This window comes from Microtus oregoni, unplaced genomic scaffold (assembly GCF_018167655.1).
Source record: "Microtus oregoni isolate MIOR12 unplaced genomic scaffold, Mior012 000004F_ref0000308, whole genome shotgun sequence".
Lineage (NCBI taxonomy): Eukaryota > Metazoa > Chordata > Mammalia > Rodentia > Cricetidae > Microtus > Microtus oregoni.
The window spans coordinates 12,130,881-12,419,238 of NW_024543063.1; the positions used below are offsets into that span (position 1 = coordinate 12,130,881).

Below are 288,358 nucleotides of genomic sequence, written 5' to 3' on the forward strand. Positions count from 1 at the left end.
ACGTGCTGATGGCAGCATGCCTGTCTACCCTGGCTTCTGAACTCTCAAAGAAGAAATGAAAACACTGAACTCTTGCTAAGGGAGACAAAGCACAGGAACAGTGGCTCTCATTGGAGGCAAGGAGAAAAGAAGAAAACATGGGAAAGGGACACAAGTGGTAGGGAAAGAAAATTTATTTCCAAGCTTTTAAGAGAATATTACAAATAACAGAGAGTTTTAAAAAACCCTAAAAACTAGTTTAAAAAAGTACTTGACAGTGTCCATTTAATACCCAAGGATGGTGTTTCCATTGTGCAATGACAGTAAGGAACTCTGCAGGTGACTACCCAGTGGCCTTGCCTGGCAGGGCCCTGGATCACATCCCAGATCACACAGATGGGCTCCTAAGACAGTGCTCCCTGACTGGCTACACAAGCTGGACCAAGGTGCACATAGCACTGAGCACAAGACAAACTGCCTCTTTAAGGAGGGTACCAGTGCCAAGTCACCAGGAATACTTAGATCGGTGTTCACCCCTTCCTTGAGATAACACAAGCCAGCATTACCCCATACTGCAAAACCAGGTAGCAGGATCTGTGTGTGTATATGTGTGTATGTGTGCATGTGTATGTGTGTGCATGTGTGCGTATGCATGCATGTGTGTGTATGTATGCGTGTGTGTATGTGTGCATGTGTGTGTGTATGTGTGCACGTGTGTGTGCATGTTTGTATGCATGTGTATGTGTGTGTGCGCGCGTGTGTCTGTATGTATGTGTGCATGTGTATGTGTGCATGTTTGTATGCATGTGTATGTGTGTATGCCCGAATGTGTGTATGTCTATATGCGCATGTGTGTGCCTGCCGTTGTAAATGCCAAGGTCAAAAGGACATGGTACTGCATTATCCTGGCCGTGGGTAGGGCTCAGTAACGGGGCAAATTGTCCCTGGCCTGACATTTGAAGGTTAATCCATAGCAGCAGATATGTGCTTCAGATACTCACGAGAAGTCCATACTTCCTTCTGCACACGCGCGCGCACACACACACACACACACACACATATGCACGCATGTGTGTGTGTGCGAGTCCTCCATCCCGTAAACATCTTTGAACCAAATCACCATAAAACAAACAAGGAACAGAAGATACCCATCTCTAAACCTCAGCCGCCTTTGAGCTCAAGGGACACTTGTAGTAACAGCTGGGAAAGTTCTCTCTGAAGGAGACAGCCCCTTCTCTCTGGCCAGTCATGTCAACAGCTCCCTTCCTGAACCATCTCTTCGGGGTCCATAAAACCATTTGAGTGCAGAGGCCCTCATCAAGCATGGTGGGGGTACAAGCTCACAAGGTCCCACTCTCTCCCTTGGGGCACCCAGTGCTGGGAAGCATCACCCAAGGAGGAGCAAACCCAAGGCTGAGAGAGAAGTGTGGATTACAAAAGCCCTTCCCTGGGTGGCCTTGCTTTTTCTCTTTGTTGCCCTTTCACCCACAGGTACATCAGGTACCTCAGGTACTGGCCACCATTTTCTGCCCAACCTTTCCTGGGTGCCTTGCTACTTGTCACTCTCCAGGGAGGAGTGTTTCCTTGGGACAGGTTCCGTTTGTCCCACCCACTGTTGTGGAGTTTGTGTTGGTTTTCCCTTGCTGTGAAACCAACAGGCTCCAGTAGGCAGCCTCGCCTTTGCTCCCCTCTGCTCCAGGCTTCTCCCCTTTGCTCCCCTCTGCTCCAGGCTCCTCCCCTCTGCTCCCCTCTGCTCCGGTTCCCCCGAGGCCCACCACCCACTGCTGGATTTCTGCCTCCCATCCCTGCTCCCTGGGCCCCTCCTGGCCCAGCCTCTTTCCTGCGGTGTGGTGTGTGCTGTCTCAGCCTTCCTCCCAGCCTCTGTTCACACCGTGGTGACTCTCATGACGAGTTCTCGGCTGCTGCCCTGCGCGCTCCGCGGTTCATGAGGTCTCAAGTGACTCAGGATGTGCAGAATGGTGTAAGCACAGTGGTGTTGGGACACAGGGTCTGAGGGATGGCTGGCGGCCCTGGTGGAGCCCTCCTCACGGGCCGGGGGGCTGGCTACCTCCTCTTCCGTGGAGGGGATATTGGCTTGGGTTGATGAGGAAGTCTGTAGGTTTGTCCTGCCTCCTGATTTTTGATCCTCTAAGTCCTTTGTCTTGTCATAGTTCAGCACTTTCCACTGCTGGTTGACAGCCTGCCAGCGCTTAAAGATGCGATATACCGAGGGTCCTTCGTGGATGATGAGACCTAGCAGGAAGAGAAGACAACGGCTAAGTACAGAGGGTCAGCGGCTGTAGGCAAATGCCACCACTTCCTTGACTTACACACACACACACACACACACACACACACACACACGCACGCACGCACTGGAGAAGCTGCTATTTCACTGTGTTGATTTTATCCCAAATTTGCCTTCCAGCTCCAAGCCACTTGGTTCCAGAGCCCTTCTGGGTTCCTGGGCTCCGTGAGTCACCAGAAGGAAGAAGGTCATGAAATAGTCAGGATCTGCATGAAGTGCCTTCACCTCCTTCTGCTCCACCCTGCCCCCTTCTTGGCTTGACACAATCAGATTCTTCAGTTAAGTCATCATGTAAATATTTTTCCTCGTTGTATTATGTATTCACGACACCCAGCAGGTGTTGAATGAGTCGTGCACCTTTAAAAGGCAACCTAAGTGAAATCCTGTGGTCAGTCCAATCCTGCTGAATGGCATCTGAAACTTCACTCCTTGGCTCTTTGCATAGCCTATGCTCCTGAAAGACAAATCCCTCTAGCAAAGAGAACATTCTTGCAGTTATATTGGCCAAATGAAGTGGGAGCCAGTGGAAGCGAGCCACACCAAGCAGACCACACACAAGGCACACACAAGGTAAACGGCCATTAACTGGAGGCCTTGCAAAGCACTTGGGACCCTGCAGGGCCGGAGACAGGAAGTCTTGTCCTTAGAGAACTCACATTTAACTGAGGAGGCACATATAAGTATGCAAATAAACCAACCAGATTCTTTTCCTGTGTGGGCACATGCTGGGAGGAAGATGAAGTGGGGTTAAATAGCCCTTGACTGTAAGCATTTGGAGTCGTCTTAGCAAGAGGGAAGAGAAAAGCCATGGCACTGAGGCCGGCATGCCCAGCACAGCACACGCACACAGAGGCAGAGAGAGGAGGATGGGGGGGGGGGCAGAGCTCCAGCTCTGATCGTGTTTTAGATTTTATCCAGTATGAATTGTTATCCCCTGAGGGGATTTAGAAGGAGGAATGGCGTTGACGGGTTTGCTCTTAAGGAAATTCACTAGTGCTCCAAAAGGGGCAAGAACAGAAATCTAAACTTAAGCAGGAAGTGACACCCTAATTGAAGCTGAAAACGGGTGGCCAGTGCTAGGGACACCGCAGTGGAGGAAGGAGATGCCTTTCGAGGCAGACTGTGGGTTGTAGGAGGAGCTGACAGATTTGCTGATAAATGAGCCTTGGGCACAGGGAAGCATCTGAGTAACTGCCCTAGCTGGGTGATGAAGGTGCCATTTGCGGAGATGTAGATAGTCCCAGGGCTGGCATGTGGATCTGGATGGTGGTGGTGACTATTGGTTCACTGTGGCTGCCACAGTATGTGTCCAGAAGGTGGTAGGTGGCCTGAAGTGGCATAAAGACATTCTCTTACAGTTCTGGGGTCAGGCTCATGGGCTAAAGTGCAGATGTCACCTATTGGGGCCTACTCTTCCCGAAGGGCTGGGGGAGAATGTTTCCTTACTTTTTCAACTTCTAGAAATAGTTATTGCTTCTCCCTCTTACACCACTCCACCCTCTTTCTTCCGTTGTCACATCTATTCATCTTCTGTAATCAGATTCAAGAAATCTCTCACCAGGGCAGGGGACATGACTCAGTAGGCCAAGTGCTTGCTACGCATGACCTAAGTTTGCATCCCCAGAACCCACTGAGGGTCGTCCTGCTTGCAAGTCAAACAGTTTGCTGAGTGCTCTGATATACACCTCCCAAGCATGCTTTAGCACCCCCTTTCTTATCCTGAAGAAAAGTTCATATGATATTAAAAGCTTGATGTGTGGTTTTTAATTAATGGAATGCCTTAATATGTTCATTGCTTCAACCTTCCTAGTGCTGTGACCCTTAACACAGTTCCTCGTGTTGTGACCCCAACCATAAAATTATTTCATTGCTGCTTCATAGCTATATTTTTTGCTATTGTTATGGATCACAATGTTAACATCTAATATGCAGGGTATCTGATATGTGACCTCTCAAAGGGGTCATGACCCACAGCTTGACAACCATTGCCTTAATAGATAAAGTAATGATAGAGAACAAAAGGGGAGCCAGGCGGTGGTGGCGCACACCTTTAATCCCAGCACTCGGGAGGCAGAGGCAGGCAGATCTCTGTGAGTTCGAGGCCAGCCTGATCTAGAAGAGCTAGTTCCAGGACAGGAACCAAAAGCTACGGAGAAACCCAAAACAAAACAAAAAAACAAAACAAAAAACAAACAAACAAACAAAAAACAAACGGGGAAGTCACTTGTAGGAAAACAATAAAGAATTCAATGTAAGTTCTAGGGTCCAAAACTGCAATGGGAAACAAACCACGCGGAAAGAAATCATCCAGAGGGAGGGATCCCAGCTGCAGAAAGACAAATATGATCAGTGCCCTGCTCAGCTATCACCAGAGTAGCTTCCTCCTGCAGCGTGGGAGCAAATGCAGAGACCCACAATTAAACATTACACAGAACGCTCAGGCCTGAATGAGATCTCTTCATCAAGTCCCTCCCCTCAGGGCTTAGGGAACCCCACAAACTGGAAGTGCAAAGAGCCAACAGGGGTGGAAGACACCAAGAAAGCAAAGCTCTTTGAATCAGTAGGATCAATGCATATACGAATTCACAGAGACTGAATCGGTATACACAGGGCCTGCACAGGTCTATCCTGGGTCCTGTGTGTGTGTGTGTGTGTGTGTGTGTGTGTGTGTGTGTGTGTATTATGGCTTCCAATCTAGTGTTTTGATGGAACCCCTGAGTGTGCGAATGAGTGGGTCATTGTCTTCTCTTTTCCTTCTGTTTGTTTTGTCCAACTCTGTTGTGATAGCTTTCATATTATTATATTTTATTATAATCCTTTAGAAGCTTGTTCTCTAATGAGAGACAGAAAGGGGTGGATCCAGATGGGATGGGACTTGGGGAGGAATGGGGAAGAATAGAGTGAGGGAAAAACTTAATTGAGATACATTAAATGAGAAAAAAAATCCACTTTCAATAAAAGGAAAAAAAATAACACACACACACACACACACACAGAGAGAGAGAGAGAGAGAGAGAGAGAGAGAGAGAGAGAGAGAGAGAGAGAGAGAACAAGCCACACATTTCCAAGATGCCTCCAAGAAGGCGGTATACTGATGTGTGAAGATGCCGAGGTGGGAATGGTGGGAGTGTGTGTGTGTGTGTGTGTGTGTGTGTGATGTGCAGAAAGGCCTGCAGGTCAGCCAGGGCAGCCAGCAGCCAGCTGCACCAAGGGCTAAGACTGTAAAGAGGAATGCATTTCCAAGTGTTGGAGCTCCTGAGGGTGGGAGGAGCAAAGACAGCGTGGATGGGTGTAGTGGCAGGCAGCGAGATGCCTGCGGACACTACTTCTTGGCCCCATAGCCTGTGAAAAAGCACCCACCAGAGAGACAGCTACGACGGAGGCGGTCTCCTCAGAACACAGCTGCCTTGATGAGAGAAGCACACTGAGAAGTCACTAATGCTGACCTGTTGTCCAGGGGTCACCACAGAGAGGCTAGGGGAAGGAATGAGCAAAACAAGAAGAGGATGATTGTCCTTAGAATGAAGAGGTTGGAAGGCTGAATCTGTGTCACTGGCCAGGAGACACAGACAGAGTTTGTCCTGCAGCCATGGAAACCCCAGGACAAGACCTGGCTCACAGGGGCAATATGGACTAGTTACCCTCACCTCCTCAACAGCCCAAGTCCTGCATGGGAACACCTCACAGCTTCTGGGCTTCAACACAGACTCTGGGGGGGAGGGAGGGAAGAGCAGCCACCTCTGCCACTTCTTCCAGTATCCAACAGCTCCCCAAATTGCATTTCTCTTTATGCCTTTTCAAGAGTTCACTGAGAGACACACTGGTTCCTAGCTCTGGGGGAACGCAGACAAGAGCTTTAGAGAGAGCATGATTTCCTAATGACCCCTGTGGACCCCGACCCAGTGTGATGGGTGCTGGACACTGAGGCTTCCTGTCTGTCTCCAGGGCTGCCAACTCCCATTACTTCTGCTTACTCTTAGATGTATACCTAGGCACTAAAGTCATTTGTTCATCTGTTTGTCCCACACGCAGCGTTGGCGTGCTGCCTTGTGCCTTTCTCCGGGCGACAGGCTCTGACTGAGTCTCCATAGCCAATGTCGCACCAGGAACATCACAGAGACTTACTAAAGAGGAGGGTGGGCCCGAGGACAGAGAATCGGGGGGCTTTTGAGGCCCCAGACAAAATTTCCGGCTGGAATCTCTACACTCCATTTTTAATTAGCTCCTCGATCAGACAATTTTACTCTGATTGAAGAGGGTGCCTTAAATTTTTGGTTTGAATACTGCCTTTTAATTGCCTGTCTAGTGTTCAGGCGGTAATTAAAGCATTTTAACGGATAGGCGGCTGAGCAGGGAGCAGTGCACCTGTTTTTCTAGATAACACTTATTTGGAAAAAGTTGGAAAAACATAAACTACCTCATTCCCATTCTCCATCCCCCCCGGCCCCTCCCGCCTCTTGCTTCACAAAGATATTTACTAATTCCCTGCATGGGGGAATTTTTTTTAAAAACATGGACGATGAGTCCGGGCTCTTCTGCTAAGCAGTCAACAAGGAGGCAAAGAAGGGCGAAGGGTAGAAAATGGCAGTGGACGGAGAAAAAGGTTGAGCTCTGGTGAGCAGACAACTATTGCTGAAGCGCTTGGGATGTAGGAGAAGGAAGGGGAGGGGATGGCGCTCTCCCAGCAGAACGCTTTCCAGGGATTTGTGGGGCCCAGGGTTTGGTCCTCAGTATGGCGAAAACCATTGTGGTGTTGCAAGGCTGCAATCCTAGCCGTGACAGGTGGAGGCAGTAGGCTGGGGAGCTTAGGTCATGGCAGGCTACACAGAGAGTTTGAAACCAGCATAGGCTTCATGAGACCCTGACTCAAAAACAAACAAGGAAAAAAATGTAAGGAGGAAGAAAGGGAGGGAGGGAGGAAGGGAGGCAAGAAATGTATTAAATTCTAACTGAGTCCTTCCCTGGGATTTCCCATGCAATTTAATAGCTCTTGAGCAAGTCTTTGCAATGTACCCAAATTGTGATTGTATTTGTGGTAAATCCTGCTTCAGAAGAATAGACATTTCATCTCTCTAATGTGTCTCCAACTTTTGGGCGCCCTTTTCTCTCAGGGTTATAGGTTCTAAAGGTTGTTAGACATGTCTCTCTCCCCTTATCCCTATCTCCAGCTGAGATAAGGAAGTGACCTTTCGCTTAGACCATGAGGAATGGAAGAAGGCTGGTCACCACCACGAGTGGGCAGTCCTGCTTGCACAGCTCCTCCGCACCCTATAACCATAGCAACAACAAGGAGTTCTCTAAAAAGCCTCCCAGCCTTGATACATTTTGACCATTAGGTTTATCCTGTGAGTGGAGAGACACAACCTAACCCCATGCCGTCTCTTCCGAGTGCCCACTCTGTATGTCTCTGAGCCCCTGCCGTGGGGTTGGGTACGGTGGGGGCACAGCCTTGCTTCCCACCATGTGTACAATAACAGGTCACGCCAAGTTGATCAAGAAGTCTACAGGAAAGCTTCTAACCCCCTCAGGGATCCAGAAAACTCCTTCCCACCCTCATCTCTTGCCAGCGTTCTGGCTTACATGACGTGAAAGTTGTTGACAGTTCTGAAATGGTGCTTTTGAAGTGTAGGTGCATAGCAGAATGCTCAGAGAGCATGGTAACTCACAGATTCCTGGCTCTGTTCCCAGGAGAACTGACTCAGTCGGTCTGGGACCAGGCTTGAGAATCTGCATCGCACAGAAGCCTCGGGCGACTCTGATGACACCCATGGTGGCTATAATGAGCAGTACTGCCTAGACAGCACGTTTATCCCTGTAGACCAGGCTGGCCTCGAACTCAGAGATCCTCCTGTCTTTACCTCCTGAGTGCTGATATTAAAGGTGTGTGCCCCCACCTCCTAGCTAGATTTTTATTTTTCAAAAAGAGGAGGAAGAGACAGTAAAGTGTTTGCTGTGCATGGAGAACTGAGTTTGTGTTCTCAACATCCGTGTAAAAGACGTGCGACAGATGCCCATGATCCCAGCTCTGGGATACACACACACACACACACACACACACACACACACACACACCCCATTATATATATATATATATATATATATATATATATATATATATATCCTAGACATGGAAGGCTCCCTAGGGCCTACTGACCATCCAGTATAGCTGAAGTGCAGGGTCCAGATTCAGTGAGAGACATTGTCTCTAAAAAGGTGGAGAAACAATTGAAGAAGACACTTGACATTGACGCTCTGGCTGCCTCATGCATGAGGACACACATGCGTGCACACCGGCCAATGATCATGTGCACAACCATGTGTGTACTTGGGCGTGTGTGTGTGTTTGTGCGTGTACAAATTTGTACATGTAAATTTGAAAAAAAAAAGCTCTATCCAGATGTGACAGATGTCAAAACATAGGGCAATGTTAGAAATGGCCACTTCCTAGACCCAAAGACCATTGGTCCCCACAATTTAGAGTCAGGTCCCCTGCCAGTGAGGTTATATAGAGCAGCAGTATATCTGCCACTTGCAAGCCTTGTGGCTTCAGCAAGGGATTTGATCACTGCAGGCCTCAGTTTCTCATCAGCAAGTTGGAACTGGTGTTCCCCTCCTTGTGTTTTTATGAGAGGGGTCCCGAGTGCCGCACTTGGCAGGCATTGCCATTGAGGCTACGTGAAGTGGGCCATTGGAGGGAAGACCGCAGGACACACGTATGTCTTCTTCCCCCTTCACTGCCTCCCTGTCGCCATAGGCGTCTGCTCTTCTGTGGAGCCCTTCTCCTTCTCCATTGTGAGGAGGGGCCGTTGTTTATGGAGGACAGCTGTGTGAAAGGCGCTCTAGACACCAGCTGGCTCTACAGGCGTGGAGTCAGCTCTCCCCTCAGGGCCTCCCTTCCCGCCACCACAGTTACCCCCCCTCAGGGCCTCCCTTCCCGCCACCACAGTCACCCCTTCCCTCGAAGGCTTCCTATATTAACTGTTTTTTTCATTTCTGTGACCAAATACCTGGCAAGAAGCAGCTTAAGAGAGGAAGGGGCTCCACCACACTGCATCCACAAGGAGTAAGGGGGTGCAACTGGAAGCGAGGCGGGGCTATGATGCTCCAGGCCCTCTTCCAGCGACCCACCTACGTCTTCCAGAAAAGCTGCACCTCCTAAAGGTTCCACACCCTCCCAATACAGCACCACCAGCTAGGGCTCCAAAGTTCAAATACAGGAGCCTATGGGGATAGCCACGCTCAAACTACAATACTACCTCTCTTCCGGAGAGTGGTGAGGTATGACCTGATGTCTCTCCCTGAATCCCCACCCACTCTCAAACACTTGCCTTCCTGATTTCACCCCTCAAAGACCAGGTCCTAGAACTCACACTAAAGAAAGTAGCAGGCACACATAGAAGAAATATGACCAGCTACTTTGGTGGGCTCAGAGGATTGCTTCTGGGAGATACCAGATTGGCAACTAGCTGCTAAGGCTTCTCCAGGACCTACCTTCAGGCTTCTCACAGTGTGGCCATGATGCTCTCCTGAGGGCCTGCCCAAAGAAGTGGCGATGGATTGACCCAGGTGCCTCACTTGGGCAAACTCACTTTGACGTGAAGGACTCCAGCAATACAGCATCAAAGGCCAAGAGATGCCAAGAGTATTTGGTGAGGGACAACGGAAGCCCCTTTTTCTTCTATGTCCGTTACTTTAGTGTCTGTCAGTGCCTGGGCACTGAAAGGGAGTGTCCCCTTGATGGGACTTCTGCCAGAGCTTTCATTCTAGCTAGGCTCCTGATGGGTCCGGTTGACTTTGGTCAAGGTACAGGGTGTGTCTTGAGGCTTCTGAGTGGGAACCGTTGCCGCCCCTCTGCTTCCCAGGGGCAATGCAGACCTATGAGAAGCCGCTTCCGCAGAAAGGAATAGACGGTGGACTGCCTGGGGGTGAAGTGAGCTTTATGCAATCGGACTGGATGGGGGAGAGAGAAATTTGGAGCCTCAATAGGTACTGGTATCACTGAAGGGTTTGTTTCTGTACTGTACTGACCTGTGCAGTTGGGGTTTTTTCTGCAAGGTTCCTTTGTGAAGCTGTGGGCTCTGACTGTGGACATGAGGCTTGGCCTTCTTCAGCTGCACTGCGTGGTATCAATGCTTAGAGGTGATGCGGAAGGCTATGGTGATGGTGAAAGTCATGGTGATGATGTCAGTATTTCTTGAGTGCTTACAATGTTCTGTCACTCTAAAAGGGCTTTGCAAAATGAAAGATTCGTCACAGAAATTTACCTATGAGGGGAGCCATCTTAGCTCTGTTTTGGAGAAGAGGAAACTGAGCTCAGGGATGCTAACCATCTTGTTCAATGACCCACAGTTTGTCTATGAAGTAGGACGTCACCCTAGAGTATCCAAACCAGAGCAGTGCCCCGTGACTGATGCTCCTTCCTGCTCCATGCTCCAAGTCATGTGCACACCTCTCAAAAGACTACGGAGAAGGTAACTAGTTTGTTTTTAATTCCATATGCTTATATACAATTTCTACTAGCCTGACTGATAAGATCTCTTGCACAACATGTGTTTTAATGTGTGATGTATTGCTTGAACAGCAGCCAACGTGAAATTGTGTTCTACATCAAACACTCTGTGAGGGTCACCTCTATTCTTGGCTTTCCTATCAGGAGGATTGGCACTGTAATTGCAGCCATAACATAGAGTTGCATGGGGTAAAGAAGATTAAAAAAAAAAAAACCCTACGGTATATGAAGCACATTTCACAGCACTTAGAACACAATGCATAATGAATGCTAGTGATTGTCTTATCATCGTTAGTCAATAAATATCACATGATTTCATCTTACATAGATAATAAATAAGTAAATATAACCAGCTATTTTTGGTGCGGCTGGGGACGCCAGATTGGCAAAGCCACCTCATGCTCTCCGGAGAGATGTCTTCATGCTTCCCAGGCACAGCCAGGCTGTGCTTCACATATGTTATTATAAATTTAAAAAGTTGTTTGTGTAGGCAGACATACCAAAACTCTGTGTTATTGTTCAAATCCAAAATGTCCCCCGCAGGCCCTCAGTCCCCTGCTTGGGGTGCTATTTTGAAGGTTGTGGAGCCATTAGGAGGTGGGGCTTGGCTGGCATAAGTAGGTCATGGGGGAGGGAGGCTTTGAAGGCTGCATGTGCCCCCCCCCGTTTCCAGCCCGCTTTCCCTGCTCCCTGTCTCCCATCTTATGAACAAGCCTCCACTGCACTCTCCCACTACAGTGGCTAGTCACCCCACCTCAGTGTCTCCCCTGCCAGGATGGACTGTAGCCTCTGACACCCTAAGCTGAAACAAGCGTCTCTGGTTTAGGTTGTTTCTGTCAGACATTTTGGTTACAGCTATGCAAAAATAACTGACGTATTCTGTATCCATGGAGAATTTGGGTTCTTCAAATCCTTGAGGCTTTAACAGACGATAGTTAGGAACTAGGGTGTTTTTCTTTCATCCGACTATCACAGCTCAGAATGTTTTGAAGTTACTCAGCAGGGTGGGCTTGCAGTGATAGAGATGGCCAGTATCCATGGTTGTCCCTTCGTATATAGCTGCCACTGGGCAGGACTTGCCTTTCCTGTCCCTTTCTGAATTAGGAAAGGCCACATCCCTGGTGTGAATGTGTACAGATTCTGGCCAATGTTTAGGAAACAGGCATTGAAGGAAAAGTGTTAGAGGAGGACCTGCTTAATTATAGACAGACGCAAAAGGCTTAAAAGCCTAAAGACCATGGAGCTGCAGAGTGAGAGGGGCTCGGATTCCTGGATTACTGTGTGGAGCAGAGTCTCTTGCTCTTCTGGAACCTTGCTGGGTTAAACCACTGATGGTTGCATGAAGTTGGTTACTCACGTTACCTAACAAATACACCTTCAGAGAAAAACAGTTTGTGGCTCGATGGCATGTGTCATGGCATCCCCAACAGGTATTAACTGGTTTGAGCATCTATGCTATTTATTATCACCAGCCCACTAATGGACAGACACAGCATTCCTGAGTCATCATCCTCACTCCAATGCATCCAGCAACCTAGCTATGGAGAGAGATGCTTGTGCCCACGAGGCTCCAGGTGGTAAGATAGGAGTCAACCTTAATCCAGACACTGGACAAACTCCCTGCTGATAACAAGAGTTCAGACCACCCACTCTCCCATCCCTTTATGAAGCTGATGCTTCTCACACCCAGCTCGGCATTCCTGGGATGCCCTACCGCCACAGTTAAACACCTTTGTGAACTCTACCTTCATTTTCCTTGGTAAGTAACTTGTCAATCCTGGGCGGGGTATGAGGAAACCATTTGTAGAAAGGAAATATGCCTAAGGCCATAGAGGTTGTTAGGTGACATCTGACTTTCCGAGATTCTATTGGACCAGGCTGCCACAGCTTTCTGTCCGGTGTTCAGGGAAATAACAGGCTGGATAGGTAGAGTCATTTCTACCCAGAACGACTTCATCAGAATTAAAATTAAGATTTAAATGTATTTACTTATTTGTGTGTGTGTGTGTGTGTGTGTGTGTGTGTGTGTAAGCATGTGTGTGGAGGAGGTCAGAGGACAAATTGTCAGAATCAGTTCTCTCCTTCTACCTTCTAGATCCCAGGCTTCTTTTACCCACTGAGCGATCTCATTGGCCCTAATATTAGATTCAAAACTACAAAGGTTTCACAGTCTTTTTGCCCTTCTCCTATCCCCAGTGTTTTCTGGACAGGGGCTAGATATCCACACATCACAAGATGGAAACTCAAGGGACCACACAGAGAAGAAACTGTGACAACAGTTGTTATGGCTGCTCTAATATTCTGTTGTTAAAGGTTTGGAAGTGATCTCGAAACATTCTTCTTCTTTCCCCAACCCCACTCCACTCAGAAGTGACAAACACACACGACAAGATGACAACCTCATTTTTGTAGTATTGACTTCAGAGTTGACTTTTTGAGGGTCAGTCTCTTAGGTCTGTGGAATGATTAAAAATTATGTTTGTTGCCAAAGCTTTTAAATTAATTTTCTCTTATTAAGCCCTAGTCACATGACCCACTGGAGCAGAGAATGCCATTTGTTTGTTGGAAGGTTCTGTCAACTTCAGCTACGGAAGACAGCGTCATTACAGATGACTGAAGAGAAGGCAGGTGGACTCAGGCCACCACGTATAGTCGGATCTTGGTGGAAGGCAGTGGTGTGGAATTGTGAACCTTCAAGAAAAGATGCTGCTCAAAATAAGAGCAGACTATACAAGGAAGGCAGGTTCAGGCTCCGTCTCTGTCTCCACTGTGACCGTACCAGTGACAGCTGGCGAACCTAGGCTGACTGCTCACTTTAAGGGGATTGCCCTCTGGTCATGTGTCTCCTATCCTGGGCACTCATTGTTCTGAGGACCTGCTGTCTACATGTGCTGTCTTGGTCCTCTCAACAAGTCTCCAGTGACGCTGTTCTTCCCCGAGGAAGAACAGGGAGCTGGGGCAGGGGTGGGAGTAAGCTCACTTGAGGACACAAAGTTAGTAAGAAACTGAGATGGCTCTGGGCCCCAGACCATCCCATCTTGCCACTCCTGCCAGTTCAGATGCCCCCATTCTGACCTCAGAGACTTAGTTCCCCTGGTTCTCCCCGCTCTGTCTCCATCAGTTCCTTAAATGTTTAATGCCACCTGTCCTATGTCCCTAAGCTACCTCTTCTCTGAGCATCCCTTCTACACTAACTCAGCAAATCCCACAACTCCAACTCTTCCTGTCGATCTCCACATCTGCTTCAGTTCTGACGCAACTGTGAGCAGAACCCTGGGCATGGACTAAAGCTCCTTCCCTTCCCTTATTATCCCCCTTCTTCCACTTAGCCACCAACTCTTACAGGACTGGCCCAATGCCCTCAACATCTTCCTCTATGTCACAGAAAGAACCACCTGTGTGCTCTGAAAGGCCTTTTTGCCCCTACCCTCCCCAAGACCCCAGGCCCTGTGATCTACCTTCCCTGGCCCTGCCTTCTCATCTCTGCAGTCTATAACAACTTGTTTCTCTTGGCTACAAACCCTTGGTTTAGGGACAGCTTTTGGCCTTCTGTCTGCACTTTAGGCTTAAGGTGGTCTTTTTGTTCTGACATCTTTGACAAACTTATGTTCCAGCTACTGCCTGCCTGATCCCATCCATTCCGCAGACTGTGTGAATCCCCTGGTTGCCGCTATACTTCTTTCCCGCCATTCCTGTGTGGCATCTCTGTTTCCTGCTCTGATTAGCACAAGCATTTGTCAGCCAGTCCCTCCTACTTCCGATCTGCCCAGCTCTGATCTATGCTTCCCATAGGTGCTAGATTTATAGGTTTAAAAACATATGTCTAACCAGACTTTCTATGCAAAATTTTGGCATTGCTTCTGTGTCCTCAGCGAAACAGTGCCAGAGTTCTTAGCATATGACTTGATGTCAGCCAGCTTCCCCAAACCCATTGCTCCTCAGCAACCTCCTGCTCTGTGTCTCTGCCGCTGAGCCACACAAACACACTTAGCTTTCTAGCACACCTTGCTCACTCTGTGTTTCTACGCAGATGAGTCTCTTTGCCTAGAATATTCTTCTCCCTCTTTTGGACAAACTTTGGTTTAGCTTTTGTAACCAACTTAATGGTAGAGTTCTTTCAACAAGTCTCTTAGGGTCTTCAAGAGGGTTCATTGTTCTCTGCTCTGTCCTATCTTCCTCTCGGCTCCGATAGACACCCTCCCAAAGTTATCCTGTGCTTGGAGACTGAACTCTTGGACAGATAGATCTCATTCATCTCTCTTTTACGTGTCTTGAGTTTAGCAGAAAGCAAGGCAGTCAGTAGATGCTATTGAAGAAACAGTTACAGTCACTCCAAGCACTTTGACCCAGTTTCCCCTTCCTGGGAACCATGTCTGTATCCAGACCCCAGCACAGCTCTGATTTCTGAGTGTCAGTGGTCACTTTCCTCCATGAGATTGAGATCCTCCAGAACAGGAGCCTCTTGTGTCTCAATGTTTCAATGTGTCTATGCAATGCGCTTTCTCTTTCTCCTCTCAATAATGTTTGTGTATAATGAATAGATTTCCCATGTCCATGTTAAGAGCTAGAATTAGATTTACCTAACCTAAAATACCCATCTCCAGAGAGTAGCACAGGCAGGTAGACTGTCCAAATGTCATCCTAATTTCTAAAGTCCCTTTCTCCATTGACATTAAAACAGCACCAACTTTTAAAAAGGTATAACGATGACCGACCACCTGAATCCCAAACAAAAAACTGGAGTAGATGTGGCCCAGTGAATATCTGATTGTTGTGATGGTTATGGCTGGGTTAATTTCTGCCTCCCTTGAAGTTCGCTGGGTTACAATATTGTTAGGTTATGGGTCATCCTTAAATGATTAAGTATAATTTCATACGGAGCAGCCAGAGGGGCTGGAGAGACAGCTCACTGCTTAAGAGCATGCTCTGCTCCTCCAAAGGCCCTGAGTTCAATTCCCAGCACCCACACAGTAGCTCACAACTGTCTGATGCTGTCTTCTGATGCGTAGACATAAATGCAGGCAAAATATTCATATATGTAAAATAGACAAATAAATAATTTTTTTAGAAAAAAATAGGCCATGGAAAGTGCCCTGGAATTAGAGTCAGAGGTTTGTGGTTCCATCCTTGACCCTGTTGCAGGCTGAGCTGTGTGACCCAGAGCACAGCTAAGCCTGGGTTAGCACAGCACGGGTTAGTGAAGCCCCAGAGTTGAAATACGGATCACAGTGCTCAGCCCTCAGATCCTCAGAGAGCTGTTGTGCCCTCATCACTTCTTTCAAGGGGCTTGGTGGTTTTCTGTGTTCTTGTAACTTATATTTCACGTTCATGCAAGTTAGCATGCGTTGCTCTAGGGCAGGGGTTCCCAACCTCCCAAATGCTGTGACCCTTTACTACAGTTCCTCATATTGTGGTGACCCCCCCCAACCATAAAAATCTTTTCATTGCTACTCCATAACTGTAATTTTGCCACTGTTATGAATTGTAATGTACCTATTTTTTGGTAATAGAGGCTTGCCAAGGGGATCACAATCCCCATGTTGAGAACTTAAGCTAGGAGCTTAAGACTCTAAACCAAGAGGTTCCTGGTCTTTGGGGACAGTTTGTATCATGAAATGCATTACCCACTGGAAATGCTCACATCCAACGTCATTGACCTCAGCCATGGAGATATGCTGTACGCCATGGGGAAACTGGAGACCCTGGCAGCCACTTCAGGCAAACTCCTTTGATGAGCTAAAGACCATTCTTGTACAGAATCATTCCACTGGGTTTTCTTGGTGATTACCAATGCTCCCAAAAGCCAGCTGGGTGGATATAGCTGCGAATGAGACAGACTTGGTTTCACAACCACTAAGCAGACAGTGTTTGCTTTTGGCTTCGTGGGATCTTGCCACAGAGTCCCCCCTCCATCCTGAACTGTCAACACCCTCTTCATGCTCCTCCAATAGAGAATTAAGTATATTTTTAAAGGATCCATACACAAAGAGTCACCCAATTAGTGCTCACACACATCTTTACCATCATGCCTATTTAGCAGTGTTAGGGAACACATTGTTGCTGGTGTCTGAAAAACGTAGGAAATCCAGAAACTGGTAGCGGCAGATGGGTTGACTATTCCCTTAGCCCGTTAGAGCCAGCCCTGTCCTGGACTTATTTTCTTTTCTCCTGATCATATATTTTTTTTAAATCCAGGTTCTGCATGGCTTAATACAGTAGCTTGGACCTGTTGGATATGGATTCTTTTACTCAACATTCCTTTCCCAACCAATATTTCCAGGTCATCTGAAAACTGCTCAGGTCGACCCTGCAATGGCATTGTGGATCTCGTTTTACTTTCGAGCCAAGGAATGAGCCTGGACTCAGAGGCATGTGGAAGGGGGCTGGGCCGAGAGAAGTGAGCGGAGCTGCCATCTCGCACTCCGTAGACAGATGCCAACTTTGCTTTCTAGTGAAGCTGAGCGACTAGTTGAGACCAAAACTAAAAGCATCTCTGCTGAATATCGCAGCTTCCACTCGATCCTCCCTTCAGAAAGCCTCTACGTCACACCCAGCCAGTGTTAGCCATGTTACTGGGGACAGACTGCAGAAGAGGGGCAAGTAATACTGAATGCCACCTTTACAACCACCAGCCTCACCGCTGGTCATCATCACAACCACCACCGGGATCTGCTTACAGCCGCCCACTCCTGTCCACCAGCCCCTGCTCCCTTGTCTAGGTCACATGGCACTCTCTGTTTTATGTCGCTTTTTAGCATTTTCTATGGTCAGCCTGGGAAAGCATTGAAACATAGGCCCTACTTTCCTGCTGAGTTAGTCTGCGATGTACCTTTCAAGATTTCACAGTCTGGAAAATAGGGAAAATAATCTTTGTCCCCAGGATTGATATATTGAATTAGTTAGCCAGAGAGACACGATACATTGACTTAGATAAACATGCAAGGTCCGGTATTACTGTGATCAGCCGTGGCTTCTGAGATCAGTAGGATAGTCTCCAGGTCTTTTCAATTTCTAATATTAAATGATCCCACAGAAATTCACATCACCATCATCTCAGCTCGATTATAACGAGATGTTATCCTGTTGAACAGAGCGGTGTAGCATATTTGATGTAACACCACTGATGGAGAAGAACATTGTACTACATTCACGCCCCCAGTGCTGTGACCTGGGGATACAACAAGAGTTCCAGATGAGGATGTATAGTCAGTGTTTAACCATGCATCATTTAGAACAACCGGAGCCATTTCCACCACCTCGTTTGCATGGAGCAAACCTTTGCAGTCAATACTCACAATCCCCCATTGAAACAAAAAGAACCCAACCCTCCACCAGCTATGGTGGAAAACAGGAGAAAAGAGTTGACTTCAGGATTGGGTGGGGAAGAGGCGGGAACTAAAGAAGTAGGTCCTAACTTCTTTGTCCTAAAACCCTGAAGCTGTTTAAACCCCATCTTACCTTGAATGACTACAAATGCTGTTCAGAAGCCTGCCTCACCATGAAGAACTCACTGTGAAGCAGAGGTGAGGCTTTAGAACAGCATTCTCTTTCCTACTCCCACATGGAGCTGTGTGGAACCCCAGTCCTACACATACCACTAGATTAAAGAAAGTTGGGGTATAGAACAGGCTTATAGAAGAAGAAAAGGCCAGAGGTGAAGAGGCGACTTTGTAGAAAGGCTTGTTTTACAGGTGTGAGGACCTAGTTCTGATCCCAAGTCTGTGTGAAAAGCCAGGTGTGGTGGACATACTGGAGCATACTGGCCAGTTCATCTGGCCTCCATGGCAAAGTTCCAGGACAATGAGAGACCCTGTCTCAAACTAAAGGTGGAAGGCACCTGAAGACAACACCCAAAGTTGTCTTCTGACTGCCTTCCCATAAACCTATGTCCTGTGCACATGTACACTTACATGTGTATGTATGTATAAACCTTCGTTCACGCATTCACATGTGATCCACCCACATGTATATACATACATAAAATAAAAATAGAAAGACAGTTCTCATCATGGCTGCTTCTGGGCTTCTTGCTGTATAGATATGCCAAGTCATGGCTTGTAGGCTGTGCAATGAGAAGCCTTCCACACCCCTGCAGATGAATTCACCAAATGACCTTCTTTACCTCGGAGGCAAGCTTCATCCTTGTCTCTAACTGGGCAAGATAGATTTGTTTGGAAATGATTTCAATTTATCTTTGTCCTGCCCCCCTCCTTTCCCACCCACCTCTTATATCTAAGCTATAGTCTTACCCGAGGTCACAGGTCTCAACCCCAGTTCTATCTCCAAATAGAAGGGGATGCTGGGGATCTCTCCATTTCCTTACCGTGTGGCTCATTACTTCTAATGGAGACAACACCTCAGACCCACCTATGCACACCACGTCCATGAAGCCATACATCCCGTAGCAGATCTGGAAGAGGAGGTCTTGGCGTTGCCATTTTGCTGAGGGACTGAAGGTCGACCAGATGAGCCAAGAGATACTGGCGATGAGGAAGAGAGAACCCAAGATGGCAGCGGCAATCTGAACCTTCTCGATGACTGTCAAGGATATGGCCTGCCACTGGGGAGGAGAGAGTGACAGATTAGTTGCTTGAGCGCCTGGACCCCATTCCCACACTCTTCCTTCTGCTCCAGCAGATTGCTGGTACAGAGCTTAAACCAGGGCTTCTCCACCTGTAGCACAATGGACAGCTTTGCTGTTTCATATTATATATTCTGATGCAGAGGGAACCCATTCCATATAAAATGATCAGACATCATTGTAAGGAGGGGCTCTGGGCAGGCATGACTGAGGAGGAGACCCTTCTACTTGACTTTCATAGACATAGAAATTCGAAGGCAAGAAGGAAAACAAAGAACTAGCTTGGGTGTTGTTCCAAGGCACGAGAATATTCCTTTCAGAGCAACACAGTTGATTTTCTCACTAATAGGTGCCAAGAGGGCACAGGTCTTTCTTTGACTGTTTCATTTTTTTTTTACACCACCACCTTGCTTGCCATTTAATATGCATGTTAGAGATCAACAATTGGACAGAGAAGGAGAGGACATGGGGTGTGGGCGTAAGAAAACCAGCTCACAATAGACTAACTGTATTTTAACTTCTTCTTTGTCAAAGAGAAAACAGTGTACTTATAGCAGTATTGAGTTGGAGGCTGGAGTGTGGGTGAGTTTTGGCTATGGAATTTTATGATTATATGCTTCGTCTATGGAGCAATGTCCTAAATTAGCCTTGAGCAGGGTTTTGGTTTAGGCTTATTTCACTTAACAAGCAAGTATTGACGATCTCTATGTGCTTGGCCACCATACTAGGTGTTGGAGCTAAAGCACTAGACAACACTGGACAAGACCCAGCCTTGGGGCACGCAACTCTACGAGTTTCCAAATGCGGTCCACCATGGGTCTGCATAATGTTCTTCAGGGAACGTTCTCGGAACCACTGTGACCTAAAGACAAATGAGGGGCACATGGCCTTCCATCTACCACCAGGGACCCCTCCTTCTGCTATCGTTGGCTCAGACAGGGTAGGCCGGTGGCCTCCTGAAGGAGACTCCTGAACAGCGGAGCTTCCTCCAGGACCCCAGATTAGGCATAAACCACACCTAAACACCTATTTTCGTAGAGAGATCCTTTATTAAGTGGGGAAGACGTTAAAGTGGCTGCTTTCGGACTCAGGCAGAAAATGGCAGCAAATGGCCTTGCAGGTGTAATTTTTTAAAAGAAGAAGGGGAGGTCTGTGTTAGAATGGGCTAGGATGTGGTGATAAAGAGGTAGGGGATGAGGGAGAAAGGGGGCAAGGGAGAGGGAGCAGGGCCCTTTGTCCCTCTGGGTCATAGACTGCTTCTGGATAGAAAGGAGACAGATATGGCGCAGAAGCAAATGGCGGTTTAAAAAGGTACAAGAGGAAAATTGGTGTTAGGGTGAGGTGTTTAATTATAATTGGGCATGTTAATTAAGTGAACCAAAGGGGGATTTTGATTGCTGAACCTTGGTAGTCAGGAGGAAGGGGCCAAATAAGGGAATGGATCTCGGTGGCTGGCTTAAGGAATGCAATCTAAAGGCAGAGGGAATGGGGAGAAGGGCAAGGCTGGCCAGAGCTACAGGTTCAAGTGGGCTAGTGTCCCTTCACCTCCAAGGAACAAACAGTAAGTATTGGAAACCAGTTCCCTTTTAGTCTAGATGTAGGACACGGGCCTTAACATTTAATTGCACAGATAGCATCCCATTACAGAGAATCAGCCCTTTCATTTTCCAGCGCTTCCTCAGCCTAGGGTTACACATAACAAAGGCATTTTCCAGAAGATGGTCCTATCACATAGACTCCCCTCATGTACAATACATGCATTTTCCAGAAGATGGTCCTATCACATAGACTCCCCTCATGTACAATACATGCTTTTTCCAGGGCCGACTCCACACTGTCCAGAAGAGAGTTTCTAATGATTTTGTTCGTTTGTTTCTACCATTCGGGCATCAGTAGCCCCACCTTCTAGAGGCATAGAAATGTCCTCTTTATCCCCGTAATCTCCCTTCCTGCCCCAAGCCTCTGACCAAAGAGAGTGTGTCGAAGAAGAGTGGGGATGAGATGCTGTATACCAGAATTTCTTCTTGTCCTGTGTGAGGTTCCATTTATAACTGTAACAGGAGGTACCTCAAGGAGAGCGCTGAGGAGCAGAGAGCTCTGAGACCTGACAGGAGGGCTCAGAGTGGGGAAGAGCATCAGTGGTACCAAGTCCTGCTGCTGACAAATACCCGGATCACAAGAATCTCAGTCTCAGTGAGGTTCTAATCTCCACACCCTAAGACCTTCCCCCTGTGGACTCTAGTTCTGCTGCGGGAGTGAAGAGACAAGGGTGGAGGGCAAAGAGGAATCTTGGTCCTTAAACTGGGAAGGAACAGCAAGTAAGGGGACAGAGGGCCCAATTCTGGTTGAGCTGTGCCCCCAAACTTGTTGGGTGTAGATAAGAAGTTAATTACAATGACTTTCAATTTCCCCTTCTTTAAAGATGGAGGTAATTGTTCTGTCCTGTGTCCTCGGGCATTGTGAGTGTTCAGAGCGAAGCTAGGGCACGAAGGGCATTCTTTACTGTTTCAGTGAAGACACAGATAAACTTGTCTAGGCAGGTGCACATGCGCCTGGACTCAGGAATTCTTGTTGCAGAAAGCAACCTGCTCCTTTGCTTCATAGCTGCACAGCCTCCAGCATGTTTATAAATCCTTCTGTGCTCCCATGGTCTAAACCCGTGCACTGAGTAATAACAGCTCCACTGAGTTGTCTCCAACTTAACAAGCAGGCATTAAATGTGTGTTAATGTATCATAGTCTTCCATCATTCAAGGGGAATGCATTTCAAGGCCCCCAGCAGAAGCCTCAGATAGTAGCGGACCCTATATTCTAGTATTGTGTTGGCTCATGCCAGCTGATCTAATAGCCAAGATGTCTCCTAAGTGACCAACTGGTAAACAACTAATACAGCCTGAATGGATGAACAAAGGGATGACCCATGTCCTGGGTAGGATGGAGCAGGAAGCCATGACATGTTCTACTCAGAACAATGCACAATTAAAAGTTACTCTTTCTAGAGTTTTCCTTTTAATATATTTTTTTTTTGGTGTCAATTGACCATGGTTAACTAAAGCTAGAGGAAGACAGAATTAATGAATTGCCATTCAAAGGTGGGATGCAGTCGCCGGGGCCTGGAGACCCACTAGGCTATGCCTCCTTTCTTAGTAGATATTCTAGACACAAACCTTTCTTTGAGAATGTCACTAACATAACACCCTATATTGAAGACTTGAGCTATTTCTTACATCTTTGCTGGGACACCAACCAGGAGGTGAGAGAGCCAAGCTATCTTCCATATGATGGCAGGACCCTATCCATTGCTTTGTTGCCATCTAATCAGATCTGGGAGCTGCAACTTCTACTGCAGATAGGCCAGCTGGGCTTTTTACACAGAAGGTGATCACTGTGGCAGAGCAGGCAACTGTGCCACACTTCGCTAGATCAGAGAAGGCCAGGATACATACTCGGAACAATTGAGGATACACCCATACAGTGCAGCCTCAAGTCCAAACTGCTTCTAGACAGAAAAATGAACTGGCATCAACTGCGCACACACTATTGCATTTCCAGGATCAACAGAACCAGAGGGGTCCCCAGTGCCCAGAAACTCATAACTGAAGGCAGCTCAGTAACATGGAAATAGATTAACAGACCAATATTGCCAGGGCTGCCATTTGCTTACCTGAAGCAGACTTAAAATAATCTTTTCTTTACGCCAAGTAAAAAGCTATACCTGAATGATTTTTTCATTATATGAGTCAAAGGTGGAACCAAGATGGGGGTGTTTTGGGGTGAGTTCATAGATTTTAGATATGACCTTTCCCGAGGCCTGAGTCAGCTGGAAAGAAAGGGGCGGGTTAATGCGCTCAGGCCTCCACTGCCCCCTGAGGACCTCGAATCAGCTGTTGCTTGGCACTGCTATTTTAAGCTGCCTCAGGATCTGAGAGGAGTGGTTGAAGATGGAACCAGCAGTGGGGAGGGGCTCCCCATCAAGAGGTGCCTGGAAACCTGATACTTCCCTCCCCCAAATTCCAGAGAGATCCTCCACGGAGAATGCCACAGGGTACCCCACAAGTTTTGAGATGCTCACCCTACTACAATCACCCACTCCCAGCTCTCCTGGATTTGCAAGGTTGACGCACCGCCCCACCCACAGAGGAGGGAAAATGTCAGGCATCTGTGGTCTCCATCCTCACCGGCTTGCTGGCTAATTGATTACATGGCTACTTGACTGATGACGTATATTTTCAGGAGCAGAACACTGTGTGGGTGTGTGCTCGTGCGCGTGTGCACTATCTTCACTGGTAAACTGCTTGCCATGACTGATTGGCACAGGACTTAGCACCAATTGGGGCAAAGATGGCTATGTCAGCAGGGGGGAGAGGAGAGGGTGGGCAGAGGGAGCCCTGAATTCTGCCAATCTGACAGGTCCCTACTCTAGCTCTGAGCCTGTTTTCCCTTAGCTCTCATGGTGGCCTTTTTTTTTTTAAAAAAACAAAACAAAACAAAACAAAAAACAAGAAATTCTGTCGTCATGGTTTCTTCCTTATTTTCTTTGCTTCTCCCTTCCGTCCCACTCTGTCCCTTGTTGTAGAAAGTGTGGTCTGTGGGTCAGCAGGAGTATGCCCCATAGCTTGCTAGCAATGCAGGTTCTCAGACCCTGCTCTAAACCATGGATTGAAATCCACTTTTTAAGAATCCCGGTAAATCAAAAGCACATTAAAGTCTGAAAAATTCCACTGAGCCATCTCTTCTACACAGCTTCCTTTCAAGCTCTTGGCTTTAGCTCAAGCCTCCCCTTTCCCACCATGTATCCCCAATCACCTGTTCTGTTTGTCTTCGCTTTTCTCTTTTCTTCCCTTCTTCCCTCTCTTCCTTCTTGTCTCTTTGTCCCTCCCTTTCACCTCCCCCCGTTCCGTTTTTCTTCCTTTCCTCTTCTCATTAACCTTATTTTCTTATTCTGTCTTTTCCTCCGATCTCCCCTGACCCCTTTCCTCATATATTTCTCTCTTTGCTCAATCCTTCCCCTTGTCTAGACGTAAAGGAAATGAACCTCTTTCATACTCTCATGACTGTGTGGCTTCTAGTCACCAAGCTGCCCTGAATCTGAGGTTCAGTAATTCCCCAGCATAAAGCAGGTAATGAGGGAACCCCAGGCTGGGGAGCCCTGGGCGTACCTGTAGAGGATTCTTCGTGCTTATGGCGATGACATGGTACTTGTAGTAACACAGCTCACAGCTCCAGCAGCCCCTTTCGCTGATCCACTTGATGAGACACGGCTGGTGAGTACATTTGACTGAACCATCACAGCGGCAAGGGCTTAGCAGCTCTCCCTGTATGAGAAAAAGAGGGGATATGGTGAGCCCGGAGCCTTAGTCCAGCAGATGATAGAGAGGTGGATGGATACTGAAACCCTGATCTGAGCCACTCCATCCAAGTCACAAGTTCTGTCTAAAGAGGTGACACAATGACAGAAATCTGCTGGTGGAGGCAGGAGAGATTTGGAGAACACAGACTGAAACCAGGACAGCCTCCACCGTCTCCGGTTCGCTACAGAAGAGGGAACAAGATAGAATTTGTATTTTTGGTAGTGCTGGCGATTGAACCCAGGACCCCATACAGACTACCCTCAGTCCTACAGGGGATCTTTCCCTAAAACTTCTCAGTAGCCTGATTGTAATAGTTTAAAATTATGTCACACAGGTCACCTTGACCGAGTACAGAGAAATGCCTGTAGGCCATAGAACTCTGAATGTGAGCCTTTGCCTTCTCCTGCAAAGACACTGGTCCCCTCAGTGATGCTTTCCAGGCTGGGTCCCCGAGAGGAAGAGAAATGTAGGTCAGGACTGAATCCTGGGGATCTTAGAGATTGGCCAATGTCCTTGCTGAAGGCCTGGGTTGCTCCAGTCAACTCTGGGACAAAGGGCAAAAGACCAGCTTAGAAGCAAGGGAAGGTGGGAAACAAATCTGGCCAAGCTAGGTGGTGTCAGGATGAGAAGCCCCTGGTAACTGAACTGCAGAGTGTAACCCATGCTCTAGTGCTCTCCATGACACATCAGATAGCCATGATTGAAACCTGTGTCTCTTGATGCCTGATACGGTGGCCCCAAAGTGCCTCTGTGAAGCTCACCAGCTATATCCTCCCCTCCCTCTCCTTCTCTCTCTCTCTCTCTCTCTCTCTCTCTCTCTCTCTCTCTTTCCTTTTCTGGTTTTTGAGACAAGATTTCTCTGTGTAGCCCTGACTATCCTGGAACTTGCTCTGTAGACCAGGCTGGTCTCGAACTTGCAGAGATCCACCTGCCTTTGACTCCCATTTGCTGAGAATAAAGGCATGTGCCACCATTGCCTGGCTTCCATCCCCCCCTTTTTTTGCTCGCTCTCTCTTTTTAACCTCTATCTCCTTCCTTCCCAGCTCCGCACCCACTCTTGGCTCACAAAATCCCCATTGACTCAGCTCTTCCACTCCCCTTCCCAGGGACCTTATCATCTGGGCTCTGCATTCCCTCTGATCTTATAAAGGGCCTTTGCTCTTGAGTCTTCCTCTTCCTTTGGTCTCCAAGCTTCCAGTCCAGGTCACTCATTTTGGATTCAGCTCCTCTGTCTCACTCCTATCAAAGGACCTGTGCCCAGTCCAATTCCTGCACCCTGTGATACTATATTGGGATGAGGCCTCTTGAACCATTTCCTTGCTTATTCAAATGTTTCGTCATTTAGAAAACTATGCCTTGTTCTCAACCATGAATAAGCAAGCCCAGGATCTTCTGAGCTCTAAGTGTATCCATCTGCATCTTTAGTCATATTCTTCACTGTAGACTACAGAACCAGCCACCTCCTTCTTATGATTTCTGGAATCTTTCTTCCCTTTTATTTCTACTCCTATACACAAAAACAGCTTGTGTGAAGTCCTCTTGTACTCAGTCTACTGGTTAGTTTTGTTTTTATGATGGCTCAAACACCACTTCCTGCACGGAGTCATCCATGACTTCTCCAGGTAGAGAGGACTTTGTGTTGTGAGAACTCCTGCAGTCAATAGCCTTTAAGATAGCAGCCCACTTTGGGTGTGGTCTCATGTACTATAAGTGCAGACAAAAAGCATGCACGGCACTTTTTTTTTTTTTTGGGTGGATTTGGTTCCAGTTCCTAGTGCATGCAGAGGACTGTAGATCGCTGCCCTTCCTGTGAGTTTATCCTCAAATAAATAAAACTTTGCTATACTCCATTCTGGGCTATTGTGGAACTCTTTGATACTACTAAAATTTGGCACCCAACATGGGGCACACATTTGCAACCATCCCACACCAACTTTATGCCGAATAAATTTAGCATGTCACTCTTAGAGAACTCAACACATGACCACAAGAATCTAGTAATGTACCCCTCTGCCCTCCAAAGGACCCTGGAGAGGAAGGTGTGAGGCTAATACCTTTGTACACCCTTTCCCTGGTGCTAAGCCCTACAGTAGAAAACACTTGGCAATCTTTTGTGTTTGAATTACTAAATGAAAAAATATAAACCAAATGTTGTATTAGGCACCTGCATTGCCCGCTCTACGAGAATAGGAACAATGTTCATCTTTTCTGGTTTGTTTTTGGAGACAGGGTTTCTTTCTTTATGTAGTTAGTCCTGACTGTTCTGAAACTAGCTCTGTAGACCAGGCTGGCCTAGAACTCACAGAGATCTGCCTGCTTCTGCCTCCCAAGTGCTAGGATTAAAGGTGTGCACCATCACCACCAGGCCAACCATGTTCATCTTATTAACCCAGTAATTTTTGCAGCACCCGGAACTCCATGCACCTGTGTGCATGACTTTACTGGGTAGTAGAGATACTCAGGTATTCAGCATCCCCAAAACGTCACTTAATTCTCCACGCTGCTCCTCAGGTACCAACAGCTTCTCTTGGCTATGACCTTTCCCAGCCTTACTTCATGGCATTTCTCCATTAGTCTCCAGGTCACTGCACTGTGACTCCCTCTCAGGGCAGGATTTTGAACAGCGGTACATCCCCAGCATTCAATATTGCTAGACAATAATCTGACTTCTGCAGCTGATCATGGGCTTATCTATTTGATGAACAGGAGGTATTACTCCTCCAAAACACAGCCAATCTTGGATTCTGTGATGCCTGGCAGCGGTCACTCAGTACACCCAGCAAACTCTAACTCCCTGAGTTGCTGAGCATCCCTGATATGGTTATGAGAAGGAAATGGGAGCGGTAAATGTGGAGAGGTGCTGGGGGAGGGGCAAAGCCCTCATTATTCATGGCAGCGTTTCCTAGGCTCATTAATTCTAACGGGATAAGCTAGGTTTGATTAATCGGGTTGTTAAGCAGCCATGTCAAGTTGCCGATCGGGTAAAAGACATTACTTCCGGTCGCTGGCAGTGAAACTAAGTGACAGCAGCCTGCACCCCTGTTTCCCAGGCATCAGCGAGGAGAAAAGGCGTGAAAAGCTAGCGGCCGGAAACAGCTGATAATGCGACCTGGGCTCCCACCGTGGCTCTGTATGGGAACATTAGATCTCACTAGAGCCTTTGGACAGTCACATACCTAGCTTTAGAGCGAACCCATTCTGGTCCCAGTGCCTGGCTCAGGGGCCAAGAGGCCGGAGCTGAGTTGCTTCCCCTGAAACAACTTGTTAACCTCCCATATGCACCGTAGGACAACCCAAAAGGCAGACAGGACCCACTTCTAGCACTACAAATATTAGTAAAAGGGGTTACCAAAGCTCATTTAGAAATATGTATCTGATGAATATAGCAATGATAGATTTTAAAGAAAAAAAAATCCATGAAACTTTTAAATTTAGCATTTGTGCAAGTGCTATGCTGAGCTGATTGTGACAAAGGCCACAGTCAATTGGTTCGAGTAAAATGCCAACTTACCTAGATCCTTCTAGTTATACACGTGTCTTCAAGAACAATTGAATAGAAATAACTGGCAGCAAAAATGGGATCATGTTAAATTAATGAAGATGTTCTCTACTGTAAACTCTATTAAGAGCTAAAATGGAGGGGGTGGGGGATGGGGACAAGAGCAACAGCTCAGTTTACTTGGTAAAGTGCTTGATGCACAAAGATGAGGACCTGAAGTTTGCTCCTCAACATCCATATAAAAGGTTGAGCACAGTGTTGCATGCTTGAATCCAAGATCTAGGGAGGCAGGGACAGGAGGGTTCTTGAGGCTCACTGGTCAGGTAGCCTAGCTTAAAAATGGCAAGCTGCATGTCTCACTGAGAGACTGTCTCAAAAGTGAGGTGGAATGCTTGGTGGTGGTGGCGCATGCCTTCAATCCCAGCACTTGGGAGGCAGAGGCAGGGGGAGTTCTGTGAGTTCAAGGTCAGCCTGGTCTACAGAGTGAGTTCCAGGACAGCCAGGGCTACACGGAGAAACCCTGTCTTGAGAAGAAGGAGCAGGAGGGGGAAGGGAGAATGAAAAAGGAGGAAGAGAAGGAGGAGGAGGAAGAGGAGGAGAAGAAAGAGGAGGAGGAGCAGAAAGAGGAGGAGGAAGAGGTGGAGAAAGAGGAGGAGAAGAAGGAAGAGGAGAAGGAAAAGGAGGAAGAGGAAGAAGGAAGAAGAGGAAGAGGAAGAGGAAGAAGAAGAAGAAGAAGAAGAAGAAGAAGAAGAAGAAGAAGAAGAAGAAGAAGAATTGTCTTAGTCCATGTCACAGAGGCATGGGGAAAGGAGAAACCAGAACAAGGCTCTCTATCCCAGCTCCTGAAGCTCCTCTTGTTAGTATTCAGGCATCTGTACTGGCCTGCCCTTGGGGTCCTGACAGGTTAGGTCCTCAGCTACAGCCACTATGAGCACCTCCTGTGTACATTCATTAGTTCCCGTTTCAAAGGACCCAACCCACCTCTGTCTCTCTCTCTCTCTCTCTCTCTCTCTCTCTCTCTCTCTCTCTCTCTCTCTCTCCCCCTCCCTCCCTTCCTCCCTCCCTCCCTCCTTCCCTCCCTCCCTCCCTCCTTCCCTCCTTCCTTCTGCTCCCCTCCCCTTCTCTCTTCTCTCTGTTCTGCTGCTCCTGTCCCCAGCGGCAGTTCTCCCCCTCCTCTTCTTTATGTACCCCGCCAATAAAAACCCCTCCACATGAACTCTGTCACAGGGCATCTTTCTCCCGTGTGCCGCTTTTTTTTTTTTTAAATTACAAAACCACCCTTCAAGTGGGGAAGATCATAATAAACTTATCTGCAGAGTTCAGCAAACTGCAGTGGTCAAAGGGGTTCACTAAATGCAAAGGGACCAGCTACTCCTTAGTCATCTCAGGGCTTAGGGACACGGAAGAAACTGGCCCTCCAAGGGGTGGAGGGTGTGGCAGTGGTTAAGGAAATGCATTTTAGAAATCAAGCACTTTGATTTTGGATGTCTCTTAACCCATTACTAGGTAAGCAGATGTAGGAAAGCCCTTGACCTTTGTGATATCTTTACCCTCCAAGTACAGATAACGCTTGCCTCCTTAAAGGACCAAGGGAGAAGAAGCATGCAAAGGACTTGACAGTCCCCAGCGTATGTAAGCGCCCTTGCTACATTCCAGTTCTAACTCCCATTTCTTTAAGACTTCCATTCAGTTTTATTTTTTCTATTACCATTCCATTTTCCTACTGTCATGCTAAGATCTGTCAAATAGGTAAGAAAGGAGCAGGAGCCTTAAGAAAAGGCTCAGCTGGGTCACGGAGAGAAGTTAAGACAAAGGACATTCTAGGAGAGTCTGCCCTGCTGGTACAGGGATCGGAACGCAGTATTCTAGACTCCCAGTCCAGAAATGTTCTTGTGTTACTGCAGGGCAGCGGGAATATTTGGGGGACCTTTAGTTTAGAGATGCTAGACCAGAGAAGAACACAGATCTCTTGGGTTGGCGTTGTGCTACAGGCGGGGCTCAGCACAAGGCATTTCCCAGCTGTGGCCGTGACTAACCAGGTAGGAGGGGCTGGAAAAGGATGAAGATTCTTCTACTAACAGTGCAGGTGGCAGCCACGGCTGTTTCTCTAGTCACAGATTTTCTTATTTATTTTTGAGCCTGTTTTTTTTTTTTTTTTGCCTCTTTCAGCCTGAAGGTCTAGCTTCAAGAGTCCTTAGGTTACCTGGTTGCTATGGCAATACCAGGAACATTGAACAGGAAGAAATACATACAGCATCTTGTGGCAAAGGCAGTCCCGTGCTGGGCTGGAGTTTGCTGTTCTGGGATACCAAAACAAGAAAACGATAACATATCAGCCTTAGGGCACAGCTTATAGTTCTTTTCCTTTTATTGCGGCTCATGATGATTAAGAGTCCGGCTCTCATCCTAGACAGTCTTGGCTTTATCTAGGCTCTGACAATCTGTGGGACCTTGATCAACTTGCTGAGCACTCTAAGCTGTGTTTGGTCATTCCCTTGTCCATTCAGTATTTACGTACTGTGTTCCATCTTCTAGATGGGAGGCAGAAAGTTCTCTGGTAGAGGAAGACAATAAATCAGATAAACAAGTCCATTGTGTCTACCTAAGATATGCTGTCGTGTGTTGTGGAGAAAATAGCATGGAAAGGGAAAAGAGACAATGGAGGAGGACGAGGCCGACAAAATTCTAAATGGGATGGTGTGGTGGCTAATCTTTATTGTCAAGTCGACTGCGTTTAGAATCACCATGGAAACATACCTCTGGGGTGTGTTTATGAAGCCATTTCCAGAAATGCTTAACTTGAGGGAAGACCCATCCTGAGAGTAGGTGGCAGCGTCCCACCGGTTGGGAGCCAGAGTGACTAAGAAAGGATCTGAGTACAAGCGCTTCTCCCTCTCTGCTTACTGCCTTTGATGCAGTGTGACCAGATGCTTCAAGTTCCCACTGCCCTGTTGTTCCTGCTACGATGGACCATATTCCCTGAAACTCTGTGGTGGCTCATCTTGGCTGTCCACTCGAGTGGATAGAGAACCAAGTAAAATGCTTGTATTTTGTCAGAGCAACCAGGAAAGTAACTATATATCAAAACCAATGTCTATGGAAGCCCACTGAAGAAGGGTGTTTGAACTAAGACGTGAGGCAGGCAGAGACCTAAGCCTTGCAGATATTTGGGACCAAGCAATCTGGGCACAGGTTCTGAAGCAGAAAAGTGGCTGACATATTTCAGGAAAACCAAAGACACTGGCATGCTAAGATTGAGTAAGTGAGAGGAAGGAAAAAAGGAGAGATTGAGGCTGGAGAGATGGCTCAGCAGTTAAGAGCACTGGCTGTTCTTCCAGAGGACCCGGGTTCAATTCCCAGCACCCACATGGCAGCTCAAGACTGTCTGTAACTCTAGTTCCAGGGGATCCAAAGCCCTCACACAGACATACATGCAGGCCAAACATCAATGCACATAAAAATAAAGAAATCTAAAAAAAAGAAAGAAAATAGAAGACGTCAAAATAGGGACCAGTGGTGGGAAACAGATAAGGCAAGGGTTCTGGCCTGTCTTAAGGGCCTGACATTTATGCATGAGATGGGTAGTCTTGGGTGTTCTGAGTGAAAGATTGTGGAGACTTTCTTAGTCTCTGAGCCCCTCTTGCCTACTTCAAATGACATGATACTGTGTATGGCAGAACTGTGCTGGCTTCTCTACTGGAGACAGACTAGAGGGGAAAAAAGGCAGAATCTGGAGCTAGAAGGCCATTACAATAGTCCATAAATAAAGGATGAATATGTTTCAGACCAAACAGTATCAAGACAAAACCTAAGAAATATGAAGACTCGGATGTATTTTTTGAAGAAATAAATGTTGAGGTTGGTGGGAGGATTTGATGTGGTATGTGAAACGATGATGCTAATTTTGACTTGGGCATTGGGAAGAATGGGAGAGTTGCTTTTATTTGAATTGAGACTGAAAAGCAAGCGGGTTTTGGAGTAAAGATTGGGTGCTCGCTTTTGAAAGGATCAACCATGAGAGGTCCATCAGCTATGGAGTGGGAACTTCCCAGCGAGCACTGTGGTGTACATTAGCCTGGCATCTGGGCCTGAGACGAGATAGGGGCATGAGACTCATTAGCAGAGTGTGTGGGGTGGTGGTGGCATTAAATCCACTGCTTAGATGAGATAACCAAAGTGGTCAGCGTATGCCAGAAAAGGAGGGGCACCGGGTTTTAGAAGTCATAAGATGTTGGGAACCAGCAGAAGAGGCTGAGAAGAGAAGGCTAGCCAGGTAAGAAAATGGTGTATTTCGCAAGCTGAGGAAGAATATGAAGTATACTAAGAAAAGGAGGAGTCAGTTTTGCTGATGGACTAAGTCAGATGAGAAACCAAGATTTATCCATGAGTCTGGCAAATTTTAGTTTGGACTTTTTACCCATTTTCTAGGTGAAATATGAAAGAAAGCTATTGGGAGCTGAGCATGAAGGTGTAGGAAGAATTATCAAAGTGTTGAGATAAAACACCTGGAGAGCTTCAGGGAGATTTTCTTTTATCAAAACAAATTGCCTCATCTATGAAACCAGGGGAGCGAGGTAGCAAGTTGGCATTCACTCAACTTAAATGGAGGTTAGTATGTAATGGTTACAATGGGGGTTAGCAAAACTTGCTTACAAAGCCATTTTCCTGCCTCCTTCAAATATTAATTTCCTTCCTTTATGTCTTCTTCTTTCTTGGGTTGCTCTCTCTCCTCGCTGTCTGCAGAGCATGTCTGTAGATGTGATTCTACCTGCCACCTCAACACAGTGAGGTTAGTAGTAATTGCTCCCACTTCATGAATGAAGATACCATTCAGAGAGTCTGTTAGGTGCTCCTGAAAATGGGACTGTCTCAGTTACCCAAATCACCTCTTCCCATGCTGGTATGGTCGCCTTCGTCTTTTCTTCTACCCACAGCGCCTGTCTGGAAGACCCTTAGCTTTTCTGACCTGATATGAGAGATGATCTTGCTGGATCCCCTTACCCATCAGCACAAAGACATGCACCTTACTCCTTCCCTGCATCTCCAGCTCTGAAGTCAGTTCTGGGCTGTGTTCATTGGATAGGAATTGATGTGTGTGTGGTGGGGGGCGGGGGTGGGGGCAGGGCACAGGTCAAAATAGGATCTCACTTCTTCACACTGCCCTCATGCTTCTAACCTTATTAGTAGGAAGGGAAATATTTGTTAAGAATGAGTTAAGAGACAAAGATTTTCATAAGCAGAATAGTCCACTAAAGCTTGCTCTGAGAGTCTATATTAAAGAAAAGTCTGGTGGTCTTGTAGCTGTTCTGCTATGAAAACCCACAGGATAGAAACTTCAAAGTAAGAATTTCCCTCCAGGCTAGATCTCTGTATTGTGATAGGGAGTAGTAGGTACAGGGGTAAGAATTAGGCCATAGGGTGTGTGTGTGTGTGTGTGTGTGTGTGTGTGTGTGTGTTGTGTGTTGAGGACATGGAAATGCCAAAGAAGTTAGAAACTTCCCTAGGTAGTGTTTCTGATGATAGGGAAAGTCAGGCACTGTTTTCTGTCAATCCTTGAAGCCCTCACATCCTGAGACCAGCAAACAGTGAGGACTATCAATAACACACACACACACACACGCACACACACGCACACGCACACGCACACACACACACAGACTATAGGCATAACAAACAACATCATGGGTCCAAAATATAGACCAGTTGTTTGTATCTCCGCCTTTTAGGTTTGTGAAGAAAGGCTGAGACAGGAAGAGACGAAGCCCAAATAGGTTAAAGCATGGGATAACAGAGCTAGGATAAACTTGAAAATCCCAGTGTCTTCTTACATCAGGACAGTAGGCAATCATTTCCTCACTCTCCAGACTGTGGGAGTCAATGTATTCTGGCATTGGGATCAAGACAAAAACGACGTATCAGGGTGGCATCCTTGCCAGCAGACTATGGAGGATGAAGCGAGGGGAGAGTGATGACCTCCAAAGATACCCCAGTGTTGTAGGAGACCATGTTTGTTCCTGGCTGCTCAGCCCCGAAATAACCACACAGAAACTGTATTCATTAAATCACTGCTTGGCCCATTAGCTCTAGCTTCTTATTGTCTAGCTCTTACATCTTAATTTTACCCATTTCTGTTCATCTGTGTATTGCCACGTGGCTGTGGCTTACTGGGTAAAGTTCTATCTGGCATCCTGTGCCTGTCTCTGGCAGGGGCTACATGGCTTCTCCTGACTCTGCCTTCTTTCTCCCAGCATTCGGTTTAGTTTCCCCCACCTACCTCTGTTCTGCCCTGCCATAGGCTCAAAGCAGTTTCTTTATTCATTAACCAATAAAAGCAACACATACACAGAAGGACTTCCCACGTCACCCCAAGACCTGAAAATCCGTTATTGTTCACAGACAAGACATTCTGAATTCTGTGCATACTGTATTAGACAGTGTTGAGTAGCTCTGTTTTCTGAAGAGTCTTTTTAGCTCCCCACCCATCATACTCCTTTTCCAGACAGACCGTGCTTTTCTCAATGTATCTAAGGCCAAATCGTGGCTTCAAGGGACCAACAGCAGGCCAATAATAGCAGAGAGGAATTATGAATTGTTGCAAGATAATTAGATCTAACAACGAGAGAACTCTGTTACTAAGACGAGGGGAGATTTAAAGCCTAATAAGCCATAGTTATCTATACAAAATCCAATTAACCTACAAAATTATTTCTATTTCTAGTCTCCTACCAGCCACTTACTCTCAGAAACACACAGACACGGATACACAAAGCCTCACACATAGAATCTACTTCCATCTTCATGAAAAATGTCCTAATCTATCTGTTCATCATCTCAAAAACAAAGCAAAAGGAAGGCTACATGGGACAAGGAAGGTGGGCAGACCATCCCAAGCCCTGCAAACTGCAACCTTCATTGTCCTGGTAACTATTTCACTCCTGCCTTGCCTCTCTCCCTATCATTTAACTGGTAAAAGACAAATGTACCTATTCCCTCTAACGGCTTCTAAATTTACTCAACTGCTTCTGGAGAGAGGAACTTAACCTCACAATAATTGAATTTAAAGAACACCCAATTCTGTGAAGTCAAACATGATCTGCATAGTAAACAAACCACAGGATTGGAGGGCTGGTGGGAAGGAGAAGGTCATTCTCTTTTTTTTTTGTTTGTTTGTTTGTTTTTTTGTTTTTCGAGACAGGGTTTCTCTGTAGCTTTGGTGCCTGTCCTGGAACTAGCTCTTGTAGACCAGGCTGGCCTCGAACTCCCAGAGATCCGCCTGCCTCCTGAGTGCTGGGATTAAAGGCGTGCGCCACCACCGCCCGGCGAAGGTCATTCTTAATGTGCTCATTCATAATTGTATCCGGATTTCTAACAGCCCAAATGTGTACCCTAATGTCTGGTTGTCTTTCTGTCTAACTCCTCATTACCATCACTGTTGTTATCAAAGAGCCAAAATTAAAGGCTGATTTGGCCTCGTACCTTTGCCTGGCTCAATAGCTAAGCCTTGAATAGCTAGAACTGGGTTCTTTGCATACAGTGGGCTGGGCCCAGGTCCAAGGTTCCAGGCCACTACATTTCTCAGGAAGTTTCAGCGATGCCAGGTCACTGTGTTCCCTTTTTGTCCCAGAAACCAAGCCAAATCATCTGACAGGTTAGGGGAAAAGTACAGAATTGTCCCTTCGAATCCGTCTTCCGTGATCCTTACACACTAGTGGAGGGGCGTGCAGCCTAGATTGTGCAAAACCCTTATGATGCTCCTTAGAGGCCCTGTGGTGAAATTCTCCTAAAATGGCTTTTCGTTCTCTGTGGTTAATGGATCATGTGGGGGCGTTTAGGGGATACGGTGGAGGTTGCAGAGTCACGTATTGCGCAGGTGCAAACAAGCTGCAGTCTCGCGTTGCTTTCTGATGTTTCCGACCAGGGCCGCAGGTACTTAGGGTCACCCCTGACTCCTTCACAGCACAAAAGACCTTTCCCAGGTTCAATCCCAGCTTTCCTACTCTCGGGCTGGTGACTCTGTGTTTAAGAGATCTCTCCCTCAACCCAATGTCTCCTGAGAGTTAAAGCAGCATCGAAATCCCCTGAGAAGCTTGTTTAGTATCCCCGTGCTGGCTGCAACCCAAAGACTCCAGCTTCATGGAGACCCACTTAAAGCAAAATTGGCTAAGACTCTCTTTGTAAAGCATTGGACCAGCTACTCATTAACAACCCTTCTGCCTCCCACATTACTTTGAGACTTCTATGTACACAAAGATAAAAATAAGCACCAAGAAGTAAAACTTACTGGGGACTCATTGTGTGCCAATCCCTGCTTTGAATTCTGCGTTCAAGTATCAATTCTCTCATTTGCTGGGTGAGAGACACTGGGCAAACTATTCCTCTCCCAGCCCCATCTTGTCATCCGTGTCTACACTGTCCCACCCGTGTGTTCTCTTGCTGTCGTCTCTCTTGCTAATCCCTGCCTTTGAACACGTACCGGTGGCCCAAGCATTGTCCTAATCACCTGATGTAAATGAGGTGTCATGGCATGGTTTGTGAGGTCCTTGGCTCTGCCATGTGCCACGTATGTGACCATAGGCAAATTTCCTTAGGGATCAAGGTAGGACTGAAGACACTTTCTGTATTCCTAGGTTTCTCAGAAGGATTAAGATATGATGAGAACTGCTTAGAACCTGTGGCACACATAGGGAGTACTCACGGTGGCACTGTTACCATGTTCTTCCATGTTGCGGAATATTTGTTTATCCAGGCAAAGATGTGTTACGTTTGTTCACGCTACATTTGTTAACTATATGAAGATTTTGTTCACGCTACATTTGTTAACTATATGAAGATGTGCTGTATTTGTGTTAATTAAACAAAATTCACCTGGGCTTAGAGAGGTGAGGTTAGCAACTGGTTGACAGGAAGTAGCGGGGAGGAGCTTAGTGTGATTTTATTTTTTAGTTGGGGTGGTGTGGAAAGGGTTTGCATCCTGGTTGCCAGCAGAGAAAGACAGCCAGTTGCTATTCCAGCTCTCTAAGCTTGCAGGCTTTCACTAGCCTTTGAATCTCAAGCTTTATTAGAACAATAGAGATTTAGTTAAAACTACACTGAGTGCTGAGCGGCAGCAGCAGAGCTATGGTCGGGGGGGGAACAGACGCCGCCCCTCCCCCCCAGGCTGCCATCTTTATGGTCTGCCGCTGGTGCTTTAAAGGTAACAAGGTAAAAGAACAGTAATGCTACCTTTACTGAGACTCCTCCCACCTAACGGAGGAAGTAGGGACTAACTCTGCAAATGAGAGCACCCTACAGCTGGTTCCCTCACCAAGCACCTCCCTTCGTTGTCTTGAAAGTGAACTTCAATGAGCCTGAACCTGTGAGCCTGAAGTTGCTGTTAGCCAAGAATATGGGATTAGGCCATCACTTGCAGGGAAGCTTGGAGTTTCCAGGTATTTGCTATCTGCCCTGGTGTTTCCGGAGAAGGGAGAACAAAGTCAGCACCTCAAATCCTTATTAACCCTCCTGCCTCCATGACCCTCCGTTTTAGGACCTACCCTTTCCCACCAAGCCTTCTTTTCATGTTTGTGACTTCTACCTGTTGGGACGGTGGGTTGGGGAAAGTATTAAGTCATGGGCGGTCACTGTCATCATCTTCCCCTTCCCTGTTGCGTACAGTTTCAATCTTATGTGTTCCTGGGAAAACTAGAGGATAAAGGAAGTAGCCAGGGCAGAGCCAAAAGGCTAAAAAAAGGAAGGAAAGTGGACATGATCAAAAAGTGTACTATATTCATGTGTGAAAACTGTAGCAAAACCCACTAGTTTGTATAATTGATATGCGTTAATAATTATAATTGAGAAAAAGTATAGTAACAAAAGAGGATCCAGAGAAAGAAAGACTTTTGCCTTGTAATCTTTGCCTGTTTTTTTTTTTTTTTTTTTTTTTTTTAAGAGATTACGGTAAGGCTCTCTATTGTTTGTTGTTTTTCCTGTATGCTGGCCTTCTTCCTCTAATCAGTCTCACAGCCCTTATACTCGCTTAGGGCAGCGGCTCTCAGCCTTCTTAACACTGCGACCCTTTAATACAGCTCCACATGTTATGGTGATCCCAACCATAAAATTATTTTCGTTGCTACTTCATAACTGTAATTTTGCTACTGTTATGAATCATAATGTAAGTATCTGGTGTGTAGAATATCTGATAGGCAACCCTCTAGGGGTTGTAGCCCACAGGTTGAGAACCACTGACTTAGACATATCAACCTGAAGCCCAGAGAGGCGTTGGCCTCCCTTAGGATGCTGCTGCAATGGGACACAAAAGATTCCACCCTGAGCCCTGCCCAGGTTCTGTGCTCCAAGAGCAGGTCCCACATCGCTGCGGTACTGGGGTGCCTATGCCAGAGTCTGCTGCAAACCCAGCTCGGTTCTCTTCACACCTCTCAGGAAAGTATACTATTCCTGAAGTCTTGGCTGCAGCTCCCTGTCGGCAGAAAGCATGCTAAGCGAATTTGAATGACTCTGGCATGGGAATAGACTCCAGGCTGCTGGCTCCACGCTTCTGTTAAGCAGCTCCAAGTCTCTGGGGCTGCTGTTATCTTGGCAATTTTATTTTCTGTTTCAAAGAATTCTATAGTCCTTACTTCTCTCTCTCTCTCTCTCTCTCTCTCTCTCTCTCTCTCTCTCTTTGTCTTTCTCTCCCCACCCCTGTGTGGTGGGTGTCTTAAAGGTACTACTCTTCCCTACCTCAGCCTCTGGTTAGGCTGCCCCCAATCCCAACCAAAAGGAAGGAATCCAAGAGCCTCTCTTGTTCGCCAGAACCTCCCAATGTCTTCTTTGAGCTCAGGCACAGAAACCTGCGTGAGGTAAAGATGATAGAGGATTAGAGTAGGGGTGTGGGTTGGGAGCCATATTTACTGTTTCCCTCTGAGGACTGAGGACAATCACCTTTCATGAACTTTCTGCAGCCTTGGGTGGAACACCACTGCTTAGTCCTCGTGTTGAAAATGCAAGATGGCCCAGCAGTGGTGGCACATGCCTTTAATCCCTGCAGAGGCAGGCAAATCTCTGAGTTCAAGGCCAGCCTGGTCTACAAGAGATAGTTCCAGGACATGCTCCAAAGCTACAGAGAAACCTTGTCTTGAAAAACCAACAGAAAAAAAAAAAGAAAAAGAAAGAAAGAAAGAAGGAAGGAAGGAAGGAGAGAGAGAGGAAGGAAGGAAGGAAGGAAGGAAGAAAAGAAAGAAAGAAAGAAAGAAAGATTGTCACATGACGGGACACATTCCAAACCCATCCAATGCCTCAGCTCTTGGCATGACTCTTGCCTGTGTTTCACTTAATTAGGGACTGACACAGTGTAACTCCCTCTTGCATGCTTATCTCTGTCAGATGGCCAGGCCACTCAGCAAGCACTCGTGACTTAGTGTTCTCGGTCATTTCTGGGACTTGGTGAGCTAGCCCCACGCTCCTCTTCTTCTTAGACTTTATGGCTGTTTGACACTTCATTCATTTCCTCCTCAGTCACCATCCATCTATGCTGAAAGGCCCTATATTTAGATCCCAGTCTCACATTGTTGATCATTTCGGCCACTTTTTATAGATCTTCGCTGGTCTCTGGGTTTTTAAGGCAAGTTTTCCAACTCTCTCTCTCTCTCTCTCTCTCTGTGTTCCTGCTCAGAGTCTGGAATGGGAGGGGATAGCCCTATCTTAAAACTGTGTAAGGATTGATTACAAATTAAAACCTTCTATAATTACAGCCCCCTTCCTGCATAATTGCCCCCCAATCTGATCCATAACATACAGCCTATTTTTGACTTGTATTTTCCAATCATATCGGTTCTGTAAGAATTCCCTCAGGTGATTTTCTGATTTCACAAATCATGTCCAGGTGTCCTTAGGAGAGAATCCTGGATAGAATCACTCCTTTAAAAGGCACGGGCATTTTTAAGGCTGTGGACACAGGTTGCCATGTTAGTCTTTAAAAACAATCCTGCCGTTCACTAACCCCAGAGTCGGCATTTGCTGCTGTGAGTCCGTACCCAAGACCCTGTCCCTTCTCCACAGTCTCAGAGATAGTGTTGAGGATACCATATCCACAACTCAAAAAATAAACCCCAGGAAATGCAGATTACCTGTCTCTGTACCTCTCTCTGGCAAGGGCAGACTTCAACTGTAAGACTCAGGCAATGAGCCATACAAAGGAAGGGAGTCCCTGAAAGGAGAGTCTGTTTCGGTCATGAGCAGACACAATGAAAAACTGCAGGATCTCAGCTTGAGGGATCGATCGCCTTCTCAGAGGGACAAACGAAAGACGTGATTTGAGAATTCTTGTCAAGAATCTCTGCATACCCAGATTCCAAGACAGCAACTCTAGGGGTAAGCACTTGAGATCAAAGCATTTGGAACATGGAAGACCTGCCAGCCAGGCAAGTGCCCACGACTACCCTTTATGATACCCAGATTTAGAGATACTGCAGTCTTTCCAGTAAAATCTCACGTAACCCAGAGCCTGCAGGATCTTAATGGAACCTGTGTCTTCATCTGCTACAATTCCAGCCTTTTCTTTTTTCATTATGGACTCTGCCATCTATGGACTCAATCAATGAACCCTAGCTACTAACTATGCCTCTACATATGCACCCCCAAACTAAAAGCTTAAGCAACCACTCACAAGTCTTCACAAATCTACAAAGTAGTTGACTGGTTTTCCTGATTCCATTTGACTAGTCATAACTGTAGGGACTTCAAGGTCTGTCTGTGGCTGGATATTGGCTGATCCAGGATGGGGTGACCCTGCTTTGATCCATTCATCTTATGTCATCTAGTAATACTGCCCAGTTTGTTGGCATGATGGCAAGTGTTCCCACCAGCAAGTGAGAGCAGGTCTTAGCCATCAAGCACTGTAAGCCTCTGCTTGTATCAACTTTGCCAAGGCTCCACTGCCCAGAGCAAGTCATGTAGCTCCTCTAGAACTGATATGAATGGCCATAGCCAAAAGGAAGTGACAGCAGGGAGGCCATTAATACAATCACTCCAACACATTAGTTAGATGGCCTTGGACAATTTCCTTCACTTGAGCCTTAGTTCCATTGTCTGTAACAGTGCAGTTTCATAGTGATTTCTCATTCTACTATAGGTAAAATGTGTGCCACGTGATAAAATTCCATTTGTATTGATTTCCTTCTCCTGACGTTCCCCCATTTGAACTTTCTGTCTTTCCTTAAGCAAACGATTTTTATGCATTACTTTCTGCATTCAGAGCTCCAATAGAACACTAAGCATTATGTCTATGGTTTCCGTTGAATCCCCAGCTCTAGCTGAGAGCTAATGCGTCCCCAGCTCATCCTATTGGTCTGGATTGGGGGGTATTAAAAAGAAGAATCAAGAAATTTCTCGTTTATTCCTGGGGATGTCCAGTCCAGGAATGGTCTCTTGGTTCTCTGATCCAACTCCACCACTGCTATGGGACAATGGTCTGTACCCTGTCACTTGTATTTTAAATAAACACTGATTGTAGCCAGTAGTCAGGCAGGAAGTAGAGGTGGGGCTATGAGAATTCTAGAACAAGGAAAGATTCAGTCTGCAGTCATCACCCAGATGCAGAGAATGCAAGATGTAACTGTCTTGCTGAAAAAGTTACCAAGTTACATGGCTAACACAGACAAGAATTATGGGCTAATGTAAGTTATAAGAGTTAATAAGAAGCCTGAGCTAATAGGCCAATCAGTTTATAATTAATGTAGACCTCTGAGTGTTTTCTTTGGGTCTGAATGACCGCAGGACCAGGTGGAACAGAAACCTCAGTCAACACACCACTAAGAATGAGCTATGAAGGGTTAACACATTTGAGTTAGCTGAGGACTCTGAATATAGGCAACGAGATAGGAAACCTTCCATTTCCTAATTTAAATGTGGGCTTGGGGGTAGAATGAATATTCTGGCCTCCTCTTAGCTGATCAGCTCTAGAAGAGACATTAATTGCAGCCAGCCAGTCCTGCTGAGGGAACCCAAAGCTGCCAGCTCCCTTGCTGAGAATGAAATAGAACTGTAATTGGCTGTGAAAGCATCGTGGCAGGAGGTGCAGAGAAGGGTTGGTCCTCACCCCCAAAGCAGGTGAGAGAAGCTTTGAGGGGAAGGCCCACAGGAGGTACATGGTAGCGTGTGTCTGCCACACTTAGAGGTCATCTTGTCCCTGGGCTATAGCCAAGGTGAAGGACCTGTCCATGCAGCACACTCAGGGTGCTGGCCACAAGAACACTAAGATTCTAACCCTCCTCACCCTTGCCTCTGGCTTACCCTGGAATGAAGAATCCCTAGCAACTGTCACTACTTCAACTTCAGAGAGCTCTCCAGACACAAGCTTCACCTTGAAGTGTGTGCACATGTGCGTGTGTACTAGCCTGCCTGTGTGTACCATACCTGTGTGCTAGCGCATGCCTGTATGCTACCATGCCTGTATGCTACCATGCCTGTGTGCTAGCGCATGCCTGTATGCTACCATGCCTGTGTGCTAGTGCATGCCTGTGTGTTAGTGCATGCCTGTGTGCTAGCATGCCTGTGTGTTAGTGCTAGCATGCCTGTGTGCTAGCATGTGCCTGTGTGCATGCATGCCTGTGTACACACATGCCTGTGTGCTAGCCTGCCTGTGTGCTAGCATGTGCCTGTGTGCTAGCATGCCTGTGTGCTAGCATGTGCCTGTGTGCTAGCATGCCTGTGTGCTAGCATGTGCCTGTGTGCATGCATGCCTGTGTACACACATGCCTGTGTGCTAGCATGTCTGAGTGCTAGCATGGTGTGCACTCATTTGTGTGTTTTTGTGCTTCGAGGCAGTGGTTTGGCATTCTTCTGTGACCATCTCAGAGACATTATTAATATTTTCTCACTCAAACAAATGAATGTGATAGTGATTGGGGAAAAGCTGTTCTGGGTGATGTGTGTATGCTGTTATTACAATTCTCAGAACACATGGAACAAAGGATGACAAGTGAAGGCCCATACGCGTGTCTGTGACAAGCAAGACAATTCAAGCTTTCTATCATGAACGTACAACATGCGTATGGTTTTCAGGGACAGTTAAGCAAGCTGGTTAATGTCTTTGTGCTGTATTTCCTCACCAACAGAATGAGAGTAACACTCGTACTTGTCTGCTATAGCTGCTAGGAATAACGGGATGTAAGGTGCTTAGACTAGAGCAGAGACTCACCGGTGATTTACAGTTACTTGGGTTGAATATTGGTGAGAGGAAACGGAACTAATGGTTAACCCACCTGTGGGCAGCGAACTACCCACCGAGCCGTTAAAAACACACATGCGAAGACGGTACTTTCAGAAAATGCTCTCTAATGGGATGGAAATCCAGAATTTTCGAGGAAATCTTAATTTATTAATACTTTAAAACTCAAAGCAGTGAATCATCACTTATAACTATGAAGCAGTTTTATGTTTATTGTGCATTTAGACTTTTATTGTCAAATTTTTATTGAAAATTCATCATAAATTCAGCTAGGAAGGGAAGCATTTTCTTTAAGGGGACCAGGGAAATGGCGTTTTATAACTTATGAAGGCATGACAAGCTTCTAATTTGTAACAACAAAAAAAGACAAAGCACGTTCAGTTCCGTTTCCCGCTCCATGTCCTTGTCCCCATTCATACTTCATGAGGAAGTGTAAGCTCAAAATGTACCAATGGAAATAGAATTGTCAGAATAAAGATATGAATGACCCAGCAGCGCATCCTCTCTGTGCCGGTGATGACGTCAACCCCCATAGAAGCAGAGGGAAGTCTGGAGCCTTTAGGAAGAGCCTAAGGAAGAGACCTTTGTAAACAAAACAGGCCTTTGGGTATTAGAACCCAACCTTTAAAAGTTAGGAGTGGTGGCATACTCCTGTAATACCAGCACCAGGAATCCTGAGACAGGACGATCACAAGTTCGAGCCCAGTCTGGGCTACCTACTGAGAGCTTGACTCTAAACTTAAAAACAGCAGGGCTAGAGAAAGGGGTCTGTGAAAGGGAGCCTGCTGTGCAAGCACAAGGACCTGAGTGTGGTCCCCAGGACACATGTGAAAGCCAGGCACACAGAGAGAGGCACACTTGTAACCATAGCTCTGGGCCGAGACAGAGACAGGTAGATCCCGAGGCTCACTGACCAGCCCTTATAGCCAAAGTGGAGAAATTTGAACCCAAAGTTCATGGTGAGAGACTCTGCATCAAAAAAATAACGTGAAGAGCCAGTGCCGTGGTGGCACATGCCTTTAATCCCAGCACTTGGGAGGCAGAGACAGGCAGATCTCTGTGAGTTCGAGACCAGCCAGGTCTCAGAGTGAGTTCTAGGACAGGCTCCAAAGCTACAGAGAAACCTTGTCTTGAAAAGTTGGGGAAAAGCCGGGCAGTGGTGGCGCACGCCTTTAATCCCAGCACTTGGGAGGCAGAAGCAGGCGGATCTCTGTGAGTTCGAGACCAACCTGGTCTACAAGAGCTAGTCCCAGGACAGGCTCCAAAACCACAGAGAAACCCTGTCTCGAAAAACAAAACAAAAACAAGAAAAAAAAAAAAGAAAAGTTGGGGGAAAAAATGACACAAAGAACAGTAAAGGAAGACACTTGATGTCAAATTCTGCCTGCCACTTACTTTCATGCATGCACCTGCCCCTCATAGCCCTGAAGACAGAAGGGAAGGAATCAGCCCTTCCTCTTCTAAACCTGGTCCTCAGACCACACACTTCTGTCTTCTGTGCTTTGGCTCCTGCAGGGCACTGGCTCTGGGGAACTGAGCAGGATGGCCACTTAAAGAAGTCATGTGCTGAGCTAATCAGCTCAGCACTTCAGGAAATGCATTTTCTCCCTCTTGCTCTTTTGGTAATAGTTTATGGGGAGCATGTCAGTGAAGAGCCTACACCTTTCCTGGCACCAAAACAAAATTTAGCTGTGATGTTTTGCTGGCCAGGAGGGAGGCTGTGGGTGACAACAGTAAGGCCTCAAGGGTGTGGATGCCCTAAGGGGACGCGTCCTTAATGACTAAGGGATGAGATGCTTTTGGAGCATTCCTCTTCATTGTCAGCTTGACTGGATTTAGAATCACCATGGAAACACACCTCTGAGCGTGTCTGAGGGTGTTTCCTAAAAGGACTAGCTGAAGAGGGAAGACAGCTTTGGAAAGGGGCAGCACCTTTTCAGGGATCAGACGGAATTAACAGAAGAAAGCGGTGATTGCCAGCATTCGACTCTCTACTTCCTGACTGTCACATGATGTGACCAGCTGCCTCCTGCTCCTGCCTCCGTGGCTTACCTGCCACGGTGAATTGTATCTCCTTTATGTGAACCTTTCTTCCTTTATGTTGCTTCTTGTCCAGTATTTGACGACAGCAGCAAGCTAGGTAACTAATGCAGAACTCTGGACAGATGCAAGCCTTTCAGTCCAGCCTTTCCACCTGCCGCGTGGGAAAGACCATTTCCTTTTCTGAAGCTGCCATTTATTCTTTTGGTTAAAAGGGAATGTTGGATTAATCATTTCTCCAAGTCTCTGGCAGTTTCTAAGTCTTCAAGAATCTATAAATTATACAAAAGAGTCACAGATGAAAAACGGCCTAATACCAGACTCCAGGAATTGCTTGCAGATAAACTAGGCCAAAGGCAGAGAGGCAGAGGTAGTTTGTAATTGAAGTGAGCACATTGCTGGGCAGGTCACCAACAGCCACTTGTACCCCCAGAATACTGACATAGGGGCTCCGAGAGAGATTTAGTGTTGTGTAGCTAGAACATAGCAATGGAGAGGGGGAGGAGAAGAGGGAGAAAACACAATGTAGAGACGGAAGGAATATTCAGGGGACTGAAAAGTATCATGCTCCAGATTGGAAAGGTGCATTTCTCGTGTGTTTCTATTGCTCTCAAAATCCCCTTTCAATGCGCCTGATTCACTTGTTCGTGCTCAAGGTCACTGATCCAGCACCTCAGCTTTTGTTTGGTTTTTCTGCTGTGTAAGATCCCTAGGCATGGAAACATAAACACTGTAGATATTGAAAAGAAGCTTCTGTACTGTAAACACAAACCAGCTTTTTGGGAGGCTTCTTGGCCTCAATATGATCACCTAGAGTAAGAGGTTATTGAATGGGATTCTACACTTGTAAAACTGATACCTGTATCCCCCAGAGGAGAAGACCTGCAGAGAGATGGAGACAGGGGTTGGCTCTTTCTCCCCTAACTCTCCTCCACACCATCCTCTAGCAGTGAAGAGGTGTGACTTCAAAGATGGATAGGATATATGGCCAGGTATTTTTTGTTTTGATTCTATCTTGGCCTTCAGTCTGCAAATCTCCAACCATTAATTCTGCCTTAGCCCCTGAAACAGTAGAAAACCCCTATGGATTCTATGCAAGTCCTCAGCTCAGTATACATGTACTTCATGTATGCATTCATAATCATAATCTCTCAGTAGTGAGGAGCCTACACCTCACAAGGCTACCCATTGCACTTAAAACTAGTTCTATATGTGCCTCACAATCTTCTGCAAAGAGTTAATCTGGGGTCCTATAACTTTTTGCAATCTGCTTCAATAGCATTAAGAAGAATTTTTGAGTGTAAAAGCAAGAGGACTTTAAGGGAATCAATCACAGGTCATACCCACCACCCTGGAGAGACAAAGAGGGTGGTTGGGAGACATGGAATGGTAAGAGTGGTGGAAATTCCTTAAATACACTGGACAAATTGCTATGTTTGCAATAAAGTTTGCAAATTTATGTTGTATGTAATATTTTGAAATCCAAAATGGAAGATTTAGAAGAATATGTATAAATTCAAAACCTCAAGATGTGCAAAAAAAAAAACCTTAAGTAAGTAAATAAATAAATAAATAAATAATTCCAGCTATCCAATGTTTGATGGAGGGACAGATATCAGATTGCAAGTGGCAAGAGAGCAGGAGAGCAGGTGTGGCAAGGATGTGTTATTAAAAATTTGAAGATGATGAAATGACATTGCTGTCTTTACTCGGATAGCAAGGGGATAGATGTAAGATCAGGGATGTACAGTGGCTCTCTCTCTGCTCTATCTGAATGTGCATGGGGTCACAATACATGTCCCAAGTGCCCTTTCCCATCTCTTCTGCAACAACTTCTCTGACCAATTGTCCTATATCTGTCTTCTGGGATAAAGTCCTGTTCCTGTTTGCCATGAGCATCATCTTGTACTTACTCCAAGCCTCAAACAGAAACACAAGAGGCAAGGACAGCAGAAAGAGAGAGAAGGGTTACACGGGACAAAAAGACCAACCTGATATTGGTATCACTGAAAGACTCACTAAGAAACTGATGGAATGGATGTGGAGGCTTCATGTCGTCCCAGCCATACTGGCACACTGTCTCGGTTAGGATTTCTACAGCTCTGAAGAGACACCATGGCCATAGCAACTCTTATAAAGGAAGACATTTCATTGTGATGATCGCTTACAGTTTCAGAGGCTCAGTCCATTATCATCAGAGTGGGGAGCATGGTGGCTGGGAGTATGGCAGCATGCAGGCAGACATGGTACTGGAGAATTCTTTATCTTGCAGGCAACAGGAAGTGAACTGAAACACTGGGTGGTATCTTGAGCATATATGAGACCTCAAAGCACACTACATGACACCCTTCCTCCAACAAGGTCACACCTCCTAATAATACCACTCCCTTTAGGGTATTTCAAACCACCACACACACACACACACACACACACACACACACACACCATAACACACACATACAGGCAGACTGCATGGCAAAGATCTCAGAATGTGTGCACCTTCAACCTTCCATCTTTCAACCCGAGGTGAAATTGTCACGACCACAAAGAAACTGAGCAGTTTGTGCTGGAGGTTATCCAATGTGGTTCTGACCACCCAGGAGTGAGTGGTATTGCCAGTCACTTCCTTGTATTTATCCCTTTTCTTTGTGTCTGAGTTGTACAGAGGAATGATAGAAGACAGACCCTAAAGAACAGCAAGACCTCAAATATCTTACGGCTTTTATCGTCTAAACATCCCTCTATTCCTACCAGGATATCCCAACACATCCACCTAATGCATCACACCCTTCCCAACACATCCACCAACCACATCACACCCTTCTCTACACATCCACCAACCACATCACACCCTCCCCAACACATCCACCAACCACATCACACCCTTCCCAACACATCCACCAACCACATCACACCCTTCCCAACACATCCACCAACCACATCACACCCTCCCAACACATCCACCAACCACATCACACCCTCCCAACACATCCACCAACCACATCACACCCTCCCCAACACATCCACCAACCACATCACACCCTTCCCAACACATCCACCAACCACATCACACCCTTCTCTACACATCCACCAACCACATCACACCCTTCCCAACTCATCCACCACATCACACCCTTCCCAACACATCCAACCACATAACACCCTTCCCAACTCATCCACACATCACACCCTTCCCAACTCATCCACCTAATGCATCACACCCTTCCCAACACATCCACCTAATGCATCACACCCTTCCCAACACATCCACCAACCACATCACACCCTTCCCAACACATCCACCAACCACATCACACCCTTCCCAACACATCCACCAACCACATCACACCCTTCCCAACACATCCACCAACCACATCACACCCTTCCCAGCACATCCACCAACCACATCACACCCTTCCCAACACATCCACCAACCACATCACACCCTTCCCAACACATTCATCACATCACACCCTTCCCAACACATTCATCACATCACACCCTTCCCAACACATTCATCACATCACACCCTTCCCAACACATTCATCACATCACACCCTTCCCAACACATCTACTAACCACATCACACCTTTCCCTACACATCTACTAACCACATCACACCCCTCCTTTTCCAAAGCATTTTCCATAGTAATCATTGCTCTTGCTGTCACCCTCCTTACCACTGAACAAACTGTTTGTTCTCATCATTTGGATGTCCAAACTGACATGCTTAGGAACTGTTCAAAGACACGCCAAGGAAACTGATGGAATGGATTGAAAGCTCTACTCATTGTTGTCCCAGCCATACTGGTTCACATACAGGCACTGGATTACCAAGGCATTTTGTTTCCATTTGAAAGTTTTGAAATTGCCATTATGTATGTGCGAGTGCACGGGTGTATGTAGCCCAGCATGCACATGGAAGTCACAGGACAACATTGTGGAGTCGGTTCGAGGTTTGGGAGGCCAGCTGAGGCAGCCAACCAGCCTATTTCAGTGTATTTAGATTTTGTGTTCGCATATGTACAGTTTTAATTAGAAGTGTAGCTACATTTAAAACTCTCATTGAGAATGTATTTTTCCACAAGGACTTCTCTAAAGTCAATTAAATTTGTGATCAGTCTCTCTCCTCTCTCTCTCTCTCTCTCTCTCTCTCTCTCTCTCTCTCTCTCTCTCTCTGGATAAAGGTGATTTGCCAAGCCTGACAACCTGAATTCAATCCCTGGGAGCCTCATGGTAGAAGCTGAGAGCTGGGTCCCAGATATTGTACTCCCACTTACACATATATGTTCTAACATGCTCAGGTCCACACATGCATACAAAATAGGGAAATAAAAGTGTGAAAAAACTCTTTCCATGTTTTCTAAAATTTTTCATTAAGATAAATTCATAAAGTTTCATTTTATTAGCAAAATAAGCATTAATTAATATATTGGATAAGTCTATTTCTGTTTGATCCACATTAAATACACTATTTACAGCTTGGTCATTGAATACTTTGTTCTGTCATTTTGTTATTCTTACGTATTTAATATTTTTCTAGGTTATAGTTTGCAGATATGAATTTTGCAAAGTGGTTGAAATATGTCAGATTTTGTTGTTGCTGTTGTTGTTGTTTGGTTTTCAAGACAGAGTTTTTCTGCAGCTTAGGAGCCTGTCCCAGAACTAGCTCTTGTAGATCAGGCTGGTCTCGAACTCACAGAGATCCATCTGCCTCTGCTTCCAGAGTGTGTGGATTAAAGGCGTGAGCCACCACCGTCCAGTGTAATCTGTCAGATTTTTAATAAGTAGTAACTTCTGTTGAGGGCAGCCCTGGCCATTGAGTTGAGTCATGTATTAAACATTTCTAAACATGAAGTGACGGTGTCTACCGCTAATAGCAAGGCCCATTGCTAACTGCTGAGCGTATTCAGTTGACTCCTGGGACAGTGTTGAGAGGAGAATCTTATTAGCCCCATTTCATAGATGATGAACTGAGGGGAGAAGCGGGGTCTCCTGCCCAGTGCCGTGTGGCAGCTGTGTGATAGATGGGAACTAGGTCACTAAGTGTTAATAGTTGGTGTTTTCCCATACAGCTCTGTCTCCATTCATAAATATGCTGTGTTTTCCGGCTTCACACACATCCCTAACATCTACAACGCATTTTACTTTGATCTTGCCTACCTCCTGTCCTCTCTCTCTTGCCCTTCTACCCACTTTAATGCACACCTACACCACACCTATTCCCACCCACACATACACCACACCACATATACCATATCACACACACATCACATACACACACCACACACAGACACACACGCATGCACACAGCACCCTTCCCTTATTCTGCCAAGGCCTGACCTTCAGGAACAGAATGACTTACTCTTCTCCATCCCTGGAAGATGAAGAACTCTGCTGCAGCCTCCGAGGACCACCTGGGACAAGCTCCTCTGGCCTCTCCTTGGGTGGTCCTCACAGGTCCCCGCTTACATGTTCCCCGAGTGCCAGCTGAGCCATCTGAAGGCCATAGGCATGTGGTCTGCTGTGGCGTGTGTGTGTGTGCGTGTGTGTGTGGTATGTATGTATGTGTAGTGTGTGTGCATGTGTGTGGTATGTGTGTGTGGTGTGTATGGCATGGTACAGTGTATGTGGTGTGGTGTGTGGAAAGTGTGTGGTATAGTGTGCATGTGTGGTGTGGTATGTGGACTGTGTGTGGTGTGTATGGTGTGTATGTATGTGTGTTGGTGTATATGGTGTGTAGTGTGGTGTGTATATGTATATGTGTGAGTATGTATCCTTGCATGTGTGCCTGCTAGTATGCAAATGATTCTGCCCCACCCAGCAGCAGGGAAGCAGCTGCCTCCTAGGAGCCCAGGCCCAGCCCTGCTGACCCCCAGCAGGTTGGCCAGGCCCAGAGGGGAGACTGCACCCTCGATCTGAATTATTCAGTCAGGAAAAGTGTGTCTTTTCAATGAAGCACACCCAGACGGCTTCCTTTTCTACTACAAATTACAAGGTAGCGGGAAGGAAAGGAGCTAGAGGAAGAGAGGAGGGAGAGAAGTTTCTATTTATAAACTCTGGCCAGGCCTTAGATTTGTGGAAGTGTCTACAAGGAAGGAAGAAGGAAAAGCAGAGAAGGAAGAGCTGGAAAGAGGGTATGGTGCCTGAGAGATTCCTTTTCTCCCGGGCATCTTAGGAAGGACTATGACCATATGGCACACAGAAAAAGAAAGCTGCTTTGTGTGTGAAGGTGGGCAGCCTCTGGATTCCCGCTCTCTTGGCTTCTCCCCGGCACAGACAGCAGCCCCTGCGACAGCACCACTCTGAGACAGGCTGGAAGGCTAGGATCATATGCCCAGGCCCGCATGCATCCATGCGGCCACTCTTCCATTCGTTCTTGAAGGACTTAGAGTATACTGTGTGGCAGGTGTCAGCTTTACGTCTGGGGTACTGTGGTCCCTGCTACCATCTAGAAAGGGAAGTAGGTGCTTGTGATGTAATCACACGCTGGGGTTATAGACTTATGCCCCATGCCCAGCTTTCTGCATGGATGTGGGGATCAGAACTCAAGGCCTCATGTTTGGGTGGTAAGTGCTGTACTGACTGAGCCGTCCCCATAGCTCCTAACCAGTGGCTAATTCAGTGGCTAAAAACAACAATCTAGTTCATCTCATAACTTATGGGTTAGACATGTGGGCAGCCATTGAGTGGGCACCTGTACCTTGGGGCATTAGCTGTGGTCACTGCGGGGTATTCGGTTGACAGGTGAGCTGACCTGGACAGTTCAAGTTGGCTTAGCTCATGCACCTGGAGGCTTGCTAAGGGTGGCAGGAAGACTGGCTCAGTTGAGGCTTTGGCCCTTACCTGGCTGACTCATGGTACCTACGCACAGTGGCTGCACCTGCCACATGGTGACTCAAGGCTCTCAGGGACCGTGCTCCAAGAATGTGAGACCAAGAAAACATTACAGTGTCATTTGTACTGAATTCCCTTGCTCAAGTGGTCCCTAGGTCCAAGAAGAGGGGACATGGACTTGTCTCTCGAAGAAAGAGGCATCTTTATCTCAGGAGACAGGGGATTGAGAGAAGGCCAGGGGAACTAGAGCCAGGTAAGAGGAAACAGTGATAGAAAAGGCTAGAGAAAGGCTAAGACTGGCCCTCAGGCCACAACAAGGAGCTCCGTTACCCAGATAGGACCTGCACATATATCCATGTAGGTAATGAATGCTCGGTTCAAGTCCGGGTGGTGCTGTGCCCTCACAGGCTATGAAAGGGAGACAGTACCGCATCTGTAAGAGGTCCTGTGGATCTCAGGAACCACAAGAGACAAAGGACTTTGCTCACATCAAAGCATTTGTCTCATATCTACAGCAGACACACAGCTTGCTACTTGAAACAGTGCTTGGTTTAAAGTTTACAGTGTGGGTCATTGCATCTTGGAAGATTCTACCTCGGGAGAGCGACAAAAGCTCAGCCATTCCACCGTAAAAGGAGACAAGCCCCCTTCCCTTCCCCACACAGAAATTCTGGGCAAAGAGCTTATCTTCTCTAAATACTCTGTCCAATGGCAAAGCCACCAGGTCTTGGCTATGCTGTAGTACCCCTCGGCTGTCATTCTTTTCTTGTCTGTCCCCATTTATCCACTGGTCTTGCCATTTTGTATATACTTCTGCCTCTGCCTTGACTCTGTGGGTCTGGCTAGGTTCCTCCTGTTGATTTTCCCTTTTGGCCTCAAGGGCTACATTCGTTCCTCTTGCTTGACTCCAGCTGGACTCAGATTTGGCCTGTTGTCATCTGACTGTGCCTGTGTTGGAAACTGAGCAGAACATGGCTATCAATGGACTCTGGTTGTTATACACAGAAGTCTTGTGGACACCGTCACTGCTGCAAAATTCTAATCCCTATCGTATGATTATATTCTACTATAGTGTCTGCCACTATTTTATTTTGTTGTCGTTGTTTTTGAGATAGGATCTTGCTATGTTGCTAGTACAGGCTGGTCTGGAACTTACTAAGTAGCTTAGACTGGCCTCGGATTTGCTTTCTTCCTACCGTAGCGTCCCAGGGACCAGGATCTTATACCAACTTCACTGTTGCTAGAAACAGGAATGTTTTCTGGAGTGTGGAGGGAGATGGTGCCTAGAGAAAGGAGGCAAGGCTGCCTGATGAAAATGCCCAACCTCTGTCTACCCATCCTCTTAGCCAGCTCTCTCTCTTCCTTTAGAACACCCCAGCATCTTATACACCAGCCTTTCGATGAAATTTATATTGTGTTCCAAATATGGCCCAGTTCTTAAAGTTGGAAATTCTAACTCTTGACTGTTGGAACTTTCAAGCTGACCCAAAGCTGGGATTACAGGTCTCAAAGGAGCCCCGCCAAGATTTTCCCTTCTCTCTCCTAATCCTAAAAGTTTCTCTAGAACAAATCAATTCACACTCGAGGACCTGAGTTCAGATCCACAGTGCTTACATAAAAAGCCAAGCAAGGCAGTGTCTAATTGTAATTCCAGAGCTGCGGACTAGATACAGGAAGATCCCCAGAGCTCACTGGCAAGCCATTCTAGCCAAATCAGGGAGTCCCAGGTTTAGTGAGGGACCCCATCTCCAAAGAATAAGTACAGAATGGTTGCAGAAGATACCCAGTGTTCACGTCTGACCTCCATATATACACCTACGTGCACACAGGCACACATAAACATCCCCCTCCTCCACAGTGTGTCTGGGCCCTTACTCCCTCATCAGTGTTTCCTAGTTTTTCCTTTAGATTCACCTCCAAAATACAACCATTTGGTCTGCCTCATCTAACCCATGGAACAGGACTCTATTATTTGTAGATCAATTTTTGGCTCCTTGTCCACATTTTTTTTTTGTGACTTTATCCCTCTAGTTTGTTTTCTTATAGTGAATACCATGTGATCCCGGGCAGGTCACCTACCCTCTGACCCTTTTAGTCCCGTTTGTCTGCAGACTAGAGCTAGTAGCTAATCCCCGCTTAGCTTTAGCAGAAATTAAGATCTTAAATCTTAGAGCTGGAGCCCATGGGGGCAGATCCTTGCAGGTGACAAGCTGATGGAGGAAGGTCATTGGTTAAGTAATAAAGAAACTGCTTGGCCTGATAGGTTAAAACATAGGTGGAAGGAGTAAACAGAACAGAATGCTGGGAGGAAGAGGAAATGAGCTCAGAGACGCCATGCTCTGCTCTCCTGGGCAGACACACGCGATGAAGCAAGCTGCCAGGTCAGACATGCTGAATCTTTCCCGGTAAGACCGGAGCTACACAGATGATTAGAAATGGGCTAAATTAATATGTGAGAATTAGCCTAGAAGAGGCTAGAAAGAAATGGGCCAAGCAGTGTTTAAATGAATACAGTTTGTGTGTTGTTATTTTGGGGCATAAGCTAGCCAGGCGGCCGGGGTGCGGGGGACACAGCCCCGCCGCTTGTATTACAACAAAATGGCGCCCAGACATGTGGATAACTGAGTCCACAGAAAGCCTGAGAAAGCTTGGAAAAGAATAGAGTAAAGCATGTTTCTTGTGGCAATTTCTTGGGTCTGCTCTGCTTGCTAGAGGCAAGCAAGCGCTCTCATCTAAGAGAGGCTTTCTTGACTCAGCTTTAGCTGCAAAACCCTGCATCTCATTAAGAGGTCCTGCCACAAAACACTTAAACGGTGTTGACGAAAAGCTGAACGCATGCTTTTCGGTTTTCAGCCGTAGCAGGAAAAAAGCTGTGCTATTTAAAAATGCCAGCTTTCTGGGCTGTCCTACCAGGGCAAACTCTGACTCTTTTACGCAGGTGGTTCATGCAGTTTGCAAGCACAGGCTGCTGAAGCTCACTTGCTGGCAGGGACCTTGAAATGCCATAGAGTTGTGGCAGTAACCATGGCCACAGCCTGTATATCTGCCATGAGGCTGGAAAGCTAAGAAATGGACTGGATCTAGCTGGCAAAGCCACGGCTTTAATCCTACCCATATTGCTCAGTAATTTAAAGGCTCGTGTGGTCAGAAAAAGAGAGATATACAGTAAAGAGAGATTCAAAGACAAAAAAAAATTTCTAAATGGTTTACAGTGTGTTAAAAATATATGCAAGCTAAAAGTTGAAGTTCAAAAAATAAAAAAAAGGAAGAGAGTAGTTGGGTGTGGTAGTACACACCTTTAATCCCAACACTTGGGAGGCAGAGGGAGATTGACCTCTGCGACTTCAAGGTGTGGTAGCACATGCCTTTAATCCCAGTGCCTAGAAGGCAGGGACAAACAGATCTCTGTGAGTTCAAGGTGTAGTAGTGTACACCTTTAATCCCAATGCCTGGGAGGCAGAGACAGGCGGATATCTGAGAGTTCAAGGACAGCCTGGTCTACAGAGTTATTCCAGGTCAAAGATACAGAGAACCTGTCTCAAAAAGCAAAAAATAAAAATAAACAAAATAGAGGTTAAAATAAAATGCACAAAGATGGAAAATACACAGAGAATCTTGATACTGTATGCTATTATGCTCTGTTTGAATTGTTTGAATGCTGAGGAAGGAGCAACGACTGCTAAAAGATATTTGTTTATAAATGCTGCTGAACTAATCCAAAATAGATATTTTGAAAATGCCTTGACTTTGAAATTTGGATCTAAGGACATGATGCTTTGGAAAGGAGTTTCTTATTTTGTTTTCACAGAGGATGAGACCCTGTTCATTTCTTCTATTCCGATATGATATGATGGACCACGCCCTCCTGAAGGGTTGCTGTGAATATCTTCAGAAAATTGCTTCGCTCAACTGCCAACTGAGATGAAACTAGCACACAGGTTATACCATGAAAGACCTAATTAACGACGCCCCCATTCAGCAGGAAGCAGTTTGGAGAGAAATAAGTATGCCCATATTCCCAAATATTGTTTATAAATGTTCTTTTACATTTAAAGGGGGATGTGATATAGTTATGAATAATTTGCATTAGTATAGATTTTGCTTTATTGATAGAGATTTAAGGTCAATTTTGTTATATGTATAAGTGTTTCTGATTTTGATTAAGGTATTATGATTGTGTAGTTCATTTAAACATGTACTGTATAATTAAGAAATATAGGTTGTTAATGGATAATCATCGATAATAGTAAAGCTTGTAGTCATGTTAGTTAGATTTTCTAGATATATAGAGATATATTTTAGATAGACATTCTTCATGTCTTTCAAAGATTACAGAAGAGGACATTTAATGTTTAGTAACCGAGGACTTTTCATGACAATGAGACACTCTGCTCCTGGCAGCACCAATCTACTTCAAGAGGAAGATGGGCATCGAAGAGGCTCGTTATGGAGATTGATAGCCATTTGGGCAAGAAACTGCTCTTGCCTGGACTATTGCATAAACTGGACAAAGAGATCCCGCAGAGAGAGGACTACTGAACTTGCCTAAGGTGAGATGATCTTTCGGGGTTCCTGATTCATGAAAGAGTCTGCGAGACATTCTGCAGGACACAACAGATAGTGACTGAACTGACTTTGAATTTTCCTGCTTTATGGAAATGTCTGCTGGACATACCATGGGCCTGAAGGCTGAAGATGGATGCCCCAACGGTACAAAAGAACTTTGGGTGACTGTCCAGGCAGCGAGATGTCTTTGTCATTTCTAGAGTTTGAAGTTTCTTAGTTCTTGTTTACTTAGGTAGTATTTATCTTTCTGGAGTCTTTGATGGAGTTAAGAATAGTTAGTTATAGTTATAGTTTTCATTAGTTATGATAAAGATTATTGTAACTTTTACTTGATAACTGTGGCTGACTGGCTGACTGGCCCCTGATGTCCTCCTCTCCTTGTTCTCTCTTTGCTCCTGCTCCTCTTCCAGAGTTCTCCTTCTATATATTCTCTCTGCCTATAAATAGCCAGCCCTGCATATCCTTTCTCCAGCCTCGCTATTGGCCATACAGCTCTTTATTAGACCATCAGGTGTTTTAGACAGGCTAAGAATCACAGCTTCACAGAGTTAAACAAATGCAGCAACACATCTTTATGTCGTTAAACAAATGTTCCAGAGAATAAGCAAATGTAACACATCTTAAAATAATATTCTATAACAGAGATTGAGCTCAGGTCATTAAACCGAAGCAAGCGTCCTTACTCCAGTCTCCCGTGCCTGTTTTCAGAGAACCGGGAAGAAGCATTTAAAGATAAATACCATAAAGTGTATTTTTTTTCTCAAATGGCTTAGGGAAAAATATGTCACTATAGATGCATAGACATATATGTGTGTCTATGTGTACACATACATGTAACAAGATGAAGGTCATCCAACTCTTCTGCCTTTGAATGCTTTTTTTGTGTTTTTTATTTTTCTGCCATATTATTTTTATTGTAAACATTTGACGCTTTAGAACACAATGTTCTCCTTGTCGTTTGAGGATTAAATCTTCGGGAGGAAGGGATTCCTGGAGAAACTGCTCTACTCTTACCCAGCTGTACAAGACCAGCCTGCATTTCCCGCAGGCTGAGGTTAAGCTGGGTGGTAAGGTAACGTGTCTTTCCTCTTGCTTCCATGTTAAAAACACATAAGCATATTGGGGATCTTACCTTTCTAATTTTTTTTTTTTGATGTATGGGTCTTAGTTAGGGTTTCTATTACTGTGAAGAGACACCATGACCATGGCAACTCTTACAAAGGAAAACATTTAATTGCGACTGACTTACAGGCTCAGAGGTTTAATCCATTGTCATCATGGCGGGAAGCAAGGCAGCACTCAGGCAGGCACGGTGCTGGAGAAGGGACTGAGACTTTTACACTCAGATTGGTTGGCAGCAGGAAGAGAATGCCTCACTGGACCTGGCTTGATCATCTGAGACCTCAAAATCGAGTGACAGACTTCCTCCAACAAGGCCACACCTACTCCAACAAGGCCACACCTACTCTAACAAGGCCACACCTACTCCAACAAGGCCACACCTACTCCAACAAGGCCACATCTCCTAACAATGCCACTCTGAGGCCATTTTTTCCCAAAGCACCACAGTGTGCATGTGCATGTGTACAAATGTGTGCAGGTGTGCATGTCAGAGGTCAACCTCCAGTGTCACACTTCAAATGCAATTTTACTCCCCGCCCCCCTTTTAATAAATAGTCACACTGGCCTGGAACTCACTGATGAGGCATGGCTGGCTGACCAGAGATCCATGTGTCTCCACCATCGCAGTGTTGTGGATGGGGGGGCGGGGGGGGGGGGGTTACAAATATGCCTCGTCATACAATATAATGAAGTAAAGCATCACCATACAATATAATGATGTATTTTCATGTTTTGAGTGCCTTTAAAATTAAACGTCGGAGGAATTTTTTTTTAATTATTATTTTTGAATCAGACACACAGTTTCAGCCTGGACTTCCGGCCTTGCCAGACCAGTTGTAGAAACTTATTTCCTGAGTCACTCTGAATGCTGCTGATGGGTCCACGTGACCCTACATGAGCAGATGGCACAGAAGAACCCCCTGCTCTGTGCCCCATCATGCCCAAGGGACAGCTTGTGACCCAGCCTGTGCTCTACTTCCTGAACCCTGAGCTGCGCCTCTGTTGGACCCACTAGGCTTCCCGGCATTCATCTCTGAGAGTCCCCAGAAAGGCATCTTGCAGTCTGACAGAGGAGCCTAGACGATGACGTTCTCACGCTGCCCAGACAGTTATGTATCATTCATAGCTCGTTAACCTGAGCTAAAAAAGGAAAACTTTTCGACACAGCCAGCTGCTAATCCTCCAGGGCGCCAATCCTGGTTGAGCTCGCAACCCATTTAGCTGCTCCTGGCTCCGAGTCCCCAAGTTTAACATTCCTCTCTGAGAAGGGCGTGGATGTGCGAACCCATTCATGGATTTCATGTTTGCTCTTTGCGAATGGTAGCAGTAAAGAACTGGGAAAGGGAAGAGGATGCTTATTGCGATCAAAATAATGTTTTGAATCAATTGGTAGCTTTCCCTGCCTTGCCTTTTGACTTCTCGCCCCTGCCCCCCATTCCTCATAAGCATAAAAATGAGGAGTCGATTCTAATGACAACTGTCTTTATATAGCATCTGGCCCTGAAGGTCCCATGGCACTTTACAGATGGCTTCTGGAAAACCTAATTAACCCTCACAGTGTGTCTGTGAGAAAGAGGTTTTGATTGAAATCTATCTTGAAGACAGAACAGAACACCATGGGCAGAAACTACACCAGAGTTCAAGATAGAAGAGATGAGGGATTACCACATGACATGGACACAAACCCATTTCTATGATAGTGGTGACATTTCTTTCTCTGAATGTTTTAACAAAGAAAAGTTCTCTTTACAGTGCACACAGGGCATGTATAACCTTTCCGTATGTGCTTCATCCATGTGGTGTCTCAGGGCATCTGGTCCTGAGTGTGCACACATAAAGAACCTTGACTAAGACAAGGACTCCTATTTCTAGGATACATCAGTGAGTTAGGAATGGGTCACATGACCAAGATCTAGACGCTGGTCTTCTCAAGGCCATTTCCTGAGCTATATGGGCAGAACACTCTCACTAAGGGCTGAAGGCATGAGCTAGAAGCAGAACATACACACCAGGCTGTCAGAGACCATCTTGGTTCCACACAAACAGGCCTGATTTCTCCTGAAGCAAAACTCAGCTCCACAGACCAAGGGCAGGAAATAGAAACATGGTCTTTAATTGTTGCCATGCAATGCAGAGTTGGCTCCCTTTGGCTTCCCCTAGTGTTGGCCAGTTCCGTCTGTTTTGCATGACGTAATTTTTGTTGGTTGTCTGTAGTTGCAACCAGAAAAGCTCTACGTGTTGTAGAGCATTGGCCCACAAACAAATATCACCCATCTCAAATGGCCAGAGCAGGGGGCTGGGAGACAGGGACAGGAAAGGGGCGTGTTCAGGACTCTCCATTTTCTGATAGAGAAAGCATACATTATGGGCCTGCTGGGACGCTGGGAGGCACTTACCTACCCAGTCACTCTGTGATTTAAAACAAACAAAAAAAGGTGTCTCTCAGTGTTGCCACCGAGAGGTTATCTAGCTTTGGTCCCAGACCTGAGTGTCCCTCCCCACAGAAACTGCTCTTTCATTGAGGGCGATTGCGGCCACTATGCAGCTGACACTTACTCTAAATAGAAATTTATGCCATTTGCTATCCCCAGTCTGTGCCTTTGTCTTCTAGGATGACAGACTGAGTTTGCTTCAGGCCCGCTAGTCTGGCTTCCAGATCTTGTCTATGAATTTTAGGTTTCCTATGTCTATTCACCACGGACCTCTCTCTATCATCTCTGGATGGACATGTCCCCAAGGGTTTTACCTTGTACATGGCAGGTATTTGGCTGACATGAACACCACAGAAACGCTTCTGGATTTTAGTGAACATAACCCGTCATTGTGGGGTATTTGTGCGCTGTGTGAATATGTATTGCTGTGATTGGTGTAATAAAAAACTGAGCAGCCAATGGATAGGTAGGATGTATAGGCAGGACTTCCGGACAGAGAGAGGAAGTAGGAGGAGGAATCTAGGTGTGTGCAAGAGACACAGAGGAAGCAGGATGGGCGTTATGTGACAGAGCATAGATTAATATGAATGGGTTATTTAAGTTGTATGACTTAGTTAGGCCAAGTTTTCATAATTAATAAGAAGTCTTCGGGTCATTATCTGGGAGCTGGATGGAAGGACAGAAAGACTCAGTACAGCTCACAACCATGTTAACATTGCTAAGGCGTATGCGGGAAATAAGCAGGAAATTAGTCTTCATTGTTTGTATTTTTTAAGAAGCATATTCTTAAAATTAAAATATAATTATATCAATTCCCACCTCCCCTTTCCTCCCTCCTACCCCTCCTATGCCCCCTCCACTCCCTCTCAAATTCATAGCTTATTTTTCTTTATTGCTATATACATGTATAAATGTATAAATATATAAACAAAATGTGCTGTGTCCATTTAGTGTTTCTTGTATGTATATGATTGTAGGGATGACCTCTTGGAACTGTATAATCCATTAAGTGTCTTATTAACTAATTTTCCTGTCAGTATTCTTCGGGTGCCTGTAGCTCTTTGTTTCTTCTTTTAAAATAAAAAAAGTCATACTGATTTAGAGAATGTGGAAAACATTAACAAGAAAAGTATAATTTAGTCAGACATAGTAAGAGGAGAAGGCAAAAGCACCTTGGCCTGAGTACTGCCATTTTTACTTCAGACTCCATTTTACCTGTAGGGTGGAATAAAACTGAGAACTCTCCAGTGAATGATCAACCCCTTCCCATAGAAATGGTTGTCATGCACCTTTAGTTCTTTGGAAACATTATGACTATTCTTATTCACAGAAGGAACAAATGAATCTGATTTGTTGGACTGAAAGGTTTGCACTGTATATCGGTTGACAATGATGGTACACATAACTAAAATCCCTAATCTTTGATTTCTGCTCGGTGAAAATTGTAACTGTATGTTGGCAACACATTGTTATGATTTTTGTGCTTATAAATCCTGCTTCTGCCCCTGCTCGAGGCTGTCAGGAGGAAAGAAAGCTCTGAGTCCTCATCCTGAAGCCCTGATCAATCAGTAACCAGCTTTTGTGGTGATTTAATGCAATCTTTGGAACTCTTAAGGGTTGTCTCTCCTTCCTTGTGGGGCATAGCACGCTAGGTGTAACATTTTGAAGTTCCACCGAGATGCCCCACTGAGGAACGGGATCTAGCGATCCCATAGGCTGAGTCAGAGTCCTCCAGGGCGAGGCAAGGGTTTGGCGCCAGGGTTTGGACCCAGTAAGAAGGCCAGATGTGGCAGCACTCCTTGAATCCAGGAAGGGAAGGCACGCCTCTTTTATTCCAGGGGTTCCCAGCTTGAACCCGAACCCCAACTCTCAGTTGTGAGAGATAGGGGATCTGTCCCAGGTGGGGCAGTATCCAAGAATCGGTGTCCCACACGGGACAGAATCTCAAGGGTTCCCCAGCTTGGATCTGGGTCCCAGGCCATGAGACCAGGATGGTGTTCTTATTGGCCAATGTTTTGTTCATCTTGTTCATTTTGTGTTATTGTTGTCTTGTCTGTCTTATTTGTCCGCTTTCATCTCTGTTGTCTGTTTCTTTTTATGACTGCCAACTTTGTTTTATGATGTTGTATTTCTGTGTTGGTCTCTGTCTTATTTTATACTTTAAAATTATGGGGAGAACTACCTTCTTATGTCCCTAGACCTCATATTACAGTGCTTCAGAAACTTAAAAAAAAAAGTGCTGTTCTTGGAGAACTACACATTAGCTCCTTGAAGTCGAGACTGGAGGAGTGATTTGGGATTAGTGGGCAGCTTAACCACCCAGTCTCCGGTGGCAAAGTTGGGAGCGGCTCCCTCTGCAACACCGTGGGAACTGAATTCTTTGTCCCTCCCCTTTGAAATTGCAGCTGGAGAAAGTCAGAAAAGCCTTGTCTATCTGTTTTAAAGGCGTCAATGTGGCCACTGCATGTCTGGTTCTGTCTGGTCTTGAATGTATGAGGTTACTGTGTTCTGTGTCTTAGGAGTGCATGTCTGGTTCTGTCTGGTCTTGAATGTATGAGGTTACTGTGTTCTGTGTCTTAGGTACCGCTCAGCAGTTACTGTTGCCTGTGGCCTGTCACCTGGACTCAGAATTTACCCCTGGGAGTTCTGGCCATTGGCACTGTTGAAAAGGGGATTCAAATGTCAATTGAGTAGGAACGATATTAAAATTGTTTTATGCTGTTCTGCTTTATTAAAGGGTTGGCTCTGGAACCGGGGTATAACCCATCCCTTTTCAGACCCAGATTTGCTTTTAAAGTCCCTATGTCTGGGGGAAAAAAACCAAAAAACAAAAAAACAAAAACTGGTGGATAGAAAGAACAAGAGCAGAACAGCTAGGAAATTATTGGCTTACACATTACTGGGTATGGTTAAAAATCTGTAATATCTGTAACAGAAAGAAATAGCTTAAAATGTTAACATAAGGTTAATAGTCAGAAGGTCCCATAGGTAATCATAAAACAAAGACCTAAGCCATCAGTGTCTACCTTGCTTTTTAACCCCTTTAGTTCTGCTTCTAACTGACTATTTTTGTTAACTGGAGTATGCCAACCCAAAACATGGTTTTTGTATTTAAAGGCTCACCCTGAGAAAGGCTCAATACTACACTGAAATTCCAAAACCCTGTGTAGTCACTGGCCAACTAAAGTTAGGGCAACAGTTGCTCAGCAGCAGTAACAAGGGTGTTTTTATCTTATGGTGTAGTAAGATGCAGTAAGTGACCTTAAAAACTCTGATAAAGAACTTGGAACAGTTTCTCAACCTTCGGTGAAAAGACCTTTTTACAGGAGTAGCCCAGGGTGGCTACATTTCAGATATTTGCATAGCAATCCACCACAAAAAAAAAAAGAAAGAAAAAGAAAAAGAAAGAAAGAAAGAAAGAAAGAAAAAAGAAAACCACTGGCTTAGAAAACGTCTCTCCTGGTTGTGGGGTAGAAGGAACACTCTTGCATTGCTGGTGGGAATGCAAGCTGGAACAGCCCCTTTGGATGTCAGTGTGGCAATTTCTCAGAAAATTAGGAAACAACCTTCCTCAAGACCCACTTTTGGGTATATATCCAAACGATGCTCAATCATGCCACAAAAACATGTGCTCAACTATGTTCATTGCAACTTTGTTTGTCATAGCCAGAACCTGGAAACAACCTAAATGCCCCTCAACCGAAGAATGGATAAGGAATTGTGGTACATTTACACAATGGAGTACTACACAGTATACAGCAGAAAATTCTGCAGGAAAATGGATGGAGTCAAAAAAACATCATATTGAATGAGGTAACCCAGACACAGAAAGACAAGTATCACATGTACTCACTCATAAGTGGTTTTTAAACATAAAGCAAAGAAAACCAGCCCATAAATCACAATCCCAGAGAACCTAGACAACAATGAGGACCCTAAGAGAGACTTACATAGATCTAATCTACATGGGAAGTAGAAAAAGACAAGATCTCCTAAGTAAATTGGGAACATGGGGACCTTGGGTGAGGGTTGAAGAGGAGGGGAGAGTCAGGGAGGGGAGCAGAGAAAAATGTAGAGCTCAATAAAAATAAATAAGTAAATATAAAAACAAACCCCCTTTTGTGAAATGCAAAATAATGTAGTATTTCATATGGTACTAATTTTAAAAAAAGAAAAAAAAGAAAATGTCTCTCCTTACTTAAGGGTTATTTAATCTTTTAAAAACTGGTTTAAAGATACTGTGTCTAACCTTGTTTTTGCTAGCATTGTTAAACTGTAGCTATTCTGGTAAACTGACTCATAAAAAAAAACTATTATATTCTATAATGGTACACTATGTAAGAATCAGGAAAGCACCCAGTCTCTTTGTAGAGTATAAGTCTTAGATTGGTGCTGAAAGCTTCAATTCGGAAATTATCATTTTTAAAGATGATTAAGCCTTGAGATGTTCAGAACTACACTTTATATGAGTCATGCTAAGTACTAATATAATCAAGTATAAGAAAATTTTTTTTATCTAGCCTCTTATATGTTTTCAATCTAAAGCCTAAAACAAATAACTGAAAACAGGCCAGGGTTGTTTGGCTCAGGCCAATATCAGATCTCTGACACTGAGAGCTAAGCTAACTGTAGCTTTCCCAGCTGGGCAATAACAATGCCTTCCCTCAAAACTATAGCCACCTTGTTATTCACTAATCAGTTCATTTGTCAAAGCTATTTGTTAGGAAAACAAACAGGTTTGCCTTGCTTCCAAGCTTCTTATTTAAAGAATAAGCAGGTTTCCGATGTAACTTTTCACTAGAGGAATATGCCTTGCAAAGATTGTTCTTAATAATAACTACTCTGGTCTCTGGTATAGTACACTTTCTAATGATGTTGAGAGAAAAAATAATAATAACCTAATTAGTCCATATATGAAATGCCAAAGGCTAATAAGTTTAAGGCAGAAGAAATAGAAAAATAAAAGACATTGCGGAGAATTGTAGAATTGGCTTGGTCTAGCTACCCTGTGAAGCGTGCATCATAGGTTTCTTTCTGGTTATGTTTCTCTGTATGTTCCCATAGCAACCAAAGAAACATGAAAGTCCGACAGAGCAGTTGGTCTTAGACATTAATCTTATACACCTATAGGACTTGCAAACTTCACTAAAGGGTATGTTGCCCCACTGAGGTTCCAGAGGGTCGGAGTTCTGACATTTAGTGAAAGAAGTTTGGATAAACTGATAGAACCCTGGCTGCTCACCATTCATTCCAGTCATTAGCTCAAGATCTTCAATTCCCTTTGGTTGTCTGCTAAATATAGACTTCCTGGTGTATTTCATCAGGCCAACCCAAAGCGGTCACTTTTGCTATGTCTCCAAGGTGTAAAGCTGTTCTGGCTGTTTTATAGACACCTGTTGACTGTTTAATTCTACAGTGTGGATCTCAGTACAATGGAAACGCTAGTACACCTGGAACTTTTATCGCCTTTGGTGAACTAAAAATTCATGTAAGCTTCAGGGAGTCTAAAAGGTCATAAGGCTAGAATCCACCCGTCACAGGTTAAACAAACTCCAGGTAAGCAAAAATTCTTTAAAAAAAAACATATGCGGTTTTCTTTTAAGCTTCTAAATTTTAACTTCTGGCCTTAGTCTGTTTGCCTCAGCAGATTTGACCACCCAGGGAGCAGACCCTACTGCGGAGCTCTGGACTGTTGAAAGCTGACGTGAGCCAGTCCAGCCCACATGGCTGCTTCCTGCCCTTCACCTGGATCCGCTAGCCGGATGCTTTTGATAAATGCCCCAGTGCCGTGCCGTTAACTAGCCTTTTGACCTCCCTGGGCCCTGACAGCCGACACCCCAATTTCAGCTGGAAGCAGTTACGGAGGAAGTATCACTCCTCCATCTCCCCTTAACAGACTGAAAGTGCTAGGTCAAAGGCAAATTCCCTTCGGGGGAACCTGTTGCTTATATGTCACGCGCTCTAGGAGAGCCCAGCAAATGTAGGGCAGGGAGAAACAAAAGAAACCTTAGCTAAATTAACCTAGAGACCGGTGATGACTGTACAGCAGTCCTTCCCTTTGCCCTCCTCCAGGTCAGAAACACCCTTTAGATGGGGGGGGGGGGTGTCTAACCCCCATGAAATAATGTTTGAGGGGCCCCCTCCAATATCCCCAAAACTTAGGTCATATTTAATTCCTGAGGTATCAAATTTTGCTTACTCCAGTCAATGCATGTGTCATGAAGAACTCGTAACAGGGTGTTTCCATGGCTTCACATCCCACCTATGTGATCTGCTGCTTGTTAAACCACATGACCACCAACCGGAAGACAGGATCTGGGTGAAACATCATCAAAAGGAGACTCTGGGTCCCTCACATTGTGATCCTGACTCCTCCCATTGCCGTCATACCCACCCGAAACCGGTTTCTGACAGAAGGTTTATCACAGATGCTGGAAGAAAACAGACGACAGTTTAACAGGACCAGCGGAACCCTCTAAAGATAAGACTGATGAAAGAATGATCTGTGTCCCTTTTTCCTGTTTGTTGGTTGTAACCCACTCCTGGTGGTCCCAAACTACTCTTAGCCTACAGTTTAGGAATGGGCTACCCTAAACCAAAACACCCCCTTGACGGCCCCTACGTCAGCTTGTCTTGCCTGTAACCTTTGGCTTGACACCCTGCCTCTCGCTAGGACATTTCACTGAAAATGACAAGCCTGAGCTTGGTGTGTTGGTTCATATTGTGCCGCAAGTCATCATCATATACTATGGAGGGGAGGCAAGGAGAATGTATATGGGGACCACGGGCTTACTATGCACCAGGAGAACGCCTCCTGTGCTTGCCATCTTCTGATAGGAGCAGCCACTGAAGAGTTAGCAACCCCTGGTAAAGCAGCCTTCATCCCTGGGGACTCCTGGGTGAGCAAACTGACAGAGATATTTCCCACCTCCATTCTTCTCTTTCCTGAAAAACCAAGTTGACACATGGCTGTAATCGTCCTGAGAAACCACCATGGACTGGACCTACTTTTCTTTAAGGGGGGAGATGTATGCGTGGCCCTGGCAGGAATATGTTGCTTTTATGGCATCTATTTAGGTGTTATAGAGAGACCCTAACAAAACTGAAAGGAGATCTCCTCACTAGGGAGGAGGCAAGAGCAAAGTTCAACAGATCCCCCTGACTGACGGCTCTCCTCACAAGTCTGATGGGTCCCCTAATCCTCCCGTTCCGTGTCCTGCTGTTTGTCGCCTGTGCTGTCAATGCCATTACGTGCTTTGTTCGAGATCACCTAGGCACTGTCAAGCTTGTGTTTCTAAGGGCACAGTGCAACCCCCTGTTTGAGCCCCTAGAGCAAGATTCATTTCATTAGTCACAAGACAAAGGGGGAATGAAGGGAGCAGGCAAAAGCACCTTAGCCCGAGTACTGCCATTTTGACTTCAGACTCCATTTTACCTGCAGGGTGAAATAAAGTTCAGGGCCCAAAGCACTAGGGGGGCTGAGAACTTTCCGATGGCTGACACCCCCTCCCTAAACCATAGAAACCGTCCTTATGCGTTATGCGTCTTTAGTTCTCTAGAAACATCATGGCTGTTCCTGACCACCCAAGGCATCAATGAATCTGATTAGTTGGATTGAAAGGCTTGCATTGTATATTGGTTGACAATGATAGACCACACAAGGAAAGTTCCTAATCTTTGATTTCGGATTGGTGAAAGTTGTACCTGTGACTTTTTACCTATAACCCTCTCACCTAGAGATAAGCAGGGTTAATACTTGAATATTTCCTTTATAATCTTTTTTTTTCTTACGAGATATTGAAAAATAAAAACTGGAGTCAAATCTGGATCCTTTTTAGATTTGGGAGAATATTCTTTATTGTTAAATAACCCACGGAAGCATTGCTGCAGACAGTTCTTGCATGTTGGGTTTGGTAGTAGACACCTTTACCTACCGAGCCCCCTCATCAGCCCCACGGGAGAGCTTTGAAGGGGTAAATGGACGTGACAGGATGTGGAATATGGCACCTGACACTTTCAAGGCATATGTGGGCGGGGCTCGCCATCTTCCCTTTTTACCTCTGACAGCTTCCCAGGTCTGTCGTCCTGTCCATTACTTTTAGAAGTAAAACTAGAGAACCGGAGGGCACAGAACAACTTAGTGTTGCAGTGTTGTGGAGGGAGAAGAGATTCCCCAGGGTTTCCAGAGGCTGCTGGGAATGAATCACATCAAGGATAGCAGATTTCCCTGCCATTGGGGTGACTTGAATCAGCAAGTCAATACCATTAATTAAGGATCTCTCCAGGCTAAGCCCTGAAATAAGACTGTGGGAAGCACTTGGACTAAGACAATAATGGAGAGAGGGAGTCACTGTAAAGACAGGGTGACGGGGCTGGAAGGAAGGAGAGCAGGTTACTCCATCCCCCCTCCCACATCCCGGATTTCATGTCTTGGTGTCAAATGAAATGAGGGTTAGCGGGGAGCTTGACTGCTTTGTTGCTGTGCCCTGTAATCACAAGACGCCATCTGGAAAAATTTAAACCAAATCTTTAGTGCATACCTTATACCAAAATAAATTTTAGATGGACTTAACATTCAATGACCTTTAACAAATTCCTTTTGTTGTTTATGCCACATGCCAGATGTTAGTTTAGGCGCCGAGAATGCAAAATAGCTATGACTTCTGCCCTCCGTGGAGTTTAGAGTCTAGTTGGGGAAGCAAATATTGAATAGATGAGCTGTACTATGCTTCTTCTTAAAATAAAGGTCATAGAGGAAATGAGATTGAGGGGAGAGAGAAGAACTGGCTTGACGGAAGCTTTCCGAGAGGGTAACCAGAAAGAGTTCTCTGCAGAGATACTTCTAATCATGACACAAAGAGGAAGGAAAAGAGTGGCAAGAAGGGCCCGGGAATCGAGAGAATGACGAAACACAAGAAGAAAATGCAGTAAATTTTTCCTTCTGCCCTCTACAGAGTTCACAGTCTAGCTGGGGAAGCAAAGGCTAACTAAAGAAACAAAGGGTCATAGGATAAAGAAGGCTTTCGCAAATATGATCTTTTGTTAAAGCTAAAACTCTATGCTATTCAGACAGCATCAGAAGGTTTTAATGTCTTCATGGCAGAACCTCCATGAAAATGAAGACGAGGGTAAATTGGGGGGAAATGTAATTTAATGATAATAAATAGTTCTCGTTACTATACAGAAACTACTTTAAACTGAATCTCGGAAAGTTTTTGGCATTACCAAAAGGAGACTGAAAGTCAGGGGAATTCACAACACAAACAACTCAAATGGCCAAGAAACACAGAAAAATCTTTTAAATTATTTATTTATTTATTTATTATGTATACAATATTCTGTCTGTGTGTATGTCTGCAGGCCAGAAGAGGGCACCAGACCTCATTACAGATGGTTGTGAGCCACCATGTGGTTGCCGGGAATTGAACTCAGGACCTTTGGAAGAGCAGGCAATGCTCTTAATCACTGAGCCATCTCTCCAGCCCAAAATCTTTTAAATTTTGACACGTAGGAATACCCCCATTCAAAGGCTGGAGAGTTGAATCAGTGGTTAAAAGCACTTGCTTCTCTCATAGAGGACCCAGATTCAAATCTCAACACCCACATGGCAGCTAATGACCATCTATACCTTCAGTTCCCGGAGATCTGATACCCTCTTCTGGCCTCCATGAGCACCAGGCTCCCGTGTGGTGCACAGACAAACATGTAGACAAAGCAGCCCATACACAGAAAATACAAAGAAAGAACTAAGGAGGGGGAGGAGGAGGGAGGGAGGGAGGGAGGAAGGGTTGGAAGGAGGGAGAAAGAAAAGACCCACTCAGACAATTGAGGTATATCACTTTTACTCCTGAAAATGTCAAAGATTTAAAGAAAAGATAAATCTCAACCTCTAGGAGCCCCTCCCTTTTTGGTGGCATTGACTATCTAGAAGGCTGACAGAAAAACGTTTGTAAGTATTCATATTCTTCAACTCAGCAAGTCCACTTCTAGAAATATAGCATAAGAAAGTGTACTCGGTTCCATAGGAATATTTAACTGTGAGGACATTCACTCTAGAATATTCTACCACAGCTGAAAATCAGAGTCAGCGCTTCTCGGCCTTTTGGCTAGGACCGAGTGAATTATCTGTTAACCACTGGAAAGCTGATGCCAGCTGTATCTGAAGACAATATATTAACTGGATTGTTTGGAGCAGAGAGATGGCCTAGGGACTAACTAGCTTCACTGTATATGTTAACCTGACTTTGCAGTTTCTCTAGGAATAGTGCAGCCCTGTGGGGAGTTAGCATCAACAGCAACAAAACCCAGAAAACCTTTTCCCAGAATGGATCACAGGGAAAGCATTGAGAATGACTTTGTTCAGCTTGCATTTAGCTGACATGGAAGTATGCTCAGGATGCTAAGTTTAAAAACTGCCTTTCCGAGCAAGGAACTCAGGACCGCGAGGGGTGCACCCACACACTGAGACAATGGGGATGTTCTATTGGGAACTCACCAAGGCCAGCTGGCCTGGGTCTGAAAAAGCCTGGGATAAAACCGGACTCGCTGAACATAGCAGACAATGAGGACTACTGAGAACTTAAGAACAATGGCAATGGGTTTTGATCCTACTGTATGTACTGGCTTTGTGGGAGCCTAGGCAGTTTGGATGCTCACCTTACTAGACCTGGATGGAGGTGGGTGGTCCTTGGACTTCCCACAGGACAGGAAACCCTGATTGCTCTTTGGACTGATGAGGGAGGGGCACTTGATCGGGGGAGGGGTGGGAAATGGGAGGCGGTGAGGGGAGGAGGCAGAAATCTTTAATAAATAAAAAAAAAACCAAAAAAAAATAAATTTAGACTTCTTTTTTAAAAAAACTGTGCCTTTCAAAATAGCATTTATGATAACATTCAATTATGTTTTAAAATTTTGTATATAAGGGGATGGAGAGACGGCTCAGTTCTTAAGAGCACTGGCTGCTCTTGCAGAGAATCAGACTTGGTTTACCGCACACATAGCAGATCACAACCATCTGTAACTCCAGTTCCAGGGGATCTAACACCCTCTTCTGACCTCTGTGAGCACCAGGCATATATGTAGGACTCTTACATACCTGCAGGCAAAACATTAATGAACATAAAAAAAATCTTCAAAAAATTTGTGTATGTGATGTCCTCAAAACATTCTTTTCCTTCTTTTTGTTTGTGACAAAATGTTACTCACAAGTCCAGGCTGGCCTTGAACCCAAGACCTACCTCAGCCTCCCCACTTTGGGGATTGCAGTCTTGAGTCAACACTCTCAACAGCTGTCCTTGAAATATTAACAGCAGTTCTCTGATCGATACAATTAAATGTAATTTTACTTTTCTTATCTTTTATATATGTTCTGTGGTCTTTTCTAGAATAATATATGTATTATCTTGTGTGTGTGTGTATTTAAATCAAAGCTGTTTTTATATGGAGATGGGTCAAATGTGAGTCACGGCAGCCCGTACTTTGGGGGTGGGAAGGGGCTGGGAGGTAATCCTCTTTGGTTTCCTCCCCCAGGGACGTTGTTTGATCAGCCCTGCCACCTGAGCCCTTGGGAGCAGACTGTTACTCAGGGGAGGTGATATTCTTCCCCAGCACCTCTCTGTCCCAGGTTTAGATGCGGTTGCCATCCACCTCGGTCTCTGGCTCAGTGTATTCTCTTTCCCCGGGGAAACAAAACCCTTTGCATGCTCTGATTCATTGCACGGCTGGAGGTCAAGTCACCGCAGCCTCAGACGGCTGGTGTCTGGGGTGACACAGAGTAACATCTCGCCTCCAGAATAAGGGCAGCTCTTCCGCCTTCAAGACTGTGAAATGTCAGGCGTGATTAGAAAGGTCACTTGTCCTGACAGCTCTCAGTGCTTCCCGGAGAGCAGCCTTCCTGCTGTGAACATTCTTAATTGTGCTTCCTGTGGCGGGTGCCAGCCTGCTCAGTTCCTTATAATGACGGAAGCCCTACCTTCCACCCATCCTCCAGCAAGAGAGAGAGAGAGAAAGAAAGAAAAAAAAAAGTCAAAGATCATAAAATCTTGGCGGGGGTGGGGGTGGAGGGGTGGGGGGAACGAGGGAGTTCTCAGACAACTAGAGTACCAGTGGGATTTCTAGGAATAGTGTTTGCGACCGGAAAAGGAAACACTGTTGAAGGACAGGTGACTACTCTCCTGGGGCGTGAGCTGGGTCAGAACAGAGAGTGGGGGAAGAAGAGGCGCCCTCCAACATCAGTACACAGACGAACTGGAGGCAGAGGTTCTCTCCTGGCTCTGAGGCTCTTCACTCCTTGCCCCACCCCAGAAACTCCAAGGCCTTACAAAAAAAAAAAAAAAATAAAGTATTTAAATGAAGCCCAGTGTGAGCTGGGAGCAGGTGATCTGGACACCTGCTTTCAGAATTCTATCCTAAAGGTAGTTTAAGAAGCTGGCCTTCTCAGAGGAATCTAAGCAGAGGACCAGAGATCGGTTGCCTGGGTGGAAGGGAGGGGAAGAGAGGAGGAAGGCAGGGCAGCTAGGAAGCGCTCCTGAGTCTATCAGAACAAGCCTGCTGTGGGTGCCTCTCTGTCTCCCTCAGCGCTTTCCTTACTATGGTAAAATAGCTGAAGAACGCTACTTTGTAAAGAATGGAGGTTTCTTTCCTTTCAGAGTTCTAAAGGTAAAAGTCAGAGAAGCCATATTTGTTAATGGTCTTCTTTCTGGCAGAGTCCCAAGGTGGCACAGGGCATCTTGAGGCAGCAGGCAGCCCCACCCCCACCCCCGGCTTCTTATAAAACCACTGGGGATTCAATCTCAGGAGGTCTATCCAACTTGCCTTATCCAAACCGAACTCATCTCCCAGGACTCCCTCTCTAAACATCAGCTTAAGCTTCACAATGAAGATCAAACGCCAGCGTGAATTTCAATGGACAAACCCTCTTCAAACAGTATCACATACAAAACCATATCCTCCCATTAATGTTTGTTGTTGTTGTTTTGGTTTGTTTGTTTGTTTTCTGAGACAGGGTTTCTCTGTGTCACTTTGGACCCTGTCCTGCAACTAGCTCTGTAGACCAGGCTGCCCTGGAACTCACAAAGATCTGCCTGCCTCTGCCTCCGGAGTGCTGGGATTAAATGTTTGCACCACCACTGCCCAGCTCAATTAATCTTCTAGTAGAAGACTTGCCCTCTTATGATTCAGTGATATATTAGCTGGAAAACTATCTTACAATGAATTATTTGTTTGACAATGTTATTTTTGAATGTGTGTGTTCGCGCGCACGTGTGTGTGTGTGTGTGTGTGTTTCTGCATATGACATATGTGTTTGTGCATAGGGACATAAGCACATACGTACATGCGCATGTAGAGGGCAGAGACTGACATCTGGTATCTCCTTTTGTTACTTTGTATCTCATCTTTTTACGATTTATTTGTTCACTTTATTTATGTGTGCAGGCTCAGGTGACTTTATGTGTCACGTGTATCACGTGCCCTCAGAGACAAGAGGACATCAGCTTCCCTGGACATGAAGGCAACTGTGAGCCACTTGATATGAGTTCTGGGAACCAAGTCTGAGACCTCTGCAAGAGCAGTAGGCACCCTTAATCGCTCAGTCATCTTCTCAGTCCTTCTATTCTATTTATTCATTTATTTTGAGACAGTCTCTCATTGTACCTGGACCTCACCAATTTGGCAAGGCAGGATATCCGGCAAGTTCCAGGGATCCACCCACCTCTGCCTTGTTAGCCCGGGGATTATGGATATGCACCGCCATACAGAGCTTTTAACGTGAGTGTTGGGGATCTGAACTCAGGATCCTGGGCATGCATGACAAACATTTTACTAATACAATGATCTCCCTAGCCCCATTTTTTGAAATTAATTTTATAGAGACTTCTGGGAAAATTGGGATATTTTTGTTGATTTATCATGTGTTATCAGGGAAGTAGAGCAGAGAGTCTGGACTCTAAAACATCAAGTCCAACTTCCCTGGTCACTAAATCCCCTCTCCTAACTGGAGGCAGCCAGTTCCCCACCACCTCAGTTGAAACAGAGGCAGACACATCACTCAGCAGGCAGACGAGCTCCTCCCTTGGACCAACTAATGCTCTAGGGACTGGGGTGGAGGGTCATAGGTCCTATGAAGATAATTAAATTCAGACACATATCAATGGAAGGTGGTAGAAGGTAATCGAAGAAAGCCTCTCTGAGGAGAAAATTCGAGCAGAGACAGGAATAAGTTGGTGACTGTTGGAGGGGGGGTTTCCTGCTCCTGACAGAGGGGGGCACATTCACAGGTCCTCAGATAGGAGCAGGATCAGCTGTCATGGGTGAAGAGAGAGAGGAATTGAAACACTGAGGCACCACAAGACTATCTCTCATTGTCTTGTTGGTCATGGAAGAAACTTCATACCACTAACTAATGGGAAGCATTTTGAGTTTGGGAGATTTTCTTCTCCAAACTTTAGCGTCATGACAACAACAACAAATCATTAAGAAAGGCTTCTTTGGGGCTTTTGCAAGCCGAGATGGTAGAAGAGGGTCACATGAAAATAAAAGTTGTCTGTATTAGGGAAGTGGGGTTATGGAATTGATTTTTTTAAAATGAATTTGTTGTTGAAATGTTTCTAGAATAAAAAACATATTTTCTTTCAAGGAAATCAGCTGACCAGCGGGTAGGGTGGTGTTTCTGTTCTCCAAGGGCTTGGAGTTGTACCTAGAGCAAGTGGGGTGCTGGTTGGGCAGGGAAGTGAGATTGTTGAGATGGGTTGCATATTCTTTCTAGGGCAAGAGGATGAAAGACTGTACAGGCCATAGCTGAAATAAGGAGGCATAATTCTAGCTTCTTTACTTCATCCTCAGACTTTGCCTATCTTCAAATTATCTGTGCTCTCTAGAGAATTTGAAGACTTGAGGGATAGTACTATTCTGAGTAAGAAGGCTATCGACCTTCTGTTGACCTCTTGAGAAACACAGAAAGTCTCCATGTGGCTTCAGGGTACCAGGATTTATGCTGCAAACATGGTGGAACAGACTAGACTTTCCGCTTACAGGAGGTGATGGGAGGAACAGGATTGGCTTAGGAGTCTTCCACTTGTGGCTGAGTTACTTCTCAGATGCCATGACAAAACACCATGACCAAGGCAATTCATAAGTGAAAGCAACTAATCCTGGTTCTAGGATGGTAGAGCCCGTGGTCATCATGGCAGGGAGCATGACAGCAGGCAGTGAAGCATGGTGCAGGAGCAGTAGCTGAGAGTTTGCATCTCCTCTGCTAGTTGGAGACAGAGAGAAAGAACTTACTGGGAAAGACATGGGACTTTTGAAACTTCAAAGCCTACTCCCAGTAACATACCTCATCTAATCCTTCTCAAATAGTTCCACCAACTGTAGACCAAGCACGTAAACATATGAGCTTATGGGGCCATTCTCACGCAAATCACCAGAACTTAATCTTGGAATTTAATGCCCCAATCCACCACACTGCTTCCTTCCTCAGGCACTGAGACCACCAACTATTCCTAAGGATGGTTAATTCTCCTCCTCTTTCATAAGAATTCGATTTAGATAATAATAAAAATATTTACTGATTAAGCAACTGCTTTGGGCAGGCTTTCTGATATACATTTCACACAGCTTATTTTATTTAATGCTATGAAGACGATTTAATTGACCTTCATTTTATAGAATGAAATAATTGAAATCAGAAGGATTATACCATTTTTCCAAAATCACAGGGCCATCCAGGCATGGTGGCAGACTTCTAAAATCCCAGCACTCAGGAAGCTAAAGGAAGAAGATCTCACATTTGAGGCCAGCCTAGACTACATAATGAAACACTGTACTGTAGGAACTCCTTCAGCCAGTAATCTTTAAGTTACCAGCCCGCGTGGGTGTGGCCTCTTATACTATAAATGCTTACATAAAGCACATTTGCCCTCTCTTCTGGCTGCTGGATTCGGTTGCTGTTTCCCCATTCGTGCAGAGGACTGTGATCTGTAAGTCTACCCCTAAATAAATAACCTTTCATTGTACTGAATTCCGAGCTAGCGTGGGATTTCTTTTTAAGCGTCCATCTTCAACACTGTCAAAAAAAAAAAAATGTGCAGAGCTAGTCAATAGGCAACCCAGGTTTAACCGCTACGCCTACTCGCTCCTTACCTGTTTTGAACTAGCACACGGTAAAGAGTAGTAACTACCTAAAGTTTCAAAACATTCCCCTAAATTAGGTAGCTGTGAAGAGAATTGTGCTGAAAAGACAGAATTACAAGACACAATTCCTGGCGAGGTGAGGTCGGGTGGCCTAGGAAATAGGCTTCTTACTCTCTGTGAGAGGATAGTAGCTTTCCAGTCACAACTCCAAGGCTTACTGCGGCCAGGACTCATCCATTCACTCATTCAAACCAACATCTAATTAAACACCAACCCTGTGCCGGACAATAAAGATGCAGAGAAAATGAAAGAATGGTTCCTACTCTCGTGATGTTTATGGGGTATTTTTTTTTGGTAGGTAGACAGACAGACAGATATATGAATAATATGTAAAATTAATATTAAATGCAATGATGGAAGGTCCCAAGCAAAAGAAGAAAATGAAGTGCTATAAGAACACCTAAAAAGACTTGGTCTGTTCTTGAGGGAGCGATGCTGAAACTGAGGTACAAATGATGATCAGGAACTGAGCACGCAGAGAAAAGAAGAGGCCTGTTCAGATTCCTCTTCCCGCTCATCTTGCCCCAGCAGACTCCTGAATCCTCACGTGTAGAGATGAGGGGCCGGAAAACATGGATCCTGCAGGCTTTAGCTTTCAAGCCACCCCTGGGAATGTTGAAAGCTTCGTTCTCTGAAGAGAAAGAAGAGGTGGCACAAACCAGCACAGAGACTCCGGATTTTATCTTCTGATGCGCATGTATCTGTCTTCCGGACTTCTTAACTGGTGGCACAAACCGGCGCGGAGACTCCGGATTTTATCTTTTGATGCGCATGTGTCGGTCTTCCGGACTTCTTAACTGGTGACGATGTTAACCAGGCAGGACTGCCCCTGTCCTGTGCGCCGTGTTTGCATGTGTTTTTAAAAATCCAGGCCTTGAGCCATGAGGACTGAAGATGAAAGAACAGGCTAGGTTTCTCCTCCTCCAACGACCCAGCTACCCCTGTCTGGTGAACCACTGCCTGTTCATATATGCCGGGGTAGTTCAGCCATCTTCAGGGCAATTCTCAACCTCTTGAGATTGTAATGTTATTTCAAACACATATGCACACGCCCATTTTCCCTGTGAGAGAGGTTTCAACACTCATAAGGAGTCTTACAACTACTCTGAGGATCCACAGACCCGGTTGGGTGGGTCGGAGTGTGTTTTGTGAGGACGGAAACATCCTATGACAGACCAGAACTATTTACTGCAAAGGCCAGAGGAACCATAGCGTCCCTTGGGAAGACGATGCACAAGACTCTCCTCCCCGCGGACAGTCGGATCATCCTGCTGTAACTACAGTGGCATGATTCCTTGGGCTTCTGGGGTTTGTGAATGAACGCTTCTAATACTGGCTTAACGAGTGCGCGCATCGCTAGACGTGCGTGCTTAGCTAGACGTCCCAGCAGATAGCATAGTAAGTTATGCCTGTTTCATCCTTCCCTCCTCACGCTTACAGCAGTAAATTTTCTCAGTTTTCCTAACCATTCAAGGGATTAGCTCACAGAGCAGACGGAGAGAGTCCCTGGGTGAATCTCTCCATCTGGACCGTATGTAAGGTGTGGCTCTCCCAACTGTGGAAACTGCTATCTACCTTACCACCTGAATTTCAGTTTCAGCGCCTGAAAGATGAGTGCAATAATTAGACCTCCCTTAGAAGACCTTTGAGGACCTAATACTGTAAGCAGTCTATATGCAGTGGTCTATCTAGTGACTGGCACAGCCTAGCCTCAGAATTGATCCCTGCCTCCTTCTTAATTTTTATTTATACCTTGGTATAAAAAATTTCAGATTCAGATATAGCTGGTATAGTGGTGTACTTCTGTAATCTTAGCACTTGGGAGAGAGAAGACTCACAAGTCTGAGGTCAGCCTGGGCTACACAGCAAGACCTTCTCTCAACACATTGAGATATAGTTTACATACAATGATATTCACAGATTTGAGGTGGCCAGTTCAATAAGTTTGACTAATCCATACCTGTTTTAATAAAAGTCCTCTTGTTTTCTCTAGTCTGGATTATGAGACTTTTTGTTTTCCAAATGCTGGATTATGTTATAATATGTAGCCTACCTGTGATTGGATTTCTATCTCCCTCAGACAGACAGACACTAAAACAGCTCTTCCCCGCCCCAGACAAACTTAAAACCTAGAAGCAAGGTGATGCTGTCAGCTTTCCCTCCCTTCTCTGCATCCTGAACAGACTGAGGATGAGTCTGTTTTATTTTTAGGCACCCAGGGAAAGTGTTTCTACAACCTCCCTCAGTCACCTGTCTCAGCGCTTAGCAACCTGGAACACTAGAAAGCCCTGTCCCTGTGTGTACCTGGCTTTAAACGAGTAATAACAACTAACGTGGATACAGTATGTTATCAGGGCCACAGCTCAGATAATGAGAAGGCAGAGCAAGCTTGGCAGCATGAATGCAGATGCGGACATGCTGAGATCCATGCGCGTTGACACCAAGATCATGATGCGGGGAAGGGAGGGCTCCCACCACGAGAGACCACAACTGGGGGAAAGCAGAGTCTGCAGCTGCAGGATCTTCAGGTTCTTTTCTTTCCCCGAAGGGAAAGATAGGAATAAATACTTTATGTGAAATAAGGTTTTTAAACAATGGCTTGGTTTAAACAAAAAAGGGTTCGGTAAGCCAAAAAAACAAAACAAAACAAAACAAAACCAAACAAACACACAAACAAATCTTACTGCCTAAATATAGGCCATGTTGGGTTTGCAGACTCTTCCCCCTGCTTCTGTTTCCTTTAGTACTGAAAACACCTGCAAGACAGGCCAGGCAAGCAGACATACAATCCTGATTTTAAGCGGGGAGACAGCCAAGACTTGGGCACTCTGCATGACCCCCGCAGACAGCAGGCTCACACCTCCTGGATCTGTTTCACTACGCCTCCTGCTGCACCCCATCTTTATCCTGTAGGGCATTAGAGCACCTGCTCACCTCTCGCCACCCACATTTTATCGGTCGTTTGCAAAGAAATAAGGAGCGAGTGAGTCAAAGCAGTTGCGTGGACAAATGCGGTATCCGCTGCATAAGCCTGGAGCGGTGGCTGGGTTTTAAAGATTTGTGGCATTAAAACCCATTATGTCAAAGGAGGCAGACTTATACAACCTAAGGTCCCACGTCACCTCAACAATGGGAAAAATATCAGGTTATATTAGACCCTTGGCAGCAACGGTGATCACTAGAAGAACAAGATAATGTTACAGCCCCAAAGCAACAGGACCAAAAGCCCACAGACTGAAGTGGAAATTTTGAGCCAAACAAACCTTTCCTTGTTTTTAAAACAATCATCTCAAGTATTTTATCATAATAACAGAAAACGACAAATACAAGCCCCTAGGTAATCCCTGTGTCAAAGAAGAAATCAAACGGAAATCTCAATCATTAAGAATAAAAATATGACACATCGAAGACGTGAACGCAATACAATTTCACTTCCGTTTACCTCACATACGAAAGAAGAAAGTCAGAAAGCCAGAAATCTAGATTTTTATCTGAATAATTCAGAAGAATAGCAAACAAAACCCACGGCAGAGAGAAGAGAGTCATAAAAAACAAGAAATAATGAATAGGAAAGGAATGAGTGCATGGAAATGAATGAAATGGAAAACAAGTGCTCAGAAGGAGAAAACAACAGAGCCAAAACCGAAGAGACAAAGAAAGAACGGGAAAGCTGAGCATGGAAGTACACACCTGTAGTCCTGGCACTAGGGGCGCAGAGGCAGGGGATCGTGAGCTCTGAGGCTAGACTGGCTATAAAACAAGTTCCAGGCTAGCCCAGGCTGCACAGTGAGACCTTGTCTATAAACAAATGTGAAATGCAATGGACGCATCTCTGGCAAAGACAGCAAGAGTACAGAGCCAAGGCAGATGCTGCAGGAGAGATGGATCTATGAACCCACAGCGACAGGGGCAGCATGCACAGGTTGCAGCCAGAAGGGGTCCCAGCGCTGAGAGGGGGACATGGGCTCCCAACCCTACTCAAGAAGCTGTCTTCAAGTGACAATTGCTTACAAGGAAAAATCAGCTTCCTCCAATGGAGTCTCCCTGGATATATTAGCCACACTTGAGGGCAGGCACCGTGACCAGCTGCAGAAGAACAGCACAGAATGAGCTCAATGGTGTTCTCATAGATTAATAATCTTACTGATCCTTTGCTCATATAGTATAGTTTTTGATTTTGTAATTTTATTGGTTTTGCTTTTGTATGTGTGTTTCCTGTGTGTGTGTGTGTGTGTGTTTTTAAAATCTGGTTTGTTTTTTGTTACTTGCCTGTTGTTTTTTTTTTTTTCTAAAGAGAGAGAGAAAGAGGACATGGAGTTAAGTGGGTAAAGATTTTAACTAGAAAGGGAGAGATACGGGCTGAAGAGATGGCTCAGCAGTTAGGAGTGAGGGTGCTCCTCCAGAGGATCCAAGTTCTGCTCTCAGCCCCCATCCCGGGCAGTTCACAACCACCTGTAGCTCTAGCTCATGGGTGGTCAATGTCTTCTACCTTCCGTGGGTAACTGCCCTCCCAGAGACACATAAATAAAACTGAAAAGAAGCCCAACTTACTCGTTTACCATAAAAGGAATAAAAGGTCTGACTGTCTCCATCTCTGCGAAACAATCTAGAGACCAGAATTACACAGAAAGATAATTGTAAACCTCAGGGCTTCACTACTAAATTACTCTAAATATTTGAGAAACAAATGACATGGATATTATGAGAATTGAAAGAAACAATGGAATACTACATTCTGTGGTGCTCGACCTAACATGAACATTAAATGAAAGTAGAATGGCTGGCCAGTGTCTCACATGACACAAAAACCTTAAGTGCAGCCTCGGAGAACCGACTCCACCCACACTTAACACCCCAGCATCTTTGGGACCAAGCTTCATTCATGTCAGAGACAGAATACAGTAGAAAAGTCACATATTTCTGTGTGTGCGCGTGTGTCTGTGTGTCTGTGACTTTTGTCTTTTTGATTTATTTTTTAAAACAGGGTTTCTCTATGTAGCCCTGGCTGTCCTGGAACTGACTTTGTAGACCAGGCTGGCCTTGAACTCACAAAGATCCACCTGCCTCTGCTTCCCGAGTGCTGAGATTAAAGGTGTGCATCACCATCGTCTAGCTCATAAGATCTTTCAATAGATGAAGAAAAAGAAAAAGAAGGAGGAGGAGGAGGAGGAGGAGGAAGAAGAAGAAGAAGAAGAAGAAGAAGAAGAGACTCAAACCTCGGAATAAATGTTGCATGGTGAACTAGGAGCCAACAGTTTCTATATCTCTTAAAGACCATCTACAAAAATCCTAAAAATTAACAATCCCGAGAAATGATTGAAGGTTTCACTCCCCTCCCCCATGGTCAGAAATGAAACTGATATGTTCACTGTCATCTGGAAGTCTGAGCCATGTCAGTCAATAAAATAAAAATGAATAAACTTCCATCAGAATTAAAAAGAAACAAAATATCCTTTATAGCTCATCTGCTGGGTGTATAGGAAAAAGGAATCTACAAATTATGATTTTTAAAGCTATTTTTATCATCTTTTAAAAAAGGTTTAAGGCCACTAGGGAAATTAATTGATATGCTCAAAGGAAAAGGAAAGTTTTTTAAAAACTGTTTATGAGACCATCAGAAATTTTAACGACAAAACTTTGGTGAAAGAAATTTAATAAGATACTCTTCCCCCACCTCCACCCAGAGCATCTGGGACCGCAAGGCAATCACAGTCAGAATTCCATCCTTCCTGTGGAAACTGGCCTCTGTTCTGAAGTGTATGGAGGAAAGCAGGGGCAAAGAGTGAGCAATTCAGTCTTGAAGAAATGAACTGTGTAGAACACCATGCATCAAGGCCTACAGCAGAGTCATGCTAACACAGTGTGATGTTGGGTTGGGTGGACAGAGGTCCCAGAAGCAGTGTCCGGATGCAGACAGACACACAGGGTGAGGGGGAGGACTTATTCAAAGCAATGTGACGCTGTAGGGCAACAAGAAGCTGGTCTTCTAGATGAATAGTGTGACGTCAGCTGCACGCTGTGAGCGCAGCCCTGTGGGCATGATGATGCAGCTGTTGGTGCTTTGATTACCATCACAGGACTGGGCCCCCTCACATCCTGTCATGAGGGAGAGAGAGGGTTCACAAGGCTTGCAAGGACTGATGGGGCCCATGAGGCAGAGCCGTAAGAGTTTATGAAGCTGCCCATAAGGAGGCCCCATCACTCTGCAGTGGAATATAATCGATTTAATGGTTGCTGGAGAAAGGGGGGACTTTTTCCCTACAATGGAGCCATGCTCCTGTAGCTGACCCCTCACCCGCAATCCTATAAGTAACCCTAACTAAACTTGACGTGCGTGGACTAATTTCTTTGACTTGTTACCAGTGCTCTATCTGTAGTAAATGGACTCATATCTCCTGAGGAAAAAGGTAAGGAAGTCATACTCATATGTGGGGGGGGGGAGCATAAATTCTCCCCTCCCCCATCCACAATTATCAATTCTATCTTGATTAAATGTGAAAAGAAAATCTATAAAGGAAAAAGGAATGTATATGATCTTCGGGATGGGTGAAACTTTCCATATAGCATACAGATAGCACTAACCTCAGACAAGGTTGGGGGTGGGGATGGGACTTTTGATCATTCAAATATTTAGATGAAAAGTCAAGTTTTGAGCAGAAGACAAATTTGTAAAATTGATATAAAATAAACTAAGCCCAGAATATATAAAGAGTCCATAGAGAATAACAGAGACAATGGTGGGGAATGAGCCTGTTGTGAAAGCAGACGGCCAGAAGGCCAGTGCTGTTACAAGGACACGCTCAGCTTGAAGGCCAACTGAAAAAAGACCTGCAAAGCCATCGTGAGGTCCAGGTAAGCCATCACATCCGGGAGAATTATAATGACAGAAACACCATGGGCTGAAGCAGCTGTGCAGTGCCCTCATGGCTGGCAGAGAGCTGGGCGGGCTCACTGTCTCTCCTGAAGGTCCACACCCAGGACACTGGCCCAGGGATCGCCGGGCACACCAATCATTGCATCAGCCCCTGCTTCCTCCTGCTTTACTCAGTCCTCTATGCTCTCAGATGATTTCTTTTGGCCTGTTTCCTTTAAAATAGTCCAAGTTTATTGTTTTTCACTTGTTCTCCCTCGCGGTTATGATAGGAGCCTTCCTTGCCTATTTAGCTGATACGTCCCATGAAGGGATGCTTGGCCGTGGGATACACCCCTTGGACATCCCCAGATGACCTACACTGAACTGATGCCTATCTGCTGGTTCCAGTAAGCTGAATGTCTGTGCTGTAAAAACAAGAATAAGATCAACCTGTTAGCGATTTGCATAACATCTGTGCAGTTCAGTTTGGGCTAAAACTGACCAAGACATGAAAAGGAAGGTCCCAGTGGCCGAGCAGTACCACTGGGCGGGGCATGAATTCATTATAAGTATAACATTGGGAGGGGGGTTGCTGGAGACATGGCTCAGCAGTTAAGAGCACTGTCTATTCTTCCAAAGGTCCTGAGTTCAATTCCCAAGAACCACATGATATCTCACAAGCATCTATAATGAGATCTGTCACCCCCAAAAAAATGACTTTGAGGAAGGAGTCTGTCTTAGCATTTCTATTGCTGAGAAGAGAAATCATAACTGCAGCAACTCTTATAACAGAAACCATTTAGTGGGTGGCTTTTGGTTTCAGAGACTTAGTCCATTATCATCATGGTTGGACATGGCAGTGTGCAGGCAGACATGGCGGTATTGCTGAGAGTCCTACATCTTGATATGCAGGCAACAGGAAGTGTCCTGAGTGACCTCAAAGCTCACTTCCACAGTGACACTTCCACCTACAAGGCCATACCTACTCCCACAAAGCCACACCACCTAATAGTGACACTCTCTATGAGCTTATGGGGTCATTTACATTCAGACTAGCACAGAGTCTAACGTTAATTGGCCTTGTATACTCATCATCAAGCTCAGACGATAGCTATGGTGAGAAAAAGGCAGAGAGAACTGCATCCCTGGGATTCCAGGAACTCAGAATTGAGCTGTTCTTGTTTGAGCATCTGAGGAAAGAATACTGCGAATGACTGAAGACAAGAAAATAGGAAATGACATGTGAGTGTACCCCAACAGGGACTCTCAGAAAGTAGAAACACTCAAGGCTGATGTGCACTTGTAGAATTAGCAAGTGAACGTGAAACATGAATATGATGGGGAAAAAAATGACCAGACATTGTCTGCCTACTTGTTGCAGGAGCTCCTTCCGCTCCTTCAGCCAATAGCTGCTGAGAAACCAGCCCATTGGGGCGTGATCTCTCTCCCTTTAAAAAAGCGGCCACTTCCCTCCACTTGCTCTCTGGCTTCAGGCGACTAGGCTCCCTTCCTGATTGTGCAGAGGGCTGTTGTCTGGGACGGTGATCTGTAAGTATTTCCCCCAATTAACCAGTCTATTAATCATCATTTCAAACTGGTGTGGGATTGTTGGTGACTTACACCTTCACCTACTGAAGAAATCATGTAACATGATCCTAAGAGGAAAGCCTGGCACTTTGGTTCCTAGTGAGGCACGATTGGGAAGACTTGGGCACAACTGGAAAAGAGTTGACATGAACGAAGGCTCTGACCAAAGCCGCAGACGGGGAGCATAGGAAGGCCTGTCTGAGGAGCAGCTCCTGGGGACATCAGTAATCAGCGTAGTATTGTTGAGTAAAGAATACGAGCAAATGGGTTAATAAACACACTAGAAGGCTGGGTACGATGGTCCACGCCTTTAAGCCCAGCCAGCAAGGCAGAGGAGCTGATCTCTGAGAGTTTGAAGCTAGGAAGTTGCAGGCCAGCCAGGGATATACATAGGAGGACCCTGTATTAAAAACAACAAAACAAAATCATGCTGGAAGATCAATAAGCTCAGAGGAGAACAACACAAAAAGGGTCAGCAGCACCCACATCACATACTATTTCTATTCACCTATGGCTAGAAACGTAGGAATCGCTGAGAAATCAGCCGATGACTCCTAACAGTGCGGCAACAGGAAATGACACACAGGCACGAGAAAGAGAGAGAGAGAAATCTGTAAACATCAGATGATACCGTTTAAAATAACATCATTCTAGATTCTAGTGAGGAAACTCGCTTTTTCCATGTTGGAGAAGCTCACACATGAGTCCCCATTACTTCAGCAAACTGAGCAATCCTTGAATTGCTGCCATAAGAACAGAAAACCGGTCCATTCAAACTGGATGGCAGTTTCAAAAACCCACATGAGCCTCTTCCTACGCAGTAGAAATTGCTCTGTGACTGTGTCAGTGCATTTGTTAGAGTACTTATTCTGTTAACTGGTTATCAAAAAGCTGTTTCTATCTATCTATCTATCTATCTATCTATCTATCTATCTATCTATCTATCTATCATCTATCATCTATCTATCTATCTATCTATCATCTATCCATCTATCATCTATCTATCTATCTATCTATCATCTATCCATCTATCATCTATCTATCTATCTATCATCTATCCATCTATCATCTATCTATCTATCTATCATCTATCCATTTATCATCTATCTATCTATCTATCTATCATCTATCTATCTCTATCATCTATCTATCATCTATCCATCTATCATCTATCTATCTATTTATCTATCTATCATCTATCTACATCATCACCATCATCTATCTCTCCTATCTACCTATTTATCTATAATCTACCTATCTACTTATCATCTATCTATATATATTATCATCTCTCTATATATGTATAGGTATTATCATCTATCAATCATTTATCTTTCTATTAATCTGCCGTCCCACCTATCATCTGTCATTATCTACCTACCTCCTATCTATTTAACATCATTTATCTATCAGTCATCTAACATCTATTTTATCTCTTCCATCTATTTCCCTAATTGACTGTTTTATGGTCATTCGATAAATAATTTTGGAAAATGGCTTTAGATCAACTCAGTGTTGATACATTTTTGCAGAATCATTTCCTCTGTCACAAGTAAAATACAAACAGATATTTTAAAAAACTTTAAAAAACTGAAACACAATTTGGTAATTTGTTAAGACTGGGCTGTAAGCATGTACGTGTTCCCTGATCTAATGAAATTATCTTGTAAGATAATTTTCACTTGTAAGAAATTATCCTAGTAGGGTATGGTAGTGCGTGTCTTTAATCCCAGCACTCAGGAGGCAGAGGCAGGTAGATTTCTGTGAAGCTGAGGCCAGCCTGGTCGACAGATTGAGTTCCAGGACAGCCAGGGCTGTAACACAGAGAAACCTTGTCTCGAAAAACCAGGAAAAAAATAAGATGAAGAAGTAAAAGTAAAAGGAAGAAAAAAAGGAAGGAAGGAAGGAAGGAAGGAAAAGAGGGAGGGAGGGAGGGAGGGAGGGAAGGAGAGAGGAAGGGAGGGAAGAAGGGAGAGAGGAAGGGGGGAAGAAGGAAGGAAAAAATAAAGAAACTATCCTAAAGAAATAAGGACTGGGGGCTAGAGAGATGGTTCAGTGGTTAAGAACAATGGCTGCTCTTCCAGAGCACCTGGGTTCAACTACCAGCACCCACAAGACAGCTCAAAATTGTCTGTAACTCCTGTGCCAGGGGATCTGACATCCTCACACAGACAAACATAAAGGCAAAACACCAATGTATATAAAATAAAAAGAAATAAGGACAGTATGCCAATAGATTGGGCTGGGTGGTTTCTTGACAGAACCGTCTAATGAACAGAATTCTCAGTGAAGTTTTCAACAAGAGAATGTTAGTTAGCGGTAGCAACTCGAAGGGTAGATGTGCTGGGTGAAGCTTTGCAATCCGTGATGTGAAGACAGAATGTCAGACATTGTTATTAAGTCAAGAGGAACAGATTGTGAAGCCGACTGACACTTCTATAGTAAGAAGAAATGCCATATGTGTACGACTGTGTGAATAAGAGCCAAAATATTTACCGTTATTTTGGGAATTGGCATTATGAATACTTTTTATTTACCTGGTGTTTCTAAAATTTTCACACTAAGTATGTCCTACTTTTTTCAAGCAACAATGAACACATTTTTAATTGCCTGTTAGCTTTTCTAGAAGCCAGAAGACCTGGCAGCCCTAAGTTCCTGACCTTCTTACCATCCTTAAACCTCCCTTCTCTTTCCTACTCTTTCCTTCCCAGCTTTAAAATTGTGTCAGTGAAACCATATCTCACAAACACCAGCATTTCCTGAAGACTGTTCCAAACAGTCATGTGGTGCAGGTTGCCAAATGTAGTTTTGCAAAAGTAATATTTGGCCAGTATTCAAGGAGCAAGAGATGCCAAGAGGAGAAGAGGAATCCTCGGAGCTTGCGCTCTGGTGGAAGAGACAGACCCTGGATGAGAACCAGCAATGCCACAGGTATGAGATCAGTGAGGTCAGTGAAGCTTTCCTGAGAAGCCATTGCCCGGGTTGCACAAGGAAAGCAGGAGCAGCAGGAACCTACACACCGAGAAGGAGACCTGGGCTTTGTCTTTTGCTTGCTTATCTCCTCCAGCCCTCCTGGCAACAATGCCAGCCTCATTCCCCTTGTCTCGCATTTTCTTACAAACTTTAGAACACAAAAGGAGGACGGGTAGCTTTTGCGAGAGTGTGACTGTCACGGTCTTCCTCTTTCTGCTGAAAAGAGCAGGATGGTGACTCCTGCAATCTACAGCTCCTCAGTGGGGTCGCCAAATGGAGAGAGGGCAGCTAGAAACATTCGCAGAGGCTCCTTTCAGCTGTGGAACAATCCTTCCGTATGCTGTGAATATGTATTACTCTCATTGGTTAGTAAAAAGCCGGGCAGGAAGAAAGGTGGGAAAAGCCAAACTGAGAATGATGGGAAGAAGAAGGGCGGAGGTAAGGAGAGAGATGCCAGCCAGCTTCCCAGGAAGCAAGACATGCTAGAGAACAGGGAAAGCCATGAGCCATGTGGCAATACATAGATGAATAGAAATGGGTTAATTTAAACGGAAGAGTTAGCAAGTAACAAGCCTGAGCTATCGGCAGAGCATTTGTAATTAATATAAGCCTCTGTATGTTTATTTTGGAGCAGGTGGCTAGGACAGGAAAACTCAGCCTACACCTCCCAACTGTAGGCAGCAGCTTCCACGGTGGCTCCCTCCTTGGCTTCAGCACCCACAGTATTCCATCCACTGGGTGGTCTCAGTTTTTACCAGGAAGCCTGAATTCCCAGACCCTATTCACTGCTTCTTCCTCTTACCCCTCCAGCTTTGGGTGTCGTTTTCCTACATTGTATCTCATTTCTGCTTTCACTTACAGAGCCTGTGAACATCTTTGTAACTGGTCCCTGTACTAGCATCCTACTTGAACACAGCCTGACCCGGCTAGATACGCATCTATTTATTGGCTGTACTGCTATACCCAGAGCTTTTGGACTCCCAAATACTCAAGGGTAATTTTCAAGAGTTACTGAGCGCTTACCAAGGGTCAAGGTCTTTAGATTGGCCGGCACACTTCATCCCCACAAGGACCCTATGAATCCAGGGCCGTTAGCATCTCCCAGGCCCAGAAATACTCCCTAATAACAGGAGGGAGAACGAGGAGTGGGACCACAGTTGTGCTCATAACCCTGAGCCTGTAATCTGATTGAATAGAAGAAAGGAAGGAGATGGAGGAATGTGGAATATTAATTTAAGATGGGTTACATTCATTTATGCTGTGGAATATGTGTTTAATGATGCAAAGGCGAGTTATATTTGTTTGATTAAATAAAATTAACCTGGGGTCAGGTGGCTGAGTCCTGCCTGGCTACAGTCAGTGTGGCCTCACTGCTCATGGTAGCTACAGAGTTGCAACTGCCGGTTAGGACAGCAATTGCTCAAGGGGCAGCTAGATGGCTCAGTGGTTAAGAGCATTGCCTGCTCTTCCAGAGGTCCTGAGTTCAAATCCCAGCAACCACATGGTGGCTCACAACCATCTGTTATGAGGTCTGGTGCCCTCTTCTAGCCTGCAGACATACACGCAGACAGAATGTTGTATACATAATAAAATAAATAAATAAATAAAGTATTGATGTAAAAAAAAAAGAAAAACAGCAAGTCTCAAAATGGGTCAAAGCACAGAGAAGAAACCTAAGGACATTGAACTAGTCCTTCGACCTCAGTACTGCAGTTCTTGGAGCACAGCTGGGCTCAATAAGCCGGTCTCCACACTCGTTCTTCCTAAAGCCCCACAGCAGCAGGTCAGCTCATCCCGGACGTCAGTGCCTGGTTTTTTGTGGCAGAAAGGGTGCAGGGAAATCCAGGCAGCGCTATGAGATGACTCTGCCCTTCTCACTGCCCTCAGCTCCTGTCTTCTCTCTTCTCCTTTCCAGGGTCCTCTCTTCCCAATCAGGAAAAGCCCATAATCCTCTTTAGAAAATCCACTCATCCTTCAGGCGCTGGCTCCCTTGGCATCTGCACATTGCAGGGAATTCAGGTTGCTCTGACTCTAATTAGCAGGTGCTAAGCAGTTTCCACATTTCTTAGTAAATATGTCAAAACACAAAATCCATTCACTCCTCTCCGCCCGCCCTTCCCCTCCTTTTGGGAAACATGCTTCTCTTTCTTGGCTGCTTCAGCAGAGAAAAGGTGGTGTGAACCCGAGAAGCCTGGCAATTCAGCGAATCATCTACCCACGTCGTGGTCATCATCTGTCTGTTTACATGATCATTTGCCCACTATGAGGTCACAGCAGATTTAGGGTCCTGGGTTTTGACCGGGGTCTCAAAAGTATAAAACAGCATTGCTAAGGATCCCATCAAGCCCCTCCAAGAGACGCCACTATCACCCAGGCCCCAACCAGGGCAATATGGTACCATAGAGCCCCAGCGGAGTTATACATTTAATTTCCACTATCTTTTTGGACTCCTGCTGGGAGATTTAAAAACAATTTCTTAAATGAAGTGGCAGCTATCTCCTTTCCTGCTGGGCTGCTCCTCCCTTCCCCTCTAAGTCATCTCCAGGGGAAGCAAGCCATCTCCAGGCAGAGGTTTCTCTCTTTCCTACCCATCCTGGCCCTGAACGAAAGAAGCAGGAAGGCAGAATGTAGAGTCCTCCCAAGCTCCTGCCAGCCTTGTGAGACAGCCTGGGCCCTGCAGCCATGTTTAGGTCTCCTGGGGGTGGGGGGTTGAGGAATGACGACTTTCCCATCTGATTGTAGTTTGATTTCAGACAGTATTCTATGGCAATTCTGCTCTACCAGGAGTTAACTTACAGAGCTCTCTAGCTATACCCCCAGAGCCCCCACCCTCCCCCACAGCCCCCGAGACTGTCGCTGGAGGAGGTTGAGGAAGAACATCCTTAGGCTTGAGTCTCATAGTGCCACTCAATGGAGTGACTGGGATCCAGGGGAGACTGTGATTTCAGCTGGATCTGCCCACTCTTTCTTTGAAAGGAATACCCCACAGCTACTATGTGCGATCAGCCTTAGCACTCACGCCTTTTGAGCATTCCTCGGCCTGGAGAAGGTGTGGAGAGGAAGGAAGGATGAAACGAAGGATTTCAACAGCATTGACAGTGCTTTGGGGACATACGAATAAGTATTTGGGGGCCACAGACCACGGGACGTTCATGAATTTGGATACTCTATTAGCCTAACTTCCTCAGTAATAGCCACATTGAGGGCCTGAACTTGCTGAACTGACAGCCCAGGCAGTGCAGGGATCAGGCAAGAAGCTTATTGTTTCTGGTTTCTGTCCAAGGTGTGTACTGCTCCCCAGTGTCAGTCACTCCTCCACCGTCCCCTTCTTTTTCTCCCCTGACAGTCTTTTGTCTGCCTGGCCCCCAGGTGTGAAAGCCCCAGGAAGGCAGTTGCTGGAACCACTCTGAAGGAGGAGGCAGGCGGTGAGGCTCAGCCAGAGTTGTTTTCCTTAATTTATACCATTTTGCAGCTTCTCCAGCAGCCCTGCTCCCTGCTGCTGCTTTCCACCCTGACTGAGATGGCGTTTCTGTTTGTTTCCATTGTCTGAGAAATGACACGAGTTTGATTACACCCACGGTCTCTCATGAGCGGCTCTGCTCCGGCTGCCCACGTGCCATCTGTATCCTGCCTCCTGTCTGCGTGCCGCGGCGGGGTTTAGGCTGAGGGGCCACCTCAGTCCATGGCTGGGGTGTGTAAGGACCCTGACCAGAAAGCAGGGCATCCTGAGGGCAGGGCACAGGGAAATAGAGGGTGTTCTCTTAGCATCAAAGGAGAGAGAGAGAGACAAGGAGAAAAGCTGGCGTTATGGGGGTTCAAGCAGTGTTCAACTTTCTGGTGGGAGCCCCATTTTCAACGGAGGTGACATATCTATGAACCCAGGGGTACAGGGATGACCTCAATGCATGACAGTAGTGGTGTTATTCAAAGTGTTTAACAACTTGACCTGAACAGACAACCAGTAAGTTGCTGCATATTCAGAAGTAGGTCCCAGAGGCCACCTGTAGGGCAGGCATTAACCTTTGGGTCGTTGGTCTTGATGAAGTTCATCTCAAGGAAGGAACTGGAAGGCTAGAATGATGGAGCTACAGACAGCAATTCCGCATCAACCAACACAGAAGGGGAAGGCCAGAGACACTCCGTATCAGCTAGATACACAGAGTTTCTGGCAAGGGCTATAGCCAGCTACTTGTCTCAGGGACAGTCACTTCTCAGCCTCAGCCCACAAGGACACCCTTCTGTCACAGGAGCCTGTGAAACCTACATCCTCCTGTCTACAGAGACAAATGGCCTTTCTGGCGTTAAAGGGCTCCCATGCTCTTCGGCTTTGGAATCTATGCTGTGGATGGATGGGCCGGGGCTAAGACAGACCCTCAGAGGTAAGGCTGCTGGGGGTGACCTGTGATAAGCCTAGGAGAAAGGCAGAGAAGTGGGAAGCCATTCAAGGTAGACTCAGGAATGGGTAGGGTGACTGAGATTCTCCAGCTTATTCTCACTGGAAAAATAAATGAATTCGGATCATTGTGGAAAAGTCATACATCCCTTCAAGACAGTGGTCCTCAACCCGTGGGTTGAACCCCCTCTCAGGGGTTGCATACCAGATATTTACCTTAGGATTCATAACAGTAGCAAAATTCTGGTTATGAAGTAGCAATGAAAAAATTTTGGGTGGGGGCGGGCATCACCCCAACATGATGAACCGTATTAAAGGGCTGTGGCATTAGGAAGGGTAAGAACCACTGCTTCCATAGAATTAGGGGTGTACTGTGTCTTCCCCCACACCTGCAGAAAGGTCTACAGGCTATCTTCTCTGGGTCCTGTCTGCACTGGGCTCCAGGAACCTGATTACCACGCGTGACAGTTCATTTCCTTCTAAAACGCCTGCTGTGTCTGCGCTCCAAACCAGACTGTTCCCCAGGTCCCTGTGGGGCCTCCAGCTGTAGGCAGGTGTATAGTCACCTCCTGTGAGGTTGTAGTGTAGTGAGAGCTACAGGAGAGAGCTACAGGGGAGGCAGGAAGGTGTAGGGATGACACATTGTCTCACTGAAAACACAGGGCTTAGCTCAAAGTGGAGGCATTGGACAAACTGAGGGGAACTTAGAGGACTAAGACAGAGCTGAGATACCTTATTCAGTGACAACAGGAAGACATGGGGAATTTCTTAGCAAGGTATCTGTCTTAGTTCAGACTGCTTTAACAGAAGAGCAGAAATTAAGTGGCTTGAACACCGCCATTTATTTCTCACAATTCTGGGGGCTGAGAACCCTGAGGCCAGGGTACTAGTGTGGTTGGGATCTGGATAGCCTCTCTGCTTGGTTTTCAGCAGACTACCTTCCTGCTGCATCCACTTCCTCCCAGTCTCCTCCATCTCTATCACAGGAGTAGTTCCCTCAAGACCTTACCTAAGACCAGCTCCCTCTCAAAGTCCCCACTGTGTCATACCACCATCCTGAAGACTGAATTTGGCGAAAGGCAGGCACACATACACCCATTCCATAGCAGTATCTCAGGAACTCGGAGGCAGTAAGCTAATGCCCGAGTTCCAGCCTCTTTCTAGATCCTCTATCTAGCTTTATGTGTCTATTTATATACCGATTCTTCCCAACTCTCTGCCTATCTCCAGTGCTGAAAATGGCTTTGTGAGAATATTTCTATTTTGTAGGCAAGGATACTGAGTTTTGAAATGTCCAATAATGTTCATGGCATTATACAGCAGCTAGTGAATGACAGTATGGGATCCTAAATGAAGTCTGGAGAACTATAAGAAACTAGAGACCCAGAAGAGGAGCTAAAAAGCACTATCTGGGTTTGATTAGTAATGTCTGGAACTACAATGGGACAGGACAAATGACGGAAGGAAGGCTGGTTGGCTGGCTCCTGAGGATGGGTCTCTAGGTAACGGCTTTAGAATGGATGGTGGAGAGATGAGAGAAGACATCTGGAGTGTGGGAGGGGGGAATCACAGAACAATTAAGAGATGGGAACGAACATTAGCAAGATAGGGAATTTAGAAGAAGGTACAATTTCCAGAAAACGGTCTTACGTTTCTTTATTTATTTTCTGGTTTTGAGACCCCATGTGGCCCAGGCTGACCTCTTAATTTGCTATTCAGCCAAGGATAACCTTAAACTCCTGATCTCCTGCTCCATTTACCAAGTGCTGGGATTACAGACGTGAGCTACCATCTATAACTTGACTTTGGTCTTTTGAAATATTATATTGGTTCAGAAGTCTAGAAAAAGTCCTCATCACTTCTTAGTATGGCAGTACAGACAGACAAACTAGAAGAAAAAAATTTCAAAATTCACTCCAAAGTATACATTTAACAGCACAGTCCTATACTGCCTAACTACAGGGACATGTCTGAGTAAGATGTCGTTAGGCAAATTCACCAGTAGGAGGACAACATAGAGTATTTGCATAAACCAAGATGGTGATGCCATCACTTGGCAGTAAAATCTCATGGGACTTCACTGTCCATGTGCTGTGTCCCTGATGTGTGTGCTGTATGGTTAATTATGTGTATCCTTCCTATATACAACGTGCTATGTTTTACTCCCTGTTCTGGTCTACTCTGGTTCTTGTAAGCTGGGGGTTAAAGAAGGAAGCTGATGGTCACGGTGTTTGGTTCATCATCCATGGGCCTGTAGTTTGCACAAGACTTAGCCAAAAGCAATGTGAATGGAGCAAGCAGTCCCCTTAGCCCCTGCCACTGATGTTTCGGAGAAAAGGAGAAATCGGGAATGCCTAACGGAGGAGGAGCAGGAGGGTGGCATCTTGGAAAGACCTTTTGGTTAGGTCATGAGACCTTCCAAGAATAATTTCAGTCAATAGGGAAGACAAGAAGACTAACAGTAAAGAGTATGAGTTGACGAAAAACAAAATTGATGATGAAGAGAAAGACCATATTGATAATAATAGTGATAATAATGAGTAGAAAGATAAAATAGTTGATGAAAGACAGACCTGAACACACACATCTATTTAAGAGTCTGAGCTTGAGAAGGAAAAGGGACTAAAGATGTCTGAGAGAGGTGACTGCAGGTGGTAATGGAAAAAAGGTGGGATCATGTGGCGACTTCTAGAAGGTGCTAGGGTGACCTTGGATGAAAAACATAGGTGGGAGCTCTTCGTGGGAAGGAGGTACAGTGTTGCTTCTCAAATAGGGAAGGGGATGGGCTAGGTAAAGATAGACATTTCTCAGATGAGGTGCTGAGAAGCAGGGGAGAGCCCAGGGTGTGGTATGGGGTGTGTGTGTGTGTGTGTGTGTGTGTGTGTGTGTGTGTGTGGTGTGGTGTGTTTAGAACACTTGCTAACTGGCTGTTAATAAGCCTCAGCATGCAAGGAAACAAAAGGAAGGCTGGACAGCCCCGGACTAGCTAGGAGGCAGAGAGCTGCAGAACCTGAGGTTGGCTTGATTCGGAGGGGTTTTGCTCTCTCTTGTTGCCTGTGGTCAGAGTATGGCCTGCTTTGTCCTCCAAGATTGCTCACTGAGCTCCATCACTTTAAGGATTCAGGAAATGTCGAGTCTTTGCTAAATGACCAAATATACAGTTATATCCTGTGTAATTTTTGTTTTTGTTTTTAGAATCCTGCCTCTGGGCTTTCTAAAATAAGCTCCTGTTTTGGGATCACTGATTCCACGTCCAATAAATGGCTTGACAGCACAGTCTAGCCCATCTGGACCGATCAATCAGTTTTTATCAAGTGAGCTTTTTCTTGGCCTCCCTTTGTGGGATTTGCAGTCTCGATTGTGGAAATGCTGGAGGAAAGTTAAAAATCCTGATGCCTTGTCCCACCTTTAGAGAGTTACTTGACTGATTTTGGTTCCGTGTCTGGGTACCAGTGAATTTCCCCAGATAACTCTATAGTCTAAGGATTTGAACTATTAGACCTTTGCTACTCCAAGTGTGTCCTCAGGACCAGAAACATCCGCCTTGACCTGGGTACTTAGAGAATTCAGAATCTCAAGTTGTTGTGCTCGAAAAGTTGTAATGTTCAGTAGAGCTAAGCAAAGCCAGTGGGCCATTCGTATGCACGCTGAGGTCAGAGGAGCTCTGTGATGGAGGTCTAACCATTTAAGCTCTCTTGTCTGTTCTGTGTATGATCAAATAGAGAGATCCCAGCTCCTGATCTCTCTGCAGCCTGGCAAAGAGCTGATGGCTGCCATGTGGAATGTCAAGTAGGCACTCATAAGCCAATCAACAAGTCTTTGCTGGCTTCCGGCAAGCAGACACAGCACACTTGAGCTCTGGCCCTCCAGTCTACCTTACAGCTGTGACATTTTTGCAGGCTGACCAATAGCCTAAGTTTCTCTGAAATTTTTCTGTTTTTAGAAAAGTGAGTGCCATGTCTTAGGGAATGTGTCAGTTGTTGGCAAACTGGGATGGATGGGTGGTCACCATGGGAGCTAACACTCAGAATCATGTTACCTGATACACACACACACATAGACACACACACCACTGAAGGTAAGATCTGCTTCACTGTGTCCCTACCCTCTTGTGAACACACATAGTTAGGACCATTGGTGCTTTGTGTGTAATGCTGGTGATTACATGTCAGTTGATTCAATCGGCAAAAGCTCACTGGGGGCTGGAGAGCTGGCTCAGGGCTTACGAGCACTGGCTGTTCTTACAGAGGACCCAGGTTCAATTCCTAGCACTCACAGGGTGGCTCACTACTGCCACCATACTTCATTTTCAGAGGATCACCAGGCATGCACATGGTACCCAGACATACATGCAAGGAAAACACTCATACATTAAATAAAACAACGAACTCAGAATAAGAAGTTTTTTTAAAAAAAAAAAAAACTAAAAATGAAGAAACAAACTCACTGAATGGTTTTAGCCTGCATGCAACGTGCCAGGAAGAAGCAGTCCCGATGGATGTCGGGGATAAGGTCTCGACGAGGTTATAGAACTAGCGGTATGCAATGAGCAAGCGCTGTGATCAGCAGAGACATTGGCAGAGGTCCCCACACATCCTGGGGACCAGGAGCCTCTGAGCCATGCGAAATGTCAGCCTTGTGAGCCATGGCAGGTGTGTTGTGAGAAACAGAGACCTTCACAGCATGGAGAATAGGGATCTGCAGAGTAGGCAGAAGAACATGGCCTCTTTGATACTGGGGGCAGGTCAACACCTCTGAGGAAAATGCAATGGAAGATGGAGGGTGAGGTATAGAAGAAGAATAGCTTCAACTCAAAGGCACAGAAAATATATTTAACAGAATCATAGAAGAAAACTTCCCCAACCTAAAGAAAGATATGCCTAGGAATATACAAGAAGCTTACAGAACACCAAATAGACTGGATCAAAAAAAAAAGTCCCCTCGCCACATAATAATCAAAACACTAAACATACAAAGTAAACAAAGAATATTAAGAGCTGCAAAGGAAAAAGGCCAAGTAACATATAAAGGTAGACCTATCAGAATTACACCTGACTTCTCAGTGGAGACAATGAAAGCCAGAAGGTCATGGTCAAGCGTTATGCAGACATTAAGAGATCACGGATGCCAGCCCAGACTACTATACCCAGCAAAACTTTCAATCACCTTAGAAGGACAAAAAAAAAATATTCCATGAAAAAAACAGATTTAACCAATACCTAGCCAAAAACCCAGCCCTACCCAAAATACTAGAAGGAAAACTCCAACCCAAGGAAGATGGCTACATCAACAAAAACACAGACAATTGGTGGTCTCATAGCAGCAAATCTCAAAGAAGGGAAAAACTCACAAATTAACATCACCAACAATTAAAACTAAATTAACAGGAGATAGAAATCACTGGTCATTAATATCCCTTAATGTAAATGGACTCAATTCACCTATAAAAAGGCACAGGCTAACAGACTGGATATGAAAACAGAATCCATCCTTCTTCTGCATATAAGAAACACACCTCAACCACAAAGACAGACATCATCTGAGAGTAAAGGATTGGGAAAAAAATATTCCAATCAAATGGACCTAAGAAACAAGTGGGTGTAGCTATCCTAATATCTAACAAAATAGACTTCAAACTAAAATCAATCAAAAGAGACAAAGAAGGACATTTTATATTAGTCACAGGAAAAATCCATCAAGAGGAAATCTCAATACTGAACATCTATGCCCCAAATACAAGGGTACCCTTGTATGTAAAAGAAACACTTCTAGAGCTTAAATCATACATTAAGCCACACACACTAATAGTGGGAGACTTCACTCCCCTCTCATCACTGGACAGGACAGTCAGACAAAAAATGAACAGAGAAATAAGAGAACTAACAGATGTTATGACTCAAATGGACTTAACATACATCTATAGATTACTCCATCCAAACAGAAAAGAATATACCTTCTTCTCAGCACTATATGGAACCTTCTCAAAAATTGACTACATACTCGGTAACAAAACAAACAATTCCAAAAAAATGGAATAACCCCATGTATCTTATAGGATCATTATGGATTAAAACTAGATGTCAACAGCAATACTAATTCCAGAAAGCCCAGAAATACATGGAAATTAAACAATGCTCACCTGAATCATCAATGGGTCAAGGAAGAAATAAAGGGAGAAATCAAAGACTTCCTAAAATTCAATGACAACGACCATACAACATAACCCAAATTTATGGGACACAAGGAAAGCAATGTTAAGAAGAAAGTTCATAGCACTAAATGTCTACATAAAGAAGCTGGGAAAATCCCACACAAGTGAATTAACAGAACATTTGAAAACTTTAGAACAAAAAGAAGCAAACTCACCCAAGAGAACTAGATGGCAGGAAATAATCAAATTGAGAGCTGAAATCAACAAAATAGAAACAAATAAAACAATACAAAGAATCAATGAGACAAAGAGTTGGCTCTTCGAGAAAATCAACAAAATAGACAAACCTTAGTCCAAACAAACCAAAAGTCAGAGAGAGAATATTCAAATAAACAAAATCAGAAATAAAAAGGGGGACATAACAACAGATACGGAGGAAATACAGAGAATCATCAGGTCATATTTCAAAAACTTGTACTCCACAAAATTGAAAAACTTAAAGGAAATGGACAACTTTCTGGATAAATACCACTTACCAAAATTAAATCAAGACCAGATAAGCAAATTAAGAAGACCTATAACTGCTGAAGAAATAGAAACAGTCATCAAAAGTCTCCCAAACAAAGAGAGCCCAGGACCAAATGACCAATACTCCTCAAATTATTCCACACAATAAAAACAGAGGGAGCATTGCCAAACTCATTTTATGAGGCTACAATTACCCTGATACCCAAACCACAGAAAGATATTACTAAGAAAGAGAATTACAAACCAATCTCACTCATGAACATTGATGCAAAAATGCTAAATAAAATACTGACAAAGCAAATCCAAGAACACATCAGAACCATCATCCACCATGATCAAGTCGGCTTCATCCCACAGATGTAGGGATGGTTCAACATACAAAAATTTGTCAATGCAATCCACCATATAAACAAACTGAAAAATAAAAATCACATGATCATCTCATTAGATGCCAAAAAAAAAAAGCTTTTGACAAAATACAACATCCCTTCATGATAAAGGTCTTGGAGAGAGCAGGGATACAAGGAACATATCTGAACATAATAAAGTAATATATAGCAAGCCAACAGTCAACATCAAAATAAATGGAGAGAAATTCCCAGCGACCTCACTGAAATCATGAACAAGACAAGGTTGTCCACTCTCTCCATATCTATTCAATATAGTTCTTAAGGTCCTAGCTAGAGCAATAAGACAACAAAAGGAGATCAAGGAGATACAAATCGGAAAAGAAGAAGTCAAATTCTCACTATTTGCTGATGATATGATAGTTTACATAAGCAACCACAAAAATTCTACCAAGAAACTTCTACAACTCATAAACATTTTCAGTAATATAGCAGGATACAAGATTAACTTGAAAAATTCAATAGCCCTCCTGTACACAAATGATAAAAGGGCTGAGAAAGAAATCAGAGAAACATCACCCTTCACAATAGCCACAAATAACATAAAATATCTCAGAGTAACTCTAACCAAACAAGTGGAAGACTTTATGATAAGAACATTAAATATTTAAAGAAAGAAATTGAAGAAGACACCAGAAAGTGGAAAGATCTTCCATGCTCTTGGGTAGGCAGAATTAACATAGTAAAAAAGAAAATCCTACCAAAAGCAATCTACAGATTCAATACAATGCCCATCAAAATCCAAGCAAAATTCTTTAAAGACTTTGAAAGAACGGTACTCAACCTCATACGGAAAAGCAAAAAACCCAGGATAGCCAAAACAATTCTGTACAACAAAAGAACTTCTGGACGCATTACAATCCCTGACTTCAAACTCTACTACAGAGCTACAGTACTGGAAACAGTCTGGTCTTGGCATAAAAACAGACAGGAGAACCAATGGAACCGAATAGAAGACCCAGATATTAATCCACACACCTTTGAACATCTGATTTTCGACAAAGAAGCAAAAGGTATCAAATGAAAAGAAGAAAACATATTTAACAAATGATGCTGGGATAACTGGATATCAACATGTAGAAGAATGAAAATAGACCCATATCTATCACCATTCACAAAACTCAAGTCCAAAAGGATCAAAGACCTCAACATAAAGCCAGCCATACTGAACCTTATAGAAGAGAAAGTAGGAAGTACACTTGAACACATTGGCACAGGGAACCACTTCCTAAAGATAACTCCAGCAGCACAGACACTGAGAAAAACAATTAATAAATGGGACCTCCTGAAGCTAAAAAGCTTCTGTAAAGCAAAGGACATGGTCAACAAGACAAAATGACAGCCTACAGAATGGGAAAAGATCTTCACTAACCCCACATCAGACAGAGGTCTGATCTCCAAAACATACAAAGAACTCAAGAAATTGGTCATCAAAAGAACAAATAATCCAATAAAAAATGAGTACAGACCTAAACAGAGAACTCTCAACAGAGGAATCTAAAATGGCTGAAAACACTTAAGGAAATGTTTGACATCCTTAGTCATCAGAGAAATGCAAATCAAAACAACGCTGAGATTCCATCTTACACCTGTAAGAATGGCCAAGATCAAAAACACTGATGACAACTTATACTGGGGAGGTTGTGGGGTAAAAGGAACACTCCTGCATTTCTGGTGGGAATGCAAGCTGGTACAGTTCCTTTGGATGTCAGTGTGGAGATTTCTCAGAAAATTAGGAAACAACCTTCCTCAAGACCCAGTAATACCACTTTTGGGTATATATCCAAACGATGCTCAATTGTGCCACAAGGACATGTGCTCAACTATGTTCATAGCAGCTTTGTTTGTCATAGCCAGAACCTGCAAACAACCTAAATGCCTTTCAACCAAAGAATGGATAAGGAAAATGTGGTACATTTACACAATAGAGTACTACACAGCAGAAAAAAATAATGATGTCTTGAAATTTCCGGGCAAATGGATGAAGCTAGAAAACATCATTTTGAGTGAGGTAACCCAGACACAGAAAAACAATTATCACGTGTACTCACTCATAATTGGGTTTTAAACATAAAGCAAAGAAAACCAGTCCACAAATCACAATCCCAGAGAACCTAGACAACAATGAGGACCCTAAGAGAGACATACAAGAATCTAATTTACATGGGAAGTAGAATAAGACAAGATCTGAGTAAACTGGGAGCATGGGGACCTTGAGGGGAGGGTTTAAGGGGGAGGAAAGAGGCAGGGAGGGGAGCAGAGAAAAATGTATATCTCAATAAAAATTAATTAAAAAAAGAAAAAAATCTGGGAGCCCTCGGGTATACGTGAATGACAGGCAGTGGAGACTGGCTGGAATATCTGCTATCGTGGTGCAGAGGGAAGTGAACTTTTCTCCAAAGCGTGAGAATGGGTTGCCCAGAGCACTCACAATGTGAGACAGAAGGGTGACAGATACTCTCCACTTCATTTTCACTGCAAGGTCTTCAGGAAATGCAAGAAAATGGATGTGACAGGGATGGGATCTAGTAATGGTGCAGCTGTCTCCCGCCACGTCTCCCAGGCATTCCTTCCTTCTAGCACCACACCATGGCCCAGTACTGCACCAGGATATCATTCTACCATACTATGCCATAAAATATTACCATGCTATGCCACGCCATCATGCTGTTTCATCATAAGTCTGCAACATATCACCATCCTGTAACATACCAACCTACCATGCCATGGCACCATGCTATGAAATACCACCATGCTATGCCATAACACCTTGCCATGTTATACCATCATACCACACTGTGACACCACCACACTACTCTCGTATCATGCCATATCAGCATGCATAACATAACACCATGTTATTCCTTACTACTTGGTTATCCCATATCTTCAAGTCATGGCATACTTGCTCTGCTGTGCCATCTAGATCATCTCTGTCCCGGAGCACACCCACACCTATCTCTGGCGAGCTCTTGCTACTGGCTGGAGGTTCTGGTTTTTCTGTGATGCCACCTGCCTATGACTCATTCAGGAAGACTCAGCCATCCTTCCTTTCTGTTCATATTTCAAAAAAGAACATCTCTTCATCACGATCTTTATGGCAGAGTTATTGCTGTCCCTCTTGTTAGACCAAAGTGTCACTGGGAGAGAGAACCATATTTATTTACCTACATTGCTAATACCATGTTAGACATATCACAGATGTTTAAAAATAACTGTTTAACTAAATTCCGTTTAATGAGATAGTAGAAAGAACATTGAATTTGGATTCAGGAGCCCCAAGTCTAAACCCTACAACCAACCAACAAATGATCTAACTTCTCCATTTAGGGATAAGGGATGACAATACTTCATAAATTTGTCCCAGAAGACCCCATTGCATCTCTGGAGCACAATGGGTGCCCTCCTGCCCAGTATTCTTACCCACCCATAATTACTCACTCAGGGCCCACAGCATTTGTAGAGGGACAACAAAGGACAGATCTGCCGCTGTTTGTGAGTGTCCTGTGTGCTAGACATCACCAAATGCAACTTAAATAGCAACGTTAAGTGTTGGGAGCAGAAGCACCATGGGGTTGAACGTCAGTCAACTGCTAGAATATCCCAGAAAGATGAGGACTGGTCAGCAGGGAGCTGGCAAGAATCATAGAACTCCGAGAAGCTGGAGAAAGTCCCCCATTGTCTAACGCCATTGGAACTCTATTGGGACCACCGTGGGGATATGAAAACCCACAATCCTGCCTGATTTCATTTCTGCTCCCTGGGGTTGTAGGTTTTTATGGTTTATCCCTGCCTGGGTCCTGCTAGCCCAGTGTCTGTATAGAGTAGTAACACAGGCACATTGTTCGCCCCCTTTGGACCTTAAATCCCTTCATTTTAGAAAATCCAGGAAGATCTCATCCTCAATCTGAGTTCACTTTTCTTCATCAAATCTTTGATTTCTTTGGGCATCAGGGTGAACAGTGATAATGCCGAAGTCAACAGGGAACAATAATATCAAAAGGATACAAAAATCAGGACAAACATGGTGCTTTTGGTTCTTCATCTACCAGATCCCCATAGGTATAAGCAAGAGAGATGAGGGAACCTGACTTAAAAAAAAAAAAAAAGTCTGGAAAAATACAGAGCTGATACCACAGTTTGTTCTGTTCTTTGTAAAAAAAAAAAAAAAAAAAAAAAATGCCAATAGGAAAGGGATCTAGAGTAAGTATGACCGAGTCTTGAATGAAGCTCTATTTATCAACAGCCCTGCTAGGACATTGGCACATTTAGACTTCTTGGGCTTCTGGGCTCAATTTTGTCAATATGTTATACTCCCCAACAATGGCAATCACCTCCAACAGCAGGACCCTTGTGGTTCACTGTCACAGAGAAGCTCTCAAGTAGAACAAAGGCCACAGCTGCTACCGAGGATGCTAGGGGAGTGAGTGCACCAGTGTCAGCCAGAGCATGTCAGGAAAGGAAGATGAACAAGATGCTCAAGCATCCCAACCTCTTCATTATTCCCCCTCCTGCCTAGAATGCCTTCCATCCTCCATCTTAGCCAATACCAGGTCCATGATCAGCATCTCCTCTAGTGAGAAGCCTTCCTGGGTCCTGCAGCCCACACTCCCACAGTACGCAGCCCTTGGTCCCTGTCGTTCTGTAATTCCCCACTAGCAGACACACGACTAGAGAAGTTCCAAGTGGTCAGGAGCTGTGATCTGATTCGGCATGACCTCCAGAATTCTCCGTCATTCTAACACAAAGCATCTGCCCAGTAAATACTATAAGTGAGCTACCTAGCTTACTCTACACACACAGGAAAAGGCCAAACAGGTTGATAACATGATTTAAGTAAAATTCACCCACCAGCATCTCCAAGACACTGATGGTCTGAAAAATGAGAATTTCACTTCTTGTATCTTCTATAACTTCATGGCCTGAGTTTAATCAATAGCCCTTCAATTGAAATAAATTTTGATCAATGTCTAATAAAAATTATGGGTAGCCTCAGATTAATGAGAAAATAAAATTAACCGTATGCTCTGCTGCTTCGATATCCGTCCTGTCCCTGGTGTAGTCCATTCATCCAATGCTCTAGGCTTTGTAGTGATATGTTGATGTGTTAGGATAAGAAGAATGACTAGAAATGGCTGGAAAGGGGATGTAGCGGGAGGAATCTCCCTCCTGCACGTGTGTCCACTGCTATCTCTTGGGGTGGGATGAGGAAAGCCTGACTATCCTATTCACCCTCTTTCTTGAGTGTCTTAGGGTTTTTATTGCTGTGAAGAGATGCCATGACCTTGGCAACTCTGAAAAGGAAAACATTTAATTGGGGTGACTTACAGTTCATTATCATGATGCTAGAGAAGGAGCCGAGTGTAGGGGAGGAGCTGCTACAGCTTGATCCTGCAGGCAACAGGAAGTGGCTGAGCCACTGCCTGTGGCTTGAGCGCATCTGTAAAACCTCAAAGCCCGCCTCCACCTCCATAGAGACACACTTCCTCCAACAAGACCACACGTACGCCAACAAGGCCATATTTCCCAATAGTGCCGCTCCCTTTGGGGGCCATTTTTTTAAACCACCACACTGAGCATATCACTTCTCTGGACCCTGGTTTCTTGCTTGTAGAAGTCAGGAAAATAATTTCTCCTCCCTTCCCACACACAGAAATATGAACTGGTGGTGGTTCTGTCTGTGTTAGAGAATAAGGACACTTCTAGACTCACAGGGGTTCTTCCGGATTCTTTGGAGCGGTCTAAACTAAAAATACCATTCAATGAACCAGGAGAGTTTCTGTGGAGTTACTATTTTAACATAGGTGGCCCTAAATACAACCAAACCACCCACTCCTGTTACAAGGCTATTTGGACCAAGCCTACAAAAACAAGCATTGAGAAGACTAGTTAGTATTAACTAGTTAGTACTAACAAGGACTTAGCACCCTTTCCTCTCTGCACCCTGCCTATTCAAACACCCAGCTCTCTGGAGGAAACTACACTGGGTCGCAAAGCCTAACAGAGTGATGGGAAAGCAATGGGAAGGATACAGGATTGGTCAAACTGTGTGTGTGGAGGGGCGGGGTGGGGGGGCAAGGAGTTTCTGGTGAGGAGAGTCATGCTCAATCTCTCATGCCTCTGCTTTGGAAACAACATCCGCCTGTCTAGTCGCCTTTCTACCTGTTAGTCTGCTCTGCTCTTTAACAGTTAGCATCTCTGGGATCCTTGCCAGCTCTGCATGCAGTACTAGCATAGATCCTAACTCATAGAACCTGGTCTGTGGAGCTCGCTGTATTGTCTTGTGACTGCGTCTTAGCATACAAACCTTTTGTTCTAGACTCTCAACCTGCATCTCACTTCAGCATTCCTAGGACTTGGCACCCAGTTATGTCCACTCTGTGTCTTCATGGTCAATGGTTGCTCACTTTTCTTCACTACCAGACCCAGTGATCATAAAGGAAATGATTGGCAAGATATTTTCAGATTTAATCATGATCCTAAAGGTAAAATGCCTTTTAAGAGAACATCAACTTTAGTCCACTCATGGAACAAAATTGAAGAAATACCAGTGGGACTTTCTTGGGTCTTCTCTGTTTTTAACCTGGTCCTCAAGATTATTGGTCCCAAAGATAGCCTATGTACCCTTTGTTGCCTCAACCTGAATTTTTGTTTAAAAAAAATCATGCTTTATCTTTTTATAACATATTATTAATCAAACAATAGGATATACTTTTATTATGAAAAAAATGAAGCACACATAAAAGTAGAGCGAATGTAATAAATCCCACATATCCATCACCAAGCTCCAGCCTATGTCCAGTCTTGTTTCACCTGAACATGCTGGAATATTCTGAAGCAAATTCTAGGAATCATATTGGAAAAAAATGCTTTTTGATTCATACAAAGTCTAAAAATTAATTTAAATATTGAGAAAGTCCTTTGTAGAAATTGGGAGAGTATGAAAATCCTTTGAAGTCAAGATATACATTCCTTCGGAGCAAGGTATTGTGACCTTGCAAAGACCAGAGCCTCTGGGCTCTCTTTGGCGCAAAGACGCACTGAGTTAGGAGCAGGCAAATGGACAAACCTACTCCAGGGCCTTTTTCTTCTGCATCAAATACTCTAGCCCACACCCAGATATCTCCACACACCCACTCCCACAGCAGGCACACAATGGGAGTGACGCCTCTCCACCCCCACTCACTCTGCCCCCACTATTTGTTTTCCAAACACTTTAGAGAGAGCTGAGAGCCTCCAGCCTGGAAAGCCTGTCCCTCTAAAGTAGAACATTGTTCCACAGAGGCTCAAATCTGTGGCTCCTGGAGGGATCGCCACAGGATAAACGGAAACATACAACCCACGTTCACTCTGTGTACCGAAGTGCTCCTTTTGGGGTATCAAGTTTAAAACTTGAAGAACCCTACATAACAGCCAGTGTTGTTTACACAGGGAGCTATTAACTCTGTTTATGTACTTAAGATCCTGCAGTGGGGAACTCCTGCCCACACAACATTCTACCTCGCTCTGGTGCCATCCTGTCAATCCTAAAGCACTTAGCACGTGGTGCTTACACCTAGGGAGTGAGGGACACACATCAACATCCGCTGTGGACAGAAGTGGAAGGACAGATCAGAAGGAAACTTAACAGCTTTCTGGGGTCTTTTTCACCCACTGTCTTCTATATGATTCATTTTAATGTACATGTATGTATAGAGTTCTGTGCGAGTGTCCACCACATATGTGTGCAGGTGGGATGTGGTATAGTACCTTTGAAGACCAGAAGAAGGTGCATGATAGCCTGGAGCCGGAATTACAGGCAGTTGCAACAACAGACGTGGATGCTGGGACCCTCAAGAAGAGCGGGAAGAGTTCTTCACTGCTGAGCCATCCCTCCAGACCCTTACTTAACTTTACAAAACAGGTTTGTTATCTATTTATATTAGCTCCATGTTGTAGACACAAGACTCAGAGGAATTGATTGACTTTTCTGAAAGCTACAGAGCTAGTCAATGTCACAGCGACCAATCCATCCCTTCTACTCTGGAAATTATCATGATTTTCACATTTGATAAACTTCCCTTATTGTAAGTGGTGACTGTTCGTTTGTTTCCCAGGCACCCAGATCTGAATAATCACACAGAAACTATATTAATTACAACACTGTTTGGCTAATAGCTTAGGCGTATTCCTAATTAGCTCTTACGTCTTAAATTAGCCCATTTCTATTAATCCGTGTATTGCCGCAAGGCCGTGGCTTACTGGTAAAGGTTCTGGACGTCTGTCTCTTTTGGCAGCTACATGGCATCTCTTTTACTCTGCCTACTCTCTCTATATATCTCTTCCAGCCTGGCTATATTCTGCTCTGCTATAGGCTGAAGCAGCTTCTTTATTAACCAATGGTAATAAAATATATTCACAGCATATAGAGGGGAATCCCACATTATTCTATTTAAATATTTTCTTAAATCTTAATTTTAAAATAATCTCAATCTTATTGTAAAAACACAAAAGTAGAACAAAGTATTCCCATGTACCATTTACCCAACTTCTCCAAAGTTGATGTCTCCAATGAACATAAGACAATAATCAACATCAAGAATTTAACCTTGCCAGGTGGTGGTGGCAAACACCTTTAATCCCAGCCCTCTGGAGGCAGAGGCAGGTAAATCTTTGTGAGTTCAAGGCCAGCCTGGTCTACAGAGTGAGTTCTAGGATGGTCAGGGCTATACAGAGAAACCCTGTCTTGAAAAACCAAGATTAATTAATTAATTGAAAATAAAATAAAAAGAATTTAACCTCGATATAAGGCTATTGTTGAACCTGCATGCTTTATTTTAATTTTACTAGCCACCTCTACTGAATCCAAACCTGAGAGCATATTGTATTTCATTCTCACATTTCTTTAGAGCCTACTAGCCAGCACTCAGGAGGCAGAGGCAGGTGGATCTCTGTGAGTTCGAAGCCAGCCTGGTGTACATATATTCTGTTCATCTAGGGCAATTCCCCTGTCCTTCATCTCTAATGTCCTTGACACTTTGGTAAAGTACAAGCCGGCTATTTTTAAAATATTATTTAATTTAGACCTTCTTAAATATTCAAAAAGTTTTAGAAAGCCCCTAAATGGGATAGCTCTATATACCCCCTCCCGCATCTCAGGGAACATTGTGACAGTGAGGACAGAAAGACTGTGAGAGGCAGCAGAGGAGGAGGGCTGTGGACTGCTGTCTTCTGGACATGGCACGGCCATTACACTCATGAAGTCACAGCATGGCTAACCTGTACAAGACCTGCACAAATCAAATCAATCAAAATTCTACTGTAGATGGGAGAGGAGCTCACAAGGTTTCACCCTTGCTGAGGAGCCATTGGTAGCTGATGGCTAAAGGGGGAGATCATTTGTCTTTGAAGTGTGGTCTCGGGTAGGTTGCCCATCTTCCAATGAATGACCCCCATACCCACGAACTGGGCAACACCAATTGGACTTAGTGAATTAGTTAAGACAATGAAAGGTGACATGAAGTTGGGAGTGAGATGTGTTCTATCTGCACATGCACCTTTGTGTTGGAAGAGGGCATCAGATCCCACTAGAGATGGTTGTGAGGCACCATGTGGTTGCTGGGAACTGAACTCAAGTCTCTGGAATAGCGGTCAGTGCTTTTAACCACTGAGCCATCTCCCCATCTCCAAGTAATAAGTTTTTAAAAAGAAATGAGCTGAGAAAAAAGTTTTGTGCACCCTCAAATGATCATAACCATATTTTGAGCTATGCTGGGCATATTTATTAACAAGAGCTTATTCTACATTGAAGGGCAGTTTTTGATTTTGTTCACCGTGATGCTTCCTTATAGATTTAAAAAATGTTTTGTATATCTAAGGTAATTTTTATTTAGCTGATAAGTGTTGCTGCGATAAGTTAGGTTTCGCATACCCATACATACATATGCACCTCTTCCTGAAGTCATCAACCCACAGTCACACCCGGTCCAAGGAAGAAATTCTTTAGGAAATTCTTGCAGGAAATGATGGAGACTGGCAAGGTCGAATAACAACATTTGGAGACTCTTTATTGTGTGCTTGTAATGTTATTGTATTCTGTATGACACACTCTGCTGAGAGTTTTTGCACACAGCGATGCCCTGTTATTATCTTTCTTATTCTACAGTGGAGGAAATTAAGATTCGGAGTGTGACTCAACCAATGTCACACACTGGTACAGCGGCATTGGGACTGATGATTCCGGTTCTGAAAGCTTCTCGGTCTGGCTTTTCAGCGCCTTGTCTAAGGTCAAGTTGATAGTCTTATGATCTTATCCACCATGCTAATTCTGTCAAAAGCACATTTGACTCTGTGTTCCCATTGAACTTGTTGGTGAAGCAGCTTTCATTTCTAGTGTCCTAAATTCTTTCCCCAGCTTGATCTTCAGTGCTCAGTCCTGAAGCTGCTTTTCCTTCCTCCTATCCTTCTTTCCCCTCCCACGGTCCTCCTCATGCTCGGAATCAATTCCAGGAACCTGCCCATGCTAGGCAAGTACTGTACATCCCCCTTTCATTAAGCCAGTTCTCTTCCGGTGGAAGGAGAAACTGGGTTTCTACCAGCCCCAGGTATCACTCTTCCTCCTTCTAGTGCAGTAGCTCTCAACAGGTGGGTTTACCATCAGGTATCCTGCAGATCACATATTTACATTACAATTCATAAACAGTAGCAAAATTGCAGTTATGAAGTAGTGAAATAATTTCATGGTTGGGGCACTGCAACATAAGGAACTGTATTAAAGGGTCTCAGTATCAGGACGGTTGAGAGCCACTCTCACAAACAAAGACAGCAGAGCTAGAAGCCTGAGTATCCTCAAGTTCAGCCTCCTTTTACAAAGGAGGAAATGGCGACACTAACTGCTAGCATTTCTGGAGTGTATAGTGAGGGGCAGGCTGTGTTCTCAAAATTTGCCACAGAGAGGAGCATTCAACTTTTACAACTACCAAGACAAGCACTAATACGGGAGAGGCTTCTAGAACTCGCTCAGCTCTGAGCACCTTCCCTTTAGACATCCGGGGGATTGCTGTTAGACAGAACCATGCTTCAAGATACAGCAGCAAGTTGTAGAAGAAATCAACGTGTCTCGCTGAGCCAGCGCACGTAATAAATTGTGAGGCGTGGGTCTGGTTAGTGTCTGTGGCTCTGACTTGGGATTTCTGGGCTTTCCCAGGGAAGCTCCTGGTTTGACAGTATTCAAATACTCTCTGCACACAGCTGTCTTAGGCAGGGTGTCTATTTGCTGGGACAAAATGCCAGGACCAAAGCAACTTGGGGAGGGAAGGGTTTATTCAGCTTCCAGTTCTCAGCACTGTTCATCATCAAAGGAAGTCAGGACAGGAACTCAAACAGGGCAGGAACCTGGAGGCAGGAGCTGACGCAGAGGTCATGGAGGGGAGCTGTTACTGGCTTGTTCCTCATGGCTTGCTCAGCCTGCTTTCTTACAGAACCCAGGACCGCCATTTCAGGGTTGGAATCGCCCACCGTGGGCTAGGCCCTCCCCCATTGACTACTAATTAAGAAAATGCCCTACAGGCTTGTCTACGGCCTGATCTAATGGAGGCATTTTCTTAATTGAGGTCTCTCTCCCTCTCAGATGACTCTAGTCTGGGTCAATTTGACATAAAATTATGCAGCACACCAACCCAGGAGTGGGAATCAATGATTGCATTCAGGAAACTTACAGTGACTGAGCAACAGGAAAAACAAAAGCAGCAAACCCCAGATTTAATGCAGCACATGAAAAGCAGGGCCCCCTCAGGTCAGCGTCCCACAGGGATGAACTTTCCCATATTTCAGCTGCCCTGTCCGAAACAGGCAGCTTTCAGTTCCATGAAGCAGGGAAAGAGAAACTCATGAGGCATTTCTTCCAGCCTCTGCCTGGGTGACATATCATTTCCTTCCTGGACACATGGTCATGTGTCTTACCAAATAGTCCCATCCTCCTGACGTGGTGCCCCAAGCTCTAGTCCTTATCTGTCCTAGGATTTCAGGTCTGTGGCTACATTTCTTTTTCCCACATTGTTGTCTCCTAATATACAGTATTCTGAGAACAATCAGTCAGCCACCTTGGAATCGAATAGAGAGAAAGAAAGAAAGAAAGGAGGGAGGGAGGGAGGGAGGGAGGGAAGCAAAAACCTTAGGGTTTAAAATGTAGACTCTATGACACCATACGCAGATCGTGGCCTCCAGCTCTGCATATCATCCCCTTCCTGAGGTCCTTTTAGTGCCCATGAAGGCTTCAGAACTGTTTTAAAAGTGGATGATGGTTATTATCGTTATCAACTTGACTGGACTTATAATCTCCTAGGAGCCACCCCTCTGGGTATGGCTATGAAGCCGCATCTGGAAAGGTTTGATGGGGAGGAAAGAATCACTCCAAATGTGGATATCACCATTTCATGAACAAGGGGGAAAGGGCAGTAGGGAAGAAAGCCAGCAGAGCGCAGGCATCATCCCCCCACCCCCCAACCCCCACCCCCCAACCCCCATCCCCACCCCCCATCCCCACTCCCCACTCCCCCCACCCAGCTTCCTGATTCACAGAGAGATAAGCAAGCTCAGCAGCCAGGCCTTCCCGTTCAGGATGGGTTGCAACCTCAAACTGTGAGGGAAGATAAACCCTTCTTTTCTTTCTTAAAGATGTATTTGCTTGCATTTTTAGTGTGTGCTGGTGTTGTTAAATACAAGTATTGGTGTTTTGTCTTCAAGTGACAGCACCACACATGAATGTCGTGAACATGGAGGCCAGAAGAGGGCATTGGATTCTTTGGAACTGGAGTTACAGACAGTTGTAAGCCACCCTGTGGGTGCTGGGAATTGAACTTGGGTCCTCTGGAAGAGTACCCAGCACTCTTCACAGCAAGGCCATCTCTCTGGGCAAATCTTTCTTCATAGAAATGATAAAAATGTCACTACGACAAGGTGTGAAGCCCAGGGGAGCATTATTCAGACTTCAGGCATGGATATTCTATATGGAATCCACCTCTATTACTTTCTTCAAAATTTTCATTTTTAATTATCTCACATCTTTATTTCAGTGCATTTACTCTAAAGATGGCTTTGTACCACTTCCATAAATGAAAACCAGTGTCATTTATCACAAAAAACTAAATTGTGGGACTTTCGTTCAATGAAATATTACCGAGTAATAAAAAGCGCTTGCATGGCCCACGTGCACACACACACACACACACACACACACACACACACACACACACGCCCCTAAAAGGGCATGCAGGAAATGCGAATGCATATTACTAAGTGTAAAAATTAAACTAAAAGAGCTATCTGCTGCCCTAACTAGCTGACATTCTGTAAAAGGTCAGACTGTGTGGGTGGGAGAAGTGAATGACTGAGAAGAGGAACAAAGAGGTGGAGACAAACATGGGCGGAGTGGTGGAGAGAACCCTTGGAAAAGATAGAGCTAACGCAAACCCTGATGGACTCTGGGTAATAATGAGGTTAATCTTGGTTAATCAATTGTAACAAACATACCTCTTGGGCGGGAGATGTTGGCGGCAGGAAGACTGGGAGTGCGTGGGAACTCTCTGAACTTCCTGCTTTGTTTTACTGTTAACATTGTGTTAATGAAAAGACTATTAAAAATAATAGACAGATATGAACAAAATAATCCAAAGTTCTATTTAGATATTGGAGCGTAGCCAAAGGCTCTGAGTCTGATGCCTTCTCCTTTTGTTTACAAAGGAGAGTAACTACGTTGGAAAAGTGTTAAAGACAGGCTGCTACTACAACAAAATTTCTGTCCTGGACACAATCCTAAGGCGCGAGGTCACACCGGGCAGGAATAGTATTCTCCTGCATGAGTCAATGTCATTTAGAAGCACATCCACCCTACCCCAGATATTCCAGGACATGAGTTCAGCAATGGCTGGAAGGCAAGCAGCTCACTGATATGCACCGGGTGAGGATCTCCTCTGCCTTTCTCTGCTTGCTGTTCTGTATGCTTAGTCTGGTCCCAGCTTCTGGGGACTCAGAGTCCAGGTAAACGGTCTTTTTTTTTTTTAATTCAACATTTGCTGCCAAGCATAGAACAGTGCTTGATAAAAATCAATCAAGGATATGATGGTGGTGGAAATGGATAAGGATGAGGTATAGCATTTCTGACCCCTGGGAGAGGACAGAGTTCAGCCGAGTCAGGCAAAATGAAAGTGGGAGCGGCTGAGCAGAGACTCCCCATCTAAACATGTGCATGCTGGGGTTTCCTTGGGCTCCTAATACAGCCTTAAATGTCTGGGACACACCAATGGAAAGGGAGCTATACCCTAACTCATGACAGGTTGTCATGTGCTTAGATCTTTAGTGTGTAGGGTCAGATTCGTACAAGTGTTCACATTTAGTGTTGCATCGTTGTCTTCCAAACAGTGACATCCAGGAGTAGGGGAATGAAACAAACAGCCAACCTGGGGAGGGCCCTGAATGGGAATGAAATACACCTTTCTGATGTCAAAGCCTGTGTGACGATGCTCCCGGAGACATGGGTGGTGGTTGACACAAAGTCTATCCTGTTTGGGGGCGGGGGGGTTGTTAAAAAAAAAGTTTGTTTTTCCCATCATTCTTCAACAGAGTGAGGAAAATATGTTTCTGGCCATGTGACCTCACGCCAGGACAATGATTACTACAATTGCTAGGTCAATAGTCATCAGTATTTGTCCTTACAAATCTTACAGAAAATTAAATTGGATGGGCCTCTGAAGAGAATATCTTTAAGCGCCATACTAGGAATTTCAATTTATACACATAAGTGCACAGATACACACCTACTCACAAATGTGCTTCCTACCAGGCATGTGCTAGGGACCAGAGATAGCATCATTCGCATGGAATGAATATGCTCCGGGAAGAAGGAGAAAGAGTCAGCAATGGCAAAGCTCCTGCTCTGTACAGAGTCGCACCTTAGCCGTGATGGGAGCTTCGGGAGGGCTCTGCAGGTCTTGCCTTTCTCCCGTCACATTCAGATCAACCTCTCTATAAATGAGGAAAATAATTTGATCCGTCTTCCACCGTAATTCTGTAGACAACTTGAAATTTCATAGATTAGTATTGAGTATTTGGCCCATTTTGTAACCCCGTACTGCTAACTATTTTTACTAGTTCTCTTAATCCTGTAAGTAAGGGTTTTGTATCTATCTTAGTTAGCTTTAGTTGCCAGCTTCACACAGCCTAGAGAAATCTTCATGAGGCTGGGGGCGGTGGTGGTGCACCCCTTTAATCCCAGCACGTGGGAGACAGAGGCAGGTGGATCTCTGTGAGTTCAAGGTCAGTCTGGTCTATGTAGTAAGTTCCAGCACAGCCAGGGCTATGTAGGGAAACTTTGTCTATGCCTACCTCCTTCAAAGAGCAATTAGCTGAGTTAAAACCTAGGAGCTGGGTATCCCTTTCTGGGGCAAGAGGTAACTTCTTGGCTACTAGAGCTAGGCAGAGCCTATATTTTCAGATTTCCCACCTCTTCTGATAGCACCTACCTGGTACTCAAAATGTAATTCATATCCAGGCCCAGCAAGACAAATGCCGCATGTTCTCTCTTACGCAGTTCACATGTCCACACTCAAACACGCACATAATGTGATTTAAAAATCAAATGAATCTTTAAATTTTTTACTAAAGCCAGGCATAGCAGAACACGCCTTTAATCCCAGCATTTGGGGGGCAGAGGCAGGCGGGTCTCTGTGAATTCGAGGCCAGCATGGTCTACTTAGTGAGTTTCAGGATAGTCAAAGCTACATAGTGAGACCCTGTCTCTAAATAAATAGAGTATTAAAAAGGAGTTTAAACACAGATACCTTGCATAAGTTGACAATGCTTTCCTCTAGAAGACATGGGCTATTAAATGAAAATGCCAAGTGCCAAGACTGGGCTATCTCCCCACGAGTCAGGGAGTCTCTGGGGACTCCCCCAAACAACACAGTTAATGCTATTGCTCTCATCATAACAGAAAATAAGACCGGGGCTGGAGAGATGGCTCAGTGGTTAGGAGCACTGCCTGCTCTTCCAAAGGTCCTGAGTTCAATTCCCAGCAACCACATGGTGGCTCACAACCATCTGTAATGAGGTCTGGTGTCCTCTTCTGGCCTGCAGACATACACACAGACAGAATATTGTATACATAATAAATAAATAAATATTTTAAAAAAACAGAGAATAAGACCTTTTGCTGAAGCTATAACACATGTGGATTGTAGCACACAAAATCATGCTGAAACCGACCAGAAAACCCCCTCCACTCTGGCTAGCTTTGATGGTGCCAGAAGAAGGCCACAGGGAGGGACATGTCATTAATGACATTGCTAAGCCCCAGGTGATGAACCTGAATGCTACAATGCTGAGCATCCAGGCAGGATGTGCCCGCTAGTGCAATAGTGATATGAAGGCTAGAGGGAAAATCAACCACTTTCTGGTTGGATTGAGGCCTGTTCCTCATGAGTAGAATCATATTTGGCACTATAACCCTGGTCAAAAACCCAGGGGCTCTAGTGGAAAACCTGCTAGCATTGTATTGCTCAATGGGCATGCCGTTCAGTTGCCTTCTAAATATTTACGTTTATACCGTAGGCTACTGCTGTTCTCAACCTTAGCCAAAGAGACTGCCCTCTACCATGGGCAAGCAGTTAAGGCACAGTCTCTTAACTGATCAAAGTGTGGAGGATAATTGACTATTGAGTGTCCATCCCCAACTGGGACATCTCTATCACCCTCCAGCTCAAGACCAGGGAAGGAGGGGGGAAGAACATAAGAGCTGGATGATGGGAGAATGCTCTGAGATGCTGCCTTCTGGACATGATACAGTCGCCACTCTCATGAACTCCCTGCGCTGTGGCCACCCACACGAGATCAAGAATTCTAACAGGCATCACTGTTTGGACTCAGTGGGTTATAAAAGAAAAAAGGCCAGGCAGTGATGGCACACACCTTTAATCTCAGCACTCGGGAGGCAGAGGCAGGTGGATCTCTGTGAGTTTGAGGCCAGCCTGGCCTACAGAGTGAGTTCTAGGACAGGCTCCAAAGCTACACAAAGAAACCCTGTCCCAAAAACACAAACAAAAAAAAGGAGAAGGAGAAGAGGAAGAGGAAGAAGAAAATAAAAAGGAGAAGATATGAAATGGAAGTGGAAAGGGTTATTTTGGGGGACAGTCAGAGGGAGTGGGAAGGGGAGTCAGGGTAGATAACATCAATACATACTCTCTATATATGAAATTGTCATGTATGCATAAAGCACATCTAAAGAACAAGTAAAAGATATTCTGGAAAACGTAATTTATTCAATTTTGTCATGAGGTTAGCTCCCTTGTGTACATCCATTTTTGCTTTTCACATCCAAACAAGGAGATATCAAATGTGCACTGGATATAATATATATGTATATATGCACATCCTGCCTTGCATACAATTCATCTCGTGTAGGGGAGGGGACGCGGTGCAGCTTGGGCCACCCAATGTTCACTTGCCAGCTCCTTTACCTTCAGGCTTTCTCGCCATCAAACAAGAAGTGCTCGCTCACTCCCTCAGCCCTTCTAGGATGCCCCCTTCCTTCAGCTTCCTTCCCTGTCCTACACTCATAGGATACAACTGGGCTTCTCCAACCACGTTCTCAGCTATTCCCCATGTTTACCTTCTCTCAGGCTCTCTCAGAATCCATATTTCTCAACTTCCTGCCCTTCCAGCTGTATTAAGTAACTCTCTAGATGAATGGCTGAGCCTGAAGCCACACCCAATAAGTGAGTCAAAGTTTCCCAAACTGATGCAGACTAGCAAGTGCAAGATCACTCTAGAGAGCAACAGGTGGAGCTGCAGTTCTCAACCTGTGGGTCATGACCCCTTTGGGGCGTGGCAAGTGATTCTTTCACAGGGGTCACATATCTGATATCCTGCATAGCAGACGTTTACATAACGATTCACAACGGTGGCAGAATTACAGTTATGAAGCAGCCACAAAAATAATCTTAGGTTTGGGGATCATTACAACATGAAGAACTGTATCAAAGGGTCGCAGCATTAGGAGGGCTGAGAACCACTGGTGAGAAGGATCAACAGATAATTGATTGTACCGCTGTCAAGATGGTGAGTGTCTTCCCCCAACCCATCCCTCTCTCTCCCTCTCTCTATCTCTTGCTCACTTTCGCTCTCTCTCTCTCTCTCTCTCTCTCTCTCTCTCTCTCTGTGTGTGTGTGTGTGTGTGTGTGTGTGTGTGTGTGTGTGTGTGTAAGAGATAGAGAGAAAGAGACATATTCTGGTATTTTCATAAGCATGGTCTGTGCATGTCAATAATACCCAAATCGGCAAAATATCCAGTACCTGGCTGTGAGATTTGAGCATCTTTATATCAATGCCCAGCAGACATTAGAGCATTGGTAATGAAGAATTAGCATTAAGATGAAGAAAGGGTCCTTGGAGCTTGCAGTTTTAGTAGGACCCATAGAAGCTGAAGTAGGAACTTTAAATGGAAGTAGAAACTAAAAGGCAGCAATAGAAAAACTGAAGATAGTGACCACCTTTTCAAGTAGAAACCTGTATTCTTCCGTCTGTGGTGGTGTCTTGCCTATCGGGCATGAAGAGCTTGCTCCCTACCCTGGTACGTGCATGGTGAAAAGCCATGATTACACCAATCATAGGACTACCAAGAATTTGGGGTTCCTATAAACAATGACAAAGTCCATTTATTTCTCAAGGACACATTTGAATACTCTGCTTACTGAGACAAGATGTCCCAACATTAGATAAGCCTTGCAGGATAGGGTGTCATTTCTTTCTGCTTGGATTTAAGAAATCCTTCTGCCCTCCCCCCCACCCCAATGTCCTTTGTGAACTGAAACTCTCAAACCAAGAAAAAAGCATCTTCTAGCTCCAGACATCCATAAGATTTCTCTCTAAACCTGTCTATGGCATCTTTGCCTAGCGTTGACAGAATGTACTTGATATCAAAGCTCAAACTAACTCCCCTGGAGATCCCTCACCAGCCAAGGCACTCCCCTTTATGGCCCTTCTTTCCTACAACACACTTTCAGCACTAGATGGAAGTGGGCTTTTTTACTTTTTCTCCTAAACATTCCTCTTTTTTTTCCCAATTATCTTGACTATGGATATGCCCACTTGAGCAAACATTTCATCACCTAATTTAGAGCACTGAAGTGAGTCCCAGGCTCTGGGCTGAGATCTAATGACCTGATGAGAAAAAAGCACACACAGGCCGCTTTCTCCTGGGATCTTATTGTCCTTTCCTAATGCCTCCCTTGGACCCAGGCAAGTCCTCTGGCTTTAGAAGTTAATAGCTGTTCCCTCCTCAAGCACAGCTGACGACAGAGAAGGAGTCTGAAAAAATGAGGAGCCAGGTCCCTCTTCTGGAATGTGCTCCAGTTACCTGGTACCCTGGAGTTCTTGCCCAGATAGAGATAAGCCTGCTCCTAGAACCTGGAGGACTTTCTTCACGTCTATAAACTTCCATCCTAGGCGAGAGGACTATGGGAAGAAACCACTGTTTAGCAAATGGTATGGACAGAACTTGGATGAGAGAATCAGAGTGGTCTGTGGATAGCTCCATCGGCCAATGCAGAATTCAGACAAATCTCAAATTTATAAATTCAAACTCATTCTCCTACTTACTTTGAATCCACAGTAGTCAGATTGAGAGGAGAGAGCTGTATTTAACAGTCTGTTTAGATGGCTTTATTACTTGCAAATATTCTAGCCTACAGTGTGAGAGCTTCTATTATCATCTTTGTCTAAGATTCATAAGCTTTAGGTATGGCTTTGTTCATTGCGCAAAGAGGTATTAATGAAGCAAGTACACAAGGAAATACAAACTCAAACCGCAGTTCCCAGAAGAGCCAATGCATCATCTGGACCTAAACTGCTCTTCTGGATCTTCATTCCCAGAGTTCTCCATGCATCTAGCACGTTCCTCTGAACCTTGTAAAACCTTTATTCTATGGTTCAATAACCCACCACACTAAAACCTTCCTTGTCATTCTCTTTCTCTGTGAACAAAGTTCTCAGGAAGCTAGCCCCGGAGGAATAAGAAAGACACTCGAGTCTGCTGAATTCCTCTAGACGTGTTTCCTACTTTTCATTAAATCCAAAGAGTGTGTCTACTCCCAACCTTGCTCTAGACTGCATCCTTAGCCCTGAGCCCCACCTTCAGGCATTCCACAGCCTCCCAGCCTGGCAGGTGGTGTCGTCTCTTTGTGAAGCACACTTTTCTGACATCTTTTCTGTTGCTTTCTATCTAGCCTCAACCTTTCAGCCGGAATCCATTTCCTCTCACTTGGTCTTCAACAGCAACAGAGAAGCCTTCCTGACTAATTGGGGGAAAGTAGCAAATCCCCCACCACCATCCTCCATACCTCTCTTTCTGAATAGGTATCCAACCCACTGACTGTTTTTAAACCTGTCTCTTTCTTGTTCAGATAATAACGAAACTCACTCAGGCTCATCCTCTGTGTGTTCTTGATCTCTGTCAGGTCCTGTGATGTCTGGGTTAGATAGTGACATCCTAGAAGACCGGGCCACATCTAACGCGTGTCTCTAGCCCCTGCTCGGTGAAGCAGCAGGCCTAGTTGGCTCTTAATAAAGACTTTGGTGTTGGAAACAGAGGAACAGCACTCTGTGCCTAGAGCATTATACGTGCAAGAGAAGCCATCCACGGCAGCACCAGCCCTCCTGCTAGCCTGTGCGCTGGGGCACACCTGAACAAAGCAAGGGGATGCTGTCTCACATTGGAGAGAATAATAACCAGAACAGGACACTGCCACGGCTGCTGTTGTAGCATTGACTGACTTGGTGTTCAGAGCCATCCTACAAAGCAGAGACTGTCATTATCGTACAAATGAGGAATCGGAGGCACAGTTAGGCCATATAGCTAGTTCATTACTCCAGTTAGGGCCATCTGACCTCAGGCAGCCTCACCATACCAACTACGGTGCACTGTTCTTCTAGGAGGGTTAGACACTAGCCACGAGTAGAGAGTAAGGGGAGATGCAAAAGCCCCTGCCGCACACTCTCAGGGGTCTATGAACACAGTCTTACATGAACGAATGGCTGAGAGGAGAATGGAATGGCTACTCAGGAACTTTCTAGAATGAGCCAACAGGTTCTCAAAGCATACCCCATCCTTCCTTCTCCTCCCAGAACTCCTCTTCTGTTTTGTAAACATTCTAAGTCTGCTCACATTTGGATTATTGAGTTTGTTGTTTCATGCAGAGAGAAGGCTTTCCCCAGATCTGTACTCTGCCAGGTCCTCCTCATCATTTAGGTGCCAGCTTGGATGGGGCATTCTTAGGGAGGCTCTCCCTGCTTGCCCTATCGAAGGTAGATGGACTATCTTGTCCCTTCTTTTCATTCATGGTTAACTCATTATTGTATATGGTCTTGTCTTACTTGTTTTCACTGTGGTTCTCCATCTGCAATCACCTTGTTTACCTACTAGTTCATTTGCCCATTTCTGTGCCCCCCCCCCCGGAAGGCCAGCTTCAAGACAGCAGAGATCTCATCTGCTTTTGTTCACTTAGGGAGGTTTAGTCCTGGAGCCATGGCACTCTGTGGCTTTTAACCATCAAATAAGCACACACGAGTGAATGGATGCAAAGTCCTTTGTGGAAACCTGCAAATGTGAACCTAACTGAATCTCCCTGGAGCCCTTCACTGTGTTACTGTAAACACTTTGCAGGAGGAGACCAAATCTTTATTTTTGTCAAGCTTTTGGATCCTCGAGTAGTGGCGAATGAAAGCGTGGTATGTGGAAGGGCAAGTTTTTGGTTCCTTTGTTTGGACAGGTGGAAAAGAACCAAGCCATTCAGCTATTCAGGTCGCAGATCACTCCCCTCCTAGACTAGGGAGAGACAACTGCTTGACAGTGATCTCTGTCTGTCTGTCTGTCTGTCTCAACAGAAACTGAAATACAGAAATCTCCACCTGACCCTTCTCTGTCTCCACCTCTCCTCTTTTCTCTTTCTCTAGAGTGCCCCAGCTTCTCTCCTTTGTCTTCCTTCCTCATTGAAATTTTATAAATAAAAGTGAGAACTGGGAAACATAACAACTCCCATTTCTCTTGTTACCACTGTAGCATGATCCCAGGCTCCTACAGCAAGTAAACCCCCCAAACACGATAATCATTTCTTTCTTTCTTTCTTTCTTTCTTTCTTTCTTTCTTTTTTCTTTCTTCAAGACATGGTTTCCCTGTATAGCCTTGGCTGTCCTGGAACTCGTTCAATAGACTAGGCTGGTCTCGAACTCAGAGATCCACCCACTTCTGCCTCTCAAGTGCTGGGATTAAAGGCATGCGCCACCACCACCTGACCCGTGATAATCATTTTAAGAAGGGCTTGACTTGGTCCCATCACAGTGAAGACACAGCCCCCCCCCCACATAATAAGAGAACCCATTCCTCCAGTGATGGTAGCTTTTTTATTCAGCGTTTCATTTATAACACACAGTAAAGATGATGAACAGCAGATGTTCCCAGCCCTTGGTCAGCCCTTGGGTCACAAGAGGGCATTTTAGGGTATTACTAATGATCCCCCTTTGTTTCCAAAAAAATGCAGCTTTTCCATGATTGAAAAACATGTTAATAATATGTTAATCCCTTACAAGGTATTTTCACACTTCTGGGCTCTCCTACAAAGGAAGAATATGGAAAGCAAGTGCTATCTCGTGGAAATTGGAATGGAAGCCTAGAGGCATAAAGTTATTTGAAGAATATTTCACAGCAGGTGAAATATTATCTCAGTACACATTCCAAGACTTGCTGTTTTCTAGAGACAAGAGAGCTCTTGCCAGAAGGCACACTTCCAATAGCCCCTGTGATACGCACACATGCGCCAGCCCATATGGGGGAGGAAGAAATAGTTTTGGAAGTTAATAAGCAAAATCACTCTATGTTTTGGGAAAGCTGGGGTCCCTGAATGAGACAAATCCTGACCTGAGCGAGGCTCATCTTTGCTATTAGCCACACACCTTCCACAGAAGCCTGGTACTGACAATGGAGCAATGTCCTACAAGAAAGATAGTGAGTGGGCAACCTGGACCTCCTGAGCCACCAGCATTTCGTTTGCTGCTTCAGGTAACCATAGTTATAAATGGAGGAGCCCAACCCTCAGTCTCTCAGAGAGACTTCTTCACTTCCTTTCACAGTGCCTAGGCTGTAGCCCCAGGCATCACCAGTCCCTAAGTGCTTTGCCCATTCAGAGTCAAGAGAGGAAAAATGAATGAAAATGTCAGCTACGCCTGTGCCTGTCTCATAGAGTTAGCAAGAAGGGGGCTATCAGGAACACCAATGTGGCACCCTACTCTACTGACACCTATGCAGGGACACCCAGGATCTCTCCGCTTCGAGAGACTGCTGAAGCGGTCACTGAGGTGATCACAGAACCCTGCCCACATCCCTATCAAATGTGGCCGCTCCTCCATCACTAAGGAGACCTGATCTCCAGGTGAGTCTTGTTTTCCTGGGATTCTTCACTATGTGTTTTCACAATTCAGAACTGTTGTGGATTAGCACATCCATCCAGTGTTGTGAACACTAGACAGCTGGAGTAATGAGAGGGTTGTCTGTGGAAATCTGAATAGATAAGGAAGGGAGACCCTGCCTGACTTGAAAAAAAAAATCTCTGTCCCATGCCATGAATGGGGAAAGTGTAAGGGAAGGGGAGTAGATCTGGCAAGATTCTTTCCCAATGTCCCTTAAACTCACTCTGGCTTAAAGTATCTGATTCCAACATAGGGAAAATTCAAGATCACCAAAAAGTGTCTTGGCAAACTGAGGTAGCCTCAAAGGAAACAAACAAACAGGGGTTTTGGACTTCACTCTATAAGACTAGGAAGGGAGAGCATAATCTTGACACAATTTCAGGAAAGGGAGAAATATGAATGTAGAGGTGACTATGGATTGAGGGGGTTACCAACAAGAAACCAGCTAAAAGTGTTTTTTAGCAACAAACATGAAGGTCCCTCTGAGTCTCTCCACTTCATTGCTTCTGGATCTTCTGTTCTGAGTACTTAGGGAAGTTTGGGGATGGAATTGAAGAGACTTGCTTTGGGGGAGGGTGCAAAATCCAAGTGCAACTGAGCTAGTTATCCAACAGACTCCTTCCGGCACCTATTGGTCAAGCTTCACCAAAACATCATTGAGAAACTCTAAACACTTACTGTCTCTGACACTAGAAACAGTATAATAGTTCCCTAGGGCAAACAGTTAAGTGGCAATCTTCATGGCCTGGAGAATACCACACACCAAAGCAGGGGAAGTGGAAAGGACTCACCTGTTCTGGTCCCTGGAAACAGATGCGGCAGAGGGGAGTCCTCATGCCACTGTCCAGGCTACTTCCTAGAGAGTAGCTGTCCTCAGCTTTCTCCTTACAGAATTCATCGGAGGAAGCACTGCTGAGCAGGGAGGCAGGTGGCCCTGTGGCTGGGCCATCCCAGTCATCTTCCACGGAAGGAGGCAAAGGTGGTGGAGGTGGCAGAGGAGGGGTCTCCCTTCCCACGGCTTCTCGAGGGCCCCTCCAGCCTGCCCACCCCCCGGCACCCAGAGCCGGCAGGGTGTTGTTGTTGGCCGCCACACCAGGGAGCTGGGGGTCACCGTGCATGGGCAGGGGCGCTGGAGGGGGGCGCCTCAGTAAGAAAACCTTCAGGTCATTGAAGAGCATTCGGCAGCGGCACTTGAGGAGACCCTGGTGGCGCAACATCTGGGGAGCTGGGGTGCACAATCCACAGCAATAGCGGCCACAGCAGCAGCAGCACCACAGCAGCCCACCCAGGGGCATGAGCATGTGACAGGGAAGCAGAGGACTGGAGAGGGGCAGCTGGAGTCTTTGAAGAGGTGGATAGGGTGGGGCTTGGGGTCCACAGTGTTTCTGTGTTAAAGAAGAACCTCCTTTCTTATTGGCTCTTCTTACAACCCCTCCAAGCAGCAAATAAATTACCTCCTAGACTGACAACTGCGAGCTGATGATTCTGAACGCTCCTAAGAAAAACGCAAAGTAAAAAAAAAAGTTTCTTGTCCTGGCAGCCCCACCCCAACCTCAGACTTAGCTCTGACTGTCGTCTCCTTTTTGTCTTTGACCCCAGAATAGGGGCAATAGAAGAAGCATCAAGACTGAGATGTATGACCAATGTCTACTTGTTTAAAGTTCCCAAGGAAAGGATTGCTAGGTTCTTCTTAAATCTCTAGGCTGTGGTAAATCTCCCTTATATAAAAGGGTGGAGAAGATTATAAATCAAATTTGGAGCAGCTAGATCTGGGCTTAGGGAAACCAGCTCGGTGAAGAATCCAGGACTGCACGTGAGAGAGAAAAGATAAGCTTCCTCAGGTAGTAAGAAGCTTTGGGAGAAGGCGGGGGGGGTTGTGGGGGATGCAGAGAAGGTTAGGAGAAGTTCTAATTCTCTTGGGCAGAAAACTGGAGCAATTAACCCCCAGTAGCACCAGAGTTGCTTTTAAGAAAGGAACTGGGGAATTGGTTGCAGGTGAAATTGGGCAAAGAGCTTGTGCTTTGCCTATGCAGCCAAAAGGCTACACAGAAGAGGTGGGGTATAGGGCGGTGGACCAGGAAAGAATGTAGGAAAAAGAGATCCTTAACCCTCCAAAGGCTGCTTGCTTCCAGAGCCTAAGGTCCTGAATAGAGGAGGGCTGTGCTTGGGAGAGGGAAGGTGATGGAGTAGAGAAAAGAGGTAGAGAAGAGGGGCGTGGGGAGGGGACAGGAGAAAGGAATAGTTACATGACCTCAGCCCCCAGCCCACTCCAGCTGCAGTCTGTAAATCCGAGGCCCCTCCCCTTGGTTCCATCAAAGGTCCCTTCGGGCGAGGTTCGAGAGCTGGAAGATAGGCAGGTCCGAGCTGGAAAGTGGCCTCGCTTTCTCCTCGTCGTCCTCTTCTGGGTCGCTGCCGTCGTCCTCCTGCTCTGGGTCTGCACGCGACCGGCGCTGCTGCTGTGGCGGCAGAAGCGACTGCTGGTCGGCGTCCTGGTGTCTCCAGGGCGGGAGCTGCTCCTGCTGGTCCTCTGGCTGCTGCCCGCGGTCCAGCGCGGTCGCAACTCCAGGCTTCATGATCCTCCTCCTCTTCCTTCCCGGGGGGCTGGCCCTGAGCCCCCGCTCCCGGGCAGTGCTGCCATGCAACCAGAGACAAGGCAGGCGTGGGGGGTAGGGGCGGTGGGGAAGTGATGGGGAGAATAAATAAAAAAAAATACTAATGGACAATTCAGTTCTCAGATAATCAGGAAAGAGTGCTTCTGGCGGGTGGGGGTAGAGGAGGGCGGCTGCCAGGTCCTGTCGGCAGCTCTGCCCCCGCTCCCATACCTAGGGCGGCCTCGGCCCGCTCTCTGCTCCCACCCCCACGCCGCCCCTCCCTCCTCCGGCTGCCTCTGGCTGGCTGGGCTCGCTGCTGTTGCTACCTCTCCTCGCAGATGCACGGACGGACGTAAGGCTTGTTTGCGGTGTAAGCCGAAGGTGGGGAGGGGGAATAGAGACCGTGTGGCCGAGAAGGTCAGGCAGACGGCACTTGGCTCCAGCTTGGTCCTGGAGAATCCCCAGAACCGTATATAAATATATCTCTTAGAAAAACCGAAAAGGAAGCAAATCAGATTCCAGCCTGCTGCCAGGTGTTGTCTTCCGCCGTTGCTCAGCACCCGCCGCCGCGACTGCTGCCCCCCCTGGCTCAGTTCCCAAAGGGGTGGTGCTGGAAGGGTGGTGCCGGGGCAGTAGACTGACGGTCCGGTCCGAGGACTGGAAACAGGCTTCTTGGAGCGGAGAAGGCACCCAGCTACTTCCACCCGCGCGGCCAGTGAAGCCGCTGCTGCGTTCAGCACCTGGGTGAGTGGACAGCTCACACCCAGACCCCGCGCGTCACGCTAGTGGGGGCCTGACGCAGACGCGGCTGAGGGATGGAGGAGGGAAAGGAGATGAGAGCGAAAGAGACTGTGAGAGAGCGAGCCAGAGGAGAGAGAACAGTTTGAAGGAAAAGGATGGGGAGGAACCAGGGGAAAGGGAGGTAACGAAGAGGAGGGATTTAGGAGAGGAGGGAGGAGGCAGTGAAGAGTAATAGAGGCAGAATGGGAACTTGGATGGTGGAGTGATGCCGGCCCTCCCACGTCTTCCCCCAGCTGGAAAGGATTCGGGTGGACAGTACTATTGGTAGGCTCCCTGCTGGCTCCCTGCTCACTGTACCCTCTCACCACTTCCCTCAGCTCCTATACACCCAATACAGTTGTCTCTTAACCAGGATCCATGGTGCTCTTCATTAAAAGCACTTAAAGTGAATGTCACTTTGTAAGCTTTGGAAAAGATAAAGTTTTGTGACTTCCATATCGAAGCTGGTACCTGCTGGGGATTAAATCTGTCATGACTGAAACCTCATGAAAAAGGGGCTTTAAACTTTCAAACAATTTCGCCTTTTAGAATTTAAACTGCAATGGGAAAGGCTGTCTCTCCCTCTCTTCCTTTATCTCTCTATCCCTTCCTCCCTCCTATTCTCTGCTGTGTTTTGGTTTCATAGTGATCCCATAAGCCTGACTCAATGTCTTGAGATGAGGAATATGTTTGTTAGTGACTTATAGCCACCATCACCACAATCTTCAAGCCATCATGTTCTTTTCAGCTGTGAGTCATAAGAATCCAAAGCAATAATACAGCCTCATGCTAACCTATATCCCTCACCCCCCCCCCATCCAAGTCTTCCACTGGGCCACCAGCAAGAAGAAATTTGAAGTTGATTTTAGTTTCCTCTACCTTTTCTTCTTCTGACTTGTATTACCCTACCCATCCTTCTGGAGGAATTTCTGATGAGCAGAAGAGTATCCCTAAATGCAAAGAGCCCCCAAAGAGAAGGAAACCAAAAAACGGGCTGCATAAATACTCGGTGTTTACAACTGCAGACTTTGGACATTTATAATTTAGAATTTCTCTCCCTCCCCAACACTCACCACTTATCCAGGGTCACAGACTTAAAGAACAGTGAGTCATCTGCATAGCTGAGCTAATTATGCTAATGTATTTAGATATTCTGAAGCTATAGACAGAGTAGAAAGTAAGATCGCCACGCCAAAATGCCATTGGCATGAAGCTCAGTGAATCAGAAGGAAACTGCCCTTTTGCAGATGTCTCTGAATGATTCATTCCCTTGAGCCCTAGGGAGCAAAGGCCGACATCTAGGTCTTGGTCAACCAACCAAGCGTGGCTGCTTGGCTAAATCATGTCCCAGCTACTGACATGAATGCTGAGATCCTGCTCAAAGTCAGTATCTGAAAATTATGCCAGGCCTGCAAGACGGCTCGGTGGGTGAAAAATTATGCCAAGCCTGACCAACCTGAGTTTGATTGCTGGGATCCCTGGTGAAAGGGGAGATGTAACTCCTGTAAGTTCTTCTCTGACCTCCATGTGCGTACCATGGCATCCACATGCTTCTCCACATGCACACAAGCAATAAATAAATAGATGGAATAAAAAAGAGTGCCACTTCTTTTAATAACCATCCAATAATGCCTAAATGATTGATCCTTGCAGGGACACTGCTGCAAAATGAACTATTTGGAAGCATCTGTACTCTACATGGCCCCACGTCGATCTGCCTCTGACACTGTGCAGGTCACTCTCTATAAAACTGATCTCACCACATGTTTGTCTTCCTCCATATGGTTTAGAGTTCCTTGTATGGACCAGTACTTGTATTTTCATCAGCAGCATCCAAAGTCCAGCAGGTGATCTGGGAAAGAACTAAACGGGTCAATGGCTTTTTTTTTTCAGTAAAACTTATGTTTGTCCCATCAGTGTAAAATGACTGAGTACCTGTCACATCTAAAATTGATCTTTAAGGTTTTATACCCATGAAATGCTAATTCCAATTGTGTTGTGTTGTAAACTGGGGTAGGGGACAGAAAAGCCGCATCTCAGAGAGATTTGGAACCTGTATGCAGACTGTCTTATGCCACTCTGTAAACAGAAAACTGCTAATGATGGGGGCGGGAACACAGCTGGATTGTCTATAGAAAGATAGAACCTTGTGAATTCTGTTTAGAATGTAATACGAGTCCTGAGAAACATCTCACTGAATTAGACTCCCTCAATGTTGAATCATGAGCCTCGAGAGGAAAAGCAACCATAAAGAAAATGTTAAATCAATGGATCTCCATTTAAAACATTCAGAAAACATTTACTGAACACCAATCATCAGTAAGGAATGGTGTTAGAAGATACGGGAATACAGAAATGAATTGGTTAGAACTGCATCCTCAAGAGTCTCCTACCAGAAATACATGCACACTCAAAATTTAAGGCCCACAGAAGTAGATCCAAGTCTAAAGAGTCTTCGGAGTGTTCAGGATAGGGAGGTAATACCTACAGTTTAGCAGCAATTAGGAGAGGTGGGAAGAAGTTGGGGGAGGTGGGGATCGGTGCCAGAGTTCTGGGAAAGCCTTTTTCAGGAAATGACATCCAAACTGATGTTAAAGTTAAAAGATGTAGAATAAAAGGAGAAAGAATTCGGGAGAAGAAAGTCATTCTTGGCAGCAGGAACACAATACGTCAGCTCTTCCACTGGGTTAGGGTGGAAGGCGCTTGGAGGCAAGTAGTTAAAAGAAAAGGCAGGAAGGTGATTGGAGCCAGACTACAGAGGGCTCCAAATGCCTCTCGGTGAGAAGATTTATTCATTGACCAGGTACTTGTTTTAATGGCTTTAAAGATTTGGAACGAAGGTGAAGGGCAAAAATAAACTTTATCGCTGAGCAGGTTAATTAACTGGATGGGATTTCATTGCTAACAGGTAGGAAGCAATCAATATTTTTCATTTCACGCCAGAAAGTTCTCAGCTCCTTAATGGATTTATTCTTTTAAACGAGGTTGTTTTCAGATATATTTCATTGCATACAAATATGCTGGGGTCATATGAACTTCAAGAAGACTGACGGAATGAGAAGCCTAAGGAATAGTCTAGGGAGAAATAGTAGGACAGCCAGAGATCCAATATGACCCATTCTAGAAACTGTTCTACTTAATTCTCTGAACAGGGAAGCTCCAGGGGCCTCCAGGCTGGCTGTTGTCTATTTGCCTAGACAGAGTGTGCCAAAGGCAGGGGAGGTTTTTACAGGAATTAGAAAGCTCTGAGCTTTAGACCATTCGGCAAGTGAATACTATACATAATTCATCCATATGCTAATCTTTCTTATAAATTGCTTTTCCAAATTCTGCAATATCTTCATTGACCATCTTCAAATGCATGGACTCTAAAGAAAAAAATTGCAGAATTTCCATTAATATGCAAATTATTAACATCTATTCTATACAGGACCAGATACCCTCTTCATAGGTACTTAGACTATTCATTAAAAAATAGGAATTCTTGGGGCCAGCAGATGGCTTAGTAGGTAAAGTGTTTATTGCATAAGTCTGACAACCCGAGCTCAACCCCTGGAACCCATGTAAAAGTGTCCTCTGATATGCATGCATGTGCTGGGTCATATATGACAGCCCGAGCTCAACCCCTGGAACCCATGTAAAAGTGTCCTCTGATATGCATGCATGTGCTGTGTCATGTACGGACTCACACGTCACACATGCACACAGAAGGGAGGGAGACGGAATAAATGAAAAAATAAAAATATAGAAACTCACAGAGCTGGAGAAAAGGATTGGAGAGAAGTTTTAGAGCCCTTTTTGTTCTTGCAGAGGACCTGGGCTCAGTTCCCTGCACCCGCATGGTGGCTCACAACCATCCAGAACTCCAATTCCAAGGGACTCAATACTTTCTCTGACCTCCACAGGCACCGTGCATGCATATGAAGTACATACACACACACACACATACATACATACATACATACATACATACGTATGTTCAGAACAGCACTCATACAATCCAATAAATGGATCTAAAAATGTTAAAGAAAAACAAGTGAATGAAATTTCAAGGTCCAAATCAGGAGCAGAAGGAGAGAGAGCACGAGCAAGGAACTCAGGACCGCGAGGGGTGCACCCACACACTGAGACAATGGGGATGTTCTATCGGGAACTCACCAAGGCCAGCTGGCCTGGGTCTGAAAAAGCCTGGGATAAAACCGGACTCGCTGAACATAGCCGACAATGAGGACTACTGAGAACTCAAGAACAATGGCAATGAGTTTTTGATCCTACTGCACGTACTGGCTTTGGGGGAGCCTAGGCAGTTTGGATGCTCACCTTACTAGACCTGGATGGAGGTGGGTGGTCCTTGGACTTCCCACAGGTCAGGGAACCCTGATTGCTCTTTGGGCTGATGAGGGAGGGGGACTTGATTGGGGGAGGGGGAGGGAAATGGGAGGCGGTGGCGGGAAGGAGGCAGAAATCTTTAATAAATAAATAAATAATATAAAAAAAGTAAAACAAGTGAATTCTCACCGGGTATGGCGGCAGACATTTGTGATCCCAGTACCTGGGAAGCAGAGGCAAGATTGTGAGTTCAAGATGATCCAGAGCTACAGAGTACAATACTGTCAGGAAGAAATGGAGGTGAGTAAGGGAGAACGTAGGAAGGAAAGGGGAGATGGAGAGAGAGAGAGAGAGAGAGAGAGAGAGAGAGAGAAGAAATTCTTAGGGGCTACTTCCAAATCTACTGAAAAAGAATTCCTTGGGGAGCAACCTCAGAACATATATTTTGACAAGTGTCCTACCAAAGTGATTGTTTTTTAATGAAAATCTTTCACTGTAGCCCAGGCTGACCTTGAACCCACTATTGTAAGCCAGGTCTTCTGCCAACTCTTTATCTTCCTGCCTTTACTTTCAAGTATTGGGATAACAGATTTGAACCACTGTATCTGTATTTATTAGGTAGTAGGTTTTATTTTCAAATTTTTGGCTTGAAGAAACTAGTCTAAGCTTATGTAGTTGGTCTCTGAACCTGAAGCCCTGAAACACAATGCAGCCTTTTTTTTTTTTTTTTTTTTTTTTTGGTTTTTCAAGACAGGGTTTCTCTGTAGCTTTGGTGGGTGCCTGTCCTGAAACTAGCTCTTGTAAACCAGGTTGGCCTTGAACTCACAGAGATTCACCTGCCTCTGCCTCCCAAGCACTGGGATTAAAGGCGTGCACCACCACCACCTGGCCACAGTACAGCTTTTAATTAAATTCCCAGGTGCCATGTGGAATTTTTACATAGCTATTTGTTTGTTATACTGTATTTTATGTCAAGAGAGAATTCAAAATTCAGGCTAGTTTATGGTAGAGAATGTCTAAATGTCCCCATTGATCCATTCCTCCTAAGATTTATGGCCTTGTGTGTGGATGGACCTGGTGACCAGCTTTTACTACACATAAAAAGGGATGGAGTATCACCTCAGATATCAGGATCCAAAGATGATGGAGGAAGGTCATTGGTTAATTATAATAAAGAAACTGCTTGGCCCTCATAGGTTAAAACATAGGTGGGAGGAGTAAACAGAACAGAATGCTAGGAGGAAGAGGAAGTGAGCTCAGAGGCCATGCTCCCCTCTCCCGGGCAGACGCTATCGATGAAGCTCCGACCCAGGATGGACGTAGGTTAAGATCTTTCCTGGTAAGCCACCTCGTGGGCTACACAGATTATTAGAAATGGGCTAGTCCAGGTGCGAGAGTTAGCCGAGAAGAGGCTAGATATAATGGGCCAAGCAGTGTTTAAGTGAATACAATTTGTGTGTTGTTATTTCGTGTAAAGCTAGCCGGTGGCGGGAGCTGGGTGGTGAATGCAACCCGCAGCTCCTACAACACAAAGACATTTCCTTTAGTCTTTGCACTGACTCTCTGACTCTTGTGAGCTACAGAGAGGCCTCATGATAAGATACAGAGGGTAAGTTGGGTGGTAGTGATGCATGCTTTCAATCGCAGCACATGGGAGGCAAAGGCAGGCAGATCTCTCTGTGTTCAAGACCAGCCTGATCTACAAAGCAATTGCAGGACAGCCAAAGCTGTTACCAGAGAAGCCCTGTCTTGGGGAGAAAAGCAAGGAAGGAAGGAAGGAAGGAAGGAAGGAAGGAAGGGAAAGGAAAATAGAAACAAGAAAAAAGAAGCAAAGTATGTGCTAGCCCAACAGCTAGAGAAGAACCAAGGCCATGATCCCACAGTTAAGGACTGAATCCTGCCAGTCACCATGTAAGTGAAAGTGGAAATGGACCCTTTTCTGGCTGAGTATTGACATGTGAGAATTGGCCCACATCTTTATAAACATTCATGAAAATGCCTAAACCAAAGGGACCAGCTGAGCTGAACCTGAATCCCTAATCTGTAGAAGTCTTTAGACAATCAGATATGTGTCAAGCTATCTGAACTGCACTGTCCACCTCCAACACACGCAGCGGACTGCCTCTCTGTCTGACTCTGTTTTTGAGCAGGCATCAGCCTGAACAGCTTAGAGGAGAGAAATTTTGAGACGCTGTCGTTGACTCTGGTGATAGAGACTACGTCCCAAATGACTGTGAACTGGTGAGAACGGAACACTAGTGTGGTTTTCTCCATGCCTCCTTTGAGGTTTAGACCTCGAGGGCAGGGTTTGCCGTTGTCTCATGATGATGGCCCATAGTAGCATCTAAGAAACATTTGTTGAATGGATTGTTCCCACTGCCACCGCATTCATCATCATCACTGTAAGCATAGTTTTCTTTACTTATGGATGATAAAAATCCCCAGCTATATTGAGGCCTCATCTTAACCAATATCCCTAGCCTTCTCCTTCCTGAAGTTTGTCATTGAGACACGGACAAGGAGTAATTTGAAATAGATGCTTATTTCTGCTCCTTCTTCTGCTCTTCATTCATGTCACCCTACCCATGTTTCTCAATGAATTTCTAGTAAAAGGGTCCCCAAATGAGAGAGTAACACATTGAATTTGAGGATAATTTATTACACAAGTGATAACATATACATAAAGACATTCAGTATCAGTCACTGCGCCCAGGTTTTCTACCCCGACCTTGGACAGTGCTCAGACAGGTAGTTATTTTCTCTAATTTTCAAAACCACGACTCTGAAAAACAAGCCCAGAGCTGAGTTCTCACCCTCCGGGTATCAGCCACCATGGTGAGGTCTAGCTGCTTTCCTGCATGAGTTCACGTTATCTCCAGATACAAGGACACAGTGATGTCCAAATCATTATTAATAAGAGGTGAGGTAGTGAAATGGAGAAGGTGTTAGAGATCTGCTTCTCTGCAACTGGAAGTCTACACTATTCTCAGAGATAGGAATATAATAGACAGCAAGACAGAATGCTGTCTTTGACCTCATATAGCTTATAGCCCAGCGAGGAAAAAGAGACAAGTAAGCAAAATAAGCACAATGAGTTAATTTCCTCTAGGGATAAGGGCTATAAAGAATAGAGGCAGAGAAATGGGATAGGGGATGAGTCGGTGGTATGTGTGTTGGCGGGGGAAAGAAGAAATGATCCCTGAATTTAGATACAAACAGGGAGAAGAAACAATTGACAAGAAGATCCGAGCTTTGTGGCTGTGGGGCACAGCTTTAATCCCAGCACCTGGGAGGCAGAGGCAGGCAGACCTCTGTGAGTTCAAGGCCAGCCTGGTCTACAGAGAGAGTTCCAGGACAGCCAGGGCTACACAGAGAAACCTTGTCTTGAACACCCCCCCCCACACACACACACACGAAAAACTGCGTCAGAGAGTTCCAATAGGGCAGTCAGCAAGCAAAGGTGGGAATGGTGGCACACTGGAGCAAGAGGGTGATGGCTGGTTGGAGGCCAGGTGCTTTTGGGGGGGGGGGTAAAAGGGTGCGAGAATCCTACGTAAAGTCATTAGTAAGGGGGAGTGAGTTCACATTCAGTGCCACGGGAGCATGGAAGCCATCAAGGATTTAAAGCAACAGACCTGAGTCTTGAAAAGATCACTTGATGGCTAGAGGATGTAGCTCAGCGGGAGGGTACCCATCTGAGAGATCCCTCGGATTGCTGACTGTTGAATAATCTGGAAGTAGACAGAATGAACACATTTGGCCACTACATATCTGTATGACTCCAGAGATCGTCTATAAGCAATGCTCCAGTTTCTCAATCTGTAAAATGCTTATTTGAGAACAAAAGAGAAATGAGGTTCTTTCTGGCTTCACCATTCCATGGTCCTTGTGCGGACCTGAATCCGAGCCAAGCGCTTCCATGTGAGAGCTAGCCTTCAGTTTCCATCCTACCGCAGAGTAAAGCCATCTGACACCAGCTCAGCACTTCGTTTTCTTCCTCCCCATGGCTCCTCCCTGGTGCCCGGAACCACCCAGATGGCCTCTTCTCCCTGCCCTGCTATCTCCCCAGCTTCAAACTGTCTTTCAGGGTTTCCAGTCTGGAGGTGCTTCCGGGGAGAGGACACTGGCCAGCCTACTTCGTATCAACACCAGCCCTGCGGCCCATCTCCCGAAACCACAACAGTTTCAGCCTTTCTGAGCTCCTCCTGGGAAGGCAAATGGTATCATTAAATATTCAGTGAGCCTGCAATGAGACAGTGGACACGCCAGAAGGAACCTGCTTCCCAACTGTGCTAAGGGAATAGCTGTCTGCAAAGTCAGGCTCATATGAAAAAGTTAGCGGATGCTTCTCGGGGCTCTTCTTCTGACTAGTCCACTCCACACGTGATCCTGGGACTTGAGGGCTTTTGTTCTGCCTGGGGAGGAACCCTCCACAGGCCATACCCCACAAATGGCCTATCTACTTGTTTGTGTCACATGTGACTATGCATGGAATCACAGGTGTCGGAGAAGTATGTATACTTGGGTGTTGGTAGCCTTTAATCAGAATATAATCTGTATTTACTGCAAGCCCCCAGCTCACGGGTGAGCCGTGCTGCATACCCACATGCTGGAAACTTTAGCCATGCACGTATATCCATTTGAACAGAGGGCCCACTTAATGCAGCGTTGCTTTAAAAGAGCCTTCTTAAATAACTACCCAGTGTGTACATCCATGTAGATCAATAGCCAGACAGATAGATGTATTGATTTTTTAAGATACATACATAGCAATAATAAAATCTCTAAATATATATATCCTATATATCCTCTCCTCTTGGGAAGTTCACAGGATGTGTCTATTTTCCCTATATGGAGAGCACAGAAGTTTGTCTGTGCATGAGATTGGAAATAATTAATAAAACCACAAATAATGACCTATCATACACTACCTTAGGCACTTGCCATATTTTGAGCATCTGATTTCCCGGACAATATAGGCCATGAAGACTTGGGTTCTATCAATTTTAACAAGAGTTTGTGTTACACCAAGGCAGGCTGTGTGGCTATGATCGAAATGACATTACTTGGAAGTTTGTTTGTTTTTTTAATTGCAACAGTAGTTCTGTATATTCAGCATTTTACCCGTCCAGATTCTGCTAATTACCGAAATAGAAAGCTATTACATGGATATTGGTTAAAAATCCATTAAGCTACCCACTTAGGATTCATGAACTGCGTATAGTAAATATGCCAGTGAACAGAGCTGCTTATTCCAATTTAGGATATAGTCTTATAAACTAGTCCGGAGTAGCATGTGCCTAGCGTGTGAGACACATCTCAGGACTCCACAGATTCCCATGAAGAGGGTTGTTGAACCTTGATTTCGGCAATTCTGAATTTTTCATTTTGGTCACTTCATTTAATGTCTCCGTGCTGTTTCCTCATTTGCAAACAAAATGAGCCAACCCCATAGCGCTTGATAAAGATTAAATGAGAAAATGAATGCAAACTGCTTTGCATGGTGTCTGGCGCACAACACTCACCAACAGCCAGCTTTTCCCATTACGACTACAGCTACCCTGACCCCTGGCACCGACACAGAGAGCACTTGATGCTCAGCATCACGTAAGGGTCACGATCTCTGTTCCCAGCAAATCCGCGAAAGCAAAAAGGACTACAAGTAATCAGAGCCCCAACTAATGAGCTTTAATGTCCTAACTTGGCCAATCTTGTCCCCAGCATCCAGACCCTAGATCTTAGTCTTTCAACTCCTCAGCAAGGCACTGTTTCAGACTTTCTCAGCAAACAGCGTGGCCTCTTCTCATTGCTAGCGGCCTCGTCTGGACGTGCCACTATGCCTCTTGTCTTGTGTTGTAGAGACCGTACTTCCTGGTCCTTTTAGAAATCACCCCGCTTCACAGACCCTCTTTAATTTATGTTCACTGGAAAAAGTGGCCTAGTCAATGTTCTCCGAAGGTCTTAAACGAGGTATGTGGGTAAGCAGTATGCGCATGCGCACACACACGCACACTTGTGCGTGCATAAGGCTCGCTCAGGCATGGTCTTGGCCTCTCAGAGTCTTTCTTTATGTAGAAAATGGGACTGTTTGTTCCTATTCTAGAGGGAGGTAAGATAATGGGAGCAAGAGCACGCGTATCACATAATCACCTTGCACAATGCATAAAGAAAAGCGCAGACTCTGAAAAATGCAGAGTCTGCCGCAGACTCTTTACCTAAAAGTTTGTGGTCCTCCTGGACAGGAAAACCCCATATTTGCTAAAATAAAAGCCCCGTGTCTCCTTGAAAATGAACTTCTCTGCATTTTCATTAAGAGTAGGTTCTAGCTGAGGCTGGCTAGGTTTGTGGAATTTGCACATTTGTGAAATTCAAGAACATTACCTCTTCCTGACAGACATAATGACTGTAACAAGCGGGGAAGCCTCTGCCCTAATAAACAAGTAATTGCAGCTAACAATAAATGCATAAACATGCTAATCAGCAACTCCTCTTTTAGCTTTCCCCAGGGGGTGGACCCACATACACCTGCTCAAAGATGCGGGTAGGCTCGGGCATTCAGTTCTAACAAAATATAGGCGCACATGCGAGCAATGGACCATCTTTGTCCTCAAGTCTTTGCTTCTTAAATAGAAAGTAGTATCTTTTTCACTTCAGAAAAGTAAGACATTTCAGCTTCTCTTGTCTCCTATGCAATCTGTTTAAATTTGGGTTTCATAGTGATGTGTGATTTGTTATACAAAATGCCTTGCCGTAACACAAATATTAACCCCAGACTTAGAGACAAAGACTTGGTCTGTCCATCCTTGGGACTTGTGAGTGGTTGCAGAGGACCGAAAGAAGGAGTCAGCTAAGATTAATAAATAGTTAAAGCCGGGCGGTGGTGGCACACGCCTTTAATCCCAGCACTCGGGAGGCAGAGGCAGGCGGATCTCTGTGAGTTCCAGGCCAGCCTGGTCTACAAGAGCTAGTTTCAGGATAGGCTACAAAACTACAGAGAAACCCTGTCTCAAAAAACAAAACAAAACAAAACAAAAAGCGTTAAACCAACAGGTTGTCCTTGTTAATCTAAGAAAGAGGGAAACCACATAGGGAGAAAATGACCCAAATGGAGCTCTGTCCTGTTTTCAGAACTGTGGCTTGGTGCTTACCTTCCAAAGCGGACACCATTCTCACTTATGCTTCCCCAGAGAAGGCTACAAAACTATGTTCAGCCAATAGTAGCCACAGTTAATTCCCTGGCCAAGATCAAAAATCCTTCAGGCCTTGTCTATAAATATTTTTCTAAAGATTATTCTCCTTAATTTTCTTATTTTTTAAAGTTGTTCATAGTAGGAACAATAGGTAGGGTTATGCACTAACCCTTTCCTGGCTCTTCCTCTGATAATTGTTCTCATGAGTATCCCTTTCTTTTCTACCCTTCTCTCATTCTTCCAAGGTTATCACTTCCAAAAATCTCTTTGATGAAGAAACAAGGAAAGCAATATGCTCAATGGTTAAAGACAGACTCGTGATTTAGAAAGACTTGATTTTTGTCTCAGTCATTGTTTCGGTTAGGATAGGTCATGTTTTGCTGTAGTAACAAATAGCACTACATTTCCAGTTTTTTTTAAAACCACAATACAATTCACTAACATCAAGTTAGTGAAATTCAAGTGACTACAGAACTCAAGTCTTCATGTAGTGGCTTAGCAATCCAACTTGCTCTTAGCCCATGCACCTCTATTGTAGCACATACCACCATTGTTTCTGTGGCACAAGAATCAGGCATTAAACATCATATGTCAGCTCTTAAATGTGTCACCTCAGAATTACCAGAATTACTTGAAGTCACAAGACACTAATTTCCAAGAGACATGGAAAATGTAGTTTCTTGCTTATCTAGGAAGACAAAGAAGAAAACGTTGGCAATGACTGGTTTTGATCTCCATGGGTGCTTAGAAGTTATTTGATCATTTCGTTTATTTGCCTGTCCATCCCCATGTCTGGATGTAACATCTATAATTTCAGCTGACAGCTATGGTGTGGCCATAGGAAGCCATGGAAGAAGAAGTAACATTGGCAATGAAAGGTGGAGCAAAACCCCCCCTCGAAGACCTGGGTGAGGCATTTAGTCACCTATCTTGGATCTCATTCCATCTTTGGGTTTCTTATTTTGTTTTTTTTTTTTTTGCTTTTTGTTTTTTTTCTTAAATATTTATTTATTATGTATACAATATTTAATCTGTGTGTGTTTGCAGACCAGAAGAGGACAGCAGACCTCGTCACAGATGGTTGTGAGCCACCATGTGGTTGCTGGGAATTGAACTCATGACCTTTGGAAGAGCAGGCAATGCTCTCAACCACTGAGCCATCTCTCCAGCCCTGGGTTTCTTATTTTGATATGGAAATAAAGTTTACTGTTCAATTTACTTTGAATCAGATTCCTTGTTATCTGCAGCTCAAAGCTTTCCAGCTGACACAGACCTCACTACAAATGTGCATAGCCCCGGAAACTTCCTCAACGCTCTCTTCTAATCCCAGAGGAAGCATCTACCTAAGACCAGAGACCATACAAAGCTTGCAGAGCCCAGGAGAGAAGGGGAGCTGAAAGACAAAGACGCGAATCTGTGACGTATGGCTGTCCTTTGCCTTTCCTTTGCTACAGTTCGCAACCAACAAAACGTGACCCGAGGGAGGCAGGTGGGAGAGGGACAGAGCCTCATTGTGCGCAAGCATCCAGAGCAGTCCAGAAGACAGGAGTACGTCGGAGGCCAGCGTACACAAACCATCTGAACCCCACAGCAGCTGCATTTCTGTCGGCTTCAGGTATGGACGACCCCCACCAAGCTTTATTTGTACCGGCAGACAAAATGGAATGGAGCGCTGTTAGGCCCCTCCATGCTTCCCCCAGATATAACAAATTGCTTCTGCCTAGAATAAAACACATAACCAGGATTTCAGTTCCACTGCGCCATTGTAGAGATTGCGTGAGTCAGCCCTATTTTCATGTTGGATCAGGTTGCGATGAGATCTGGATACAACCTGCCCAAATTTCTCACTCTACAGAGGAAACAAAGAACTCACTCCTAACCCTAGTGGTGCTGAGTGGCAGCAGCTCCAGGCCCAGAAGCCACATGTTCTAACTGTCCTGCCCCTGCCCTGGTTTTTTCACATCCCCTGCCTAATACTGGATCCTATTTTCTAAAGAGGCCATAAAAAAGCTGAAGACTTGTCCTCGTTTTCCTGAAGTTCCTATTCTGGAACTCGGTTCTTACTGAGGACTGCCATAGAGGTGAATACCAGCTTTAAATTCTTCCTGGAGTAACCATTTCTGCAGCCTGGGGAGGCCCTGGCATGAGCAAGACCACAACCCTCCTCTGGGACAGATGGTCTAGATAGATTGGTCTAGCAGCCTGCTTTCTGTTAGACTGAGCCCAGCCAGTTGGATACCAGAAGGGCAGAAAAGCCAGAGATGGCGCAGGAGGAGCATGGGCCCTCCCACTGGCAGGAGACACAGCATCTTTTGTGGCACCAGAATCCGATCCAAATTTAAAGCTGACACACAGGTGGAGTGGGAGGGTTTCTGTGGTCTGATGGGTTCTCTGAGGCTCTGCCAACCTAAAAATATCTACACTACCCACCTGCCTAGGACAACCTCCCTTCTTACACCAGGCCTTCAATTCCTACCATTTGAGTTGCTAAGGTCTTAGATGACAAAGAACGGGGCATGTTTCCCAGCAGGTCACCATTAAAGGAGGTTTCCTGGGAGTAGAAGAGAGGCCCAGGAGTGTGCCTCTTTTAGCACAAAGAGCTAATTCTGCAAGAAGCTCAGAGCAAGCAGGAGTGGCCTGCTTTATAGCTTAGCTTCCTACGGAGGCACCAGTCACTCAATTCATTCATGCTTCCATGACCAGGGGCTTGCAGAAATTAGGTAGTAGGCTTCGAAGAAAATAAAGTAGTGGGACTACAGGAAAAGCATCAGCCTTCGCCTCTTCTCTGCAGTCATTCCTGTTTAGGTGTGACTCATCCCTGGTGGGGATCTGGGTGGAGGAGAGAGAGCTGTTCTCATGCACGGGACAGCGTGGAGTCAGAGTGATCCCAAAGCTTAGCTGATCACGCTAAGTGTTGTTGTTCCTTCCCAGGAGTTTTCCTGCGTCCTCCTCTCACCCCTTGGCAGATTCCAGAAGGAAATACAAAAGCCAGATTTGTCAGGTCTGCCATGCTACTAGGAAGTAGAGGGATAGTGGGGGAGGTGGGCGAGAGCAACGGAGGAGAATCATCACACTGTGGGTTAGTTCTGGCCACCTTGTTCCAACAGGTGCATGCTTCTTTAGCTCTGTTTCTGGAGGCAGGAACGAAGGAGAGAGGTGGGCAGAGTAAGTCAGAGGGGAGCGTTCGCCGGTGGAAAGAGCCTGCCAGGAGGGAGAATGATTAATGATCTCGGGCTTTGAGAGTGGACACTGGATTGAAATGGGGAGGACAGTGTTGATGGGATTGGGAATTGTGCTAAGGATTTATACCCTCTGTTGTGAAGGGGAAGCTGTCTAAATACCTAAGAAGCCAGTTGGTCTACGACTGTGGACTGGAATGGGGGGGGGGGGGAGTACCTTGGTTTTGACCACGTCATCCACTCACTGTGTAACAAGGTATACATGGAGAAGACTGTAGAAGCCAACCGAAGAGACTGATTAATGTCCAGCCGTCCTGTGATTGTCTTATCTGAGCCAGACATACCTCAGTGGTGAGGGGAAGGAGAAAAGCTTGCCCTTGAAGCAAATGAATGCTCTCATTGTCAATTGCTCTGGCAAAAAAAAAAAAAAATTAATTTTACACTGGCTTTAAGGATGTAAAGAGATATGTAGGTCATCTCTTCAGCTAATGCCCCAAGGCCAAGAGAGGCCTGGGATGTATCCAGCATGAGTATGTTGAGGCGGCAGGAGGGCTGTCCTTTGTCAGACAGACGAAGGCAGGTTGGGAGCGAGATAAGGAATCTGTTCCTAAGGGTGAGCCTGATCTGATGAGGGACAGTTGTTTTAGTAATCCATAGTTTTCATAATTATTCTTCCATTAACCCAGGCTTAGAGAAAAGTTTCCTTGCCCTATACAGCTGGGCCACAGTGACACGGAAGTGGCCGAGGGAAGGGACCGACTTGGGACCAAGTAACAGAGCAGTGAGCAGTGTTCATTCCCCGGAGGACACTGAAGTAAAGCCAATAGCAATTGTAGGGCAGCTGTACCTAGGGGCACGGCCTGAGGGTTGATGGCTTAGGTGGCGGCTGAGAAGTAAAACAGAGTGAAATAACCTCATAAACTTGCTCCAAGATAAGTGAGAGGAAGCTCTAGGGAGGCTCTGGAATGGCATGAGGGTCTCAGGAGGCGAGGATCTTAGTTAGGTCATTATGGCTTGAGTTCCCCTTCGTGTGCGTCAAACACAACCAGAACAAGCCAGCATCATATTGAGTTTAGTGGGAAAGGTGATGGGTTGGTTAGTCCTTGTTCCTGATCCTCCCATGCCCAGAGTCCTGGAGGTGACTTTATCCTGTCCATTCAGGTGTCTGAAACCAGAAGGCCCTGAGTCTTGGGCTCAGAGGGACTGATTGCTTTCCTGTGCCTTGTTGGTGTTGCCAAGCTCAGGGTTGGGTTTTTGGGAGTGAGAGTTCTGCAAGGTTCAAGACTCTCTGGATCCACACTCGGATCCCACCGACTCAGAGATACTCATGTGCAGGGTCTGGTGGGGAGAAAGAGATCAGATGTGTCTCCTGGCAAAGGGAGTACTTCCCGAAAGCTGAAATCAGAGCACCACCAACTTTCAGAGGCGGTCACACATTGAGTCTAAAAATGTCCCCTGAAGGCTTCAAGATAAAACCTTGAAGGCTTTGTCTCCAGAGTTTATTGAATGATGGGGGCTTTAACTTTATCAGTGAGTTAATCCATAGCTGAATGGACTGTTAGGAGGTAATGCCTAGTTGGAAGAAGTAGGTCACTAGACTGTGCCTTAAAGAGTTTATCTTATTATTCTAGACATTTCTGTTGGGGAAAATTGTTTTAAGGTGTGCTACTTTTGCTTCTGCTGCAATTGTCTAACTCTGTGAAGCTGTGATTCTTTGCCTGTCTAAAACACCTGATGGTCTAATGGTAAATAGTGAAGCAGGAGAAAGGATGGGTGGGGCTGGCAGACAGAGAGAATAAATAGAAGGAGAACTCTGGGAAGAGGGGGAGGAGCAATAAGAGAACAAGGAGAAGAGGATGTCAGAGACTAGTCACCCAGCCAGCCAGGGAGTAAGAGTGAAAGCAATATATACAGAAGTAAGAAAAGGAAAACGTCCAGAAGTAAAAAAAAATAGGATAATTTAAATTAAGGAAAACTAGTTAGAAATAAGTCAAGTTCAGGCAGAGCATTTATAATTAAGAATAAGCCTCCATGTGAATGGTTTATTTGGGAGCTGGGTGACACCCCCCCCCCCAGGAAGCCAAAAGAATAATAAGAGTAAAACACCACATTACCCCTTTCATGCACAGCTTCTCTGTTTTCTGACAGTCACGAGGCGAGCCACTTTGTTCTTCCACCAAGTTCCTCTCCACGAGGTTCCTCCTCACCATTCATGCTCCCAGCGGCAATAGAGCCAAGTTTAATGAACTAAACCCTCTCAAACTGTGAGCCAAAAAAAGTCTTTCCTTAAGTTGATTTTCTCAGATATTCTATCTCAGCAACAGGAAGGATGACTGACAAAATCTGAGAAAAAGAAAGCGATCCTGGGCTAAGACTTAGACACCAAACACCAAGGGGCAAGCTCTGACTCTAGCCTTGTGGTGATGGACACATTGCTGAACCCCTCAAAGTTCCATTGTCTTGTCTTTAAAATGAAGTCATTGATGCCATGTGCTTACAGGGAGGAGTCAGGAGGGCATCGATGCCATGTGCTCACAGGGAGGAGTCAGGAAGGCATCGATGGAGTGTGCTCACAGGGAGGAGTCAGGAGGGCATCGATGCCATGTGCTCACAGGGAGGAGTCAGGAAGGCATCGATGGAGTGTGCTCACAGGGAGGAGTCAGGAGGGCATCGATGCCATGTGCTCACAGGGAGGAGTCCGGAGGGTATCAATGCCATGTGATCACTGGGAGGATTCAGGAGGGTATCAATGCCGTGTGCTCACAGGGAGGAGTCCGGAGGGTATCAATGCCATGTGCTCACAGGGAGGAGTCAGGAGGGCATCAATGCCATGTGCTCACAGGGAGGAGTCAGGAGGGCATTGATGGAGTGTGCTCACAGGGAGTCAGGATTAAACTAAGAGAGTCAGTGTCGAAAGCTTAGCTCTATGTACAGTGCCTTTAAAATACTACACAGATTACCATTAGAAGAAGAAAGCAGCTTTTTATCTCAAAGTCTTTTGTAGTTGGAGTTGGTTTGCATTTTCTCCTACCTAAAGGTACACGATAGTTGCTCCCCCTATTGGATTCTTCTCTCTCTCTCTCTCTCTCTCTCTCTCTCTCTCTCTCTCTCACTCCTTTGAGACAGAGTGTCATTTTGTAGTGTTGGTTAACTTCAATCTCACAGAGATTCAGCTGACCCAGCCTCTAAGTGCCTAGATTAGAGACATTAGCATGCATGGCAAGATTTAATAGTGCCAGTTATCACCAACTGTGGTAATTTGGATATAATTGGCCCCATAATCTCATAGGGTGTGGCACTATTAAGAGGTATGTGGCTTTGTTGGAGTGGATATGGCCTTGTTGGAGAAAGTGTGTCACTGTGGGGGTGGGCTTTGAGGTTTCCTATGCTCAGGATACCGCCCAGTGTCTCAGCTGACTTCCTGTTGAATGCAAGATGTAGAACTCTCAGCTACTTCTCTAGTGCCATGTCTGCCTGCACCCCACCATGATAATAATGGACTAATCTCTGAACCATGAGTCACCCCAATTAAATATTTTCCTTTATAAGAGTTGACATGGCCATGGCGTCTCTTCACAGCAGTAAAAACCCTAAGACACCAACCAATGAGAATATGTTGGGTCAAGGTCCTGGCTCTCCCATTTCCCTGAACTCCAATGCCTTTACCTGCATCTCAAAGAGTAATATGATTCTGTTGTAATACTCTAGGCAAGAAGTAATGGTCCAGTTTTCTATTGTCATGTAATGAAGTGACAATACCCTTAAATTACCTTAAATTAAATTAATGAAGTGACAATTACCCTTAAAATTTAACAGCTTAAGCCAACAATTGCAAACGTCCCACCTTGTGAGTTTATGGGCTGCAGGTTTGTAAAGGACTTGGCTGGTTGATCCTTCTGCTCCACTTGCTGATGACAGAGGCTACTTGGTGATATTCAGTGGACAAACAGAGAGAATCCACGGTGGCTTCAACCACATGTTTAACTTCCTTGGTACAAATGGCTGGATTCTAGGCTCAGCTAGCATCATCAAGTATTTGCACATAGCCTGTCCAGCATGGTGGTGTAGGGTAGCCAGGCTGCTTTCGTGGAGACTTGAAACTTGATGAGACCATGCAATAAGAGTGCGACTTAGCTTCATGATCCAGGACATCATTCCAACCATGTTCCTCTGATCAGCCACTAAAGTTACTAAAGCCACACAGATTTTAAGAGAAAGCACATGAGATTCTCAAAGAACAACAAAGAATTGGAAGCTACTGATAAATCTGCAAGTAGTAATGGGAATATCCAGGCCAATACACTTGATGTAAGGGGGACATTAACTATGGGAGTGGAGGGATAGGAAAGATTCATAATTGTCTATGAATACAGAAATTCCTTTAAAAAAAAACAGTAAACTTTATTTGGCTATTGAGATGGCCCAGCAGTTAAGAACACTTGCTGTTCTTGCAGAGGACCCAGATTCAGTTCACAGCACCCGTATGGTGGCTCACAACCATCTATAATTCTTGTCCCAGGGGACTTGATGCTCCCTTTTGACATCTGCTGGTATCAAGCATGCATGTGGTGCATATACATATATGCAGGCAAAACATTCACACACATAAAGTAAACTATAAATAAATCTTTAGGACTACTGAGAACTCAAAAGCCATGGCAGTGGGTTTTTGATCCTACTGCACGTACTGGCTTTGTGGGAGCCTAGGCAGTTTGGATGCTCACCTTACTAGACCTGGATGGAGGTGGGTGGTCCTTGGACTTCCCACTGGGCAGGGAACCCTGATAGCTCTATGGGCTGACAAGGGAGGGGAACTTGATTGGGGGAGGGGGGGGAAATGGGAGGAGGTGGCAGGGAAGAGACAGAAATCTTTAATAAATAAATAAATGGAAAAAAAACCCCAAGCAAACAAAAAAATAAAATAAAATAAAAATAAAAAAGTCTTTAAAAAGCAAACCTTATTATTAAAAACTTATGAATAAAAATAAGTTCTTGAAAGAAACCATAAAGGCAAAGGCTAATTAAGATTAATCTTTGTATTTCAAAAATTACTATAAAAAATGAAAATAAAACAGTGGTGGTGAATGTCTAGCATGCATTAAATGGCCAAATAGTTATTAGGAAAATGGAAATTAAAAAAAACAGTGGTGGGGAGTTTATCTACTGTGTACAAGACTTTATCTACTGAGCTCAATCCCTGTTACCTAAAATAGAAACAACAGCAACAACAAATTATCAATTTAAAAAGAAGTTCGGAGAGATGGCTCCTCGATGAGAAGCGTATCCAAAGAGCAAAGTACAGTAAGGTGGAGTTTGGACAACCATGGAAAAAGTTTCTAGGAGAGCTCCCGGTGATACAGGGAAGCCATAGTTTCTTTTTTCTTTCCTTCCCTTTCCTTCCCTTTCCTTTCAAAGCTTTTTGTGATATAATTTCACTATGTAACCCCAGCTCTCCTGAAACTCACTCTGTAGACCAGGTTGGCCTTGAACTTACTGAGATCCACCTCCTTCTGCCTCCCTAGTGCTGGGATCAAAGGCATGTGCCGCCATCACCCAGCAAGCCATAGTTTTCTAAAAAAGAAAAAGGAAAAAGAAAGTTGCTCATTTTGTTTTGAGAGGAGTCCATCAGGTTCCTGTAGGGGCTGATCACAGGAGTTGACAGCATTTCCCTAGCTGAGACAGTCAAATGTTTTTGCACATCTGGTTAGATGTCCTTGTGACTTGTGCTAAAACTGAATTTAGATCGATGACATTAGGACCACTACTGTGTGTTAATCGGTGTGAAAGGCCATGAAGAAAAGAAAGCAAGACAAGTGGATGGAATTTCCAGGGAAGGGAGATGGCTCCCCTTTTAAGAGAGCGATATCAAGAAGGCTTTGTTAAGATGCAGTTTGAACCAAGAAATGGAAGGGGTGAGGGCAGCAAGTCATTTGAATATGTTGGAGAAGAGTGGTCCAGGAAAGAGCCCACAGCTGCAGAGCATCCGAGGCAGGAGCATGGCTAGCACATTCCAGAGAAAGCAGGATGGTGGGGGAATCCAAAGCACAATGAGAAGAAGGGGGACAAGCATTTCAAATGCAGGCAGAGGACTGTGAGAAGCCGCCATCTGGAGGCCAATAGGTCACTTCGGGGACTTTGGTTTTTTGACTGTTTATCTATTGGAGCATACCAAAGTTTTCAAAGCATGGTGGATGTCTATTACCTCCTCATGGTTTCAGTGTTTCAGAGTCTCTCAGGAGATCGTAACCAAGATGTTGTCCGGCTTTATTCATCTAAGAGCTCTTGGCTAGGGCCGGAGGACCTGCTTCCAAGATGGCACACTCAACTCCTTTGCCTGGCAAGCCAGTGCTGGGCATTGGCAGGACCTTTAGCTCTCGCCACATGGCCCTCCTGGCAGGTAGCGTAAGAGATTTCGCCAACAGACAAGGCAGTTTCCTCTTTAGTGAGTGATCTAGGAGAACAAGTTGGGAGCCTCAATGCCTTTCAGGACCTCGACTTAGAAGTCACAAGTGACGCAGGAGTTTTGTGGTATCTGATTGATGATAGAAGGCAGTCCTACCCAGAATAAGAAGTGACAAAACAGGACTATGACTACCAAGCAGACAGGGTCACTAGGGGCCCCTTTGGAGCATGGTTTTCACAGTTATTCTGTCTAGATGGTAGATTTCATAAGTTCAACTGCTTCCCTTTATAGAGTTTATCTAAATACAATCAAACTCAGAAACTCAGCGTCTCTCTGACTTTGACCTCTAAGGATCCTAACCGACGTGACTGTCTTTAGTGCAAACCTGCTTCTCATGTATGGTTTGTTCCAAGAAAGAGAGGCTCTTATCGAGGATCTTATAAGCAACACACACCAATTTTAGTTGGCCTGAGATCAAATAAACTGAATTTTCTGGTAGGTGTCTACAGTGTGTCACAGAAACCATAAAAGGATTTAATTTACCCAACCTCAAGAAATGCGGGAAACAGGCTGTCTCTAGAGACCTCAGCGCCTGAGGCTGTGCTCTAGGTACCATTCCTGTGACTGTTAGCACCCACCAGTCCTCCTGCTGTGGTTTAAATAGGTTTGTACCCCACAGGTTTGTATGCAGGAGTCATGATACTGAGACAAGGCAGAACTTCAAAGGCAGAGCTTCTAGTGGAAAATGATTAGGTCATGGGGATACCACCTTAGAAAAGATCAGGCATCTCTCATGGGAGGGAAGAACTGGATTGGTTGCAGCACGGGGGTACGGTGTGGTGTGACAGATTGCTCAAAAAGAAGTTTCATTCTCTTGGTTTGCTCTCTTCCGCTCCTGTCACATGGGCCCACGCTCCTCCTCTTCCTGTCTACTGTCTCTCCTCCTGTGATGAGCTAACATTGATTGGCAGCTTGATAGGACTTAGAATCACTATAGAAACACATTTCTGGACCGGTCTGTGTGAGCTTTTCTAGATTAGGTTAGTTGAGGCAGCAACTCTCCCTAAGTATAGGAAATATCATTTTATGGGCTGGAGTCCTAGAGTCAGTGAGAAGGAGAAACAGAAGTGAAGCTTAAGCATCCGTTACTCTCTGTTTTGGATTCGATATGATCACCTGCCTCCTGAGCCTGCTGCTGTGCCTTCCCTTCCAAGACAGGCAGTGTCCCTAATACACCCTGAGCCCCAGCATGGGACACTATTCACCCTGAGACCCCGATCAGAAACCAACGCTGGTGCTAGGCTCTTAAAATAAACTTCTATTTATTCTATTTTAATAAAACCCCTAGCCGGGTGGTGGTGACACACACCTTTAAGCCCATACTCCAGAGGACGAGGCAGGTGAATCTCTGTGAGTTTGAGGCCAGCACGGTCTACAGAGTGAATTCCAGGACAGCCAGAACTACACAGAGAAACCTTGTCTTGAAAAATAACAAAACAAGCCAGACAGTGGTGGCTCACGCCTTTAATCCCAGCACTAGAGAGGCAGAGGCAGGTAGATCTTTGGGAGTTCGAAGCTAGCCTGGTCTACAAGAGCTAGTTTCAGGTCAGGCTCCAAAGCTACAGAGAAACCCTGTCTCAGATAAAAACAAAAGAAAGAAAGAAAGAAAGAAAGAAAGAGAGAGAAAGAAGTAAACTTTCCAGTCGCAGGTGCTTTGTGTAAGCAACAGAGAATAGACTAAGACCCCACTGGACCCAGATCTCTGACCTATGTGTGGCGAGGAGGTCATATGAAAGAAATTTTTAGAAAAGGGTTGGGGGCTGAGTCATGACATGTTGTGCTTAAATGGTCACTCTTAAGCTTTATCATGAGATAGATTTCCTCTTTGTGTTGGCATGTACTTGTGCGTATTTATTTTAACATAAAACTATTTTTATTATCATGCCTAACAAAAATGAACAAAGATGCCATGTCATTTGTGATCCGTTCAAATTTAAGATTTCCTGGTTATGTCACGTCATATTTTTAAATTTAATTTCGTTTAATTCACATTTGCAATTTAGCCTAGCGCAAGATCGCTCCCCAGGAGGTGTTTTGTCCCAAGTGATGTGCAGGGGACTCACCCTTGGCAAGAAGACGGGACCCCAGGCACCGGGCTCTTTGGCCATCCGTGAGGCAATCTGACAAGAGCTTTACAACTTCATGATGCACCATCAAACGTTTGCAAAGGTGAAAACTTACCATCCTCGGAGCTTTAGAATCTAGCTTCGTTTCTGGGATGCCAAGACGGCTGAGTGGGTATGGGAACCCACAGTTGTGAGCCTGCTCCCCCTTGACTGGAGGTCAGAGAGTTGGTGCTTATTCTTGCTCTCTCAAAGTTGTTGATAACAGGCGTGGCTACAAACGAGAGATTCTGACCTATGGTGTGGTTAATTAGTATTTTGGGTAGAGAGGTAGAGCCACTCCACCTGGACCAAAGCGCAGAGAATTCAAATCTACTCCTTACATCACGTTAACGAAGTCTGTTGCATCCCTCTTCCCTTTTGGAGTGAAGTATATAAGTGTGTGGAAAACAAATGAGGTGGATTCTGTGTCCGCTGAATGTCCTTCCCAATGCTGTTCTGGGTTTCTGACTCTTAGTTCTCTTATACCTCTGTTCTTTTTGCTTAATAATTCTAATCCCCATGCTCCTACCCTGGAATGTACGAGTTTTGTTAAAGTTGGTCTTCGACACATGGGTCAGACACTTACCCGTATAAGCCTGACAACCTGAGCTCAATCCCTGGGACCCACATAAAGGTGGAAGGAGATTACTGTCCTCACAGGTTGTTCTCTGACAGCCACTGCATGTGTGTGCCCATACACATACATCATACATGCACCCAGTAATAACACAGTTTTTAAAAAATAACATGTCTTCACTTCATATGTAAACAGGACCTTTTCATGTATATGTGTCTAAGACATATATGTTCAGTGTATGCAGATTTATATGAATGTGGCATGTGGGGGGCATGCATGTACGTGTTTGCATGTGCATGTCAAGGCTAGAGATTGACACTGAGTAACTTCATTTTTTTTTTTTTTTGACATTCTGAGACAGGATTTCTCTGTGTAACAGCCCTGGCTGTTCTGGACCTCACTCTATAGACCAAGCTGACCTCGAACTCACGGAGATCCGCCTGCCTCTGCCTCCCGAGTGCTGAGATTAAAGATGTGTGCCACTACCACTTGACTCAAGTGTCTTCTTGTATCACACTTCATTTAGTCTAGTTTAGTTATGGAAGCAGAGCATCTAGCTGAGCTTGCTGACTTGGCTAGTATAACTTAGCCAGTTGGCCCAAAGGACACCTCATTTTTGCTTCTTGAGTGTTGGGGTTACAGGCAAGATACCATGCCTACCTGGCTTTTAACGTGGGTTCTGGGGATCAGAACTGGTGTTTACACTTGTTTAGAAAGTACTTTAGCTGGATGTTGGTGGCACAGGCCTTTAATCCAAGCATTCTGGAGGCAGATCTCTGTGAGTTCAAGGTCGGCCTGGTTTACAAAGCTCCAGGACAGCCAGAACTACACAGAGAAACCCTGTCTCAAAACATCAAAAAAAAAAAAAAAGAAAAAAAAAGAAAGAAAAGAAAAGAAAGAAAGAAAGAAGCCAGCCACCATCTCCACAGCCCCATAAACGGAGCTTTTTAAATGTGATTTTTATTATATGCTAAGTGTATAAGACTGAAAGCTCTTAGTGAGCTGCTTCTTCCCGTGCTTTAACTGAGCTGTTCACCATTCTGGAAAATCACATCTCTGACAGCTGTGCTGTTCATGGTCCTTCAGTCTCCACTATGCTTATATGAGTCTTTATTTGGCTGTCTCGCTCATGGTGATTTTACTTCTAGGACATCATATCTGACTGTCACATTGTAAGACTTTAAGACAATTCTGAAGCCATTTCTGACAATTCTGAATCCTCTCAGCCTCCATGCCATAGTGCTTCCCCTCCTCCCCTGGGAACGAAGGACCTAATAGCTACACATGCACGTACTCAGTTCCTGAACAATTACCCGTATATGTTTTGATTCGGTCCCCTGTGAAACGGGATCAAAATGACCTCTTACCTCATCTCATCTGGCAACAGCTCTCCAGCCAATTATTGGTGATAGCCCTTTTGAATAAGCCAATCACAGCCCCCCTTGCTTCTGTGGCCTTCTCCTTTAAAAGTAGCCTGTGCTAGCTATTCGGCTTCCCAAATGCTGAGGGATCCTGTCATGACAGAATTAAGAAAATCCTCATGCTTTTGCATCGGCTGTGGTGTATGAGGTGGTCTCTGGGGGCGACTCCTCTTCCGTGTTTGGATGCTAGAGTCCAAGAACATCATGCTGCGAGACCCTTTCTGGTGGCCACATATTTAAATATATCCCCCAAATTCAATCCCTTAGCCTCTTCTTAGTTTAGATGGCTCTTAGCTCTTGTTTAATCCTGCCCAAACACCCAAAACCTTGGCTGCACTTCCCTAACTGTCCTGGCATCCAGGTTTGTGTGGAGTGAGCCAAGAGGTGACTATAGGTTCGCTGAGCAGCCCAAATAGTTAGAAAAAAGAAGGAGGGATGTCCCTGTGGGTCACAGCAAAATGGGTCTCAGGTGGCCATGGAGGTACTGTCTAGTGGCCTCGCTGGAATGTCATCGTAGTGGTCACTGCTGCCACCATCACCCATGGCAAAGCTTCTCACTCATGGCTTTCAGATTCAGTCTGTTCTCTGCCTACCTCCACGAAGTCAGCAATTGTGCAAGGCATTTCAGAGCTTCCTGCTGGACACGGGCCTCTCTGCTTTGCAGGTGTAGAAGCAGTCTATGAGAAGGTTAGACATTAAGAGGTCTTCCTAGAATCTCCACTCTGCTTCCAGCAAAGGCTACATGGTTCTCTCCTAGTTCAGGCAGGTGTCCTGTTCCTCTTCTGTCATTTTTTTTAATGCCTGTGAAAGCTGGGGGGGGGGGGTGGCAGCAAAAGGGGGCCAGAACGTGCTGTGGCCAGATGGCAGGGTACTAAGTGGCTCTGATGTAATAAGTTGTTGATCTCCTCTTAATTAAAAGGCTCTTCCTAAATGACTTGCTGATCATACAAACAGCACACACTGGTTGGGTGAAGCCCAGAGGCCCAGGAAAACCTAGCCTCGAGACGCTGGATAAAGATGTATTGGATGGTAAGAATGTGCCCACTCTGTGCATGCCAAGACCTCTGTAGATGATGAGTTGGACCTTTGAAAAACTGACTCTTTTCTGGAGCCCAACTTGGTTTGAAAGCTCACGCAGCCACTGGCTTTATAATTCCTGAGATCAAGTATCACCATTATTACAGCTTTGCACTCAATTCCTGTAAAGACCCAAATGACCTTTGGGAGTTTTCAGATGACCTCTGAACCCTTTTGGATGTGTGATATATGATGCCCGTGTTTGGTGTATGGGAAGGTAGTGGGAGGTTTGGTGAGGGAACCATTACTCCAAATATTGGGTTATCGATATCTGCAGTTATAATCAAATGACACTATTTGCTAAACTCCCCATTTCTTCCAAACAACTGCAATGTATCAGTCCCTGTGAACAAAATCTACGTTGCAGGAACGATCATGCTGAGGCATATTTTCAAAGTCTCAGATGTCATTAGGACATACTGCTGAAAAAGTGCTTGCTGAAGAGACAGAGTGTGAGAAGCTCGTGGGGGATCGGTTGTGTTAATATGGAGACGGCTGCTCGCTCCTTCATTGCAGCTGAGAGTTACACAGAGACACCTAATTCCATCACATTTCATCCAGGAGACCTGCCCAGCTCTCCTTCACTAACTCAGCCTTGGTCATGGGGTCCCAAAGACCGCGTCAGATAAGAAAACATCCTGCCAGTCAATTTCTGATAGCAATAAGCTCTCACACTAAAGGTGTAGCTCAGGGGTAGATTGCTTGCGTAGTGTGCAGTTCTGGGTTCGTCCTTAGCGCCATGAAATAATAGTGATAATAATACTGTTTTAAATATTAATTCAATTAAGCAAGTTTTCCTCAGCTTTTGCGCTTGTATCAGGTGGAATATTTTTGTTATAACCACCATTCTCCCCTCTGCTTTTGGATGTCAAATCCCTTCTTATTCTTCAAAGTCCAGTTTAGACACTGCTTCATCAGCACAAACTTTTCCCTAATCCCTGTGTACCCATGATCAGAGTGCCTCACTAAATCCCCGTAGCAATTTGTTCATCGTTCTTTGTGGATTTTTTTTTTGAGACAATACTTTCACTGACGTACACATAGAGGAGCCTGGGGCCTGTAGCAAGCTGACAAGAGCCCTAAGAGAGAAGCATGGGATTGCCTATTTAAATGGGAGCAGGGTAGTGACGGGCGGGTGTTCACTTCCATAATCCAGAAATAGAGACAGGTGCCAGAAATCTAAAAGCCTTTTGGGTATTTGCCGAAATATGTACCGGTTTTTTTTTTTTTAATTCACATAGGGTGAAGAAAGAATAAGCCCACTTTTTCTGAAGGTTACAGAAGAAAAATAAAATTAAAACCCAAATAATATTGAGCTGATTGCTAAGAGGGGGCTGGTTTCCTGGAAGCCAGTGCTAAGGACCGAGGAAGTGATCAGAAAGGATGCTAACACTCTTTCCCAAATGGATCTGATAGCCAGTGGTTTTCTATTATTGCATCCAGGAGTGGGAGGTCCCTTCCCGTAAGTTACCTAGAAAGCGTTTCTGCTCTTAGCTGCTCTATTAGGATAATTTACATTCATGGTGAATGGAACCTTGCCTTCCCGAATTAGTCTGAGTGGCTCCATCAAGTGCAGATGTGCACAGCTCTGTTTGCCGCAGGAAGCTGTGTTGCGTCATTACCACCCTGACGCCTGAACCTGCAGCTTGGGGCTGCTCCATGGATCCTTCTTCAGTGGACAAACCAAATCTGAGCTTGCAGCGAACCTGGAGTGGACACTAAACAGGATCTCCTGGTACGGAGAAATGAAATGCTGGCGTCAGGAAGAGAAGGAGTTACCTTTGCCCCAAGATCCATAGAATCCCACATCTGCCACATTTGGGTGGCGATTAAATGATGGCTGAGTTACCGTGGAGACAGGGCACAGGTCCCGTTACCGTTACCGTGGAGACAGGGTGCGGGTCCCGCAGCCTCCTAAAATTTCCCTTACTCCTGAACCTATTGAGAGCTACGCTCAAGGCTGGTATGGTGGCCCAAACCCTTAATCCCAGCAGGCAAAGGCAGGTAGATTTCTATCAGTTCAAGACCCACCTGGTCTACTTGGTGAGTTCCAGGCCATTCAGGTATGCACAGCCATGCCTTGTCTCAAACAGCAACAAAAAGACCTGAGCTCAAAACTAGGAGCGATTCAACACAAAGCAAATAATTTATAATAAGCTTTAGTCTAATGCTATGGGCAGGTCAGATATAGACATAGATGAACAGAGAAAAAGAAAAGGATAAGAAGCTGATAGATGCGAGGAAGAGATAAAACACAAAGAATCAAGAAAGAGGGACCCAGGAGGTGGGGCATGACAGGAGGACACAGGTCCTTCTTGGGCTTTTATCTGCCCCCTTGTGGTCTTCAGGGATGTTGTCATTGGCCAAAGATTTCTAACCTAATGTTATATTTTCAATTCACATCAGATACAAACTGGGAGATTTCTCATGGAAACAGTGGATAAAATCCTAGCAAATGCTAGTAGCTCACCTCCGTGGTAGCAACCACAGAGCAGCATAGTAGGTCAGTAGGAACTGGGGTATCTAAGATCTAGTTTAGACCCCAGTGTTCTCTCTATGCTTGAGCAAACCGCTTGCCTTCATTCTGTCTTCATTCTCCCCGAATAGCCATGAGAAGTCCATCTTTTTCCTGACTTATAAGTCTGTGAAGAAGTGATCTAATGTTAGGAAGAATAACAGTCCGAAAGAAAGTTCAGCGTGCTACCTCAACTTCCTAAGTTGGCTTCACAACTGTCACCGTCAGCGGATCCAGGCATACAGTCAGACTTTGGGGGATGGGGCAATGGTCCCTGAGCCTCCATCAATCCCCATTCCAAGATGTCAAGAGGCAGGGGATCAAGAGAAACCCAGACCAAATGGCTTTCACAGCAGATCTGCCCTCTGGGTAACCTGCTATTCCGTTAATCCCACGCATGGAGGGGAGAACCCTGCCTGTCTCCAAAGAGAAATTCTGCCCCTTGAGCACAGCCTGCTCCGGTCACCACAGTACCCTGTCCATCTGAAGGCCCTCACTAGATGCAGCCCCCAAAATGTGCCAGAACCTGCCTGTCTCCAAAGACTATCTGTGATAGCAGGCTAGGAGCAAAAGGAAACATTAAGAATAGTGCCCCTGGCCAGGTGTGGTAGCTCACACCTTAATCCCAGCACTTGGGAGGTTGAGCAAGGCAGATCTCTGTGATTTCAAGGTCATCCTGGTCTACAGAGTGAGTTCCTACAGCCAGGACTACACAGAGAAACCCTGTCCTGAAAAATTAAAAAATAAAAGATAAAATAAAATGAAAAATATCGCCACGGGGGTCCAATCTGACCATGCGGCCTAGTATCCATCATCTCTTCCCCAGACTTCTTTGATGGCTTTTCCCATGAAGTCTTCCTGTGGACACTCCACTCTGCAGCAAGGGCCATGTTATCATATCATATCATATCATTGAATTCCTGAAGGAATCCTTTGGGTGGCTTCCCCTCTCCTCAGGACAAGATCCGGACTTCAGTCCCTTGAGCGCTCATCTTTTCCTCTAAAGCCTCCATGTTGCTCACCCCCCTCTCACCCACCTCCATCACGTTAGCCTCCTTCCAGTTTCTCAGACCCAGTTGGGTCCTGCTATGGTGGGCCTGGACTGTTCGCTGCTACTCTCTGAGCATAGCACAGCAGTTATCATCTTAACAAGGCAGCCACCATCACCCATGAGAGACCCACACAAGCTCTAGTCTGTTGATACTCCCTCATAGACGGAGGGAGTAGGGAGGGGCGTTCGACTTGGTTCTGAAATTTCAGCCACCCCTTCCTGCATTCCGCTCCCAACTGTGTATAACCTTGTTCCAGAGGGGCTAGAATAGCCAGGAGGCAGAAGGCTAAGGGAAGGGGAGCTCTGGGGAAGCCAATGACCCACTGTGGAGTGAGGTTTTTGGGTTAGGCGGATGGTTAGGGACCCTCACCTTCCTATAAGTAGGCCTCATTCCTTCGATCTTTGTTCCATCTTAGGTGAATAAGGTTTGTTCCCAACTCCCCAGGAAAACTAAGGCAGCCATCTGCCTCTGCTTCTGGGGCCTGTTCTCCTTCAGGGCCCACACCACCTTTCCCAGCCACTCTGAACTGGTTCCCTCTGTTGTCTCTCCCTGGCCTTTAGTCTCCTCCTCTCTTTCTGCCCTGACTCCTTCACTAGACCTTGACTTTTCTGAGGGAAGCGTTGCATCCTTTGGCTCTTTTTTTTTTTTTTTTGGTTTTTTGAGACAGGGTTTCTCTGTAGCTTTGGAGCCTGTCCTGGAACTAGCTCTTGTAGACCAGGCTGGCCTCGAACTCACAGAGATCCGCCTGCCTCTGCCTCCCGAGTGCTGAGATTAAAGGCATGCAACACCACCGCCCGGCTCCTTTGGCTCTTATGACTGCCTGCTCTCCTGGTGCCTTCACCCATGTGTAGTCCCTGAGTTTTCCTCAAGTGAAGTTATGAATGGATGGATTTTTTTTTTTAATGAAAGCAGCAATATTGGAGGAACAGAAAAACTGACATTTTATAAGTGGAAGAAAATTGAAACAGGGTGTCAAGGAGGGTGCTTTTGGCAAAGAATGTGTGACGTTGTCCCAGAAGGGAGAAGGAGAAGTGCCAGATTGAAAGGGAAGCTAGCTAGGAAGCCCAAACAGCAAGAAAGCCGAGGACAGGGAGAGGGCCGGCACAGCAGCCTCCAGACAGAGCTCTGTGTAGAGCCTGCAGCAGGCCCTGATGTTAGGCCACTTTAGAGTTGTGGGGAGGGGGGGGGGCTGGGGAGTGGCAAACAGGAACGGAACTGCTACACTCAGTCATTAAATCCGTCAGAACGGAACAACCGCTAAGGAAGGTGAATTTCTTGCCTTATAAACCTTCACAGTGCTCCTCTGTGCTTTGGATATGCAAATGCCTTTGCCAACCCACAGCACTCTGGGAAGGAGCAGCCTCAAAGCCTTGCATCTGCTCCTGCATCTCATAGAAGTACTCTTGGTGTGATTAACCTGAGTGGTGGTGTGCCCTTGAGGCGGCTGTCAAAAAGTCCTCCCCAGAGACTGTTCTAGGGCATTGAAGACAGGGAGAGGGAAGCCCAGCATTTACATGACCAGCAGGAGGCTCCCGAGGGAGACTTTAATCTCGTTTAGGTGTCCAGACACAGGCCATTAGGCAAGGGAAGGCATGCAGTGACCATTTGTACATCTAATTAAGCCCTAGAAAGAGCCCTGCTAAGGCACCTGTCTCTGGTCTGGTTAATCAGGCCCAGCTGACCTCTCTGAGCTCCTGTTTCTTTACTCCTAAGGGAGGAGACTGATATCCTCTGAGGTCCCTTCTGATTTTACTTTATGGGTCAAGAAACGAAAATTACAGAGATTCTTTGGAAATGTATCAGCAAGGCCACTGCTTTGTTTTCAGGTCCCTGGAGTATACGGGGTGAGGTGGGGAGAAATTAGTAATTACAGACTGGAAAAAAAATGTGTCTTAGACGCAGCATTTGTCCTCTAGGGACCCAGAGTCCAGGAAAACCCAGGGAGGATGTAGAATCCCAAAGGACTTGGGTTAAACCTGAGAATGACAAACTCATATATTCAGATCCTGCTGTGATCATAATGTAGTTTTGTGTCTCTCTTTCATCGTGAGCGTATAGCTAAATAGTCAGAGGGGGGAAGAAAGGGGAAAGGGAATGAAAGGACAATGGACAGAGAGGGGAGGGAGAAGGCTAACAGGAGAGGTAGGAGCCACTGGTCTCTGGATATAAACACCAGACTGAGTTTGGTTAATTTATGCCCCTCTCCTTCTGTGATGGTTAATCTTGATTGCCAACTTGCTGGAATTTAGAATCACCATGGAAACAAATCGCAGGGCAAGTCTGCGAGGGAGTTTCTATATTCGGTTAAATGAGGTGGGAAGACTCACCCTAAATGTGGGCAGCACTGTTCTGTGCATTGATCCTGGACTGGATGAAAAGAAGACAGTGGCCGGAGCATCTGAATTCATGGCTCCGTTTCCTGACTGCAGATGTCATGTGACCTGCTGTCTCAAGCTTCTGCAACCAAACTTTCCCACTGTGGTGGACTGCACCCTAATCTGAGGGACAAAATAAATCATGTTTTCCTTAGGTCACTTTTGTTAGGCATCTTGCCACAGTGATGAAGAAAGTCGCGAATAAATCTTGGCTCCAAAATAAACAACACACTGGAAAGCTAAGTGCAATTCACAAGGGCAGCAGAATCAAGACTTGAGGATAACAGGACTGGGAATATAGCTCAGTGGTAGAGTTCTTATCTAGCGTGTATGAGGCCCTGGAATCGATTCCAGTACTCTGCCAAATGGGTGTTATTTTTATGTCATGGGGAACACAATACCCAACAGGAACAGCTCAGGGAGAAAAGATTTATCTTGGCTCACAGTTTCCGAGGGTTCAGTCCATGGTGTTGGGTGGGGACGGTGTGGTAAAGCAGCACAGTTCACTGCAGCAAGAACACTTAGTAGAGGATGCTCACATCACAGCAGACCAGAAAGCAAAGAGAGTGCAACAGGAACCACCGAGAGCCTCCTGTGATCTTCAAATCCCTCCCTTAGTGGCCCACTTCTGCCAGCCAGACCCACCTCCTAAAAGTCCCACAGCTTCTCAAGATATCAACATTACTGAGGAATGAGCTCTCAGAGCATCAGCCTATGGGGGGTTTTTCAAAAATATAATAGTAAGGTCCGGCCACTCCAGAAGTTGATTGGAATCTGATTAGTTTGGTTTTTGAAGATGAGTTTTAGACTAAACACTTATTTCAATTTTAGGATGTTAGCACTCAAAAAGAGAGCATATTTTTCATCTAATTCCAGACATTCTACATTGGAATTTCTAGGAACAAGATCTGTGAATTTACAGGAATCCTGGGTTCTATGGCTCCAAATGTTCTGTCTTGTCAAAAAGGACAGTATATTGTTCTATTGGTGGGGGAGTGGGCCACAAGAGTGAAGTGGCTGCATTGTGAATTCATGACAAGTATGATGAAGGCACAGCACTTGGTCTTAACAAATTAACTGACTCTGGTAGGGACAGGAAGAGCAAGGCAGGTGTGGGCTAATCAACAGCTATTCACACTGTGTGAATCAGCAGCTATACTGTGTAAACCAGCAGCTATTCACACTGTGTACATCAGCAGCTATTCACACTGTGTAAACCAGCAGCTATTCACACTGTGTACATCAGCAGCTATTCACACTGTGTGTATCAGCAGCTATTCACACTGTGTCCATTAGCAGCTATTCACACTGTGTAAACCAGCAGCTATTTACACTGTACATCTGCAGCTATTCACACTGTGTGTATCAGCAGCTATTCACACTGTGTACATCAGCAGCTATTCACACTGTGTACATCAGCAGCTATCACACTGTGTATATCAGCAGCTGTTCACACGGTGTACATCAGCAGCTATTCACACTGTGTACCTCAGCAGCTATTCACACTGTGTACATCAGCAGCTATTCACACTGTGTAAACCAGCAGCTGTTCACACGGTGTACATCAGCAGCTATTACACTGTGTGTATCAGCAGCTATTCACACTGTGTGTATCAGCAGCTATTCACACTATGTAAACCAGCAGCTATTCACACTGTATGAATCAGCAGCCATTCACACTGTGTACATCAACAGCTATTCACACTGTATACATCAGCAGCTATTCACACTGTGTGAATCAGCAGCCATTTTTACACTGTGTACATCAATAGCTATTCACACCATGTAAATCAGCAGCTATTCACACTGTGTAAATCAGCAGCTATTTTGTGCAAATCAGCAGCTATTCACACTGAGTAGAAGGAAGCCAAATCTGAGATTTCCCTTGAATACTAGCAACATCCCCCTTCCACCTGTTGTAGGATTTCACAGGTCGCTAAGCATTTCATCCATTATTGTTTCAGCTCTAACAATGAAGAGATAGAACCAAGTGCTGTTGTCCTACATCAGTGTCTTTTGTCTTTACAGATAAAACAAAAGCACCGACACACCAAGGGGAAATCACATGACGAGATACGAAATTAAAAACAAATGAAAAAGGAAGGCACAGTGGCTATGTTTATGTAACAGGACCCCAGACCTTAGCACAATTGATGCCACGTTAGAGGTACAATTCTCACCTCAAAAGCTGGGAGGTAGGCCCCACACCTGCCAAAATGGGAACCAAGACCTAATCCATCAAATCCACCGCGGTCCATGGTTCCAGGATCCAGGAAAGCCCCTAAATATACTAACCTTGTTTTTTGGCTTCTGTAGTTCTGCTTCTTGCTAACTGAAGTGTGCCAACCGAGCTGTGGTTGGTGCATAAAAACTAAGGAGCTGTGAGGATCCCAGTTGTGTGACATCGATAAGTTCCCCATATAGCTGCCAACCTGTAATAAAGACTTTCTTCCGGCTTTTAAAGCATTCTCTGGTGGACATAGTTTGTAACGTTCACAGTAGATTCGAATCCTTTGTCTATTAGGACTTGATCCTCAGCCTCTGTTATTAGCAAATAATGTTTCAAGTAACACAAAATATATGATTATTGTAAGAAAATTAAAACAATGCACGGAAATAAAACTTTGAATGTTGGAATATGTATCGCACCCTACCTAACTTGTCAGTGGTTTGTAATAAAACTTTGAATGTTGGAATGTGTATCCCACCCTACCTAACTTGTCAGTGGTTTGCCGGAATTTCTAGATTTCTCTATAAAGAAATTTCTTTTTGTAGCTTTGGAGCTCTTGTAGACCAGGCTGGCCTTAAACTCACAGAAATCTGCCTGCCTCTGTCTCCCGAGTGCTGGGATTTAAGGCGTGCGCCGCCACCACCACCGCCGCCGCCGCCTGGCTCCCGTAAAGAAATTTTTCTTCTCCCTCCCCCTCATCTTCTTTCCTTATCAAAGGACACACCCACCACTGTGGCTTCTTCTCCTTAAGTATATGGCTGTTTTACCTACTAACTCCTCATTCAGAGAGCTACCTCATTGTAATGAACTATGTTTGAAAACAGAATCATAACAACCTTCACAATACACTGATGATAGAAGAATATTATATTCAATCATTGCAGGGGTGAAAGAATGCAGCTGCTCAAGAACTGGGGACAGCTATGAACACATCTGATAGACACAAGGGTTTTGGAGCCAGAATAACAAACTACCTGAATACGGCCTTGAGAAAATTGTGGACCAGTTCCGGTTCAGTTTTCTTATCTATAAATGAGAATAATAGAGCTGGGTGTGATGGTACACACCTTTAATCAAGCACTCAAGAGCCAGGCGGTGGTGGCGCACACCTTTAATCCCAGCACTTGGGAGGCAGAGGCAGGTGGATCTCTGTGAGTTCGAGACCAGCCTGGTCTACAAGAGCTAGTTCCAGGACAGGCTCCAAAACCACAGAGAAACCCTGTCTCAAAAAACAAACAAACAAACAAACAAACAAGCACTCCAGAGAAGGATCTGTTAGTTCTAGGCCAGACAGGGATACACTGTGAGATCCTGTCTTAAAAAGAAACGAAAAGAAAAGAAAGAAAGAAAGAAAGAAAGAAAGGAGGGATGGAGGGAGAAGAGAAAAAGAAAAGCAAGAAAAAAGAAAGCAAGAAGAGAGAGAGAGAGAGAGAGAGAGAGAGAGAGAGAGAGAGAATCTCATGAGGTGCAGGTCTGTAGGAGGCGGAGACAGGAAAGTCATCCTCAGATACTGAGTTAATACCAGACAAGACTGAGATACAAGAGATCCTGTCTATGCTTCATAGGTTGTAGTAAGAATTAAGTGAGGTTCATCTCAACGATCATCACTGACCAATGAAGGCTCTAACAATACCGGTTCCTCTTTGGTCCAGGAGAGCAGAGACTCAGCGGCTGGATCTTAAATTACAAGGACAACACTATTAGAAAAGAGTATTTCAGGAAAATCTTTATTAATCAGTCTGGATGTCTGAGATGTCCACTGGCGATACCACTGACATTGAATGCCTAGCTTCACTGGCTGCCTTTACGCCGGACTGAACAACTCCCAGGCACCATACCTTACCCCGCCCTCAACGTCACACCTTCTCTAGTTCACCAGCCCGCCAATTGGCAGGCCTTCGGACCCAAACTACAAACCCCAGAAGGCCCCACACCAAATGTGTTATAAACCCCCGTTCATGACCGGCCTCTCTAGCCGTATTGGCTGCTGGGAAATGTAGTTCCACGGTGGCCGAGCCACTCATGGCCCGCGGTCCGCCCCAACATGGGTGAACGGGCGGCGTTTTGAGTTTCAGTTCCTCTAACAGTCTAGTTAAAAGCGTAAACAGTCTATGTAGGGCTTTGGAGACGCTCCTGGGTGAGGGCTGTTCTGCAAAGGTGCCTCGCTTTCCGGGCCTCGCTAGGTAAGAAAGCGGGCTGGGAAGGAGGCAGCGGCCTTGGAGGCGGACGAGACCAAATGCGGCTAGAGGAGGGAGCTTGGGAAGGATCCAAGTTAAAGGCAAAGTGGGGCGGGAGGTCCGCTCCTCTCAGGGCTCGGGAGGTGCCCCAGAAAGGAAGTGAAGCCCAGGTCCCCACAAAGAGGGATGTCTACGTTGGGGGGTGGGGGTGCATTTGTGGTTTGTGGCTTATTAATGCGACCTCTCATCCCTCTGGGGTGGTCAGTCAACATACCAGACCTTGGCAGTTAGGTAGATCACCCTAGCACAAGACAGAAAGTTTTAACTGCTTCTGGCTGGCAGGAGTGTAACATCTGTGAGAACAGATGTTTTAGGGGTGCTTTGTTTAAAGGGAGTATTAACAGAGAAGACAATCTTAAGCCCTCTAAAGTTTAGAGCCTAGACCCTCCTTTGACGACTCACAGTGCTACTGGAGTATTTCCTGTGCTTATAAACTTTATAAGGCTGTACCTGGCAGAGAATTGGGTGTTCTGGCCCCTGCTTCTAAAATACTGTAGAACTGGTCCAGCCAATAGGGTAAATTAAATCACAGTACAAAATAAAATAAAATGTATAGGATGACCCTACTTTGTAATGAATAGCTGTATTTTCCAAGTATGTGGCAAGAAAACTTCAAAACGCAGGGCGGAGGTGGTGCATGCCTTTAGCCTTTAATCTCAGCACTCGGGAGGCAGAGGCAGGTGGATCTCTGTGAGTTCGAGGCCAGCCTGGTCTACAAGAGCACGTTCTGGGACAGGCTTCAAAGCTACAGTGAAATCCTGCCTTGAAAAACCAAAAAAAAAAAAAAAACAAAACAAAAACAAAAAACACTTTAAAAAGGTGCCCTGAGTTAACATGGTAACATGTAGCAGGTGAGATGACAGTTGAACTCCACCCTTTACGTCTTCGTATTTGGTACAGTAACCACTGCTCCCTTCTCCCCCACTTCTCCCCTTTGTTTTTCCAAAAGTCACTTTGCCGGTACATTTTGGAAATCAGGCTGGAAGGCCTGCTGCTCTGGCTTGTGTTGGGCCCTGCAGGTTGCCATGCAGACGGGTAGTGAGGATCGGATACAAGGGGACAGTTGAGTGTGCACGTTCCTTTCCCCTCCTCCAGGCTGGAAACAAGCTGCTTGAGCAAGTGGCACGCCATGGTACGTCTAATCCATTGTCCTTTCTCGTTTAAAATGAAGTCTTTGTGCTTTCTAATGAAGCTAGGCTTCCCGGTAAAACTTCCTTGGGCTCTGCTAACTCACTTTGGCTAGGGAATGGGAGGGAGAAAAATACTCCAGCTGAAATACAATCAGTTTTGGATTCACTGTTTGCTTTTTCATCAGTATTATTATTTTAACATATGCTACTTACTGTGCGTGTGTGTGCGTGTGCGTGTGTGCGTGCGTGTGCATGTGCGTGCGTGTGCGCGTGTGCGTGTGCGTGCGTGTGCGTGCGTGTGTGTGCGTGTGTGCGTGTGTGTGCGTGTGTGTGCGTGTGTGTGTGTGCGCGTGTGTGTGTGTACGCACGCATGCACGTGCCTACACACTTTCATTTTAATTATAAAAGAAAACTCAGTTTGTCCTTTAGTTTTTTTCTAATACTAATACGTTCCCCGGGACAAAAGCTTGTCAGATCAGAGAGGAGCATAGTGAACACAGTGTTTACAGCAGTCTTTCCACCTTTCACAGCTTTTGCCAGCTGCTCAATTAAAAGGTGACATTCCTGCGTAAGCCTATTCATGTTAAAATGTCCTTGCTACTTACTGAGGAGCAGAAGAGAAAGATTGAAGAGAATCGACAAAAGGCCCTGGCCCGCCGAGCCGAGAAGTTATCAGAACAGCCTCAAGGCACAGCTTCAGGTTCCACTGTTTCCGGCCCTTTGGGGAATCTTCCAGCGGGGCCTTCTAAGCCAGTGGGCCATGGTGTCCTTTTCAAGCAACAGAATCTCAGTAATTCATTTCCTGCTGATCAGAGAGCTCACAGTTCCAACCATGTTCAGCCCAGCACACCAGAGCCGGCGAAGGGGCTATGGAAGATCCAGGGAGAGAGGCCTGCAGTGTGCGCAAACCCTGCCTCAGGTCCTCCAAACATCTCTGACCAGCAGCCTTCGGGTTATAAACCATATCAGGGTAATCCTCAGGCTTCTCATAAGGTCAAGTCGACATCCATTGCTACCACAACCCAGGAGCCTTTAGCTAAAGCACAGAGCTCCCAGGACACAGTAGCTTCCTCCTCTGGACTGTTTCCCAGGGATCCCGAGTTAGAGGCCAAGACCGTGAAGCCCTCCACCTCTGGACAGAGTGGTTCGGACACCTATTATGCCTTAGGGGGAACAGAAGGGAGACCCCCCAAAAAACTACAAACCTCGCCCCAGAAAGTAAGCTGTCTTCAGGGAACGTGCATAAGGATGGGGGATCGTTTTCAGGTGAAGATTGGCTACAACAAAGAGCTCATTGCTCTGTTCAAGTCTCTGCCCAGCAGACACTATGGTAACGAGGCTTTTTCTTTTTCCTATTTTTGGACTCTGTTCTAACAGTTTCTCATAAATATTAAGAGGGCACATTGGCACATTACATTTTTCTATTTTAGCCAGTGTTTCCCTTTGTGATAGACATTGTCTCACGCAGCCGTCAAATTCAGCTAGCGCAGGGTCGTAGAGAGAGCGTAATTTGCTGAGGAGGCTGTTCTTATGCCAGGTGTAGCGTATGTAGTATAGCATTGAAGCCTAAAAACAATAGTTTGAAATCCATAGATTTTTTTTCTTTCAGTTTTCTTTTGTTTGTTTTTTGTTTTGTTCTTCAAGACAGGGTTTCTCTGTGGCTTTGGAGTTTGTCCCGGAACTAGCTCTTGTAGACCAGGCTGGCCTCAAACTCACTGAGATCCGCCTGCCTCTGCCTCCCGAGGGCTGGGATTAAAGGTGTGCGCCACCACCGCCTGGCTTCCTTTCAATTTTTAAAGTGATGGACTAGCTCGGTAAAGTTGAGTAACACCTGAGGGGAGAGTTAGGGTGTGGCTAGCTCTGCTACTCCTCAGAGCACTGCTCCTACCATTGCCCAAACAAACGGCAGTTCAGAGGGGTTGGGTTCCAGTCCTGACTGCCTCAGCCCACTTAGTTCCTTGTCTTCCCTGGGCCTGAGGTTCCGTCTACACGAAGCAGAATTACCCGTATTTGTTATTTGTCTCATATAGAGATTTTTAAGTCTGTGAGAGCTTGCCCGTCAACAACTTTGAGTTTGGCCTCTATCTGTTCAGGAAATAAACTCTTACAGAATGTCCGAGTACAAATGGAAGCAAAAAGTGCTGAGCCTTCTGTTTATTTCAGATCCTGTTACGAAGACATGGGACTTCACCATGGCCGACTACAGAGCCCTGAGTAAGTGGGACATTAGTAAAGGCTAGCACCTGATGGTTCTGTGCACTGGGCTCTTCTCAGCCCGTAGCTACACCTGATGATGGTTCTGTGCACTGGGCTCTTCTCAGCCCGCAGCTGCACCTGATGGTTCTGTGCACTGGGCTCTTCTCAGCCCGCAGCTGCACCTGATGGTTCTGTGCACTGGGCTCTTCTCAGCCCGCAGCTGCACCTGATGGTTCTGTGCACTGGGCTCTTCTCAGTCCGCAGCTGCATCTGATGATGGTTCTGTGCACTGGGCTCTTCTCAGTCCGCAGCTGCACCTGATGATGGTTCTGTGCACTGGGCTCTTCTCAGCCCGCAGCTGCACCTGATGGTTCTGTGCACTGGGCTCTTCTCAGCCCGCAGCTGCACCTGATGGTTCTGTGCACTGGGCTCGTCTCAGCCCGCAGCTGCACCTGATGGTTCTGTGCACTGGGCTCTTCTCAGTCCGCAGCTGCATCTGATGATGGTTCTGTGCACTGGGCTCTTCTCAGTCTGCAGCTGCACTTGATGGTTCTGTGCACTGGGCTCTTCTCAGTCCGCAGCTGCACCTGATGATGGTTCTGTGCACTGGGCTCTTCTCAGTCCGCAGCTGCATCTGATGGTTCTGTGCATTGGGCTCTTCTCAGCCCGCAGCTGCATGGTGTCTCTTATCTCTCCTACCACCCACTTTACAAACAGGGAAATGATGTCTCTAGTGAGCAACTAATGCAGGGACACACAGCTAATTAGTTATGCAACTAGAATTCAAACCGGAGTGCCTGTTCCCCTTGGGCTGTGCCAGCTCCAGCAGTGACAGGCAGTTGTGTCAGGCCTTGCTCCTAAGGAGAAGATTGTTTAACCTCTGACACTGGTTAGTGAACCCCAAAATTCAGGAGCTCAGGCAGGTCCATCCTGTGGTGTCCAGTCACCACCAGCCCTAGGTGTCCCTCTGTCTTCTGTGTATGTCTTATATCAATATTTCTGTCCTCTTGTGGAATATTTAGCCAGGCAAAGATGTGTTCCATTTGGTTATGTTGCAGAGTATTACTGTAGCTATGCGTCGGAGTGTTACATTTGTTTCTGCTGCCCTTGTTAATGGTGTAAAGGTGTGCTACATTTATTTGTGCTGCACTTGCTTAACTATGTAAAGATGTGTTGCTTTTCACCTTGCCTGCCTGAGGGACTTGAACTGCCAGTCGCTGGGCAGCCAGGTGGGGCTGGCAGGCAGAGAGAAAAATAGAAGAGACTGAGAGAGAAGGAGGGAGGAAGAGAGGGAGATGCCCAGGGTCAGAAGCCAGGCAGCCACCAGTCAGCCAGACATGGAGGAAGCAGGAAAGTAAAATACACAGGATGAAAGAAAGGTAAAAAAGCACCGAGATAATCACTGCAGATAAAGAGAAATAGATTAAAGCAAGAGCTAAGATGATTCTGAGCATTCATAACTGGTGATGGGGAGCTGGTTGGTGACCCAAAAGAAAGCCCGGTACATGTCCCCTTGTCCTGCTGCCTCTTTCAAAGAAATTCCTGTGTCTCTTGTTTCCCATTCTCCCCTGGTTCTCAGCAGCCGTGTCCACACCCACTTCTATCTGCCCTTCAGGAGCTGAGGATCGATGTTCAGATTACTTCTCTAAGGATCTGGTATATGAAGAGAATTCTTTGGGTTCACCAGGACATTTTCTGGGTAGTGATGGGCCAATTTCTGTGGAATTTTCTCTTCTTTCCTTGGTCTCTTCTTTGTAAAACATGACTAGGTAATGTCCTGCTCTTTGCTAGGGCTGCTGTGGACTGGACCTTCACAGAAACGTGTTTGCTCGGTTCTGAGGAAAGGAGTCTGAGCTAAAGGTATAGGCAGGCTTGCTCATCCTTCCTGACTTTCTCCTTGACTTTTTGTTTGGTATGATTACTTTTAATACTGCTCCACCTATTTTTTTTAAGAGTGTTAGGCACAAAAGTCTCCTTGTGGCTTTTTAGATAAAGTTGACTGCAGTGTGTGAACCCTCTGGATACCCTGAAGTCCCTTGCAGTGGCTTTGGATTTGTAAATTGTATTTCTGTTTTTAAGTTTCACATAGGCTTATCACTTTAGTGTCTTTTTATACTTTTTATTTCAGATTATGTGTGTGTGTGTGTGTGTGTGTGTGTGTGTGTGTGTGTATAGTTTGTGTTTTTGTTTTTTCAAGACATTGTTTCTCTGTGTAACCCTTGTTGGCCTGGAACTCACTCTGCAGACCAGGCTGGCCTCGAAGTCCTAGAGATTCACCTGTTTCTGCCTCCCGGGTGCTGGGATTCAAGGTGTGCACCAACACCCCCAGCTTTTGTTTCCTTTTTTAAGTACTGAGGATTAAACTCAAAGCCGTGCACATAGTAAGCAACTACTCAACCACATCCTTGGCCCAGTTATTCTTCTTACACTTACCAATCTAAATGTGTCTATGGATACTTCATCCTGTGCTCCGCCCCCCTTTTCTTTTTCCTATAGTGTTGGGGATGGAATCCAGGACCTCAGCTGAGCTAGGTCAGCACTTCAGTATTGAGCTGTATCCCTAGCCTGGATCTTGCTTTTTTAACCCTGCCCACACTCAGCACACAGCACATTAATGTCCAGAGAAGGGTAATTGGCCCCCAGTCTCTGGACTCACCACTCTGGACTCACCCACCACTGACACTCAGATTCTGTACGTCTCCCACTTTTTCTGTCATTAAGTGAAACAGTGTTACATTTGTGGATCATCTGTAGCCTGCCTTTCTCATAAACGTTTTCACTTTAATGAAAGCTAGCAATTCTGGGTGATGAGTGTATGGCTGTCATCATTATAATGGACCACTGTGAGCCTCACAATATTTTGTACTATTGAACATAGTAAATTTTTTACTTTGTCTTTTCCAAAACTTCATACTGACAGGAAAAAATGATTGATTGCATAATGTTTTGTTGTATGAATATGACAGAGTTACCTAAGTCATTTTCTTGCTGTTTAATTTGTTTCCTGTTTCCTGGTTTTGCATCTGTAAGGAAGCCTTGTGTGTACAAGTTTATGTTTATATTTTCAGTTCCCGGAAGTAGAATCTCTTAAAACTCATGCCTATTTCACTAATTTTCCCAAAAGTTTTTTCTCAAGTAGTAATATAAATGTCTTTTTGCGTGTGTTTTTTTGTTTGTTTGTTTTATCTTGCAATGGTTTTTTCCTTCCTTTGATTGTTGGTAAAGTTGAACATTTCTGTTCTCGAGCCCCTCTCCCTTCTGTTTCTAGTGGGCTGCTTCTCCATGCTTTCCTTTTGTCCTCTTCCTACTTTTTAAGTTTTCTGCAAATGTCTTGTCTTAGCTAATTTGCCTTTTAAGTCAGTGTCGGTTTTTTATTTCTTTCTTTTCTTCTTTCTTTCTTTTGAGACCACAAAGCACATCAGCGATCTGTAGTAAACTAATGTGGAAAGTCGTGTGTCTGTGGCCTGTCAGTCCTGTTTCTCATCTTGTTCTCTAAGCAGTTGGTAGAGTCGTTCTGCCTAGGGTGCCAGGGCGCTCTGTGGTGTGTTAGCTCCAGCAGATTCTCCAGCCTACAGAGATTACTGACAGCGTCTGCCATCATCACAAGCTACACCCGTTTTTAATTCAGGATTTTAAGAAACAGAATTGCCTGCCCTGCCCTATCCTGCCCTCTGTCTTGCCCTTCTGAGTGTCCTGGGTAGGGTGACAGTCATCCAGTGTCATCCTCCTATTCACTTTGGTTCTTTCCTCCTCTTCACAGTGAAAGCGGCCGAGCAACTCTCCACGGTCTCCCTCCAGCCGTTGGAAGGGGTTGATGACAGTGGCAGGGGACAGACCAGCCTTCCCTCAGCTCCGTCCCTTGCCTTTGTCTCAGGGAAGTGCATACTCGTCTCCCGCACCCGCTTTGAGGTTGACATTGGCTATTCAGAGGAACTGATCGCACTGTTTAAACAGATGGATTCCAGGAATTACGGCAAGTGATTGACCTCTGCGAGATCCGCAGATCTGTCTTTGACTGTTCACACTGACCTTCCTGATAGAGAGATAGCTGTTTCTGCAGGGCAGTGACCCCTCAGTTGTCACAGAGAGAGAACTCGTAATGGCACCCACTTTATCTCTAAGTTTCCCAAAGAGAACATCCTACTGTTTTCTTAATTGCCTGGTCAGTGTTGTCTTGACCAATGTAAAGTGCATTGCTGCTTTGACTTTAAACCCGTTTGTTTCTATTTTAGCCTTAGCAGAACAGAAAAATAGCAGCTGCCCTACAAAGAAATGACTTCCTGTACCCTAAGACAGTGGTGTCAAATTTAGGCGTGCATGGAAACACGCCTAATAGGAGTTAGCGCTTTAGCTATGGATGGGGGTGGATGTGTTTCTAATAAGTTCCCTGGTGGTGGCTATGGTACCCACCTCAGGACCACCACGTCCATCATGAGAGCTTGCTGGAAGTTCATGAAGTTGGAAAGTGAACAAGTGAACATGTGCATCTTTCTCTCTTCTCATTGCAGATGTCAAGACCAGGAAGTGGAGCTTTCTTCTGGAGGAGCACAATAAACTCAGTAAGAAAAGCCACCTCTCTGCTTTTCATCACAGTCTTAACCTTTAGTAGAAGCCTTAGCTTTAAATCGCTCAGAAGGGAGGTTTCTCCTCCCTGCTGCCATAGCAGTGGTACCTTCATAAGCTTGAGGGCAGAGTAGCTGGCGAAAGACGTACTTGGCTTGCTCTCTTCAAGCCTGCCAGTCCCAGCAGCTTTCTGAAAACCGTTCGGACGCAGGGCTCTTGATCTGTAAGGGCAAGGTGGTACTGTTGAGATTCCCAGGGCCTGGAAGCTGTCCTGCCATCATAGACAGCTGAAGGGAAGGATACAGACTTGGGAACTCAGGAGAGTGCTGGGATGGAAGTGACTTTAGACAACCTCAGTTTACCTCCAGAACTGGATGACCAGAAGGTAGGAGAGAGTGGTGGTTTGTGGCTGCATCTCGCTTGCATCTGTCAGATGTGGAAGTCTGGACCTGATGTGAAGAATTTGAACAGGACTTAGAGACTGACCAAGGGCAGGGATGAGTGCTCAGCTACCATGACCACAAAAGGGAGCTGCCTGGTTGGCTTATCATTGGATTCTTCTTGTGTTCTTTCTTGTATTCTTGTGTTCTTCTCGGACGAACCTAAACCCTAATGTGCCAGGGAAAGGTGGTTGTGGTCATAGCCTGTTCTGGAACACTAGTGTCTAACTTAAGGCAGTAGTGAGTTTTCACAGTTGTTTCCCTCTTCTTGGTGCCCTGTGGACTTACTGGACCTTCCAGAGGATGGGAGGAGCTGTGTGTGGGTACCAGTCATAGCAGTGAGCTGGCCAGCCTCGGGAGTGTGGAGCCATTAGCTACCTGTTCCTCAGGCGAGGGCTTTGAGGAAGAGGGTGGAGCTGGGTTGCTTTCTGTGTTCCACATCTCCTGACTTACTGTGTACCATCAGGTATCAGGTGGATGGCTCACTGTTCTGTGTCCCACTTGCCCTCTTAGTAAGAAAGGACATCTCTTGGCTGGAGATCATAGAAGATTTGCCTTGCATACCTAAGGCCTGTGTGGTAGCATGTGCCTGTTATCCCAATATTCAGGAGGTGGAAGCAGGGGAAGCAAAAGTTCAAGGTCATCCTTGGCTACCTAGCAAGTTGAGGCTAGCCTGGGCTACATGAGACCCTATCTGAAAAAAAAATTTTTCTTGTTTTTTTAAAATTCATATCTGTCTCACTGGCAGACAAATGCAAAGGAATAACTAAGTACAAAAGAAAAACACTTTGCTCCTTGAGGAAGGCCTTGCTGTAACAGCAGGGTCAAGTTGAATAGGAGGTGGTATTTTAGTATCCATAAAATCTGGCTGACGCAATGAAACGGCCAGTGTGGATCTGAAGTTCTCTGGCAGCTGTTCGGAGCTTTTGACTCAAAGGAAACTGTTGGCTTAACCTGAATTTTTGATGAGAGACAGGAATTAGTTCTTTCCGTCGCTTCATTGTCTTCCTTGACCAAGAAAGACAAATATGTGAGCAATAAAATTCTCTGCCTTTTATGGGCCCACACCGCAGGATTCATGGCATTCGCAGGTGATACAGAGCTGGGAAACTGTCAGCCTTCCACAGTGCTTCCTAAGATTTTGTAGACTACCTTAGAATATCTGGTAGACTCAGTCAGTTCTTCTTACAGAAGATGCACATAATGGCACCTCTCGAGTTTGTGTTAGACATTAGTAATTGTCTAGGCCCTGAGTTGGCAATTTTTACATGCTCTTTCCTGGTTACATTATCCCAGTAAGGAAGCCTTTACTTGCCTTACTGGGGACATTTGGGAGTCACTGTAAATCAGGGGTGGCAGAAACAAGATTTAAACTCCTACTGCATTTGTAACCTGACCCAATAGGCAATCGTAACGCCAGCTCTGAGCACTGAGGCCAGAGTGGGCACTTTGAAAAGAGCCTGGTTCTCACCCTGGCTCGGTTTCCATTGGTGCTGCAGACCTGGGGAACTTGCACCGTACTTCTCACCTGAAGATCCCCTTCCTCATGTGTGAAGTCGGATTGTTGATGCCAGCCTAGTAGAACACGTGCTTGAGATGCTAATTAAGAAATGGCAGTGAGGCCTGAGTGTGTCATCAAGGACATGGCGAGAGTCATTTCCCCTAGGACAGTGACTCCGAGGTTTCTCTTCTTTCCAAGTGACTGGACGCCTTCTGCCCGCAGTGAAATTGGCATGAGGCCTTTTGTTTTCCCTGGCTGTCACAGTCCAGAAGGGTTCTCCATGATCTTGTCTTGTCAGCTGCTGTTTGGAAACACTAGCATCTCAGCTGTGTGGCTAGCGCTTCCTTCCAAAGAGCTTTTTGTAGAAATGACTTCTGTATGACTCATGAAGCCAGACAGCACATGCCTGTCATTCACCAGCACCGAGAAAGGACAATAGGCAGCAGCGATGAGGAAGGATGGCGTTCTCAGAAGTGCCCCGTGAGCTGAACTAGCAATACGGGGCTTTGGAAACAGAGCTGTGGGAGACAGTGGCGTAGGGTTCTTCCCCTCTGAATGGATGGAAAAAATGGGGTGCTTACAGAGGCCTTTGCCGCCAGCAGCTCTGCAGCTCCTGGCTGGCTTTCCCAGGTGTTTGGGTTCTAAAGAATGCTGGAATTATGGTGAAAACAGCTTCTGCCAAGTACACTGAGTGCTCAGTCTCCTGAAGTTTGTATAAATTAGCATATTCAGATTTAATTTAAGAGATAAAAAGATTTCTACATCAGTATAGAACAGCCTACTTTATTTTTTTAGCATTCATTTTTTATTGATTTTTATTGAGCTCTACATTTTTTCTCTGCTCTTCTCCCTGACTCTCCCCTCCTTTTCAACCCTCTCCCAAGGTCCCCATGCTCCCAATTTACTCAGGAGATCTTGTCTTTTTCTACTTCCCATTTAGATCAGATCCATGTAAGTCTCTCTTAGAGTCCTCATTGTTGTCTAGGTTCTCTGGGATTGTGATCTGTAGGCTGGTTTTCTTTGCTTTATGTTTAAAAACCACTCATGAGTGAGTACATATGATAATTGTCTTTCTGGATCTGGGTTACCTCACTCAAAATGATGTTTTCTAGTTTCATCCATTTGCCTGCAAAATTCAAGATGTTGTAAATTTTTTATGCTATGTAGTACTCCATTGTGTAAATGTACCACATTTTCCTTATCCATTCTTCAGTCGAGGGCATTTAGGTTGTTTCCAGGTTCTGGGAACAGCCTACTTTATATTAAAACTATCAGCCTTACCTAATTTCTATTGTTAATTCTGTTTATGGAAACTTTCTAGAAATAGCTGGTGTGTGTGTGTGCGTGCACATGCTGTGTCGTGTGTGGAAATCAGAAGGAAACCTCTGGAGTCCCCACTTTCTGTCTTTTTATTCAAGGTCTCTTTGTTGCTTTTCTGATGCATACATAAAAGTAGCTGGTCCAGGAACTCCTGGGGAACCTCCTGTGTTCACCTATCATCTCCCTGGAGGAACCTGGGATTGCAGACTCATGTTCTGGATCTGGCTTTTACGTGGGTTCTGTGGTGTGGGGTTTTATGTGGATGCCGTTGTCCATGTTGGGTGCCATTCTGTAACATGAGGACCTGCTTGTTGGGGTTTCTGTCCTGCCCGGTTCCCACAGTCGTTAGGTCCCAAAGAATCACACAGAAGGTCTACATAAGTTATAAAACTGATTGGCAGATTAGCTCAGACTTTGTATTAGCTCTTATAACTTATATTAACCCATTATTCTTTCTATGTTAGCCTTATGGCTCAGCACCTTTTTTAGTGGGACAGGTCACATCCTGCTTCTTTGGTGTCTGGACAGGACTGGGGGAAGGGCTTCCCTCTTTCCAGAATACTCCTGTTCTCATTGTCCCACCTCTACTTCCTGTCTGGTTTCTGCCTATACTTCTTTCCTGGCTACCGGCCAATCAACATTTATTTAAAACATGATTGACAGACTACAGACAATTCTCCCACACCAGTTCTTGGTATCCAAACTCTGGTTCTCACATTTGCATAGCAAGTTCTTTTACTAACTGAGCCTCCTCCTTCTTCTCTCCCCCACCACACACATATTCCCAGTGACAGACACTGTAGCTGCTTCACTATAGAGATGACAATATAAAGCCTTAAGAGGAGATAGTTATTTTCATGTGAATTTTCAAGATTAAAAGTCCATGTTTTTCTTGGTTTGTGGCCTGTGCGTGGACTCTGCTTTTTGGTAGTTTATTAGTAGTACTACTGTCTACCAGTCTAATTGGGAACCCCTAATGACTTCTCTCTGAAGAGCACAGTGTTTCTTCTGCCTGTTGACAGAAGGCGACTTAAGGGCTCTCTTCCCCCAAATGCTGAAGTCATCAGAACAAAAACAAGACTAGAACCATTCTATGGAGGACTTGCTTTTTTAGGATCTTTCTGGGGTGATTTTGAATGGCTATTATATATATTATATATTATTAATTATATATTATATATGAATAGGTATGAGCCTTTATGTATTTAAATGGAACTGTAAAGAAAGAAAATTAAAGACCAGCCTGGGCTACAAGAGCTAGTTCCAGGACAGGCTCCAAAGCCACAGAGAAACCCTGTCTCGAAAAACCAAAAAAAAAAAAAAAAAAAAAAAAACAAAGAAAGAAAGAAAGAAAATTAATTACTTTAGGTTGAAAAAAAACCCACAAACATCAGACGGTGCTTTTTATTATTGTATAGTCAGCCAAAGCGCTTTTGCATTACTGCATACCCTCTCATCTGTAGGTATTAAGGACTAGAGAAAGAGGACACTGGCTGTTGTCTGGTCCAGTGCTCAGCTAGCAGCATGGTCTGCAGTGAGCCCTCTTGAGAAAACAACATGTAGCAGAAGGCCTCTTGCTGAATTCTGTGTGCAAAGCCCTTTCTCTTTTTCCAGGTCTTTCGGACTTGGGCATTCTGGCTCACATACCTTCTTTATCTTTCCAGTTACAAAGTCACGTGATCTCCAGCAAGTTAAGCTGGAGCCTCTACCCAAGACAGTGACCCTGGCCTTTGCGTCTCAGCTGGAGAAGACATCTCTCAAAGCCAAAGCAGATATACCTGAAGCTGACCTTTCTGGAGTGGATGCCAAGCTTGTGTCTAATCTCATGCCCTTTCAGAGAGAGGGCGTTAGGTAGATTCCTGGTCTTCTTCTTGTTCTCTTGCTTGAATTCCATCACTTAGCACAGGTGGGGTTCAAATGCTTCTTTTATGAATACATACATGTATTCATTGCATCCATGTCTGGAAGCATCTAGATTAAATATTCAACATTAAGTATTAAACAGCCAGGTGTGTTATTACCAAAGCTTATTGTTACCATTGATTCCCAGTTCCATGAATCAACCAGGGCTTTGGATTGCAGGTGTAGAGAAACCTGGTTCTCACCAGCGGAAGGCAAGAGATTTCTCCCCAGAATTCTCTGCTCCAGCCTGCTCCCTGCTCAGCCAGGTGTTCTTTTCAGGCTCTTGTGGCTGGTGTTCCACAGTTGGGCAGCACAGACTAGTGCTGTTTCTGTGCTGCAGAGAGGGAGGAAGGCTGCTTCCTTTGGCAGCTGAGAAGATGAGGAAGTTTCCAGATAGGATACCTACTGGCCCATGTGCTGCTGGGCTTTGGTGTGTTGGTCTCTGGTCCCCAGAGAGCTGCTCGGTTTTTGCATCTTGGGAATCTTACCCAGAAGGCCAGGGGCAGCTGAAGAGTCTTATAGTGCCCACAGGTTACTGTGTAAGAAGGAAAGAAAAGACCTGTTCCGAAGCTCACTACTCGGTTTCTGAGCCAGCAATCAGTTTTTACAAATAAGATGAAAGAGGACTGGAGTTTGGAGCAGGGGACCAGATGTCTGATATGCAGAATCTTTGTAGTTTCTCAGTGATTCATCCTCAGCACGAACAAGTCATTTCACTGTTTCTGCTCTCGTTACTTCCTCCCTTCTGTGGGATGATGGTTGTAGCAGAACCCGTTCCTCAGTGTTTAGGACGGTGCCAGGGCTTTCTTCCTGTTTCTCCCGATGGTGGGTCAGGTCCTACTTACTCTGATTTCACTGCCACAGTTGGAGGCACAGCTACTGAGTGGCAGAATTGAGGTTCCAGTTGAGGCCCTCAACTCATCTCCCTCACCTCCGTGCTGTCAGCAAGGCCCAGTGCACTCAGGTGCTTCAAGGTGCCTGGAAGCTGCCAGCCTGTGGAAAAGCCCTTCGCGGAAGCCGAGCTCTCAGCCTCTCCCTCTCTGTCCCTTTGCCCGTAGCTTTAGTTCCTGCCGGCCCCACTCTGCTCCTGAGCATATAGAATGGGCTTTGATCCTCAGAATGCCGTATTTCTAACTCCGCTCATTTCTTTTCTGTCCTTCCTGGGCATGTTTCTCAAGGGAGAGCAAATCCCTGGAGTGGGTGTTGCGTCATGGCCTCTCATGTTCCCCTGTGCTCCTGTGCTTGGCTCGGACGGAGTTTTCTCTCTATGGCTTCACTCTTGACTCCGTAAACTGTCGTCTTCTACATCTCCCTCCAGTGTACTTGCTGCTCTGCAGTTCTCTATCTGGTTCCCTCTTTTCCTCTTATTCTGTCTAAGTGGCTCCTGCCCTGTCCTTTCTGGAGAAGAATCTGGCTGAGAGTGGAGCCCATTCCTGTCAGTGCTGCGGCCTGCATAGAGGGCCCCCTCAGCTCTGTGTGGTAGTGGGGTAATTAAGACGGACAGAATGGTCCCATGTACTATGATACTCACCTTACCCTGTCTGTCTGCTTGCAGCTTTGCCATATCCAAAAGAGGCCGCCTGCTGCTTGCTGATGACATGGGCCTGGGGAAGACCATCCAAGCCATCTGTATAGCAGCCTTTTACCGGAAGGAATGGCCACTCCTGGTGGTCGTGCCTTCCTCTGTGCGCTTCACCTGGGAGCAGGTTAGATTTCTTTGCATTGGAATCACTGGGAAGGGTTTCCTTAGGGCTAGAACATCAAAATTACAGTGTAGAAGTGAGGCCTGGGATCTTTCAAGGTCTAGATGTGGGTCAAAGAACAGCAGAAAGATGAGTTGGTCCCTGAGAACAGGGAGTCATATTATCCCCAAAGGGATGAAAGCCAAGCAGTTGCTAGCTCAGGGACCTATTGCCAGTCCCTCAGCAGATACTGTACCTCTGTGCCCTTGTAAGTAAAACCTTTCTGCACTGCACCCAATTTCTGGAATGTTCTTACTGTAGTTGTCTCTCCCAATCCTGTGACACAGCATTCAGCGATCCACTTTACAAATTAGGTCTCAAGGAGGTCAAGAGCTGTGTACTTCCTAAGGCCTTCCTTCCTGATGTCCCTGGTTTTGCTTGCTGTAGGGTGGAGTGCATAGTACGTTTATGTTCCCAGATGACCTAACGTGGAGGCCTCATGTAAACATTGAATTTTTTTTTTTTTTAATTTTACCAAATTCAGTGAAGAAAGGCCCAGCTCATTTCCCAGGCTTGATGGCTTTGTGCTGCTGATGTGGGGCGTCAGTTTCTTCACAGGTTGACGTCTCCCTGAGGCACCGGGTCAGAGCGCAGAGGACACACCTCAGCCTGCCGCTCGTGAGGTCTGGTCCTGCCACTACCTGTAGGGAGCTGTCTTTATATATCTGAGTGTGTTAGATTTCCCTCCAAAAGTCCAGAAGGAGTCAGGGAGCTGCTTATAAGCAGGACCAAGACTAGAGAACTCATGTCAGGGCGTAGTAGGCCCAGGCAAGGCCAGGGGCACCTACATGCTCAGGCTCCAATATGGAGACACCCAGGGGCCCATTTCTCCAGTGATGGACTGTAGAGGACACCAGGTAGCTTTGAAAGAAACTGCCATCAATGTTTCCATAGTCCTGAGTAAGCACAGTTGGTCTTTAGTGTACGGGGCTCTTGTAGGTCCTTCATAAAATTCTTCCCTAGCAGGAATTGTTGTGCTTAGCAGCTAGAGATCATAGAGAAGAAACAATAGGCACATGAGGTACCTGCTCACAGGAAAGAGTCCTGTCAGGAAACGGTGAATTAGAGGCAGGGAGAGATGACAGGGTTTGGCAGATGCGGGAGGATGTGGTGACGACTCTGTCTTCAGGGAATGTTCAACTCGCTCCCCACAAAAAATGCTGTTGATGCGTTGGCTTGGGATCATCACTTTGTTTCGCTGTCCCCTGTCATCTGCAGGCCTTTCTTCGGTGGCTACCATCTCTGAGTCCAGAGAACATCAACGTGGTGGTGACTGGGAAGGGCTGCCTAACAGCGGGCTTGGTCAACATTGTTAGTTTTGATCTTCTTAGCAAGTTGGAAAAGCAACTAAAAACGCCCTTTAAAGTCGTCATTATTGTAAGTGACTTGGCAGAGTCCTGAAGTACTTTGTCTCTTCAGACACTATGAAGGGAACTTGACCTCATTGGTCCTCTTTGGGTTTTGGGTAGAGGGGGCAGTAGAAAACACTGCCTTTCTCATGTAGGGATGACCTGTTCCTTTCCTGAAGCGGCTCTTATGCCTGACTAGGAGAAGCGTTTTAAACAGGTGGAACAAGTCTTTTAGAGTCTCTAGTCCATCCCTCCTGCACTGGGACGCCAGGGATGGAGACCAGCATGTGTGCAGCAGGGCATTTTGGGTCCCAAGGACTGCAGCCTTGTCAGCAAGGGTGACAGCCTGCATTGGTACCACCTTGTGAATGTCGTGACTCAGACATACAGCTCAGCAGTCAATAACTGTCTTCCACCTGGTGTGAAGACACGTCCCTGTCCCTGCGGAAAGAAAAGCAGGTTTTACTTGAGTTGTTTTTAAAGACGTCGTCAGCTGCTTCCAAGTTTGACAGTCCTGCTTTCAGCAACTGGCTTTTCCTCTCCATTCTCTATACATGTCGTGCGCACCTGGGCAAACTCTGCCCAGCCAGCTGTTGTCAATAGAATATGTGGACATGGTTTCCAGATACAAACATGGCTGGAACTCAGAGCAGGAAAGGAGAAGACATGGCTGCAGACCCCCAGGGATATTCAGTGACCACCCTATGTTCTCAATGTGTGCAAACAGGAACACATATTTTATCAAAGCTATTTGGGTAATGAGTCTTTGGGGGAGTCGTGTTGGGCTTTGCACGAATTCAAATGTGTCTTTGAAAGGATGGAAGCCATCTGTGGAGATGACATATTAAAGGAAATGTTCCAGGGAGGCTCTAGGGTGTAGGGACAATGATGCCTGTCTTTCCTGACTGTGACCTTGAATTAGGTGTCTCACATAGAACCACTACTCTCCCCTGGGTCCGCAAGCACTGCCTTTAACTCACCCAAGCTGACAGTACCGGCACATCCATCCTTTTCCCTTGGTTGCAGAGCGTTGAAGATTTTGTGGCCTGTGGCTTCAGAATTCATTTGTTTCTGTTTCTGGCTCATTACTCAACCAGCCTCAAGATTCTGGGCAAACTGCTTGCCACCAATGTTGGTTTGTCATCAGAGGAAGGAAACAGCTTGCCACTCTGGCTTTCCTGTAGCAGGGGATGGTGTGGCGTCTCAGATGCACACTCCGTAGACGAGGCTGATCTCGAGCCACTGCTTGTGCTTGTTCTGGCAGTGGTACTTTTACCCAGGGTCACAAGGGCTAATTCCCTTTCATGCCTGACCCATTTTCTGCAACTTCTCTCTATAAATGGCTTTCTCGTGACTTTCATGAGGACCTACCATGAATCAGGATCATGAATATAGTACCCCAGGCTTCTGGACATTTGAGGAGTCTCACACTGTCCACTGTGCTTTTGAGGCCTTTTTGTTTATCATAGCATATGATATATTTGTCTATTGTACCATATCACGGAGTGATTTGGGGGCAACGTAATAGATTCTTTCAGGGACAGAGGTAGGATCACTGCTAGCCCCTGGTACAGGGAATACTCACTGGGTGGCAGGACTGCTTTGCAGACTGCCCCTGCATTAGCTTACTTCAGATGTAGCAATCTGATATTCCAGGAACTAGCATTAGCCATTTTGTGGGTAGAGAAACTAGGTAGCATAGCTCAGAGCCATTTGGCAAGCAACTGGAATATGCCAATCTAACAACTCCGTCCTGGGGAATAACTGTCCACAACAGCTGTGTCTTTAGGAAATACGGCAAATTTTGTGCTTACTTATATACAGAGGGTATCACTATAAATCTACCAAATGCTGTACTTTAACACAGTCCCCAGAGCACAGGAATCCCTCAGTTCCCACAGTGCTTTGCACGCATGGCTGTGGTGATGTAACTGACCTGCTGCCAGGGCATCTGCCATCCTTGCTGCTCCGCAAAGCATGAGGGCAGGTTCCAGACCCAGAACTTGACACCGGTTCAGAACGTGTAGTGGGTCTCCAGCACATCCGACTGCTGCCATGCTGATGTGTTTCCACGAGGTAGCAAGCCACCTGTCAGGGCTTCAGGGTTTTGCCCACTAACTAGTGGGAGGTTGGGACAAGTATTCGCCAGCTCCCTTTCTAGGTGGAAAACTGCCCTAGGGAGAGACAGGAATTTATCCAGAGCATAATAAAGAAGCTGCCCCAAGCCCGGTTCCTCCTCTAGCCTACTGCTCCATCTCCCTGAATAGCAGCAGGTTGAATACAAGCCAGACTCCAGCTCAGGTGGCTGTCTGTGTATCAAGGACTGCCCGTTTACTCCTGTGGCTCTTTCTTTCAGGATGAATCACATTTTCTCAAAAACATTAAGACTGCCCGCTGCCGAGCAGCTGTGCCTATCCTAAAGGTAAGTGTGGCTCCAAGAGACTTAGGGGCTTGATACATTTGTTCAGGCATGCAGAGCTTCCTGGAAAGACAGATGGCGGTCCAGGCTGATGAGCTAGGGGAGGGCCTCAGTGCTGGCATTGGGCATCTCTTCTTGGATTATGAGCTAGTTTACATCCTGCCAAAAACCCAGTCCACATGAAGTCCCATTGAGGGTCACAGGCTCAGATGAGAAGAGACTCTGAGTCGTCCTTTGGCTTCCTGCCAGCCTAAGAAGACCTCTAAGAGTATGTCATTAAACCACTCAGGAGAAACTGATCACTTGTAGTGGCAAAGCTGCCAAGGTGTGATGTGTTATCCTAATGCAGAACCAGGACAGGACTGTGGGCATCACAGAGACTCTCCAGCAAAGCTGAGGATTACCCGCCTCACACCGTCTGAGGCCTGTGGTTAACTAGAAGGTCTACTGTGTACATTTTTTTCTCCTGCATGTTCTCAGATCTACACCTGTCCCTGAGCACATGGCTTGTTGTGTTCTGGCTTCAGGACAGGCAGAAGTGGGCATGGGCACAGGGTCAGGGTGGGCAGCCATGGGCATGTAGCTCAGGGTCAGGGCAGGCAGCAGTGGGCATGTAGCTCAGGGTCAGGGCGGGCAGCAGTGGGCATGTAGCGCAGGGTTAGGTCTTGCTCTATACACAATCTGATGCAGTTCTACGCCCGTCTTTGTTCTGTGTCCTGGACCGCACTCCTCGGGTGTGTGACATCATGCCGAGTTGTGATAATTGCCTAAATGAGATGCCCGCTTAAAATCCAAGTGTTTTGTTTTTTGCTTTAAAAAAAAATAGATGATTAAGTTTACAAAAAGTACACTATAGTAAAACAAACAACTTGTCTTTTCCTCCCATCGGTGGATCCCTGGTCTTTGCTGTCCCTCAAAGATAGCCATAGCTGTCAGAGTCAATGGTTTGCTGCTGTAAGAGCCTCATGCTAAGTGTGTTTTCTTGTGTCCTACAGAGTATCCTACAGCTCTTGTTTAGTCATTGTTTCTTTTTTCTTCCTTTTTGGAACAGGGCATTGTATAGCCCAGGATGGTCTTGAATTCATGATCTTTCTGCCTCTGCCTCTCTGTAGAGGTGTGTGCCACGATACCTAGCTGCTCCAACCTATCTAGCGTTGGAGTTGACCTGCCTGGGGAGATGAGCGAGCAGGCATTAGACATTCCTCCTGAAAGGCTGGGATTGGGTGGACTGAAGAGACACACTAGCAGCCTGAAATCTCTGTGCGTTTATTGTATGCAGCTGGAGGAGGAGAGAGGTTAGCCAGTCTCTGTAGGAAGGCTCCGTGGAGGAACATTCTCAGGTTGCAGTCATCTGGAGGAGGCAGCTAGGGTTAATAGCTTCCGAATACACTGATTTTAGCTAAAGGCCAATCCTCTTAGCAGCAGTACTTGGACAAGGAGATGGCTTTGTCATTTCCCCAACCTAAACCAGGGAAAGCTTTGCCATTCCCATGGGTTTGGCACTGGGGTCCTTGACGTTCACTCAGGACTTCATCCGTTCCCCACGCCTAGTTTTATATCAACCTCTGCTTTTTATCTGTTATCTTCCCCTGGATTGTGTGCCCTGAAAATCATTGCATGCCATCCTAAATGGCTACCTCATTCTTACGTACAGCATTCTGTTTATAAACCTGCCACAATGTGTATCCTTTGTTCTCTTTGGATTTGTCCCCAAACTGAAGCTTTCATGCCCAGCACTGCAGTGACCTTCTTTTCCCAGGATGCAGAGGCTGCATGGGGCGAGAGGGGCTTCCTTACCTTACAGAGCCACAGGGGAGAGAAGGTGTCCAGTAGTAGATCTCTTTTTGCCCCGGTATGACAAGGAAGGGGTCCCTGTGTCCAGCCATTCTTATTTCCTCAAGTTCGTTACAGAATCAAGCTTCAGAGGGAATTATTGGAGTCTAATGTTTGGGGGGAAATAGACTATTCTTCCAAGAAAAAACTAATCTACCACAGTACTTAATTTTAGTATGTATGCTGTCTTAATAATATTTATAATACACAAGCCTTAACACTCAGAAGGGTACATTATATAACAAATATACTACGTGTTGTATTTTCACTATAGCATTAAAGCTCAGAATGGTATATTATTCTACAACTATACTATGTATTGTATTTTCATTATAGCACCTTAGTATTTTTAATCCATATACCGTCACAGTCTTCAGTCTAACTGGTCTTAGCCAGTGGCCTCAAGTTGTAAAAATGGAGAGCAGTGATACTGGTTTAGCATGGAAGGTCGGTGTTGGCCTAGAGGGATGACTCAGCAGTTAAGAGCACTGGCTGGTTTGCAGAAGCCTGGGTTCTATTCCCAGACCCACATGGTGGCTCTGAACTTTCTGTAATGCCAGTTCTATGAGATCCAGTGCTGGCCTCTGGGAGGCACATGGTGCACAGACAAAATAAATGAAGTACAAGAGCCCTGTGTTGTAGATGAGCTTAGTGGGGTCAGTAGCGCCCATCAGCTTCTCTCGGCGGTTTTCAGGCCTTCCATTTGCTCTCTGGTCATCGCTCTTACTTCCTCTTGGGGAGTGGCTGTCAGCCTGCTTTTGGTTTTGACTATGGGTATTTTGGTCACTTGACTCCAAACTAGGGTTGCCTTACTTGAAGGTTATTGATTCTGAACATTATTTGTGAAGATTCTAGAATGATTTGTGAGCTTATTAAAACTCAATAGCTCACCATGTCCTGGGCATCAAGATTATGAGGGCTGGGACTCGGGCAGTGCAGCCTTGATTTTCTCTTTGATGTTACCTGCTTCTGCACACCCTATTCTGTTACAAGGAGAGGGCTTGTTTGTCCCGGCTGCCCAGCCCCAAAATAATCACACAGGAACTGTATTAATTAAATCACTGCTTAGCCCATTAGCTCTAACTTCTTATTGGCTAACTCCTACATCTTAATTTATCCCATTTTTATTAAATTGTGTATCACCACGTGAAAGTGGCAGATCCATGGCATCTCCCTGACTCTGCTTTTTTCCTCCCAGAATTCAGTTCCGCCTTCCCCGCCTACCTAATAAGTTCTGCCCTCTCAACAGGCCAGGGCAGTTTCTTTATTCATTAACCAATGAAAGCTACATATAGACAGAAGGACCTTCTACATCACTACTCTAAATGACATGCCTTTATTTCAAGTGCTACAGAATATAACACAGGCTATAGAAATAGGACTCGGCCTGGATGGTGGTACACTCCTTTGATCCCAGCGCTTGGGAGGCAGAGGCAGGCAGATCTATTTTTGAGGATAGCCAGGGCTACATAGGAAAACCCTATCCCAAAAGCCAAAAAAAAAAAAAAAAAAAAAGTTGGGAGGGCACAACTTTGGAGAACATGATTTTGATTTTCTATCCTTGGGGAGATGTTATAACCAATCAGAATAGTTCAGCAAAGCTAGTTACTGGCTCAGTTGTGGGGTTGGGGGCAAATGGAAAGGGGTAGCTCCTGGACTGTTTGCTGTATGGTCTTGAAATAACCCCAGTTCTTTGCTTCAAACATCCCTGGGCTCACGCTTTCAGTCTGCTTTGGCTAACTGCGTGGCGTCCTCCTTGGTGCACTAGATGCACTAACTTGCTCTGCGTGTGAGTATCCTGCAGGGCTTGTGATGCTCAGCTCCGAGGAACCATCCTAGACAGCCAGCTGCCCTCAGTGTCAGCTGCGTTACCTTCCCAACACCAGGCAGAGTTCTTTACGTCATCTCGCTGTCTTTCCTTGGCCAGGGGAGTTGACTACACAGAGTTAAATTTAGCATTGATTTATATCATTTTATACATCTTTATTTTCCTGCGCGTGGTTTTCTCAGAGATAGACCAAGCATGGCAGCTATTTTCAGGTGGGCACAGATCAAAGGCCTCGTGGATGACTGACAGTTTTGGGTCTGAACAGGAAGCAGGTTGCATCATTCCTTAGCTGATGAGATGCCGCTCTGGTTGCTTCTCAAAGTCAGCCATTTCCTTTTCTGCAGTGCACTCTCTGCTTTTCAGCACCCACATTCCCCTCCTTAGTCCTTCTCCTATCACTTCAGTCTGGGAAATGTAAGAGAGAACTGACTATTGACTCCTCCCGGGGGGAACCTGCTGCCTGGTCTGGAAGCTGGTTTAGCCCAGGCTCCATCTCCAGGCAAACGCGAGCATTGGGAGCACGTTCCAGATTGGGGCAGATGTCTCCTAGTGAAACTCTCTGTTTCTACTTTAGTTTTTTGTCTTTTACCACTTTCCTTTAAATAGGCTAAACTCACAGTCTTCTACAGACATCATTCAAGATGCCATTGTTACTTTAATGAGTCTGCATCAAACTGTGCAGGAAATCATAGCCAGAAACCTTCATTGGCAGTGGTTGAGAAGGCAGACGTGCATCTTGAGAATTGTGTCTCGTGTATTTATGAAGAATCCTCTTTCCTCCATGGTTACACCTTTGTTTTTATGATCAGCGTATCCATTTGGAAACCTACTTTCCCTTTGGGCATTTACTTCATACGGTTGCCTTGTATTACTGCCACTAGCTCAAGGTTACCGTGGTTAACAAGCAGTTTCTAGGCGCTGAGCCCCACAGCAGGGTCTCCTCCAAAGCTGAGGGGATTTCACCTCTAACAGTTGTGGTGTTCCTTGCGGCACTATCTCCTCCTGGGTTACTCTCTCTCCCATCTCCCTAAGGTCTGATCTGGGTCAGGTCTGAGTCGGGGAAGGGAAGACCCTAGAGTCCCCTGGAGCCGGGTCAGCCACCTGTTTATTTCCTTCCTGCCCATTGCTGAGCAGACCGAGCTTGGTCAGTGACACTGGGTCCCACAGTTTAAAGTTCTTAGTAATTACAAAATGAACTAGAGTTTTGAAATACAGTGAAGTTAAAAGGACATTTTTTTCTTTAAAAAAAAAATTAGTGAGTAATCTTCTGCTGCACAAGCGTGGACACCTGAGTTTGAATCTGCAGCACTGGGTTTTGAGCAAAGTCAGGTGAACCCTCAGCTCGTTGGCCTAACGGCTCAGCCAAATGGATAAGACCCTGTGTCGGAAAGGAAGGGAAACAGTGAGTAGAAAAGACACATGGCATGGACCATTGGCCTCCGTGTACACGTCACCCATGTGCACCTCCATAACAGTGCACACACCACATGAATATGTGCATACAATATATACAGAAGCATTTCCCATTATCAGCTAGTTGTAAGCTAGGTTCTTAGCCTGTGGGTGGCAACCCCTTTAGGCAGGGGAGCAGGAAAGTGATCCTTTCACAGGGATCACACATCAGATAGTCTGCATTTCAGATACTTACATTATGATTCATATAGCAGAAAAATTACAGTTATGAAATAGCAACAAAAATAATTTTATGGTTGGGCATCACCACAGGGTCGCAGCCTTAGGAAGGTTGAGAACCACTGAGCTAGGGGCTTCTACACAGGCTGTCTCTGTCATTTACTCTTGATACTAGCAGCGTCATTATGATAAATTTAACTTGATATCAGAAGTCTGTTCTGCAGAGAATTCAGGCCTATTGGTCTCCCTGCTTTGTTCCAGCTCTGGACCCCTCATGTTTACTTCATGTTCCCTTCGACACTAACTGGCTTTCCTCTGAATTTTTCTCAGTATGTAGTATACATTGATTACCTATTTTGTGCCACAGATAGGAACAGCCCAGTTCCTACTTTCTCAGCACTTTCTAGGGCAACAGAAATTACAAAGTGTGTATGTGTGTGTGTGTGTGTGTGTGTGTGTGTACGTGTGTGTGTGATTTATTAGACTGGTTTACAGACTGTGGTCCAGCTATTCCAACATTGGTTGTCTGTAAACCAATGGAAGTTCCAGGAATCCAGTAGAGAGAGTGAGAGCTTCCTTTTTCCACGTCTTGTGCAGGCTGCCAGCAGAAGGTGTGGCCCAGATTAAAGGTGGATCTTCCTGCCTTTTGAAATTAGAAGTGGGTTTTCTTCTATCAAATGAAAATGATTTGATTAAGATAAAGTCCCTCACAGGTGTGCCTAACCATTTGGGCTTTAGGTAATTCCAGATGTAGTCACATTGACAACCAAGAATAGCCGTCACAATCTCAAGAGTTTTGCAGTCAAGCGAGGGCCACAGGAAAGGTAGTTCAGGAAGTGTCAGTGCTGTGACAGCAGCTAGGAGGGACTGAAGAATTGACAGTTGACGTCTGACCGCTTACATTTGCAGTGCCATTTGGATTTTACAACACATGGTCTTTTTCTGCGGCTCGAGTGCCCTGATTTAGAGATCACACAGTTCTGGAGTGAGGCTCATTGTTAGGAACGGCCTGGAGAGAAGGCTCAGTGGTGAAGGGCACATGCTGCTCTCCCAGGGTTGTGCTGTTCACAGCCACCTGCAACTCCGGCTGCGGTGAATCTGATGACCTTCACACACACATACACGCTCACTCACACACACTCGCACATGCACACACATACTCACACACACTCGCACATGCACACACATACTCATACACACACTCGCATGTGCACACACACACACAATCGCATGTGCACACACATACTCATACACACACTCACACGTGCACACACATATTCACACACATTCGCATGTGCACACATACTCACACACACTCGCACGTGCACACACATACACACACACACTTGCACGTGCACATACATACACACACTCGCACGTGCACACACATACACACACATACTCGCACGTGCACACACATACACACACTCGCACGTGCACACACATACTCACACACACTCGCACGTGCACACACATACTCACACATACTCGCACGTGCACACACATACACACACTCGCACGTGCACACACATACTCATACACACACTCGCACGTGCACACACATACTCGCACGTGCACACACATACACACACTCGCACGTGCACACTCATACTCACACACACTCGCACGTGCACACTCATACTCATACACACACTCGCACGTGCACACACATACTCACACACACTCGCACGTGCACACACATACACACACTCGCACGTGCACACTCATACTCACACACACTCGCACGTGCACACTCATACTCATACACACACTCGCACGTGCACACTCATACTCACACACACTCGCACGTGCACACACATACTCATACACACACTCGCACGTGCACACGCATACACACACTCGCACGTGCGTACACATACACACACTCGCACGTGCACACACATACTCATATACATTCAAACACTTATACACACACCACACACACACACACACACACACCCAATTAAAATGTATATACTTAAAGTACATCCAGCGGTGATAGAGCCTAGGAAGTAAAAGATGAAGCTGCTGCAGTCCACAGGGCTCTGCTGCTCTTGGGGTAGGGTGTGGGGCATCCAGCCTCTGCCTCATGGCAGCATTTTGGATATTTCGTATTAAGGGATCTCTCAGGGGTATGGGTCTCCATCGTTTCCTCCTCACTATACTGAGAGCATCTTTGGTTGTTTCATCCTTAGGTTGCCAAGAGAGCGATCCTGCTGTCGGGCACACCCGCCATGTCCCGGCCTGCAGAGCTCTACACACAGATCATTGCTGTCAAGCCAACGTTCTTCCCCCAGTTTCATGCCTTTGGACTGCGCTACTGTGATGCCAAGCGGGTATTCATTCTCTCGTCTCCATCGCCCCCTATTCTTTTACCTTCATGACAGTTTTCTTTCTGTTCCATGATAGGAACCAAGAAATGCACCAGAAAACCAGATGAAAATTTCATTATAGTTTGCCTCTAACTTTGACTTTTGAGTACTTTCAAAGGCAAGATGAAATCCGTCCTTCTAAGTTTTTTTTTTTAATTATTTTATTTACTATATATACAGTGTTCTGACTGCATGCCAGTGTGCCTGCATGCCAGAAGAGGGCACTAAATCTCATTGTAGATGGTTGCGAGTCATCTTGTGGCTGCTGGGAATTGAACTCGTGGCCTCTGAAAGACTAGCCAGTGCTCTTAACCTCTGAGCCATCTCTCCAGCCCTGTCCTTCTAATTTTAACACTTGTAATGATTTCTGATTCTCTAGGAAAGGGTCCAGTAGTTACTGCACAGATATGTGAGGCTCTGAGTGGTGCTGTCTGGGTCCAGCTTATAGCTCCTGTGCAAGGCTTGCAGCCTGGGCTGTAGGAGCAAAGTCCACACCAGAAGCAGCCCCAGAAAAGGCACTGAGGCGTGTTAGAGGGAAGCTCCCAGGCAGAGCCAAGAAAGCAGGTGAATGAGGGTTTCTGGCCTGGGAGGAAGTCATCTACGAAAAGACCATGCAGAACCTTGGAGCAGGTAGAACAGAGTGGGATTGATAGAGCAGTTTTAGGCTGTCCTGGGAGGGCTTCTCTGCAAGCCTGTGCTCCTAAGTGGTGGCCCCTGACCCATAAGTCAATCCCTGAAGTGACTCCAAACCTGCCATCTGCACAGTTCTCCAGGGTTGGGAGAGTGAGTGCTGCAGACAGGAATGTGGTGTCGTCAGGGTCACCGTTTGTCAGTCCTCCCCAGCTCAGACCTTAGTAATATGTGCTGAGGTCAAACCACACCTATACTGGGCCCTGTTTACATCAGAGACACTGATGCTTTGGAGAAATGGCTGCAGTTACTCATGAACACTCTATGAGAAACCCCTGCTATGTGAATTTATGATTGCTTCCCATATTTTTAAACTACTTTAAAAATAAGACATTTTAAAAGCATTTCCATTTACTCACAAAGTACGTATAATCTAAGTTCTAGTGCTTTGCAGAGTTTAATGATGGACTAGTTAGATTGTCGTTAAGATAGCTTCTCAGTTGTTGAATGTCTTCAGTCATACATTCCATTAACACAGTCTGCAGCTTCCTTTCTCCATGACTGTGTCCAGAGTGGGTTGTTTATAAATTCCCTATGTTGTTTTTACTTCAGTCCTCTTTGCTGCTTTCTGACTAGGACTCCTCGCTCAGCTCGCTGAGACCGTAGATAGCACCCACTGGAAGGCCTGAGGTGGAGTTCATCCTTCTGACCCCATCGTCCCTTCCTCTGTTCTAGAGGGGTCTGGACATTATGAGGCTCCATCCTCCAGTCCCGCTTATTCTCCTTCCTGCTCTCTTTCCTCACCTCAACAAACCATAGGTGTGGACAGTGTCTGTGTCTTCCTCCTGTCCTTTATTCCACCCAGCCCAGTGCATGAGACCTTGTTAGAATGTGATTATTCCAGCTTAAAATCTTTCAGCATTATTTTTAGCATTATTCAGTTTTAATCTATAAAGTTAAGAGGTAAGAATATTAAACTGGAGGCAAGATATCCAAGTTAATTATGATATTCACATCTTCCCAAGTTTGTTCTAAAGTATAGCCCAGGGGGCAAGATGTTTCCCTTCTCTGCACTAGGAGACCTCGCTAGAGAAAGCACCCTGAACCAAGCTCACTTGATACCCAGTGACTGTCTAGAGGCATCAGGGGGAGGTGAGGCAGGAAAGAACTGAGTTGGGAATCTGCAGAGCAGCAGAGACCCGTGCTCTCTGGCGTTCCGCATAGAGATTGGAAGAGTACTGGGGAAGGATAGGACGTAACTGATGATTGGTTGGTTGATATCTGATTGATTGATTGATTGATTGATTGATTGATGTGATGGGTTCAAACCCAAGACCTTATGTACACCAGGCAGATGCTCCACTTCTACTCATTTACACCCAGCTAGGGATTTTATTTTAGTTTCTCATATCTTCTGTAGCTATATGAGAGGGAGTGGAATCTGAGCTCTCAAGCTATGAGCTGCTGGAGGGGACCCTGGATTCTAAAACTTTGATCTGGTTTCAGCCAGACCAGCACAAACCTATGTTCTGGGCTTTTCAAACCCAAACATCAGTCACTTAAACTGATAGAAATGTTAGTTTCAAATGGTGGGCGACTGTGACTTTGGTTTTCAGTTTATCTCATGCCTGGCTTTCCCCACATCCTTTCTATCCTCATCTGTCTCAGTTGGGGTTCATTTAGTCTTGTAAAGCCCCTTGAGTTTGTCTGAACGCAGTGCTGTCTGGAGCGCCAAGGCTGAAGTTGTCCTCTCTTTCTCCAGCTCCCTTGGGGCTGGGACTACTCGGGCTCCTCCAACCTGGGCGAGCTGAAGCTGCTGCTGGAGGAGGCCATCATGCTGCGGCGGCTCAAATCCGATGTCCTCTCCCAGCTCCCAGCCAAGCAGCGCAAGATGGTGGTGGTCAACCCTGGTCAGATCAGCACCAGGGCCAAGGCAGCTCTAGATGCAGCAGCCAAAGAGATGACCAAGAACAACACTGTGAGTGGGACTGTGGCGTGGGTGCTTCCCCGGGTGTCCTTCCGGAAGCTGCTCTGTGCGTGTGCCCCGAGTTCTCCAGACATGACTTTTCTAACTAGAGCAAGAAGAGCCTGACCGTGCGTGCGTGCGTGCGTGTGTGTGTGTGTGTGTGTGTGTGTAGGGAGCATGCAAGTATGCCAGTTTGGACCTGGGCCATGCATTCAGGTTGTCAGCGTTGGAATTTGTAAATTGGTGTTTACAGAGAGTGAAATGAGGCTCACAGATCTGAAGTTAGGTGCCGCTCTCCCGCCCTATACCGTGAGTTGTGTACAAGATGCCCCGCTGGCTGGCTCTTAGTTCATGCTCTTCAGTTTCGGAAGTGCTGGGAAGAACTCTATGCCAGCCTTATACTTCTCATTAGCAAGAAAATAAACAATCATTACAAATCATCTGGGCCCCATAGTCCCCCAAAGACAGTGAGTCACTGTTGTGATGTCAGCCTCTGAGAAGTGACAGAATGCCCCAAAATGACAAGAGATAAAATGTGCAATGTTTTCAGTATTATAGTGGGAATAGCAAATGCGGCAGGCTAGAGGAAGCCCTGGTGAGTTGTCATACCATGTTTAATGTGTGCTTAATCACATGTAGTAACCTGAATTCCCAGAGAAAGGGAGGAATAATCCTGCGGTAATTTTCCATTTTATGTGGACATAATGGATCATGTTCTTTTTGTTGTGGTGCTGCTGGTTTGGTTTTCCTTTCGAGACAGGGTCTTGCTTATAAACCAAACTAGTCTCCAACTTATAATCCTCCTGCCTCTGCTGATGGCTGAGATTGCAGGTGTATGCCACTATGTCCAATTAGGGCAGTGCTCTGAGGTTATAGTTTGGTAACATAAGAGGCTCTGTCACTGAAAATCAATCTTGGTGATTTCTACAAATAAAATTCAGTGAATAGAAACTTTATTTATAAATTTTACATACTTTTTTGCAGGGGGTTGCGGGGGCTGTGCTGTGGATTAAACCCAGAGCCTTGCTCGTGCTGAATGTGTGCTTTACTACTGAGCTCACCCAGCCCATAACTTGCTTTTGAGACAGGGCCTCACTATGTGGACCTGGCTGTCCTGGAACTCACAGAGATCCACCTGCTTCTACCTTCTAGGTGTGCCCTTACTGCCTGACCAGTGAATAAGAACAGCAAATATAGTGTTAGCAGGGAGACAGGCCTGCAGTAATTTTAGATTCAAAGATACAGTTTTGGTTTTGCTACTTATGGTGGTGTTTGTTGTATGTGTGAATGGAGCAAGGCCTTTAGCGTTTCTCGCTAATACTGGTCTGCCTTTGGAACAACTGGTTTAGAAATCAAGAAATCAAAACAAAAACAAAAACACAGAGAGGGAGGGAGGGAGGGAAGGAGGGAGGACAGTCAGCTTTTGAGTTGAAGAAGAAAACACACTGACAGGTAGGGCAGCCAAAAGGAACAAGAATGAAACAAAGCACTTGGGTACTCTGGTTAGTTCAGCAGTTGTGTAACAGTTTTTAAACCTGTACCGTGTGCATATGGCTCTTTAAGTGTGCCGTATATTATTTCACATGCAGCCTGAAACTTTGACTTCATATCAAGCTAATAACATAGCATTCTATTAGTAAAATTTAAGATAAGCCATGACAATTATGAGTGCTGGGTAGTCAGCCATACAAATCCCCTGTCTTGGAGGGGATATTTTAATGTTTCCATAAGTAGAACAGGGTGCTGGAGATCGATGAGGGTCGTGTCAGTTACCTGGAGTTCTGCCTGCTGGTGACTGTCACCCTTGTCTTAGATGCTGTAGACTTCTCACTCCCTTTTCGGAGATGATGGAAGTGAAGTCTGAGCTCAGTGAAGGTTTTCCAGCCTCCAGCCCAGAACCTGTGACCTGCCCCTCTCCCCCTCAGCAGTCTGATGCAAATCAAAGGCTTAGCTTCCTTCAGGAAGCAGACACAGCAGTGGCTGGCCAGTGGAAAGTGTCTCCAGACAAACCCCACCAGCTGTGAAACCCTGAGTCAGTGAGGTTAAACGGAGCCATGCTATCATAGTTTTAGACAAATAAGGAGACTCGAGAGTCAGCAGAAGTACCCTTGTTATCATTACTTTTAGCCCCAAGCACCTCTCAGCCTACATCATGGACACTCCGGCAGGCCCTGCAGGCTTGCCTGTCAAGTGCTGGTTCTTTGTCCATTCACACCTCTCCATCTAGAAGATTTATTCAGACCTTCGTATGAACAAGTGAAGGCCACGCAGCCAGTTTATAAAATCTGTTATCATGAAAACTTTTCTCATTTTTCAGCTGGAAACGTTTCCTTAAAGGCTGAGGAAAACCGGCTATCATGGCCTTTGTCTGAAGCTGGTTTCTGATTAGCAAAGAAACAAGAAAATGAAGCAGGCCCATGCAGAGTCCCAGTGACAGCATCCTTTCTCCCTTGTCATTTAGCAAGACAAGATATCTGAGAACCGCAGTGCATCCATTTTAGTAAGAGTCTAGGAGCCAAGGAACAAAGGGTACAAGTTGTTTCAAAGCCCCTTGCCCACGCTAGAAAAGAAGTGAGACCATTAATTGATAGTATGATATCTACTCAATTTGATAAAGTTTTTCTTTTCTTTTTAAAGATAAAACTATTGATTTCTCTCACATTAAAAAAACACCAAGGCACCAGGCGTGGTGGTGCATACCTTTAATCCCAGCACTCAGGTTGCAGAGGCAGGTGGATCTCTGTGAGTTTGAGGCCAACCTGGTCTACAAAAACTAGTTCCAGCACAGGCTTCAAGGCTACAAAGAAACCCTGTCTTGAAAAAACCAAAACAAAACAAAAAAACAAACAAACAAACAAAAAACCCACCAAGGCTATGGATGTAGGTCAGGGGTAGAGTACTTGTTTAGCATGTGCAGGTCTATGGGTCTGATCCCCAGTTTTGCAAAAAGAGAATAAGAAATACAGTAGATGTTAATAATATAATAGATGTCTGCTGTGTAGAATAAAAATAAAGGTAAACACTCATAATAAGTGGGATTTATTGAATACTTGTGACTATATGTATTGGCTACTGAATTCTTACCATCAGGTTCCAAGCCCAGATATTTGAGCTTCCTAGAAACTCTACTTCTGCTGTATACTTTGAAACACACACACACACATATATATATATTTATATATGCCTACATGTGGTCATTTTATATAGAATATAATTTATATGCCTACATATGTTTTGTATAAAGCATATTTGTATATAACTAGATATAAATATATTATGTAATAAGGAAGAATATTTTTAATTTATTAGATTTATTAATATTTTTATTCATGAGTGTTTTACCTGTGTGTGCACCACATGCATACTTGACGCCCAAAGGAGTCAGAAGGGAACATTGGATACACCGTAACTGGAGTTACAGATGGTTGTGAGCCATCATGTGGATGCTGGGAACCAAGCTGGGGTACTCTGCATGAGCAACAAGTACTCTGAACTGCTGAGCCAATGCACCAGCCTTGCCACCACCACCCCTTATTATTTCATTCTGTATGGATGGGTGATTTGTCTACATTATTTTTGTACTACATGTGAGCCTGTGGAGGCTAGAAGAGGGTGTCGGGTTCCCTGGGACTGGGGTTACAGATGCTAGGAGCCACCATGTGAGTGCTGGGAATTGAACCCGGATCATATGGAAGAGAAGTAAGTGCTCTTAACCACTGAGCATCTCCCTAGCCTAACAGATGTATTTTAAAAGAAGAATTGGAATCATACAAACCCTTGAGTAATGGTTTTGAAATGTTCTAGAATATAGTTGCTAAAATGGGGAAAACACAAGAGTTTGGGTCCAGCTGGGCCCCTAATTTTAGAGCGCTGAGAGTGGGTCTTTCAACTCTCATCTCCTCTTTCCACAGAAGCAGCAGCAGAAAGAAGCCCTCATCGTCTTCTTCAACAGAACAGCAGAAGCTAAAATCCCCTGTGTCATGTAAGCCGTTGCCAGTGTTCAGCTTTTGTTACCTCTCATTTTAGAAGCAGTGATTGTGGGGTGGGATAGGAAGATGCCCCGTGAGTATGTGGACCTGAGTGGCCATGTCACCCAGCTGTGTGGCAGAGACAGACAGATGCTGGCCGCTTGCTAGCCAGCCAGCCTAGCCCAATCAGTGATCTCCAGGTTCAGTAAGAGACCTTTCCTGACTGAGGAAGACGTCTGGTTTACCCTCTGACCGCCACACACAGGCACACATGTGCACATCACTGCATTGAACTTGAGGCAACCCTAACAGTGTCCACTTTGCCTGATGTTTTTCATTGCTCAACATCACATGGTGTTGGAGGGATAATGGCCCAAGTGATTCATTCACATTCATAGTGAAAGCAATTCACATGCGCCAAGTGGTGCCGCACAGGCTGTGAGACAGAGAGAGGAACCAGCCTGGCCCTTGTGCTCTTCCCCCCAGCTCCCCTGCCCAACCCACCAGTCCCTAAATTGCCCCTGCTGACCATTTCTTATGTGCTGCTGAGTGATGGAAGACAAGGGAGTCAGTTCTTTGCCTCATGCCCTACAAACCCAGGGTCTGTGAGGGAACTTTCTTCAGCTTAGGCCCACAACCATCCATTTCCCCTAGAATTCGAATATAACCGTGAAACAAATCCTCATTTGTTGATTGGTTCATAGTGGTTTTCTTTGGTTCTTGCAATGCCGGAGCTCAAGCCCAGAGCCGTGTACAGAGTGGGCAAGCCCACTACATGGAAATGCACCCCAGGCTTAAGTCTGGCCATGTTGCCTTGTCACAATCCTGTCCAAAATGTGCAGCGCTTTGTTTCTGAACACTTTCCACTTCGGTGTATCTCACACTCAGAGCCTCAGCTGACTCTGGAGAGTGACTATTGGCCAGTTTTTAAAAGTGTAGGTACTGAGCAAATCTCATGTGAGCCCCTGGACTCACGTCACACGTGTCTAATGAGGAGAATTAGGCTGTAAATAAAAACCATTTCGTCTGCCAGCTGCTTCTCTTCCCCCTTTCGCGGCTGTCTGTTTTCTGTTTTATGGGCATCTTTCCGTGAGACAGACAGCAGTATTGCAGTAGCCAGTGTGTCCATTCTGGTAACGAAAAGGGAACCTGAATGAGCAGAGCAGCTCAGCCATGTCAGTGTGGAGAGGGGAAGGGGTCCTTAGAAAAGCTGGGGCCAGAGGTTTTAGGAGCTGACCAAATCGATTCTGTGGCCCTGTGGTTTGTCAGTGCTGTGGCTACAAACTGTCACTTTTATCACGGCAAATTTTATGTCTCTCAGAATAATTAGATTCTATTAATACAGTGCTTACAAACTGAAGTCTAATTTGGTACTGCAGGCAGTTGTAATTTTGTCTGAAACTAATTCTTAGATGTTTACAGGACAGTGTATTTGGCTTTCCAGACCTGCCTATATCACAGGACACTGTCCTTCCCAAAGAAGGCCTTGCTGCTCTGCCTAGACAAGCCCCTATCTAGGGATGACCACGGGATGGGTGAGGGCTCTTGTGTCCCCAAAAGTAAGCAATAATTATCTGTACAGATCACCTCTGCCTTTAAGACCCAAGACTTGTAGATAAAAATATGAAGTTAAGAAAAAACATAGTTGGGGCTGGAGAGATGGCCCAGTGATTAAGAGCATTGACTGTTCTTGTGGAGGACCTAGATTGGGTTCCTAGCACCCATGGGGTCCTCACAGTTGTCTATAACTCTATTTTAGGGGATCTGACTCCCTCTTCTGACCTCTGTAGGCTCTGCACACTCATGGTGAACATACATACATGTAGGTAAACACTCATGCTCATTAAATAAATAATTTTAAAAACGTGCACTGGTTCAAAGAGAAAAGTAAATGAATGAGAAGACCTCCATTAGCACTGCTGTGACTACGGGGTTGGCCATCTGTGGCCTCAGTAGAAGGGAAGTGGAGAAGCCCCCTTAAATGGTCTTTTCTGTCTTCTCAATGTTGAGCTTACAGGATTTGTGTCAAAAAAGCCTTTAACCTACTTTGGTTTGTACTGAAAACAAATTAAATTGATAGTAGCAACGAACATGAAGGCTGATGTTATTTTAGTAATCTACACGACACAAATCCTGTGTGATGTAGTGTGAACAAAGGTTGGCCCTCAGAGAGGGGAGAGAATGGGCAGGAACAGGCAGGGACCTGGTAGGTTCCTGAAGTCACTTTTTGGTAGCTAATTGCAGTTGTATGTTTAATCTACTTTGTTATCATTGTCAAATATAGTGAATATATCCTGGACCTTTTGGAGAGTGGACGAGAGAAGTTTCTAGTGTTTGCACACCATAAGGTGGTCCTGGATGCAATTGTAAAGGAGCTTGAGAGGAAGGTAAGCCCCCTCTGACGTTCAGGGTAGAGTCTCGGCTTCTGCTGTTTGTTCTGCGGAGCACTGGGCCAGGACTGCACAGAAGTGAGGCCGTGGTTTCTAGAAACCACGTGAAGGCCTCTTGAGGAGTCGTCACTTGGGACCCACAGGATTCCCACAGCTGGCGTTCTAGCGTACTCCCTGCGTAAGCAGAGGTCTTGGTTTACGAGTGTCTCCAGGGACTCGTCCGTTCTCTGCGTTCATAAAACAACTAGCCTGCCAGGAAATGGTAATGTGTCTGTGTGAGTGTCCTCCTCACTGCTGTCCAGGTGCCTTTCGTTTGCACGGCCCTGTGCCAGGCTTTCCAGTGCCATTCGGTGGACCTTGGTAGAGTGAGTAGAAGCTATCTGAGGAAGTCCCAAGGATGGTCGTTAGAACGAAACACCTACACCTTCACTCCCTCTCACTTTTGCTTTAGTGTAGGACCATAAATTGTCTTTATCTTCCTTCACTACCTGCGCTTCTGTTTAAGGGATATAGAGTAAAGTAGCACCTGTGGATCTCCCACTCCATTTGCTAAGGAAGTTTCTCGATGTTAGTTTCAAGACTTAGGGTTTTTTTTTTTTGTTTTATTTTTAAGATTTGTTTAGTTTTTAATTATGTATATGTGTGTGAGTGCCCATGAGGCCAACGGTGTCCCTGGAGGCTAGAGTTTTGTTTGAGACAGGGTTTCTCTGTGAAACAGTCATTGCTGTCCTGAAACTCGTTCGTTCTATTAACGACTCTGCCTCCCATGTGCTGGGATTCAAGGTGTGCACTACCACCACCACCGCCCAGCCTAAATGGCCTTAATGATAAAAACCCGGAGTCAGGTATTAGTGGGTGAAAGCTGAGAGATCAGAGAAGAGCAGAGCAGTCAGCCACTAGGGAAACCTTTTACCTCTACCAAATCTCACCCCAAAGGAATGAACATGTCCTCAGACTGACTGCATCCTCAGACTGCAACTGTCTCCTGTCTCCTCCAGCCCTATGTTCTTCTCTCTGCTCAACCATATCCTGTTCCCACCTCCCTAGTGCTGGAATTAAAGGCGTGGGATCCCAAATGCTGGGATCACCTTTGTGTGAGCTCTGTTTCTCTTTTAGACAGATTCAATCTCGCCGTAGCCCAGGGTGGGCTCTGTCTCCCACTTCCTGGGATTAAAGGTGTGTGCCGTGACTCCCTGGCCTCTAGTGGCTTAGCTCTGCACTCCCATCTTCAGGCAAGCTTTATTTGTTAAAACACAAACAAAAGATCACTACAGTCTATTGTTTCTTCTGATTGTATGTGATTAAACAATTGTGTCAGTCCAGCCTTCAGTTTCATAAAAGTTATATAAAGGGAGGCAGAGGGTTGGGGAGCGGAGTGGTTCTGTCTGTGGGCCCTACCTAGACACGAGACGAGCTGGCTCTGCAGCCCGAGTGCCTTTGCAGCTCACCTCAGTTTCCCCCATTGTCTACAGAAAGTTCAGAACATCCGAATTGACGGCTCCACCCCTTCAGCAGACCGTGAGGATCTGTGCCAGCAGTTCCAGCTGTCCAGAGGGCACTCAGTGGCCGTGCTGTCCATCACTGCCGCCAATATGGGCCTCACCTTCTCCTCAGCTGATCTGGTGGTGTTTGCTGAGCTGTTCTGGAACCCAGGGGTAAGGGATCTCACTTGACTGGAATCCTCCTGGACATGCATGCTCGGGGCTGAGAAATACAAGGGCCCTAAATGAATGGTAGAAGACATGTTCTTGGGGCTGGGGAGATAGTCAGTAGTTAAGAACACTAGCTATTCTTCCAGAGGACCCGGGTTCAATTCCCAGCACCCAAATGGTGGCTCAGAACCGTCTGTAACTCCAGTCCCAGGCTGTATATTCTGGCCTCTTTGGATACCAGGTACACATTATAGTGCACATACATGCACGGAAAACATTCATATACATAAAGATAAATACATTTTTAAAAGATGGCATTTTCTGCCCGCGTTCCCTTGCACTGGGTCCTGTCTGTGTTTGTTCCCTCCCGTCTTTGCGCCTGCTGCTCTTCGGTCCTATTCGAGCACCGGAAGTCTGCAGGCCAGTTCTCAGGGCTTCCCTGCACCCTGGGGGACCACTGACTCTGTCTCACTGAGGGGCCGTCCTGGAAGAGTGAGCTGTGAGCAAAGGGGCACAGAGCGCCCACGTGCAGATCCAGGAATGTGCAGCTCACCCTTCAGAGGAGCTCACCTGGGCTACCTTTGTTAACTGTCCCTGTGAGCTGTTTGCCTGTGGGGGCCTCAGGGACAATGACAACACCAGGTGTCCTTGACTTGACTGATAGCTGAGGGCCATGGTGGCAGATCTAAGACTCATAAAATTTCTCCCAAGTCTCAGAAAAAAAAAGTTATTTTCCTTCTAATTTTCTGACGTGTTGCTTTTACTGGCTACATATCAGCCACTGCTTTAATGATGGGAAGACTCCAAGGTTGAGACCTCTCATAAATCAGAGTCCTGGTTTTAGTTATTATGGGACTTACCAGCATATGAACACAAACACCCCAATCATCATGTGGTAAATATCACATCCCTTTTCTGGGTGTGATATTTATTTGGAATATTATTATGTGATAGGTATTTAGAAAATAACTTATAAAATGTATCTAAAATTTTAGTGTATGATTATTTTGCTTACATGTATGTCAGTGTATCACGTGCATGCCAGGTGTCCTAAGAGGTCAGAAGAGGGCATCCCATTCCCTGAAACTGAGTTGTATTGTAGATGATTGTGAACCACCAGGTCCTCTGCAAGAACAATTGCTCTTAACCGCCGAGTCACCTCTGCAGCCCCCGGAAGATAACTTGATTTTTCAGAGATAAGAAGTGGTGTGTGCCATGCTTCTGCCTTTGCCCCTCAGCACACAGACTAGAAGCAGAGCCTCTGTGCGTGTTTGACTCACAAGCTCTGGCATTTCTGCTGTAGATACCAGGTCCTGAGGTTTGTTTGAGTTTCTCTCAGTTTTTCATGAGGTAGGGAAATGCTTTCTAGAGGAAACTCAGTGGGGCTGGATGGCCCGATGCCCCTCACTGTGGTGGGATGGGGCTTCCTAAGGCCTTTTCTGTGTGTTTCCTGGACACACAGGTGCTGATCCAGGCCGAGGACCGCGTACACCGCATTGGACAGACGAGCTCTGTGGGCATTCACTACCTGGTGGCAAAAGGCACCGCAGATGACTACCTTTGGTATGCCTGGGCGGGCGGCCTGGGCGGCTGAGCTGAGTAACTCAAGAGTGTGGTTTCTTTGCTTCCTCAGTACTCACACTTTTGCTGAGACCAATTAGTGATGCTTCCTGCTTCCCATGATGCGTTTGTCTTCATCACTAGCGTTCTTTGGAGACTTGCAGGGTATGAGGAAAAAACCAGTAAGAATAAAGGGAGGAGACTCTTCCCACTGCTCCAAGAGGGAGAGGAACCTAGATTTCAGATGGAGTTTAGTGTAAGAAACATCTGTTCCCAGCTGAGACTTCTGGCTTGTTAGGATGGGGACAGTGTTCTTTCCTCTTTCTTTCTTTTTTTTTTTTTAATATTTATTTATTTATTTAGTATACAATAGTCTGTCTGTGTGTATGCCTGCAAGGCAGAAGAGAGCACCAGACCCCATTACAGATGGTTGTGAGCCACCATGTGGTTACTGGGAATTGAACTCAGGACCTTTGGAAGAGCAGGCAATGCTCTTAACCTCTGAGCCATCTCTCCAGCCCCTCCTCTTTCTTGATATGTGGTATGATGGTCACCTCTTTCGAGAAGAAAGTGGCTCGTCCTGAACCACATGGTGCTTCATGGCAGGACTTCAGCCCCTCTTTCTGTTGTTTGTTTTCTGTGATATGGAGGATTGAGCACAGGGCCTCATAGACTAAGCTTTAGCACCCAACTCTTTTTTCTTGTTCATTTTGAGATACGGTCTCACTGAGTGGCCCAAGCTGGCCTTGAAAGTCCCTCTGAGGCCCAGGAAAGTCTTAAACTTTTGATCCTTTGGCTTCGGACTCTTTTTTTCTTCCCCCTTTGGTTTTTTTAAGATAGGGTTTCTCTGTGTTGCTCTTACTGTCCTGGAACTTACTTTGTAGACCAGGCTGGCCTTGAACTCACAGAGATTGCCTGGTTCTGCCTCCAGTGTTGGGATTAAAGGTGTGCACCACTATACCCAGCTCAGCCTCGGATTCTTGTGGTGCTGAAATTACATATCTGCTCCACCAGGCCTTGTGGGTCACATTTCAACCCTTGGAATTGTGTCTGTCATCTAAGTAAAAGCTCTCCAGATTCTTTGTCAGTCCCTCACTCATCCTGATGTGAAGTCCTCCAGTATCCCACTAGTGCCCGTTCTCTGGGTTCAGCCCCGCGCATGAGACACCTGACTCTGCAGTGCAGGTTTATCTGTCTGTGAGGGATTGAGCAAACTTGCATTATTACTGTAGTGAAACAGGATTTATTTCCTAGGCCTCTTGTGCTAGAGAGGATTTTGAACCCGGTTTTATGAGCACAGATAGGATTGTTTCTGATTGGGACAGGGCAAGTATTTCAGGAAGGACTGAGAGGATGGTGTTACAGTCCCAGGCCCGTGAGGATGGTGTTACAGTCACAGTCCCGTGAGGATGGTGTTACAGTCACAGTCCCGTGAGGATGGTGTTACTGTTTCACCACAGTCCCGTGAGGATGGTGTTACAGTCACAGTCCTGTGAGGATGACGGATCCTCATTTAGTCAGCCTTCAGGTTCGAGGTATGTTGTTCTCACTGCATCTCATTTCTACCCCACAGGCCTCTGATTCAGGAGAAGATTAAAGTGCTGGGGGAAGCCGGGCTTTCTGAGACCAATTTCTCAGAGATGACAGAAGCTACTGATTACCTCTACAAGGTAATGCCAGCACATGACTCCTCACCACTATATGAAGTGAGGCAGTGAGCTGGTCCTTCAGCCCTGGAGCTGGAAGGAAGGGCGGGCCTGCAGTCATTGTGAGTCATTGTGTGTGTGTGTGTGTGTGTGTGTGTGTGTGTGTGTGTGTGTGTATGTCTGTGTGTCCCTAGTGAGGAATGCTGGCAGTAACTCCTGCTGCTTCTCACACGCCCTAAAGGCTACAAATCCAAGGCTGAGTTGCTGTCTCTTTCATCAGACCTGGAGAAAAAGCAGAAGAACTGCTCATGACAACTGTTAGGTTGTCTCCATAAGTACGATAGCAATGCCAGTCATGTAGCGGGCCACCACAGAACTGTCACACAGGCATGTGGCATATGAAGTCTTCCCACCTCAACCCACTATTCCTCTGTAGTGTCCGCTCATAAAAAAGTCTGAGAGACCAGAGAACACCCTCCCGTGACTCTATCAGAGTATTCTATCCCGAACTCTTATCACAGGTGCCAAAAAGAGGCTTCTTGGCCCCGGAGAGGATGGAGCCACCATGCCTGGCTACATGACTTGGTCCTGGAAACCTAACTGGGGTGACTAGGGAATAGAGAAAGGACAGATACACAGACACATACAGAAAACTGGCTCAGGTGGGCCGTGCTCACTCTGCCAGAAGCAGTACCTGTTACAAGACAAGCCAAACCTCATGGTGTTTATTGTGTATAGCATGAGAAGGGGCTAGCTCATATCGGTGGGAGCCTGTGTGAGGAGCAGCCCCAGGTTCCACTCATCCCGGAGAGGAGCTGCAGCTGCTGTCTGCACACACCGGTCTGTGTTTGGGAACACTTGAACTTGGGTACACTGCACACACCGGTCTGTGCTTGTGAGCACTTGGACTTGTGTATGCTGCACACACTGGTGTGAGCACTTGGACTTGTGTGCACTGCACACACCGGTCTGTGCTTGTGAGCACTTGGACTTGCATACACTGTTGAGCATTCACACTCAGATCCGAGGAAGGTTTTGCCATCCCCCTGAGCCTCACCCGTGTGGAGGAAGCGTTGCCATTTCCGTGAGTTCTCATTATAGCCATGACCACATCACAAATACACACTCACTCAGGACTTCATCTCCTCCTTTCCATTTACCCAGTGCTTCTTCAGCTCTCTTTGAATGACGTGCTGCAGAGCATGTGGCGAAGACTTTAAAGTCTGGCTTCTGATCACTCATTTATTTTTAAAAAAATCCACCTGTGTGTGTTAGTCTCTGTCGCCCAGGCAGATCTTAAATTCAAGGTCTTCCTGTCCAGGTATTCTGAGAGCTTGCAGATTATAGGCCTGAGAGTCCACTTTCAAGAGATCATATTTTTTAGTAAGTTATACTTTTAGACAAAAACAGCAACTAAGATAGCATGAAGACAGCCTCACCTTTGCGCTGTGAGGGCACTGTGATTCAGCTAGTGGTGGCTGTGCTAAGCTAATAGTGACCTTAGAGACGAAGGAGGCTGGTTTTGGTCTGGTTTGGTTTGGTTTTTCAAGACAGGGTTTCTCTGTGTAGCCCTGGCTGTCCTGTAGCTTGCTCTATAGACCAGGCTGGCCTTGTACTCAGAGATCTGCCTGCCTTCACCTCCCAAGTGCTGGGATTAAAGGCGTGCACCACCTGGCCCAGCTAAAAGAGGCTACTTCTAAAGGAGTCTCATCAAACCTTTTTCTCATCCTGGCCTTTCCCTCAGAAACTTTGAATCCATCAAAACTGTCTGCCGAAAGTACACGTGCAGATGCTGTAAATGAGATTTATCAGCATTTATTTGATTAAAACTGTATCAGCTTGCCTATTTTTACTAAGACGGGGGTTGAGAATTCCATCAGCAACTGGAAAAAGAAAACCGCTACCTCCTTCATGGAGACAAAAACAAAAGGAGTTTGTGTTCGGTTTTACAGCCTTCCTTCCAAGAGGGGAAACAAAGGAATAAGCTGATCTTGGAGCTTACTTCCAGTTAGCTATGTGTGCTCCTGGTTTGTGACTGGCATCACCCTCATAATCAAATGGGCGCGAGCAGGTGTTTCTGCTGCACTGGCCTGCCTTGGGTTTGCAGCGTTTCCTTGACCAAGGGCGGGTGAGTACCTCCTCTGGGAGGACAGGTAGAGCATATTAAATTCAACCTCAATGGTCTTTCTTATCACTTCCTGTTCTGAAAGGCTGGGACCCTGGGGCACAGGCTAATGGAATAGTCTGGAGTTTTTACACGTCCTGCTCCCCCTGATCAGTGTTCAAGGAAGGTCATCAGTGTTGAGGAATTCTGTTAGGAAATAGTGACTAGTTAGGTTGAGACCTAATTGCGGAGAGCCAGAAAGCCTGGGAAGGGAAGCATCTTAGGCTTGAGGTGGACACGGGAGAGCCCATGACACAACAAAGGAATCTTGTTAAAGGATTGCACGGGTTGATGCAGATGCCAAGAAGCCTGAGGCAGAAATGCAGTCGAGCTATTGCAGTCTTTCATATACTAGGAGCTATGGCTGCAAGTTATGAGTAACTTGGGGGCTGGGTAGATGGCTCAAGAGTTAAGACTGCTTATTGCGCTTCCAAAAGACCAAAGTTCGGTTCTCAGCATCACACTGGATACTCAGAACTGCCTATGACTCCAGCTTCAGGAGATCTGATGTCTTCCTTTGGCCTCCTTAGGCACCCATATACATGGCATATGAACACACATTCACATAAATATTTTTTTAAGTGACTTGATAAGAAAAAGTGATGGAAGGTGTTATTAATTATAAATGCCCAGCCAATAGCTCAGGCTTGTTATTAGCTAACTCTTACATTTTCAGTTAACCCATATTTCTTATCTATGCTTCGCCACAAGACTCAGTACCTTTTCTCAGTCGGCATGCCTGTCTTGCTTCTCTCTGTATCTGCTGGCAACTCCAGACTCAGCCCTTCTTCTTCCCAGTCCTTAGTTTGGTTGTCCCACCTATACTTCCTGCCTTACTACTGGCCAATCAGCTTTTTACTAACAGTGAGAGCAGCACATTTTCAGAGTGTACAGGATTATTCCACAGCAGGCAGGAATAAATCTGTTGAGCCAAAGACTTGAGACATACTGGGAATTTCAAGAAGAGGGATTATGAAAATGCTGGTAGATTTATAAAGCAGGGAGAGAAGCTCTATTGGGGATATAGGAATTAGATGAAAGTATATTCATCACTGTGTGTATGTGTGTCTGCCTGTCTGTCCTGTTCATATGCATGGGCCATGGCACACAAGTGTAGGTCAGAGAACGACCATAGGAGTTGGTTCTTGCCTTCTGTCATGTGCAGTTGCCACATCACAGGTCTAGCAACAAGCATTTTCACACCTGAGCCACCTCCCTGGCTTAGCATTTGATATTGAACAGTTTCACGACCCTGTGGGTTTCCACAGTGATGTCAGCAGTGTACTCCTAGACCATGAGATGTCAGCATTAAGAGTTTAGACTCAGGAGTGCCGAAAAGAGGGGTGATGTCACACGTCACTGTCACACGTCATGGTTGTCACTGCTGGGCCTGGCTTCAACGTTGCCAACAAGGGACAGGCACAGTGGTGTGCATTTTGAGCATCTGTAGCTTTAACATCCAGGTCTCCTGGAAGATGAGGTATAGTGTGTCATGGAAGACAAGTTACAGTTGAACTAACTTCCATTTAGAAGGACTTGTGTTGAGGAGGAAATAGAATTACTGCAGCTCCTGTGATATTGAAGTGTGGGTATGGAAAACAAGGATAGGAAATCATCCCAGCACAAATCTTCCTGTGAGAGCAGCCTCTTTGTCGCCCATGAGCAGCAGAGACAACATGGGGAAGGTGGACATCTCTTCAGGCTACTGGTTTCCTGCCGAGGTTCCCTGGTTAAATAAAATGTGCCACCTCTCACCTCAGCATGGCCGTGAGGGTTATAACGCGTTAGGACTAGCTTCTTCCTTTACATTTTTTTCTTTTTCCTAATAAAGGACCCGAAGCAGAAGATGATCTATGACCTCTTCCAGCAGTCCTTTGAAGAAGACGGAAATGACATGGAACTCCTGGAGGCAGCAGAGTCCTTTGACCCAGGAAGTACTTCTGGAAGTAGTTCCCAGGATCTGGGAGACCTACTGGATGAAGGCAGCTTGACAGACAGTCCACCAAGCAAAAGGAGATTTGAGTTTTTTGATAATTGGGACAGCTTTACCTCTCCATTTTAAAAGGGTCAAAGAAAAGAAAAAAATGAAAGGAAGCATTCAGAAATCATGGGATTCATTGAAATAAAGTGTTTTGTTTAAAAGCCCGTGTTCCTTGTGCCATGCGGCAGAAGAGTCCAAGGCCGAAGGTACCCGCATGGCCTCCACTGTTCCTAGATGGACCTCCTTGGGGACTTGATTACCTGTAGCTTTTCTGAACTAGAGGAGACAGTGGCTCGGTGCTGTGGGTATTCACCAGAGAAGACTGCTTGGACTCAGCCAGGAGAAAGTGTTAGCCAGCCAGCAATTACCCTGGGTGCTGCCAGTGTGGCCCCAGGCCTTTCTGAGATGAGCTTTAAGCATAAAAACAAACAAACAAACAAACAAACAAATGTGATCTGGGTTGATAGACTTCTGGCTGCTCTTGTTAACAAGAGCAGCCAGAAACTGAATTGTAGACGCTAAAAACCAAGGTTAATACATTTACAGACTTTTCCAGAACTGTATGGACTGATGGATTAGGTCTTTGTTTTAGTTTTGGCAGGTGGTGGAGTCTACGGGAAGTGTTTACAGCCTGAATGGCATTTCCTTCTGGAGTCAGTTGTGCTAAGGTCTGAGGGCCTGCTAAGATCTTGGCCCTGTTACAATAGTAGTCATAATTTGCATTCCTAAATATTGAGGTACTTCCTATCATAACCCCCTTTAGTTAAAGATTTCAACAACTTGGGCTGGAGAGATAGCTCAGGGGTTAAGAGCGCTAGCTGTTCTTCCAGAGGTCCTGAGTTCAACTCCCAGCAACCACATGGTGGCTCACAAGTATTTATGTTAGGACCTGATGCCCTCTTCTGGCATGTAGATATACATCCAGAGCACTGATACATAAAATATAAATAAATAAAAAATTTCCACAACTACAAATATTTATTAAACACATTATAGAGTGCCAGGCACTCTTCAAGGTAGTAACTTGCTAAGCCAAAGAAAAGCACATGCCTTTGTGGGCTTTATCCAGCAGGAGAAGCAGCATTTCCCAATACGTTCCATTTATAGACACAAATACAACTTTGATTTTTCTGTCATAAACCTATTTTGACTTTTAAAACCATTGTAAGTGAAAGACACTCCGAGGTCACTGACGCACCGAAATGGGTGGCGGGTGGAGGCCGTACATGGCCCACAGTTTGCGGGCCTCTGGCTGAGCAACATAATCCAGTAATATAAATCACATACTGTGATTTTAACGTTTCTAACAGGTTTAGATTTAGAAACAAAATTGATGTATTTCTCCTAAGACAGCCAACATATTAACATAAGAACTTGTGATTTTTTTCCTTTAAGTCCATTTATGTATTTGATTACATTTATTGATTCACAAATATTGAACCATTCTTACACATAAGGGATAAAACCAACTTTATCTCAATGTACTATTTACAAACTTTGGACTGGAGGGGGAGGGGAGGGAAAAGAGAGGTAGGGATGAGGCGAAAATTTTTAATTAAAAAAATTTAATAAAAAAGGAAAAAAATAATAAAAAAGGAAAAAAAGATATAGATACAACAACAAAAAAAAATGTAAGTTGAAATCCCTGATGAACATAGACTCAAAAATATTCACTAAAATGTTTGTAAATAGAACTTGTGATTTTTTTTTTTTTTTTTTTTGGTTTTTCGAGACAGGGTTTCTCTGTGGTTTTGGAGCCTGTCCTGGAACTAGCTCTTGTAGACCAGGCTGGTCTCAGACTCACAGAGATCCGCCTGCCTCTGCCTCCCGAGTGCTGGGATTAAAGGCGTGCGCCACCACCGCCCGGCGACTTTGTGATATTTTGAAGTGGGCATGATGACATAAACCTTTAATCCCAGCACTCAGGAGGCAGAGGTGGGGAGTGGGGAAACTCCCGTGAGTTCCAGGACATCCAGGGTGGTTACACAGAGAAACTCTCTCTCAAAAAACAAAACAAAACAAAAAAAAAACAACTTGCATTTTCAGACAGGGTTTCATGTATCCCAAGCTTGTCTCAAACTTGCTACATAGTCAAAGGTAACCTTAAACTTCTGATCCTCCCTGGTGCTGGTTATGGGCCCCCTTCCCTACCCATCCAGTTCATTAATGGAGACAGCAATCGCTCCATTAGGGAAAAGACTTTGGAACGCATTAAGGAACAGGAAATAGAGGGTTTTTGTGTTTGTTTTGAGAAGCCTGGGAAAGGAACATTTCTTTATAACCCACTTCTACACCCATCTGCAGTCTCTGCTGGGTGTGTTTGGTGTCATAAGCTTTAAGAAACCTCAGGGAGCCCTGCCCCATGACCTGAGGCCGTCTCCAGAGGCCTCAGACCCAATAAAAAAAGGAGAAACACAGTTTGAAACTGCTCCTTATTTTGCAAAGTGTATACATCAAGTCTGGGCCTATGTCTACCCCTCCTTCCACTTCTCCCCAGGTCAGTCCAGCAATATCATCAAGAGCAGCTTGGAAGGGGTTAATTGGAACAGTCTAAAATACCTGTTTTGATTTTCTTTTCAAATCTCAGCATCTCAGGGAGGGAACTAACTTCAGTGAGTGGCATAATGAAGCCTTAGTCGGCCTCTAGGGTACTGTGGCAGCCGGCAGTTGCTTGGTTTGGCAGCATTCTCTGTCCATGTTTCCCTTCTGCTCCCAGTCAACTGGTTTTATTATCAGCCACTTTTCAACCCTTTAATTCAGAGGGTGAAATACACAAAAAGTTCTTCACTTTGCAGCTTAACGGAGATAAACACTTGTGCAGGCACAAGCCCAACGTTACACTGTCTAGAAGCATTGTTGTTTTGCCTTTAATGTTGGTCCTTATCCACCAAGGGTGGGATAGGTCAAGGTTAATTTTTCTTGGATGGTGATGCAGCTGTTCTCAGCACCACATATTAAAAGACTGTCCTTTCAGCTGTGACTTTGTGGGGACATTTATTCACTACTATATATTTAATATAAAATGACTCTAGAAATGTACATTATAAGTGAAAAAGCGAAAGTCCTGTATTCCCCCTCACTCCTATGCTACTACTTCTAAAAGGTAATAACTAATATAATTTGAGATGGGAACATTTGTAATTTATTCTGAATATACCTAAAACTTTTTAAAAAATTGTGCCAAACTTGTCATAGCAAAGTGGTTCATTTCATATGATGCACTTGTCCGCTGTTTCAGGTTGGTCTGCCCTCTGTCTCTTTGAGAGTGACCTATGATCCTGCCAGATCCTTGGTCTCGGCCCTTTCACAAAAGCTGGGTGATTTTTAAGTGAATTGAAGGAGTTACTAAAGGAAGGAAAGGATGTGTGTGTGTGTGTGTGTGTGTGAGAGAGAGAGAGAGAGAGAGAATCCATTTTGGACGTGTTGATTCTCAGTGTCCTTTGTAGCTATGGAGGCCTTCGAGGATTCTAGACAGTCCTGGGACTCTGGGATAAGCCCTTTAGAGCTCTGTCATGAGACAAACTTGTGCTCCAGATTTCATATAAAGAAAGAATACAATGTTACCTGTGCCCCACGAGAACCGCTTGGCTCAACAGCCAAAAGGATCCCTCTCTGGACACGACTTTTAGTTAATGACTTTAGAGGTGAAAGGTGCACTTGGACGGAGTGCTTCTGAAGAATGATGGGCTGATTCAGGAAAGACTTTTACCAAGACTTGAATGGGAGCACGATGCGGTGAGCATCTATAACTCAGGGTCCTCTAATGGGATGGGAATTTGTCCATAAATAAGACAAATTGAGACTTTATGAGAGGCACAATTTTCTGCAGTCACTTAGAGCCGATTTTATGAGAGACTATTTGTATGTCTCTCCTCGAGCCTGCTATTTAGAGAGAATTGTTCGGTTTGATGGAATCGCTCTGAGCGTGAACAATTCCCTCCCATTAGGAAGTGTCTCGTTTCAGTATCTGGGTCATATACTTACTCATGCTCTGTCTTCCGCCCTGACCCCAGCAGACCAGAGGCTGTGCCAGGGGAGGCAGTGAATTTGCAGAATGGTGATCCAGGTTAAACCAGAGCCAGAATAAAGAGTTCACTCAGCATGGCTAAAACTGCCTCAGCCCATACCCACCCAGCCACCACTAGGCACAAGTTATGCCTGCCTGGGAAGTCCAGACGGGACAGGAAGGTCGTCGCAGGTAATTGTTTCTGCACACTGCAGCCACCAAACATCGATCCCATTTGCACTAACACAAATAGGGTTTGTTGTGCAGCTTTCGCAAGCAGCCAGTTTACATGGAGAGGTTTCCAGTGTTACCTTGGTCCCCTTCTGGAAAGAAGCATCTGCCCCTGTGGTCTCTGCTATTCGTCCATCCTAAGGGTGCAAAAGGGATGCTGAGCCTGGCAAGGAACAGAGATGCACGAAGCACATTCCTACCCCTGTACAGGCCTCAGGTGATAGTCGCTGTGACTGTGGTTGATTTATTGTGCCCAAGCTAAAGAAATATAGGAGAATAGAAGGCAAATCCTGGAGCAGGGCAGAGAGAAGACAAGATTGAAAGGCCAGGCAGCAGCATCTCCATGGTACCATCACCACCATAGAGAACTCATGGCTGCTGGACACTTCCAGCTTATTTCATCTTCCCCCTATGGGGTGGATGGTATTCTGTACAGCAGAGGAGGCAAAACCAATGATCTGAGTTTTCAAATACAGTGGGAAGTCTGGAAGTCATTGACTGGCTGTGTAACTTCAGGCAGATCATGTGGTCTCTCTGAACCTTAGTTTCTGGCTTGTCTAGAACACCCCGCCCCCATCCTACCCGGTTCTAGAGTGAGTGGATCCACCTTGGAAGGCAAGGAAATCCAAACTCGCAAAAATCTTTAGAGACCTATCACAGGATCTGTAAGCAAACAGGTCCCAGTCAGCAAAGTCTTCTTATCCTTGACGTTCCAGGCCTTGTGTTAGCTCTGCCCTCATTTGTTATGGTGCGGCTGAATGGTGTGGTTTCAAGTAGACTTTATGTTTCTAGAACTGCTTGGGATTTATAGGAAACTGATGAAGTTGTGCAGATATTTTTGTATATCTTTTCACTAATCGATGAACCTATAGTGATAGTTTAATTGGTTTAACTCCACAGTTTACTCAGATTTGGTTTTCACAATGCCCTTTGTTCAGTTTTGTGCTCTATGACACATTCAGTTATTATGTCACCCCAGGCTTCTCTCGGCGTTGACAGATTAACAAGATTTCGGAGTTTTTGATGATCTTGACCAGTAAACCATTTTTAGGAGCCCCTTTAGTAGGATGTCTGATGTTCTTCTTGTGATCAGAACAGAGCTATTGGGCTGTAGAGCTGATTCGGTAGACACTTGGCATTCAAGGGTGGTGACAGTCTGGTCTCCAGAACCCTTGTGAACACAGGGTGGACATGGTAGACCTCCTGTAATTCCAGAAGTAGGAAGGTGGACACAAGAGATCCCCGCGATGAGCTGGCTGCCAGAATATCTGGGCTTATAAACTCTGTGGTCAAGTGAGACACCCCGCCCTAACGAATAAAGTGAAAAGTGATCAAGGAAGACTCCTGATGTCCTTCAGGCTTTCACAGGCGTGCTCACACATGTGAACATGCATACACACACATGCACATACTCCTTATACGTCTCCAGAAGTATGGTGGGGTTAGGAAGACCATCACATATGGCAAGCAGAGGATGCCTTGAGAGAATGTGTAAGGAGGGGGAAGCCCTGAGTGGATGTGTACTACTGACAAGAACCACTGCCCAGACCTCACGGGGACTGACAGAGCCTTCCTCAGGTCAGGATCGGAGAACTGGAAAGGCCTTCCCCTGGTCTGTGTGGAAACACTGACAAAGCAAAGAGAAGGCATCCATCCCACCCCCTCCTGGATGTTTACAGCCTGAGACTGCTTCCCTACAGAGGCCCCTCTCACCCACTAGCTAACCTCTCCCTCCCTTGTGCACTGAGGTTCTGGCTTGTTGTGTAATTGATAGAGTAAACGTGGCCCACTTGATTTCAGCTGTTCCATATGTGCATCTGTGTGTTTGTCCTTACTTTCTTGTCACCCAGGTTAGGCTTCCAGAACCAAGCTGTGCTGGACATGGCAATCACAAAGGTAAATTGTCACATCATAGCAAGGACACATAGCACCAATATGACATCACTGCTAATATTGACCCTGGTCATCTGGTCAAGGTGGTGCTTGGGAGGCCTCTTTACTGTAAAGTCCCTTCTCTGGATTTGCCATCTTCTTTGGAAGAAACTTCTGTACACCCCACACTCAAAGACTGGCAGTTATGCTCCTGTTGAATGGGAGGAAGACTGTCCACATAAATGACTTAACACTGCTCTTGGGAGTTTTCTTATCATGGACTTATCAAATTATTTATTTCTATGCAATCGTGGATATTGATTTTATTTTTTGGATTGTAAATCAATACTATTTTATGTTTTCTTCAAAATTTTTCTACTTGTGTCACCTGGGAGTCTTCCAGCAGGCTCCTATGTCTCTGGCTTTCCTCCATCACTATATGATTTTCTGGGTTTGAAGACATGTCCTTATTTTCTGGCTCCAGGCTCATCTTACAAGTTTCCTGCCACAGTACTGGGGTTAGTTGCTTCTCAAGGGAACTCTGGTTTTGGCTTTTTGTTTTTCCTGTTGGGAGATATTAGAAACCAAGGTCTGAGTGGTTGGTGTCCTTATCGTCACTAGGGTTGTTGGAGTTAATTTTAAAAAGTTGACACAGTCTGAAGTAGCCCAGGCTGGTCTTGAACCCACTACGTAGCTGAAGATGACCGATTCTCCTGCCTCTACTTCTCAAGTGCTGGGATTACAAGTATATACCACCATATCCACCTTGGCTGGGATTATTTTTAAGAATTATTGTTCAGATTATAAAAAAAAGTGTATGCTCATGCCAGAAATATTAAGAAATGTATATAGAAAAAATACATTTAACTAGTTCTACAACCCACTATCCTAAAAGTAAACTTTTTGCTTTTTCTCTTCCTTGAATTTATCCAACCAGAGCTCAAGGAATGCATGGGGAGGATAAAAACATCTGCTTTGTTCCATAAAACTTTATGAGGCAGTGATGGCATAAAGTACATAGTCAGCCACTGTCCCAAGAGCACTCAACATCTGGAAACTTCATGGAGCCACAAAAGATAGAAAGTAGATGGACCCTTGGGGGTTATCTGGCCCAGGTCCTCACTGTAAACATATTGGCTGCTGGGAGTCAGGAGGTCCTGCCTTATACAGGGACTGTGGCTCACCCAAAGTCACACCATGAGGTAGTCACAGAATCTAGCCTGTACCCTGCCTGATTTATGTTTTGTTTTCTCAGTGTTACTATGACCTGGGTTATGCCTGCTAACATTTAAGAGAAATGACTTTGGGATCAGTCAGCCCAAGACTCTGTTTTGGTCCTACCACTACACTGCCGTGAGACTCTGGGCAAGGTTCTTCTAGGCCTTCAACTCTTCTCCGGACAGTGATATTCACAGCTGTATTGTGTTTTCTATGTTCCAGGCACTGTGAGAAACACTTCGTATGCATTCAGCTCATTGACTTTCCACAACTTCATTTTTTTTTTTTTTTTGAGACAGGGTTTCTCTCTGTAGCTTTGGAGCTGGTCCTGGCACTAACTCTCTAGCCCAGCCTGGCCTTGAACTCAAAGGCACAAAGATCCACCTGCCTCTCCCTCCCTGCTGGGATTAAAGGCTTGTGTCACCACCCACTCGCAACTTCATTTTTTTTAATGAAGTAGGTATTATACTTATGCAGATTTTGTAGTTGAGAACCCAATATACAGAAAGAAGAAAGAACTGGTCAAAATCCTCGTAGCTGGTAAGTAGAAAAGCCCAGATTTTCCAGTTACAGAGCCTGCATTCCTAAACAACACATGAAATTTTTGTTTGGTCTTTTTGAGACAGGGATTCTTGTGTAACCTTGGCTGTCCTGGAGCTCACTCTGTAGACCAGGCTGGCCTCAAACTCACAGAGCTCCACCTGCCTCTGCCTCCCTAATGCTAGGATGTGTGCCACCACGATCTGATCGGCAAAATTTGTTATCTTAACAATGCAGACTGAAATTGTTCCAACTGTAAATGAACATAATGACATTAGCTGGAACAGACACTTAGACTGTTCCCACTATACAGCGCCTTTCAAACAGGGCCACCTGGTGTCATTATTGCTTTCTGTGCTGCTCTGGGGTTCCCGTGACCTCTCAGCATGGTTTCTCAGCTCCTGAAGGACTCAACGTTTAATTCAACCACTTCTCCGAGGAAGCAAAGATATGAAACACACGCCTGTCTGCAGGCTGTTGTGAAGAAACAAAAACACAGAATAACTCATTTGAAAGTTGAACGGTGGTGGTGTGTGCCTTTAGTCCCAGCACTCGGGAGGCAGAGGCAGGGGAATCTCTGTGAGTTCGAGGCGAGCCTAACCTACAAGAGCTAGTTCCAGGACAGACTCCAAGGGTACAAAGAAACTTTGTCTTGGAGAGAGAGAGAGAGAGAGAGAGAGAGAGAGAGAGAGAGAGAGACAGAGAGAGGGAGAGGGAGACAGAGAGAGAGAGGGGAAGATAGAGACAGAGAGAGAGAGAGAGAGAGAGAGAGAGAGAGAGAGAGAGAAGAAATCATTTGAGGTAGTTAATATTTAGTTGTATGAAATGAAGCTACTTACTACCAGAGTTCTGACTGGGAACAGGTCAGGTAATGCCACAGTGCCTAGCAGCATTCTTGTGGAGACTCTCTTGCATTCCTATAGTCTAACAGTTATCTGAACTTCCTTTCTCCTGAACATCCCTTCAGAAAAGGCAGCCCAAAATTTGAAAGTGTGGGGGGCCAGCCATGATAAGCTAAGTATGGACAGGTCACCCAAAGGAAATTCGTTATTTTCAACCATTATCACCTGCCAGAGTAGAACTCTGGCTCTCGATAAATTTAATAAGAGGCCTGAGTCTCAGTAGTTTACCCTGAAGCAAGAAAGAACCACAAGCTGAGATAACCCGACCCCCACCCAAGAGCAGACCATTCAAAGGAAATGCCTGGCATTCCAAGTGCTTTCGATAGGAGCACCTGACAGCGCACAGTCACCAGGACACCCCTAGACTAATGTCAGCCAGTCAGGGGTCCTGAACCTCAGAGACCCCTCACCCCCACCTTTACTACTATAAAAACCCAATTCTAATTGAGCTCGAGGCTCTCCAGTTATTCCAATATGCTGGACATGCAGAGAGACCGAGTTTGCAAACTTGATTAAAATAAAGGCTCTTTGCTTTTACAAATGGGACTCAGGCCGGGCGGTGGTGGCGCACGCCTTTAATCTCAGCACTTGGGAGGCAGGGGCAGGCGGATCTCTGTGAGTTCGAGGCTAGCCTGGTCTACAGAGCGAGTGCCAGGACAGGCTCCAAAGCTACAGAGAAACCCTGTCTCGAAAAAAAAAAAAAAAAAAAAAACCAACCAAACAAAAAAAACAAATGGGACTCAGTTTCCTTGTTGGCCTTGAGGGGACTTTGTGGATTTGGGCATAACAAAAGTGTGTTGTATGTGAAGAAATAATACTGTCTTGAATGAGAAAGCAGACCCTCATGATCCTTGGAGAAAGCTGGGAGGAAGGTAGTAGATCACAGTAAGATGTTGGGTTTTAAGGTTTCAGGCTTGGTTCAGGCTGCTGAAAGCACCAGGGGAATGGTTTCTGGAACGAATAGGAAGAAAGTCCCAGGTAGAACCAAAGGACCAAACTGAAGGCTAAACTGGAGCAACTGTTAACTTGTCTCAGCTTTGCAATCACACTTTTCTTTCTTTTAAACAATTTTATGTGTAATGTAGGCGCTTGTAAAGACTGTGTGTACCACATGAGTGTCTGGTGGCCAGAAAGGCCATCAGAGCTCGTCAGATGCTCTAGAACGGGAGTTACAGGTTGTGAGCGTCCAGGTGGGGCTTGGACTCCAACCATAGTGCCCTGGAATGGCAGCCAATGCTAACCGCTGAGCCAGGTCTCCAACCCAAGCACGTTTTTCTTGGGAGAATTCCAGACTCTAGGTCAGTGGCTCTCAACCTTTCTAATGTTGTGATCCTTTTATACAGTTCCTTGTGTTGTGATGACCCCAATCTAAAATTATTTTCGATGCTACTTCATAACTCTTAATTTTGCTACTGTTATGAATCGTAAATATCTGTTTTCCAACAATCTTAGGCGGCTCCAGTGAAAAGATAGATCGACCTCTAAGTGGGAGGGGGTCTCAATTCACAAGTTGAGAACCGCTGCTCTAGGGTCTTGGGTTCAAGTGGACCCTCTTCCTTACCTTACCCACAGAGCTCTGATCAGCAACATTTCATTTGTGACGAATTTGACCGTCTCCCAGATGAACTGCAACTTGCCCTGAGAGCGGATCCTAGGCTTTTACTATGGTCAGTATCTGGTCAAAGCAAGTCCCCTAAGACCTGTTTCCTCACGAATAGAACGGAAGAAAAAAAAAATCACACCCGTTTTGTATAACTTTGGTGTACGTGCCAGCTAAGAAAGGTGTGCTCTCAGCTTGTCAACAACAGCTGGGACACCAGCCCACCTAAACATCTCCCAACGCACCGCCAGGGGTCGGCGAGTGAACCTCTAGAGCACAGAGTTCAGTTCCTAGAGAAGCCGCTGGCGTCACTTCCGCTCACGGTCTAAAACTGCGCCTGCGCACTGCGCCTCTTCCTCTCCGTGCTTGGCTTAGGTTCCGGCGACATGGTGAGTGTCTGCGTTACTGGTTTGGAAGTCGCTATCCATCTGCATCTGCCGTTCTCTCTGGTTTTCCGCGCTCACCCGCCTGGGGCAGCCTCTGCTGTCCTCTGTGCCGTCGGCTGTCGGGGTCCTCGCCGCGTCCGGAGCCTCGGAGGCCGCGACTGGAGCCCCGGAGGTCGTGCGGCGGGGCTCGGCCCAGCTCGGCGGTGAATGCGCGGCGCGCTGCGGAGCCCTGCTCGCCCCGTGCACGCTGCTCTTGCGGGTTGAATTTGGGGAAAACTCGGCCCTAGCAGGATCTGCGCGCAGCGGTGTGTGCGTGCACGGACTTCTTTCCCATCGCTACGTGTCGCTGTCATTTCCTCTGCCCACAGGCTAAACGCACCAAGAAGGTCGGGATCGTCGGGAAATACGGGACCCGCTATGGTGCCTCCCTCCGGAAAATGGTGAAGAAAATTGAAATCAGCCAGCACGCCAAGTACACGTGCTCCTTCTGTGGCAAGGTACGTTGGCCTCGTGAGGGGAGGATTGCTTGTCACCCAAGGTGGTTGTAAGCGGTGGGCCGGTATAAGATAGAGGGTTTGGGGTTAGTTTTTGCGAAGCATTCTTCGTTTATGTGGAATAACCGAGTGAATGAAGGATAATTGGTTCTGGAGAGGGAAAAGGCGCAAACCTGAACGACTCGGTGGAAAATGACTGTTAATACATCTATACTATGCCATCTATCTAGTCTGCATCTAATGTCCTGCTTGGATTTTTAGGATTTGACTGCTTACCAGACAAGTTGTCTTTTTTTTGCTTACGTAGTTTAAGCTCTGAAAACTTTAGAGATTTATGTTTTCACATATTTCATATCGAGACCTTTTAAATATTTGCAGACCAAGATGAAGAGACGAGCCGTTGGCATCTGGCACTGTGGCTCCTGCATGAAGACAGTGGCTGGTGGGGCCTGGACCTACAAGTGAGTGTGTTTCTTTGTGCTGTAGGAAAGTGTGGACCACACAGCCCATGCTCCAGGTCTGGCACATACTGGACTAGTTTTAATATTTATGAATGGGGAATAAATATGATTTAGGGCTCCTTTCGGTTAAAGTTGGAAAGCTCTTAGAAGTGAAAGTTGGCATTTGATTCGTGTATTGCTTTGAATTGTACAGTCTCTCTGTGGGTCCGTTATTGATATCCTTGTTTGCCCAACCTTGACTGCCAAGTTATTTCTTTTTTTTGAAAATATTTATTATGTATACAATATTGTATCTGTGTGTATGTCTGCAGGCCAGAAGAGGGCACCAGACCTCATTACAGATGGTTGTGAGGCATCATGTGATTGCTGGGAATTGAACTCAGGACCTTTGGAAGAGCAGGCAATGCTCTTAACCTCTGAGCCATCTCTCCAGCCCCTGACAAGTTATTTCTATAAAATAGTTTCGGAATGAGATTAGTTGGTTTGGGATTGCATAGGAAAATTTGAGGCTGTTTGGGCTGTCACACCTTTATCAACAAGCTTTGAACACACTTTAGTGGTCTGGCCCTGACAGGGCTGGGTGGTGCTGCAGAGGGAGGTGAAGCCTCCTGTCATTTGCTTGTCCTAGTCTTAGCTCTGCTGGCCCCGAGGTCCCTAGAGTCTGGGTAGTGTGATGTGTGGCTAACGCTGAGAGGTATGGCAAAGGAAGCAAGAGTAGAACAGAATAGAATCTGCTCCAGCTGCTTGACTTGAGAGTGTCTTGAAACTTGCCGTCTGCCTTTGCTATACTATCTTCAAAGGAAAGTACCTTAAGGTATTTCTAAGAAGTCAAGTGTAGAAGGTCGTTAGGATTCTGTAGGTGCCTGAAGTTGTGGTTTTTAAGGTTTGCCGTCAATGCCAGTGTGACTTCTGAGCACTAGTCCTTAGGTCTTGGGAGTCACTACAACATGGTATTGGTATAATTCTTTCCAGGAGAAAGTCAGACTTGTGTTTCATGTGTTAGCCTGCGTAATTGAGTTGGAACCTTTTCTTTACAGCACGACTTCTGCCGTCACAGTGAAGTCTGCCATCAGAAGACTGAAGGAACTGAAAGACCAGTGAAAGTGCTACCATTTGATACCCAAGCCTACTGCAATAGTGCACAGCCAACTAAATAAATGGGTTAATTTACGTAACAGTTTTTGCCTTGTTTGTGGCTAATTATTTTGGCATATGATACATTTTTTTTCCCCCATTTGAAAAGAGATTTTTGCTGTTTGGAGGCATTCTTTGTGACCCTGGCTGGTCCTCCTAGGTGCAAGTGTTTGCTGTCACACCTGGCTCAGGATGTTGCTGACGTTGTAAACCTACTGAACAATTTTGTTTGGGTGTTTGACTACACGTTGTCAGCAAACTGAAACAACTAGAATTTAGTAAAGGTTTTATTTTTGCACAAGGTTCATAAGATTGACTTGAATGTAATATAGATAGAAGAAACATGATAATAGATAAGTAACAAAAATGATTATTCTCTGACAAATTTAGGGTTTAATCTACTTAGGATTGGTTTTATGGTTAGCTTTGAGGGGAGGTTGGGTTGTCCTATTCCCCACCAAAGACAGAATTTCTCTGTAGCTTGGACCCTGCCCTGGAATTTGCCCTTTAGACCAGGCTGGTCAAAAGTCACAGAGATCCGCCTGCCTCTGCCTACCGAGTGCTGGGATAAAGGCGTGCGCCACCACTGCCAGATTTACCCGTTGTGCTTTTATCAGCCATGTCTAAACTCCAGACTCCTTGGGGGCCTCTAAACTGCTTTTTAAAGTTGCTGGAGGCAGTTTTCCGTAAGGTGAAGACTGAACCTTTTCTGGGCTCACTGCTGTGGTCTGTAGCATGCATTTTCTCTCCGGGTATTCTTTTCTGGGCTCACTGCTGTGGTCTGTAGCATGCATTTTCTCTCCGGGTATTCTTTTCTGGGCTCACTGCTGTGGTCTGTAGCATGCATTTTCTCTCCGGGTATTCTTTTCTGGGCTCACTGCTGTGGTCTGTAGCATGCATTTTCTCTCCGGGTATTCTTTTCTGGGCTCACTGCTGTGGTCTGTAGCATGCATTTTCTCTCCGGGTATTCTTTTCTGGGCTCACTGCTGTGGTCTGTAGCATGCATTTTCTCTCCGGGTATTCTTACTCTAGGCATCAGTTCTCAAATTGTGGGCTGCAACCCCTTTTGGTTTGCAGATCAGATCCTTATATGCAGTTACGAAGTAGCGACAAAATTTTATGATTGGGTAGCATCAGGAAGGTTGAGAACCACTGGTCCAAGGTTATGCAGTCTCCTGCTGCCTCAGCAGTTCGCAGGAGGGCTCAGCTGTTTCTAGACCTATCACAGTAACAGCTTCAATTTCAAGTTATTCCGCTCACCGGTGTATCCCCAGGTAGCATAACTACTTCTGCATAAATAACGAGCACGTTTTGCATTGAGCCTAAGCAGTTCAACTTTGACACATTCTCATTACCTGGATATATGTATATGTCATTTGTGCCTGAGAAATTGTTTTTAGGACTTTCTAGGCATGTGTATCTGTCACCACTGTGTGCTGGTTCCTGAAGAGGACATCAAATCCCCTGGAATTGGAGGTGGTCGCTGGGAACCAAACCTGGATCCTTTGGAAGAAGACTCAGTGGTCCTAACTGCAGGGCCATTTTTTCCAGCCCCCAAGAAATCTATGTAACTTGTAAGTGAGGAAGCTGGCTTTGGATTTGGGTCTTGGCCCCAGAGCAGGATTCTTATTTTATATTGCTTTTGTGACAGCTGAGTAGATGGACAACTGCTAGTGACACCAGGTAGGTTGAAGCAGTGTTTGGTAACTAAGGAAATAGAAGCCACAAGTAAATAGGTGGTAGAGATAAGTTAGGTTATAGCTTTTTAAATTATATTAGCTTGCCTTTTACCCTGCCTCTTTTTGTGTTGAGGATTTCCATTTTACGTTTTACTAATTGTAATCACGAGGTTTTCTGAGCCTTTGGTGCTGTGCAAAGTCATTTGAGGATTACATCCTTTTGAAAAGATTTATTTTGAATATAGTGTTCTGCATGCATGCCTGCCAGAAGAGGACACCAGATCTCAACTACAGATGGGGGTGAGCCATCATGTGGGTGGTTGCTGGGTGGTTCCAGGATCTCTGGAAGAGCAATCAGTGCTCTTAACCTCTGAGCCATCTCTCCAACCTGAGCATTAGATCCTTAAAAATGAGCAGGGCATGTATTTAGACCAGAGCATTCCACTTGTTTTTTTTTTTTCCTTGAGATGGTTTCTCTGTAACAGACCTGGCTGTCCTGGAAATCACTTTCTAGACCAGGCTGGCCTTGAACTCAGAGATCTGCCTGACTTTGCCTTCTGATGGCTGGGATTAAAGTCTTGTGCCAGCACTGCCCAGCTTGCCAGGGAAATGTTTATGTGGGTCTAGGTATGAAACATTTATGGATAATTGTAATTTTACCATTTACAAAGAGCAGAAGCAAATGAGATGTTTGTTTTCATGTAAAGAATTAAATCTTAGGTTAAATGAGACAGTTCAGTGGGTAGAAGCTCTTACTGTCAAACCTGAGACACCCACATGGTAGGATAGAGAATTGACCTCTCCTAGAAAGTTATACTTGTGTACATGCCTGTTCGCATGAATGTGTGACTAAGTGTACAGTCTTGGCTAGATATTTGGTATATCCATGTAGATGTAGAGCAACTCTCAGAAGTGTCTCACCCCCAGGGTTTCTTTGTAGCGTTGGGGCCTGTCCTGGAACTAGCTCTGTAGACCAGGCTGGCCTCGAACTCACAGAGATCTGCCTGCCTCTGCCTCCTGAGTGCTGTGATTAAAGGTGTGCGCCAACATAGGGATCTGGAGTTATTTGAAGTATTTGAAAAGATGCTTGCTTGCTACTTACCCCTCATATAATACATCCAAAGTGGCATGGAAATACTTCGCTGACCTATAGACTTATGAAACCATATGACTAGTAATAGTAGCATTCCACTCTGGACATACCATGTGAAATTGGACCAGGGACCTTTTGTGAGGTCATTCATTGGACTACAAGCTTAGACACCATCTGATAGCCTCTAAAAATGACAGTTAAAGCACAAAACCAAGAAAGTATGTCTCATTGAGTTGTATGGAGTCTTGAAACTGCAAAAACTACCATGGCATGCTTAGATTTCTATGGAATATATGCTTTTTTGCCTATTTCTCCCTTCGACTTTTCATTTAGGGAGTTCTTTGACGTTAATGGAAGAGAAAAGCACTCTGTAATCCATGCACTGTTGGCATCAGCTGAAAGTGGGTGGAGATAGCTCGGAAAGAGGAGAAACGGCCTTCCAGCGGGCTGGGGCAGGAGTTCAGCTCATGTCCACTGCATGTAGATAGGCCTCGAAGTAGAGATGTGTGTTGACTCAGTGGCTGCTGAGAACGGAAGACTGGATTTAGGAAGGAAGACAAGGCTGTGGAAAGCATGTAGGCATGCTATTAGTAGAGAAAGGAAAATATCTGTATCCCATGTGATGCCCAACAGTGAGCTGCTGCAAGGCCATTGCTCCCATTAAAGGACTGTTCTGAGAATGTCAACTGTTGTACTTAGGGCCCAGGAATAAAACAATCAGCATAAGGTAGCGCATGTGTGTGAGCCTCCAGAGTGGCAGTCAGCTGCTCTCAACGTGTCTGGGTGTATCATCTGGCCAAGTGATTGCACTGTGTGCATTAGTAAGCGAAACAGTATGCCATCTTATTGGTGGACGTGTAGGCGGGTGTGTAATTGTGTCAGTGTTTAAGTGGTTGGTTAGCATGTACAAGGCCCACGGTTCATTCCTTAGCGATGACCCCTTCTCCAAAATATGCTGTGTTTGATCTGTGTTGCAGTATGGATTTGCCATTTGTTTGTTTTTAAGATAGGGTTGTCCTGTATACCAGGCAGGGATCACAGATTTGCACCACCACTGCCCAGCTTGGATTTGCCTTTCTTAATTGCATTATGTCTACTGAAGGGGCTTATCTCTGTGATAGTATACAGTGTCTAAAATGGAGGAATTGCAATGGGCTCACACTCATGAGGGTGGGGGGCAGGGATTGCCTTTACTGTGTGTCCCCTATCTATCCAGATAACTTGTTTGAGAGATTTACTGGTTTTCTGGAGGTTCCATGATAGCACCAGCTGGGACTAGATCACTGCGTTTAAGATACTGTTCTACAAGATACAGTAAGTATCTTAAAAATCTGCTAGCATATGGTGCTGTCTACCCACAAACCAGGACACGTGAGAAAACAAATGATGGAGGTGGGACCCACCCCACGGAGAATTACACCAACTGACGCATGACGGCATTTTTGTTTCCCCGGCTTAGAACCTAGCCCCTAAGGAAGTGATGCATTTCTTCTACTTTAGCTCTATTTAAATTGAAATATTGAGTCTGATTATTTTGGGCTCATTGTACCATCAAACTAACAGCAGAAAAGGCGATCTTTCTAGAGGTACCACCTTTTGTAGTCTTTTGTGTGTTTTAGATTTGTTGTTCCTTTGTCTTCTGGCTTCTCAGTAGGTCCAGCTGTTGGGAGGTGAAAGCAGAAGATGTAGCAGAGAATATTTGCTTCCCTGCTCCTCCTGAGCTGCTCTAAGGAGACTCCCGCACTAAGGGTGTCTTGTGTATCAGTAGTCACTCCTGACTGAGCATTTGCCTGCAGGGATGATGACTGTATGTTGTGGGGTCTTGTGGTTTTGGTTTTTTTGTTGTTTTTGGTTTTTTGAGACAGGGTTTCTCTGTGTAACAGTTTTGGCTGTCTTGGAACTTGCTTTGTAGACCAGGCTGGCCTCAAACTCACTGAGATCCGCATGCCTCTGCCTCTCAAGTACTGGGATTAAAAATATGTACCACTACACATTGTGATTCTTTTTTAATTATGTGGGGTATGTGCGCATGGATGCAGGTGCCCAAGGAGATCAGAGGTGGGAGATCCCCCTGGAGCTGGGGTTGCGGGCACTTGTAAGCCACCTGATGTGGGTGCTGGAAATTGAACTCAGGTCTTCAGGAAGAGCAGTATATGCTCTTGAACACTGAGCCACCCAATCCCCTAAATGACAGTTTTTGTAGTTAAGATTTTAACAACACCCACATGGCAGCTCACAGCTAAGTGACACAGGAGCTGTGAAGATGGGCATGTGAGACTGGGAGTTGAATGAAAAGGAAAGATGATGGCTGGGAACCTTGCGTTAATTATAGACTGTTTGGTCCATTGCTCGGACTTATTACTAACCAGCCCAATATGAGTGACAAATCTTCACAGTGCCCAAGAGCCTTATCCCACAGCAGAGGTTGGAGAATCAGAAATTCAGTCACTCTCAGGTACATAGCAAGTTTGAGGTCAACCTGGTTGGGCTACCTTAGACCCTGTATCAAAAACAATGGCTGGGTGTGGTGCACTCAGGAGGCAGAGGCAGGTGGATCGCTTGAGATCAATGGAGGAGGGCCCAGCCCATGGTGCTATCCTTAGGCTGCTGGTCCTGAGTTCTATAAGAAGGTGGGCTGAGCAAGCCATGAAAAACAAGCCAGTAAGCAGCACTTCTCCATGGCCTCTGCATCAGCTCCTGCCTCCAGGTTCCTGTCCTGTTTGAGTTCCTGTCCTGACTTCCTTCACTGATGAACAGCAATGCTGAAGTGTGAGCCAAATAAAAACCCTTTCCTCCCTGATTTGCTTTTTGGTCATGTTTTATCACAGCCATAGAAACCCTAACTAAGACCACCTATTAATGAGTCAAATAACATTGTATATAGAATAAATGCTTAAATTAACAGCTAAAAATAGGTGAGTGAACCACATAAAGTATAAATTGAATAAAAGACGTAAAGTATAAGGAATTAGATGTAAGTTATGGACTAGAAGGACCATTAAGCACATAGATACAGAGACATTGAAAATAATAAGTTGGGACGATCTCGCTTTCAAATAATGCAGTCTCATTAGTGACAAGGAGGGACTTGTACACTGCTAGGCAGTTGGAAGCACCTGCATGGTTTTCAGTGTTTCTGAAACACTGAGTAAACTTCAGTGTCTTTGAAGGTGTTCCTGGGAGCAAAATGAAGACCCAGGAGAACTGCCGGCTGCAGGGGATGGCGATGCCAAAGGGCAAGGCCAGCCAGCCAACTGGGGCAGTTGTAATCTAAAACCAGGAGTGAGTTTTTACTTTTAATTTGTTTTTATCTTTTTGGTGTTTTCAAAACAGGGTCTCTGTTCTGCCCTGGCTGTCCTAGAACTTGCTCTGTAGACCAAGTTCTGCCTCTGCCTCCTAAGTGCTGGGATTAAACACTTACACCACCATCGTATAGCTTGCGAGCTAATTTCTAAATGTAGCTATCTCTGCCAAATAAAAGCAATTTAAATAAAAATATCAAGATGTTTCAGCACTTGAGACATGGCTGTCATGGGATTCCCCAAGGAAACCTTTTTGCATGCTGGGCTAGAGTGACCCCCAGCTTTGTGGCTTTTCACTTTATTTTGTTTCCTATGTTTGTATTAAACATCGAGGCATGCCTAAAAATTGAACAGGGCAGGAAAGACAATAATTATGTGTATACCAGTGTGTCTACTAGTTTGTTTACTGGCTTTGGAAATTACCCCCCTAACAGGTTATAGTGAAGACAGCAATTCTTCTAAGTTTTGAAGATTTACGTGGTGCACGTTGACCTTGGGACCTAGAAATTTTACACAAATTCTTTGGGAATCTATAAATAATAAAAATATTTACTTAGAGATGTTACTCCCTTCAGCAAAGCAGGAAAGTGTGCCATGCAGCGACTGCAAGCATCATATGGAACGCTAGGGGGTGCTATAGAGTTAAGAGGAAAAGGGCATAGTGCTCTCGAATTCAGAATAAAGAGGATCGTAAGTTTATGTTCAAAACGGTTAGCAGGTGTAGAGTTACAGGCCAGTAAGTGCCAGGTCCGTTTTAGATTTCCACAATGTCAGGATGTAACCAAGTCAATGAATGTAAATAAATACGCTCAAAGGAGTTAATAATCATAGGCCCCGTGGAACAAATGCTCCACCAACATGCAATTAAGATGAACTTCATTGTGTGTTCTAGAGCTGCTAGTTAAATTCTTCATTTTAAGAATTTAAAAATTATAAAAACTTTTGCAGGAAAAATGCACCATAAAATAAATATATCCCAAGGAATAAGCTTTTGTCCGTAGTTTCTCAGATGGAGGTATCTGGGTCTCTGATCACATTGTTGGGATCATCGGAAGGTTTTCCCTTCGAAAACATCGTACAGGAGGGACTTGAACTGCTTTGTCCTCTGGAGTTGGTAACTACGTAAGCAGAGTGGTGAAGACAGAATGAGAAAAGCTAAGCAAACTCCTCGCCCCCAAAAGGGCACCAAGAGGTTCCAGTGACTCAGGGAGATGCCTGTTTCTGGGTGGAGCTAGTGGTCGGCTCCGTGAAAGTATAGTCTGAAGGGAGCCAATGGGAGGACTCTCTGCTCTGAGACTACACCCATGGGGACACGTGAAGGCCAGTGCACGACTGATGTATTAGGATTACATGTGGGTCTCTTCTGATGATCTTCTAAGCTCCTTTGGGTTTGTTTGGCTGTCATTTGATTGGGTGGTGCCGTTTGTATATTTGTCCTTTTGGACGATGGTGGTGACTGTATATACGGGCTCCTTGAGTAGTCCAGACTGACCTGGGACTTGAGCCTTGCCTCTCAGCCGTCCTGAGCGCTGAGTTAAAGGCATTTCCACTCCAGCCTGCTCTTGGAAGCCTTTTACCCCTCTCCTTCTCCACCAAGCAATTATGCTTTCAACTCACAGCTCAGCTCCGTTCTGCTTGTAAGCTGCCACATTTCATTCTCCAGGTCCCGATTAGCTTTGGGGGCGAGGCTTAGAAATACCTAGCATATCCACCGTGCATCACCCAGGCTGTATTCTGTGGGCTTGAGCGAGATAGACCTGCTTAGCAGTCACAGCTACCCAGCTCTGGGTAACTGTGGCTTGCATCACCCAGGCTGTATTCTGCGGGCTTGAGTGAGGTAGACCTGTTTAACATACACTGCTACCCAGCTCTGGCTAACTGTGCAGGGACACTTTACAGGGCTCCTCATGACTTGAGCCCTGTATCCAGCCCGCCCCACCTGCCGCCATGTCTTCTTTACTCCCTGAGCGTCAGCCACGACGGAGCCACATGCTCTGTGCTCCCATGTATTGTAGCTAGTATCACAGTGCCTATCTGGCATCCAATTCCTTTTTTCTGCACTCTCTCTTTTCTGCCTTACTCTAAACTCCCCAAACGGATGAATTCCTTCCCCATTTTATAGCTGCCACAGACACTTAGAGAGCTTCGGCGGCGTTCTGCCTAAGGTTTCTCACTTCAAAAGGGGCTCACCAAATGGGGAGAGAGTGAACTTCATTCACGAGCTATGTCCTTCAACTTCATCTCCCTGTTTACTAGCTTGGGCATCAGAAAAACTTTGTTCTCTTTTTGTAGATGAAGAGACATAGTGGCGTGTGGTGAGGGATTTTGTTGACTGGAGGACAATCTAAGCAAGTAATGAGGACAGAAGATTAAAAGATTACAATAGGATGGAGCGAAAGTGCAGCTACCATGACGTGCTGTTAATGACCTGCCAGTGGGTTCTGCTGATTAACCCAGGGCCAAGTACATTCTGTACCTCAAGCTAAGAGCGCACGAAGGGAGTACAGGTTGCGAACAGCAGGGGGAGCCCTTGCTAAGCCTTGGGAGGCTCACAAGCATGAGAGTGCTTTCCCCTGGTGATCCTTGACTGTCAGCGTCTTCCTCTCACTCCTATCTCAGTGCACACATCTTACTTCCCTGATGAAAAGTGACCACAGCACACCAACAGCCCTGCTGCCTCCCAAAAGCCAGTGAGATTGCTGCCCTTTCTCCTCATGACCTGAGGCTCGCAAAGCCCAGGAACCGAATGACTGAGCAGCCTAAGTCAGCTGTGTACAAAGAGAGGTGCGAGGATTCCAGTTTCTAGAGCGTTGGGATTCCAAATGTAGCTTTCCTTCTCACGCCGGTCCCTGTTGTGCCTTTGTATCCCTTATGGCTTTCTACCCATTCTGCATGTGCAAGTGGGGTTTGAAAACTACTTTCTTGGGCTGGAAAGATGGTTTGGAGACTGAGAGCACTGGCTGCTCTTCCAAAGGACACGGCAGTTCATAATGGTCCAGGTGGCCCGATGTTCTTTTTTAGCCTCCACGGGCATTGCACACATGCAGTGTACTTAGCCACATGCAAAACTCTCACACATAAAATTAAAAATACATCTTTAAAAAAGACCTTCTCAGAGTAATATAGCAGGTTCATTTTGTAGAAACACAATGCTTTGACTCAAAGGCAACGACCCACACCTAGCAGGCCTGGGAGGGAGGACTGTGGAGGCTTTAAAACCTCCCATTTTTGTTCAGCCCCCTTCCATATTTATAAACAGCTACCATAACCTCATGCCCAAAGCATCACACACGCAGCTTTGATGCCCTCCGCGTGTGATGCCTTCTCACCTTCTCTGTGCATACAGCACACAACATGTGACTCTGTGTGATAGTGGGTAGGGCGACACTGTGCTTGGTGGCCCTTAAACACAAGGAACTCCAACTCAAAATCCTGAGCTATTACAGAAGAAAATGAAGGTCCCTTCTCTGTCTCTATTCCCTCCTTCTCTGGACCCCACTGTGCAGCTCGGCATGAGACCAAGTCTTCAGGGGGGCTCAGCAAAGACTTGGTGACAAGCTGATTGATGGATTCCCCGCCTCTGGCCTGCCTTCTTGCCCGTTCCTGCAGGCTCTGGCCCTGGTCCACTGTCCAGCTGCCCGGGGGTCTGCTATTCTTTGTTGAGTCAGCACCAATGAGTCAAGGCCAAGATCAGCTGGGAGCTGGGCTGGAAGGGATGGGGTGGGAGACTAAGGGGAGACTGGGAAGAGCAGAAGAAGCTTGTGGCTCAGAGGAAGGCATGATAGTGAGTCATGAGCGGAGAGCACTGGGGTGTATATAGTCAGAAAACACGGGCAAAGGGCTTCAGTGGTAACGGGACCTCTGACCTGTGGTGTAAAGGGAACACTTTCTTGTAGGAAAACTCGGAAGTTTACTCAAATTCATGTTAAGGGTCCTAAAAATTCTCAGTTGTGTCTCATGCTTCAACCCCACTGTTTTCTGTAATTGTTTTTATTGAGCTATATATTTTTCTCTGCTCCCCTCCCTCCCCCACTCCCCTTCTACCCTCTTCCATGATCCCCATGCTCCTGATCTACTCAGGAGATCTTGTCTTTTTCTCCTTTCCATGTAGATTAGATTCATTTATGTCTCTCTTAGGGTCCTCTATTGTCTAGGTTCTCTGGGATTGTAAATTGTAGACTGGCTTTTTTTCTTTATGTTTAAAAGCCACTTATGAGTGAGTAGATGTGATATTAGTCTCTCTGGGTCTGAGACACCTCACTCAATATGACGATTTCTAGCTCCATCCATTTGCCTGCACTTTCAAGATGTCATTATTTTTTACTGCTGTATAGTACTCCATTGTGTAAATGGTAAAAGGCTGGACGCCCATTTCAACAACCACCCATCCGTCATGAATAATTCTCAGCCTTTGAAGTTATTTTCAGTATCAAAGTATCTGCGGCATCCTTGGGCAGTGTCCTTCCCTGCCCATGTCTGTTTCCTGGGTTATTGCATGAACTTAATAATAATCTTCATCTTGTTGCCTTTATGAGGGTAAATGCAATGGTTTTCAAAAGTCCTGAGCTTGATTCATAATTATTCATTACTGTTTGGCATTTTTATTATTATATTATTATTATTATCTTATTCATTTTATAGGCTCCAAACTGAGTCCCAAAGAGGACACACACACACACACACACACACACACACACACGTTACCAAGCCAACATAGTTGAGTATAAGTAGTCTTTTTTTTTTTTCATTCATTGAACATAATTGGTCATGTGGGCATCTGAACACAAACCAAGAAAGGCCTGATTACATCTTGGTAACAGTTTCGAATGTCTATTGCCCACATTCTGTGTCCGTATGGTTAGATGTGGGCTCTATTATCATTGTCTTCATGATGTCAGCAGATGACATACACAACTGACTATTTATTTATTTATTTATTTTTGGTTTTTTGAGACAGGGCTTCTCTTTGTAGCTTTGGAGCCTGTCCTGGCACTCGCTCTGTAGAGCAGGCTGGCCTCGAACTCACAAAGATCCACTTGCCTCTGCTTCCCAAGTGCTAGGATTAAAGGTGTGCGCCACCCCGGCCCGGCTCCACAACTAACTCTTAGAGTAACTCAGGTCACTGCTGCCCACCCGTCAAGCATGGCTGTGAGTGCCACAATGTGGCTGAACAAGGTTTTCTTACAAGGAGGTAGCCAGATCTTGGGGAAGAATAATATAGTATAATCTATAACAGTCTGCTGCATCAGCAACGATGACTTTGCGTGAGACACAAGCCCAAGATGTCGACATCAGTATGAAGAACTAAATATCCCTTCTACAACATTGAAAGAACATCTCTGATGCCCACTTCTTGTAATGATTTCTCAAATGCTCTAAACTAAAGTAAGAGTTCCTACTCAGTGAAAATCAGCTTCACAGCTCTATGGCTCATCTTAGGAGTGAGAAGCACTCACACACTACAGAGAGCCTCCCACTCACCTTATGAGAGTCCAATTTCCTTGTGCACTCTGCTAATTTCGTGAAAACCTATGATCTAGAGCAATAGTGAAAATGACAGAGGCGACAGAGGCGACAGAGCCGATGTAAGATGAGTGTGTAAGTGGGGTATCCACAAAGAAGGGTCACTGGTGGCTCCAAGAACCACTACCGTGATTAGAAGGTCGTCCCAGTCTTCTCACAGTTCTTACTTATTGCTGTCTTTGCTGCATGTTGGGTTCTGACAACGTGCATTCTTAATTAAGGATTGGGTTTCTCTTTGAGACCAAAAGAACACACGAGTCTCACAGAAAGCTTATTTGTAATGTGGATTTGGAGATCAAAAACTCTAGTGTGGGACTCTGAAGGTTTAAAAAGGAGCCTGTGAGATGTTCTTACAATCACATTCCGAATTTTCGTGTCAGTTCTCAAAAGTAGTCATGAGATTGATGCGTGTGGAGAGGATTCAGAGGAGTCAGAAAGCGTGTATTGAACAAAGAAACACAATGGAGTAAAAAATAATGTGTTACCTGTAAGTCAGGGCCAATGCCCTTTTGTGTGGTGCAAAGGCCGAAGAACTCGACACTTCTTTTTCAAGGCTGGTGTTGACTTCAGTTCAGGACAATTGCTCCAAGCCTATTTTATAATGGTAACAGTGTGTGTGTGTTTGCGTGCATGTGTTTGTGTGTGTGTATGTGTGCATACATGTGCAGACACGTGGATGTATTGCCTTTTATCCCTTTCATCTCTTCCAATAAAATAATTTAATGTCAGAATCTGTTTATGAAGAACAGCCAATTAGGGATAAAAATGATTAGTGAGTGAACAATAATGACATCTCTCTGTTGCCTTAGTGATTACAAAGAACCCGGATTGTCTCATTTGATCTTCACGTGATGCTGTGGGGATAGATCTTCTTACAGGTTAACCTCAGTTTGCAGTTAGGGAATAGGGAGGAGAATTAGACAAACCGCCCAAGGTCATGCAAGGTAGATCATAAGCCACTACTGAGAAATGATGTACCGCTTCAAAAAATCCACCTTCGAGGGGTCAGGACCACAATGGGGAAACCCACAGAATCAGCTGATCTGAGCTAGTGGGAGCTCACTGACTCCAGACTGACAACTGGGGAACATGCATAGAACCAGACTAGGGTCCCTGCGTGCAGGTGACAACGGTGTGGCTTGGGCAGTATATGGCGTCCTGGCAGTGGGACCAGGATCTAACTCTCATGCATGAACTGACTTTGTGGAACCCATTCTCTGTGGAGAGATACCTGCTCAGCCTAGGCATAGGGTAGGTGGGCTTTGGTTCTGCCTCAACAAGATGATGGGACAGACTTAGTTGACTTCCAGGGGAGGCCTCACCCTTTCTGAGGAGTGGGTGGAGGGTGGGGTGGGGAGAAGCTGGGGGAAGCATGAGGAAAGGAGGAAGGGGGAACTGGGATCAGTATGTGAAAATAAATACATAGAAAATCCACCTTTGGAACTGGTATTTTGAATAAAAAATGTCCCTCGCAGGCTCAGGCACTTGAACACTTGGTCCCTAGTTGGTTGCACTGTTTGGAGAGATTATGGGAAGGTGGAGCCTTGTTTCATCACTGGGGCTGGGCTTGGAGAGTTTAAAGCTTTGCCCCACCTCTAGTTCACTCTCTGCTTGTTGTTTGCAGCTAAGGAAGTGAACCACAGCCTTTGTTAAACGCTCGCTCACAGTGACCACTGACAAACTTCTTCACTCCTATTACGCTCAGCTCCCTCCTTGGCTGAATGGGAGAGGAAGCCTGTTGCCACCCTCCACACCACAGGGCTGCTGTGAGACCTTAGGAATGTGTTCTGCTAAGTTAGTGCCGGCTACTCCACACGGACATCCCAAGGGGGTGTGTGGAATCATAGTGGAGGCACAGGATGCTTGAGGACAGCTTGAGTTCAGTTGAAGACTTCTGTCTTATTCTGTGGGGAGCATGAGCACGGGGTACCACCTCACCTGTCACAACAACCGGAAGACAACTAAGGGGCTGGGCTGATGGCTTATTAGGCTAAAGTGCGGGAAAGTGTGAGGACCCGAGTTCAAATACCATGAGACCACATAGCCAGGCGTGTGAGAAGTGTTAACTGAACTCAAACATGGTAGGGAGGGAGATGTATTGGGGGTTCAGGATGGATTATGATTATTAGGGTTATATATGAAGATACATTGCATACATAGACATGTACGAAATTGTCAAAGAATATGTATGTACATATATATATATATGTATGTATGTATATTGCACATATTGTTCTTTGGAATCCCTGGAACTGGATTTGGGTCTTTACTCTCAAAGCCTGCCTGCAGTGACATACTTCCTCCAGCAAGGCTGAACCTCCCAATAACCACTCCAAACAGTGCCACCAACTAGGGAAAATGTTCAAGTGTCTGGACCTGTAGGAGAGTCTCTGGAAGCTCACAGCCCAGATACCTTGACTGTATATTCAGTAGAAAAACAACAGACCCTGTCTGAAACACAAGGAGGAAAATGAGAACTGATGCCTAAGGCTTTTTTTTTTTTTCTTGAGACTGGGTTTCTCTGTAGATTTGGAACCTGTCCTGGAACTCGCTCTGTAGACCAGGCTGGCCCTAAACTCACAGAGATCCACCTGCTCCTGAGGGCTGGGTTTAAAGGTGTGTGCCACCACCACTGCTTGGCCTGAGGCTGTCTTCTGACCTCCATATCCACGTCATACTCACATACATGAATGCAAGAACACGCACAAGCACACAGACACGCACACAGTGCACACACAAGGCATTGAGCCTGGCAGGAACTAATTGCCTAAACAGATACCATTAATGAATGACGCACTGGCCCTAGACACACCATGGACAGATAGCTGCACATCTGGTTGGGTGCCTCTGCTCTCTTTGTGCTTTCTGAGGTGGGAGGGTGTGGTGGTCACGCAGCTGTGAGTGCTCTTCCCTATCCTGTAAAACAGACTGCGATTTGCGAGACTGTTTGGGTCTCTACAGGGAAAGAGAAGAGGTGACCATGAGCCCTCTGGCTGCTTCAAGCCTCAACTCGCTTCATCCACTGGTATAATCCCGACTTCAGCCCATGTCTACCTATCCGGCTCGACTTCAAAGGCGGTAAGAAGGCAGCCATAGGAAAGATGCTGTGCTGTGCTCTTCAGAGCACAGTTTGCGTCCACATCAGCCTGGCACTCTGTAGTTTTCATTCTTTTTGGCTCATGCCAGGGGTAGCTTCGAAGAAGCACACCCCCCACACACACCATTTATTTTCTTGATAGTGGTTTTCTGGGGAGCTCTTGAACAGGGTTTGTATAGCGCCTTGGTGGTTACTGGCTGGTAGGAGTTGCTGAAAGGGGGAAGAGGCAGAGTTATCTCAGGATCTGAGAGCAGGGGAGACTTGGTTTCCTGTCATCCTCATCACCAGCATTTGTCCCGTGGGGTAGACATTGTTCTTGACAGCGCTAGGTTAGGGTGTGTGTGTGTGTGTGTGTGTGTGTGTGTGTGTGTGGCAGGGGACGCATGTCTCCATTCCCTGATGGTCTCTGCAGGTGCCTTGTTTGGGAAGGTGGAGTATATGTCTGGTGCCTCCGTTGTCACTGCCCACAGTACCTGCTTCTTAGGAGCCTTTCCCAGATCCAGAAACCCAAGTCTCCAGAAAAGAAGATACCGGAAGAAAACCATGAGATCAAAGTGGATAAATGCTGAGCTAAAACTTCTCCATTAATTATTACTTTAAGCATCTATATTTTTTTCTGTACATCTTTTGACTGAGGTTTTCAGATTTTTCAGAAATCACAAGGAACAAATAAACATCCAAGAATTTTAAGCAACTATAAATTTGGGGTTTTTGTTGTTGTTGTTGTTGTTGAGATAGGGTCCTGCTTGTAGTATAGGCTGACCTGGACCTCACAGTCTTCCTGCTCATCTTTAGTTGGGTTCACAAGTGTCTACAGCTACACCTGGGTAGAAACAATATATTTCATGAGTTACTGGTAGCTAAACTTGAAGAGCAGCATTTGAACTACGCCGTAGAGACTGTGTGGTCAAGGCTTGTGTCTGTCTGTGGATGTGTGCAGGTGAGTGCAGGTACCCACGAAGGCCAGAGGCGTTGGATCCCCTGGAGTTGGTGTTGAGTTACCTGACATGAGTACTAGGAACAAAACTTTGTCCATCACAAGAGCAGTATGTACTCTTAACCACTGATCTACCTCAACACCCCGAATATAGCTGCATTTAGATGTGTTTGCCGTATTGTAAAGCCTGCAGGAAAACAACTGCTAAAGCCTGCAAAGGTCTTCCCAGCCCTGCCCACGGGCCGAAGCTTTCTCTTCTGTGACATTATTAACCTAGAAACGCCACTTCTTCTCTACTGGGCATAGTTAATCTTCATCTGCCCTCCCTTTCCTCCCCTGTTACTTCTGGGGTCTATTTATTTTGTGTATGCTTGCATAAAGCAGTACATGAGGGTCTGTTTTGAGAATGGGGTCCAAAATGACTAAATTTATCTTTATGTCACATACACCTTATACCCCAACTCAAAAAGAGTTTTGTTGTTGTTGTTTTTCAAGACAGGATTGCCCTGGCTGTCCTGGAACTCACTTTGTAAATCAGGCTGGCTTTAAACTCACAGAGATCCACCTCCCTCTGCCTCCCGAGTGAGTGCTGGGGTTAAAGGCATGTGCTACCATTGCGCAGCTTTTTTAAAAATTAATTTATTTATATTTTATATATGAGTGGTGTACATATACATCTGCATGCCAGAAGAGGGCATCAGGTCTTACTACAGATTAAAGCATCTGTGGATGCTGGGAATTGAACGCAGGACATCTGGAAGAGCAGCTAATGCTCTTAACCACTAAGCCACTCATTTCTCCAGCCCCAAAGGGAATCTTTTTTTTTCTTTTTTTTCTTTTTTGGTTTTTTGAGACAGGGTTTCTCTGTAGCTTAGTGCCTGTCCCGGAACTAGCTCTTGTAGACCAGGCTGGCCTCGAACTCCCAGAGATCCGCCTGCTTCTGCCTCCCGAGTGCTGGGATTAAAGGCGTGCACCACCACTGCCCAGCCAGACATTTTTCTTTTCAGTTTACTTTTATTTCAGTTGGCTTTACATTTTTGAGCAATTTTAGATAAAAGAGATTTTCAGCAGAGAGTACACCAAGTTCTCCTATGTTTGCTCATCTGTATAGCGTTCCATTTTTAACCTCTTACAGCAGTACACTGTATTTGTCAAAATTAATGAATCAATGTTGCTATATCATTATGTGATAAAAATCCATAGTTTGCTCATATTTCCTTAGTTTTTCCCAATGTCCTTTTCAGCTCATGGGCTCCATCTGTTAGTAATTGTCACATAGACACAGTTGAAAGCACAGCAAGCACAATTAACTGGATTTCTGCCCTGGAAAAAAGACAGTAAAATATATTTCTTCCAGCAAAGGCTAGTGTTAAAGTATCAAAGAGCTACATATTATTTTTTTTCTGGCTTCAAATTTTGTCTTTTTACATGTGTCTCCCATCCAGGAAGCCATTTACATTTCTTTGCCGTGCCCCCTCAGGCTCTTCTCAGACCCAACAGTTCCTTGGGCTTCCCTTGTTTTGACAACAGTAAGGATAGAGAGGAAAAACTGAGCGTGTTCTCCTACCACTTGCTCACAACACAAATCACTTTGGTGACCCCCAGTCTATGACATGTCTCCCCACCAGTGGGTAAGCAATGAAGCCTGCAGCAGACATCAGCTGCATCCGACAGCCCAGGTAACTTATAACCATTCCTCCAGGAGCCGGTCAGCCCTCAGGGGCCGAGGACTCAAACAGCTCACAGGACTCGGAGGTACGCTTACTTATGCAGCGTTCAGATGAAGAGGTGTTTGGGAGAGGTGGGAGAGACGGGACAGCTCCGTTTGTGGGGTGTACAACCCTCCAGGTTCCTCTGCATGTTTAACTATTGCCACGTTTTCTAAATCCTGCCCTTTGAGTTTGTGGCGCCATCACTGAGTAAGTATGATTGAAGCAGGAACTACCCTGGAGAAATGTGATTGGACAACAGGGAGGCCCGACGGTACTGCCTGTACCGAGTGTCCTTGGCGCAGTGCTGCGCTTGTCCCACACAGCTAGACCCTTTCTGAATCGCGGTCTTCTGGTCTACCATCAAACACAGTGGGCCAGATCATTTCTCTGGTGACACCTTTGAGATAGGGGGCAAAGATTAGGGTTCCCTGCTTTGGCAGAAAAATCCTAGTTTCTCTAGCTTTCTTTAAAGAGGGAGTTATGATCTAAAAACCAAAGAATAAAATATATACCAAAAATGACTTGGTAATTTTGAGGATTTAAAAAATTACTTCTTCACTTTCTGGCACTACAAATGTTCCAAGTCATCTGTATACTATGTATGAGGCCTACTAGGATCAAATGGCTTTACAAGAATCCCTTGTTTTGTTAGTAGTTTTCAAAAGAGAGATCTGAGTTGCTACTGGGATGTCAAATTACATTTTATTTTATTTACCTTGGTTTTAAAAAAACAGAAGCTCAGGGCTGGAGAGATGGCTCAGAGGTTAAAAGCACTGACTGCTCTTCCAGAGGTCCTAAGTTCAATTCCCAGCAACTACATGGTGGCTCACAACCATCTGTAATGAGATCTGGTGCCCTTTCTGGTCAGCAAGTATACAGACAGACAGAACACTGTATACATAATAAATAAATAAATCTTTAAAAATTTTTTTTTTTTAAAAAACCCAGAAGCTCGCTGGGCGGTAGTGGTATGCACACATTTAATCCCAGCACTTGGGAGGCAGAGACAGGCAGATCTCAATGAGTTCAAGGCCAGCCTGATCTGCAAAATGAGCTCCAGGACAGCCAAGGCTACACAGAGAAACCCTGTCTCAAAAAACCAAAACCAAGCCAAAAACCAAAAAGCCAACTCCTCCCAAAAAGCAACCAAAATACAAAACAAAACAACAGAAACCTCCCAAAACAACAAAACAAAACCCCAGAATCCCAAATAGCTCTAGCTGGCCTTGAACTAATTACATAGCTGTGGCTGGCATTGAATCCCAAGTTGGGGTTACAGGTGTGTGTTACCTCGTGTGTCAATTAGATTTCGAATTTCCTGACAGCACTCAGGATACCCATGTTTCCTGGCACTCCTTAACTTCCTGATAGTTCCTATCAAAACTAACTGTTGGCCTCACTGGGGTCCCTAAAAGGTGGGCTAGTTTTTGAAACTTTGCCTGTAACATCGTCTAACTCCTTCTCATTTTTAAGGCCTGATTCTGGTCTTCCTGCCACAGCCATCCCCAAGTTTTGATGGTCTTTCTCCAAGAGTTTCTGAAGACTCAAATGTAGTCAAAGTCTAAACAGAAACCTGAGTGTCAGAATTTGACACACACAAAGTAGGAAGAGGACCATCACTTCTACATGAATCTTCATTCATCTTTCCTTAAAACCTAGCTTAGTGGTTTGGAACCCTAGGGACCAGCTATTGGGTTCTCCTAGGGCTTCTCTGTGTTTATGGTTCTGGTGAGAATGTCTTGTGTGCTGAGCTTTGTGATTCAGGGCTGGAACTGAACACGATTCCTGCGCCTGAGCATAGCACGTGTGAACAAGTACGCAGGGGAGCAGCGAACACTGCTGTGACCCGTGCTCCATTGGCATGCTGCCCAGCCACTCACTGTGCCTTTACAGTAGGGAAACTGAGACCCAGGGAAGAAAAGAAAATCACCCGGATGAGGAGACCTAACTTAACATTAGTACGCCATGACAGACTGCAAAGCAGCAATACTGGGACTTGGCCTCACTGTTACAATAACCAGGAAAAACCACAGACTGTACCCTGTGGGGCACCAATCAGAAGTGAGACAAACAAGTACTAGATGCTCCAGAACATTGAGAATAGCTTACCTAACTTGTATAAAGGTTGCCAGTTTCCTTACAGCAAGACCAGTAACAATCCCTTTGACAAGACTCCTGTTACCCCACTCCTGCCCAATCAGGAGTTCAACCCCCATCTGAATCCAGAATTCCCCTACTCCCATCCTTTACTCCTTAAAATCCCTGCCATAGCTGAGCTCAGTGCTTTCCTTGCTCCAACTGCTGTGCTGGAATGGATGGAGAGCCCAAGCTCAAGCTTGCAATAAAGACTAATACTTTTGCATATGAACTCAGACTCCTGGTGGTCTCTGGGGGACTCAGGATGTGGGCATATCACCAGAGATATATATGGCTCATAGAGAGTGTTGGTTCTAGAAGAATGTTTTTGTTGCTGGCTCAGTATTCTTTCTGCTGCTGCTGTGGAAGGGCTAACATGAAGAAAATATATTCTTCTTTTTCTTTGCAAACTTTATCTTAGCTTGTCTACCCACACCGGCACCTAGCGGCATTATGGTAGAAGACACAGCTCACCGGTGAACCAGCATTGAAAGCCTTGTTGCACTCTTCAGCCATTTGGTTCCACATAACTTTTCAGTCTCTATTTTCTTTTCTTTCTTTTCTTTTGTTTGAAATGGGGTTTCTCTGAGTAACAGTCCTAGCTGTCCTGGAACTAGCTCTTGTAGACCAGGATGGCCTCCAACTCACAGAGGTCCGCCTGCCTCTGTCTCCTGAGTGCTGGGAATAAAGGCGAGCGCCACCACCCACCGGCTTTGAATATCCATTTTCTTATCTGTAAAAGGGACCTAGGATGCTTGGGCCACAGCTGTGTTTTGTGGAAATCAAGGCGCCAAGAGTCTGTTGAATCTGAACCGGGCCTCAGCATCTGTTTGAGGACCTGACTTGCCTGGAATCATCAGGTAGCTCCTGAAACATTTTAAGAAGGCTACCTTTACTCTCACCTCATTTGTCTCTCTGCAGAGCCGGACATGCGCAGAAGAAAGAATGCCCCAAAGAATGGAGTCTGCTGACAGGTAGTGGAGGGGTCTAAGGTGTTACACAATCAATAGCGAACATATTCATCTGAGGAAGGCCAGCTCTGGGCAAGTGTGCACATCAGAAGACCTTATCCAACCTTTCACTTTCCATATGAGGACTACGGTGGGGAGGGATCTGCTGAGGTGGGGCTCTACCAACGGTCAGGGTGGAGGCAGGAGGCAGGATTCAGGGCCTGGAGGTCCTGTACTTTCATCATCTCCAGCTTTGCCTGTCCCTGCCTGGGGCCCAGGCATGTCCACAGCTGAACAAGATGTGGCAAGAAAACATGAATCAAGGGGCAAAGGAATTCGTGAAGCTAAGCTGGCTTCTGGCTCCAAATCCCTTTGCCGTTGCTCCTAGGCTTGCTCTGGCCTGTCGTACCTCCTTTCCCAGAGGCCGGTGGTTTCCCCCCAGCAAGGTCTTCAGAACCCCCTTGGGAGCCAGGGACAGCAAAAAATTAGAGACGGGTCAGCACGCATACGGAAAGTCAGAGTCCCCATGCCAAGGCTTACTGCAGCGGAGATGTGTGCCCTTCCAGAAGCGCGCATTCTGTGGAAGTGGAAACTTTTTTTTGAAGTGAGACAAGCTTGTGAAGACGGCCTGTTTGTCTGTCTGTAAGGGTCGGTATGGCACACAGCAAATGGTATCGAGTCTTTTGTCCAGAATTCAGGTTCCAGGCTCGGAGGGCATGCTTTCTCTTCTGCAGACATCCTAGCTTGTCTCCCACAGCACAAAGGCAGGTGGCATGGCATAGATGAACAAATGGGGCTGTGTCCTAATAGAAGTTTATGAGCACTAAGATAATTTCATCCAATTTTATGTGATATGAAATTCTTTTCAACTATTTAAAATGTAAAATGCATTTTAGTTTAAGACCACGCTAGGAGCTGGAGAGATGGCTCAGCGGTTAAGAGTGCTGGCTGCTCTTCCAGAGGACCTGGGTTCGATTCCCAGCACCCACATGGCAGCTCACAACTGTCTGAAAATGCAGTTCCATGAGATCTGACACCTTCACACCAACAAACATAATAAAGTTAAGTAAATAAAAAAAAAAAACACGCTAAACATGGGCCTTGGCCAGACAGCAGAAGGTAGTGTGCCTGTCCCTAGCTTAAAGTTGGGAGCCAGGTGGATCTGGGCTCACACTTCAGCTCTGATACAAACTTGGCATCTGACCTTTGATGGGTGCCTTCCCCTCCCTGTTCCTCACTTTTGCTATATACACTGGGACAACTGTGTCTACTTTAAAGGATTTAGTATACCATAATGGAGAGTAAATGATCTTGGCTCTGACTGTTTGAAGTTTATAAAGACAGCAATCACAGGCTTTTAACAAAACCTGGGCTTCCTGCTCTTTGCTACAGAGGACTCTCCTTCTTTCCTTCCTTCCTTCCCTCCTTCCTTCCTTCCTTCCTTCCTTCCTTTTCTCTCTCTTCTTTCTTTCCTTCCTTCCTTCCTTCCTTTTCTCTCTCTTCTTTCTTTCCTTCCTTCCTTCCTTTTCTCTTCCTTCCTTCCTTCCTTCCCTCCCTCCCTCCCTCCCTCCTTCCTTCCTTCCTTCCTTCCTTTTCTCTCTCTCTCTCCCTTCCTTCCTTCCTTCCTTCTCTCTTTCTTTCTTTCTTTCTTTCTCTCTCTCTTTTGTTTATTTTGATTTTCTTTTGAGGCAAGGTTTCTCTGTGTAGCCCTGACTGTCCTGGAGCTCTCTTTGTAGACTACAATGGCCTCAAACTCAGAGATCCAGCTGCCTCTTTCTCCCGAGTTCTGGGATTAAAGGTATGTGCCACCACACCTATCTCTCTCTATTTTTTTAAACTTTTGATTGCCTCAGTTTAATGCACCTACCTTGACTTTGTGCTGTGACTTTGAGTTTGTCCTCCAGTGCAGCAAATGAAAGGTGGACTTACCATGGTCCTTGGGCATCCCCTTAGGAAGGGCGAGAAGATGGAATCTAAACCACCGTGAATCAAAATGGCCCGTGGAATAAGATCTCCAAAGGAGGCAGTCGTGACATGCAGTTTGACAGTGCTAGAGCAGATGGTACCCTTGTCTATATAGATGCTGTCCAAGGATATCTGGAGCATGGGGTGCTTTGTGGCTTGAGGACAAGAGCAGTGATGAAGGCATCTGGAGCATGTCACACCTGTAACCAGCCTGTACCTGGTACTCAGCATCTGTTCCAGAATATAATGTCCAGTTTCACCCTTATGAGCTTTGCACAAGGGATCATCATGATTCCACTTTGGTAAGTTGGAAATGGAGACAGGGAGTTGCCGGGGGTGGGGGTGGGGGTGGCAATCAACAAACACACCTTTATGAACAGAAGACAGATCTTAGCCTGGCCAACACACGAACCAGAAATTTACCTCCCTCCAATGTGATCCTTGAACTTGAAGGGTTCCTTCTGGACCTGATAGCTGGGGAGTCTTCAGAGAACCCTGGAGCTAGGGGTACAGGATTCAGCAATCAGCCAATGTCACTTGATGGGCATGTGGAATGTGCTGGGCACGCGTGGGAAGCAGTGGTAGCCCTTTGGCCCAGGCATAGGTTATGATCCACATAGCTGCCCCCTTGATCCCAGACTTCTGTGTATCTGAATTCAGGCAGAAACTAGGAGAGAGGCAGGTCCAAGGGCTTTACCAGACACACATAAATAGGAGTGTCCTTATAACAAAATAAGTCCACCTCACTTTGAAGGAATTTTCTGTACAGGGTCAGATCCGCCAAATCTGCGTTTATGTTCTTCATTCCTTCCATACATCTCGATGCGACTTTCATGGTATGTACTAAGGCAGAGTGGCAGGAGAGTGGGAACAGGGCTGGGCACAGGCCCCGGTCCCATCAGACACCAGTGACTGCTCTGTCATTTCTCTCATCCAGTGCCTTCTGGTGTATAACGAGGATCTAGCGAACCTCGAGATTTTTCAGGTCTGCCCTTTTGAACTTGACACACTAAGCCAGATGAAAAGAGAGGCCCCTTCACTTCCAGCTTAGGTAGGCAAGGCCATTTACTATGTAGCAGCCTTAAATCTTTAGCTGTGCTTTCTGGACATCGAGGTGTTAGGATGAACATTTCCAGCCTCTGGGCTAACGAGGAGTTCATGATTTTTGCCCATCCATCCACCAAAACCTCAACTTTCAAATATTTACTTGGATTCTTGGTTGCCTTTGTTAGAAGCTCAGCTCCGTGAGCACAGGGAAGCTACAGGAGCTCTTGGTACCTTTGGCTCCTCCTCTGGGAGATGACAACAGTAGTCGGGGCTGGGTCCTTACTGTACCTAAAATGCCTTTTACTTCTCATGTCCTACAGGAAGCCACGTCAGCAGTCACTATTGTCACCGGCCAGGTGCTTTGTGTGCCCTGTGTGAGGGGCCTTCCTTTGTGACAAGTCGTTCTTCCCCATGGTCCTGTAAGATAAAGGGTTCTGGGACTGTCGATTTTTCTTCGAAGAAGCATAGCTGATGTGACTTGCCTAAGATGGCCCACTGCCCTCCTCCAGGAGAGGACAAGCCAGCAGGGAGAAGGGAGGGGGTGGGGAGAGTGAGCAGGTGGGCTCCTGACCCTGTCACTTGACATCCATCGCACGTCACCTCCCCACTGTTACAGACTCCAGCTCCGGCCAGCGTCTTGCCTTGACATGTCCGGCCTGTCAGCAACTGAGGGGCAGAGGGATTCAGGAGCAGCGAGGGAGCACCGCGAGACCGGAAAACTAGTACTCTTTTTCTCCTCTCAGCCAGATGAAATGGGAAACTTCCTGCCGAGAAACAATCAGGACATCGCGGCTTAGATGAGTGAAGACTCACATGTTTCCACTAACATCCCGGAGGATCAGACAGATTATGCTGTATGGTAGTGCAATTTCCTCTTGGTTCATATTCCCTTGGCTGGACATTGTGCAGATTGTAAGCCCTGCTTACCGGGAGCATGGAAATGATGAAATAGATACACGGGGCATTTGGATAGCAATTGAACGGTATCTCAAACCACAGTTCTGATGGAAAATCCAGCAGGTCTCTGTCCTGACTCTTATCCCAACACCCCCCCCCCTCCAGAGTGCACCATTCCCTATGGAAGGTTCCTGCTGGATGCCCCCCTCCCCAGCTTACTCCAACCCCACTGCTGCTTCTGGCTCTGTGAGCCTGACTTCTCATCAGAACTGTTTCTCCAAGTTATCCACACTGTTAAAATGCCAAGATGTTTGTGTGTGTGTGTGTGTGCATGCACGCGTGAGCACACATGCAGTATATACACAACACATTGTGTGTGTGTGTGCGCGCGCGTGCGCACACATGCAGTATATACACAACACATGCACAGCCATGTCATGTCCCTTGCATACACCAGAAGCATGCAGGCAAACATGCAGATCATGTGAGCACACATCATATGTACCATGAAAGCAATGCATGCGCATGCACATGTACACCTTTCAGACACCCCACCAGCTCTAGACTTTTCCGAGAGGACCTCCGTCCTCTCCCATACCTTCCATGGGACAACCCCTCCTTTGTCCTCTGAGCCTCAGAGCCCCCTCTTTCTGAAAGGACTTCCTTCCTTAGCCACCTTGCTCTCTATCCTAGTGGCCTGTGCCTGTTGAAGTTCTTACCACTCCTGAAAGCTGCAGGATGCCTTTGTCCCACGTCTTCAGTTCTGCAAACCCCACCCCTCTGTACTTGTGGTGATTTCTACATTGACTGAAGAGCTCAAGGCAATGAGCACCAGGCATCTATGGCATCGAAGTGAGGGCAGGTCGGGGTTCTTGGAACCTTGCTCCTCACCCCACTCTGACTAGACCAGTTTTAGTTTGGAAGCCTGAAGAGATTTCTGCCTCTTCCTTTTAATGTGTGCCTGGATTAGAGAAGTCCAAGAGACTAGCTATAGTGGCTGCTGACCGTGGGGCTGACCCATTCTAACGGTGTCTCCTGTGAGGGTTCATTCTCTGGGATAGGGTCCGTTTTATGTGAGAGAGGGGCTGCTGTCTCACTGGGCATCAGTCTGACTTCTCAAGCTAGGTGGAAACATTAGCCTGCCCCTGACTTCACTTTTCATGGTGTTTGAATGTACAAAGACTTATAGTGGAAAGGTTATGATGGCCTTGCCTTGCACTAGGCTTTGAGTTTTGATCTTTTTAAACCACAGGTTGCTTTCAAGTCCTGATCCTATCAAAGAAGATACCATGAAACTATTGCTGTCCAGCTCCGAGGCATCCTGGGCCTTCCTCTCTCAGAACCTAGCGGAAAATGGTGAGGTTTCTCTGGCTCCTGACAGCTGAGAATAAGGCACTAGTAGACAGTGCTGTGTGGGTACCCCACTCCCTGCAGACCTGCTCCCCTATCTCTATGGCACTCCTGGTTAACACTTTCCATGCTAAGCTGCACAGACCGCTGTAATAGAGCACCCAGCTGGGGGTTAAACACCAGGAATCATCTCTACAGTTCTGAAGGCTGAGCCTACGAGATTAGGGTGGCAGAAAGATGGCGCCTCCTGGAGCCTCACTCCGTGGCTTGGAGACACCAGCACCACCCCATTGTTCTCACATGGTCTCGCTACACTTGTCTCTGTTATAAAAATATTTTTCTTATAAGGATAGCCTCCTAACTTAATGGTTCTTTCTTAAGTCTCTGGCTCCAAAGGCCACCATACTGTGAGTGCTAGCACTTAGAACTTTAACACAGGAATCCTGTGAGGAACACAGTTTAGCAAATGACATTCTCCTGTTGTTAAATACGCATGGCCCAAATCTTGATTTTTCTGGGAATCATTTGCTCTGTAAAATGGAATGAACAAGAATTCTGATCTCTTCAGGTTTTTGTGAGGATTAAGCACACGTATGATTTAGCACAGCCTACCTCCTTAGTGCCCAGTAAATGCTAGAAACACTTGAAGAAATACAAGTGTCACTGATAATGATGGAGAACAGCAGTCAGCATTGGGGAACTTCTTCACAATGGGCTTCCGTAGCACCTGGGGACCACTACTCTGCTTGTTTCTCTCCAGGAGGCTTCGCTGTGGCTGCCCAGCACCCCAGCCTCAGGTCAGCGCCATACTCTACCCCTGTCCTGAGGACTGGCATGGGCTCTGGCAGAATGAGGCACTAGACCCGCCTCTCTCCTCCACCTCTCTGAGGTAAGCAGGTGCCCCGATTCTTCCTTACAGCTTCCACTCACGCATCTGCCTCTGACCGACCTTGGCACCTTCCTCGGTGTTGTGCTGGGTACCTGGGGGCTGCCAATTTACCCAGCCTGCCAAGTACACACTTCCTGCGCTCCTGTGATATAGTAAACCCATGCCCCTTCCAGCATGGTGCCCGCCTGATTGCCCGCAGGAAGGCACCGCTGTTTGGCTGCACAGCCCTGCTCTCCCTGTTTGCCGGAAGGCATCTTCTGAGAAAGGCTTTCTGCTCAAAACCTTGCTTCGATCTTCGAGAGTGCATTTTTGTCAGCATTTTTAAAAACCTTAAATCATAAGCTAAGTCTAATTCACGTTCTGTTCTGTATGTTACGTGTGCATGAACATGCCCGTGGAGAGGCTGGGTCTTTGCAGTTTATAAAACAGTCACGCACGCGCACTCTCTTCCTCACAAGCTGCCGTACGCTTCTTTGTACCTCCACCTCCGCCAGGGCCCTTCTGCCTGTAAGCAGCAAATCTTTTATCTTGTCTCCAGGGCTGATACCTGCCCTAAGTAAAGCCTGAGGCCAGACTCAGGGAGAGGCACCACTGTGAGGGCTGCTTTGGCTAAGGTGGCTTCTTATCTATCCTTACTCGCCACACTGTGGTTGTCGGGAGACTTCCCTGGCTCAACCCGGAGCTCCTCAAGTGCTGGGATAGTGACTCATTCAACTTTGCCTCTGCAGTGCCCAGCACAGTGCCTGGCTACAGATGAATGGAACCAGTGAGGAGCGTCCTGGGCCCCAGCCATGCTGGGCAGTGCCTTTCACGGCATTTTCCATTTGGCCTCACCTCTTCCTTTGTCCCGTTTTTAGCCTAATTCCTTTCAAGGCTCTGGCATGGGACTCTGAGCTCATTTTCATGATTGCTTTAAATATTTGGGGCTGTTGGCATGCCAACACGAGGACCCACGCTAAGGAGGGAGAGGAATTCTCCAGCTCCCTGGGTCCTGCCCAAACACAAGGAATGTGCCAGAGGCAGGGGAGGATCTGAGGAAGGGCCAACTTGGAGCCAACTAAACTGCTTTCTTACCTGGCCCAGCGAGCCAGGAATTTGAGCAGGACAAAAGAAAGAGGGGGCCTGGTGGAAGTGACGAGTTCCTGGAAACTGAGGAGCAGCCTCAGAAGAAGATGCCGGAGGAGCCGCTGCCCCTGGATGGAGATGTGGTGGCTAGACCTCCTGTACCCAAGGATGGCAAGGAACCCCGGGAGTAAGGGGCAGAAGGTGGACAGGCCCCAAGAGCCACTTAGGAAAACCAGAACTAGAAGAGCCTGGAAGTCCTGTCATGGGAAGACAAGGAAGCCACAGAAGAAAACCCGAGAACATTTAGCACAAAGGTAGAGCTCGGAGCTCACTCCGCACAGCCCTTGCCATGTTATAGACAAGGAAATGTGATCAAATCAGGCCTATCCCAGCATTTGGGAGACAGAGGCAAAGGATTTTAATACATTTGAGGTAATCCTGGTCGACGTAGCAAGTTCCAGGTCAGCCAGGGCTATGTGGCAAGACCCTGTCTCAAAACAAAACAAAACAAACAAACAAACAAAAAAACAAAGAAACAAGTAAATATAAACTCAACTATTTGAGGGGGTGGGTGGTGACACCTGCCTTTAATCCCAGCACTCAGGAGGCAGAGGCAGGTGGATCTCTGTGAATCCAAGGCCAGCCTGGTCTTCAGAGTGAGTTCCAGGACAGCCAGGGTTACACACAGAGAAACCCCGGCCCTGGAGCCCAGGCTCTTCCCAAGTCCTTGACTTCTCAGTGGAGCGAAGGAGCTGGACTTTGGGGGCTCTGGGGCTTCTTCAGCACGTGTTATACACACAGCTGGCTTCTGTGACCAGTTCTTGCTCTGCCATTGCACAGTGTGAAGCAATTTGAATGTCGTCTTCATCCCAGTTCAGCCTCCCGAGGCACACAGCTTTCTCATTTTAAAGTCAAGGAAACCAAAGTTAAAAGGTCACTTGATTTGCCTCTGGTCAATGGCCTATTGAACAACAAAGCTCAGATTCTTGCAGCAATGTGAATTCTAGGGCATAGGCTCTGGACAGTTGTTTTCTGAAATCTTCCTGCCAGACCTTTACAGAGTTTAAGAGTCTGTAAGCAGAGAGGCATGGGAATTTTTCTTTATTTTGGGGGAGAGGGAGTGTTGAGACATGGTTTCTCTGTATAATAACTCTTGCTGTCCTGGCACTCACTCTGTAGACCAGGCTGGCCTTGAACTCACAGAGATCCACCTGCCTCTGCCTCCAGAGTGCTGTGATTGAAGGTACCACCACCGCCCAACTTTTTTTTTCCCTTTTGAGAGTCTTCAGTTTTTAAAAGATTATCTATGGCTATGAAAGGCAGGGAGATGCTGGGCCCACAGTAAAGCTATGATGGCGGAATGGGCCTGAGTGAAGGCAGCTGGCAGTCCAGAGTAAGGGGCCAGAGATTCCCTGTGAGGCTGCTCTAGAACAGCCACTGAGGAGATTGAGTTCCTCTGAGGGCGGAGAGTCGGCCCTCAGCAGGCTCAGCACTTTGCATTTTCACAGTCACTTCACCTCAAACTGACAAGGTGCTTCCTGAATCTTCTCCTTGGTTCTTGCAAGTGGGCTTGCCATTGCTGCACTGGCCAGAGGAGACTGGATGACCTTTGTAAACAGAAGATTCTGTCTCGCCCAGTCCCACAGCTATTCAGTCCCAAATAAACACACAGAGACTTATATTAATTATAAACTGTTCAGTCTATTACTCAGGCTTATTACTAACTAGCTCTTACACTTAAATTAACCTATAATTCCTGTCTATGTTTAGTCACATGACTTGGTACCTTTTCTTAGTGAGGCATTTTCATCTTGCTTTCTCTGCGTCTGTGCCTTTCCTCTTCCCAGAATTCTCCTAGTCTGGTTGCCCCACCTATACTTCCTTCCTCACTACTGGTCAATCAGCATTTTATTAACCTGCCATGAGTGACAAATCTCTCCAGTGTACAAGAGTATTTCCACAGCAGACCTTCTCAAAGGCATTCATCCTGTCGGAAAGCAGCAGTAGCAGCCAGAGCCCAGGTCTCTCGAGTTCCCTATGAAATCCTTGCCTGAGGGCCAACGCACCAGTGGGAATTTTGCAGGAAGGAGCAATGCTGTCTTCAGGAATGATGACCTGGCTACTGCTGCTAAGCTTACCTTGATTGGGTTACAGGAATTCTCATTTCCTTCACCACAAATTGGTTCAAGAAAAGCCATATGATGTAATTCCAGCTAATGAGGTGCAAATGGCAGCTTTCTGGGTAGCTTATGGGAAAATCCTCTCTCTTACAGACAGTCCCAGGAAAGGACTATTGTCTGCAATATTCCTGGGAGACATGAATAGACATCTACTCATCCCACATAGGGACCCAATGGCGACCAAAGTAAGGATACATTGAAGTGTAGCTTGGTGAACCAATGAGTTTTATTGAAGGTACAGGAGTATCAGTGAGGGGTTACTTACTGGAGGAGAAATGACTCAAAGACAGCTGTACCACCAGAAACCAACCCCAGAAGCTCAAGAAAGCTGGAAACCTGGAGCCATTTTACAGTTTGTAGGCAGCTGAAGAGGTCGGAGAGCATCTTTTGGGCATCTCGGGTGGTCTCTGCCTCTTTCAGGTCACTCAGGTGGTCTTGGCCTCTTTTCAGCGGCTCAGGAGGTCTCAGCCTCTTTCAGGGAGCTCAGCTTGTCTGAAGGTGTCTCTCAGCAGTCCTTACTGCCTAGGGAGGGAGTCGCTTGCTGCACAGCAAGGACAAACTCCATCCTTCTGCTTATTCCTGTGTCTGGAACACAACGGCTGGGATTGTGCCATTTATTGTGCTACGTGGAGGAAGCCAACAAGGCCTTCTCTTTGTGACCCAGCTGCCACGAGGGAGGCAGGTCCTGCCACCATGCTCCATCTTAACACAGGCCCGGAAGTAACAGACATAACACTATGTCCTCCTGAAGAAGGAGGACAAGGAAGATGAAGGGAGAGAGAAGCTCCACGGGCAAGAGACATGAAGAGTGAGGTGAGTGTGTAGGTCCCTGGTGAAATCACCCACCAATAAGCCCCATTCCTTACCAAGGCCTTATGTTTAGACTTCAGAAAACAAAAGGGACAATTTCAGGTTTCCTTTTCAAGAATTAAGATGGTATTTTCAGAATGATGTTTTGTGATCTGGGGGGGGGCAGTGTGGGGGAGGGGGTGACATGCAGTGCTAGATCTGTGGCTGCCCCAAATCAGGCAGATTAAAGGGGTGTGGAAGTTCCATGGTTGTGTTAGTCCAGTCAAGGTGAAAACAGCATATGACCCATTAATACAGATTTGATTATGGCTAGGTCCTGGTCATGGGCTTTACAACTACTGTCTCATTAGACACCTCTAATGATTAAACACTTCTAGAAGGGGTTCTCAAGGAGACTTGACACTCAGAGTTTAAATACTTGCCCTGGGGTTGCTAGGCTAGTAAGCCACAGAAATCAGTTTTGAACTCTGCCTCCAGCACCTGTGTCCTTAACTTCTTCCCAGGCTAGGAATGAGGTCTGGCTCCCTGCAGGCTAGGGCTAGGAACACTTGAGCAAAGATGAACAGTCGTTATCAGGGGATGAGGAACTAGATGCGGGGCCGCAGCTGTATTTGTGACTGCCCCTCCATTCTCTCTCAACCGAGTCCCCGTCCTAATGGCCAAAGCTAGACTTTTCTTCAGCTGTAACCTATAGCTCAACTGCTCTAATGACAGTGGGTAGTTATGGGGGCCGGAGAGATGACTCAGTGGTTAAGAGCACTGGCTGCTATTCCAGAGGACCCAGGTTCAATTCTCAGCACTCACATGGCAGCTCCCAACTGTCTGTAACTGCAGTCCAACTGTCTCTAATTCCAGTTCTAGGGAACCTGACACCCTCACACAGACACACATGCAGGCAAAACACCAATACACATAAAATAAATAATTAAAAAAATGGAGAATTATGGGTGAAAGTGGTCAGAAAAGCCTTCAGGGAGAATTATGTGAAGGACAGATAAAACTTAGATTAATTGACATTCCAGGTTATGAAAACAGAAGAGGCCTCAGAAGACAGGGCTAGAGTAACAACTGGGGCCAGGTCTTTGACGTCCTTGGGTAGCACTTTAAGGAGTGTGAGTGGGCTGGATTCAGGCTGTGAGATTCTGCCTGGAGAATGCTTGGGACAGGCGAATGGTGGGACTATGGGAGCATCCCTATTCAAGTTGATTTGTGGTGGGAGGTGGAACCAATCGGCCAGAGGACTTGCTCCACCATAAAAGTTTGAATACAGAGATAAGATTAGAATTGGAAAGCAAGAGACAGCTCAGGAGACATGGGACAAAAATATCATCCGGTCTGATAACTGCAAAGATCCTGGGAAATTGTCCAGGGTTACTGTTAAGTTTCACATGCTGGCTTTAGGAAGATGGAAACTGAACACTTGCCTCGGGGTGGAGGAGAGGAATCAGCATAGGGAATTGTCTGGTCGGGACCAAAAGCAATGTGGAGAGGGCTTGTTTCACTGTACAGTTTACAGTCCATCCTTGAGGGAAGTCAGGGTAGGAACTCCAGCACGGCAGGACCCTTGATACCATGGAGAAACACTTCTTACTGTTCTGCTGTCTGACTTCTGCATTCTACTGGCTTCTTATACAGCCCAGGCGTACCTACTCCGGGATGGTGCTGCTCACAGTGTGCACTAATCAAGATAATTCCTCACAGACATGGCCATAGGCCACTCTGATCTGGACAGCTTTGCAACTGAGGTAGCCTCAGCGAAATAGAACAGGCCCGTTTAGTTTTAGAAATGGAGACTTGACAAGATGAGCTATCTGTTATCATTTGTCAAAATGTCTTTGTCAAAATGTCTAGCCACCCCAAGTGTTGGCACTTCCAGGTTCCAGGGTTGCGCATGTGCCATCAAGCATTCAAACAGTTACATAGCCACCCAGGACCCTCAACCCTATGTGATCAACGTGCATGTGGTCACATGATCTATGCATTGACACAGCTATGCAAGTGCCTGTGCACATGCACTAAGCAGCCTTTAAAAGCTGGACTTGCCCACTCCACGCTCTCTTCCTGCACCAACTTCCTCAGGTTCACACATGTGTCTTTCTCTCTCTCAATAAACTCTTTTAAGTGGGTTCCGTTGTATGGCTCATGATCTGTTCTTACTTGTATGTGTTAATATATGTATGAAATCCATATGGAGTTCATACATATATGATGAAGACATTAGAAACAAACCAGAACCAGAGGTTCCATTAGAAAGCTGAGGGGACTTTGGATGTATCTTATGACACCGAAAAAAAGAGGAGGTTGGCTGATGTCTGGACTGAGCAACCTCACTATTGCCAGCTCTGAGGAAAGCAACCATTAAAACAAAGGCAAGAGACAGCAGAGCATAGAACAAGAATCTGGGAGGCAGAGAAAGAAAAACCAGGGGTAAAGAGATTTCAGAAAATGGGGTGCACGGGGTTAAGCTTACAGCTTCACAGAATTCTAGCTTGCCAAACGCAAACACTTTGAGTATTTCCAAAGGGGCTTTTGGAGACCACGAGAAAGCCAGTGGCTTTCAGGATGTAGATTGGTGTGATCCTTCCGAAGGCAATTTCAGTATTGTTCAGGGTTTAGGAAGTGCAAACGTGATGGTTCAGAAATTCTTCAAGGAGGATATTACTCAGAAAATACAACCAATCAAAGTTTAGGCAGTCCATTCTCAACCAATGACTAACGTTAAGGATGTTAATGTTAATGCCAATGGCCTTGCTTTAGGAACTTTGCATTGATTACCCTCTTTAGTTTTTAAAACAACTCCAAAAGGGCAGGGCAGTGGTCTGTGCAAGCCTTTAATCCTAGCACTCCTGAGGCAGAGGCAGGCGGAGCTATGAGTTCAAGGCCAGTCTGGTCTACAGAGTAAGTTCCAGGACAGCCCAGGCTACACAGAAAAACCGTATTTTGAAACAAACAAACAACAAAAGAAAACAACCCCAAAAGATAAGTATCCTTTCTTCAAAAAGGCAGTGAACTAAGCCATCTGAGTTGAGTCTAGAAACGAACCCTGACATGACACAGAGCTTGAGCTACAGGCCTTTGTTCTTACTCAGACAATACCCCCTCTTGAAACGGCTGGAAAAGAGCACAGCGCTCACCCTGAGGGTGCTCATTTTAATAGGATAACAACAAGAAACAATCTACATGCTTAACATCTGGAGAGTGACTCAAGAAAATGTGCCTCCCAAATGAGGCCGCACGATATAGATGCTAAAGTTCTTCATATAAAAGAAGGCTCAGTGACATGTGGACGTTAGTGACATATGTCTAACTGGGAAAAGCTGCTTCTGGAACAGACTGTGGAAAAGGAGGGCGTCCGTGGCCTTTCGCGTGTGCAGATGTTGGCACACAACCAAACTCGACCACCTGTGCTACTTGCAGGTACCCTTCCATCCTAACCCTGCATCCTCATGCCTTTATCAGTGCCGCTGTACCAAAATGCTGCATGTGTTAACAGAGGAAAGACAGGCAGAATGTGTGACATGGTTTTATGCCCAAAGCATCATTGTTTCCTCTCAAATAATTCCAGGAAGCTTTCTAGACAAGGCAGGATGCTCACGATGGTTACCTAGCGGGAATGGTTGAGGAGAACCTGGAAGAATATCCCAGAGAAATGTTGCCACTCCATAGACAGTATACGTGAAGGGAGAAGCTGGTCTCTCTGACATAGGAGGTCCTAGAAAGTGCCTGCAAGAAGGATGCCCTGGCCTTTGGACTGTGGAAGAAAAACACCATCACTGTCTCCCATTCTGTGTTCACCACATTTGCATCGCCAACAGCTAAGTCTTGAGATGATTTAGAAGCCATATTCAAGTCTTCCGGGTTTTCTGTCCTGAATTTCACCCCAGCTTTGTATCCATGTTCAGGCAAAGCCCAGAACTGACTGCTTAGAAAAATATTTAATTGAGATTCCTCCTACAGTGCCTATTTCTGTCTCAATAAGGCCTTGGCATGCCATGGGCAGCTAAATATATTGCCTTTTTCCTCTCCAATGCCAACCTAGTTTTTTTTTTTTTTTTAATATGTTTCCAACTACCTCTTGCCCAGTTACCCCCACCCTCCGCCCCCGGAATTTGCAGCATTAGCCCTTTGCAATCTAAAGGAAAAACTGTAGGAGAACGTTGGTGGCTTGCTTAGAGAAGAAAGACCAGAGAATTCTTGCTTTCATTCTCCCTCCTTCTCTCTCTTTCTCTCTTCTCCCGATCCATGAAAATGTCTGCTGAGCTCTGTGAGTTTTTATGATCTAACATGGATCACACAGACTGATGCCATTAGAACTGCTACCCGGCCCTGGGTGTTCTCACGCTCTCTACACCAGCAGTGCAGTGTATCAGGCATGGCAGAGGCATCAAACAACTGAGAGGAATGTCTGTGGCACCTCACAGAGGATACCCGAGGTGGGGGATATTTTCCTAAGCATCAGCAACCCCAACTGTCTTAGCAGCGTTAGGAATTCAGTGAATGGGGGAGGCTGAAGAAAGGATCGGGAAGAACGCAGGGTTCGATGAAATCTACTGCTTGTTTCTTTAGCTTGGGGTCAATCGCACGGGCACCTTTCCCGGCAGAATTCTTTTGTTGGATTTGATATTTGACTCCAAAGAAGTCTTAAATATGATTAATTTTTCCTCTCTGGGCTTTGTTTCCATTATAAAATTTATTAGTACAGAAAAATGTTTTATAAACATTTTAAGTGACACAGAACCCTTTCTGTAAACAAAAGCATATATGGTACCCGTATTTGATTACAGTAAAAATCTCAGCTCTTTTGACTGAGACGGGGCTGGGTGACCCCAGACATGGCTGTTTTTCTTCAGTCTCTCGCTGACTCACCTCAGGAGAACTTCAGGGATCTCCAAAACTGCAGGTGAAACCTGCAGGCTGAGAGGGTGCTTTGGGCTCCCCCAACTATAAGCTGATGTCTTGGGCAGTCACTTCTGCCTCCGTCTGCACGTGGGGCTACGCTATGCCTCTTGCAGCAGAATGCACTGCTGATGTGGGCTGCAAGGGATCACCAAGTGCTGGAAAGAAAGTTTTTCTGGTGGAAAGGAAGATCTCTCTATAAAAACAAAACCAAACAACAACAACAACAAAAAACAAACAGGAGTGTCAGAAAAAAGAAAGGAAGGAAGAAAAAGAAACCACACAAAACAAAACAAACCCCAAACTATATACCCTAGGGGTATGTTACAGACAGTTCTGCTTCTTATGGATGGTCTAAGGGTGGGGAGCCCTCATTCCCCAGCCCTTTTATAGGACAGCTTCTTACAGTTCACCACAGACACTTTCAATGTGTAGTATTGGCGTCTCAAATTAATTGTCTTCTTTGCACTGTAACAAAGGTAAGTTAGGGAACAATCTTTTCTTCTTATAGATGAGGAAACAGAGGCTCAATGTTGTTGTCTCTTTCATAAGAACCCAAGGCTCATTACGATATGGAGACTATGTATCTCACACCATTTCTGCCTCCTATAAATAGGCCTTTTTGTTGCCTAATTTCTATCTTTTTGCTAATATATAACCATTTACTCCGTGTTTGTCTGCTTTCCTTTAAATCATCTAGAAACATTTGAAGTTGGATTTCAGTTTCTTCTTCTTCTTCTTCTTCTTCTTCTTCTTCTTCTTCTTCTTCTTCAAGATTTATTTATTTATTTATTGTATATACAACATTCTGCCTCCATGTATGCCCACATACCAGAAGAAGGTGCCAGATCTCACTACAGATGGTTGTGAGCCACCATGTGGTTGCTAGGAACTGAACTCACAACCTCTGGAATAGCAGTCAGTGCTCTTAACCACTGAGCCATCTCTTCAGTCTTTTTTTTTTTTTTTTTTTTTTTTGGTTTGTTTGAGACAGGGTTTCTCTGTGGCTTTGGAGCCTGTCCTGGAATTAGCCCTTGAAGACCAGGCTGGCCTCGAACTCATAGAGATCGCTTGCCTCTGCCTCCAGAGTGCTGGGATTAAAGGCATGCACCACCACCGCCCTGCCTCAGTTTCTTCTTAACGTTGCCTTGAAAGCAGGGTAAGTGTCAAAGAATCAAAGAAAGCTCCACAAGACTGCCAGGTTGCCATCTCTGTTCAAGGAGAGTGCTTTGGTGATCTTAGCAAGAGCTGGATGGTAGGCAAGGTATTTTTAGGGTGAGGATGATTTCAATCCTGGGAGTCTATAATTCCCTAAATCTTATTAATGCGGGAGCTAAATACCAGACGTTCCTTTGGGTCTGCGTGCCGATATGCTTAGCCATTTCTAACAGCTTCCCCACTTGTCTGGAGCCTTTTAGGGGCATTCCAATCCCCTACACCTCTCCCCCCACTGCAGGGCTGGCCTCCAATCAAGCATCTTCACACTCTGCTGCTTCCATCTGGAACTTCCTTCCTCAATTCCTGATGCTGGCTGCCTCTGAGCCTGATTGCTATTCTGGTGCCCAGAGACCCACACAGCTCGGCCAACCAAATTCCTGCTAAACTGTAACACCGGATAAGGGTAGGTTTCCTTGGAGGCAGAATTCATGGGCAAAGAGACCTCTCAGAGTTCATCAGAACATACATTGAAGGAAGTAGAGGGACACAGATCAGGAGAGCCTGTAATAATGCATAGAACCCAGGAAAGATATTACCAAGAGCATACCAAGAAATCTACAAGTGACCTTTGGACCCAATGACCTTATGCTCTGTAATACTGATTCCCCTAAAGCCACAAGACCGCCTGCTATAGAGTTCAGTTCCTCCACAAACTTCCATCCTTCCTCTACAAAAAAGTTGGAGGTAGCTGGGTATTGATGGCTCATAACTGTAACCTCAACACTTGGGAGGCTGAGGCAGGAGGATCAAGAGTTCCAGGACAGCTTGTATTCGTAGGGAAATTTTATCCCAGACAAACAACAACAAAACACAACACTTCACCAGAATGGAGGAGTCTAAATATAGTACTTGGGAAACTGCTGATGGTTTCAGGGGCCCAAGTTATACTTGAGGAAATACAGGTGATGAGCTACTGCTGGCTTCGTCTGGAGAGCTTACAAGACTCTCCACCTCCAGGGAGACTTAGTTATGGATTCATCAAGGTTTTAGGACACACAGCACTGGAATACAGTGAGAACTCGGAGTGAGTTAATACAAGGTGAGCCAGGCTCTCTCAGAGGCTGCCCGGAGGGCTCTGGTTCTAGCAACGCGAACTTGTTCAAAACAGACTGAATGCCTTTTTCTTCAAGCCATTCCTTGCTGGCTCGCCATTCTCTGGTGCTGTCAGAATGGTTCCTTCACTAGCCTGAGAAAAGCCAGGAGGCCTTCTTGATTCCTGCTTCCTGTACCCCATTCACCCAAGCTGTGGATGGACCTTACTATTCCCTGTGCTGTAGATGGTTCTCTGCTGACACCCTTGGCCTGCCTTGTGTCTTGTGGGAGGGAAGTCCTTTAAACAAAACTTCAGGCTCATAACATCAGTTCCTTCCACTAGCCACATTCCAGCGAAGTCATGGCCACCACCCTCTACCCAGCTTTCTAACATCCATGCACCCCACCCCTGTCTGGTCCTTGTCACATCGTTTTGCCCCGTTCTGTTCCAGGGCATTTCTTCTTGAGCCAGTCTTGTCTTGTCTTCCTGCCGCCCTGTCAGTGTGTCAGCCTGCTTCCTCCCCACGGGCGTGGGCCTGCAATGCCACCTTCAAGTCTGCTCCAATGTCCCAGGCTGTGGAAGCACATCTTCCCCGGGAAGACTTCAAACTGCGAATGGTCCCCTATCTGCCCTTGCTTGTCCAGTGCAGCCTCTACTTGGTAGTTGATTATATTCTACTAAATGTAGTCTTTTCAGTAAAGTGGCAATCCTGGATGAATGCTTTTGTCTGTCTTCTAGATAAAGAATGGGAATCCGAGGACAGTACTCATATATCTCTTACATAGTTGCGACATGACTGAACCAATATTTGCAATGAGGGCAGCTTGTTGTTATCCACTGTGCTGGGTCTCTATTCCAAGATGTATCTCAGGGTCTTCATAAATGCACTGAATCAGACCCAAGAAAAGGAGGCAGCAGGATGGATACAAGCTCTAATGTTTATGATTGCAGCTAAGTGGTTTCTGCCCATCATGCTGGAACTTGCTGGCGGACAGTTTAAAGTCTAGGCTCTACCTAGCCAGTCCGGGTGAGGGTCAGGTCCCACCACCTCTTGGTCTTTTTCTACTGCAGAGGAAGAGACATGATGTGGAAGCACTAATGCCTTCCCAAGCACTCTCAGTAACTATCCATGGCCTAGAACCCCAAGATCCCTTACTCTAGAAACTAAAGGCTGCTGAGGCATTACCATAGAACTGAATAAGCTGTCAGTGTTTCTAAAGATGCCATCTTTGTTCTGAGGTCCAAGCTCATGAGCCTTTTCAGTGACTGAGTCTTTGGTTTCTTGAAAGAGGGGACTGAGGAGGTTAAAGTCGCAGACTTCCCTAGAGGACTTATTTCTCTCTCCTTCTCTCTCTCTCTTCTGAGATGTAGACATGGAGTAGCCATAGAATCCGCCATCTTTCTGGGGCCTTGGGAAGGAGACAGTGAAGAGTCAGTAGTGAGAAGGTGTGGAGCTTGTGGTCTGTCTTCATCAAGGATGGTGGCTGAAGGGGGGACATTTCATCCATGATCAGTCAGGAGGCCCCACTCAGCAGTTGCTTAGATGAAAGTGACTGACTTCCGTAAAGGGGCTGTCCCACACAGTGGAGACAGAGGGCACAGAGTCAGACACTCCTGGGGTCACTTTCTAGCTTAGGCACCAGGGATTGTGTGACGTGGTGGGTTTTCTGAGTGGACATTTGCCCTCCCAGGAAGGTTGGGAGAACTGAACAAGATGGCTACCTGAGTACCCCCTGACATCTTTCAGGCTTTAAAGCTGTAACCTGGGGTCCCAGCCGGAGGAAGTTCTAAGCGATAGGAGTTTCCGTTTGCTCGCACAGGCCTGGGATCTTCAGGAACTGGGGCTCACTCAGAGTTTAGGCCCAAAGAGGGATAAGGAGGAGCTTTCAAAAAAGGCTGGATGAAGTCGTGCCCGGTCTAGGGAGGATGAGCAAAGAGAAAAACTGGACGTTTCTTTCCTGAGCCACATCAGGCCCCTCGTCATCCCACTCTTGTTTCCCGAGCACCATCATGCACACAGCGCGACCTGGAACAGCGGCCCTAGCACTGACCTTAGCCGTCTCCTTCTGACACTTTTGAAACACAGCTCCAGCCACGGTTGATTTTGACTGTCAACCTGATTGAATTAAGGGACGCGTAGGGCGTTAGTGAGGCACACCTTTGGGTGTGCCCACAAGGGTGTTTCCAGGAGGATTAATTGAAGAGAGAGGACTCGCCTTGAGCGTGGGTCACCCGTTGTAAACTGAAGTCCCCTGGGTAAAAAGGAGCAGAGAAAAATCCAGTGGACACCAGCATCCTGTCCCTATTCTCCTTCTGAACGGACAATGTGAGGAAACCACCTCCTGTCACCAGACAGCTGATAAGGCTGCCACACTTTCCTTACTAGGAGGCACTGGTTCGCCACTGAACTGAGACGCCAGTAGACTTATTCCCTCCCTCTCGTTTTGCTTTTCTGCAATTATTTGGTCACTGCAATGAAAAAGGTAGTTGCTATAAGCCCCCTCTTTGACTCTCCTTTCACCGAGATGTGGGCGTCGTCTCCCCTCCACTTGAACCTGGCCTTGAAACTCCTTGATGAATGAATACAGTAGAAGAGGCGCTATGCCAACTCTGGACCCAGGCCTCCAGAACTGGCAGCTCCCACTTCCTGTCTCTTGAGACACTCTTGGGACCTCGCCACTGTGGTGAGAGAATGCCAAGGCAGTCCATGGGGAGAAAAAGGCCAATGTGGAGAGGGGCCGACTCTCCAAGTCCACAGGCCTGGCTAGGCGCTTGGCCATCCCCAGCATCAGGATGCCAGCTCAGAGAGCAGCCATCCTGTGCCCCACCTCCAGTCAAATGCCCCAGCTGGCAGGGCATGGAGTGGAGATAAGCCATTCATTCAACTGCCCGCCCTGGTTTCAGAGCCGTGTGCACAGTAGGTGACTCTCGCCCCCCTTAGTCTCTGAGTCTTTTTTATAATACAAACCTGGGGTTCTTCTAAGCCTGTACATGGTACTGACATTTTCCCTAGAGCGGCCCTGACCCAGCTATCCTGGAACGTTATCTTTTTCTGGCAAACAAACAAAGACACAACCTTCCCACTCCTCTGAATGAAGCTGACAAGAGCAAGCAACCACCCTACCCTCCCTTCTCATCTACTTCTCCCTCACAACCTTCTCCTAGTTTTTCCTCTTCCCCTTTACTAGCAGGAACTATCTCAGCCTCAGTCTCCCACAAGCTCCCCCTCACTGCTTGCCTAAGTGGAGTCTTGGAGAGAGTATGCGCGTGCGCAGAGGACAATCTGCCGACATTGCTAGTGATCAGAATGCCATAGGGAACTGACCACTATGATCACTAAGTGGTGTGTGTGTGTGTATGCTTGTGTATCACTGAGACATTAGCCAGTCATCTCTTTAACTCCGTTTATATTTTTCTGCATTTACTTTCTTTTTTCTTTTTCTTTGCTTTTTTTGTCTTGTTTTGTTTTGTTTTTAGAGACAAGATTTCACTGTAGCTTTGGGGCCTGTCCTGGAACTTATTCTGTAGACCAGGCTGGCCTTGAACTCACAGAAATCTGCCTGCCTCTGCCTCCTGAGTTCTGGGATTAAAGGTGTGCACCACCACTGCCTGGCTACTCTGCATTTTCTAATTTTCCTACAGTGAACATAGATTGGATAGCATCCAAAGCCAATGTTCACACTTCCCCAGATTTCACATTCTGATGAATTTCCTTCCAGCTTTTCATCTGTATTAAAGCATCGGCTATGTGTTGAAGATCCTGCCATAGATACAGTCTTGAATCTTGGCTTTTCACTGTCCTTTATATTTTAGGAGTCTCTTTCTCTCAGTAAATACTTTCCAAAGCCTGATTTTAATGGCATGGTACTACCCTAGCATATATAGAATTCTTTATAATGTTCTAGCGTGAATAACTTATTCAGTGATTTACTTAATTTAATAGAATTTATTTGAAATTTAGATTATGAGATATACGTTTATATATACATATGTATATATGCTTATATACATTTGTGTGTATGTCACATTCTTATACCAAAACTTCTTCGAGGCTTTACATTTTTAGGGTTTTCACTCTTTTTGATTTTTCCATTTTATCGGTTACTTAGTAATAATAAACACATCATACTATTTTTAGTAATAATAGTAGTATTGTAGTAGTGTGTTTGGTGTGTGTGTGTGTGTGTGTGTGTGTGTGAGTCTGGGCACACACGTGCCATGACATACATGTGGAGTTCAGACAACAGCTTTTGGGAGTCAGTCAGTTCTCTCTTTCCACCCAGGTGAGATCTGGGCCCCAAGCGTGAGTCACAGGCTGGTGCAGCGAATGCCCTTACCTGATGAGCCATCCGTCTCAGCCCTGCTCTTTGTTCTCTTGGACAAGTCCTGCTATGAAGAGCAAGCCTTGGGTGTGAGGTCCGCCTTTCTTGGTGTCTGTAGTGCTGAAGTTATAGGCATGCCCCTGCCCCCGGGCCTAACTGCCTCACATAGCACAAACCTTCAGAACCTAGCCTTCAGAATTTTGGCTTTCAGGAATTATTTCCTCGCTACCTGGAGCATCTCCTAAACTTCATTGCCAGGGTAGGAACAGGAAAGTGGAGTCTAAAGGAAAAAGAAAACAGGACAAGATATGGGATGTGTATGTAGATGATAGAAAAAAAACATAACTTGGCTTATAAATATTTCAATGTCATGGGAGATAGTTTTTGCTTCATTATCAAAACCTAATGAGCCAGGTAAGAAGGGAAATTAGCAGTGCCCACGTGGAGAGAGGTCATCCATGTATGAGCACATTTCACTCTCACAAGGACCACGAGTTAAGACTCTCTGATGCTATAAATGACAAAAATGGGTCCTAAGAAGTTAGATAGCATGCCCAAGGGCAGGCAGCTGGTAAGAATGGAGCCCCAAAGGGAGATCTGTCCTGTCCAGGTCCAGAGCCAGCAATATCAGCCCCTGGTCTGGCCCTAGGCCTTTCCCTATCAATATAGAGCATAGAGAGAGAACAGGCTTTGCCTGCCTATTTCTTCCCTCCTTCCTCTCCTTTAATGGCTCCTTCTCTTTTTGAATAGGAGTCAGTGAGATGACTATGAGTCACAAGAAATGGGACACCAATCCCCTGGAAGTTACTGATCTTTGTCGCAAAATGTCTGCTTATGAGCAAGGCGTCCTCTTCCAGGTCTCAGACTGGTCTGGAAGGGAAAGCTTTTGAGTGAGGGGTTCTGAGCTGATCTGACCTGCACTCTCCTGGTTCATAGAGCATAAGCCTTGCCACGAGCAATGAGGAAGGGGCGGTCATCACTGGCTCTATGGAATCAGGCAGATCAAGTGCTATTGTTAGTGGCTGATGGACCTCTCCTCAGAGTTCGTGTCAGGGAAGGGCCACAGAGGGCAGTGGATGACAGGGGGGACATGCATATCAATCTGAACCCTGTGTTGAAAGCCTTGCTTGGTTCAGAATGTCTCCTTAATCAGAGTTTGTCTAAACCATCATTCTCCTACCCTTCAGGTTCCCTTCGCCTGATTTGCCCCCTGGGGAGCCACCCTGGATGGACCCACAGCTCTGTTTACATGCCTCATTCCGTGTGGGCAGCTTCATCTGGGGGTGACATTTAAGCTATTTAAAACAGTAAGGATGAGTCTGGTCCTCAAACTAATCTGAACAGATAGCGTGTTCTGCAGGAGTGTCTCCCAGAGGCCCTTTGTGGCAGCAAACCTTAACTCTTTAGCTGCTGAAGGGGATAAAATCTGCCTATGGCAGGAAAGCGAGAGAGCAGGTGATCGAGAGCAAGAATAAGATGCACGGTAACAATTATTTTCCAATACAGAAGTTTGCCGCTATTAAAAACTGCCACGGCTGTACCAGCACATGCAAGTGTGGCTGGGACTCTGCCCAGAGCGGGGGAATGGGATCCTGGCTTCCTGAGCTGGCTGCAGGTATCTTGTCTGACTCTGTAAGAGTCCCAGGCTCCTTTCTCTCCACATCTCCACACGCAGCCCATTTCTGGTTTCTAAGATCTTGCTCTAGCTGCTGTCAGGGACAAGCTTAATGTGACCCGGCACCTTTTCCTGGTTCTATGTATGGGGCGTCCACTGCCTTGTGCTATGTCTTGACACTTCCTCCCTGGGTTGCCGTTCCTCCATTACAAAGTAGGGGATTGGCCGGGCGGTGGTGGCGCACGCCTTTAATCCCAGCAGAGGCAGGCGGATCTCTGTGAGTTCGAGGCCAGCCTGGTCTACAGAGCTAGTTCCAGGACAGGCTCCAAAGCCACAGAGAAACCCTGTCTCGAAAAAACAGAGCTAGTTCCAGGACAGGCTCCAAAGCCACAGAGAAACCCTGTCTCGAAAAAACAAACAAACAAACAAACAAAAAAACAAACAAAGTAGGGGATTTGGAAAAGCCAGTTTCTGTAGTCCACGCAGTACCTAAAATGACCAATTCCATTGTCCCCCTCACTGTGGAATGATGTAGGAATCTCAAAAGTTCAGAAAGTCCAAAAGTCCAGGGCTGGTACAGTCACCATCTAGCTTTATCCCTATGGTGGGGGTAACCGTAAGAGAGCAGGGAAGGCTAAATAATTTCACCCTGGTGCCACGTACAGAACGGTTGACCCACAGTAACCCTGAGGGAGTGCCATCTATCTCTGCTGCCCCTGGTTAACTATAGGTCTCCCAGATGCCAGAGTTTCCCCTCGCCTTGACTAATTGATGCTCAAAGCAGCCACAGATGAATCCCTGGTTAAGCGGCCATGAGTGGGTGACCACCAGGCTTAACCCACATGGGAGGAGCAGAGCTGACATCCACTGAAGCCTCATGCTGGACTGATCCTGTACTAGACATGGCCTCATCCAGTCCTCACGAGCGTGGAGGCTGGAAAAGGTGAAAGCCACATTGCTGACAAGTGCTGGTTTGTAGATCCCGACCTAGGTCCATGGACCCGAAGGGAAGAGCGAACAGCACAAATTCTGTTGGGAAGGCAAAACCTTTTCTATCTAGGTTTTTTTTTCTTCCCCCAAAGCAGAAAGTTGACTCTCATGTTTAGAAATGAGACTCATGGGGAGTGGCCTTCTCCCTAAAGCCATCTCTCACTTCTTTCAAGCCAGGCTTAATGACCCAAACTGCCAGCAAGGATGAAAGAATCCTGTTAATGAAGTCCTCCACCGTGGGAAGGAGATGAAAGAAAAGAGAGGGGAAAAAAAGAAAGGGGGAGGAGGGAAACAATCCTTCACAAATATTTTCTGTTAATAAATTCCATTTTGCCTCTAAAATGTTTGCCAACTATCTAAGTGGACAAATTTTTCACATACCAGGCAGACCACAGCCGAAAGGCCTCTCCGATCGGCCTGCCCAGAGACTGTGTCCACAGTCTCCCAGGGTGCAGCCTCTTGTAGGTCGCGTGGTCTTCTCCAGAGGTGTTCCTTTGCCGTGATTTGGCTCAGGAGATTCAGGCTCGCTTTTCTCCAGTCCAGGAGGAAGGTGTTCTGGAGCCCTACATGCCTTCATGTGCTTGTACCTTCCTTTCCTGCCTCCTTCTCATCCCCCTCTCCTTTCCTTACACTCCTTCTTCTGAACTGGAATGCAGTAGCCCTGCCTCGTGGTTTTCCTGCCACTATTCCAGGGCATCTAGCTCTGAGCCGGTCCCTTCCACCTACTGTCCCTTTCCCCTTTCTCTTCTGTCCTCCCTCCTCTCAAACTCTCTGGCATGGGAAGGAAGAGATTCCCAGGCCCTAGGTTCCCTTTCTCTATATTCCCAACATCCCTCTTTCGTGCATGAACAGATTTCACACCTTTACTAAGGGCATATCTATGGTGTTCATTCCAAAAGGACACATGGTCTCAATACTGGGTTTGGGGGCGCAGTGCGGGTTAGTATCAAGGACTTGCTCACCTTGCTGTACTGACTTTGCTGAGCTAAAGGTGATCTGGAGATGTCTGAAGCCATGGGAGGGGGGTTAGCTGAGGATTAAAGATGAATATTCTCTCATCAGCTGCTTCTGCACAATGGAGAGCAGATGGGGATCAAGATAAGCTGAAATGGGGCCACAGGGCTGGTTTGTCTTCTCCCTGGTGGAACATCCCTTCTCCTGCCAGCTCAGCCTTTTCCTTTCCTGGAATGGAGAAGAACTAAATTCCACCACGTGGTCCTTACCCAGCCTCACTAAGACAATGCACCTAATGGCTGCTTATTTCTGAAGGAGGCACACTTGCTCTCCTACGGCCCAACCGTAGGGCGGAGATGCTTTTTTATTTTTCTTATTTATTTATTTATTTATTTATTTATTTATTTATTTATTATGTATACAATATTCTGTCTGTGTGTATGCCTGCAGGCCAGAAGAGGGCACCAGACCCCATTACAGATGGTTGTGAGCCACCATATGGTTGCTGGGAATTGAACTCAGGACCTTTGGAAGAGCAGGGAATGCTCTTAACCTCTGTGCCATCTCTCCAGCCCTGCTTTTTTATTTTTCATTCTGGGGAACATTGGCTGCTTTCTAAGAGCCTGATGGTTTCTTATTCTTTTATTTTAAGTAATTTTTATTATATTTTATTTTATTATTTTATGTTGTCTGTGGGAGGAGGGCACTGCCACCAGCTACCATGTGGATTTGGGGGAATGACTTGCTTATCTGCATGTCTGCGTACCACATTCCTGTCTGGTACCCATGGGGGCCAGAAGAAGGCATCAGGTCCCATGAAACTGGAGTGACAGATGGTTGTGCGCTACCATGTGGGTACTGGGAAGTCAACCCAGGTCCTTTAAATGATCAACAATTGCTCTTAACCACTGATCCATCTTTCTAGCCCCCACGATGATTTCTTATTCAATAAGATCACAAGATCAGAGGCTTAGTGGTCAAGACCTGTCTAGGTTCATAATACCCAGGCCTTAGTCTCCATTCAAGGTAATCTTTCCTTTCTCTCCTTTAGCAGCTACTGTTGCCGCACGATGCTAGACGCTTAGGATTTGCTGGCAATGTACTCCTGACGGCACCTATCGTGTGGTGAAAGAGGTGTGGCATACCAACAGGACTCAGCTGGGGGACAGGGCACATCATCAAAGCCCCTCGGAGTCTCTCTCCATGAGATCCATTTTACAATCGAAAACTTCATTTTAACAAAAACTGTTTGACGTTGGAATTCAACTTCTAGCATTTATTCTTATATGTGTGTGCACATATATACAGGTATAGTGATATAATGAGGTAATATTTGTTTATAACAAATTATTTGTCAATATAATGCTTACAGCAACAAATGACTAGACTTATCCCTTCGGTCTTCCAATACAGTGTTGGATTAAATATACCATGGCATATCCATATGATGGAATTCTTTCCAGCAATAAAACACATGAGTAAGTTTTATAGAGACACTCATAAAATAATCTCCAAGTAATACTGTTAAGAGAAAACAAAAGGTAAGAAGTAGGGAGTTAGGTGGGTTCCTGTGTTTGTTAAAAAAAGTCAGGTATGATGGTGCTTGTCCATAAACCTAGCATTTTGGTAGTGGAGGCAGAAAGATCAGGAATTCAAGGTCACCCTTGGCTACATAGTGAGTTGCAGGCCAGCCTGGGCTACAGGAGACTCTGTCTCAAAACCAAGAATGAAGAAAGATGGGGGAGTAATAAAAAAGAATATTCTCTGTGGTGTGTGTGTGTATGTATGTGTGTGTATGCATGTGTGTGTATGCATGTGTGTATGCATGTGTGTATGCATGTGTGTATGCATGTGTGTATGCATGTGTGTATGAATGTGTGTATGTGTGTATGCATGTGTGTATGCATGTGTGTGCATGTGTGTATGCATGTGTGTATGTGTGCATGCATGCGTGTGTATGCATATGTGTATGCATGTGTGTGTATGTGTGTATGCATGTGTGTATGGATGTGTGTATGTGTGTGTATGCATGTGTGTATGTATGTGTGTGTATGTATGTGTGTATGCATGTGTGTGTATGTATGTGTGTGTATGTATGTGTGTATGTGTGTGTATGTATGTGTGTATATGCATGTGTGTATGTATGTGTGTGTGTATGTATGTGTGTGTGGGTACACACATGCCATAGTGTGCATACAGAGGACCTTTGAGACCCTGCTTTTTCCTTTTTCTGTGGGTTCCAGGGATTGAACTCAGGTCATCAGGTTTGCAAACCAAGTGCGTTTACCTACTGAGCCATCTCACTGGCCCTTCTTCAAACGTTTTGACTCTTAAAGAAGTGAGGACAGTAGCAAACTGAGGTGTCTGCCTTTGATGGGTGGGGGCAGTCACGTGGTTTTATCTGGTATTCATGTGATGTGATGTTGCCATCTTTAGTACTGCCAGGTCCTTCAGTTCTTCAAGAGACTGGAAAGATCATGTTCGAAAAGCGTCCGATTTGTAACTGGTAGCTCAAAGTTAAAACAAAAACAAACAAACAAAAAAACCAGAAGCCATGGGCCATGTTCTGTCTGACCCTGACAACATATGATCCCTGTCATAGAGGCTCCAGCACTCACCAGAAAGCTGTTATCATCCCAGAGACTCCAGCACCTACTAGGAAGCTGTTATCAGCCCCGAGGAGGGCGGTGCCAAGAGTCACTTAGGTCAGGAGAGGCAGGGTGGCAGGACAAGCCAGATATATAAAAGATAAAGACTGATGTGTAAGGTAGGAGTGTGGTGAGATCAAAATGATTAAATGGTGACAATTGGATGCAGGCGATAAGGGACAAAAAATGGACAATAGCTATGAGATATTTGAACTTAAAAGGTTTGTAGAATGGAGTAATTTGAAGACAAAATGGAGTAAGAGTGGCTCTGATACCGAGACTTCAATTTTCTCCTCAGTACCACCATCTTCAGTGATTCTTTTAGAGAAAAGACATGAAATATTGATGATATGACCTAACGCACAAGGCACGTACTAATCGACGAAGAGCATATACAGTGAGAAGCATATACAGTGCTCACGATGCTGAAAAAAAAAATGTGGCCCTTGATGCTGGGTTCTGAGTCCAAGCCTTGAACACGCAAGACAAGTGCTCTACCACTGAGCTGTAACTCCAGCCCTTAACTATCAGTGCTACAGACATCGGCTGTGCTTCATTCTCCAGCATCCTTTTCCTGTTTAACAACCAGCTGGAGGTCAATCCATCTTCTTGGCAACAGTTCCAGGTGCAGGAACATTTCCTGATCAATGATAGCCTAGAAGATCAATTCTGGCACTATCGTCAGGACGGAACCAGGCTTGGGAGCCTGAGCTGTTGCAGCCATCTGACCACACTGAGGAGAACAAGTCTGAGACAAAGCCGATAGCGGTCACATGGTGATAAGGGGAAAGAAGTCAGGACCTGATCGAAGAATTAATATCTGAGCCTAGCATTTTCAGATTACACTTGAGCCAGTATATCCCTTTTTCTCTTCGATGCGTGCACTTTAGCAAACAAACGCAAGCTTCTACAGGTAGGAAACCACTAAGTGGGTGCTTACTGCTGTGCCACAGTAATAAAGTACCTACCAGAATCAATTAAAGGGGGAAAATGTTGGCTCCCGGTTTAAAATGTCTGAGTTCATCATAGCGGAGAAGCTGTGGCTGTTCAGTCGGTACTGGCAGCAGCCTATGGTGAAGGCCGTTCACATGGTGGTAGACCAGGAAGCAAAGAGCTTCGCAGGAACCAGGGCATGCTATGACCTTCAAAGGCCTGCGCCTACTGACCTATTTCCACCACCTAGGCTCCACCTCCAGAAGGTCCCACAGTCTCCCAGAACAACTCCTCTAGCAGAGGAACAAGTGAGTGAAATGTCCTCAGGTATGTAGAGACTGATGGAGGTGGGTCATCTGTCTATCTGTTGCTTTCATTGGTTAATTAATAAAGAAAGTGCTTGGCCCTCTGATAGGGTAGAATTTAGATAGGTGGAGTAAACAGAACAGAATGCTGGGAGAAAGAAGCTGAGTCAGGGAGTTGCCATGGTTCTCCCACTCCAGACAGATGCAGGTTAAGATCTTCCCTGGTAAGCCACCTCGTGGGCTACACAGATTATTAGAAATGGGTTAGATCAATATGTAAGAGCTAGCCAATAAGAGGCTGGAACTAATGGGCCAAGCAGTGTTTAAAAGAATACAGTTTGTGTGTAATTATTTTGGGTATAAAGCTAGCTGGGTGGCAGGAACACAGCCCACCACCACTCCGCTCCTCACAACAAGGGACAGTCTATTTCAGATTCAAATTGTTACATATAGTCTCCTGGGTGAAGGCCTAGAGTCACCTGAGAGGCAGGCCTCAACTTTGGAATTGTGTGGATCAAACTGACTTGTGGGCAGGCCTGGCGGTGGTGGTAACTGTGGGAGATTGTCACTGATGAAGGAGAGCCCAGTCTGTCACGGGCAGTGCCATCCCTAGGAAGGTAGCCCTGAACTATGTAAGAAAGGAAGCTGAGTGTAAGCCGACCTGTGGGCCAGCTATCAGGAGCGTCTCTGTGGTTCCTGACGTACTTCTTTTTCTGTGAAATGAATTCCTTGGTCAGAGGTATTGCTGTGTGGATTAACAAACAGGCCCGCCTTGAGTTCCATCAGTGATGGAATGGGACCTGGGATTATAAGATGAACAAACCCTTTTCTTAGCTTGTTTTAGTCAGAATGTTTTATATTACAGCAACAGAATGGAACTCGAATGCTCAGTGTCTGGCATCCTGGTATCCTGAGATTTTCCTCAGCTTTCTAACTTCCTTGGAGACCCTGTAGTTGGGAAGTAACGTGGCTCTTAAAAGCTGAGAGCGCCAGTTCCTGCCTTCATCAAAGTCTTGTGAAACACTTTATGAAAACTCAGCTACAGAGCCAGGTCTGAGCCAAAGGTGACAGAGAAGGAGACAAAGAGCCTGGAGAGAGAGACAGGCAGGAGCCAGACTCGAGGGGGGAGAAGTGGGGCAAAGGAAAACTGATGCTGGCTTTAGATCCCACAGCTCTGCGGGGAGGCTTGAGATTCCACAGCTCCTGAGCCTGCAGGTCAGACCTGGGGCTGGGTGCCCTACAGCACGTAGGACCAAGAGCATCACAACAGCCGCCTCCAGGAAGCACACCTGCAGAGAACATCACAGGGCTGAGGCTGCTCAGGCAGAAGTGAAGATGCTTGTGTGTGCACATGCCTGCGTGCATACATGGGTGTGAGTGTGCATGAGTGCATGGTGTGTGTGTGTGGTGGGTGGTATATGTAGTGTGTGTGGTGTGTGTGTGGCATGTATGTGGTATATGTGTGGTGTGTGTGTGTGGTATATGTATGTGTGGTATATGTGGTGTGTGGTGTGTGTTATATGTAATGTATGTGGTGTGTGTGGTATATGTGGGGTGTGTGTGATGTGTGTGAGCGGTGTGGTGTGTGTGTGTGTGTGTGTGGTATATGTAATGTGTACGGTGTTTGTGGTATATGTGGGGTGTGGTGTGTGTGTGGTGTGGTGTGGTGTGTGTGTGTGTGTGGTATATGTGTGTGAGCAGTATGGTGTGTATGTGGGGAGGGTGGGATGTGTGTGTGAGTGGTGGTGTGTGTGTGGTGTGATGTGTGTATGTAAGCTGTGTGGTGTGTGTGTGTGTGGTATATGTAATGTGTACGGTGTGTGTGGTTTATGTGGGGTGTGTGTGATGTGTGAGTGGTGTGGTGTGTGTGTGTGTGTGGTGTGGTGTGTATGTGGGGTGTGTGTGGTGTGTGTGTGAGCTGTGGTGTGTGTGTGTGGTGTGTGGTATATGTAATATGTACGGTGTGTGTGGTATATGTGGGGTGTGGTGTGTGTGGTGTGGTGTGGTGTGTATGTGTGGTATATGTGGGGTGTGTGTGAGCTGTGTGGTGTGTGTGTGGTGTGGTGTGGTATATGTGTGTGAGCAGTGTGGTGTGTATGTGGGGAGGGTGGGATGTGTGTGTGGGACTGGTAAGAGTGGCATCCAGGTACCACTTACCTCATTACCTTCTTGAGAAACTTCACTGACACATGGAATCAGTTAGAAAAATAAATTGTTTTATTGTAGTTGGTCGCTTTGGTTTGAAGTAATTAATTGAAGACAGTTCATTATGAAGCCTTGCCTTACCTGGAACTTACTATGTAGTATAGGCTAGTCTCAAATTCAGAGATCCCCCTGCGTCTGCCTCCTGAGTGCTGAGACTAAAGGTGCATGTCACCATGCACAGCTGGGTTGATTTATTTTTGATTTTTATTTTTATTCTTATCATTATTTCATTTACGTATTCGCTTATTTATCTATTTATTTATTGTCATTGTTGCGGCAGAGTCTCATACAGCCCCAGCTGGCTTCAGGGTGGCTGGGTAGCTGTGGATGGCTTTGAGCTGATCCTCCCGCCTCTGACTCCCTAGGGCAGGGATCACACGCAAGCGCTATCATGCCCAGTGTATGTCCTCTGCTTTTAGTCATGTTGTTTAGACCACTGCGCCTTGGGACAACCTCCATGTTGCCGTGTCTCACTGCTTGGCCCATTTCACCTTCACTCGCCTCGCTTGGACTGGGAGGGAAAGAGGGATGCACGCCATTCCTATGCCTCAGCCTTCTCCTCAAGAGAAAGGGAGAACAATGCCTGCCTTAATGGATTGAAAGATTTAAAGGTTTCTTGGGTCAGTTATGACTGCGGCTGTAGCATGCACAGCACCACCGATTAGCAAGCATACTCTTAAAAAGCTCCAATTACCCCAGCCACTCATTTATTTTAGATGAAAATAGCTCTTTCTCATACAGTATATTCTGATTATGGTTTCCCTTCATCCAGTCCCTCCCAGATCCTTCCCACCTCCCCACCCACCTAAAAACACACCTTCCTTCCTTCCTTCCTTCCTTCCTTCCTTTCTTTCTTTCTCTTATTAGAAAACAAACTGACTTACAGGTAGTGTCATACACGTCTTTAATCGCAGAACTTGGGAGGCAGAGGCAGGTGGATCTCTGAGTTGGAGGCCAGCCTGGTCTACAGGATGAGGTCTAGGACACCCAGAGAAACCCTGTTTTGAAAATCCAGAAAAGAAAAGAAAGAAAAGAAGCTAGCGCCTAACAACAACAATAATAGAAATAAAATTTAGACAACAAAGAGGACCCTAAGAGAGACACACATGGGTCTACATAGGAAGGAGAAAAAGACAATCTCCTGAGTAAATTGGGAGCGTGGTGGTCACAGGAAAAGGGAGGGGTGGAGAAAAATGTATAGCTCAATAAAAATGCAGTGTGGCCCCATCTTGGTCACTGCAAAGCCAAAGCAAACAAAGCAAAGGCGTAGGGAGACAGGTTTATTCCCTGCTGGGGGTAAGGGGTGTGTGGGAGGTAACTTCAAAGCACTGCCCTCCTTGAACAAAGGGTGCTATGGAGATTTTATTTGGGAAGCTATACCTGTTCACATGGGAAAGCACTTTTGGGGATGGCAGGTTCCTTGGCACAATCACTTCAGAAGCATTGTTTCAGGAGAAAAAGATGGTGAACACATCCAGAGTGTGCTTATTTCAAAGTCAGGGAGCTCACAATTTGATACATGAAGTGGTAGGCAGGGTCTTTTGAGTATGGTCATCTTATATCATAAGGATGACAGACAGAGCTGGGCAGTGGTGGCACACACCTTTAATCCTGGAACTCTGGGGGCAGAGGTAGATGAATCTCTATGAGTTTGAGGCCACCCTAGACTACAGGACGAGTTCTGGGAATAGGCTCCAGAAACTACCAAGAAACCTTATCTTGAAGAAAGGCAGACGGGAGCACCTCTGAGTAGGCTCAACTCCCATCACCACATTTTGGGGGGAGAAAAAAAAGAGAAAGGACACTCTGAAGGTGTTGTCACTGTGGGAGTTTGCTCCTCAGAGTACCTACATTGGTTGGCAGTGAGCAGTTCTTGAGCCCAGTGCACAGTAGAATCAGGACCAAGTAGAGTTTTTAAAATAAAAAGAATCTTGGACTTGGCAGCTAGAACTCCAAGTCAGTGGATTAGGGTAGGGCCTGTGTTTTTAGGAACTTCCTATATTAATTCCAATGGAGATGGTCCATAGGCCATACTTTGAAAAGGACTAAAGTTACCTGATTACTCTGATGTACTAAAATTTCCTCAGTGCTAAGTCCCATGCTTTGAGTAAGAAGAAGCACTCATGTGGAGCCTGAAGGGTGGCTTCTCACGGGGAGCCTGAAGAGTTAATTCTCATGTGGAACCAGAAGAGTGAATTCTCACGTGGAACCTGAAGAGTGGCTTCTCACGGGGAGCCTGAAGAGTGAATTCTCACGTGGAACCTGAAGAGTGGCTTCTCACGGGGAGCCTGAAGAGTGAATTCTCACGTGGAACCTGAAGAGTGGCTTCTCATGGGGAGCCTGAAGAGCTACTTTTCATGGGGGGCCCGAAGAGTGCCTCTGAAGCTAGTTTGACAGTTTTCTAGTCTGCGTTTGCTCACCCACTGGCCTTGAGACCTTGGTTCCATCACTTAGGCTCTTTATTCCTCAGTTTTCTCATATGAATCTGAGGCTGCCTCAAGGGATGCCGTGGGAGCTAAGTGCATTAACAGGTGTAGGAAACAGAGGGTGGTTGGTGCCTAACAAGATATAATACCTGTTATGCAGATCCCAAGAGAGAACCTGAAACCAGGCAGGTAGGTCTGCATTGAGCTGCACCGTTCCCACGGGCGAGCAATTTTGCTCTTAATCTCTAGGGATGTGAAACTAAGCCTGGAGCTTGTGGGAGCTGATGTGGCAGCACCGAAACATCAGTGTAGAGCCAGGATCCTGGAAGGACAATAAATCCTGCAAAAGCTATAGGGAATAAAAAGCCCAGCCGTAGCAGGGGAAAGTGGAAAGGAAGCCTGCCCATTTTAACTGAACTCTAGCTCAGGGGAGGGAAGAATCTCCTTTAAGAATTCAAAACCGCCATCATGACCCTCTGGTATGTCAGGGTTTACGTAAATAGTTCTTGTACAGCCTAGAAATCCCTAGACTGAGAGACAGCGTAAACGTTGGTCTGGGCCAATTATACTGTGTTAGAAACCCACTGGTTACACCAGATTTCTCCAGACGACAGCGCCACTGAAGACGAGCCTGCAATCTTAAATCATGTAAGACACAAGGGGGAAAATGCGAGCAAGAGTCTACAGGCCCAGCAAACAACAGGATTAGACCTTCCGGAACCTTAGATCACAAACGCCATCTCAGATGACGAGCTAGGAGCCTTAAAATGTCCAACAATATGAAATAAGGTTTTTAAAAACCACAAAAAATCTAGAAATAGCAATAAAAGTCGGTCATACTTTAAATATAAAACCAGTAGTATGTTTTCTTAGAGCCAAAAAAAGCTCTAAGAAATTAAGATTCAGAACTCAATGAACACACTAAGTAGTATATTAGATATAGCTCAGGAAGAATGCGAGAAATTGGAGCTAAAACTGGGAAATTATCTGGATAGCGACTAGGTGAAAACTGACAGACAGTCCCAGGCAGGAAAATAAGATGGGAACATGTAACGTGTGTGTAAGAGGAGTTCAGAAGAGAAGGTCGTGCCACCTGGGCGTGGAGAGTTTGAGGAGAAGGGGGCTGGAGTTGAATGAACATGCAACAAGGATGTCTTGGCCCAGAAATCACAGCAAACCCCAAACTAGACAAATAAAAGCAATCTTTTAGATGTACCGCAGTAAAACTGCAGAGCCCCAAGGGAAAAAAAGAGAAAATGTCTAATAGAGAATGGGAAGAAGGGGTGAGGTCAAGGTCAGCTGAGGGTGCGAGGGGGGAGCCATGAGGACCATGAGAGAGTGTGGTCCTAGGACCTGTAACACGGGAGGAAACCTGCACAAAGGAACGTCTGGTGAACTGCCTGTAAGGCACATGGGGAGAGAGTGACTTCAAAGCACACAGGGGAACCAGCCATGGTGGCACACGCCTGAAAGTCACACTGGGAGAAAGCGACAAAACATTAACAGTTTCAAATCAGGGCTACATAGTGAAACAGAGGAGAGGGAACCTGAACTGGCCCTATCCCATAGCCACACTGATGAATATCTTGCATATCACCATAGAACCTTCATCCGGCGACAGATGGAGATAGAGACAGAAACCCACATTGGAGCACTGGACTGAGCTCCCAAGATCCAGCTGAAGAGCAGAAGGAGAGAGAACATGAGCAAGGAAGTCAGGACCGCGAGGGGTGTGTCCAGCCACGGAGATGGTGGGACTGATCTAATGGGAGCTCCCCAAGGCCAGCTGGACTGGGACTGATGGAGCATGTGATCAAACCAGACTCTCTGAATGTGGCTGACAGTGAGGGCTGACTGAGAAGCCAATGATAATGGCACTGGGTTTTGATTCTGCTGCATGTACTGGCTTTTTGGGAGCCTAGTCTGTTTGGATGCTCACCTTCCTAGACCTGGAGGGAGTTGGGAAGGCCTTGGACTTCCCACAGGGCAGGGCACCCTGACTTCTCTTAGGACTGGAGAGGGAGGGGGAGGGAAATAGGAGGAGGGGAAAAGGTGGAAATTTTTTTCTTTTTTTTTTTTTTTGGATTTTCGAGACAGGGTTTCTCTGTGGCTTTGGAGCCTGTCCTGGAACTAGCTCTTGTAGACCAGGCTGGTCTCGAACTCACAGAGATCTGCCTGCCTCTGCCTCCCAAGTGCTGGGATTAAAGGCGTGCGCTACCACCGCCCGGCAAAGGTGGAAATTTTTAATAAATAAATTAATTTTAAAAAAACATAGTGAACCTTGAGATTTCAGTCCGGTGCTCCCATGTGGGTCTCTGTCTCTGTCTCCTTTCATCACCTGATGAAGGTTAATATTCAGGAGGATGCCTATATGTTTTTCTTTGGGTTCACCTTCTTATTTAGCTTCTCTAGGATCGCGAATTATAGGCTCAATGTCCTTTATTTATGGCTAGAAACCAAATATGAGTGAGTACATCCCATGTTCCTCTTTTTGGGTCTGGCTTACCTCACTCAGGATAGTGTTTTCTATTTCCATCCATTTGTATGCAAAATTGGTTTTTGATCCTACTGCAAGTACTGGCTTTGGGGGAGCCTAGGCAGTTTGGATGCTCACCTTACTAGACCTGGGGATGGAGATGGGTGGTTCTTGGACTTCCCACAGGTCAGGGAACCCTGATTGCTTTTTGGGCTGATGAGGGAGGGGGACTTGATCAGGGGAGGGGGAGGGAAATGGGAGGCGGTGGCGAGGAGGAGGCAGAAATCTTTATTAAATAAATAAATTATATAAAAAAAAAACATAGTGAAGCACCACCTCAGAGCAGAACATTATAGCTACGGCCCTGCAAGAGTTCTCGGAGAATGCAGAGCTGGTACTGAAGGCTGCTAAGAACTCTTGAAATGTTGCAAGGATACAGTGAGACAAAATAAATAGGCTTGTTAACAAAAAAAGAATTTTCCAAAGGGTTGTTTTGCAGTGGCTGTGGTGTGGAAATGAACCTATTTTGGGACTCTTTGTTCTCAATTCCAAACTGCTGCTTTGTTTTGTTTCTTCTTCTTCCCCCTCCCCCCGCCTTAATCTTATTTCTAATAGCACAGAGGCTTTTCACCTTCTGATGCGTGCCCAGATATGTGCTGAGTAAACGTTGAGCAAATGCTTTTGTTTCACTTTGGATGGACCATTCTGTGGGCAGCAGTGACACTTCCAGATAGAAACGGAATACATTAACCCACTTCTTTTTCTCTCTTCATTACTGTCCGCGTAGACTGGCCCTGTTTAGCAGGTTGGTCCCAACAAGAGCATTGTCTGGTCATGGGGAAGTCTCCGGAATCCTGTCTCCATGTTAGTATTTTTCTGTACCCCCTAGTCTTCTGCGCTGTTGTTGGTGACAGAAAGTTGGGAAACATTGCCCAGGAAACTTTAACAAAGAGTCACACACAGCCTGCTAACGAATGTGCATCATTTAGAAAAGGCTAGCCCCGGGAAATGCTGAGTTGGGCCTGGTACCACTAACTGGTCTCAATCGATCATCCTAAAACCCTTCTCTTACTGGCCTGTGAATTGAGGACACACTTGGGAGCACCGAGAAGAGCCTGTTCTTTCAGCGCGTTTTCATTGAGTGTGACCGTGAGACAGCCTGCCAGGGACTTGGAGTACTGCAGGCAGAGCGCCTGCCCTCTGGCACGTCAGCTGTCAGCCGTAATGGGAGATACAGAGAAATCGCTAGGACGTGGGTCTAGAAGCGTTATACTATGAAAGCAGCGCAGATGCGACAGCCGGCGAACGTGAGAACTCGACTAGAGAGCAAGGAAGCAGCAGGAGGAACTGAAGGGGAGGAAACCACGGTGCATTTAGCCAAACTCAAAGTGTACACTGGACAAGGGGCGAACAGCGAGAAAGGCTACAGGTAAGTCGGGCAGAGGCCAACCAGAAATAGTCCTGTTAGCAAAAGTCAGAATAAACCTGTATTTGGGGGCCTCTGGGTGTGTATCAAAGGGTTAATGAGAAGCGTGTTATGAAGGGACCCAACTTTTTTATTTCTATTTATTTATTTTTTCAGAATGCTTGCTCTGGCTGTAGACAGGTGCTTCCATTGCAGGAGAGAGCCCGCAGATAGGGAAGCCCATGAGGCAGACATAAAGTCGTGGAGTAGTTATCAGCAGAACCCACCCAAGTGGCTGTAGTGCGCATGGGACGTGGGAGGGCTCCGGAGACACTTCCGCAGGATAAGCAGTAGGGGCTCCGTGACTTTAGTGTGGACTTTGAAGTAAAGAGAGGACTCACGAGGATGTTTGGGGTCGTGGATTGATCCTTAGGCGGCCAGTAAAAAGCCCTGTTTTCCTGTGTACGGACAGAGCTACGGCCTGTTATGGAACAGATCAGGCAAGAAAGGCTCAAGGAAACTAGAGGCAGCGCTTGATGCGCAGCCTGCGCTGTCCGCCCTGTTACAGGGTCCATTCGGGAGACTTGGTGCTTAGCTGAGAGTTTCGCTGTTTTCACCACTTTGGCAAAAGTCACTTAAGGAAGGAAGTCACTTGACTCACGATTTGAGGGTGTCGTCTGTGATCATCAGCAGGAGCATGAGGCAGCTGGTCACACTGTGGTCTCATCAGGAAGCAGAAGGTGAGGAAGGCTGGGCTCTGCTCGCTTTCTCCCTTTTGTTCAAGATCCTAGCCCACGGAACGGTGCCACTTATAACTAGTGCGTCTTCCCATCTCAGGTAAGCCATTCGTTCTAGACACTCCGTCACAGACATACCCAAAGTTTGTCACCAAAACACCACAACTACGTTAAAACCAGCAATGATTTCATCTTTGAGCTTTTGTTATTGTAAGTGAAGCCTGAGAAAGGAACATGTGTGGGAGCAGAGGGGGAATATAAAGATGTGACCTCTGTACCTCATCGTCTGTTCAGATCGTGTCCAGTGGACACACTGTTTACACAGTCAGGTGACACTCTAATGGGTACAATATAAGCATGTTTTAGACTCTGGTAACTGCTACTCATAGAACCCTGGGAGTCCCTATTCATGCTGTCTGTCAGAATGACTGACCAAGTCCATTCTGAAAGGCCATTGACATTCAAGTCAGAACTGGTTTCAAATGGGGGTTCTAAGACCCAGTATGTCTAAGATTTTTTTCTTAAGGCCCCTTTCTTCTTGTGTTAGCACCAGCCTCGAAGGAGATGGGAGCACGGACAATATTTACTAAGGTCAGATGTCAGCAGAATGAAGATGTATCGGAAACTTTGAGCCAGTTTTGGGCAGTGTTTCTACTCTTTGGCAAAAACAGAATAGCACGGAATGCAAATGTTGCAACTCAGTGATCCTTCTGCACATGACTTAGTGTTCTTAGACTCTCATTTAAAACCAGCGTTGTAAGCCGGGCGGTGGTGGCGCACGCCTTTAATCCCAGCACTCGGGAGGCAGAGGCAGGCGGATCTCTGTGAGTTTGAGACCAGCCTGGTCTACAGAGCTAGTTCCAGGACGGGCTCCAAAGCCACAGAGAAACCCTGTCTCGAAAAACAAAAAAAAAAACAAAAAAAAAAAAATAAAACCAGCGTTGTAGAATGTAAACAGTACAGTTAATGCTAATAATTTAAAGTTTTAGTCTTTCTTATTTTGTGTTTTCGGTATCTCCAACATACTAGGGAAGGTTGCCCCAAGTGCGCTATTATTCCCAACCTTTAAAGTTTCTTGTTTGTTTGTTTTGCGTTGTTTTGTATTTCAGGACAGGGTTTCTCTGTAGCTTTGGAACCTGTCCTGGAACTTGCTCTGTAGACCAGGCTGGCCTCGAACTCACAGAGATCCACCCATTTCTGCCTCCCATGTGCTGTATTAAAGGTGTGCGCCACCACCACCCAGCTCCGATCATTAAAGTTTTAATTTTTCTCTATTTCAAATGATATCCAGTAGAAACCCAAGCACCAAGAGAAGGGTCTGTGGTAGCTAATGGCACCGTCATACCCTGTGAGTGTCTCTCTTTGTGCTGGAGCAGGAGTGCAGAAGGGGCAGACCTTTGGAGAACAGGTCAGCAGCTTCTTATAAATGTGACCATATGACCTGGCAGCCTCACCCTGGTTATAGCTGAGAAAAAGAAATTGCTCCATCCATGCAATGGAGTGTTAATGGACAATTAAAAAATTGCTCTTAGACCATGAGAAAGTGACAAGGAATTGCTTAGTAAAAGATGACAGGCTTTAGCTGGACATGGTGACGCACGCCTTTAATCTCAGAACGCAGGAGGCAGAGGCAAGCGGATCTCTGAGTTCAAGGCCAGCATGGTCTACAAAGAGAGTTGCAGAGCAGCTGGGGTTATACAGAGAAATCCTGTTTTGAAAAAAACAAAATAACAGCAGCAACAACAAAAACAAAACAGATGAGAGGCTTCCATGGCTCTTTACTGTGTGTGTGATTCCCCAACTATTAGCTGTTCTAGAAAAGTCAATGCTATAGTGTCAATAAAAACTGGTGGGGCTGTGCTGTAGGGGAAAGGGAAGGCATGCGTGGAACATAGACAGTTTTTATGAAAGTGCAACTATGCTGTATGATGTTGTAATGATGGATACATGAAGTTATGTACCTGCCAAAACCCAAAGACTGTCCAGCACAAAGAGAGACACGCAGCGTGACTGTAACATTGTAGCCACTGATCCTTTCTTTCCTAACACTATAGACCTAATTTGCTTGCCTCCAACAGACTCATTTCAATTTTCACTAAAATTATAGCAAGATTTAAAGTAATGAACTTGAACCCCCTGCCCGAAGGATCTTTCTGTGTAGCCTTGAATGTCCTGGAACTTGCTCTGTAGACCAGGCTGGCCTCGAACTCACAGAGACCCATCTGTCTCTGCCTCTTGAGTACTGGGATTAAAGGTGAGCGCCACCACCGTCCCTGCTAATGAACCCAAGCTTTAAACAGGGCTGAAAACAATGTGCAGTGGTCGTGGCAGCAGCTGGTAGGGAAGGGATTTATTTTAGTGGATGTTCTGGGGTGGATGATTATTCTCTTGTCTCTATAGGAAAAGAAGCTTCACCCTCTTTCCCCCAAAAGGGGTTGAGAAGCTGCTGGATGTTCGATTTTCTTGTCCATGACCAGATGTAAGTCAAGGATCATCATACTCTCCCAGGATTTGACCAGGATGCACTTTTGAAAGATGTGTAGTTTTCAGTTGTACATGGGACTGTCCAAGAGATGCTTCGCCATGGAGAGCCCTGTAACACCTCTTCCTGGAAGCCTGGTGAAGCTCACTGGGAACAACTCCCGCTTGACTCAAGCCAGTACCGCTGTAAATCCTGTAAGAATTGCATGAAGTCTCCTCAATTGGTTAATTATTTTCACTAAGACCCTCCCCCACAAAAGTTTTGCTGTTCCCACGAGGCGGAGGCATTGAGGTTCCTGATGCAGCAGTGACCACGTCAATAATATACATTCACTCAGGACTTCATTCACTCATGGCTTCCTCCAGTCCCACAATTGTTCTTGGTTACCCATCCTCACCACATGGTAAGGTCCTGTTGCTGAAGACCCCACACAATTTCACCAATCGCAAGCCGACTAGGACACTTCGTCTCCATTGGCTAGCTCTCTTGGTGCCCGTGAGTGCAGTGCGGGTTGCTGTGGGAGAAAGTCATGGATGCTTACCCAGTATGGGATACTGCATGCTGCAATATTGACTTGCCAGACGAGATATACCTACTGGTACAGTAGTGGCATGATAACTATGGAAAACTAGCTACCTTCTAATTGAATTTGAGGCCTGCTTCCTAGGAGGGAATTTCATTCCTGGTCTATCATCTAGGTCAAAAGCCCATGGTGGGGAAGACCTTAGGCCTTGGGTAGAGCCTGCAGCTGTTGTTTTGCTAAATGATGCTGTCAAACTGCCTTCGACATATTTCTGTTTATACCTATAGACCTGGGCTGCTCTCAGCCTTCGTCAAGGAAGCTTCCTTGACAGTGGGCATTGGTAAATGGAGGGATGAAGAGTTGGTTAATTTGTTGAAAATGAAAAGATGCAGCTCTTAGCCCTAGACTGAATGTCTAGATTGCTCATCCCCGAAAGGCTCTGGGAATATCATGGATGAGGCGATGAAAGGAAGGGAGAGCTGGAGGATGAACAGGAATGATGTGAATACCGTCTTCTGGACACGATGGCTGTCGGAATCATGAGCTCATGGCATCTGTGCCTACCTACATAAGTTCTACATGAGGCAAGACTGGCCAAGGGCTTGGCATAGATGGGTAAGTGATCTCTAGCCCCAACTTCATATTGAGAAGCTATTGGTAGAGGATATTTTCTGGATAAAGAAGAATCATCCTTTCTTGCGGATGTAGTTTTCCATGCTCCAGTAGCGGTCCTCACACCACCCATGCGCATACAGAGCATTAACTGGGTTATAAAAGAAAAAGGGCATGAATTTGGGAAGAATCATGTTGGGATACAGAAGGGGGTTTGAGGCAGGGAGATGGGAATGGGATTATATTTTGTTGGCTATAAGCATGAAAGTCTCAAAAATAAAAAATTAAAGAATAATATAATATAAAATAATTAAGAATTGATATTTTAAAGCTATACTTGCAAACAGTGTGCACTTAAGCAACTGTAAGAATGGTAACGTTAATTTTGTATTTCTTTATTTTTAGGATTTTATTTTTTATTGCATTATAAATAAAGCCATTCAAAATTTCCACTTTTTTCCCTCCTCCCATTTCCCTCCCGCTCCTTTAGTTTCCCTCCCTCTTCCCCCTCCAGTCCTAAGAAAGGGCAGGGTGCCCTGCCCTGTGGGAAGTCCAAGGCCCTCCCCCCTCCATCCAGGACTAGGAAGGTGTGCATCCAAACAGACTAGGATCCCAAAAAGCCAGAACATGCAGTAGGATCAAAACCCAGTGCCATTATCATTGGCTTCTCAGTCAGCCCCCATTGTCAGCCACATTCAGAGGGTCCAGTATGTTCCTAAGCTCGTTCAGTCCCGGTCCAGCTGGCTTTGGTGAGCTCCCATTAGATTAGGCACACTGTCTCAGTGGGTGGACCAACCCCTCGTGGTCCTGACTTCCTTGCTCATATTCTCCCTCCTTCTGCTCTTCAACTGGACCTTGGGAGCTCAGTCCAGTGCTTTGATGTGGGTCTCTGTCTCTATCTCCATCCATTACCAGATGAAGGTTCTATGGTGATATTCAGATATCAGTCTGACTATGGGACAAGGCCAGTTCAGGCACCCTCTCCTCCACTGCCCAGGGTCCTAGCTGGGAACATCCCCGTGGATACCTAGGAACCCCTCTAGAGCCAAGCCTCTTTCCAACCCCAAAATGGCTCCCTTAATTAAGATGCCTTCTTCCTATTCCCATATCCATCCTTCCTCCATCTCAAACATCCCACTCCTCCAAGCTCTCCCCAACCCTCCCCTTCTCCCTTCTCTCTCCCCCCTTTCCTTCCCCTATCCCACCCCCATAATTTTGTAATTTCTATTGCACTCTGGGTCAATGTAGATGGTTTTTCTTTCCATATTTGTAAGTGAAACACTTTTTTGATGTTTCTCAGCATGGAATCTACTTGTTCTGAATCACAGGGATGGAACACTGCTTTGGCTTTTGTTTCACACACATAGTTGATTGCAGATTTTCCCACAGGGTCCAGGGAGATGGCTCAGTGGGTAAAATGCCTGCTGCTCAAGCATGGAGATCCAAGTTCGAATCCACAGCACATCAAAGCTGGGCACAGGGATACACATATGCAACCCCATTGCAAGGGGGAGGAGGGAGTGGAGACAGGGGAATCTTTAGTCCTTGCTTGTCAGCCAGTCTAGCCAAAGCAGTGAACTCCAGGTTCCATGAGAAACCCTTGTCTCAAAAAATAAGGTGGAGGGCCATCGAGATGGGTCAGCAAGGAAAGGTGACCTGAATTTGATCAAGAATCTGTATACGGTGGCTAAAAAGCAAAGCTGTCTTCTGGATTCCACACATGCGCTGTGGCATGCCCTCAACGCACACACAACGCGTTATTCACACACACACACACACACACACACACGCGCGCGCGCAATAATAATTTAAACATTTAATTTGTGCCAGGAAGTGGTGGTGCACACCCTTAATCCCAGCACTCGGGAGGCAGAGACAGGCAGATCTCTGTGAGTTCAAGGCCAGCCTGGTCTACAGAGTGAGTTCCAGGACAGGCTCTGAAGTTATGGAGCAATCCTGTCTTGAAAAGCCAATTTTTTTAATTTGTTAGACTTACTTATTTTACTTTATGTGTATGAGTGTTTGCCTGCTTGTGTGTGTGTGTGTGTGTGTGTGTGTGTGTGTGTGTGTGTACCACACATGAGTCTGGGGCCTAAAGAAGTCAGAAGCAGGTGTTGGACACCCTGGAACTGGAGTTACAAACCATGTGGGGTCTGGGACCTGAACTCAAATCCTCTGTAAGAGCAACAAGAGCAATGAGAGCTCTTAACATCTCAACTACCACCCCAGCTCCACAATAAAATAAAAATTAAAAATTTGAGGGGGAGAGTGATTGAGGAAGATACCCAACCCCTGACCCCAATGTTGACCCCTGGCCTCCATGCACACACCCACAGGTGATTGTACCTATACACAGATGCACACACATGTATCACATACATGGAGAAAACTCCAATAGTATTATCTGTATGTCTCTGGAATGAGCACAGCACCTAATGTTTTGGGCTTTGTTCCTGGACAGTGTCAAGAGGATTTGGTGATGTTTATTGGCGTAAGTTTTTTTTTTTTTCTCCTAGAGATTTAAGAATCCTAATGTTTGTTAGACCTGGCTGTTCAGGCCTATAACTGAAGACACTTGATTCATTAAGGTCGGTGGATCATGACCTTAAGGCCTGCTTGAGTTGTGAGTTCCAAGCCAGCCTAGGCAAATTAAGAAATAAACTGTCTCAAAATACGAAGTGAAAGAAGACCTTGGGATACAGCTCAATGGTAGGGAATTTGTCTAACGTGCAGCTACTCTAGAATATCTGGTAACTCGTGGATGGTCTCTCTTTCTTTGTTAGCTGGGGTACTCAGGAGGAGTCATCAAGAATCCAACACAGCCCAGTCTTTCCTTTGGGTTTCGTCTGGACCTCAGGGGGCCTGTGAAAGCCGATGCAGGGGTGTTGCCATAGACAGGTCTCAGACCTTACTCTGCTCTGTTTTCAACTTGACTGTAGGAGCCATGGTTTCCCTTTGGATCTCAGAGAGATAGAGGGTGATGATTCTTCCCTGGACAGTCAAATGATTGCTAGTATTGTCAAAAAGTAGACAAGAGGCCAGGGGTAGAGTGTTGTCATGTCTATAGACCTGGCACAGGAAAAAAAGGAGGAGGAAGAAGAGCTAGGAAGGAAGAGAGGCAGGGAAGAAGGGAGTCTCTGCTACTCATCTGGTGATGCTGACCGCTGACTGACCTGTGCCACCTCTCCAGGACTCCTTTGTAAAGAGCATGTGAAATGAAGATGTCGTAAAATGGAGGTGAGAATTAGGTATCTTTCCTAAGAAATCTATGGGAGAGCCACAGTATACGAAAATATGGGCACCAACTGCTGTGGCTGAAGGGAAGAAACAACGCAAGGCAGCTGAGAGTCTCAACCTAGCTCTCCCCTGTCTTCCTGACTCACTGATGCCCCTGACCTACAGAATTTCCAGAACCATAGGGCCACGGAGCACAGTTTGAAAACCTCAGATGGATACCCTGCCCTTATTTTGTGCATAAGAGGGCAGGGGTCTTGCTGAAGGTCAGACTAGGACCTAGGTAGCAGTCACCATGGAATCGGAGCCAGGATCCTGACCTTTAGGTCGGCACCCTCTTCCTGCACCTGTTTGCTTGGGTCCTGTTATGGTCACTTTTTGTTTACTGAGTGGGAAACACCCTTCAAAGCCCAAACATGAGCTCTGCCCTCTGTGAGAGGAAACAGCAGCCCACACACAAATCACTGTCACCACCTGGGCAGGAGCAGCCACTCCCAAGTGCCAGCAAGATCTCTCTGATTCTGGCAGGTTGTTTGTGTCTGCAACCGCATAGAGATTTCCAGGGCCTCTGAGTAGATTCTAGAGGTGGGATGAACCTTTGGCTTAGAGTCGAAGGCAACGTCTGGGAGTGTCCTCTGTGTCAGTGATGCGCTTAGCTGTGTGCGGTCTTGTGCTGTTGCAGCTGAATCCTTTGGTGGGTTACTGGTCTTGATTTTCCTGCCAGATGCTGTGTTAGAGGAGACAGTTCCCGCATGCCTGGTTTGGTGTTCTATACGAAGGTGGTTCGTAGCGAACAGTGCTTAGTTAATCATGCTTATTTTCAGAGCCATTTGACCTACTTCTGATCATGAAAGGGGAAGGGGAACAATGCTAAGTCCAGAAGCAGGCAAACTTTTGAGCCTGTACAAAAGGGCATGGCAAACGTGAGAAGGACCCAGGCTTACATCCGATGAGAGAGTACTACAAATAGCACTGCCCATTTGAACAGTCTGTGAGTTGACCTCTGTGGACACGTGTGCTAGCTAGTTTGCCAGTTTGTGTCAACTTGACACAAGCTCAAGTCATCTGAGGGGAGGGAACCTCAATTAAGAAAATGCCTTCATGAGATCAGATCATAGGCATTTTCTTAGCGATTGATGGGAAAGGGCCCAACCCATTATGGTTGTACCATCCCTGGGATAGTGATCCTGGGTTCTATAAGGAAGCAGGCTGAGCAGGCCATGAAGAGCAAGCCAGTAAGTAGCACTCCTCCACGGCCTCTGCATCAGCTCCTGCCTCCAGGGGCCTGCTCTGTTTAAGTTCCTGTCTTGACTTCCTTAGATGAACAGTGATCTCAATGCATAAACCAAACAAACTCTGTCCTCCACAAGGTGCTTTGGTCATGGTCTTTCATCACAGCAGTGAGAATCCTAACTAGGATAACATATGACCTCTTAGAATGGCAAACAAGAAACACTAATGGACTTACTCCTAGCCTTGCACAGACAATGACTCTAAGACCTAAAGAAGTAATGTAATAGGACTTGGACTAAGTTGGAATCATGATTAGAACACAGGTTTAGCTGACTCCCAAACCCAAGTCAGTGGTCTCCGAATAAGGATGATCAAGGGCAGCCTTTTGAGCTTTGAGAGATGCTGGGAGCATCATAATGAGTGTGTGCATTGTACTTTCTTGGTAGTCCCTCTGCTGCTCTTAGTCTTCCGTCCACCACACTGTGTCCATTTCCTGTAGTCTCCCAAAGAACTTAGGATGCCAAATGAAACATTTAAAGAATGTAGATCCTATGAGTTTCCAAACCAGATATATCAGCGAGACTTCCTGGGATGGGAGAGATAGGTCAGCTGGCTGCCATAGCTTGAATCTGAAGTGTCTCCCACAAGCTGGTGTATTGAAAGTTTTCTCCCCCAGCTTGATGACAGTCTTTGCGGGGGGGGAGGGGTTAGTTCCTTTAGGGGACAAGGCTCATCTGGCAGAAGCAAGTGACTAGGAACAGGCCTGTGAAGGATAAAGCTAGGCCCGTGGTTCTCATGCACTCTTTGCCTCCTGGTTGCTACTGTGTGAACAGCCCTCACTGCAGACTCTTGATGCCGTGGACTAAGCTGCTAGCCCATACCTTCACCTCGTGATGGACTGGAAACCTGAGCCCAAGTAACTCTTTCCTCTCTTACGTGCTTCTGCTGGGTATTCTGAGGCCAAGCTAAGTAATATATATATACTAGCTGAGTTATTAGCTGGGATAACAAACAGAGACAATCAACAGTTTATCCCAAAGGTGATTAAGTCAGAAACACTGGGATCTACTAAGTAGTTCCCCTGAGCAGCCATGATGAGCAAATTTTTTTTTTTCTCAGAGTCTGCCAGGGGTTCTGAGAGTCTACCAGGTGGGCAGTCAGGAAACTCAGAGTCTGATGAACCTGAGTCTTATTCCCAGATTCAGCTTTGTCAATTAACAGCTGAACAGTACTTAGAGAAGATTACCTAGATTAAATGGTGTTTTTGTTGCACGCTTAGTCTAGTATCTGGTGTATTGTAAGCACTCAGCAAATGGTTGCTATGATTAT

At 45.8% G+C, this 288,358-nt stretch overlaps 3 protein-coding genes and 1 non-coding gene across 5 annotated transcripts; 3 read left to right on the forward strand and 1 right to left on the reverse strand.

The window, feature by feature from the left end:
• Nucleotides 1-733: 733 nt before the first annotated feature.
• Marchf4 (membrane associated ring-CH-type finger 4) lies at nt 734-124,302 on the reverse strand. Its single transcript, XM_041650747.1, has 4 exons — nt 123,793-124,302; nt 24,536-24,691; nt 19,164-19,356; nt 734-2,232 (listed from the first exon to the last, which is right to left on the reverse strand). Exons 1-4 carry the CDS (start codon nt 124,300-124,302, stop codon nt 1,865-1,867), a joined length of 1,227 nt encoding a protein of 408 aa, XP_041506681.1. The 3' UTR covers nt 734-1,864.
• On the forward strand, nt 70,515-70,703 carry LOC121447690. The gene has a single exon (XR_005974221.1). It is a non-coding gene; the product is annotated as a U2 spliceosomal RNA (small nuclear RNA).
• A 38,577-nt stretch (nt 124,303-162,879) lies between the features above and the next one.
• Smarcal1 (SWI/SNF related, matrix associated, actin dependent regulator of chromatin, subfamily a like 1) lies at nt 162,880-207,467 on the forward strand. 2 transcript variants are annotated; one of them, XM_041650076.1, is made up of 18 exons: nt 162,880-163,068; nt 164,072-164,254; nt 164,783-165,582; nt 166,416-166,466; nt 170,209-170,421; nt 170,957-171,007; nt 175,937-176,123; nt 177,730-177,880; nt 179,135-179,293; nt 181,622-181,687; nt 189,173-189,313; nt 191,742-191,957; nt 195,857-195,927; nt 198,198-198,300; nt 199,776-199,958; nt 201,418-201,518; nt 203,089-203,185; nt 207,157-207,467. In XM_041650076.1, exons 3-18 carry the CDS (start codon nt 164,841-164,843, stop codon nt 207,385-207,387), a joined length of 2,763 nt encoding a protein of 920 aa, XP_041506010.1. In that variant the 5' UTR covers nt 162,880-163,068; nt 164,072-164,254; nt 164,783-164,840; the 3' UTR covers nt 207,388-207,467. The 2 variants fall into 2 exon arrangements, with proteins under 2 accessions (XP_041506010.1, XP_041506012.1); XM_041650078.1 differs by lacking the exon at nt 164,072-164,254.
• Nucleotides 207,468-217,980: 10,513 nt separating this feature from the next.
• On the forward strand, nt 217,981-220,193 carry Rpl37a (ribosomal protein L37a). The gene is made up of 4 exons (XM_041650374.1): nt 217,981-218,064; nt 218,430-218,558; nt 218,934-219,016; nt 220,054-220,193. Exons 1-4 carry the CDS (start codon nt 218,062-218,064, stop codon nt 220,115-220,117), a joined length of 279 nt encoding a protein of 92 aa, XP_041506308.1. The 5' UTR covers nt 217,981-218,061; the 3' UTR covers nt 220,118-220,193.
• Nucleotides 220,194-288,358: the final 68,165 nt, after the last annotated feature.

Coding starts and splice junctions, on each gene's coding strand:
- Smarcal1 (XM_041650076.1), top strand. CDS start 164,841: ATGTCCTTGCTACTTACTGAGGAGCAGAAGAGAAAGATTGAAGAGAAT. Junction 176,124..177,729: donor TTTCAGAGAGAGGGCGTTAG/GTAGATTCCTGG, acceptor GTCTGCTTGCAG/CTTTGCCATATCCAAAAGAG. Junction 199,959..201,417: donor AGCTGTTCTGGAACCCAGGG/GTAAGGGATCTC, acceptor CTGGACACACAG/GTGCTGATCCAGGCCGAGGA.
- Rpl37a (XM_041650374.1), top strand. Junction 218,559..218,933: donor CGTGCTCCTTCTGTGGCAAG/GTACGTTGGCCT, acceptor AAATATTTGCAG/ACCAAGATGAAGAGACGAGC. Junction 219,017..220,053: donor GGTGGGGCCTGGACCTACAA/GTGAGTGTGTTT, acceptor TTTTCTTTACAG/CACGACTTCTGCCGTCACAG.
- Marchf4 (XM_041650747.1), bottom strand. CDS start 124,302: ATGCTCATGCCCCTGGGTGGGCTGCTGTGGTGCTGCTGCTGCTGTGGC. Junction 24,692..123,792: donor GTTTCCAGGGACCAGAACAG/GTGAGTCCTTTC, acceptor TTTCTCATACAG/GGAGAGCTGCTAAGCCCTTG. Junction 2,233..19,163: donor CATGGACGTGGTGTGCATAG/GTGGGTCTGAGG, acceptor TCTTCCTGCTAG/GTCTCATCATCCACGAAGGA.